The sequence below is a fragment of the Schistocerca serialis genome, chromosome 7 (assembly GCF_023864345.2).
Source record: "Schistocerca serialis cubense isolate TAMUIC-IGC-003099 chromosome 7, iqSchSeri2.2, whole genome shotgun sequence".
In the NCBI taxonomy this organism is placed as follows: Eukaryota; Metazoa; Arthropoda; class Insecta; order Orthoptera; family Acrididae; genus Schistocerca; species Schistocerca serialis.
This window is the reverse complement of record NC_064644.1, coordinates 39,232,737-39,521,094: the sequence shown is the minus strand read 5'-3', so window position 1 is coordinate 39,521,094 and position 288,358 is coordinate 39,232,737. Positions and strand designations below refer to the sequence as shown.

Here is a 288,358-nt window from a genome sequence, read left to right as displayed (position 1 = left end):
ACTGAAAACGAACCCTGTCCTTTCCTATCGGTGTTATCCCACTATGTGTTTGTGTACCCTTGTGTATTTGTTTTCTTCCTGTCTCTGTGTACTGTTTCATCGAACTTTTTTCTCTTCTAATACTAAGTTACATTCACTATGATGAGGAATACTGTTATCCTCAAATACAATTGGCATTAATAATGTGTTATTTACTTTGTAAAGATGTTTAGACATTATTTACTCTGTTTTGTGTTAATGCTCATGTGTGAAGTTGATGTTTCGAAAGTTATTCTGATATTTTATGTATCTACTTATCTCATAATTCCTGTAACACTGATGTATATGTTTATTTCGATTCTTTTGTAAAGCCCATATTACTACAAATGTTATCTGTACTATTATGTTTTTAATGATGTGTTTTGTACCTTTGTTATTGTATTCTTATGTTATAAAATTGTAATTGTCACCAGTTCATGATATTATTCACTTGTTAGTTACATTTCACTGCACACGTTTCTGTTGGTCATAGTATATGGACAATATGTGAGAAGTAGGGACTGTTAGTGTTTGCACGTGTGTTAATAATTCAGCAAGGGACTGGATAACAGCATTGCTGGTTCTAAGGACAATTTCAAAAACTTTGTGAGTGCACAAGTGGTGGTTTATGGACTTGCTATATTATCCACAAGACTCTTCAACGGTGATTGTGCACCTGCACAGTCACAACAGATGGCTGCTGGCTATCTCTCCAAGGACTACAGTGGGTCTGCATCTTTGATGACCCACCAGTACCATTATCTCTACAAGGACTACAGTGGGTCTGCATCTATGATGACCCACCATGCCATTATTTCTACAAGGACTGCAGTGGGTCTGCACCTCTGGTGGCCCACCAATACCATAATCTCTACCAGGACTACAGTGGGTCTGCTCTGTGATGACCTACCTACCAATACTCTTCAAAATTTCGACTGACTCTGCTGTGGGTTTGCTCTGTTGTGGCCCATTACCTGTCTGCATGTCGAGAGTCAGCACTGTCTTTCCATTGGAAGGACAACACTACTTCTTCAAGACTGCATGGAAATCCACTACTTCCGTGTGCATTTTCTTTTACTGCTCAGACTTTGAGAAAAACACTGCTATTCTCCTGTTATGTACGATTAGGACTGTCTTTATGGACTGTGAGACAATTCTATCTTTTGACCAACATTGTATCAATAAGTGTGTGCATTTGATTTCTTTGTTATTGTAATTACGAAAAATTTTATCAAATCATTATTGGCCACTGCCCAAAAAAAAAATTTGTAAAATTTTTTGTGGGGAGCATGGGGGCTATGTAAGTAGGCTGTTTATGTTTTCTCTATGTAAGTAGGCTGTTTATGTTTTCTTATTGGCAACGTTATGTAGCGCTCAATATGAAAATCACTGGCTGTGCTGTGTGCAGTCTGTGGCTGCTTTGCATTGTTGTAATACTCGCCATTGTAGTGTTAGGCAGCTGGCTGTGAACAGCGCGTAGCGTTGCGCAGTTGGAGGTGAGCCGCCAGCAGTGGTGGATGTGGGGAGAGAGATGGCGGAGATTTGTAATTTGTCATGAACTGCTATATTTATATATGATGATATCAAGGTAAATACATTGTTTGTTCTCTATTAATGTCTTTCATTTGCTATCTATCCCTATCAGTAGTTAGTGCCTTCCATAGTTTGAATCTTTTATTTAGCTGGCAGTAGTGGCGCTTGCTGTATTGCAGTAGCTTGAGCAGCGAAGATTTTTGTGAGGTCAGTGATTTGTGAAAGGTATAGTTTAATGTTAGTCAGGGCCATTCTTTTGTAGGGAATTTTGAAAGTCAGATTGCGTTGCGCTAACAAAATATTTTATGTCAGTTTAAGCACAGTCATGTATAAATTGTTCAAAGGGGACGTTTCAAATGTAGAGTAGTAAAATTTCGGAAATACATTTGTCTTGGTAGCATAGTTAAGTGATTAACATTTCAAAATCACAGGTTCATGTCAACGCGAGATAAACTATTGAAAATGTGAAATGCTGGCACACTACTGCCAGAGTGTAGTATACAATGATGCAAGCATGCATGCATTACGTTGTATAGGTGGTGGATGTCAGTTTGTATAATGGAGTTCCACGCCTGTTGTACTTGGTCGGACAGTACAGGGATGGTTAATGGTGATGGTGGATGAGGCTGCAGTTGTCGACGGTGATGTCCCACATGTGCTTAATTGGAGACTGATATGGTGATCGAGGAGGCCAAGGCAACATGTCGACGCTCCGTAGAGCATTGAGTTATAACCGGTATGTGTGTCAGCTTTGTCTAGTTACAAAACACACACTGTTCACGAATGGCAGCACAACAGCTGAAATCACCAGACTGACGTACAAATTTGCAGTCAGGGTGCATGGGACAACCACGAGAGTGCTTTCCCTGTCGTACAAAATTGCGCCTCAGATCATGATTCTAGTTGTAGGTCCAGTGAGTTCAGCATGCAGGCAGTTTGGTTGCAGCCCCTCAACCGCCCTACTTCTAGCCAACACATGGCCATTACTGAGACAGAACCAGCTTCCATTAGAAAACACAACAGATTTCCACCCTGTCGTTAGGGGGACTGAGCTCAGCCTACCGCACAATTGGGGGGGGGAGTGGCAGAGACTGAGGAATTGTTACAATGTGAGTAGGGACTGTCTAAAACCACATTGGAGTTTTGTTGAAGGGGGCCCTTAGCAGACAGGTTCGAAGAAGGTGACTCGTTATAGATATGAGAGTGCCACGAATATCATTCACCAGTGGCTGTAATCATTAAAAAAACATCTCCATAGGATCCAACGAAAGTGCGTGGCAGTGGCATGAGAGACCTGCAAATGTTGACTTAACACCTCGTTCCTTAGCTGAGTCAGTTACTAAATTTGATGAGAAGCGTCACTGTTATTACGATCTTACACTGCTGGCGAGGTGCACCCACACTTTTAGTCTGTTAATACACATCTTGTGATCACCATCTACATTCAATGTCGCGGTATTTGTGTGGAAGACCACTTCATTAGGAAGTGATACCACACCTCAATTTATAAAACATGTTTTTAACACGGATATAATTAGAGATAATTGTGTGTGCCTGTGAAACCAAGACCGCTTTTTATGCATGTTGACAGTAACATGGTTTTTGTGATCGGGTCGCATTTAAGACGATTATGTCACCCTTTGAAAGGTGGCTACACTGAGCCACTGCTCCAGAGATTGCGCCAAAGAGTATAATTAAGCCGCCTCCACAGTGCTTGTCGAGAGCTCGTGGTAGTCAGTGCGTGGGCAGAGCTCGTAGAAGACAGTGCTTGTTGAGAGCTCGTAGTAGTCAGTGCCTGTCGAGGTCTCGTGGTAGTCTGTGTTGAGATGTGCTAGTGGGCAAGGCTTGTCGAGATGTTGTAGTAAGGAGTGCTTGTTCCATGTTTTATGCAGTTGTTTGATGGGAGAGACAGCAGATGTTATTCTAATGAAAATACTGTGACGATCAGAGTGCTTTTCGCCAATATATATGAAGGTAAAATATTGCGTGTTTTTTTCATTATTTCCATGTTTTAAATAATGCGTCATGACAGGTTCAGTCAACAAAGCATCTGGCTTGTGTTCTTCTATTAGAGTGTAATTCTGGTTTTCCTGAGTAATTATGGTATTTTTATTTCCTTTAGTTACTTCTGTATAAATGGTATTTAAAATTTCTTGTCTTGTTGAAGAAGAACCGTGCCAGATGTGTACGTTGAGTCACACTCCCACACACAGAACAGTTACATTTGTGCTTGGGTTTTGTAGGTTTTATAGTTGCTGGGGACTTAATTAATTAACTGTGTTTATGAAAATTTTCATTTCATTCTTTGTTGTTGTTCTTTGCAGTCAGATAGCGTAATAATACTAGTCAGGGCCAACCGTTTACGAGACACAGCGTAATCGGATATACAGCTACGAAAAATCCAAAAGTATTTTCAAATTTATTTAATTAAGCCCCCATGCACCTTCTTCAGACACAATGGTACCAGTCATAAGAGAAACAAATTGAACATGTCCATCAATCGCGGATCTTCGCTCAGTATTGTTTGGTGTTGCCAACATTCAGTTATTGCCGAAGTATTTTACTTAGTAGATGTGTGATAGATTCCCTGTGATCGGCAGGCTTATATAGTATGTGTTGGCATGTGAAGTTACTGTGGTCTGTTTACCGGCATGTGCAAAGAAACTGGATATGTCCAGTCATACGGGAGGTGTGGACCAGATGTGGAAAACTGCGGTTTCACTGCATCGATAGCTGTCAGTGGGAGGAAAGATTTTACATGGAAAATTATGTCCAGGCATAAGAACGGTATAGATATTGATATTTCCAAAGCCACACTCGTCAGGAGAAGGTACTTCTGATTCTTTTCTCACTGTCTAATGTCAACAGATTGATTTTACAATTGTATTATTTGAATGTAATTACACTGATAAGTATGTGGCTGGTATCCTAGGACGATTCTGCTCAACATACGGTTGTATGGCAGAGGTAGCCAGTGACCAGAACGAGTTGACATTTCTGCCTTAAGGCGGGAGCTGTCGCTAAACCTCATGAACTGGTCAGGTGGGGTACAGTTGTGTCGTTCTGTAGATGGGTCAGTAGCGAAATATGTCTTGGGCAGCCTTCCCGATTGCGTGTGTAGCAAGTATTCTCCAATTTTTATGTGGAAATTTGAGAAGATTCAACGTGGTGAGTGTTATCGCTGAACATATTAATAACATACGAATTCGTACCACTCCAGTCATCCCCAGATGTCCTCCACAACCAGATGGTCCTCTATGGTGGGCTGAGTTCGGCTGCGGACTGGGCGTGATCACTGATACGCGTGTTGACATCTGGCCTGGGGTGCTTCATGTGGACATTGGGACACTAGCACACACGATGTGCGACTGTTTCACCAACCACCGACATCTAGCCACGACAGTTACCACTACTACAGACTGGATCATGGTCTAAGTGTGTTTTGTATAATGTTTCTTGACACTTCACGGTGGACTCTGTCATGTGGTGGTATTTGTTGTTGTTAGTATCCCATCATGCAGTATACCCTTCGTCTTCCTTCCAAATGTAGCAGACAGAACAAAATTAGCAATCCTATTGTGCTGTAAAAACCCAATCACAGCATCAAATTCCCGATTGATCAATTTATTGTTTCCAATAGTGGTATTGTGAGCATTTATCTGTCCAGCCCCTCCTGCAAATTGTTTGACATTGCATGCAACTGAGCTGAAATTTTAAATTCTCAGCCATCTCCAATGTAATGAACTTCCTGTCTAACAACCTAACTGTGTTAGAATCCACCAGTGGGAAGCAAGGGAAGAAAAAAATCCAGATAGAGTTTGGAAACCTGCGATAACAGGTCAGATCTCGCCACAGGTACCACACCTCACATCCATCAATAGGATGCAAGGAAAAACTCCCCACACAAAGGGTATCGATTTAATTAATCAGTCAATCAGTTTGATAGAGTAGTGGATGCATTTCCAAGACAGCCACAGCTCAGCATTTTTGGAGGGCTACCTAGTTCTCCTCAAATGCCTTTGTTCCATCAGCTCCACGTTTCCATACCAATGGAAGTTTGAGAACAAAGGAATGTACTGACCACTAATGCCAGGTCTGCATGAATGGTGAGTGGGACAGAGGAGGGGGACAGAAGGGAGGAGCGGTGGGGGATCTTGGTCTGTGGTCTGTGTATATATGCATATGTTGGTTCACATAAAAGGGAAGTATCTACTAGAGAGAGAGAGAGTTTCAAAAGGAATTTCTCAGATATCAGTATCAAAGAGTTGCCGCCACCTGATTCTTTGTTCAGGCAGATTAGCTCGGTCTAACGGCTGCTGCAGTGGCACGAGCCCACTGCATAGATCCAGCAGCGAGGCCCTGACAGTGGTTATGACAAGCGAGCACATCTCACGGTCCTGCTGGCAACACAGCTACTACAGAGGGAAGCATGTCACTTCTGGTCTTACATCGCAGCTGCCACGCAAGTGGTTTTTTTCCATAAGAAAGTGACCACAATGTAATAATGTGTGGTGAGTGTTTTATGTTGACAGTATTCCTTGTTCAATTGGAAAAAGAAAACTGGCAGAAATAGTTTAAATATCCCATACACTGACTTGTATTCCACAAATTGTTTAAATAAACAATATTCTATACACTGATGTTAATTTTCCAACAACTTCTGTAAATAAATAAATAAGCTATATTCCATGCACTGCCTTGTATCCAGTAAATCGATTAAGTAAACAATGCCTCACACATTACCTTGGCTATCAGAAACTGGCACAGGGTAGGTTCAGGATAGTATCAGGATAGAGCTCATAGGTGAATCCACGCAGTGTAACTGCATAGTTAGAACATGTAGTTACTGGATGTGAGCTTTCCCCACCAAATAAAAGAGAGATCCAATTCCTGCAAACTGAATTTTACACTCCTGGAAATTGAAATAAGAACACCGTTAATTCATTGTCCCAGGAAGGGGAAACTTTATTGACACATTCCTGGGGTCAGATACATCACATGATCACACTGACAGAACCACAGGCACATAGACACAGGCAACAGAGCATGCACATTGTCGGCACTAGTACAGTGTATATCCACCTTTCGCAGCAATGCAGGCTGCTATTCTCCCATGAAGACGATCGTAGAGATGCTGGATGTAGTCCTGTGGAACGGCTTGCCATGCCATTTCCACCTGGCGCCTCAGTTGGACCAGCGTTCGTGCTGGACGTGAAGACCGCGTGAGACGACGCTTCATCCAGTCCCAAACATGCTCAATGGGGGACAGATCCGGAGATCTTGCTGGCCAGGGTAGTTGACTTACACCTTCTAGAGCACGTTGGGTGGCACGGGATACATGCGGACGTGCATTGTCCTGTTGGAACAGCAAGTTCCCTTGCCGGTCTAGGAATGGTAGAACGATGGGTTCGATGACGGTTTGGATGTACCGTGCACTATTCAGTGTCCCCTCGACGATCACCAGTGGTGTACGGCCAGTGTATGAGATCGCTCCCCACACCATGATGCCGGGTGTTGGCCCTGTGTGCCTCGGTCGTATGCAGTCCTGATTGTGGCGCTCACCTGCACGGCGCAAACACGCATACGACCATCATTGGCACCAAGGCAGAAGCGACTCTCATCGCTGAAGACGACACGTCTCCATTCGTCCCTCCATTCACGCCTGTCGCGACACCACTGGAGGCGGGCTGCACGATGTTGGGGCGTGAGCGGAAGACGGCCTAACGGTGTGCGGGACCGTAGCCCAGCTTCATGGAGACGGTTGCGAATGGTCCTCGCCGATACCCCAGGAGCAACAGTGTCCCTAATTTGCTGGGAAGTGGCGGTGCGGTCCCCTACGGCACTGCGTAGGATCCTACGGTCTTGGCGTGCATCCGTGCGTCGCTGCGGTCCGGTCCCAGGTCGACGGGCACGTGCACCTTCCGCCGACCACTGGCGACAACATCGATGTACTGTGGAGACCTCACGCCCCACGTGTTGAGCAATTCGGCGGTACGTCCACCCGGCCTCCCGCATGCCCACTATACGCCCTCGCTCAAAGTCCGTCAACTGCACATACGGTTCACGTCCACGCTGTCGCGGCATGCTACCAGTGTTAAAGACTGCGATGGAGCTCCGTATGCCACGGCAAACTGGCTGACACTGACGGCGGCGGTGCACAAATGCTGCGCAGCTAGCGCCATTCGACGGCCAACACCGCGGTTCCTGGTGTGTCCGCTGTGCCGTGCGTGTGATCATTGCTTGTACAGCCCTCTCGCAGTGTCCGGAGCAAGTATGGTGGGTCTGACACACCGGTGTCAATGTGTTCTTTTTTCCATTTCCAGGAGTGTATATATAAATAACATATCATCTGCTATGCAATTTCAATTTCGTATCATGAGAGTGGTGTCACCGCCAGACACCACACTTGCTAGGTGGTATCCTTTAAATCGGCCGCGGTCCGTTAGTATATGTCGGACCCGCGTGTCGCCACTATCAGTGATTGCAGACCGAGCGCCGCCACACGGCAGGTCTAGAGAGACTTCCTAGCACTCGCCCCAGTTGGACAGCCGACTTTGCTAGCGATGGTTCACTGTCTACATACACTCTCATTTGCCGAGACGACAGTTAAGCATAGCCTTCAGCTACGTCATTTGCTACGACCTAGCAAGGTGCCATATTCAGTTACTATTCTGAACAGATAATATTGTGAATCATGTACCGTCAAGAGCGACGTTCATCATTAATGGGATAAAGTTAAGTATCAAACTAATTACGTCCGCTTTCTGAATTCTCATTACTTGTCATGTTCCAAGCCTCATGTCAGTATAGTTCTTCCCTCCTCACGCCAGCCTGCATGAGCTAAAACTCGTGCATTTCGGCCCCCACTAGTAACACGGCGTTGGCTCTTCTGCCAACACAACAATGAGCTCCTACCTCTTGTAATCTCCCCACGGAAAATTACCCTCTACCACGCAATAATTAATAATGGTCAACCAAATCATCCACACGTATTTACGTTTGAAAAGTATCTGATCAGATTTTCTAGTAATATATGCGCCGACAGCTCGTCGACGCCAAAGTATTTTTCTAGTACGTTTATTCTTTGGAACAACAGAGGTACAGAAATGTATGCTCCATGGTTATTATAGAGAGAGAGAGGAACAGCTTCGGAAGTATCGGTTGGAAGATTGTCGGATTGCTAAAGGAGATTTATTTACTCTTCTTCGCGCTAAAGCGAGCTAGGAAAGTTTGTGCCGCTAGCGTGATAGGTAAAGAGAAAGAAAAACCTGTAAAAGAAAATTACATGAGACTTGGAACCAACAGAAAACGGAACATGTACGGAAATGGATTCAATATACAATTTTCCTCAGAAATAAGGTTTGTGACCATTTTATTCTAGAGTGAATGACGAATGAGTTCTCTGTCTGAACCATTGATGATTGTCTGGGCCCTGTAATTAATTGGGAAGTTTCAGCTGTGACGAAGAGAGCCTGCAATCTCTGAGTTTTTTTTTGAAATCGTCCAAAAAGGCTTCGTCCACATCTGAAATTTTAGGTCTGTCGTAAACTGAACGAATTGTTCAAACGATCGATTTTCCCAACTGAATGCAGCGCTTAATAATAATAACAAATGTAAAGATCTTTTCTAGCAAGCCAGCCACTGAATATTAAGACGAAGGGCTCCACCAGAGATTCTACTAGGCTGATTTCACGTAAATAATATATTTAAACTGTACACAGATAAAGGACAGAGAGAGAGAGAGAGAGAGAGAGAGAGAGAGAGTGAGTGAGAGAATCCTCCATTAGCATAATTGTTTCTCTGTCTTTTCACGGATCAGCCTAACTAGAAAACACGAAGCCCTGACTTTATTGTACCGATTTATGTGTGAGAGGGAAAGAGCGATAAAGGCGACAGATACACTTGTGGACAGACAAAACATTACACCAAGTTAGCGGCAAGCTGCATTCACATAGACTTTCATCATTTACAAAAGCAGAGTAGAATTCATTATAATGGCCAATCCGTGACAGGACACGTTTTTGGACGTTGTTAAAATAATTTTGTTCTCTGTTTCATGTGAACTACGACGAGACAACTTAACTTGGAAAACAGAAGAAATACTCGCAGGCAAATTAAGTGGATCTACAAATAAAAGCAGCACGCTGGGCGCAGAAAGCAGCCCCACACCTTCACCTGCCCATGTTAGGCAAAATTCCTCTGCCCGACTCATGCAGCACCATCACCGCCAGAGGCTGGTACGGGACCACAAGCCCCACCGCCACACCCCACCAAAGCGAATTGCAGTGACAGAGTCACTGCCCTGTGGAAATTCACTGCTCACTGCCTCATCCATTTGCGCTCATGCCAGACGTAGCTTCACCTGCCCATGTTAGGCAAAATTCCTCTGCCCGACTCATGCAGCACCATCACCGCCAGAGGGTGGTACGGGACCACAAGCCCCACCGCCACACCCCACCAAAGCGAATTGCAGTGACGGAGTCACTGCCCTGTGGTAATTCACTGCTCACTGCCTCATCCATTTGCGCTCATGCCAGACGTAGCTTGATTGACCTGCCCTATTTGCATTTACCTGTATATACTATAAGAAAGTAGCCACAGAAGTATTCTTGTGTGAAGGGAGATATATACATATTGACGATAGAACATTTATATGGCTTTAACTAGGGCAATGTTTAAGATGAGTCAAGCAGAGCAGAGCAACACGCAACAGCCTTCAGCTGTTAGCACGGATAATAGTGATGCAGTAAGAAGTGTTGTAGAACCGATCGCTACAGATAGCGCGATAGAACGCCCTGTAGACACGGCTGGAGATGTAACAGCAAGTACGCGACATTGATTAGGTCCATTGGTCATTATCATGAGGCAGATGCAGATGTTAACTGAGACCATGAATAATATGAATACGAAATTAGCCTCAGTTACTGAGGGGCAAGAAAATCTAAAAAGTGACATTAACGCGAAGTTCGCCTCAGTTAATGAGGGGCAGGCAAATCTGAAAGCTGAGATTAAGCAGCAGTTACATGACAGTTTTTCCGAATTAGAGCAGCGGATAGAGGCGAAGACAAAGGAACTTAAAGATCAGGCCGAAGAGACGGAACGAAAATTAACTGCACAAATAGAATTGGTTAAAGCTCAATGTGAGGAATCTACTCAACGCGTACGTGTAGAAATGAAGGAGTATGTGGCTATTAAGATAGATACCGTACGCGAACAGATGGAAATGGTTCCGCAGTTAGTACAAAAGCAAGATGCCATGTCATGTGCAATTGCGCAACTTCCTGAATTGGCACGTACGCAGACGAACCTAAAGGAAAGTGTGGAACATCTGACAGAACGTCAAGACGTTATAGATCACCAGATTAATGTATTAACGGGTAAATTATCCGAAATCACATTAGAAAACAAAAGGCTAATGTGTGAAAACGTTGAGCAAAATGTTAAAGCAGCATTCCAGAGTCTATGTGGCAAACAGGAAGAGAATTTGTTTGCGAAAGGACTTGAGGAAGTGCGACAGCAGTTAGGTGCTGATTTCGAGCATTGGAAACAAACGATGGCAGAGTCGATACGCGTTTCACAACAAGGCTCAGAACAAATGAATACAGGCCAGCAGCAGAAGTCGGCAGCGACGATAGAACCAGTTACTGCACATTCGCACACAATACCGACTTGTGTAAGTAACTCAAATATTAAATTGCCACGAGCTAGTTGTTCGCGTGAAGTTTTATCTGACGGAGATCACGAAAGTCTTTGCCATGCTGAAGAAAAAATGATAAAGCATCGGCAATTTCAGATTTTTAACACTGACAAAAGGGGGGTTCATCCGATTGTTTTTATTCGAAGTTTTAGAGGAGTGCTACCCAGAAATTGGTCGGAGTGGCAGAAGATCAGTTTCGTTACGGGGTATATACAAGGTTCGGGGGCGATCTGGGCCTCGGACATGACTTCGGTATGCTCGACATATGACGATTTTGAGAAAGCGTTTGGCCGGCCGAAGTGGCCGTGCGGTTAAAGGCGCTGCAGTCTGGAACCGCAAGACGGCTACGGTCGCAGGTTCGAATCCTGCCTCGGGCATGGATGTTTGTGATGTCCTTAGGTTAGTTAGGTTTAACTAGTTCTAAGTTCTAGGGGACTAATGACCTCAGCAGTTGAGTCCCATAGTGCTCAGAGCCATTTGAACCATTTCGAGAAAGCGTTTTTAGCAAAGTTCTGGTCAGAAGGGGTACAGGAACGCCTAAGGCAGGAGGTGCTCTACCCAGAGCCATTCTCTTTTTCAAAAGGAAGCCTTAGGAAGTATTTTGAAAAATATATAAATAAAACTAGATATTGGGACAGACCTATGCCTTTGCCAGACATAATAAACATACTTAAGGCAAGATTACCAACTAACATCCGGAATCAATTAATTTACGGGAACGGTAAAGACCTGGAGTCGTTCCTCACGACGTTAGATCATATAGACATTATAGAAGAGAGCAACCAGAAAGCCCGTAACAACAGATTCCAATATAGGGAGATAGAACCTCCGCCAAATGGTAGGCAAGGGAACGCACAGAGATCGATAAACAGTGGAGAAACCCCTCAAAATTTCAACAATAATACCGGCAATAGTCTTGCGAGGGGCTATCCAAGGAACAACAGGAATGGGAAAAGATACAATCCCGTATGGGGGAACGAAAGGAATTTCAGACCGCAAGCCTGGAACAATAACAGTAATAGAAAGTGGAATCAACCGGGGGGAATAGATTCAAATAACCAACATCAGTGGGGACGGACATCTACGAATCAACCGGTAATTACCGAAGTGACGGACGATGTCAACCACCAGGCGAATCAAAATCCAACAAACTTGTAAGGACCCACTCGTGCCCCGGAGGAGCGGTCAACAATTGGTTGAGGGGCAACAGGATATGTGTACCCATGCTAACGTATAATGATGGACGATTACTGGCAGATGAATTGACCGAGGACTTAGAACTCCAAGATGAGGATAAGGAACAGGTGGCAGTAGCCGAAGTGCAAGTCATTTTGGCGACTGTACCTATAGTGGCGGTTTTGGACACAGCTGCAACCACGAATGTTATTTCGGAGGCTCTATTCAACAAGATCAGAAATATAAGACGAGTACCAATTTTTCCAGTTCAAAATTGCAGAATAATAGGCGCCGTTGGGGCTAGATCGGCTAATGTAAAAGTGCAGTCACTACTTAGTGTAGAAGTCGGAAATGTAGCAATATTAAGCACATTCCTTGTTGTAAAAAATTTGGTGGTAGACTGCATTATAGGAGTCGACAGCCTACGTCAATACGGATGCAGAATAGATTTTAAAACAGGAAAAATTTGGTTAAATGTAAATAAACAGGAAATTGAGTTGGACTTGTTGAAAAAGGAAAGCCTTACCAGAAAATATAATAGTGGGATCAGTGTGCAAGTAATCAGGACTGCACAAAATTCTAAACAGCACGTAAATAATGAGTTCCAAGTCAAAGGAGACTTCGGTCAATTAGTGTATGAGAAGTTAAATGAATCCGACTGCATTATTGAAGAGCAGAAGAAGCAGCTCAAAGAATTATTATTAGTGTATGAAAACGTGTTGGACGAAAGGCCAGGAGTTATTAAGGGATACATATGCCATCTCTACGTTAAGCCACACGAAACGTATTGTAGAACTTTCTATCCTGTTCCCTGGAGGTTAAAGGCTCAAGTTCAAAAAGAAATAGATCGCATGTTGAAATGGGGTTTGATCGAACCCTCTACAAGCCCATACTGCTCCCCATTGTTGGTCGTGCCAAAAGCAAATGGAACTGTGAGACTGGTACTCGACGCCAGGGAAATAAATAAAATCATAATTCCAGTGAGAACACATCCGGAAAACATAGACGAACTGATACAACGGTTCCAGGATGTCCAATATTTGACGAGCATCGATTTGCGGAGTTCGTATTGGCAGGTCAAGCTGGATGAGTTATCAAGGAAATATACAGCTTTCATTTATGCCGGAAGAAGTTACCAATTTACTGTAGTTCCTTTCGGACTCAACATTAGTGCTGGAATCTTTATAGCAGCTCTAGATTATGCTCTAGGCCCAGAACTAAGAAGCAGGATAACAGTATTTGTTGATGATATGCTTATTGCATCGAAGACCTGGGAGGAGCATATTACCTTACTGAGTCGGGTGTTGGACGTGTTCAAAACCATGGGAATAACTGCTAACCTACAGAAATCCCATTTTGCACTAAACAGAATCAAGTTCCTGGGGCATATAGTTGACGCAAAGGGAATTTTACCGACCAAGAATAAGCTAATTGCGATTAGTAAGTTTCCAACACCGAGAAATAGGAGGCAATTAAAAGGGTTTATGGGTCTTGCCTCATTTTTTAGAAGATTTATAACGAATCAGGCCATGAATGCAGCAGCTCTAAATAGTTTGCTGAAGAAGGATGTGCCCTGGCTCTGGACATTAGTGTGTCAAGAAGCATTTGAAGAGATAAAGAAGCAATTAGTAAATGCACCGCTTTTGTACCATCCGGACATGCAAGAGGAATTCCACTTGTCAACAGATTCGTCAAATGTGGGTCTTGGAGTGTGCCTTTTCCAAGTACGCAAGATAAATGGACAGCTTACCTTTTGTCCTATTGCGTTTGCTAGTCGTGTTTTGTCCAACTGTGAACGAACGTACACGACGACAGAATTAGAGCCTCTTGCGGTCGTCTGGGGATTTAAACAATTTCATTATTATTTATATGCGTCGAAGACTATCGTATATTGCGATCACCAATCATTAACGTTTTTACAAACGTGTAAACTGTTACACCCCAGGCTAGCTAGATGGACGCTCGCTCTGCAACAATACCAGTTTAAGATCGTACATGTCTCAGGGCAGCAAAACATTATTGCTGACGCTCTATCAAGGTCACCGCAGGGTTTAACAAAAGAGATTGAAGTAAATAATTCCTCAGAATTCCCTGTATTTCTGCTGCAGGAAAATCCATTTAAGACATACTACGTCAATTTGTGTGTGCATATGGCCCAGTTACAGAAAAAGGATGCTCAGTGGGGAAGTGTCATTCAAAGGTTACAACAGCAACCTTCGGATCAGATGGCAAACTATTACAAGCTGGTAAATGGTGTATTATTTTTCCGCTGTGGAAGGCCAAACAAAGTCCGTTGGTGTGTTTGTATACCTGAGGCACAAATAGAGAAACTTGTATGGTTCACTCATTTAACCTGGGGACATTTCGGTGCGACAAAATGTGCAGACAAAATAAGTGGGTACTGTTATTTTCCCAACATAAAGCGCAGAGTGCATGAGGTCTTAAAGAGATGCATAATATGTCAAAAAACAAAGCCGGATTCAAAAGGGACTAAGCACCCATTATGCTCAATATTAGTACAAGAACCAAAAGAATTAATTTCATGCGATCTGTGTGGACCGTTACCTACTTCAAGAGGTGGTGTTAAATATGTGCTGGCATTTCTCGATGTGTGTACGAAATACGTAAAGCTATACCCGATAAAGGCGGCTACAGCCAAAGTAATTGTATTAAGATTGATAAGGGATTATCTTCCACATGTTGGTACACCTAAGGCGATCATAACAGACAATGCTAAAATATTCACGGGACTCCGATGGAAGCAGACTTTGTCTCAAGTCGGGGTGAAACATATACTAACATCATTTTACCACCCACAAGGCAATTTGGTTGAGAGGGTTTTTAGAGAATTCAATCGATTTATGAGGACGTATTGCCATAATAAGCAAACTGCGTGGGCAAATTATGTGGAAGAGTTTGAGCAGATATACAATAACATGCCCCACTCCTCAACTGGACATACACCTTGTGAATTGATGTTCGGAGCAAAAGAGGAAAACTTCTGGACTGACCATATCCCCAAAACTCAGGAAACTGAGATGCCTTGGGAAGAAAAAATAAGACAAGCTATCATAAATATGACGAAAAAGGCTGATCAAAGAAAACAACTATATGACAAATTAGTCAAAAGGGTACAGACATACCATGTCGGAGAGAAGGTACTAGTTAAACGACATACCAAATCATCCGTAATAAAGAAAAGTATAAAGAAATGGGAGTTACTATATACTGGACCATACATTATCCTACAAATTCCGAATCCGGGGGCTTATCTGTTAGCATACCCGGGATCGAACAAAATAAAAGGGTTATTTTCTCATAACGACTTAAAAAAGTATAATGAAGATTAGAAGATAGGGAGGAATGGTGTTCCGAGTGACAGAAATGAACGCTCGTAAAAAACATAACAATAAACTGTGTGTGTAGTGATAGAAACCTTTAAATTGAAGTAGTTAATCAGTGACATAGAGTATAGAAATAGTGACTAACTATTATTATCGAGTGTTGTAAAGAAGATAGTGGAGATAGGCTTCACCTGTGGTTTGGGTGAACATACAACTTTAGCATTGCTAATGTCATCAAGAATGATTAAGGATCTAACTGACCTTCAAGAAGAATGAAATGCTTCCCGCAAATGACGCGGAATAATCAAAAGAGGTTCCGAGTGAATATTCATATATAATCTCATGTGAACGCTTACATGTGTAAACGTGTGAAGGGATATGTTGTGGTAGTGAATCGTGAGTGACGGTTAACGCCGCAAAGATAATTTTCCGCGCAAAACAGTTGACGTCGGCGCGAGAATTAAAATCGATATAGACGATACAGATATGCTTTGTAAGAGACTCGCACCAAACGCGAGGATAAACTGATTCATGTTGAACTCTAAAAGGAATAGGTGTTATAATTAGAAGTTAAGAGTTTTTAATTTATTAATGAATGATTAAAGAAAGTAATATTCATAGATTCAGTAGTAATTTAATGGTTCGTGTTCGTTTGGGAATTTTGTGTGAAAAATCCATTTCCATATATGAGCATTGATGAACACCGTATGAATCAGAGAGTAATTGAAAGAAGCGAATCCGCATTCCTCAATGCTAATAACTTTTACATTTCAGCACTCAAGCGAAGAAATATATGTATTTAGAATAAAAAGTTTTGAGTATAGCTAAATTATATGACTTATCAAGGAAATATGGATGATGTCTTGGTATAAAATGAACTACACTTTCCATTATTCGATGATTTGAATTTTGAAGTTACATGAATCCTTTAAATTACGAAGAACAAATCAGTGATAGAAAATGTGTTAGAACTTTTGGACTTATAAGCACAAGTGGGGAGGCAAAGTCAAAAGGAGTATTCAAAAGGGAGTAAATTGGATGATGCTTTTGGCAACATCATTAGTTAATGGTTGAATTCCTTGAAGTACGTCGTAACAAAAAGGATCCATGAAGCCATAAGGATTTTGCTTTCAAAAAGGAGAATCTTGGACGGTGCAACCTAATCAGTTCTCTTACAGGAAGAGTTTTCCTTTTGGTCATTGCTAATTCTTTTGGAATGAATGTTGCACGTGAATTCGAGTATCCCTGTTCCTTCTACTCTTCCCATTGTGGGCCGCGTAGAAGATCAACTATAGAGGGGGCCGCGTAGAAGACCGACTACAAATGTGGACGTCGGGGACATGCAAGACCCGGGGGAGTTTAGCACCGCAAGATATTGTACCAGGAGCAAGATTGTAAAACGAGAATTCACGTTATTTATTGTAAAACGTTTTTTTTTTGCTAGAGGCACAAACCACTCTTCTCCAAATCGTGATACAAATTGATCCCTGTCTTTCCTTTAGAGATCTATTTCAAAATTATAGTTTTTTTCTTCTATAGGATTTCCTATCTTCCATGTACCGTAGGCAGGGGGTCTAGGCATAAGAGGTTTTCCAAGGTTTCCCTGCTTAAGAAAGTTCCCGAATGGGTAGACCCTGACATCAGTTCATGAAAGATCATCTTCCTTGGTTGTACACAGCAAATATAACACCTAGATGCACGTAAAAGCAATACAGCCGCGGTACCGGTCTCTTCATTTCTTCTGTCTTCAACATTTCTTTTCTTCGTCTGTCTCAAATATAATATTCTTTTTCAGTCGGAGGACTGACAATCATCACTTCCGGGTTATCCACGCTAATAGATAGCTCACGAAGTGTGTTCGGTGAATCAAAATTGAGCTCACAAACTTCGCTCGCTGCGAGGGGCATTGTAATCTCCCCACGGAAAATTACCCTCTACCATGCAATAATTAATAATGGTCAACCAAATCATCCACATGTATTTACGTTTGAAAAGTATCTGATCAGATTTTCTAGTAATATATGCGCCGACAGCTCGTCGACGCCAAAGTATTTTTCTAGTACGTTTATTCTTTGGAACAACAGAGGTACAGAAATGTATGCTCCATGGTTATTATAGAGAGAGAGAGGAACAGCTTCGGAAGTATCGGTTGGAAGATTGTCGGATTGCTAAAGGAGATTTATTTACTCTTCTTCGCGCTAAAGCGAGCTAGGAAAGTTTGTGCCGCTAGCGTGATAGATAGAGAGAAAGAAAAACCTGTAAAAGAAAATTACATGAGACTTGGAACCAACAGAAAACGGAACATGTACGGAAATGGATTCAATATACAATTTTCCTCAGAAATAAGGTTTGTGACCATTTTATTCTAGAGTGAATGACGAATGAGTTCTCTGTCTGAACCATTGATGATTGTCTGGGCCCTGTAATTAATTGGGAAGTTTCATCTGTGACGAAGAGAGCCTGCAATCTCTGAGTTTTTTTTTTTTAAATCGTCCAAAAAGGCTTCGTCCACATCTGAAATTTTAGATCTGTTGTAAACTGAACGAATTGTTCAAACGATCGATTTTCCCAACTGAATGCAGCGCTTAATAATAATAACAAACGTAAAGATCTTTTCTAGCAAGCCAGCCGCTGAATATTAAGACGAAGGGCTCCACCAGAGATTCTACTAGGCTGATTTCACGTAAATAATATATTTAAACTGTACACAGATAAAGGACAGAGAGAGAGAGAGAGTGAGAGAATCCTCCATTAGCATAATTGTTTCTCTGTCTTTTCACGGATCAGCCTAACTAGAAAACACGAAGCCCTGACTTTATTGTACCGATTTATGTGTGAGAGGGAAAGAGCGATAAAGGCGACAGATACACTTCTGGACAGACAAAACATTACACCAAGTTAGCGGCAAGCTGCATTCACATAGACTTTCATCATTTACAAAAGCAGAGTAGAATTCATTATACTCTCCACTATGTACTGAGTCTTTCTCCGACGATTTCTTGATAGAGGAGAGCAGGGGAGAGCTGAGGTAGTCTCAGTATGGGGAGGGGGTAATTGATTGATCAACTTAATTAATTTATCAATTAATTTGATATCGAAAGTGTGCATCAGTGAGGGAGAGTGTTGGGGATTTTCCAGGGAGGGGTGGGGGAGGAGGAGGAGGAGGAATTTCTTAAAAGGACAGATTATCCCCAGAGAGTCATAAATCTTCCCCGAGGGGGTCATCGAGCACTTAGCAGAACAATAGGTTAAGGTCGTAAATCAATCAAATGTGCCCCTCAATGTATGCTTGCTCCTAATGTAGGCAACCCGCTATTTGGGGTGAAACGAACTTTGTCCCCTACTGCTGCCCTCCAATAAGATCTCGCTGGAAACCACTTACAGGGTGTTTCAAAAATGACCGGTATATTTGAAACGGCAATAAAAACTAAACGAGCAGCGATAGAAATACACCGTTTGTTCCAATATGCTTGGGACAACAGTACATTTTCAGGCAGACAAACTTTCGAAATTACAGTAGTTACAATTTTCAACAACAGATGGCGCTGCGGTCTGGGAAACTCTATAGTACGATATTTTCCACATATCCACCATGCGTAGCAATAATATGGCGTAGTCTCTGAATGAAATTACCCGAAACCTTTGACAACGTGTCTGGCGGAATGGCTTCACATGCAGATGAGATGTACTGCTTCAGCTGTTCAATTGTTTCTGGATTCTGGCGGTACACCTGGTCTTTCAAGTGTCCCCACAGAAAGAAGTCACAGGGGTTCATGTCTGGCGATTAGGGAGGCCAATCCACGCCGCCTCCTGTATGTTTCAGATAGCCCAAAGCAATCACACGATCATCGAAATATTCATTCAGGAAATTAAAGACGTCGGCCGTGCGATGTGGCCGGGCACCATCTTGCATAAACCACGAGGTGTTCGCAGTGTCGTCTAAGGCAGTTTGTACCACCACAAATTCACGAAGAATGTCCAGATAGCGTGATGCAGTAATCGTTTCGGATCTGAAACATGGGCCAATGATTCCTTTGGAAGAAATGGCGGCCCAGACCAGTAGTTTTTGAGGATGCAGGGACGATGGGACTGCAACATGGGGCTTTTCGGTTCCCCATATGCGCCAGTTCTGTTTACTGACGAAGCCGTCCAGGTAAAAATAAGCTTCGTCAGTAAACCAAATGCTGCCCACATGCATATCGCCATCATCAATCCTGTGCACTATATCGTTAGCGAATGTCTCTCGTGCAGCAATGGTAGTGGCTCTGAGGGGTTGCTGTGTCTGAATTTTGTATGGATAGCGGTGTAAAGTCTGGCGCATGAGACGATACGTGGACATTGGCGTCATTTGGACCGCAGCTGCAACACGGCGAACGGAAACCCGAGGCCGCTGTTGGATCACCTGCTGCACTAGCTGCGCGTTGCCCTCTATGGTTGCCGTACGCGGTCGCCCTACCTTTCCAGCACGTTCATCCGTCACGTTCCCAGTCCGTTGAAATTTTTCAAACAGATCCTTTATTGTATCGCTTTTTGGTCCTTTGGTTACAATAAACCTCCGTTGAAAACTTCGTCTTGTTGCAACAACACTGTGTTCTAGGCGGTGGAATTCCAACACCAGAAAAATCCTCTGTTCTAAGGAATAAACCATGTTGTCTACAGCACACTTGCACGTTGTGAACAGCACACGCTTACAGCAGAAAGAGACATACATAATGGCGCACCCACAGACTGCGTTGTCTTCTACATCTTTCACATCACTTGCAGCGCCATCTGTTGTTGAAAATTGTAACTACTGTAATTTCGAAAGTTTGTCCGCCTGAAAATGTACTGTTGTCCCAGGCATATTGCAACAAACGGTGTATTTCTATCGCTGCTCGTTTAGTTTTTATTGCCGTTTCAAATATACCGGTCATTTTTGAAACACCCTGTAGGTCGCCAAAGGCGGTGGTTTGGGGTCAGTGGAATGCATGCCACAGGCCACCTGGCTCAGAGCTGTCCTTGAAGTGACAGATTTGTAACAGTTGGTGGTGTCACTGCACTGCCAACTACTGCTCAAATAGCTGCTGGAGATGCAGTACGATGCGCCAGAGCCACACGACGAGCGTGACATCCTTTCCTCTCTGCAGCGCCATTTCACCGTCCAGAGCTCCGTCTTCTTGGGACCATACATTCTCTTGACCACTGCTGCCAGCGATCACGTACAGTGACTACGTTTCTGCAAAGTATTTCTGCAGTATCTCGGAATATCGAGCTTCTCACGGCCATGTTAGAAGACCTCGTTCAAACTCAGCGAGGTGTTGATAATAGAGTCTTTGTCCCCTTAAAGCCATTCTCGACTAACGCCAACTTACGGTGTCCTGTCTCAAAGGTAACTAACGCTCACGACCGTACACCGTGTAGTTAAAGCAATCCTGATTTGCATCCTCATCGTGGCGCTACTAGAGCTACTCTTAAGTGACTGGTAGGCGTGTTTCCACACCTGAAAAATGATGTATATTCAGTTCTCACAGCTTTCGTTTATGTCGCACAGCTCTTATTGGTGTTGTGACTATTTCTCCGCCAGTTTATTATAAAATGCTAGTACCTGTGCTCCAAATTTTCTACTAAACCAATGGATCGAGTTAAGCCGACTTGGTACACATACCAGTTATAGCCTGGAAAGAAGTACTATGAGGGTAAAAACCACCTCCCATTGTGGTGGAGTTGGAGGTGGGGGTGTAAACAGGGAGTCAGAGGAGATGGACAGAGAATAGGGATAGGGGGAGATGGACAGAATGGGGAGGGGAGATATACAGAGAGAGGGGAAGGAGGAGATAGAGAGAGGGGTAGGAGTAGATGGAGAAAGAGAGGGGAGGAGAAGGCGTTGGACAGAGTGAGGGAGGAGGAGAAGGTATCGAAAGGGAGAGGAGGAGATGAACAGATAGAAAGGGGTGGAGAAGATTGTCAGAGGGGAAGGAGATGCTAGACAGAGAGAGGGAGGTGGAGGCGTTTAACAAAGAAGAAATAAGGAGATGGTCAGAGAGAGGGGCAGAAGAGTAATTGGTGAGAGAGAGAGAAGAAAGGGGATGGACAGAGAGGGGGTGAGAAAGAGATGGACAGAAAGACGGAAAGAAACAGAGAGAGAGGGAGGAGGAGGTGAAAAGGAAGGAAGGAGGAGGAGGAGGAGATGTTTGCAACATACGAGTACGTCACATACGCACACGCGGACGAAACCACATAAAACATCAAGTGCGAAATACACACATTTTTATAACTCCTCTGTAGCGAAACGTCGAGGCAAAGCTAGTTGGTGAAATGATAATAAATTTTATTTCAACTGAGGAACACAGAACACTAGCCACAGGTGTAAGGGACAGTTCCAATTAATTATGTCTTGTCTGAAAGAACATCTCGTATTAACGATGTAATTAAGAATCCTGAAAAATAGTTTAAGAATTGAAACATTAAGTAATTGAATAGTTTACAGTTAAACGAAACGTCCCTCCTCGTCCGTCGTCCCGGGGCTTCTGCAGTGTCCGGGGAAGACCCCTTGCAGCCGTGGCCAGAACCCACACACTCGCAGTGTCGTTTGGTGTGCGGGACAAATCGTGCGACGTACTGCTCCCTAGACTTCCTCTGAAACGTTTTTTGAAGGGCCTGGGTAATTACTATGCGCTGCTGCGCATATGCTGACAAGTTAAACCGGGGCCGCCAGCCCCTCTTTGACCCGCGATCGAGAGTTAAGCCACTTCCTGCATACCAATATTCAGTGTCCTGAAGGCGTCTGACCACCTTTAGAATCTTCCCAGTCCGACCACTACAGTGGACAACAAACACCGCACCCAGTCACCACACCGTCACCAAGCGGACTCTTCCGTCTCTTCTGCAAACAACGGAAGAGCACACTCCACAGCCAAAAAGGGTAAGGACATAAGCAAGAACTTCATATTCTTAACGGAGAAAAAGTCAGTTTATTATTTTTTAATAACCCCCGCCAAGACCGCTTCGTCGGTTAGACAACACATCCAGCTAGCCAGTTCCTATACGCTCTATTAGGCGAAATCCTAAACAGTTCGTGCACGCTTTCAAACCAGCAACGCCCCCCTCGAGAACAGGCAACAGACTAAGGCGTTCCCACGCCCGCGCAATGGGACGCACCCCCGAACAATTTCTGAACCATCCATACACAGAAAATAAACTTACTTACTCTTCACTACAGACTTCCGAAATACGCCGCCATACCCCCTCCTGCACCACACATAGAACTACCGCCTGGAAAATGCCATTGCTCGAGCGCAAACAAGGTAAATATGTTCCTTTTTAACTGACTCTGACAGAAAAGTAGGGAATCACTTGGCTCGTTACTCCTTCCGCGTTGCCCACCAAAAATATTGTCATGCTAACATATTCGCGTCCATTTAACACAGAATATTCTAAGTCCATTTTACCCAGACTCTCTTTGTAGCTAAGCCTTCATAGTCAGCATCTCCCTCTCACTGCCACTGGCTGTATATGTCTCTCTCTCTCTCACTGTCTCTTTACGGTGTATCCCATTGCCACAGTCTCCTCTCTCACTTACACTGTCTCCTTTTGTCTATCTTTCCCACTCTCACTGTCTACACCATACCTCGGCAGCTCCAAAATTCTGGAGGGTTGGAGGGGGGGGGGGGGGGGGCGGCACCTCATTTTTGCCCTATACCCAAGTGTTTAAAATTTCGGTTCAAAATAGCCCACCCCTACACCTATGTGTTAAAAGTTCGCCGATCTTGGAAGGTCCAGACAACCCCTCCAGCCGCCCCCTCCCAAACACACACAAGCCTACGTATGGTATCCACTCATCTTTATTTTTCATTTCCACTGCCTTCTCTCTCTTTTGCTCTAACTGCTTCCATTTCCATCCATCTCTCTTTCTGTCACTGCCACTTTGTCCCTCTCGCTATCACTGTCTTCTCTTTCTTTCCCTCCCACTGACACTGTCTCTCCTCTCCGTTCCTACGTCTCTGTCTCTCTGCTACTCTCTTTCAACACAAAACCGCGAATATGTTCGCATGGCCATATTTTTGATGAGGAAGGCGGAATGGAGTTTGAGACGGCTCTTTCCTCACTTTTCTGTCTTTGTCATTTAAAATGGAACATGTTTGCCTTTTTTATGCTCCAACAGGAGCATTATTCCGCTGGTTCTTTATTTTCCCTGTTACAGTGGGATGTTCTGCTTACATGGTCTATAGAAACGAATTCTACAGGCCAGTAACGATTTTACAATTTATTTATGTACTTCGACACACTTATACACTTTGTAGGTTTATAAACAACAAATTAATACGAATAATATAAGGTTAACACGAACTCGTTTGTTTTACATGTTTTTTTAGATATTTTAATCACTGATCACAGTTCATCGAAAACGTCCGACTTACGACTTCTATCTTAAAAGAGTAAAAGTGTTATCAGAAATATTTTACTGAATTTGCGGTCTTTTCAGTTTAACAAATTTTTCGCCATTCGTTTCGTGCAAATTCAAATTGAGTCCCACGTTAGATTCAAAAAGATTTTAACAGCGCCGCCTCAGATAAAAACAAAAGGTTTAAAGTGAGACTGCAAACGTACGGTGTAAAGTGACCATACCACCCAACACATGCTTCGTCTAGTTAAAAGTGAGTACGGGTCTCCTATCCAACACAACTTCGTTTTACACAACTTTGCACACCAATGGGCAACATTTTTAGGCTCCACCTATAGTATTCTAAAAACTGCTTTGTTTCATTTGCAAATATAAAGAACTTCGTGTGACAAATTAATTTTTTGTAAGGTGCTTACGCCACCAGGTGTCACCATTGAATAATTTCCAGGCGAAGACAGCCTGTGTAGGTGTGAAATACCCTTTTTACAGAGACGGCGCATCATAAAGTTTTATTGGTTAAAAATGGCGACTAAAAACATCGTTTCGTGACATTACAATCCTTCCAATGGCCCACAACGCTTACCATGTTCACGCCTCAGGCCGGGTAGTACGTCCGTAAGCACGGTAAATGTGAATCTCTGGATCTCAGTAACGGATAGTGATGTCAAAAAAAATTTCAAGGTGCCCCAAGAATAATATCCTAAGCACATACAATAAAGATTTCGACGATCTGCCATAAACAGAAATTATAGAGGTGACCATCCCCACAACTAGTACTTTTCGTACCAAGAAATCATGGTTTTTCTAGGTTTTCTCAGGAACCACCCATCAACAAACGGTGCTTTTGTAAGCTACCTAAGACCCACCGTAAACCACACCTAATGCAAAAGAACTAACCGATTTCCTCAATTTGCCTGGGCTGAGGATGTGCGTAATGTTTATATTTCGACCTTGTATTGTTTGATAGTTACAGCACGCCCGTTCTTCGGATAGGTACACAAATGTTCACTAGGTCAAGGGCCATGCAGAACACTTGACCCCTAATCTCTGTGATCAATAGAACCCGAGATATGATCCCCTCAAAAATCGCATTTTCGTGCGCAGGTTTTTGGAACATACATGAAATGTATTCGCAGTTGCGAATACGAACAAGCATCAGATGTGTAAGGGAATGACGACAGTGAATGAGATTAGAATCGGGATTTCCCGCTTTACACGAGCGGTTACCTTTACCGCTTTGGCTATCCGTGCACGAGCCACGGCCGGACTCACACTGCCATATGTCATTCCTGCGTCACACCGTGCACACATTCCTATATAGGAGGAGGACATTTTAAATGAAAAACGCTCACTGGTACCGGCAGACAAATAGGATACGCCTCACGTATTGCATTATTGGAACATACACTATGTGATCAAAAGTATCCAGACATCCCCAAAAACCACACGTTTTTCATATTAGGTACACTGTGCTTCCACCTACTGCCAGGTACTCCATATCAGAGGCCTCAGTAGTCATTAGACATCGTGAGAGAGCAGAATGGGGCGATCCGCAGAACTCACGGACTTTGAACGTGGTCAGGTGATGGAATGTCACTTGTGTCATACGTCTGTACGCGAGATTTCCACACTCCTAAGCATCCCTAGGTCCACTGTTTCCGATGTGATAGTGATGTGGAAACGAGAAGGGACACGTACAGCACAAAAGTGTACAGGCCGAGCTCGTCTGTTGCCTGACAGAGACTGCCGACAGTTGAAGAGGGACGTAATGTGTGATAGGCAGATATCTATCCAGACCATCAGGATCCACTGCAAGTACTATGACAGTTACGCAGGATGTGAGAAAACTTGGATTTCATGGTCGAGTGGCAGCTCACAAGCCACACATCACAGTGTGGAGTGACGAATCACGGTACACAATGTGGCGGTCCGATGGCAGGGTGTGGGTATGGCGAATGCCCGGTGAACGTCATCTGCCATCGTGTGTGGTGCCAACAATAAAATTCGGAGGTGGCGGTGTTATGATGTGGTCGTGTTTTTCATGGAAGAGGCTTGCATCCCTAGTTGTTTTGCGTGGCTCTATCACAGCACAGGCCTACATTGATGTTTTAAGCACCCTCTTGCTTCCCAATACTGCGATGCCGATTGCATCTTTCAACACGATCGAGCACCTGTTCATAATGCACGGCCTGTGGCGGAGTGGTTACACGGCAATAACATCCCTGTAATGGCCTGGCCTGCACAGAGTCCTGACCTGAGTCCTATAGAACACTTCGGGATGTTTTGGAACGCCGATGTCGTGCCAAGCCTCACCTACCGACATTCATACCTCTCCTAAGTGCAGCATTCCATGGAGAATGACCGAGCGAGGTGGCGCAGTGGTTAGCACACTGGACTCGCATTCGGGAGGACGACGGTTCAATCCCGTCTCCAGCCATCCTGATTTAGGTTTTCCGTGATTTCCCTAAATCGTTTCAGGCAAATGCCGGGATGGTTCCTTTGAAAGGGCACGGCCGATTTCCTTCCCCGTCCTTCCCAAACCCGAGCTTGCGCTCCGTCTCTAATGACCTCGTTGTCGACGGGACGTTAAACACTAACCACCACCACCATGGAGAATGGGCTGCCATTCCCTAAGAAACCTTCCAGCACCTGATTGAACGTTTGCCTGCGAGAGTAGAAGCTGTCATCAAGGCTAAGTGTGGGCCAACACCATACTGAATTCCAGCATTACCGATGGAGGGCGCCACCAACTTTAAGTCATTTTCAGTCAGGTGTCCGGATAGTTTTGATCACATAGAGTATTGTTGCCGTGCACGGTCGTGCACTGACAGACTCTAAAATGCTGCTGCCGACACTTTCAGTAGTTTGTTGCCAGAGTGAACCAGGAAACGGCAGCCATTCTGTAGGAAAAACTCTCGCCTTTGCAAATCTCCCGGTCGGGAAAGAGCCAAGACCGCCCACTTCGCCCCACGCGTGAAAACAGTTCCCGTTATCCGCAGGCCCGGAACCAGTCGTTGTCGCCTGATAAACAAAGTAAGAGCTTACGGAATATCAGACCAGCTGTCTGGCTGGATTGAAGAGTTTTTAGCAAACAGAACACAGCATGTTGTTCTCAATGGAGAGACGTCTACAGACGCTGAGGTAACCTCTGTCGTGCCACAGGGGAGTGTTATGGGACCATTGCTTTTCACAATATATATAAATGACCTAGTAGATAGTGTCGGAAGTTCCATGCGGCTTTTCGCGGATGATGCTGTAGTATACAGAGAAGTTGCAGCATTAGAAAATTGTAGCGAAATGCAGGAAGATCCGCAGCGGATAGGCACTTGGTGCAGGGAGTGGCAACTGTCCCTTAACATAGACAAATGTAATGTATTGCGAATACATAGAAAGAAGGATCCTTTATTGTATGATTATATGATAGCGGAACAAACACTGGTAGCAGTTACTTCTGTAAAATATCTGGGAGTATGCGTGCGGAACGATTTGAAGTGGAATGATCATATAAAATTAATTGTTGGTAAGGCGGGTACCAGGTTGAGATTCATTGGGAGAGTGCTTAGAAAATGTAGTCCATCAACAAAGGAGGTGGCTTACAAAACACTCGTTCGACCTATACTTGAGTATTGCTCATCAGTGTGGGATCCGTACCAGATCGGTCTGACGGAGGAGATAGAGAAGATCCAAAGAAGAGCGGCGCGTTTCGTCACAGGGTTATTTGGTAACCGTGATAGCGTTACAGAGATGTTTAATAAACTCAAGTGGCAGACTCTGCAAGAGAGGCGCTCTGCGTCGCGGTGTAGCTTGCTGTCCAGGTTTCGAGAGGGTGCGTTTCTGGATGAGGTATCGGATATATTGCTTCCCCCTACTCATCACGAATGTAAAATTGGAGAGATTCGAGCGCGCACGGAGGCTTTCCGGCAGTCGTTCTTCCCGCGAACCATACGCGACTGGAACAGGAAAGGGAGGTAATGACAGTGGCACGTAAAGTGCCCTCCGCCACACTCCGTTGGGTGGCTTGCGGAGTATAAATGTAGACGTAGATGTAGACTTTTGCTGTTCAGTAAATATGCACAAGTTGGAACTACTTTTAATCGACGTTAGGCGTCTCAAATAAGAGTTCAAAGAATTTGCGACGACTTCTGGTTTGCGCAGTACTTTTGAGGACCGAAAAACCAAGACATTTTTGGACTTTTTCAGTTTTTCACTTATAACTCGAAAGCGATACATCCTACAGAAAATGTCCAGAACGCCGTACTGAAAGATCATAAAATTTCTCGTAGACTGGCCTTCTTAAAAGTTACAATGTGTTCAGCCGTTTAATCACAATCGATCGTCAAAGATCGGCAACTCTTACCAACTGGGTGGAAAACTGAGTTATGCACATATTCCAACGCCTGTAATCCAGAAACGGCTACTGTAAATGAGAAGTGTTTTGCATGAAACTTGTAGAGTATCAAACTATGATTGAAAGAAAATCCAAAATTTTAAAATTTACCCACTCCCTTGCAAAAATACAGATAAAAACATAAAAATATTCATAGCACTAATTTTTTGCAGAGACATTTCTGCAAAGTCAAATTACTTTTGAACGTCAGACCATCCACACTCGTCCAAATATTCAAATTTGAAGGCAGTTTGTACCTATCTACCTAGGTAGTTAGCTCTCTGTACTAATATCAATAAACTACCACGCCAGTCCAAGATGACGATCAACGGATTTAAAAATGAAAAAAAAAATCAAACGAAAGGTTTTATTAATGGAAAAATACTTCAGTTACAACATAAAACTGATGAGAGGTAATTTTTTTACAAACATTCTTTAAACAATTACAGCTGACTAGCATCTTACGATGTGGCGATTTCTTTTCATATTCAAATCATAAGAAAAATTTTTGTCACACAAATGTCCATGTCCCTGCTCTCTGACTGTTCCAGATCCTTGACAAGCACCCTGATCGGCAGATAAGAGAATGGGCGTACTACTCGTGTTACTAGATAGTGCATATTTAAACACTTGCACGGCTAGAGCCCACTGGAGCATCTATGCATTAAGATATCGGCAACTGTCTAAGAAGGTCGGTGTCTGCGATCAGCAATAATGATCAAAGGATCCCCCCAAAGGCACTGTCAGAAGTGCTGAAAACTTCAAACTGCCACCAGCCACTCCTTTTCAGTCATGCAGTACCGCCGCTGTACGTCTGTTCATCGTGTGGCTCTCAAAGCAGATGGTCCAGTGTTTTGTATCCCGCCTGGATAGGTGGCGTGTGGGTCTGCTCCTCTGAACTGCTTTTATAATATCGGCCGAGAGTGAAGGAAGCGAGTAGGAGCAGGAGAGGTGAAGCACTTCGGCACTGCAGGTAACTTTAACACTTTTAATACAGTCAAAAACACAAGTAAATATCAAATGCATACATAATTTGGCTAGGTTGACAGTGTCTTGAAAGGAGGATATAAGATGAACATCAAAAAAAGCGAAACGAGGATAATGGAATGAAGTCGAATTAAGTCGGGTGATGCTGAGGGAATTAGATTAGGAAATGAGACACTTAAAGTAGTAAACGAGTTTTGCTACTTGGGGAGCAAAATAACTGATGATGGTCGAAGTAGAGAGGATATAAAATGTAGACTGGCAATGGCAAGGAAAGCGTTTGTGAAGAAGAAAAATTTTTTAACATCGAGTATAGATTTAAATGTCAGGAAGTCGTTTCTGAAAGAATTTGTATGGAGTGTAGCCATGTATGGAAGTGAAACGTGGACGATAAATAGCTTAGACAAGAAGAGAATAGAAGCTTTCGAAATGTGGTGCTACAGAAGAATGCTGAAGATTAGATGGATAGATCACATAACTAATGAGGAGGTATTGAATAGAATTGGAGAGAAGAGGAGCTTGTGGCACAACTTGACAAGAAGAAGTGATCGGTTGGTAGAACATATTCTGAGACATGGAGGGATCACCAATTTAGTATTGGAGGGCAGCGCGGAGGGTAAAAATCGTAGAGGGAGACCAAGAGATGAATACGCTAAGCAGATTCAGAAGGCTGCAGTAGGTACTGGGAGATGAAGAAGCTTGCACAGGATAGAGTAGCATGGAGAGCTGCATCAAACCAGTCTCAGCACTGAAGACCACAACAACAACAGGTTGAGCACGTAGGTGTGAAGCCGTAGTCAATGTCTAATCCTGTGAAGTTAGCATGACTGTTCTGTACAATCTCAAAACTAACAAATACTCATTGCTGTCGAAACTTTAACTGAACGTACGAGGTGTGGCTAGAAAAAAACCGGACTAGTACTGGTGAAACAATAAAACGAATGCAATAAGGCTGAAAGTCGCGTGGCCTGTCACGTGACTCTCGCTCCGCCTACTGCTCGAGTTTCATCTGCCTCCTGCACTCAGTCTGCCCGTGGCGTCTGTTTTAAGGTAGTTGACGTTTTGTGTGTGCGTCGGAAAATGTTGAGTGTACAGAAAGAACAGCGTGTTAACATCAAATTTTGTTTCAAACTAGGAAAATCTGCAAGTGAAACGTTTGTAATGTTACAACAAGTGTACGGCGATGATTGTTTATCGCGAACACAAGTGTTTGAGTGGTTTAAACGATTTAAAGATGGCCGCGAAGACACCGGTGATGACACTCGCACTGGCAGACCATTGTCAGCAAAAACTGATGCAAACATTGAAAAAATCGGTAAACTTGTTCGACAAGATCGCCGTTTAACAATCGGAGCAGTGTCTGAGTTAACAGGAGATGACAAGGAAAGTGTTAGGCAGGTTCTTCATGAAGGTTTCAACATGAACAAAGTGTGTTCAAAAATGGTTCCAAAGTGTCTCACAATTGAACAGAAGGAACGCCGAAGAATGATTTGTTCTGACATCCTGGAAAACATTGAAAGTGATCCCACCTTCTTACAAAATGTTATTACTTGCGATGAATCGTGGTTTTTTACTTACGATCCCGAAACTAAACGCCAATCGATGCATTGGAAAACTCCTGGTTCTCCACGACAAAAAAAAGCACGAATGTCAAAATCGAAATTCAAGGCAATGATGATTGTTTTTTTTTTTTTTTTTGACATCAAAGGGATTGTGCACATTGATTGGGTACCAGAGGGACAAACAGTGAATCAGCATTACTACATTAGCGTCCTGGCTACCCTACGTGAGCGAGTACGGAGAAAACGGAACGATTTGTGGAGAAAAAAGTCATGGATCCTTCACCAAGACAATGCCCCAGCTCACAGTGCGTTGTCAGTGAAGACGTTTTTGGCAAAACACAACATTCCCATCTTAGATCATCCACCCTACTCACCTGATTTGGCCCGCTGTGACTTTTTCTTTTCTAAAGTCAAGTCAGCTTTGAAATGAACTAGATTTGAGACTGTTGAAGCAGTAAAAGAAAAAGCGACGGAAGTAATTTATGGACTTACCGAAAATGATCTGCAGCATTGCTATGAACAGTGGAAAATTCGTATGGAGCGGTGTAGAGACCGAGGAGGAGAGTACATTGAAGGAGATAACATGAAATTGTAAATAATTGTAAATAAATGTTTTTTCCAGCATCAGTCCGGTTTTTTTCTAGCCGCACCTCGTAACTAATACAAAGTTTCAATAGCAAACTAGCCCACTCGGTAGTAGAAGCGATTTTTCCAGGCCGTCTGTTCTTGAAGAAATGGGCCGAAATCAAGACGGCACTCCCTGAGCTCCACAGCGTCGCCCAGAGGGCGCTGTGGTGGGCGTAGTCAGTCTTCTGTCGTAGTGCCACATTACGAGAGAGTGCACGTACGTTGTGGCATCGTAACTATCGACGCCACATAGTGTTTGACACCACACTCAATGCCACTCTCGTGATATAATCCAGCCTCTAGACTGTAATGGAAACTGTTGGTGGAGGGGCAGAACCTTAACTTGAAGTGTGGATGACAAACGATGATGTTCTGTGCCAGAGAATTTCTGATCAAGCTGTACTGCTCGTGCTCAGATCATAAACGAAAAGTGTTGCTCTTCTTTTAAAAAGGCAGTCAGCTGTACTGTGTGTTCCATAGAACCAGGAACATATTTGCAGGAAAGTTACATGAAGACTAGGAATGCACGCAACTTTCTCTGGTTTTCTCAGGGCAGGCTGCAAGATTGTCCTGAACAGCCCGTACTTCGCGTAGGCTCAGGACGTGTCTGAGGAATTTTACTTCCTTGCTCATCACTGGCTAAAGGGTCTTGCCAGCCTGCGAAATTTTTTTAACAGTTCCCCACTTTCACAAGAACAGCGCTTTATTAACATTTCCTATGGCATCATTTATCTGCTTGTAGCAGTCAACATTAGACAATCAACATCATGTCGACGCTTATGTTTCATCTGACATAAGCCGCGTGAGGTAGCCGTGCCGATCTGGGGCGTCTTGTCACGGTTCGCGTGCCCCCCCCCCCCCACCCCCTTCCCCCCCCCCCCCCCCCCCCCCCCACCGCCGTCGGAGGTTCGAGTCCTCCCTCGGGCATGGGTGTGTGTGTTGTCCTCAGCGTAAGTTAGTTTAAATTAAACTTCCTGGCAGATTAAAACTGTGTGCCCGACCGAGACTCGAACTCGGGACCTTTGCTAGGTTCGCAGGAGAGCTTCTGTAAAGTTTGGAAGGTAGGAGACGAGGTACTGGCAGAAGTAAAGCTGTGATAGCGGGCGTGAGTCGTGCTTCGGTAGCTCAGATGGTAGAGCACTTGCCCGCGAAAGGCAAAGGTCCCGAGTTCGAGTCTCGGTCGGGCACACAGTTTTAATCTGCCAGGAAGTTTCATATCAGCGCACACTCCGCTGCAGAGTGAAAATCTCGTTCTAGTTTAATTAGTGTTTAAGTCTTGGGACCGATGACCTCAACAGTTTGACCCCACAGTCCTTACCACAAATTCCCAAATTCATCTGACATATTTATTTCCTGGGTGTTCCTTAATGTAGCGAGAGACATACCAACAAATTCTTCGAATGCTCATCCAGTTATCAGGATAGCCAGTTTTTTGACTATCCTTCAGAGAATGGAAATTAATAATGTGGCTGAAATGGTGGAAGAAGATTACTACAAATTCTCCTTGTGATCATTCTTCCCGCCTGTGCAAGGACACTGTGGTCAGGGGATGTTTTACTTGGAAGAAGTATAAAGGAAGTCGCAACTTTGGTATACAGATTTCTCAGGAACTAGTTTTTCTAGCATGCGCTTTACGAACGGTAGTGAAAAGAGTACCATCTACTGCCAGAGTTCGACCTGAGCTTCTGAAAGAGACCACGGCAGACTAAGCTGTCTCTCAGACGTTAAGCTACACTCAGCACATTCCAGATCATCAATGAGCTGCAGAAATCTGATTGGCGTTGAGCCAAAGCACACAGCGAGGTGGCAGGTACACTCTCCAATGCGCTCATCTCCTCTTGCTTCTCAACTTCAGTTCAATTTATAGCCTGCTCTCACTCCACTGTGGTCTTCACTCTTTTTCACTTTCCTCAATGTGTGTTGTCTAGACCTGCTCTCTCATGCTGGCAAAGTGAGAGAATATTCAGGGGGTGACAACTTACATTTGAGATTTCACTTTAACCCTGACATCATATTCAATCGTTTTAGGGCAGTTAAAATGGTAAGTTGCAATCTTACATACTTGGTATCGCTGAAAATGTATTGTATCATCACATGTTACTAAGCAACAATACATATAATCATTAATTAAAACTTCCGGGCTGAGTTGCCGTGGTCCATATATAAAAATTCTTCTCCTTCCTGACGTTTCGTTGCCTACTGCGGGCAACATCTTCTGAGGTGAGTCGGCGACTGGCTGCTAGGCGTTTTTTTTTTTTTTTTTTTTTTTTACTTTATTGTGATTTTAACACCTGAACAATCAGGTAGGCTGGCAGCGGCAGACAGCGCCGCTCTTCAGCCAGAGGATACACAAAGAGAAGAAACACTGAAAAGACACATAAGTTACAGAACGGTGGGCAATAAAACAGTAGACACATAAAGACAATCACGAAGCCGTTCACACTCGACGATAATCCACACTGCATACTGTTGATACGACGCACAAACACTGAAGAAGACGATGGCACTGGTGAACGATGGAGTGTGACGGTGAAACACTGAACATTAAACACGACGGCACACACGAAACACTGATGGCGGTGATCTCCGGCGCGCGAATGTCCACTGAGCGTGTGCGAGTCCGGGGACCTGCCAAGAGGGGAACGGGGGTGAGGTGGGGGAGAGGGGAGAAAAAGGATGCCAATGGCTGAGGAGACGGGGGCAGGAGGAGAGGGACAGGGGAGGGGAGGCCCAGGGGAAGAGGGGGGAGAAAGGAAGGAGGGAGGTAAAAGGGAGAGAAGAGAGGGAGGGTGCCCAGAGGAGCAAGCACAGGAGGAGGGTGGGAGGATCACAGTTGGTAGGAGGGGTAGATGGAGGGGAGGAGGGCATCATCAGCAGGGAGGGGGAGCTGGCGGAAGCCACCTTGGGAGAGGGTAAGGAGGGTGGAGAGATGGAGACCGGGTGGGACGAGCGAATACAGGCGCGGCAGCAGGCGGGGGTGGGAGAGGATCGGGGAGTCGAGCGGGTGAGGAGGATCGAGCTTGCGGGAGGTGTACAGGATCCGTATCCTTTCAAGGAAAAGGAGGAGGTGGGGGAAGGGGATGAGATCGTACAGGATCCGCGTGGGGGAGGGGAGACGGATGCGATAGGCGAGGCGGAGAGCATGACGTTCAAGGATTTGGAGGGATTTATAAAAGGTAGGGGGGCGGAGATCCAAGCTGGATGGGCATAACAAAGGATAGGGCGGATGAGGGATTTATAGGTGTAAAGGATAGTGGAGGGGTCCAGACCCCACGTACGGCCGGATAGGAGCTTGAGGAGACCGAGTTGGGAGCGTGCCTTGGCTTGGATTGTCCGGAGGTGGGGAGTCCAGGAGAGGCGGCGGTCGAGGGTGACGCCAAGGTACTTAAGGGTGGGAGTGAGGGCGATAGGACGGCCATAGATGGTGATATAGAAATCAAGGAGACGGAAGGAAGGGGTGGTTTTGCCTACAATGATCGCCTGGGTTTTGGAGGGATTGACCTTGAGCAACCACTAGTTGCACCAAGCGGTGAACCGGTCAAGATGGGATTGGAGAAGGTGTTGGGAGCACTGTAGGGTGGGGGTAAGGGCAAGGAAGGCGGTGTCATCGGCAAACTGGAGAAGGTGGACGGGTGGTGACGGCGGCGGCATGTCCACCGTGTGCAAAAGGTACAGAAGGGGGGAGAGGGCGGAGCCTTGGGGCACACTGGCGGAGGGGAAAAAGGTGTAGGAATCGGAGTTATGGATGGTGACATAGGAAGGACGGCGGGAGAGAAAGGAGCTGATCAGACGGACGTAGTTGATAGGAAGGGCGAAGGTTTGGAGCTTGAAGAGGAGACCGGAATGCCATACGCGGTCATAAGCACGTTCGAGGTCCAGGGAGAGGAAGATTGTGGAGCGACGGGAATTAAGCTGTTCGGAAAGGAGATGAGTGAGGTGAAGGAGAAGGTCGTCAGAAGAGAAGGACGGTCGAAATCCACACTGGGAAACGGGAAGGAGGCGGTACTGGCAGAGATGCTGGTGGATGCGTTGGGTGAGGATAGATTCCAGGACCTTGCTGAAGACCGAGGTAAGGCTGATGGGACGGTAGGAGGAGACAGCGGACGGCGGTTTGCCAGGTTAAGGAACATGAGGTTACGGGAGGTTTTCCACAGGTCGGGGTAGTAACCGGTGGACAGGACTACATTGTAGAGCCTGGCCAGGGTGGAGAGGAAAGAGACAGGAGCTTCACGAAGGTGACGGTAGGTGACACGATCATGACCAGGAGCGGTGTTGCGTTTTGTGCGGAGTGTATCAATGAGGTCCTGTGTAGTGATAAGGGCATTGAGTTCCGTGTGTGCAATGTTGTCCAAGTACTGGAAACCAGGAGCGAGGGTAGGGACAGAGGTGTCAGTTCGATCACGGATGTCCGGGAAGAGGGAGTAATCGAACTGGGGATCATCGGGGATGGAAAATACATCAGAGAGGTAGGAGGCAAAGTAATTGGCCTTACTAAGGGTGTCAGGGAAAGGGTGATCATCATGGAGAAGAGGATAATAGGGGGAGGGTTTAGTTCCGGTAAGGCGACGGAAGGCCGACCAGAACTTGGACGAGTTTATTGGGAGGGTAGCATTTAAACGGGTGCATGTCTGTCGCCAGTCCCGGCGTTTCTTAGCCGCGAGCAAATTACGAATGTGTCGCTGGAGTTGCTGGTGGAGTCGTAGTGTGTCCGGGTCACGCGTGCGGAGGAAGGCACGGTAGAGACGACGGGATTCATGGAGGAGGAGGACGGCCTGTGGGGTTAGGGTAGGACGGTGGGGGTGGACGGCGACAGTAGGGACGTGGGCCTCCACAGCCTCAGACAAGGTCTGCTGGAGAAAGGAGGCGGCATGGGTAACATCGTCAGGGTGGTCGTGGGCCTCCACAGCCTCAGACAAGGTCTGCTGGAGAAAGGAGGCGGCATGGGTAACATCGTCAGGGTGGTGGTAGGTCAAGGGGTGGCTATCGACCTGGGTGGAAAGGGTATCCCGGTAGGCATTCCAGTTGGCACGAGAATAGTCATGGACGTACTTGGGGGGAGGGTCATTACGAGGGTCGGGGCGGGGGTGACGACCGTCTGAAACGGTGAGGAGGACAGGGAGATGGTCGCTACCAATAGGCTCCAGGACATCCACCGATATGCGGCCAAAGAGGTTGGTGGAGGAGAGGATAACATCAGGAGTGGAGTTGGATTCGGGACGGGTGTGCTGGGGGATGGGGATGAGGTCGCCTTGAAGGGAGGAGAGCAACCGATGCCACCGCCGTAACTGGGCAGTGGAACGACTATGGATGTTGAGGTCGGCGGCGATCACGTAGGAGGAGAAGGTGCAGTCGATGTGGGAGAGGAAGTTGAAAGGAATAGGGGCGTTGGGGCGGACATAGATGGTGGCGCAGGTAATGGTAAGCCCGGGGAAGAAGAGACTAAGGATCAGGTGTTCAGTGGGGTCAGGAAGGAGAGGTTGGAGCCGAACGAGGATCTGGCGGTGGTGACCAATGGCAACTCCGCCACGCGCAATTGGGAGGGGATTATCGGAGCGGTGGAGGAGATAGGGTGAGGTGTGGATGGAGTGGTGGGGTTGGAGGAAGGTTTCATTGAGGAGGAAGGCATCCATGCTGTGGGTGGCAAGGGTATGCAGGAAGAGGTTCTTGTTGGCGGGAAGGGAGCAGATATTGTTGAAAAGGATATGCTGCTGTCGCACCATGACAGGGATTTAGACGAGGGTGTCAAGACGGGAGAAGGTGAAATGGGCCTGGTTGTGGGAGTAGGTGGCATACATTTTGAATTGGAAAATGGAACGGGCAGCGAGGGAGATCTGTTGGAGGGTGTGGGGGCGCTGAAAGGGATGGACATTCTGAAGGACGATGGTGATGAACCTGATGATGTCCTCAGCGGTGGGGGGGGGGGGGGACGAAGGGAATTGCCAGGAGGGGTGGGGGCGTCCAGAGGACGGACAGGGACGATGAGTTCAGGAGTGGTCGGAGGGGGTTGGGCTTTACACTTTTGGGAGTAGGTGGGATGGGGGAGATTGCAGGTATTGCAGGAGGGAGGGGATTGAAGGTTAGGGCACTGCCGGAGGAAGTGCGCTTGCCTACAATGCGGGCAGGTGGGGGCCTCGCGGCACTCAGCTGTTAGGTGTGCGTTATAGTGCAGACACCTCTGGCAGCGCAGGGATTGGGGAGGGGAACGGGAGGGGTCGACCTTGTAGCGCTGGTTGAAGAGGAGGGCACCCTCCTTCAGGAGACGGTCAATGGAGGGGGCATCCTCGGAGAAAACCCGCGTAAGGCGGGTGGGGCCGGCCGAGTTTAAAATGCGGCGGACCGCCCGCACCTCCAGCGTGGGATGCGCCTTGAGCTCCGCCAACACCTCCTCCTCCGTGATCGACGGACTGAGCCGAGTGATCATGGCGGTGAGGGTCGGTGGGCGACGCGGGGGTTGGGGTTGGCGGGTAGGAGATGGAGAAGGAGCAGGGGCGAGGGAGGCGTTGGGGCCAAAACGGGTGATGGGGAGGTGGGAGAGGATGTCAGTATGGAGGGTTGGGCTGGGGGAGGAGATGAGAACAGAATCCCGTCTGGGAGTGAGGAGAGAGATGGGAGCACCAGGGAAGTGTTGGCGGAGGAGGAGGGAGAGAGGGAGAGATTCCGGCCCTCGAGAAGGGAAGAATCGGGATGGGAGAGGAGGTATTTGTATAAGGAGGGGGGGAGGAGGAGGAGGAGGAGGCGGAGGGAGCAGGGCCAGGTGGGGAGACATCCGTGGCATCCTGGGGGGGGAGGGGGAAGGAGGACAGGGCGGGGCCTTTTTGGGAGCAGAGGAGGTGGTGGTGCCACTAGGGCGTTTAATGGCGGCAGAAGGGCGGGTGGTGATATGAGGGACGGGAGCTATAGGGAGGTGGTGGAAAGGGACAGGTCCCGGCGTGGACTCAGCAGTCGGCGCCGGAGATGGTGACGGTGAAGGCGACGGCGACGGCGACGGCGACGGCGATGGTGGCGGTGGCGGCGGTGATGGCGGAGGCGATGGGGAGAGCTGGGCATGGACAGTGGCCCGACGGGCCACCACCCTAGCTGGAGCTGCAGTGACAGGCTGGAGGAGTGGGGGGAAAGGATCAGATCGAGAGGAGCGGGAGGAAGAAGCTGGAGAGGGGGCGACAAAGAGCGAGGGCGAAGGGAGAGTGAGAAGAGGCGGGATGGAAGGAGGGGGGTATGACTGGGCACACCATGTTATAGTGGTGAAGGCGGCGGAAGGGGAAGTATAAACTATGGCTGTGGTGGTAGTGGTGGCGGTGGTGGTGGGGCCGGACATGACGATAGGGAGCAGCAAAAACGCACAGGACGAAAAAGAAAGGACACAAACCGGGGACAGACGAAAAATAAAGACGGAGACGGAGGAAGACGAAGACGGACGAAGACCAGGGTCGGACGGCGACGGCGACGGCGAGTGGCAGGAACGCGGCAGCTGCTGCTGCTGCTGCTGCTGCCGCGGACGAGGCCGGGGCCGGGGCTGCTGCTGCTGCTGCTGCTGCTGGCTGGCTGGCTGGCTGGCTGGACCGCTGCTGCTGCAGGAGGGCTGGCTGGCTGCTGCCGGCTGGACCGCCGCTGCAGACCGGGACTGGGACTGGAACCGGGACCGCTGCTGCTGCTGCTGCTGCTGCTGCTGCTGGACCGCTGCGGCTCTGCTGGGCTGGCTGGCTGGCTGGCTGGCTGGCACCGGCAATACACCTAACGCTTCGATTAGAGCCGAAAGGCCAATCGAAGGGCGGTATCCTATCCGGATTACCGCCGAAGATGTGCTGCTAGGCGCTGGAGGTCCCACTTATATAGAGCGCTTACATGGCGCCACCACTCATCACGTGCTTTCGACTTTAAAACTATCTCTGGCTAGTGCCATCTCTCTCGATTACAGGTAATCGATTGTCACTTCGTTGGTACAAAGTCGACCGCCATATCATGTCTAGCTTTAATCCTTCTTCTTTTTTATTAAAATTATTTTCGTGCTTGTAGATCTCTACAGCTTCTCTATTCATGCGGGTGTAATAATGTGAGTTCCTAGCTATCACGTTTGTCTCACTAAATTTTATTTCGTGATCACCGTCTTTGAAAACGTGTTCCGCTACAGCTGATTTGTCAATTTGTCCCAGTCTACAGTTCCTTTTGTGTTCCGTTAGGCAGTTTGTTCCAATATAAACCATGCCACAGCCCATGATATGGAATCATGCTGAAGAGGAACTGAGTGATTTTTTGGTGCACATAAACAGTTTCAATCCAAAGATACAATTCACCGTGGAGAAAGAGAGTAATGGGCAACTAAATTTTTTGGATGTATTGGTTATTAAACGGGCAGACGGGACTTTAGGGCACAAGGTACATAGGAAAGACACACACACCGATCGTTGCCTACATAACGATCCGAATCATCATCCTAGGCAGAAGAGAGGACTCATAAAAACTTAAGTGGACAGGGCTAATAACATCTGTGAGCCAATTTATTTGCAAGATGAATTAAGCCATTTGCGAACGGCTTTCAAAAGAAATGGGTGGGCTTACAACGAAATAGATCGAGCACTCCACCCTAGAAGAAAAGTGTCCGAAAATACACGACAACAACAACCGTCGGCTGAAAAAGTTTTTCTTTCATATATTCATAACGTCAGGGACCGTATTGGGAAAGTTTTGGCCAAGTTTCAAGTGGACACAATTTTTCGACCTACCAAGAAAATTAGTGAAAGTTGAAGATCGGTGAAAGATACACGACACCCCTTAGCTACCCCAGGTGTGTATAAAATTCCGTATAGCTGTGGCATGGTTTATATTGGAACAACTAAAAGTAGTGTTAATACCCGCCTAACGGAACACAAAAGGAACTGTAGATTGGGACAAATTGTCAAATCAGCCGTGGCGGAACACGTTTTCAAAGACGGTGATCACGAAATAAAGTTTAGTGAGACAAACGTGAGACCTCACATTGTTATACCCCCATGAATAGAGAAACTATAGAGATCTACAAGCACGAAAATAATTTTAATAAAAAAGAAGAAGGATTAAACTAGACAAGATATGACGGTCGACTTTGTACCAACGAAGTGACAATCGATTACCTGTAATCGAGAGAGATGGCACTAGCCAGAGATAGTTTTATAAAGTCGAAAGCACGTGACGAGTGGTGGCGCCATCTAAGCGCTCTATATAAGCGGGACCTCCAGCGCCTAGCAGCCAGTCGCCGACTCACCTCAGAAGATGTTGCCCGCAGTAGGCAACGAAACGTCAGGAAGGAGAAGAATTTTTATATATGGACCACGGCAATTGAGCCCGGAAGTTTTAATTAATGAAGACGCCGGCCGTGAAAGCTTATATGTTATGAACACATGCAATCGTTTTATGTTGTGGTCTTGTGAGAAGTTTCCCAAAAGAAGTTCTCAGGAGCAACGGTCACGCTAGTAAGCCGCTTTGATGTTCTCTTAAATCAACAGAGATTTGAACAAAGCCTGTAGATGGTCCATAAGCTATGTTTCCGTCAACAGCATGGGAAGCGATATGCGTTTATGTGCCCACATATCTTCCCGACAATCACTAGACGAGGACCGGTAGTCTCCTAACTTCAGTTTGTTAACAGATAATATATCAAATGCTGGATGAGAAAATGCTGCAGGCTCTACCTGTTGGCAGGAAGAGGGAAGGAGATTTTCAGTTGTCACTGTGGCAAACCTCGCAGTTTCCTCCGCTCCTGTGGCAATTTTGAGTATGGTGAGAGACACAGTCTAGTCAGGGCTCAGTTGCAGTGTGGAGATGTCGATGTCTGGGCGAGCACATGGCGGCTGGTCCCATGTCGTTCATTGGAGAATTGCTGTTCTGTGCATGGACCACCTTGGTTCCCTTTCACGGGATTTCGAGTAAATCTTGCATTTAAAGTCTGCGTTTGTCTTCGCATTGCATAGCTCACAATTTTAAAGTTCTGTTTGCATCTTGTTACTACATTTCATCGTTAGTTCTTTATCACATTGGGACCTAGAGCTTATGCTATTTAGTATACACGCGTTTTATGAGCTAGCCTAAACTTTGGAAATCGTTTTGCATATCAACCTACAACCTTCCAGAGAGGGCTCAGGTGCCTTCTGCACAGATACAGTTTCTATTGATTTGAATATTATCATTTAGTGATCCAGAGAAACCTAGATATTGTTAGCAAATTTCTACTTACGTTTTTGATGAAAATAAATGTGAATCAATACAGCCTCCATTTAAAACATGTTAATTGAGACCAAATATAGTAGTATATTTGAAAATAACTTATCTCACTCAATCATTTCGTCCCACAGTATTCTGATGAGGTGATCCTTATACAGTGAATATCGTCAGTGGATACCTGCTCACTGAATTGCAGTCTCACTGTCACGTTTTCTCCAATGTTACGCAAAAGCTATAACGAGAGACACATTGCTTTCTTTTAATCCTCAAAGTTAGCGGAGTCACTTTTAATTATATGAATTTAATTAAATTTTTTAATCGTTGAAATTTCAGCTGCATTAGTACATAGCAGTGTGAATAATTATTAACTTAACAGTTCTACGATTGCTTTGGATTCTATCTGAGCATAGAACCGGTTGTTTGGTCTTTTGTGTGTTAAATTCGCTAATGTGGCGAGCAGCCTGCAATAACGGATGCCGAAGCCTTGTCGACTCGGACATGTATGTACAAAAGCAGAGATATTGTAACTTATCAGTATCACTGTATACTATGTCTAATTGTACTTTTGTATCATTCCGTTGTCTGCTGTGCTGCCCATCCCCCTCCCATCCAAATTCTGTTAACCGATATAGGGTCAGTTATAACAATAAGTGGAGTTAACTGCTTCGCAAGTAAGAATGAAGTAAGATGCATCATCTTGACAGCAGAACAGTTCCCTTGGCTATGCTAGTGAGCCAAGAGGATCAGGTGGTACTTTGATTTGCATGTCAATAGTAAATCTTTGTGACTCACTTCTCATCTCTACTTCGTGTAACTGAATTGCAAGTCTAGAATCCAGCAGTAAGCAATTTTCCATCACTACACCTCCTGGACTGGCTAACTGTCCCCACTGTTCTATGACAGGGACTTACCTTCTTTTACTCGTCTGTCCAGTTGTGAAAAGGCATTTTCCAGGCGATAAAAATGGGCATCGAATCCTCCAACATGCTGACTTACACAGGACAATTTGCTTTTTCCATTTGATGGCTTGCCTTTTAATCTGGCAGATTTCCCATCATTATTTACACAGAATCTGCCGATTGATTGTCAGAATAGCGTTAGCAACCGTCAAAACCGTCCAGTAATTGCTGTCAATTGATTGTCAGAATAGAATAAGCGACTGTCGAAATCCCAAAACAGATGGTGATGCAGTTCATGTGGTCCTCAGATCACCAAAGCGCGGTTTGTCAGCGTGATCGCTACCCACACCAACATTCGTCGGTAGAGTAGAGAAGGGCAAAAACAGTTCTTTTCAGGAATCAGATCAGGACTTCTCGCTCCCTTGAATGAACAAGAACTTTTTAATGCACCACCACCCAACATTCACTTACTGAAATAAATAAACGAAGACGTCTTCCCTTTTTTTAATCCAAGATCACTGTACCTGTATTTGCACCTAATTTAAACTTGTTTTGAAAGATCATAGAACGGGGATTAATAATTTTGTGTTACGTCTCTTGTAATTTTAAGTTTTCAAAAAATCCTGGATTTAGTCTCCAGTAAAAATTTAAAACTTCACAACAGATTTTTGAATATTTTAATAGAGTTGGGAATATATAAAAATAAAACTAATTTTTTCTATGTTTTCACTTTCTATTTAAACCAAAATATAATATAAAAACTACAATATAACTGAAATTAATTTTCTACTTCCTTGGATTGTCTACAATTGTCACTTACAACGAATATGCCAACAGATACATAGTTCATCAATCGCTGCAGGTCATGCCTTCCTTCTCCCAAACTAAAGAATTCACGCATATTACGTTGGTGATTGGTTGATGATTGATCTTTTTTTAAAAAAATCCTTGTATTTCAGCAAATTTGTATAATGCAAATCAACTCTGTTTGAAAAACATAACTGCCGTTTTGATCTCACAACTAGTTTTATGCACTGACTTTTGTGTTGCATGTTGTACAACGAGATTTTAAAAAATGAGCAAAGCATGGGACACGAGGAATATACAAAAGCATTGCAGCTGGTTTTAAGTTTGACGCACTATCCATTATTAAGGCAGCGATTTTTAATTTTGAGTTTATCTTTGGTCATGCCGTGTCTTCCAGAAGTTGCGGAATACACGCTGCTTAGAGCAGCGCCGGCCTGCGCAGTACTCAGGTGCAAATGAGTTAAGGCCAGTATCCAGAAACGGTGCAACACGCTATGACCTATATTATGCTTCTGCCTTATGTCGCTCAAATAGTTCCGAAGTGGATATCCATCTGTCAGACGTACGTACAAACACTCACATTGGTCCTCTCGGTCAGTGTTCGCACAGTATCGGCGTCATTGTCAACAGTACCCCTGGACTGCACCAGGGGGCGCGTCTACAGCCACCGCCCAGAAGAGCCACAACTAGGCATTCTTTCTACGGGTGATCGTGGCTATCGTTTACTTGGTCCAGGGTTAGGCCAGACTTAAAGACAGATCAAATGAACGTTAAGCTGTTGCCCCGCACCATCTTCACACGAAAGCTAAGTATGGTACTGCACCTGTTAATAAATTATTGTAACCTGTGTTGCAATGTATTTTTGCTGAAGTGTTGCTTAGCCCTTTGTGGCCCCGTGACGAGGTTGTGCAGTTGCTGCTTGCAATCAAGTCGCCTCGTAACAGCTACTACTTTTGGTGCTAAGGGGTTCTCTTCCTACCACCTATTTATGTTTGACACTAAATTAATTGATGAATACAACATAAAAACCTGATGAGAAGGAAAATGCCGTAGAAACGTAGCGACGAGAAAAATAGGAACCTAGTAAAACTTGGTGACAATAAGTGAAACTTTTCCGGCGAGGAACTGGGAAGCCTACAATGTTCGAAGAGATTTAGCAGTTTTAGCCGGTCATCATAAACTTCGTCCACGATATTTCAACAGGACATCTGCCAGTCATCTTCAGGTGAGCCATCGACGGCAGTCTTCGATGGCTCACCTGAAGTTGACCGGCAGGTTTCCAGTTGAAATACCATGGACTGAAGTTTACGACGACCGGCTGCAGTCCCTAAATCTCTTCGAACATTTAATTCGACGGAAAAATTTTAAATTTCACAGAAAGCCTACAATTTAGCATGACATTCTGCATATTCCATTCTGGCTGCTAGTACCATTTTCTTTTCAGGAATACATAACAGCATTTTGTACACTGTTCTGAATTTTATTTTTAAAAAATCACTCAACCACGCTTATTGCAAGCCACGCTGGTGCTATTACTACAGCCGCGCGGGATTAGCCGAGCGGTCTCAGGCGCTGCAGTGATGGACTGTGCGGCTGGTCCCGGCGGAAGTTCGAGTCCTCCCTCGGGCATGGGTGTGTGTGTTTGTCCTTAGGATAATTTAGGTTACGTAGTGTGTAAGCTTAGGGACTGATGACCTTAGCAGTTAAGTCCCATAAGATTTCACACACATTTGAACATTTTTTTGCTATTACAACAACTTTGTACAACACAAGAACTGTAGGTAAAGTGTTTATCAAAATTAGAAGCAGACAGATCTGCAAAAAAAAAAAAAAAAAAAAAAAAATTCAAATACCCCTATTGTCATTTCCAGCTTTTGACCTGGCCACACTATACAGCCAAGGTGGGTGGACGACCATGATTATAAGATAAGTGAATTTATGGCTCCTTCAAGCCATATAGGCAGTCGTTTTTCCCTCGTTCTATTTGCGAGTGGACAGGAAAGGAACTGACTAGTAGAGGTGCACCTTAAGGTAGTGTGCAGAGCATCTAAGTAAATGTAGGAAACATATAAATAAGGCTTAACTGTAGTAGCCAATGGACAACGCCAACTGTTCTAATACAAAAATCTAATGGTACATCGAAGGTTTTTGGTAATTTCTAGGCTATAGTCAATGCACAATGAATCATTATCATCTTTGAGTCCTTTCAGCGATACAGGTGGGGTGTTTGTGAACAATTTGCCTAGATTTTGCTTGATATACTTCTAGTCTTGATATTGTTTCCCAGTTTTCTCCTCTAGTCTCCAGATCTTCATTAACCTGATCTAACCATGTTTTCCTGGTTCGTTCTATTGGTCTTTTGTCCTGTAAACTTCTATCCAAGTATTCAAGCATTCTTGTCCCAGCTGGTTATCCTTAACCCTCTTTTACTTCTAAACCACTTGAGCCATTCAGTACTCAGTCTCTCACTCATTGAAAAACCCACTTGCATCTCCCCAGATAGCTATTTCATCAATAAAGCATTTAGATCCCCATTTCCTCTCTGCTTGATTTCCTTTATAATCACATCTATAAGTGTGATAAAAAGTAATGAGTGAAATGCATAACCCTGTTGCACTTCTCTCTCTCTCTCTCTCTCTCTCTCTCTCTCTCTCTCTCTCTGTGTGTGTGTGTGTGTGTGTGTGTGTGTGTGTGTGTGTGTGTGTGTGTGTGTGTCGTCATCCAGTCCTCAGCCAGTCCGATCTGACATTTCCAACTTATACACAACTTTTGCAGCCTTCTTACAAGCACAACCAACGTTTCATTCAAATCCAATTCCGAAACTGGAAGAACTGATAGTCTAAATTAGCTGTTAGCGTATATTAGGCAAAATTGTGTTTGCAGGAGGCCAACCTACAAATACCTCTGAATAATGAAATACAGAAATTCTCGGTCATAAATACTCCGTTAGGACTTCACCAACACAAGAGACTGTCACTTGAGCCGGCCGGAGTGGCCGTGCGGTTAAAGGCGCTTCAGTCTGGAACCGCGTGACCGCTACGGTCGCAGGTTCGAATCCTGCCTCGGGCATGGATGTGTGTGATGTCCTTAGGTTAGTTAGGTTTAATTAGTTCTAAGTTCTAGGCGACTGGTGACCTCAGAAGTTAAGTCGCGTAGTGCTCAGAGCCATTTTTGAACTGTCATTTGAGATCCCCAGTGCACCAAGTTCGTCCAGACTATACTTGGAACAATTGATCGGGAAAGCTCCTGACGCTGTGAACTACCTGGATGATATCGCTGTCTCAGGGAAAATTCATGAAGAGCTCTTGAAGTGTATTTTTAAGACTTTACGAACAGATAATTTATAACGTAACACGGAAAAGTGTATCAGTAAGAAGTCCAGCACTATGGACACGTGGAACATATGGAATAATCAATGCCGACGAGAGTTTGATAATTAAAAGGAAGTTTACCAGACACAAAATGTCCTACCACACACAGGCCAACCAAAACGTTAACTATTGCAGCACGTACTTTCGAAGAAACGGTGAAGTCGTGTTACACAGGCAACACGGTTTTGAAAGGGTGATCACATTCGAATCCAAAACACTGGCCGTTGCTCTGAAAAATTATAGTCAAATTGAAAAGGAAGCTCTCGCTGCTACATATGTTGCCAGAATAAAACAAAAGTACATTTATGACCGAAGGTTAATTCTACTGCATTTGGCCTCGGTATGTGCGCAATGTTGGCAGTTGAGGCTGTAGTACTGGCGCCAGCAGACGTGTCAGACATGTCTGCAAGCTGCTGCAACTTCTACTGGCATTCGGGTAGTAGACGCCACTAATCACCGACAGCCTCCTTCGATCTGTATCTACACATACTGAAGCGCCAGAGAAACTGGTATAGGCATGCGTTTTCAAATACAAATATATATAAGCGAGCAAGTGTCTGGCGCAGTTGTCAGATCGATTACTGCTGCTATAATGTCAGGTTATCAAGATTTATGAGAGACTGAACGTGGTGTTATAGTCGGAGCACCAGCGATGGGATACAGAATAAAGTGGGGATTTTCCAGCACGACCATTTCACGAGTGTATCGTGAATATCACGAATCTGGTAAAACATCAAGTCTCCGACATCGCTGCGGCCGGAAAAAGATCGTGCAAGAAAGGGACCAATGACGACTGAAGAGAGTCGTTCAACGCGACAGAAGTGCAAACCTTTCGCAAATTGCTGCAGATTTCAATGCTGAACCATCAACAAGTGTCTGCGAGCGAACCATTCAACGAAACATCATCGATATGGGCTTTCAGAGTCGAAGGCCCACTCGTGTACCCTTGATGACTGCGCGACGCAAAGCTTTACGCCTCGCCTGGGCCCGTCAACACCGACACTGGGCTGTTGATGACTGGAAACACGTTGGCTGGTCGGTCACATATAGTGCGGACGTCAATGCGAGATGCTTTTTACAGTTTCCACAATGAAACATTGTCTCTAAATATGGTAGAAAACCCTAAGAGATTCTGGTCGTATGTAAAGTACACTAGTGACCAAACACAGTCAATATCGTCACTGCGCGATAGCGATGGAAATGTTACCGATGATGGTGCCAATAAAACGGAATTACTAAATACAGTTTTTCGTAATTCCTTCACGAAAGAAGACGAAGTAAATATTCCAGAATTCGAAACCAGAACAGCTGTTACCATGAGTGACATAAAAGTAGATATCTTAGGTGTTGCGAAACAACTCGGATCACTAAAGAAAGGCAAGTATTCCGATCCAGGCGGTATACCAATCAGGTTCCTTTCAGAGTATGCAGACACAATAGCGCCTTTCTTAGCAATCATATACAACCGCTCATTTGACGAAATGTCTGCTCCTAAAGACTGGAAAGTGGCACAGGTCACACCAATATTCGAGAAAGGAAATAGGAGTAACCCATTGAATTACAGCCCCTTATCATTGACCTCAATTTGCAGTAAGATTTTGGAGCATATACTGTACTCGAACATTATGAATCACCTTGAAGAAAATGACTTATTGATACGTAACCAACACGGATTCATAGACCCTTTGCTGTTCCTGATTTACATAAACGATCTAGGTGATAATCTGAGCAGCCCCCTTAGATTGTTTGCAGGTAACTCTGTAATTTACCGTCTAGTAAAATCATCAGACTATCAATTCCAATTACAAAATGATCTAGAGAGAATTTCTGTATGGTGCGAAAAGTGACAATTTTCAGTAAACAACGAAAAGTGCGAGATCATCCACATAGGTACTAAAAGGATTCCGATAAATTTTGGGTATACGACCAATCGGACAAATCTAAGGGCTGTCAATTCGACTAAATACCTAGGAATTACAATTACGAGCAACTTAAATTGGAAAGACCACATAGATAATATTGTGGGGAAGGCGAAACAAAGACTGCGCTTTGTTGGCAGAACACTTAGAAGATGCCACAAACATTACACGTGTCCGTCCTCAGCTGGAATATTGCTGCGTGGTGTGGGATCCTTACCAGGTGGGATTGACGGAGGACATCGAAAAAGTGCAAAGAAGGGCAGCTTGTTTCGTGTTATCGCGCTATAGGGGTGAGAGTGTCACTGATATGATAAGCGAGTTGGGGTGGCAGTCACTGAAACAAAGGCGGTTTTCTTTGCGGCGAGATCTATTTACGAAATTTCAATCACCAATTTTCTCCACCTACGTAGGGAGAAATGGTCATCATAATAAAATAAGAGAAATTAGAGCTCGAACGGAAAGATTTAGGTACACCTTTTTCCCACGCGCCATTCGAGAGTGGAATGGTAGAGAAGTAGTATGAAAATGGTTCGATGAACCATCTGCCAGGCACTTAAGTGTGAATTGCAGAGTAACCATGTAGATGTAGATGTTTGAAATTGTATCGAGCGGATGGACGTGTACGGTACGGAGACGAACTCATTAATTGATGGACCCTGCATGTCAGTAGGTGACTGTTCAAGCTGGTGGAGGCTCTGTAATGGCGTGGTATGTGTGCAGTTGGAGTGATATGGGTCCACTGATATGTCTAGATACGACTCTGATGGGTGACACATACGTAAGCATCCTGTGTGATCACCAGTATCCATTCATGTGCCTTGTGCATTCCGACAGACTTGGGCAATTCCAGCAGGACAATGCGACACCCCACTCGTCCAGCATTCCTACAGAGTGGCTCCAGGAACACCCTTCTGAATTTAACCACTTCCGCTGGCCACCAGACTCCCCAGACATGAACATTATTGAGCATACCTGGGATGCCTTGCAATCTGTTGTTCAGAAGAGATCTCCACTCCCTCATACTCTTGCGGATTTCTGGACAGCCCTGCAAGATTCATGGTGGCAGTTTTCTCCAGCACTACTTCAGACATCAGTCGAGCACATGCCACACCGTGTTGTGGCACTTCTGCGTGCTCGCAGGGACCCTACACCATAATAGTAAGTGTACCAGTTAGTATTGGGGCCAGGGGGATTCTGGCACACTCTACATTGTTGTCAGATGTATACAGTATGGTGGCGATGACGTCATCCAAGATGGTGGTGTGTTGACTTGGCAACAGCGCATCACATCATCCAAGATGGCGGCCATGACGTCAGCTGATGGCGTAAGTACCGTTATCCAAGATGGCGGCTTTTGGCGGGAAGGTGCCACACCCCTCTCCTCTCCACTCCCCCAGAAAAATGGCGGTAAGTTCAAATTCCAACAGGATAATGCATCACACATAAGAAAATGGTGTGAAAGAAAGGGCAATTGGGCTACCTCCACTAACCCAAGTCATCCAACCGCCACTTCTTCCTAGGAACTGGCGATAAATTTGAATTTCGGCAAGAAGATAAGTCACTTTGGGTTTCTCTACTAAGCTAAAAAAATGGCGCGAAAGAAAGGACACTTCAACTAACCTCAGTTACCCGACCTCCACCTCCTCCTTAGGATTCGTGCGAAAAGGACTTGACAGTGCTGGACATAAGATTTAAACAATTTCATGGAGCACAACCAACTAGTGTGTTCACCACGAGGTCTGGACTCCAACTGACTTAGTACACTGTACCACCACCAGAGGGCGCTCTCATCTGTGACGTAATCCAAGATGGTGGGGAGAAATGATGGGAAACAGTGTGTTTGCCATGAGGTCCAGACCCAAACTGCCCTAGTAAACAGCACCACCACGAGAGAGCGCTACCATAACGTCAGATGATGATGCAGGTATTGTTATCAGGGATGGCTGCAGTTTTTTTTCACCACTCAGATGAACGGAATTGGTGGTGCACATTCAGTCTTTGCTGAGCTGTCATTGTGAAACCATCATCATGTGTTCAAGCAGCGAGATGATTGTGAAGGAAAGAGCAGCTTTCAAAAGCTGCATTACATGTACACATTCGAAGGAGGAATGTAGCCACAGTTCACTACATGAGGTATGGAAGAGTATGATAATGGAGGAGTGTAGGAGGAATATGCACAAGAATTCAGTGCAACAGATTTCAACACCGCAGAGAGATGGAGCCAGGATGCATTCTCATGCGCATGCACAAACTGCCAAGATATTCAACATGAAGCATTCACTCTCTCAATTCACTTCCATGTAAGCATGTTCGTATGCATGATATATACCATTGAGGGGCAGCTGCTCAACCCCATCCTCGTGGTCGTGCCGAATGTGTTCTATCGATGAGTTATTGGTGTTTGACTGGGGCGAGTTTAACAGTTATGTTATTTGTAAGCTTACAGCTGAGGACTGCCTCCATACCCTCCTACATGAAGAACAGAAGCGAGCATTAATGCTCGAACATATGAAGAGGAAGAATATGGTCCTGCAAATAAATGCTTCGCATCGAGATGCTATAAAGATGCATTACCCAACTCATGGAAACATCTGCTACTGTTGGAACTGTCTGCCTTATCTAAAGCTCCCAGCCCACAAGACACAACTGCCTTCAATCCAGCAGACTAAAGAACTGAGCTAGTTCACAAGCTCGCCGCTAGTGGGCACTTCAATAGATCACATGATCGTGCGATTCAGCCGACAGGAATACGGCATCATGATGACATAAGTGGATGGTATATAAGGAGGACTCAACAGCTGCTTGATGTCTGTTCCAGTCAGTCAGTCAAGATGAAGCATCAGTCACCCCAACAGCAGTAGCAGCAGAATAGGATAAGGAAGCAGCAGAAAAGTAAGTATCTATTTCGCAATATTATTATTATTGCAGTAGCAGCAGCAAATGATGCTTATGAATATTCTTCTTTGTCTGGTAGCTGCACCTGTGATGACAGCAGTGGGTTCCAGTATGTCAGGATCTGACCAGTGGCGTCATCATCAGCAGGCTCCAACCTGTTGGGGTCCACACGTGCAGTGGCCTTGGACTCTTCCACAGAGGATCCTGTGGTGAAACTTCTCAGCATGCTGGAGCGGGATAGCGAGGTGCTAATTTCAGTGTCAGAGACTGCACTTGAGAGGGCTTCACAGTACTGGACTCCTCTCTATGTGCCATCTATTGATCATGGCACAAGAGATGTACAACCATTAGTGCAAGAACAGGTGGATAACCACGGTGGTGTGGATGTTGTGGATGAGAAGATACCAACCTCCAGTGCATCACAACCTTTACTATTCGCATCGTGCCATGTGTTAACCGTTAGCGGTTCAAAACGTCTTCATGTAGGACTTGAAGTTTCACAAGACGGTAGCCTGTCAGCTGTGTTAGTGCTCGAAAATGTGCCGAAAATATTAAAGTGCGGTTTTCACACTACGGGTGGGATGAACTCTGTCATGTAAAAACATACATGAAGAAGCATATGACTACCGAATATGCTGACTCCCACTCCTACCAGGACATATACTGCGGCAGTCTAATGTGTGTATTCTATCAATGTATGACGATGCTACACTAAGAATTAAAAGTGGTGAGGGTCAGAGTATTTTCATGCAGCACTTGATTGTTGACAACTTGTTCAATCTAGACATGGTGGTAACTAGTACGATAGAGAGACTAAATAGATGGCGCCCATATGTTCAAGCTGTATACAGTGACATCATTAACTGGCTTCGCACATGGCATTCACATAGAAGATATAGATCGTTGTTTTAGTACCTGTGTAAGTGCAGTGCCGAAGTCTTGTGCTATTCCTCGAATAGGTGTTGAAAATGAACTCAAATTTACTGATGGAATACCAGACTATTGCAATGTGCTGATAACAATACGAGATATACGTGCTGAATTTGAGGGATACAAGAATCAGCTATTTTCAAAATACTGTACTGCTGCTGCACCAGTTAAAAAGGAAGCAAGTGATTTTTTCGATGTTGATGATAGTTGTAGATGGAGAATAAATAAATATATTTACAATCTTAAATTTGTGTTTGTGTTGTTATTTCTCTAGGCAAAATGTCACATACGTTAATGCACACTAGTACACATTTCTGTACGTTAATGTATGTAAAACTCTTCCCTTGAAATATACCACTTGGAGTTCATTCTATCGTGTAGCCGTTGCAGCTGAGCTGGTAAGGTGACTGCGCTGTAGTGGCTACACACATATTGTTTATCATATAAAAGCCTGTTGCACGCCAGTACCTAACACAGTAGGTATCATGGCAGGCTGGGTGAAGCACCCTCCCCACAAGGACTTTGTTGTCAGTGACTGGTCCTGTGAAGATGCGAATGAAGACCTGAAGAAGAAGAACAAGAAGAAGGGAATTCTCCAACCTGATAATATACGAGCAATTATTGTAGGTTTATACAATTGTGGGAAGACTAATGTCCTCATAACTCTGCTAACACTTGTAGATGGGTCCAATTTGAACACGTTAGGGTATTCTCAAAAACACTGTTTCAACCCAAGTATCAGCTATTGCAGGAGACATTGTGCTGTTTAGATGGTGTTACATACACAATATTCAGCGAAAGCGGTGATATCCCTCCACCTGAAAAAGCAAAGCCAAACACCGTCTTCATATTTGATGATGGTTCTGTGGAAAACCAAGTCCAAATTAGAAAATATTTCTGTTTTGGTCATCATAAGGGTGGTGATGTATTTTATCTACGTCAAACATATTCCAGAATCCTCAAACAGTTGGTTAGGGATAACGCAAACCTCATTATAGCATTCAAACAAGACAACCTGAATTTGATACACATTTACCAGGCATATGTCAAACGGACATGTTGTTCAATGATTTTGTTAAGATATGTGTTGATTGCTGGACTCATTCACGGTATGGGTTTCTGGTTATTGATAGAACAAGTGATGGTAGGTACAGGCGAAACTTCCAAGAGTTTTCGCACAGTAAGAGAGGTTAGTACATCAGGCTACGCTGTACCATGGACAAATTCGCGCCTATGTCTACCTCTCAACCCGAGAGGATGGGTGTACACAGACAGAACATTCGTTTGTACATGGATGCGAAAATTCAGGCTATTGTGCATAAAGTTGCTAGTATGCCCAGGGAACTAGAGACGTACCACCAGACTCTTCTGAGAATGGTGAATGCGTTAAATGAGCTAGTTAGTCAAGTCAGTAAGAAAGTAACTGACTTAACTGAAAAGGTCGAGGCTATTGAGGGGAAAATAGATGTAGACTTCCTTGTTGTTGAGAAGGGCGATCAGGATCATAATAAGAGGAGAAAGAAAATGACTGGATATACACTCCTGGAAATGGAAAAAAGAACACATTGACACCGGTGTGTCAGACCCACCATACTTGCTCCGGACACTGCGAGAGGGCTGTACAAGCAATGATCACACGCACGGCACAGCGGACACACCAGGAACCGAGGTGTTGGCCGTCGAATGGCGCTAGCTGCGCAGCATTTGTGCACCGCCGCCGTCAGTGTCAGCCAGTTTGCCGTGGCATACGGAGCTCCATCGCAGTCTTTAACACTGGTAGCATGCCGCGACAGCGTGGACGTGAACCGTATGTGCAGTTGACGGACTTTGAACGAGGGCCTATAGTGGGCATGCGGGAGGCCGGGTGGACGTACCGCCGAATTGCTCAACACGTGGGGCGTGAGGTCTCCACAGTACATCGATGTTGTCGCCAGTGGTCGGCGGAAGGTGCACGTGCCCGTCGACCTGGGACCGGACAGCAGTGACGCACGGATGCACGCCAAGACTGTAGGATCCTACGCAGTGCCGTAGGGGACCGCACCGCCACTTCCCAGCATATTAGGGACACTGTTGCTCCTGGGGTATCGGCGAGGACCATTCGCAACCGTCTCCATGAAGCTGGGCTACGGTCCCGCACACCGTTAGGCCGTCTTCCGCTCACGCCCCAACATCGTGCAGCCCGCCTCCAGTGGTGTCGCGACAGGCGTGAATGGAGGGACGAATGGAGACGTGTCGTCTTCAGCGATGAGAGTCGCTTCTGCCTTGGTGCCAATGATGGTCGTATGCGTGTTTGGCGCCGTGTAGGTGAGCGCCACAATCAGGACTGCATACGACCGAGGCACACAGGGCCAACACCCGGCATCATGGTGTGGGGAGCGATCTCCTACACTGGCCGTACACCACTGGTGATCGTCGAGGGGACACTGAATAGTGCACGGTACATCCAAACCGTCATCGTACCCATCGTCCTACCATTCCTAGACCGGCAAGGGAACTTGCTGTTCCAACAGGACAATGCACGTCCGCATGTATCCCGTGCCACCCAACGTGCTCTAGAAGGTGTAAGTCAACTACCCTGGCCAGCAAGATCTCCGGATCTGTCCCCCATTGAGCATGTTTGGGACTGGCTGAAGCGTCGTCTCACGCGGTCTGCACGTCCAGCACGAACGCTGGTCCAACTGAGGCACCAGGTGGAAATGGCATGGCAAGCCGTTCCACAGGACTACATCCAGCATCTCTACGATCGTCTCCATGGGAGAATAGCAGCCTGCATTGCTGCGAAAGGTGGATATACACTGTACTAGTGCCGACATTGTGCATGCTCTGTTGCCTGTGTCTATGTGCCTGTGGTTCTGTCAGTGTGATCATGTGATGTATCTGACCCCAGGAATGTGTCAATAAAGTTTCCCCTTCCTGGGACAATGAATTCACAGTGTTCTCATTTCAATTTCCAGGAGTGTATAAAGCCTCATGCTGCAGAGATGTCTGATTAGTATACACCGAGATGTCGACGAAGCAGAAAGTGATTCATGCACGTAAAGCAGTTCATCAGAAAATGCGGTTGCTGAGGTTAGGGCATATGGATCGACAGCAAACACTAAGTCGGCTACTGAATCTCTCCGACAGCTCTCAGCAAAAACAAAAACACACGATAACAAGGGTGTTGCCATTGATGAATTCATTATTCAACACACCCCTGGTCAGATATATAGAACATTCGCCGTTAGCAGGGGAAGACTGTACATGTTGGGTACGCATCCTGTAACTGTAACTGAAGACACAATACAGATTGCTGATAGGCGGTTTGAGAGAACATCCAGCTTAATGAATCTTATTTTCCTACGACCTACCAAAAAACCTATAAATTATTCAGTTAATGTACTGTGGTGAAATACTGCACATGGTGATGAATGGAGTATTGTATTGATTGGACTGGAGATGGCACAACAGCATCCCAAATATCACAGAGACTAACAATAAACTCCATCTGGATATTAATGGTGAAAAAGATATTGTGGAAATAGAAGCGGGTACATACGATATCGACAATTCAAACGAAGTCTTGAAACAGTCTGGAAAAGATATTGAACTATGTACAAACATCAATACACTTACATCTGAAATAAAGACTGTAAATGCAACGATTGACTTTAACTAGAAAGGTTCAATAGGACGCCTTCTAGGTTTCACAAAAGGACAGATTTTGAAGAAGGATCCAAGTAAAGTCCGTGTCGAGTGTAACATTGCAACGAACTCCTATCTCAATGATAGTCTGATTCATACTATTTACGGATTCTTCCCCTCAGTTGCAGCGGGGTATAAGATTGTTGAGATCCTTGCCAAAGCAGTATACTTTCCAATGACAGCTCAGACATTGGACTATTCTGAGCTGCGTATTGTGGACCAGAATAATCAACTTGTCGACTTTTGTGGTGAGGAAATCATTGTACGATTACATCTAAGGCAGGATGGGTGTACAGTATAAAACAAGTGCATGCAATCACACAGCATGCCACTTCATTACCGACAGCAAAGTGATAACACGTGTGAACTACAAGTTTCTTAAATCAGTTAGTCTGAAACCGCGCAATAACGTCCTCACTCAATATAACCAGTCCAGTAGAGTATGATGAGAGAATTATATGTCAGGAATACTTCTCTCATAAACCTTACACTTCAACCACGTTTAACAAGAACGATGAAATCAGGATTGTCATTCAGCAGCAAGACGCACTCACCCTTCCATGCAAGAGTTTCATATGTCTAGAGGGGTCATTAAAGAAAACCGACGGCAGCAATACAGTGGGATCTAAGCTGACACGTAACGCTTTAGCATTCCTGTTCCAAGAGATATGCTGTGAACTCAACGGGTCTAAGATCGACCACACACGCAATGTTGGCTTCACGTCAACCCTTAAAACATACGTCTCGGCATCACCAGCAGACTCGCGTAGTTTAGAAAATGCAGGATGGTTCATAGACGATCCAGAGGATAGAACAGTTGCAGAGTACAAGCGATACCTCTAAAAATGCTTATGGGGTACTTGAGGACATGAGACAGATACTTATGAACGCTAAACAAGAACTTATTCTCGTGCAGAGGCGACAGACAATAACTCATATGTTCAAGGAGCTCAAGAGGAGAATATGATCACAACCAGCAAGATAATATGGAAAATGCCTCACATCAGAGTATCAGACGAGGAGCGTTTGAAGCTTTTAAAAGTCCTGAATTCAGGCACATTTTTGTCACTGACACTTCGCTTGTGGGAGATTTTCGAGTTCCCAGTGTTACCGACTGTGAGCATACAAACATGGGCTATTAGAACCTCCAGCCATCTAGAGACACCCAGATTCATGATACTTGTGTTTCAGACTGATAGAAGAGGTAATATAGAAAATGATTCCACCATGTTCGATAACTGCAATTTAACTAATGCCAAAGTCTACCTGAATTCAGAATTCTGCCCATATGACAATCTACACCTGGAGTGGAATCAAAATGTATATAGTCTAGCGTATGACATGAATGCAAGGTTCCGAGCTTCTTACTATGAAATTGCTGAAGGAGAAGCAAGAGGGTGTCTACTCAGTCCGCATAAGTTCAAAGAGCTTTCACCGATCATCGTAATAGACTGCTTGAAACAGAATGAGATAATTAAGTCTAAAAATATAGATGTGCGAATTGAATTTGAATCATCAACAAATTTCCCAGAACACACTGCCACATATCCTCTAGTTCTACATGACCGTATGATTAAATACTGTCTGCTCACAGGTGTGCAGCGAGCTGTATGAATGAATAGGTACTGCACCGTACCTAGAGCATTTCACAATGACGTGTCATGGTGTGAACATCATTGTGGGTGCTCAGGGTTTCTATGATGGTGAGCATAGACAGTTAGTATTTAAAGATGTTGCATTTGTAGCATACACAGAACATTTTGGAAGAATAGAGACATTCTCTGCAAACATAGCACCACCAAGATCTTTCAAGCAAGTGAGGTTTGCTAAGACAAGAAAGAGCGCAAAGTGGTTAACACATTTCTACCACAGAATACACTGGGTTGATCCTGGCATACCCTATAAAAATATGGTGACAGCGCTTAAATTATTTGATCACAAGGACACCATCGTCCACATGAAGGGGGAGGACAAGATCTCATGGATGCGTCGAATATTTAAATTTACTTCTATTCAAGACCTGGAGTTCTACGGCTGACCATCTATCCATCGACTCAAGAAAATGTATCAAAAAAGTGCTACTGTATCCGCTTATGAAAATGTAAAATTACTTTTAAGTTGGATGAGAAATAAATACTTTTTCTTCCCTAACAATCGGTGTATACTTTTTCTTTTTGACACCTGCGCCCTTAGCATCTAAGTATTAACAATGAAACTATACCTGCATTCCACTGAAACTGTCTGAATCACTTACCACACACAGCCTTTGCGCGCTGCCACCGGAGGAGTAGCACTACCTGCGCTATTAACAGAAGTGCTTTCACCTTACCTGCAGTGAATTCGCTTTCTCTCTTTGAATTTGTGCCTTAAAGGCAGCACATCTTCTAGATGTGTGCAATGCAGATCTGAATGCAGTCAATTCTCTTAAACTGTATGTGTGTGTGTGTGTGTAAAATGCGCCACGTTTTGTAGATGCATGTGGTGCAATGCAGACGTAACTGCAGAATGTCCAAAGATATATATTTTTAACGAAAACATAATGATTAGGGTTTTTTAAATAAGAACAGTGATGTAGGGGTAACGAATTTTTTATCCTTTATTCATTTCAATTCAGTTCTTGAGTTAACAATTTAGTTCGTGATGTGCAATGTGTGTGTATATATATATATATATATATATATATATATATATATATATATATATATATAAAAGAGGATATATTTACACATTCATACATATTTTACAATCTCTCTCTCTCTCTCTCTCTCTCAAACACACACACACACACACACACATGCGCACGCATTCATACATATTTTTACACCCCCATATATGCCCACACACTCACACCACACATCACACACACAACTAATAATTACACTATGATAAAAGAGCCATACTGTTTGATGCATAAACCCCCCATCCCATTCACACACTCATTCTCTCTCTATCTCTCAGAGTCCCCCAACCCTACTTTCGATTCAAGTAAATAGTGTTAGTTTGGGAGGGTTTCCAACCCATCCACACAAATGCCTCTTTTATCATCATGAGGAGACAATCCGACTTTAGATTGCAGTGCAGTGCACACTTCGTGGCCTCGCAATGGAATACTAGTTTGCTGAACAATGTGTGAAGGAGTGCCTTGAACGCTGCGACCATACAGGCACTGCAAATAGTCTTCAACCATAACAGCTCGAGATGACGCATGTCTAACACCGTTTTCTCGCCTCTGGGTGCCCCCCGTCTATTGTACGATATGCATACATTCTGGACCTGAATTCCACAAACTGTACAATCGGTAAACCATTTGCCTCGTCTTTCATGAGACCGATACCTTTCTTGTTCATAGGAACAATACTGTAAGGATTATCGACCTCATAAGAAGACGTGTCGAATTCCTTACCATGGCACCTAATTACTTCACATGGACCTCAGTTCTTGATCCAGTAGATAAAGCTGTCTGTATCCATATAAAGCAACTTTGGTTCTACGAAATAAGATTTCGCAAACTCATAGTGGAAGCAGTACATGTAGAATTTGGAGATATCCAATAAGCACATCCCCAAATAAATAGGCTTCATAAACTCTACTGCACTCTTCGACATCTCCACAGCAACAAAGTTTTCATTGAAAATGGTGGCACGCTCAAAATTTAGCCTGGTGATACACTTTCTCACACCATAACACCCTTCCCATGCGGCTCTAATCAAAATATCACGTTCATTTCTTACATTCTGCATAGTTTTCCCGAAAATGAGATTGTTCATTAATTTATAAAAATCTTTTTCAAAACCCTTACTCGCGACCACCCTCTTTTCGGTATTTAGTTCAATATACTCCTTCAACCAGGGGGATTACTTGAAGGAGATAGCCTGGGTGATTCTAACAAATTTCATTCCTAAGCTGAGGCAATGCTGGGGGTTACAATAATGAATAATATACCTCTGCTGATCTCCAACAGTTTAGGGATGGTGCTTCCTCGCAGATTTGTTGCTCTGGACTTAATGGCAAGTTGCTTGTCACTCCATGCAAGTTATTAGGATATGTGATGTCTCTCTCAAGCGCATACCCTACATCAGAATCGGCCGCAAGACCCATTATTTTTCCACCTAATCCCTTACAAGTTGTTCACATCTAAGTACATAATGTAACTTGAATCAAGGAATACATTAAACACGACACCCATCCATGGGTTATTTGCCTTGGCATGCCTGTGAACGCATTGAAAAAGTCCCTCACGGATCCCGTGCTCAAAAAATAGAAGCATTGCAGCATCAGTCAAAAGTTCGATGCTGCGCCCCATGTTTTTGAGCATGGCGTCCCAGGACAACCCAGATGCCGTGTAATAAAAGGTGGGGTCTAGAGATTACGTGGCCATACATACACTCAAGAACTTTTCGGAAACATCTGCAAGCAAACGTACGTCTGTGTCCATGTATAGTCTTGCATATTCTCCCAAATTGGGGAAGCTGAATTCCCACCAGACATTCACGAGATGCTCATAATCTGCTGTAGTTACGACATCGCCTGTGAGACAACTGGTAAATGCAGATATGTCGGGAAGCCTGATTTCATTGAGTTTTGCCATACTATCAACATACTCATACGGGCAAACTCCTTTCCTAGTCGCAAGTTGGAACTTTTCCTCATCAGGAAATGCAGATAGAGTGATATGCATATCATTCCGAGGTAAGGATCCAACGAGTTTCTGAAGTGAAGTCTGCATAAAGCATAAAGAGTCAAGGAAGTGGAGCGTAATTTTTCGCATCATTCATTTTGAGAGAGAAATATACTTCTCAACACTTTCAGGGAGGATGCTGACCTGATCATACTTCATACCGAAATTAGCCACATGCTCAACGAGAAAATGAGTGTCATACCCACTCAAATTATGAAAAAAGACAGGTATGTGCCGTGGTAACTTATACTTCAAATTGCATGCATTATGAGCTGCAACGCAGAACTTTCCCCAAAGATGATAATGATCTCTATGGGGATTTCCGCTTTTCTATCTAACGGTAGCCCATAAATATGACAATTAACAGCCTTTTCATGCAATTCATCATCTTCCTTTGATTTGGTCATGGGAATGTTGGTGCTGTAGAGCTTATCAACTCCCTATGAAAGTTTTTCAAGTTCAGTGAGGAGCCAAACCGCAGGATCGTCTCTGGCGAAAGACTCGCAGCAGTTAAGTTTAGAATCATATCCACATACAACTTGGAACGCTGCCGCATAAGGTACATGTTTTTGTGTGAAGGTTGTATGTGAGGCTAAGGGGTTCCCTTCACAATGAGTAGTAGGAGCTAGCAGGCATTCAAAGTTGGCATACACTACAAAAGGACATCACTGCTGGTGGTGAGCATTTTGAAATTTAATGAAGTTATTATCCTCTGTGGGCATAATGACACGTACCGGGTCCTTGGAAGCACAATCTAACAGATGTATAGCTAATAACTCTTCTGATGAAAAATATTTTAGTCACCTTAAACACCGTTTGTTACCCGAGAACAAAGGAGGCGCGACATGTCTCTGATCCAAACATAGCGATAATTATCACCTTCAGAGAAGAGCAGCATGTTTACATGCAGCTCTCACTCACCTGAAAATTTTGAGAAATGGAGGGGGCCGACAATGGTGTGCTTGTCTTGCTCATCTGACTTGTCGTTATTCTTCTCCAGGCCATAAACGTGAACCGATACTCCGGTATTCTGCACCTCAAACTTAGTTATGTCCTGGAATTTTATGGGTAACTCTATACCATCAAAATTATAATAGGTCTTAGTATCATGGACTTTGTAACTGTTCAGATGCTGTGGATTTGTCTTGTAATTTCTCTCACAAGCCATGACTGACCACGCAAAACAAGCATCATCATTTGTATTTGCGACATTAATGCATGCTTTCTTGTTAGCGATATCCTCAGGGAGCTTAATATAACTATAACCTCCATTTACCGGATCATAGACATGTATATGGATGTCAAGGAGTGGTACACTGCTGAGCGCTTTAACGGACCTGCATACTTCCATCTTGGAAAATCAGTCCATAATAGCACTCAAGGTGGATTCACGATACCACTCAGCAATGGGTGTGCTCCGAGAAATAACGCCATTATCACCCCATATATAGAACAGAGCTGTAGCCTCTGTATCACCTGTATGTTTAGGTAGGCGATTCAACTTGCAGCATAGTACTGCACTGCATTTAATAGCTTTAAATCACGGATCGTCTAGGACTTTGAGGAGCTCGGTCTCCAAGACATGGAGACACACTTCCAAAATCTCCACAGGGTCGCGGTACCTCCTTACCGAATTCTCAATCCTTGTGAATGAGATGCGCCCCTCAAAAGCCCTAGCAACTTCTGAGTATTCTAGAGGGGTCATTATACTGCTATTCTGATGTCCTTTACTATGAATAGCATGGGGGGAGAACACTTCCACTAGCCATAGGATAATCAATATTACTAGTACTACTACTACAAGTAGGAGTCCAGCCCATCAATGACGGGCCGATGAGGGTGTGTCAGCTGTAGCGAGGGGTATGCACCTTGGTATACACACCTTTCATTGACGGCAGGGGCGAACTGTCCGAGGGGGTGGAGGGGGTGATGGTCGGTGGTAATAATCGGTCTGCGGTGATGGCCCCTCGGGTCTGATGTCCCCATTACTGACCGGTAAGGTGGGAGACAGATACCCTTGTTCGTCTTCTTCTGTCGGCTGAGTTCCCCATGGACACCAGAGGCTTTGCGGCAATGCGAGGGCAGGTGCTGCTGCCGCCTCTCATGCAGCTGTGATCGACGCTATACACAGTGCTGGGTGTCTCTGTGGTGTGTGGGTAATTCCCGCCCCCGCAACCGCTGCTCTAGATACATGATGTACTTCATGTGATATGCCAGTAACATAAATAAGAAAAAAATAACTTTCATGATCTAGATTTAAAACAATAAATTTTAAAACTGAATAATGGTAATTATTTTCTGTAACGATAAAGTTCAAAAATATTCCCCTTCTCCACTCTGCCTCCATGGCTTGAGTAACTCATCAGCACATTCAGTGAGTTCTCCCACCCACTGAGGTACATCCGCCGCCTCATCTAAAAGGGTCATACGCTCACGCCTCTCGGTTTCTTCTTCTTCATCCACAGTAGCCGCCATCTCGTGAACCCAGTCATGGATTTCACCCCCGCCTTGCACGACACCCTCAGCAGCCCCCTCCCTATGCATAGAATCATCTAGAAAGAAAGGAAAAGAATATGTATTTGACAGCTCAGTCTAGGCACTTGGAAAAAATATATACTACACGAAATTATTTTATCTAAGAACTACGCTTTACAAATGTACTTACGTTCGCACTGTGCTTCAGCCCTCTTGACCTCTAGCTGATGGGATAGTTCAGCCAGCATGCGAGGAATCAATTCTAGAAAGACGGAAAGGACTGAGTATAATATCCAGTATGGAAAAAAAATCTCTCTAGCATGCACATACACACATACATACACACACTCTGTTAAAGGATGCAGCAGTCTGTGGACTGTAGCCCAAACAGATATAACACATAACACAGACACAGGATCTGTTAAAGGGCGCTGCAGTTTGTGGACTGTGGCTGAAACAGATATAACACATACATAGAATCTGTTAAAGGGCACAGCAGTCTGTCTAGAGTGCGGTCCAAAACAGATATAACACACACAATCCGTTAAAGAACGCAGCAGTTTGTACAGACTGTGGTCCAAAACAGATATAACACTGAACATACAACACAGGCACACAGTCTGTCAAAGGATGCAGCAGCCTGTGTAGACTGTGGTCCAAAACAGATATAGCACAAACAAACATTGAATACCGACACAGAATCTGTTAAAGGGCGAAGCAGTCTGTGGACTGTGGCTCAATCAGATATTTTAACACCGAAAAAGTACTTACCTGGTAATTGATCTTCATCTCCTCGGCGGCGCTTGCCGCTGCTGCTGCTGTTTTCGTTGCTGGTGCAGCTGGTACGTACGCTTCATGATGAGGACGAAAGTACAACGATTGACCACTGGGTGAAGTACAGAAGCAGACTGAGGGCAAGTTCGGTTATGGTTTGGCTTATATAGCTTCCATAACGTCAAATCACGTCACTAATGCAGTAGCCAATAGGACTACAGCATTCTAGGGGTGGGGGTGCTATGTCAGGAAAGAATGAATGATGACTGCACTATTAGTGGCAAAACCTCGAACTTCTCATTTGATCACTGAATCTCCAAGTGATATATTCAGTTATCAATATCATTAAAATTGGATTGGAATTAAGTACTTAGGTAATTCATACATTAGATGCGTGATGTGTCACATGTGCTCCATTAAAATCGTTAGCACATTTCTAGAAGACAATCTGTGGCATCAGTATGAGCATGCGGGCTAGAAGCCATGATGTCAGCATTCGCACACTCACGGGCTATACACGTGGCGCATACCCTGTTAGGAATGCCTGAGAGAGAAAGCATTGCAATATCTCTCTCTCAGCACTTGACTACAGGTGGGGTGAGGGGTGACATGTGTTTCACTTACTGCAAGTGACGATCTTGGATGACATAATGGGAGCATGCTCTGGCTGTGTCCTAGACCATGTGGCGAGCACAATGCTTGCCAACATCTTGGGTGACATCACAGGTGACAGCATCCTCTGGTGCCAGTGCTGTGTACCAAATCACATGGTGAACACACTGTTTGCCACCATCTTTAGTAATGGTACTTGCGTCATCAGCTGACATCACGGTAGCACCCTCTCGTGGTGGTGCTGTGTACTAGGTCAGTTTGAGTCTGGACCTTATGGCGAACACACTGTTTCCCGTCATTTCCCCCACCATCTTGGATTACATCACAGATGAGAGCACCCTCTGGTGGTTGTGTTGTGTACTAGGTCAGTTGGAGTCTGGACCTCATGGTGAACACACTGGATGGCTGTGCTGTGTGAAATTTTTTAAATAAACACTTATGTCCAGCACTGGTCGAATCCTTTTCCCACTAATCCTTAGGAGAAGATGGTGGTCGGGTGACTGAGGTTAGTCCAAATGTCCTTTCTTTCACGCCATTTTCTTAGCTTGGTAGAGAAACCCCAAGTGACCTATCTTCCCGCCAAAATTCAAACTTGGCGCCAGTTCCTAGGAAGAAGTGGCAGTCGGATGACTTAGTTTAGTGGAGGCAGCCCAATTGCCCTTTCTTTCCCGCCATTTTCTTATATGTGATGCATTAACCTGTTGGAACTTGAGCTTCCGGCCATTTTTCTGGGGAAGGAGAGAGGAGGGGGGGGTGTGGCACTTTCCCGCCTAAAGCCGCCATCTTGTATAACGGTACTTGCGTCATCAGCTGATGTCATGGCCGCCATCTCGGATGACGTCATACGCTGTTGCCAAGTCTCCACACTGACATCTTGGATGACATTATCGCCGACATCTTGGATACATCTGGCAACAATGCAGAGTGTGTCAGAATCACTCTTGCCCCAATACTCCAGTTTCTTTGGACCTTCAGTGCATATACTCTGCAAACCACTGTGAGGTTCATGGCAGAGGGTACATCCCATTGTACCAGTTACTGGGGTTTCTTCCCATTCCCTTCATTTATGGTGGACCGGAAGAATGGTTGTTTGAAAGCCTCTGTGTGTGCAGTGATTATTCTAATTGTGTCTGCATGATCCCTATGTGAGCAATATGTATAGGGTTGTAGTATATTCCTAGAGTAATCATTAAATGCCAGTTCTTGAAACTTTGTTAATAGACTTCCTTGATATAGTCTATGTCTGTCTTCAACAGTCTTCCAGTTCAGTTCCTTCAGTAACTCAGTGACATTCTCCCACGGATTATACAAACCTGTGACCACTCATGCTGTCCTCCTCTGTATACGTTCAGTATCCCCTGTTAGTCCTATCTGGTAAGAGTGTAACACACTTGAGCACTATCCTAGAACCAGTCTCACAAGTGATTTGTAAGGAATTCCTTTGTAAACTGATGGCACTTGTCCAGGATTCTACCAACAAACCGACGCCTAAGAGCTGCTTCACCCACGACTGTACTCATATGATCATTCTATTTCGTATCCCTACAAAGTGTTTCACCCAGGTATTTGTTCGTCGATTACAACAGTGACTTGTTGATATCATGGTCATAGGGTACTATGCTTTTTAGTTTTGTGAAATGCTAAGCATTTCATTTCTGAACATTTAGAGCAAGTTGCCAATCTCTGCACCACACTGAAATGTTATCAAGATCTGGCTGATATTTATGCTGCTTCTTTCATATACACTGCTGGCCACCGTAAATGCAACACCAAGAAAGACAAGAGGTAGCACAACAAAATTTATTTTGTAGATAAAATGTTGACCAAGTATCAAATGATTACGTTTACAGACGTCTGAGACATGTGGTTCCTGCCAGAATCAGTAGCCAGAGTAGCCGCTATTGTTGGAGATCACCGCTGCCACACGTCTCGGCACTGAGTCAAAGAGACGTTGGATGTGTTCCTGGGGTACAGCAGCCCAAGCAGCTTCCACACGTTGCCAAAGATCATCTGGTGTGGCAGCTGGGGATGTAATCTGGGTCACTCGTTGAGCAACCATGGACCACATGTTTTCTATCGGCGAAAGATCCGGAGAGCGAGCCGGCCAGGGAAGCACTTCAATCTGGTTATTGACGAAGAACCTTTGGACAATGCGTGCCACGTGTGGTCGCGCATTATCCTGTTGAAATATGGCTGTGGCCGAGCCCTGAAGGTAAGGAAGGACAACTGGCTCCAGCACCTCGGATATGTAGCGCCGGCTATTTAAAGTACCGGCAATGCGTACTAGAGGCGTGCGAGAGTAATATCCAATACCGCCCCATACCATAATACCCGGTGCAAGACCAGTGTGGCGGTGCATAATGCAGCTGTCCAGCATCCTCTCTCCACGGTATCTCCACACTCGAATCCGACCATCGTGGTGCTGCAGACAGAAGCGTGCCTCGTCAGTAAAGACAACGTCATTCCATTCTGCCGTCCACATCCGTCTGTCATCACACCATTGGCGACGGAGACGTCTGTGGTTCTGCGTCAATGGTAGACGAAGCAATGGACGTCTTGCGGACAGACACTCTGCTGTAAACGGCGTCGAATGGTACGCGCAGACACTGGATGATGCGTTACAGACGCAATGTGCTGTGCTATGGTTCGGGATGTCACTGAGCGATCCGTCACTGCCATGCGCACAATTTGCCTATCAGCACGTGCAGTGGTGCACCGAGGTGAATGCGATCGACCACGTCGGTCCGTCGTACCCTCCTGCATCCAACGGTCACATATCCGCATTACAGTTGTTTGGTTTGGTCCAACACAACTAGCGATTTCTCTGTATGATAATCCACAATCTCGGTAAGCCACTATCCTTCCTCTGCCGAACTCGAATACTTGATCAAACGATGTTCGCTGTTGTCTACGAGGCATAACTGATCGTCTTGTGAAACAACCACAAGGTAAACACACGTGCCGAACGTACACTCGTCGAAATCGCCAAGCCTTAAATGGCGCTATGAGGTGGCGCCACAGGCGCGCGTGATGTGCGTCTGCGCTGAAATTCTAATCAGTTGCATATCTCATCGCTGTAAACCCATGGCGTAAATTTCACTTGATTCGGATGCTTCCTTCAGGGTGTTGCATTTACGGTGGCCAGCAGTGTAGTACTTCATTATAGACAACAGCATCATCTGCAAAAGGGCTGATTTTACTGTTAATATTGTCTGCAAGGTCATTAATATACAATGTGAACAGCAAGGGTCCCAACACACCTGCAACACAGCAAACCTGAAGTAACTTCTACAACTGACGACGACCCTCCATCCAAGGTAACATTCTGTGTCATCTCTACTAAAAAGTCCTCAATCCGTCACAAATTTCATTTGATACCCCATATGATCATACTTTTTACAATAAGCATAGGTAATGAGTTAAATGCTTTCGGAAATCAAGTAATACTGCATCTACCTGGCTGCACTGATCCAAAGCTTTCTGTATGTCATTTGAGAAAAGTGCGAGTTGGTTTTCACATGATTGATGTTTTCGAAATCCATGTTGGTTGGCATGGAGGAGGTCATTCTGTTTGAGATAGCTCATAATGTTTGAGCTCAGGATATGTTCTAAGATCCTACAACAAATTGATGTCAAGAACATAGGATTACTTCTATTGTCCTTCTTTTAGATGGGTGTGACCTGTGCCTTTTTTCGAGAACCAGGCATGATCTTTTGCTAGAGGGATCTACGATAGATTACACCTAGAAGAGAGGCTAACTCAGCCGCAAATTCAGTATAGAATCTGACAGGGATTCCATGGCGGCCTGGGGCTTTGTTCAGATTGAATGATTTCAGCTGTTTCTCAACGCCTTTGACACTAATACTTATTTCACTCATCTTTTCAGGGTACGAGGATTAAACTGCGGCAAATCTCCTGGGTTTTCCTTAGTAAGGGACATTTGGAAACGGAGTTGGGCATTTCATCACGCACTGCTCTCTTGATAGCCACACGCATTTCATTCAGTATCTGTCTATCTATAGACCTATACTTTGTTTTGCACCTATTATGCAGTAATCTCTGTTTTTTTTTAGAAATTTCTTTACAGTCACTGTATGCCATGGAGGTTCCCTCCCTTTATGAACTGTTCTACTGGGTACATACCTATCCAGTGCCTGGTCAACTATTCTATTAAACTTGAACCATAGTCCCTCTACATGCTCCTGGCCTGTGCTGAAAGTTTCAAGTTTCTCATTAAGATACGATGCTACTGATTTTTTATTTAGTTTACTGAACATACATATCTTTCTGCTTGTTTTAGTTGTACTTTGATAATCATTGTTGCAACAACCGCGTCATGGTAACTAATACCAGTTTCTATGTGGACATCCTCTAAGAGGTCAGATTTATTTGTTGCTATTAGATCCAATATATTTCCATCATCAGTGGGATTCCTAACTATCTGATCTAGATAGTTTTCAGAGAACGCATTTAGTAAAGTTTCACAGGATATCTTACGACGCCCACCACTAACAAAATTGGAATTTTCCCAACTGATTGTTGGATGATTGAAGTCTCCACCAATGATTACAGTATGGATGGGTAACTTACGTACACGTGAACTGAGCTTTTCTCTAAAGTTTTGGGTTAGATCAGGAGATGAGTCTGGTGTGCGACAGAAGGATCTAATTATAATTTCAAGCCCACCCCTGATACTATGTGTTGTCCAAACTATGTCGCATGCTGCTTCAATTTCTATCTCAGTGGGTTTGAATTTCTTGCCTTCTGTGACAAATACACCACCTCCATTTCTCATCTGTCTATTCTTCCAATATGCACTTAAATTTTCCCCAAAAATCTCACTCCTAACAATTTGAGGTTTCAAGCAGCTTTCTGTACCGTGTATTATGTGAGCTTCGCTGCTTTTCATGAGCGCTTCAAACTGTGGCACTTTGTTTCGAATACTTCGGCAGTTTATCATTAGGCTTTTAAAATTCTCACCTGTAGGGTGGAAGCATTTCTTTCGCCCTTACGCTGATACTTCTGGGATTCCTAGAGCCACCGTTATCCTACAATTATTGTCATCGTTATCCTTACAAAGTTCCAGGGACCAGTATTAAGTGAAGAATGTAGTAATATGCTACAGTGTCTTACGTCTAGCTCTCATAGGGAACGCAAATACGCGATAAGAGTGCACGTAAGCATTTAAGCAATCACTTCCTGCACTCCAGTCGTGCCCGGAATGGGAAGAAACACTAATATATTGTTCATTGGGAAGTATCCTGTGCCGTGTACTTCACAGTGGATTGCAGGGTATGGATGCTGGTGTAGATTCTGCCATTTGAGCACCAGATGTGTAAAAAGTAGTTCTAGACTGAAGGAAACGCCTGCCATCCTTGAGAGCCTGGGCTGCACTGGCGGCTCCCTCATCTTTATTATTCATCAGAGTGTTTAAAAACTGTAGTAATGAAATTTCATTTCCTCTAATATTGCTATTGGCAGAACTAAATGACCACATCACAGTTTTTGAGCATTTTTTCGAAGGATGGTACATTGCTTCTCTGGCAAAAGTGTAGATCCCTCAAAGAACCAAGCCTTTACGCATTAACATGACACATCGTAATAATATGAAATACAGCTGCAGATATTCTCAAGAACTGCTTCATGTCAGCGTTTCTTGGACAGTGTTCTGCAGAACCATGGGGATCCGTGAGGATCACACAGGAGTTCCGCGAGACGTACAAGCCTTTTTTAATGACATTCAAGAAAGTATTTTTGAAAAACAACAATTAAAATTAACGCTTCCACGAAATTAAAAAAAAAAAATAACAAACCATTCAAACTGTTACCGCCGTCCGTCACAGTAGACCCCATCCACAGCGGTCTGTATGACCCTATCGTATTTCGTGAGAAAGATGAGTAGCTTTACACTTTGTAACTTCATATATAGAGAGTATGTTAGATCATTACAGAAATTTACAGTTTTATATCTTGCTTATGAAATGTTGTATACTTTATCCTAAAAAAGGAAAGAAAGAAATGAAGGCCACTCTCTACGCACCATTAAAAAAACTACTTTTTTCATAAATTTAACTAAATTATATAAAAGGGAATTGTTGTGTTAATAAGTAATTAAATGTTATCGAAAGACCTGTAACTGCCACTTTTGTTGCAAAGAATCATTTACTGAATGGTGCTCTAAAATAATTCCATAGTAACAAGCCTGGGGTTCAAAAATAAAAGTGGTTCCACTTGTCGACAAAATTAAGAAACGCTGATTTACGTGATCTAACAGTAGCTCTCGTATAGGACTAACGCTCCCTTACACGAAGGTGATTTAGAGCACCTTTCAAATGGAGATAAGAAAGTTACTTCTGTGAAAGTCGTTGGATTATTGTATTTGCAAATGAGAGTGCGATGTCGACACTCATATACAGTCACGACGTTTCCTTGAGGCATTGCTCGAGTCCTTGCCCGCAAGAGACACTGTACTGCAAGACTGTTTGTCTTTTGCATTACATCAGGACGAAGCTAGTTGATAAACTGCTATGGTAAAACTACCGTGAGGAGCTTGTGCATTTTATTGCAGCTCCTGCATACATAGGCGTAAATAAAACACGTGTACCGTACCGGTATTTCAAAGCAGTGGTTATGAAAATGTAAAAGCAGTTCAACACTGTTATTGTTTGAGACAGAACAGTGGCTTGAATGGATGAGGGAGAAAATCGTCTGTGCCTTTCAAACCATTAATACAGGATGATCAAAAAGTCAGTATAAATTTGAAAACTTAATAAACCACGGAATAATGTAGATAGAGAGGTAAAAATTGACACACATTCTTGGAATGACATGGGGTTTTATTAGAACAAAAAAAAAAACAAAGTTCACAAAATGTCCGACAGATGGCGCGTGAAAGATCTCTTGCGCGCGTCGTTTGATGATGATCGTGTGCTCAGCTGCCGCTTTCGTCATGCTTGGCCTCCCAGGTCCCCAGACCTCAGTCCGTGCGATTATTGGCTTTGGGGTTACCTGAAGTCGCAAGTGTATCGTGATCGACCGACATCTCTAGGGATGCTGAAATACAACATCCGACGCCAATGCCTCACCATAACTCCGGACATGCTTTACAATGCTCTTCACAACATTATTCGTCGACTACATCTATTGTTGAGGAATGATGGTGGACATATTGAGCATTTCCTGTAAAGAACATCATCTTTGCTTTGTCTTACTTTGTTATGCTAATTATTGATATTCTGATCAGATGAAGCGCCATCTGTCGGACATTTTTTGAACTTTTGTATTTTTTTGGTTCTAATAAAACCCCATGTCATTCCAAGTATGTGTGTCAATTTGTACCTCTCTATCTGCATTATTCCGTGATTTATTCAGATTTCAAATTTATACTGACTTTTTGATCACACGGTATATCCGGCCTTTTGCGGGTAGGCTATAAGTTCATCCTAGATTTGTGTTACGCTGACATGTAGTTCCCTTAGAACACTATGCAATATGCGTGCTGTTATATTCTTTCAATTCGTGATTTACAGGTGCTTTGCAATCCTAAATTCACACCTACGGAACAAATATCAGGCTACATATTCCGTGTTACGGGGCCCTTAATCTAAATTTTCTATTGAAATCAGCACATGTCACTGCCCTTAAATATTCAAAATATTTTCATTTATACTATGAATCAACAACAGACTGTCACATATACTGCAACAGAAATTGTAAAAAATAATGCTGAATAACCAATTAACTACTGTGCAAATACTAATTTAACTGCGAATGTCACCCTGTAATTCCTCACACTACAACACTGATGAGAAACGAAAATCTTCTTGTATAATATTTATTATTCTCATTGTCATCCAAGTTTCGTCTTGAGCACACACACATACATACTTTTAGCTTCCCGTTCGTCAATGTGCTTCGGAGTTCGACGCATTACGTTTGCTGAGTAGTTGAATAGAACTCCCTGCAAGCAGTAAAATGATACGCCAGTGCCATCTAGCGCGTAATCCTTTCACTACTTTCGTTCAGCATTCGACTGTTGACATTCAGTTGTTAAGCAGAAAGGCAGAGACATAACGTTGGGTACAATGGGAAGGAAGGAAAACACTGATAAATAAGACACTGCTGCAATCGGATAACTTCAAAAATATATTTTTATGGTTTTCAACAGAAACTATTTTTTTTTCATACGATGATTGCAGCCAGAAATCGAAATTTCGTGATGTTCAGCCTTCTAGGATGCCACAAATGTCAACTATTTTATTTAACGTGTTCTTCCAGCGAAGTCACAAATGTGTAGCTTCGAGTGCTCCCACATCAAATTTCTGAAAGTTAATGACGCAACGTAAGTAAACCAACTGAGCTGAAGCTGCGCCAGCAGATTGTATAGTAGAAGCATAGAGATCCAGTAGTTCAGTTTAGAAGAAATGTTTGTAACTGTGTTTCAAATTTATCCGTTTCTCAAATTATAATGTTCGCGGTAATTCCTTGACGAAGAGCTAAACGGCGTTTACAACGCTACGCTTTAAATTTAATATTTCGCTAGTAGGGTCGCAATCATGCAACAAATGTATTTTACGTTCGCTATCCAACGAAAATCTACCACCTTCTGATGTGCTGGCAGAAATATTCTGGGATGAGTCCTCAACCACGATACGTAGATAATTAATTTTTTCTGATCTCTATCCGGTGGAGAGTGTTGAGAGATTATCTATGAAATTTTAAAGATTCCATGAATGAAGTGCAAAAATTATTATTTTAACACCTCCACGTCTCGGATATAGTAATTATTAGAATCGTTAAAAGCAACAAATGTTTACAGAATTTTGTTTGGTGAAATAAATAACAGAAATATGCTATTTAAAACATAAGCGTATGAATTTTGCTGCTCAATGTTGGCTGCAGCAAGCAGCAACAATTTCATTTATCTTTGTACACTTCCTATAGAACTGTATTTCCTGTAGCTCTTACGAAGGTCTTTGGAGTGGTGAATTTGTGGTGTGTCGGACACACGTGGTGGTTAATTGTGATTTGTGTTTCAACGCATTTTAATTTTTTGTAATTATTCTTCGTAAGAGCAGGTGAGTGTTTCCGCTAACAGGTTAAGGTAATTAATCCTAATTGTGTATGGAGGGATAACTAACGTTACATGTCCTTTGCTTAGTGTCAACACGTTTGCATAATGGCTGCAGTGTCTGCTAAGAAACCCTCGTCAAAAAAGCAACATATTCGAGGTAAAGGCATAAAGAAGAAGAAGGTTACTCTTAAGTTCACTGTGGATTGTGCCCACCCTGTTGAGGACAATATCATGGATGTCGCAAATTTCGAGAAGTACCTTCAGGAACGCATTAAAGTCAACGGAAAAACCAATAATTTTGGGAACAACGTGTCTCTGGAGAGAAACAAAGCGAAAGTTTCCATTAATTCTGATGTACCCTTTTCGAAGAGATACTTGAAGTACCTCACCAAAAAATACTTGAAGAAAAATAATTTGAGGGATTGGCTGAGAGTTGTCGCCAACGGCAAAGACACTTACGAATTGAGGTACTTCCAGATAAACAGCCAAGAAGACGAGGAAGAAGAAGATAACGATTAAATGTATGTGTAAATTTTTGTAAGATCAATATTGTGAGTGCCACGGTTTTCCCTGGCGTTAAAGTGGAATAAAGTATCTAATGTGAATCAGCTTCTTTTCTAATTACTTTAGAAAGTTCTTCAGCGTTGTGCGAAAATGGAATTTTGTTCCGGCTATTTTTGGTACGTATTGAATTAGAACAGTATCTCTTGTTTGTGTCAGTAATGTTTCGTTGTTCTGGGTTTCATTAGAACTGTTTCCGGCATTCTTTTTATTTGGTCACATGTATGTGTTATGTGGTTCGAAGTAAGATCAGTTCAGCTTAAAGGAAGTAAGGTGTTCATTAATTCCATTGAATATATAGGGTGACGTAGGTGTATGTGGTACGTTTTCATTTTGTTGTATTACAAACTTGTTTCTGTGGGGTTGACCTGCATTTAAACATGGGAGAATTTAAGCTGTGGCTAACAAGTTTCGGACATCGTTTTGTAATAAGATTTTTCGGCTTCAAATTAGCAGTGACAGGAAAGTTATGATACAAATAACTCATTGAGCCCAAAAATTTGCGTGTTCAAAATAGTTGTCAAGATAATACTATATGTGGAATCAAAATTTTGACCAAATATGAGGAGTTTGTGATGGTGGTGTGTAAAAATTTGGATGAAATGTAAGTTGTGCGAATGAGAAATTTGAATTATAACCATAGACATTTGGAAGAGATAAGCTTTTGTTAGGAACCCACTATCTGCATTAGTTTGCCCAAGTACTCCTAAAATGCTCTGCCTCTTTTAGTGACACACAGGCTATAGTGCAGGTTTGATATTGTGAACATTGATATAATTGAGAGTATAAAGGCGTCTACAGTATGAGCATCCCTCTGCTTATCCAGTGTTTTTTATAATTTATTTTCCATCTTTGCTAGTTTGGAAATGTTGTATTGAACTGAATTCATAAATCATATACACAATGTAGATAACCAAAATATTGTCAGAAAATTACAACAAAGTGTCGCTTGCTCCTTGAACCTTCTGAAAAAGTTTATTATTGAAGCAGGTTGCACTTGAGATTGACTTTGCTTGGAGGAAAATGTCCTACAGTAAGTTATAGTTATTTTGGCAAATATTACGTATAACATTGCAATATGGTTTTTTCCTATTCTGATGTGTAAGCTTAGTGGCTGTGCAGAAATAAGTTTAATCATTTACTCCATTGAGGTAGTGTCCTGGTATCAGATGATATTTCAGAGAAATGATGGATTTATGCTTCATTCTATAAATTTGAAGTTGGGGAAACACTTTTGTTTTGGTATATGTAAATTTCAGAACACATTAATTCAGTAGCAAGGCAGGAAACACACAGCCCCTTCTCCTACATGAACTAATCTTGTGATACATTTAAAGGGTAGATGACCTATCTCACTGGAACATTCAATATGAACGTTTGGATGTGCTATGTTTGACACCAAAACTGGGGCCAGGGAAAAAAAATCTAAAATAACTTTTAAGGAATTCTACAAGAATGAAGCAGCCTGGATGGTTTATGCTTGGTGTAAGTATGGCACTTCTGTCATTTGGAATTGGAAATACTTTTATCTCAAACTATTTTAATGGAAAAGTTCATATCATTTACTGTGTTTTATAGATATCCTCAGTAGTTTATGCACATAACATTGCTCATATGTCTTATTAGCATAAGCAGTTGTCAGAAACCCAAGTGTCTTAAGATCTGTAGCTTTAAATGCAAATTATAACCTTAACTGGCAGTGCTTGGTTGCTCCAGCTGAAGAATGTGTTAATGTTTTCCTAGAGTATTATGTATCAGTATCTCGGAGAGAAAAACCTTTTATGATAAGTATGATGGACAGCCAGGATACAAGTTGATATGGTTTATCCTGGTAAGCGCAAGCAATTTGTAGTTTTATGTTGTCAGGTGGAGGTGCGTTTGATTTTACATTGTTGCCGGGAAAAAAGTGGTGACTGTCAGCTCCGGGTTGGGAGGAGCTTATAACAAGTAATAGTTGGTAGGTCCTATGCAGTAACACTCAGTTTATGCGATGAAAGCTTACAGTGGAATGAAGAGACATGTATATTTATTGTACAAAATGTAATCCTACATGCTCAAATGACAAATTCAGTTCATCCACGAATCTTGCAATTTGTTGCTAATAGCTTTAATGCTTGAATTAGTCTGTGAATGACATTAATTTGTTATAATCTACATGTATATACTCAAGCCACATTACAAGACATTTCCAGAGGTTTCCCACTCTGCTGGATGATTCTTACAATGTTCTGTATTTTTAGCATTGAAAAGAACATATTCCACCACTATTCAAAGTGTTTGCAATGGTAATACTTCTTCCAAAAGCTTGTTTTTCTTCGCATGGAGTGCAGCAGTGCGGAAGATTAAGCATAGCATAGCTAAGTGTACAAACACCAAGGCGAAAGTGCTCAAGTGTTTCCATTTTCATTATTTCCCCTTCATGTTATTGTTGGGTTCATAAATATGTGAGTAATGCGCAGATACCTGAAGAGAAAAAGTAAACAAATTATTACTCATAATTGAAATTCCAGGATGCAAAATGATACACAGTATAGTGTGAAAGGTACAAGCTACCACTCACATTCTAGTGGTTTATGGGAAATATGTAAAGAACAATCACTAGCGTTTTAAGTTCAATTTCTGTTCCTATTGTGATAGTTGATTTTTTTGTACATGCCATTGTCACATAAGTGTTTCATACTGAAGAAATACATTTAATGATAACCAAGTTACTTGACAGTTAAAAGGTGGCCTACTCAGTTGCCATTCAAAAGGGTATTGTACGAAATTTACTATTCTTAAGCTGTTCTAAATATTTTCTTTACAAGTCTTCAAGAAATTTGGTAAGTAAGTAAAGATATCGGTTTCCTTGAAGTGGCCCAACTTTCTGGAATTAATATTGCTTTCATTTATAATAAGTGTTGAAAAAATGAGCTGAGATTGTTAGTTTCTATTTAATGAACAGTACAAAGGTTTCAACAATGTGTCAGTTATTTCTAATAATCATAAAGGTATATATTTCTTGGAGAGGAGAAACTGTAAATAAAAGAGCAATTAGTTGCTGCTTTCAGGTAAATTAATGAATTCTGTTCACTGGGAATGTTGCACTGCAACATAGCAATGCAAGCTTATACAAGTCCTGCACCAGTTTCTTTGGTCTGTACCACCTTCTATCTATAAGACTGACTTCAGTTTGATATATTTATTTAAAGAAGATAATGTACATAGTGACGTTAGTCAAGTAAAACCTTGCAACCAGCCAACTGAATGCCAGATGAAGAGATTTGTAGTGTGATTTGAAACTTTGAGGCAATAGTACCAAAATATGCGAAGAAGGAAACCAGTGCTCTGAAGATACCTTTGTGTCCAGTGTTCATACTGGAAATTTTACTTACTGAGGGGGCATAGTTTTGGGTAACAAACAAGTCCTTCCTAATTCCCCACCCTTCAACACTGTTACAGTAGATTTTAGTGCAGCACATACTACCTTTGAAAGAAAGTCAGTGGTAACATGTACTGCATGAGTTCATGGCCTGTTTCACAAAAAGGAAAAGTCTTTTTTGGCTGAGGGCTCTTTTCAAGTTGTCTTGAAAGGATTCCATTGTCTAGTGTCGCACTGTTTCAGAAGATTATTCTGGATCATAATTAGTAATGGTGAGTACTAGTTGCATACTCAGCCTTTTGTTTTAATGTCTAGTTTCACTTTCCTGAGGGTTCTGAATTTTGTGTTTTCTTTTTCTGCCTTAATTGCATGGTTACCTGTTAACTGCATCAGTGAAAGTGCTTCTTTGGCTCACAGCATTAGGACTTTCCATTATACATTATTAATGATACAGTATTGTATCGGTCAGTTTTGCTTTGACATGGAATTCCAATGCAAAAACTAAAGGTCGCTTAGAGAAATTGGTAGAAGACCGAAAAACGGGGTACAAAAGTGACTGCAACAGAATATCTGATTTTGATCAATAAATGTGGTATGGAGGTGGGTGGACCAAGAAACTGCTGCAGTATACTGATTTCATGAGAAATTAAGACATAATAGACAGAACGTTGGGCATTAATGTTCCACCGATGTTAAAATTGGATTCTAGTGGTAGGTGGGTAGATATAAAACATTCAGGAACAATATTGATGAGTGGTCTGCTCACACTTTTCCATGAAATTTCATTTCTTGTACCTGTGTTTTTACTTTTTTGTTTCTTGAGAAAGGACTACATATTCAGTCCCATACATGAGCATGGGGCAAGTCATCTGTTGTTTCTTTATCAAATTCCTGTTTACTGTTCCTGAATTTGTTGTTCAATGTCTTGATCGTTCATTCACTCACTGTGTTCTGTAGTTCTCATAATGGAGAAACCTGGGACGCAAAGTTAGTCGAAAGGTATAAATTAACAAAATGAAACATGTTAAGCTTAATTACTAATGAACTATTGTTAAATTTATGTGAATTATTTGTGCTTACTAATTGTAAAATTAAATTGGAAAAAAGAGCTGTGAGAATGAGGCTACTTGGCTTACATGTCTGAGAAATCTTAAGTCCTAGAATCTAGATATAATCAGATAGTATGTTGGAAGAATAATTACAGGTTTTCATTTGCTTTTGAATTTTTTGGCTTCATGATTTCTTGCTGGTGAAGTCTTGTTGAAGGTTCATACCAGCATATAGAACCTGCAGATACTATATTTTTTGAAGAGGTCGTATCAAGATGAATGGGTACCTGTGTCGTACAGTATTCTTACTGCAGCCATTTTCTTCAAAAAATTATTTATCGAGATTTGGGGATATTCTTGTCAGAAAATACCTGGATTTAATGAACAAGAATGGGACATTTTTATTATGACTTGGTATTTGGTAAGCTAGATTATTCCAAGGATCATATAAAGAATTTCAATAATGTACTGTGTACAGTTCATTGTTGACAGCTTTCTGCCTGGTTAGCTGAATGGTAACACACTTGCTTCCCCTGCAATGGGCTCGGGTTCGATTCTCAGCCAGGTTGGAGATTTTCTCCGTTCGTGGATTGGGTGTTGTGTTGTCCTCATCACCGGCATGCGAGTCTCCAAATGTGGTGTCAACTGAAATAAGGCTTGCACTTGGCATTTGAAATTCCCCGGGTGGGGCCTCGCAGCCAACAAGGACATGTGATAATTTCATTTTTTCCTTGACAGCTGTCTGAGAATTGCTTAGTGTGTCAATTGTGAAAATGGAGAACAGTTTTGTGTTGTTATTCCATGAGGTTTTAATTGGTAATATAGTTCAAAGAGGTGTTTCTATTAAGTTTGCATAAAATTTTAATATTCTGCTAAATCTTTCATGCCCAAGAGGCATCACACGTTTTAGGGAAAAACTGTTTGTGTTATATTCTTAGGAACTGTAGTTGTTTAATGGCATTCACTGTTCCTCCTCCCCGGTTATGTATAGTGTTTTGCTGACTGCTTTTGGTTACAATGTTCCGGTGAAATAGTTTTCTTGCCCTGGCATGTGTACACTCCTTACCCCTGCTTCTGTTTAATTACCGTTGTTTTAAGGCAAAACAGGACTAGTTTTGTTATTTCATATCCTAAACTTTTTACTTGTCCTGTGGTTACATTGTCTTCAGCGCCATACAACATTATCAAGATATTGAAATATTATCACCTTCTTGTACCGCAAAATTCAGCTGTTTATTGTAGAATGCTTTAAAAGACTGAAATAACCACAGAAGTGGAACATTTTAGAAAAGTGTATCTCTGCAAATCACATAATTATGAAAGGACAAACTGTAGCTCACCTGGTGATAGTTTCCGAGATACGTTTTAAAATAAGACAGGAAGAGTAATGTTTAACACACTGTTGAGGCCATTGGAGACAGAGCACACACTCAGATTGTGTGGAAGGCTGGGGAAGGAAACAGCTGTGCCTTTTCGAAGGAACCATCCCACATATGCCGAGGGTGACGTATGGAAGCCTAAAACTGGATGGTCAGGTGTGCATTTGAGCCACAGTCATCCTGAATGCAAGTCCAGTATGCTAAGCACTGTGCAACCTCACTCTGTAGATTTTTAAATGTCATATGAGCATACCATGTCTACTATGGACAAAACAAAGCTGCACAAAAACATGAACAGCATGTTATCCACATAGGTTGGTGTAAATTGTTCCGGATTTATGCAGTCTGAGTTCCCGCTGGGTGGCTACTGGTTTGCAGAATAACTGCAAGAAGCCAAAGTCATAAAGTTAATATAATGTTTCAAAACAAGTAACACAAACCACTGATCCACATGAATTTGTTTAACAGCTGGAACACACATCTCTGATTGCAAGTGCTCCTGTAAAGATGCACATGATATAGTCTACTTTAAGTTCTCAGGAAGTTGAAGATAACATTTTCCATGTCATTGGTTAACCCTTCCCTCTTCACTAAACCAGAATGTAATTTTTTGGTGAATTGTAAGCAAAAATACCCCCCCCCCCATCTCTCTCTCTCTCTCTCTCTCTCTCTCTCTCTCTCTCTCTCTCTCTCTCTCTCTCTCTCTCTCCCCCCCTCTCTGGAGGAGGAGGAGGGGGGGGGGGCGGGTATTGGGGTGGCAGTGTTGCCATTCAACTGAGAAAAAGGTCACAAAACTAGAGTGTAAAAGAAAAACAGAATTATGAAAGGAAATTGTCAAGTTACAGCGAAAAAGAATCAATATGGAAAGCTAGAAGTAAGGAAACTGGTCAATGATGACTAGTGAAGGTTAAGGCCAGGTGGACAGAGGGCATAGAAAATGTGCTAGAGAGGGAATTCCCATTTTCACAGCTCAATGGAATTGAAGGGGATGTGATTGTGATGCAGGGGGAGGGGGGTGCCAGGAATTAAAGTTGCTCCTGATGTCACAACTGGTGTAGTATACAGCTAGTTAGTTGCCTTGCCAAAACAGAACGTAGCATAGTGACTGCAGCATAGCTGTAATACTATTTTAGGGAGTGCAGGTAGGGTATCCATCAGGTACTATGATAAGACAAGTGTTTTCTCGCAGCTTGTTAGGAGTGGGGGATTGCGCCATGGGAAGACCCGTTTGGAACTAATTGGGCACTTGTTCAGTCAGTCAGTCATTGCTTTCTTTAGATCCTACCGAAGAGAATATGGAGCAAGTCAGTCTATACAGTAACAAATGATAAGGGAATCACACTTTTTTTATACTGTATTAACAATAAAGTATCACTATACTGCTTAATGTCTATGCCAGCGAAATTTTGAAACTGGAGAGAAAACTGCTGACTCCTCAGTTATATCACATAGGTGACATTGATATTCATAGTATTTAGTTGGTTATTATGATATCTTTCAAAGACAGTAATTATCTACATGTGTAAATGTTGAGTCCTATTTACAGTACGTTACTACTTGCAAATATGCTTCTCGGATTTGCTGACGGATCGTATTGTGTAACTCTCACAATATTTCCATCAGTGCAACTGCTCGACATCATCAGGTGGTGGTAGCTGCTGCCGTCACTGCTGCAAGGCGTGACTGGTGATAGTCGTGCAGCAGCGTCGATATTTATTGTGCCAGGACCAGGCAATATGCGTGCGCAGGGAAGATGCACATAGTTGGAGGAAAGCGGTGCTTCTGGGAGCCACGGAAAAGCCATCCACGCTATGGGCAATGACTGTTCTGCTGAATGCTCCTGCGGTTAAAGGCTGAATTAAATGTCAGTAGTGTGTTGGGTCGCGTGATTAATCGGAAGTTCTTAATTTCCCTGCTTTGATTTAATGGAAGCCAGTGCTGGATTCCAGGCGGCGCCTAGTTGAAAACTTGCTTCCCTGTTGATAAGATTGTCCGCCTTAAGGATAGTATGGCGTCCTTAACAACACAGTCTCAGAAAGATGACGTTGGGGATAAAATTTCTGTCTGTTCGTAAAGCATACGATGTCCTGTGTCCAGGCAGTGCTCCACTACCACTGATTTATCAGGTTGCCCCCACGTGTATGACGCAACATTCTTGCATGGTTCGGCATGTCTGTCCAATATAAGATTTTACATGCGCCACATTTCCTAAGACCAAGATCGTCTTTGACCAAGCACAGCAAATTCATCAATTTATCTGGTGGCCAAAAACACACTTGATGTCATGCTTATTGAGGAGCCTTTCCATTCTCTAAGACATGCTGCAAAAATAAGGCAAGAATGCTGTTGCAGTGGGTGCCTCCACATCTTCATTTACATCCCTGCTTAGAATGGAATGCATCTGCCTATCAAAATAGCCATTCTGTTGGAATACCGTTCAAAGGCGTTGTAACTCATCTGGTAGACTGTCGGCATCTGAGACTACATTTGCTCTATGCACCAAGGAGCATAGGCCACTGCTGTGTTGCGCAGGATGAACAGCTTGTGGCCTACAAATATAGCTCCATATGAGTTGATTTGCAATTGACACTGTGTTCCAGTGTACCATCAGCTTTTCTTTTGACTATGACGCCCAGGAACGGTAAGATGCCATCCTTTTCCACTTCCATTGTGAACTGTACATTGGAATGGAGTGAGTTCAGATGCCAGGGAAACACAGGTAACGTCTCTATTCTGTGGCCACACCACAAAAGTATCGTCTACATACTGCCAGAAACAGGAAGGTTTGAGACTTGCCGACTGCAGTGCTTTTTGCTCGAAGTCTTCCATAAAATAGTTGACCACAATGGGACACTCACATGACGACACCATCCACTTGTTCAAAATACTGGGCACTGAATAAGAAATAAGTTGAGGTAAGCACATGTTCAAATAATGCCATGATGACATTGGCTGCTGATTAGCTCTAATGAGCCCTGCAGAGGTACTTTCATAAACAAAGATAAAAAGTCAAAACTTAACCAAAATATCTGACACTTTTAGCTGAAGGTCTTCAGGCATCCTATGAATTCTGGATATGGTTGATCACACTTGCCCCATGAGAGAGGTCCCAACAGTGTAGTAAGATGTTTGGCCAGAAAGTAGGAGCTCCAATGTCGCTCACTATTGGGCAAAGAGGAGTCCCATCGTTATGTATCTTACGTAGGCCGTACAATCTTGGAGGAACTGCAGCCTGTTGACGTAGGCTTTTATCCTCAGGGTCATCTATCTGGCACTGTGTTGTTAAGGAGGCCATACATATCCGTAAGGTGGACAGTCTTGTCAAAGGGATGCAGGTTTTCATCTAAGCGCCACATGGAATCCAGCAAAGGCTGCCATTACATCAAAACAGGGAAAATAAGAACTCCCGATTCATTACATGATGCAATGCGCTACTGAGATTTAGGTCAGCCTTTAACCGCAGGAGCGTCCAGCAGCACAGTCATAGCGCATGCGCGTATGGCTTTTCTGCGGTGCCTGGAAGGGGGCGCCAGGAGCACCGCTTTCCTCCAACTATGAGTGTCTTCCCACACACACGTATTTTTGCCTGCTCCTGGCATGATAAGTTTCGATTCTGCCGCGTGATTATCATTAGTCGCGCCTTGCAGCAGTGACGGCAGCATGTTGTCGAGCAGTTACATCGATGATGTATAATGCGATTTACACAATATGATCTGGCAGCAAACCCAAGAAGCATATTTGCAACAGATCTGTTGGGAAAACGTGAAAAGTCACATTACTAATTGTCATCTTTTGCTAACAGAACTTTCCAATCCTTGACACTGGATAATCTGTAGAAAGAGTGGTGAATGAAGAATGTTTTTTAGTTTCCTTTGAACTGGCAGGGTTTCCCAATTTCCCCATGGATGGGAGCTTGTTGAATATCTTCACACGAGAGTGCATAACAGTGCTACAAACCTTAGTTAGGCAAAGTAGACATCAAAATAATTACATGTTATAGTTTGTGTATATCACAGCTCAGCAGAGACTATTATTGTCAGCAGCAAAAACTACTACGGAGCAATTTTTTTTTTTAGCAAATGAGTACGAATTCCAACATCTTTAGAAAGGCTTCTGCAAGGTGTACAATATTTTTACTTCTCACTTCTGCTGGATACTTTGGGTATGTTGCATAAGACAACAAAGGGTGAACACATGCTTATTAAGCCAGCACTTTTATTTTTAGATTAACACACAGAGGCTGCAAGACTGAAGTTGGATGACACCGAGTTATTGTTATGACATTTTGGCTGACAGCTAGGGAGCCATCTTCAGCTGAAGCATTAAAACTGGAAATGGCTGGTGCATGCCACTAAGTTAATGCAAAAAATTGACTTGGCAGTACATGCACCTAGCTCTTGCTACAGGACCACCCTCTATTGAGTGTTGACCTATACATATTGGTATTATTGCATGTACGCCATCTATTGAATTATGGGTCACAGTTCATCAAATAGATAAAATTGTTACTGCACATGGCAGTAGGTGTCAAATCAGCATTTTTAAGGATGCATTTGTGCACCTTAGCTAGACTAATATTCAACACAGGAAATTGAGCAAGCAGTTATTAACATGTGCCACAGTCTGAAGTTTTTTATAAACCATGTAAGGATATTAAACACGACGATTACATTGGGCCATTTGTGGGTAAAGCAGCTGGTAGTCTTCACTTTATTGATAGAATGCTGGGGGAAGTGCAATCGGACTACAAAGGAGATTGCATACAGATCGTGTGACTAATTCTAGAATATTGTTCAAGTATGTGGGACCCATCCAAATAGGACTTACAGGAGATATATACAGAAAAGGCAGCATGAATGGTCACAGGTTTGTTTGATCTATGGGAGAATGTCATAGAGATACTGGAGGAAGTGGGCTGGTTGAAGATAGACGTAAACCATCCTGAGAAGGTCTATTAACAAAGTTTCAAGAACTGGCTTTAAATGATGACTCTAGGAATATACTACAAAACCCTGCATATCGCTCACGTAGAGACTGTGAGGATAAGATTAGAATAATTACTGGTTGCACAGAGGCATTCGATCATTCTTCCTGCACTCCATAAGTGAACAGAATGGAAAGAAACCCTAATAATTGGTACAATGGGATGTATCCTCTGCCATGCGCCTAATGGTGGTTCGCAAGGTATAGATGTAGATATGCAGTTATGATCTCCAGTTATATCATCTCATCTGATGAAAGCTGTCATGCGAAATATGAAGGCTTCAATCCTAAAATCTAATGGAATTCTCATTACTTATGAAGTGGATGCCTGGAGGGAGTATTACAGGGTGTGTTTTGTTTAGTGTACGAGGGGTGATCACAAGTTAAGAAAGAAGTGCTCATTGGTTGTGGTGAATGTATAGGAAATTATTCAGTTATTAGATCAATAATTGATTTCATTGCCATTTACTGTGACACAGCTGTAACTCCATTAACAGATTCTTTTTATTTTTCTCTGTGTCTCATATTACAAAGCATGTCCGTAAAGTAAGTAAACATTTTTTTCATACCAAAACTTACTTTTCAAGAACGCACTTCTTAAATTATTTTCCTATATAGTTGCCACCACTGTTGAGACATTTGTGACAGCGGGAAACCAACTTTTCTATGCCCTCTTCAGAGAAAGATATCACCAGTGAAGACAGCCACTGCTACACACAGTTTTCTAGCTTGTCGTCATTGTCAACAGCGCCTTCCTCCAAAATCACACTTCAAGTTCAAAAACAAGTGGTAGTTAGGTGTGAGATTGGGACTGTACGATGGGTGATCGAATGAAGCAATGCCGAAGTTTTCTCAATGTTTCACAGTATTGTATCGCATTTACAGTTCCACATCTTGAGAAGGAATTCAACAAGCAGAATGCCCTGTCGATCACATCACTGTGCACAATTTTTCGTGCTGACAATGTTTTGAATTTTTATGTTTTGTAGTATCATGACTGCCTCCACTCTGTTGTCCGTCATTTTGATTCTAGAGCGATATTAAAACCCAAGTTTCATCACTGGTCACAATTGTTTCAGAATTCGTCTCCCTCATCATTGTATCAGGTAATAAATTTCAAAGCACTGCCAAGTCACTTCATTTAGTGGACATCTGTAAGCATTCTCGAAAACCAACAGTACACAATTTGTGACAATCTCAAGCAAATCAATTTTTGAAATTTTAGAAAACTAATCACAAAGCATTCTTATTGTGAATAGTCTTATTTTCATGAATCTTTCATTCACTTTCTCAACCAAACCATCACTGACAACAGGATGCCATCCGCACTGTGCTTAGTCATGAGCACTGGTTCATCCAACATTGAATCATTTCCCACTTTCTCACCATTCCATCAGTCATTACATTTTCACCATAAGTGTCTACAAGCTGATGATAAATTTCAGCTGGCTTAACATTCTTTTTGATAAAAAACCATATTACAGAATGCACTTCACAGTTTGTGACCTCAGAGACTGTCTTTAAACATTTTGAATGATCTCTAACAAATGTAAATACAACACAATCCAGTTGTAATGATGCCAGTGGAAAGACAATGAACCTGAGAGATGCATGGAACTACTACACCAGTGCTGCAGGGCAGTAGAAGGAAATGGCACTTGCTTGCTGGACGCACCTCATAGTAATTTTTATAATATTTCAAATTCTTCATGAAACACACACAATCTGTTACCATTTATAAATAAAACTTTTAGTATTTATTAGTTTTGTATCTTGCAACACAGTGTAGGTAGAAGGAACAATACAGTTCAGCAAACTTCACTTGATAAGTATAAAAGAAACACTGCTTACAAAGAAAATTGTTGTCATCCCCGAAGAATTACCATCAGTGACAATTCTGAAAGCTTTATAAAGTGTCCTACTTTGTGGTATCAATTTGTGGTTTCAAAAGAATGCTGGATGTAACTAGATAACACTCCATCGGTTCTCATCAAATTAACTTCATTGTATACTACAGGCTTCTGCAATGACAGAAAAGAAACAGATAAGGCCACATAAGACAAATTATTAAAAAATCTTAATTTATCATATTCTTATTATCTTGGACATTATAGAAATAAAACCCCATTGCAATATATAATATAGTTCTTGGCATGTGGTTCATGTAATGAAACTAAGTGAAAAGCTGTTTTTATTGTGCCATACACATTTCACTTTTTATTTGTGAAGTATCTTCAATTGTGATTTGTGATCTCATTAGTGTATATGTGCCATTCTGGAGTTTTACTTTGATAGTTTGCATCAGAATGTTTGGAAACCTTCTTAGCACAACTGCAGGAAGATCACAAATTGCCACTGGAGATGCTTCACAAATAAAAGGTAGCAAAACACACATGGCACAATAAAAATATCTTTTCATGTAGTTGCGTTAGATAAATCACATCCTAAGGAGATAGAAGCAACTAAGTAACATTGGAAAACTGTACTTCACTTACTTGCTGAAATTTCTCCGAAAAATACAATAAAAATGTCAGTGTCACTGTCCAAAGTTAAAATACAAAGCACCACCACATTGTGTCATGGATGATGACGAGTGCTTTGTGCGGCGCTCAACTGTGCACTTATCAGCACCCCTACAAATTCCCAAGTTTTGCTCAGTCCAATCATACCACTTTCATGAATGATGATGATGAAATGATGAGGACAACACAAACACCCAGTCACCTCAAGGCAGGTGAAAACCCTGACCCCACTGGGAATTGAACCTGAGACCCCGTGCTCGGGAAGTGAGAAAGCGACCGTGAGATCACGAGCTGCAGTTGTGTCATGGAGTGTGGATTAGTAACATCCTTACAGTTTCTAGGAATGGAGGCATAAAACTCAGCAGATCCTTTGTTGCTTTTCAAGAGGAGTAGGCTGCCTCTACTGGCACTATGTTTCACATCGTGTCTTCCTTTCAGTTCGTACTAATCCATTACAACAGTATACTGCATAAGCACTCGTCACAACCATTGACACAATGCAGATGCACACTTAACACTACATGATAGAACTGAGAAAGGTACCAGTAACACACCTCATCTAGAACTGCAATGTGAGATATTTGCATTGTCTCCACACCTTACTGGTGACAACAAGACTGGAGCTAACTTTTATTTGTGAACTATGATTACGTTCCAACTTGACAGTCATGGTGAATGTCTCAAACTTACTTTAAAATTAACAAAAGACATTCTTTGTTAGTGTGAAATCTACTTTTATCTTTCAGAATAAATTTTCACTCTGCAGCAGTGTGTGCAGTGACTGGAAACTTCCTGGCAGATTAAAACTGTGTGCCACACAGTGTGTCTTTCACGAACACATGCTCTGCTAGCAGCTATCCAGGAACGACCCACCCTCACAGTTTTACTTCTGCCGTTACGTCTTTCTGCCGTCCTTGTATCTTCCAAGGCTCTTCTTTTCTCACCTCTTTTAGCAGGCTCCATTCCATAAAATATCTACAATACAAGGCTGCAAGAGCTAACAACTTCACATAATTCTTGCATTTTTCAGTCTTAAACTGTTTCCTCCTCCCTCACATTCTTCCAATTTTCACTTTTTTTTTTTTTTTTTTGCCAGAGTGGTAACAGGTAATCAGTCAGTGCAGTTCCTGACTAAAGCTCATGTGACCACAAAATTTAACCCTTGAAGACAGTATGTATTTTGCACAATTAATAATTACTTGCTCCCCCCTTTGTTTTATATGTTAAGAATTCTTCAAAAATGGCGTTTGTCAGTTAAGCCTTTTTGCATAAGTAAATGAAAATTACAATCTTCCTTCTTCATATATCTCAAGGCTTGTTTTCAGATGAAAGCTATTCTCCACAGAGGAGCATCTGTTTCTGAAAACATTTTCAAACTCAAGTCAAAGCTAGTCCTGTACCCAACCAGTAAGCATTGGTGACGAAACACAAATCACAAAAATAATGGTGGGGTTGGTTACCAATGCCTTCATGCAGAGTGTTCCGAAAAGTGAGTATCCACACTATGTGGACACGGGAGTAGCGAGAGGAGGGCCACGGTGAATGTTCAAACTCCCTCGCCCGAAATATTGACAAAACCAAAAATGTGTGGGGGGGGGGGGCCATGATCTTAAAATCAATTGCAGTGTAAACATTATTTTGAAATTACCGCATTTTTAAACTGTGGTTGTTGCCAGTGTGGGTGATGAGCTAGCACTGGCCACAAGTTGGCACCATTGTGTGCACAGAGCCTCAAAGGAACTTTGTTTGTCTGGAGTCCTGGAAAGTCCAGGTATCGCTGTCCCTCCATGAGGATGCCCTAATTGCTACAGTTGCCAAGGGCTAGTGTGCACAATATGATAATATCTATTCTAGGCAGTATAATTATAGTAGGAAAGTCCTGCTGGAATGTAAATACTTAAGAAGTAAGTATTTATATGATAATCTGTGTTTAATTGTATAAATTTAAATAGTACGTGCAATATTTCAGAAGTGACCAATTTGACACAAAATTGTACAAGAGAAAAGTTGTTGTATCAAAGCAGATTTTCAAAAAGTCTTGGCAAACTTTGCCATTTATCAATTTAATAAAAATCATATCCATCAACTGCAAAAATTAAGGACTGAAGTAACTTTCACATGATAAGTCCCCGCCAAGTAACCTAGCTTAATGAGGAACCATACCTAATAAGAATTGCTGTAGTATAGTACGTAAGGTAACTGAAAGAAATATGCTATGAGATGAGCAGAAATGACTATTTATTCAAAGAGAATAAATACTTTGAAGTCACTGTGATTCCCTGGACATAGAAAAGGGTGGGATGTGGTTCCTAATAGGGTGTGTGACATCCCGGACAACAGGGCATCCCCTGCATGTACTCTCATGCTGGCGACAAGGTTGGTGGAGGAGTTCTTGTGGTAGGATGTTCCATTCCTTCACCAGCGTGGTTGACTACTGCTGGCTGGTTGTTGGTGCATGTGGACCTTCTGCAATATGTCTCTCCAATGCAGTTTGCAAGTGGTTGAAGGGGATTAAGTGAGGAATGGGCAGATCAGTCCATTTGTCTCATTCCAAAAGGTCCTCCGCTCATTCTATTTGGATTAATCGTGCATTATCACCCGTAAAAAGGAAGTCAGCGCCAAATGTACCCCTGAAATGACACTCGTGGGGAAGAAATACAGTGTTACAATAACACTGACCCAGTGACCGTATCATGTGCAAAGATTTGGAGGTCGCCGAACGTACCCTCACAAGGCGAGAGGTGAGAACATGTAATAAACTCAGGAACATTATTGAACATGATCATTTTGGTGGTCCAGGTGTTATGTTGTGGGGTGGCATAATGTTGCAGGGGCTTTCCGATCTCCAAATCTTGGAATGCTTTACAATTTGTTGAACATGAACTAGATAAAAGAATTGTCTTGAGAGATGCCTACTGCTTTTTCCATACTGAATACTTCTAAATTGTCTGATATCATTGTAGGGTTAATTCAAAAAGTGATAGCAGACATACAAGATCTCTTGATCCATATTTTTTGTATATCATTTTCTCAAGAGCTAGTTGTGTATTAGGAACAAAGGACCTTGGTCTTACAGCTGAAATAACAGAATGTGAAAGGCCACTGACTGTCATCTTTAGCTTTGGACAAATGATAAGAAGTAATTTCAGTGACTCCGGATGTCACTTTCAACTTTATCCAAAAACATGTCTGAAGGGAGATAAATCTCCACTTCATAACTCGTGACCTAATGTCCTTCAGGATTATCGCATCAGTTTCAACCATTCAGATGAGTTCCTGTTGTTGGCCTCACGTAACTGATAAGACCGAATGGCCTGTGTTTTGAAAGCTTATAATGGTTTTGTCGTATTGGCTCATTTTTTCAACAAATAACAAATCTTCTTAGAACTTTCAGAACAGCCATGTTTGTATCATCTTGACCTATGCAAATTATCCACTATAATTCTTCAGAATGTATTATTGAGTGTGAAATATCATTCATAAAATGAAATTTAAGTAGGCAGACACTTCATCACCTTTTAGTCATCCAACGCTACTGAGAATTGCAATATCATACCTGTAATTTTTTTTTTTGCAAAGTTACCATGGTGTCTGCCTTCAACAACAAGATCTTCAATGTGTCCTACTCAACATTTTCCTCATCATTTTCATTATCGATTCTGAATATGTCTTTGTAATGTCATGAAGAACATTTTCTAACAGCATTTCCTGCAATTTTTGTGAACAAAAGTAGTTTCTCGTCTTAAACCTCTCATAAATGTTTATATGCATTTTCTTCACTGTGTCAGATCTAACATATCCGTAACACTTTCAGTGATACCTCTTCCACTGCCAGATTCGGCAGTGGTCAATAAAAGATCCAGTAAATAAATGAAATGATTGAATATTGGAAAAAAAAAACGTTCAATGGAAAGTAAAATATTGACCTTTCCATAAAACTGATAAATGGCAATATTTACTAACCACACAGGGTTTTTTAAAAGTTTCTTTGACTCTTTCTTTAGCTTTTTGAAAACACATTTTAAATGTTATTGTGATCGTTTCATAGCTTCAGTTACTGCTAATAACTAGACACCAGTGCCTACAAGCTTTAATTTGTACGATAAAGCACTGAAGGTGATCATTATGTGATCGAAAATCAATTTTGCTGTTAGTAAATCATCAAAATTACGGCCAATGCTGACCTTCCTTCTAATTTTACTTATCATATGGTCGTTGTGCACATAGCTCTTTATGGAGTCGCCAATCATATCTGAAGAGAGATAAATCTCCACTTCATGAACTTGTGATCTAATGTCCTTCAGGATTATAGCATCAGTTTCAGCCATTCAGATGAGTTCCTGTTGTTGGCCTCTGTGTCTGGCCTCACTCTATGGAATCGCCAATCAATAACATTTTAATGCTCTACAACTTTTCTCTCATAAATTTTTTCATAAAATAACCAATTCTCAGATACTGCATGTTTTATGGAGATGAAATTCTTTTATCGACAGGTGAAAAACTAGCATTTTCTGATGTAGCATTGAAGGCAAGGAAATAACGATGTTTCCTGTAAGCACATTATAGACATATTCACATTCAAATGTGGTGCTTATTTGTAGTAATGAATATAAAATTAAATTAATCCTGTCCAAACACAATTATTCAGTAGATCACTAAGGCTGGAAAGACTTGTCAGAATACAAATGACATAACGACTTCAGACTTCTACTGGCAAGTACTGATGATGAAAAAGAGGAGGCACTGCCAAGAAAAGTTTCACAAGCTATAGTTAAAATCAATAGGCCTGTATTTCGGTAAGTTGATAAACTTCATACAGTAGCCCAGTTACTGCCAACTTTAGTGATCTAAAATAATTAAAACATGCTTTATTTCATTTCATATTCATTTTTATTAATAAGTACTACAATGATGAACGTAAGCGTTCCTATTCTGCACTTTCACAAAACAGTATAATTCCCCCCCCCCCCCTCCTCCTCCTCCGGAGATCTGAATGGGGGATTATTTTACCACTGGATACTGATTGAACATGAGAGGAAGCCATTTTTGTAAATAAACTGGAGACTGCATTATGCAGGGAAGAATCTGCCTTCTGCAGTTCTGGAGGCCGCCCGCTCCGGGTTAGCCCCTCGAAAGCTAATAGCTCCAGGGTCGGAAAAGAACAAGAGTTGGTTGAGGGTGGCCAATTACAGTCAGATGAATGTGTATTGTACTACTCAGGAGGAGAAGAAAAGGAATGAATGGAGTAGGAATGATTATGAGAAAGGAATTGGCTAAATCTGTGGAACATGTGGACTACGCAAATGACCGGGTTATTGGTGTAAGGCTGAAAGGAGCACAAAAAGATTTACTGATTGTCCAAGCATATATGCCAACTTCAGAACATGATCACCAAATTGTAGAGGAAATGTGCAATGTAATAGAGAGAATAATGGACCAAAATAACAAATGCTGCAAAATAGTAATGGGAGACTGGAACGCCATTGTGGGAAAAAGGAAGGGGGAAACATAGTAGGCAGTCATGGTCTTGGAAAGAGAAATGATAGATGTGAATGACCAATTGATTTCTGCAGGGAAAGGCAGCTTATAGTGGCAAACACATGGTTCAAGAACCACAAGAGGAGGCTCTACACTTGGAAATCACCATGGGATAAATACAGAAACCAAACTGATTTTATACTGGTAGAAGGAAGATACAGGAATGGAATCAAGATGGTACATACATTACCAGTTGCAGATATTAAAAGCGACCAAAACTTACTTATGGCAGAAATAGAAATAAGAATGAAAAAACTGAAGACGGTGACCATGGTGAAGAAGTGGGATCTAGAGAAGATAAGATCCAACAAATAACAAATTACAGAAATGCTGTCACTTGAGTTTCTAAACACATTACGAGACAAAGAACCACCTGATAATGTCAACAAGTACTGGAATATGCTGAAAGAAGGAACCATTAAAGCAGGACAGCAAAATATAGGATATGTAAAAGAAATGATTTCCAAGATGGAGGAGAGAAGAAAGATGTACCTGAAGATGTAAGAAAGATGTACCTAATGAACTGCATGAAGAGAAACAGAGCAGGCTGGGAAAAAATGGCTAAAAGAAGAATGTGATGCAATTGAAGAACTGGACAGGAAGGGTTACTATACAAAATTATCCAGAAGTCAAAAAGTTTGTATCTGTGCTGCAAAATTAATAAATCTAGTAACAAAATCAAAACTGTGGGAAGTGATAAAGAGTGAGACTTGCGCAAATTGCCCCAGTAGGTTCCAAAACACTGCTCTCAATAATGAAGATAGACAGGTATGAAATCAAAATACTGTGGCCAAAATTTTCAATGAGCATTTTCTAAGTGTTGCTGAGAAAGCAGGACACAATGGCTCCTTAGAAGAAGCATTAAAAATACTGAAAGGTCATTTCCCAAACTCCATAGAGCAGATAGGTATAGTCCCTATAACAGTACAGGAAGTAAGAAAAACCATTATTTCTTTAAAAGCAAAAAATTCAACTGGTGTTGACGACATCTCCAGCAAATTGCTAAAAGCCTGCTGCAATGAGTTCAGTGAAGTCGTAGCTCATATATCCAATGCCTCTCTCAAACAAAGTATCTTCCCTGAAAGTATGAAATATGCTATTGTAAAGCCCCTCTACAAAAGAGGCAATGCCTCAGATGTTACAAACTATCAGCCTATCTCTCTTTTGACTACATTTTCTAAAGTTCTCGAAAAGCTAATATATGCCAGAATAGTCAGTCACTTAGAAAAACGCAATAATTAGTATAAACCAGTTTGGATTCAGAGAAGGTATCTCCACAACCGAAGCGATATTTTCGTTTACGAATAACATTTTGGAGTGCTTCAACAAAAAGACTGCCTGTGGGCATATTTTGCGATCTGTCTAAAGCCTTCGACTGTGTTAGTCATAAAATACTTATAAAGAAAGCATGCCACTATGGACTCCGAGGACAAATGGGCAACTGGCTCAAATCCTACCTACAGGGCAGACTACAGAAAACAGTGCTAGATGGTAACAATAGTCACATAGGAGGGGTGGAGTCCGACTGGGGAACAGTAAAATATGGATTTCCACAAGGTTCTGTCCTTGGTCCCCTGCTATTCCTCATATATATATCAATGACCTTCCATTGTCCTCAAACAAAGCAAGCATTTTTACGATGTTTGCTGATGACACAGGTATTGCGATAAGACAGTAAGATACCCTCTGATCTAGAATTAAATGCCAACCATTTACTTGAGAATGTTCTGAACTGGTTCACAGTAAATTCTCTATCAATAAACCTCAGCAAAACATTATATTCATTTCCATCTTGGTCACGAAAGTCCACAGGAAATAAACCTTATACATGAGAGCCAGCAGACAGAGAGAGCAGATTGTTTGAAATTCTTGGGCACATATATAGATAGCAGGCTTAACTGGGAACAGCACATCAACCAAACCCTGAAAAGGCTCAGCTCAGAGCAACGATTGCCATTCGGATAATTGCCAAAATTGGATACATCAGTGAGTGCAGGCTTTCTCAGTGAATTTCATACATGAAGTCTTCACATGTTGTCAGCCGAGTAGCATCGTCGTCTCGTAGCAACGTTTCGATGGAATACGTCTCCATCATCTTCAGGCGAAGTGTCGGGATATTGTCAGTCGCAGGCTGATATCTCTGCTGGACTGCTCTCCGCTTCCCGCCGCCGGCCAATCACATGCCTGCGGAATCGCCATATGTGCGTGGAGCAGCCGGTGGTGGGGTGACACATGTGCAGGGTTGGTGTCCCAGTGTCCATCTCTGTCTGCTCCTTCCATGGCCCTTGGTGGAACGGAATGTTGTTCTCTGATTTTCCTGATTGCAGGCTCCCAGGCTGTGCTGAGATGGTAGCCCTGTCGTGGTTGATTAAGTTGTCGTGTAACCGTATTTCTATGGACGCTTTGATTACCGAGTCCCAAAATCTGTTGTACTTCATATTTTCTTTGTGTCCTTGAAATCGAAGGTGTGCTTCTTGTCAATAGTATGTTCCGCCACCGCAAATTTGTTGGTCTGACCCAAGCGTACATGCCTGAAGTGTTCATTGCGTAGCTGTGAGATGCAACGCTGCATCTGTCCTACTATCCCACATTCGCATCCGATCACCGACATATGGTATTGCTAAGCATTTACCACAGATGCTAATACCCGTGGTGGGTTATGGCCCACACCATGTTAAAAACTCAGCTGAGTTTGTGAAGGTACTACAGGGCATGTGGCTTGAAAATGAAGACCTACTAGTCAGCTTCAATGTGACATCCTTATTCACACGAGTACCAATAGAAGACTCCCTGGCTTTACTCGAAGAAACTTTGGGGAGGATATCATCAAGCTTTTTCGCCATGTGCTAACCACCACCTATTTCAAATGTGGTGGGAAGTTCTGCGAACAGATAGACGGTGTAGCTATGGGCTCCCCCCTAGCACCTGGCGCAGCCGACCTATACATGGAGCACTTCGAAAAGCTAGCACTGGACACTCCTAAACACAAGCCAAAAGGAGTAAGACAAGGATGCTGTCTATCACCTACCCTTTTCAACCTCTACATGGAAAATATGATTGACCAATGCTCATTAGATGACAAAGGAGTAGAAATTGGACAAGGAAGAGTAGGGTGTTTGAGGTTTGCTGATGACGTGGTCCTTCTAGCCACATGGGAAAAAGAATTGCAAGATTTAGTGGATACTATTGGAGCTAATGGAAAAAAATTATGGAATGAAAATTAACACAAAGAAAACAAAAGAATTGGCACTAGGAGGAAATAAAAATTATACTGAATGGAGAAATATTAGAATAGGTGCAAAATTTTAAGTATCTTGGAAGCAAGAAAGACACTGACTGGAAGAGCAGCACAGAAATTAAAACAAGGATAGCAATGTCAAAAGAGGCATTTTATAACAAAAGGAAAATTTTCTGCAGCAGTCTGGATAGAGAACCGAGGAAGAGACTCATAAAATGTTTTGTATGGAGTGTTCTGTATGGTGCTGACACATGGACTTTGAGAAAGAACAACAGAGAAAGGCTGGAGGCTTTTGAGATGTGGACATGGCAGAGGATGGAAAGAATAAGTTGGATGGATAGAGTAAAAAATGAAGAGGTACTGAGGAGAGTGAGGGAGAAAAGACAGTTACTAGATGTAATAAAAAGAAGACAAAGAAATTGGATTGGGCATATATTAAGAAAGAGTGACGGACTGATAAAAAGAGTTTTAGAAGGTTATGTAGAAGGGAAAAAGAAGCGAAGAAGGAAGAGATTTCAGTTACTGGACGACGTGATGGACGGTACAACATACAGCATCACGGTACTAAATACAACAGCCTTAAGAAGGAAGCAATGGTTCGCAGAAAATGGAGAGGCAAGGCAAAGGACCTGCTAATATAGCAGAAAACTGATGATGATGAGGGTAGCGTAGTGCCTAATGCATTAGACTGACACGTGGAGACCTGGGTTCAGAGCCAGAGATCCAGATTTGGGTTCTGCATAGTTTCCTAGTTTACTCTAGGCAAATGTCAGGATGGTTCCTTGAAAAGCCATGCCAATTCTTTCCTCTCCAACAATAATAAAAAAAAAAACTGAGCAAAGACCTGTCTCTAATGATCTTAGATCTCAACAAGACATAAAAATTGAATTTAACTTCCCGACTTCTACCCTATACCCTAGCAGATGATTGATGGGCCTACAAAGTGGGAACCATGAATGGGGGGGGGGGGGGGCATCAGCTTTGAGCAAGATGGAAATTCTTTTCCATGTATTTCTCCTCTCTTTGTGATGATCATTGTGCTGCTTCCTCCACTCACTAACTCATTTTCATGTGGTCCAGACTTAAAAAGCACAAAATTGAGGGAAATTCTAAAAACCCCTAAAATACACTCCTGGAAATTGAAATAAGAACACCGTGAATTCATTGTCCCAGGAAGGGGAAACTTTATTGACACATTCCTGGGGTCAGATACATCACATGATCACACTGACAGAACCACAGGCACATAGACACAGGCAACAGAGCATGCACAATGTCGGCACTAGTACAGTGTATATCCACCTTTCGCAGCAATGCAGGCTGCTATTCTCCCATGGAGACGATCGTAGAGATGCTGGATGTAGTCCTGTGGAACGGCTTGCCATGCCATTTCCACCTGGCGCCTCAGTTGGACCAGCGTTCGTGCTGGACGTGCAGACCGCGTGAGACAACGCTTCATCCAGTCCCAAACATGCTCAATGGGGGACAGATCCGGAGATCTTGCTGGCCAGGGTAGTTGACTTACACGTTCTAGAGCACGTTGGGTGGCACGGGATACATGCGGACGTGCATTGTCCTGTTGGAACAGCAAGTTCCCTTGCTGGTCTAGGAATGGTAGAACGATGGGTTCGATGACGGTTTGGATGTACCGTGCACTATTCAGTGTCCCCTCGACGATCACCAGTGGTGTACAGCCAGTGTAGGAGATCGCTCCCCACACCATGATGCCGGGTGTTGGCCCTGTGTGCCTCGGTCGTATGCAGTCCTGATGTGGCGCTCACCTGCACGGCGCCAAACACGCATACGACCATCATTGGCACCAAGGCAGAAGCAACTCTCATCGCTGAAGACGACACGTCTCCATTCGTCCCTCCATTCACGCCTGTCGCGACACCACTGGAGGCGGGCTGCACGATGTTGGGGCGTGAGCGGAAGACGGCCTAACGGTGTGCGGGACCGTAGCCCAGCTTCATGGAGACGGTTGCGAATGGTCCTCGCCGATACCCCAGGAGCAACAGTGTCCCTAATTTGCTGGGAAGTGGCGGTGCGGTCCCCTACGGCACTGCGTAGGATCCTACGGTCTTGGCGTGCATCCGTGCGTCGCTGCGGTCCGGTCCCAGATCGACGGGCACGTGCACCTTCCGCCGACCACTGGCGACAACATCGATGTACTGTGGAGACCTCACGCCCCACGTGTTGAGCAATTCGGCGGTACGTCCACCCGGCCTCCCGAAAGCCCACTATACGCCCTCGCTCAAAGTCCGTCAACTGCACATACGGTTCACGTCCACGCTGTCGCGGCATGCTACCAGTGTTAAAGACTGCGATGGAGCTCCGTATGCCACAGCAAAGTGGCTGACACTGACGGCGGCGGTGCACAAATGCTGCGCAGCTAGCGCCATTCGATGGCCAACAACGCGGTTCCTGGTGTGTCCGCTGTGCCGTGCGTGTGATCATTGCTTGTACAGCCCTCTCACAGTGTCCGGAGCAAGTATGGTGGGTCTGACACACCGGTGTCAATGTGTTCTTTTTTCCATTTCCAGGAGTGTATGAGCAAAACACATGTAATTGGCATATATAATTAAAAATTGCAATCCTGTCCAGTACTTTGTATAAAATCTGTCTAAGTGAAGGAAGTTAAATGTACAATACAATGATTATACAGCAATTTGTGGTGCTGAATTTCAACAGTAATTAAAAAATCACAGCTGTGTAACAGCAAGTAAAACCTTATCAAAGAATTGAAATTGGTTTCTGGCTACAAGATGATCGAGCTGCTTTCTGACGTGCTATGACTACAAATTATACGTTCAAAATGCATTTTTCAGAGATCGTCCTTTGTGCTCACCAAGAAAAAAGCAAAAACTGATAAACATGTTGAATTAAACCAAAAACATCACAACAGCTAGAATTAAACCAAAAATATCACAGCAGCTAAGTGGTTAAACCATAAGCATAAATGCAACATCTAGTTAATGACATACTTTGTCACCATTGCCGTTATTGTTTAATGCTTTTCTTACGAGCCATACTTCATATGCTCACCACCGTTAAACTGTTATTTTAGGCTTGACGAGAGAAAGAAAGACGTGAAAAAGTGATTTTACTTTCCCAATTGATGTTACAAGCTTACTAGAAACCAGCTCAGCAAATTTTTTGTCACCACGTAAAATGTAAATTTGAAAGAAAGTTCAGGTGCTACAGTTTCTCTTCATGCCCTCTATCACTGCTGCTAGTCTTTATGATCCACATGTGTGATGTGTATGGTGCAAAGTATATATATATATATATATATATATATATATATATACACACACAAAAACAAAGATGAGGTGACTTACCGAACAAAAGCGCTGGCAGGTCGATAGACACACAAACAAACACAAACATACACACAAAATTCAAGCTTTCGCAACAAACTGTTGCCTCATCAGGAAAAAGGGAAGGAGAGGGGAAGACGAAAGGAAGTGGGTTTTAAGGGAGAGGGTAAGGGTCATTCCAATCCCGGGAGCGGAAAGACTTACCTTAGGGGGAAAAAAGGACAGGTATACACTCGCACACACGCACATATCCATCCACACATACAGACACAAGCAGACATATGTCATATGCTCACCACCGTTAAACTGTTATTTTAGGCTTGACGAGAGAAAGAAAGACGTGAAAAAGTGATTTTACTTTCCCAATTGATGTTACAAGCTTACTAGAAACCAGCTCAGCAAATTTTTTGTCACCACGTAAAATGTAAATTTGAAAGAAAGTTCAGGTGCTACAGTTTCTCTTCATGCCCTCTATCACTGCTGCTAGTCTTTATGATCCACATGTGTGTGTGTGTTTGTTTGTGTGTCTGTCGACCTGCCAGCACTTTCATTTGGTAAGTCACATCATCTTTGTTTTTAGATATATATTTCCTACGTGGAATGTTTCCCTCTATTATAACCATATATATATATATATATATATATATATATATATAAAAACAAAGATGAGGTGACTTACCGAACAAAAGCGCTGGCAGGTCGATAGACACACAAACACAAACACACACACAAAATTCAAGCTTTCGCAACAAACTGTTGCCTCATCAGGAAAGAGGGAAGGAGAGGGGAAGACGAAAGGAAGTGGGTTTTAAGGGAGAGGGTAAGGAGTCATTCCAATCCCGGGAGCGGAAAGACTTACCTTAGGGGGAAAAAAGGACAGGTATACACTCGCACACACGCACATATCCATCCACACATACAGACACAAGCAGACAAATATGTCTGCTTGTGTCTGTATGTGTGGATGGATATGTGCGTGTGTGCGAGTGTATACCTGTCCTTTTTTCCCCCTAAGGTAAGTCTTTCCGCTCCCGGGATTGGAATGACTCCTTACCCTCTCCCTTAAAACCCACTTCCTTTCGTCTTCCCCTCTCCTTCCCTCTTTCCTGATGAGGCAACAGTTTGTTGCGAAAGCTTGAATTTTGTGTGTGTGTTTGTGTTTGTGTGTCTATCGACCTGCCAGCGCTTTTGTTCGGTAAGTCACCTCATCTTTGTTTTTATATATAATTTTTCCCACGTGGAATGTTTCCTTCCATTATATATATATATATATATATATATATATATATATATATATATATATATATATATATATATATGAGTAGTGTATGTAGTTGTTGCGACTGTAACACGTCTTTATAAAATGCGCTATCGCAAAACACTTGTTCTATTTCCGTGCGGCATCTCTGTCATAGCACATCATCTGGATGAAAAATATATTTTCAGCACTTCACAAAATGCTTTCGCCCCTACCTGCACTCCCATCGCTGAAGGGCCTCTACCCCTCTCCACACATCCAATAGATGAGCTCATTTTATGTGTGTTAGTATGGTGTGGTGGCTGTGCTGGCTATTGGGTGACTTAACAAGTCGTCAGCCGATAAGAGTTCACTAGCTGTAAACGGGTGACATTTCCTCACTTATGACTGAGCATATTCTTCAAGACTCAGGGTTTGAATTTGAAAGGTTGATGATTGATATTGTTGCTGAATACAATACATCAAAAATACATGCAAAAAGATGAAACTGTGTTATAAGTGGTCCAAGCGAAGGTGGTGGCTGGGCCCCTTCGTCACATATTGGCTCAGTCTGGAACACTTCGCTTTGACTGTCCTGTTTTTCCATTACCACTGCAACCTAGCAGCAGCAGTTGTATCATAGCTTGCGGTGAAGCTAAATGTTGCAAGTTGTGTTGGAACACTGATTGTGGATTACATAAGCATTTCCTCTCTCATGTTCCCTCTCACAACAGCCTAAAACATTCCCTTAATTCCACCACCACCCGTAGTGCGAACCATCTGTCTTTTGAGCCACTCACAACTTATTCAGTCACATCAAATGTCAATACGAAGAAAACGGGACGAAGTCAAGCAAGATGTTGAGTAAGAACTTAGAATCAAGGTAAACTTTACTAGTAAGAAATGTAAAATCAGGGAACGGGTTTTTTACCGAGACTATGAATTTATTGTGTAGAATTGTGAAAAACATCAAATCTGAGAATGTAAAAGGTTCCATTGTATACTACTTGTTGGAAAAACATGTATGTGCAAATGTTCACTGCTATTTGCATTTTCTCCCATACTAAAACATATCTCCAGGGAGATACAATCTACAAAAGAATTTTACCTATTGATTTCTGTTTTATGATGAATGTTATAATTTATTAGCTAAATGACCCACGAGAACTTAAGTTTTTCATAATCAAAGTCCAAGTTGGAATATCAACAATTATGAAAAGAATAGATTGTTACATACTGTAAAGATGACACACTGAGTTGCAGGCAGGCACAACGAAAAGACTGTTACTCACTAAGCTTTCAGCCAAAGCCTTCTTCAGAAAAGAAAAGGTATTAAAATATTCATTTGTTGAACCCCCTGGCTATGCCTATGCATGTGGATAACTGTGATTTCTAGATGTGCATTGTTGTACTGTATTGTATTGTAATGAGGAGTATGGAAAGAAAGAAAGTGGAGGAGTATGGAAAGAAAGAAAGTGAACAGGTAAAACTTAATGCCAGCTCATAGCCTACTCGCTGAAATAGTGTGAAGGGTATCACTTCCTCGTCACCCCTCCTCCGCCACCAATGACAGGATACTTAACTTTAATTCATGACACCCTGTGGAGGAGTTGGGTTTTAACTCAGGACACTGAAAGGAAGGAAAATTAAGATGTAACCTCAGTGACAAAAGAACATTGGAGTGAGATGTAGTGATGAGAAACTTTACAACATTACCTCTCCTCCCTGTGCCGACCAAGCATCAATAATGAAAATTTCTTCCATGATCACAATTTTCAGTGTCAGGCTCCCAAGCAATATAATCTGGTAACAATGGCAACATCAGCTATAGAAGTGGATTTATATAGAAAAGAGATATGGATGTGAACTGTTTTAACTGTATGTTTAATATATGTAATAACAGGAATGTATCAAATGAAAAGGGGATATCCTTCTGGTAAATAAAACACCATTATCACAGTAAGAAAAAGGTGTTTTGTGTATAAGAAATATCAATATAATTGCTGCATAAAATAGCTACCCCACAAAGTTTGTTTTAAAGTAGTTGGCCAGAAATGTGCACTGCCCATAGTTATTATTTTGGAGTGTCGGAGTGTCATCTTTTCTTTTTCTTTGGGGAATAAAAGAGGAGGAGGAGGGGGGGGAGTGGACGATGGTCATGTTATAAGTCTTCTCTGAATGTTCCATAAAATTCTGCCTCCTTTATTTGGTCTGCTATATACATACATACATACATACATACATACATACACACACACACACACACACACACACACACACACACACACAGACAGATAGATATATATATATATATATATATATATATATATATATATATATATATATACATACACTCTTTATTTTTATGGTGGAATACCTCCAGTGTTCCACGCTTTTCGCTACTTTTTGTGATGAGTAACTTATGACTTAATGAATTTTTTTTAGCACATATTTTTTTTCTTACATACGTAGTTGCCATGTAAATATGTTGTTCCTCCCTATTTTTGACTTGATGAAAATTTTGCTGACCATTTATTCTGAGTTGTGATACAATTTTGCTAGCCATTATTGCAGACTTGTCTGCATAAAATACATGTGTCATTAAGTCCTGATGGACTCTCAATTTTGTGCCCTTGAGAGAGGTTTTCGAAATGAATAAATAATTTTTATGTTGAAGTGTTAAAAAAGGCTAACTAATCTTCCCTCATATCTAACTACTATTTCATATGCTGAAGTATTATATTAGCATCATTTTACATTTCTTTTCTTACTCTTTCTAGCACTGATGTCTCCAACATAAATTTCAACATTTCTTTGCAGGCTTATAAATATTTAGTTTGCAAGTATCTTGTAGATACTTTCTGCTCTCTTATTGCTCCTGTTGTTACTTCATTGGTATAAGAGGACTGAAGTGTTTCATGAGCATGTGGTTTCTTATATTGTCATATAATATGGAGAAACCACATACTCAAAAAAGTTATATACAATACATAACATACTTAAAGAAATATTTGTCTTCTGTAATACAGGTACTGTCAGTGGAGGCAAATTCTCAAAACTAGTCTGATAAAATGAACTACCATCACACACACACACACACACACACACACACACACACACACACAAAGGCCAAAAGGTCAATTGCTGACATGACAGAGAAAACGGGGAATCCTGCATTCCAAACTTAAGTTATAATCTTCTTGCTCACAATATACAGGGATGTCAGGGAATGGCCTGATAAAACCTGTTACATTGAGGACTATTATGTTTATTGTATTGGGAATTACACAACTGGCAAGAACAAGTCACAGAGATCTTGACACAAGTGACATTGGTAGCACTGACTGGGTGTAGGCGAAACTTGATCTCTTGCCACACATCTGCATGCATCACCAGTGTGACAAATCCTACTGCTGCTGTTATCCAGCAATGCAGATTTGCAACATTATTAATTTGTTCTTTCACAAATACTCTTAGAAGTAAGACCAATGAGCTCAGGTGGCAATCGTCACTGTGGGTTCACGAATGAAGAATGGGTTATCCCTCTCGCACATAACCATAGCGTGTAGGTTTCCAGGCCCCCCCACTCTGTAGTTGTGTCTGTCTGCCTTTCCACTGACAGGAAATGGGGCCTAACCTGGAAAGACTATCATCAACCAACAGGAGTCCAACAACAGCTTCACAAACTGTTTCTCATGAGGAAGACCATCTGGCCACATAGTGTGCAGCAGTAGCAGTTTTTGTACATAATCCTAACCCCTTGGATTTTGGCCTGTTAAATGACATCATCTCATGGACTGATATCCTAAGGCTACTAACAGATAACACCTTCATACAGCCAATGGCCATCTGGATAACCTGAGATTTTGGCATTTTCATTGATGTCATTCACTGCTACCAATCTGCTGAATTTTCTGGTTCCAGAGCAGCATACTGTTGTAAGGAAGAGGAGGAGGGGTTGAACTCGGCTTTGCTCTCCTCCCCCCCCCCCCCCCCCCCAAAAGAAAAAAAAAAAAAAAAAAAAGGCCACTGCGCATATGTGCCTGAGTGCATGAGTGCATTTCAGCCAATCACAAGATGCACTGTGCCCTCATTTTCACAAAAATATCCTTCACCCTGCTGCTCATAACTCAACTGCCATGAGCAGCTTTGACCCATGGGCATTGTATAAGCTGTGTGTCCAACCCACCACCTCACAAAACTTGCTTTCTCACACACAATGTGTTTTTCATGGTATAAGGTGTTTAACTTTCATTTCTGTGCTGAAAGGTCTGTTCTGCTGCTACACACGTGTGTAAAATTATGGATCTTTGATGTTCACACATATTTTGCATTATAATTACATGGTAACCAAGACAGTTCACTGTGTCCTGTAACATTAAAATTCAACAACATATCATTACAGCTTATTAGCATGTTTATCAAGAACAAACAGCAAATACCTTGAAGAGTGAAAAAATACAAACCTTTAGAAAGTGCTGCTGTGTCATCGGTAATACTAATGAGATTTAAGAAAGACTTAATGTTTTCAGCTTGTGTTAACCACTGCTGCACCTGCAAAATTACCAAGACCAAAGATTGCTATTAAGAGTAAGTATGAAAATACATTATTACTACCACAACAAAAAAATCTTCAGCATGTCTCTTACAGATCAGCATCAAACTATGAAGAGAACAGAATGGTTGGTTTACTAGCAGTTTTGGGTACACAACATTTAAATCTAATATTGGCCAACTGGAATGATAAAGAGAGAGATGCCATGCTCATGTTACTGGACACATGCTTTCATGAACATAGTGTGTAGTCAGAGGATAAACTGCACACTTGATACTCTGTTCAGTGCATACACACTCTAGTTTCTCCACAGTTGTTTTCTTTGTATATTAATTTACAAATGCAAGCAGTGCCCCTTCACTGCAAGTGTAAGAGCTATTTGAAATGCATAAAGTAACTTTATCCTTGAAAATTAATTCTGTGATGTAGTTATTGCTACCACAATACATAACCTTCAATGTAATGGGATACTGGAAAGTCATGGGTCAAACACAAATGTTGTGTACCAGCAGTCTGGCCTCCATGAACAGCTTTGTGGTAATGCTGTGCCAGCCATTCTCTGGTAGTCTTGTTTCCGTCTTTTCTTTGGTGGACTTCTCAAGTGGGAGACTTGTGAAGAAAACAGCACATGGCATGTGGTTATCTCTATTCCTTCCATCTAATGGTTATGACAAGGCAAATTGCCATAGTTTTTAATAGTGCACCATAAGGAAAAAAAGCACAAAATTCATCAGGGGATATAGTATATAGCTACTGATGTTGATTGAAAAAAGCATGTTATAAATATTCCGTAATAGTCATTTTTATTGAGCGGTATAAACAAACAACAAGCAAGAATAACATATTCAGTGCTCTAACATGAGAAAATTCTGAGAGTTGATTAATACAAGGACTGTAATTAAAATGATAATGAATCAAGCAGAATTTTCATAGTGATTTACCTTCCTGTCAACAGCAATATAATGAAAGGTGGTGGTGCATTTTATTTTTTGACATCTCAAACACTTCTTACACAAGAGTTGCAGTAACTTTTCTTTATAAATTGGTCCCCAATAAAAATACGTGAAAACGCTCACTTTCAGTTTATTGCAAACTCACCCTATTGGAACATATGGCAGGTCTTTGATGTTTCTATCACATCAAATGTAATAAGAGAGAAGATCAGATTACAAAAGAGAAACAATGTTTTATACATGATTGAAAAAAGACAGGGGGAAATTAAATAACAAATCAGACTGCAGGGCTATCAAAATATTAACTTGGGGAGACATAAGTTTTATTAATTTGTCTCAGAATGCTTCTAAAAAACAAGAAAAGTAAAAGCTGCATAATTTATGCTTCCAGTCATCATCAGCTTTCAATACCCAGCCAGGATCAGGCAGTATATCCACAAGAAGAGAATAATTACTTCCAAAAACCTGATTACTTAGTTTAGACAAATCTAATTAAAAAGGCTCTAAGCACTATGGGATTTAACATCTGAGGTCATCAGTCATCTAATTAATACATGGGCACTTCCCAAAATCGGACATTATGAAATTTTGCTGATTGATTGCTTTTGAAGTAAAAAGTAGCATCCTGATTTCTCATTCATATGGGCTGCTATGAAGCAGCAGCTTGAATCAGGTATAGTTACTGAGTCTTCCAACTTCAAAAGTCCACACTGGAATAACAACAACATGGAAAGAATAGACTCTTGTTCACCACATAGAGGAGGCATTGGGTTGCAGACAGGTGCTCTGAAAAAGAATGCTAGAAATGTTCACCTTATGGGCCCGACCCTGCGAGCTCCCACAGACAGCAGTAGCCTCTACCCTCACTTCTACCCTGCTACCTTTCCACTCCCCACACCTCTTCCGTAGCCCCCACTATCTACTCCAGCTGCTCACCTCAGACACAGCTGCAGTCCGAACTTACTGTGTGTGTGCGTGTGTGTGTGTGTGTGTGCCTGTGTGTGTTTTGTGCCAGTGTGTGCCTGTGTGTGTTTTGTGCCAATGTGTGTCCTTCTGATGAAGGACACAATTTGAAAGCTGTACATTTCTACCATTCTTTTTCATGGAGCCTTTCTGCGACTTACTGCCTCTTCTATGTTCTGAGCAGAAAGCAAACTATCCTTTCCATATTGTTGTTGCACAGTTTCATGACTTACTTGTGTATGTAAGAGGTCACGTCTTCTTCCTTTTGGTTCACTGCTCAGCAGTGGCACAAGTAAACCTAGACAAGACTGAAATTTTTCCAATGCATGTGAGTACTGTCCCTCTTTCAAATACTGCTCTGCAGAAGCACCAATTTCCAGAGCGGTTTGCATTGTGGAGTTTGTCGCACACAATCGCACTGTAAGAAACAAATGGAGAAATGAAAAAGATAAATACTGTGCTTCAGCAAATAACATTCTCATAACAGACAGATTACCTGCATCAAATATACCATCAAAGAATGGGAGACAGAACTGAGAGTAGATCACTAGAATATCAGTTTGGTTTTAGGACAAGCAGGTGCATTTGAGAAACAGTTTTAACTCTGCGTCTAACAATCTAGGCCAAATTTAGGAAAAAAGAGGAAATATAAATTACAGTCATAGATTCGGAGAAGGCTTCATGATAATGTGGAATAGAATATGTTTTCCATTGTTAGGTAGTACTTATGATATTAACTGCAGGAATAGAAGGGTAATATTGCTCCATATTATCCTTCTATTCCTGCAGTTAATATCATAAGTACATAAGTAAGGATGATACAGGAAGCCAGAATCTACGTTATTACTCTGCTATTCACAATTAACTGCCTGGCAGAGGGTTCAAAGAACCACCTTCAAGCTGTCTCTCTACCGTTCCACTCTTGAACAGCGCGCGGGAAAAACGAGCACTTAAATTTTTTTGTGATGGTAATTTCTCCCTACATAGGTGGGTTCCAATAGAATGGTTTCACTATCGAAGGAGAAAACATGATTGAAATTTCATGAGAAGATACCGTCGCAATGTAAAATGCCTTTGTTTTAATGATTGCCACTCCAATTCACATGTCATGTCTGTGGCACTATCTCCCCTATTTTGGGATAAAACAAAACGAGCCACTCTTCTTTGAACTTATCAATGTTATCCATCAGTCCCACCTGACGCAGATGCCACACCGCACAGCAATACTCCAGAATAGGGCAGACAAGTGTGGTGTAAGCAGTCTCTTTAGTAGACCTGTTGCACCTTCTAAATGTTCTGCCAATGAATCAGTCTTTGATTTGCTCTACCCACAACATTATCTATGTGGTCGTTCCAATTTAGATTATTTGTAATTGTAATCCCTCAGTATTTAGTTGAATTCACAGCCTTCAGATCTGTGTAACTTCGCGCGTAATTGAAATTTACCGGATTTCTTTTAGCACTCATGTGAATAACTTCACACTTTTCTTTATTCAGGGTCAATTGCCACTTTTCGCACCATCAGGAAAGATGTTAAAACACAGTTGTTTATTGTCACCAATGATAATTAATTTATATGAGGAGGAGATCATGAACGAAGTAAAGATCTATCTCAATGTGGGAGTTACTTGCAATGGAAAGTAAATCAGAACAATACAGTTTGCTGGCGACAAAACAGTGGTCACTGAAGTAAATACGAATTATGTCAGGTGCTTAATGAAATGAGACTTGCACTAGCTGATAGCTATAATATGCAAATAAACAAAATAACAATAACCAATGGTATGTGTAGCTGGTGGACATGCTCATGCCTAAATTATAAACTAGGACAAGAGACTCTTGAGTTCTCTTGTCCTAGTTTATAGCAGAATTTTGCTATCTCAAAAGTATAACAGATAAAGGAGAAAGATGTTAATGACAAGGATAGTAAAGGGCAAAATGGCTTTAAAAAAAAAGACCGTGTATAAATATGGAGGCTAGAAAAAGGTTCATGAAAATCTGTTTGAAGCACAGCTCTGTATGGCAGTAAAATATGAACAATGGGAAAGACAGAAATAAAACAGACTGAAACCTTTCAACTGTAATGTTAAGGAGCCTGTTGAAGATCAGATGGACTAACCAAGTAAGGAACAGAGAAAAAGTGTCTAATAAAGAATGTCGTCACGAATCAAACCTTACAGTTGACGAGCAAAGCATCAACAGATTAATTAATTAAACATGTTGTTGAAAATGGTGCAGAAAACAACGGTTAGTAAAAACACTTTATAGAGCTCTCTCAGACATGTAGTCAATTAACAATTCATTAAAACTTCATTAAGATGCTCCCAAGTAAGATCCTTTATCCAGCAAAATGGTCTTCAGAACCAGTTCTGTGAAGTCTTCCCTAACTAGGAAACATCACCAACCTGACCTCATAATTTACAGACAGAAAAGCATACATGCAAGATATCAGCTCCAACAATGAATGTCACACAAAAATTTGGGCCATACTACCGGCAGTACACAATTATGACCTTCTGGAAGCACAGTTTTTGAATTTTCATGTGCACCATTTGTTTATCACTCGCTCTGCTCCACCTCAGCCACCTAAAGCCCGAGCATGGAGTGCTGTACATTTGGAGTGACAACCAGTGATCTTCCTATATGTGGGATATGAAAGGCTAAAGAAGAGGGGGAGGTGTACATGCCAAATGTGTTTAGAAATCTTGTTTGAGAACAGACATTATTTTACATGGAAAGTAGTAAGTAATGTGAGCACATAATATATCAACCTCATGCACATATACATTCAATATTATTTTAACAATATTCTGATAATGACATTCTGCAGTTACAAATATGCCTCAAAATCAAAATGAGTAAACCTAAGCAACCAAAGAATTATTGTGGAATGAAGTTAATGAGTTTAGATTTATAATTTATTCATGCCAATCAAGTTGAAAAATAGCGCATCTCCTGCATATGCACTTGTCTTTAACAGCGCCAGCTTTAAAATCCAAAGAAAATAATGCACAACAGCTATGTTTACAATTAAATTGTGCTCTGTTACTTCATTGATGGCTCATTTATTTTATTTATTTACACTGCATTTGTGACACAAAATGTAGTGTTCTCCAAAAACAAAATTAAGTTGTGGTATGTTACTTCATTAATGAATCATTTATTTTATTTATTTACATTGCATTTGTGACACAAAATGTAGTGTTTTCCATAAAAAAGGGAGCAGGTCACTTATCTGTCCCATATGCCGACATGGGCAAGGTACAGCAGGCATTTGCAAGGAGGCTGACAAAATCGGTGCATGTGGTGGCCAGGGAGTTGGAAATGAGATGATCTATACTGCACAATGTCTTACATAAGAGGTTATGGCTATATCCCTACAGCACGTTAGCTGCTTCAGGCATTAAAGCCTATGGACAAGCCTCAATGCGAACAGTTTGCAGTGGATATGCCAGACAAGATGACTTTTTGAATAGAATTTGTTTCTCCGAAGAGGCATTGTTTCATGTATCTCACAAACTGAATCTCATAACATTCGTATTGGCATTCACAGCAACCTCATATTACACATGAAATGGTAAGAGACAATCATTACGTCAATGTTTGGTGCAGGATCACTGGTGGTGTTGACCTGTATATGTTACAAGAGTGCTGTGCCACAACTGGTATACCTGAATGCTAGTGTCATATTCCAGCAGGATGGTGCATTATCCGACTGGGCCCTAAATGTCCATAAATGCCATGACCCCCTGACCTCACACTACTAGACTCCTTCCTGTGGAGTTTCGTAAAAGATCTGGTGTACCAGCTCAAGGTTAGAGACCTACAGTACTTGAAAGTGTATATTCGCATTGGATCTGAACATGTGATCGTGGAGATCTTGAATCATAAGTGGAGAGAAATGGAATTCTGGCTAGACATTATCCATGCCACAAAGGATGCACACATTGATGTGTATGAACGAGGAAACAAAACTTTATGAATTATCTTATCACATGTTGAAAACCACTTGTTAATGTCTGGTATAATTTTAAAGGTATGAAAATCTTAAGTTGCAAAGATATTTTATGGACACCCTGTAGTTCACAAACAAGTTACTCACTCCACTGTACAGTACTTCACACTCAGGCATTAGGTGGCTGCAAAGGGTCAGAGCGAGTTCAGGCAAACAGTGTGCACAAAACTTTAAAAGCTCTACTTTCCAAAGATCATAATTGTATACTGTCAAAATTATGGCCCAAATTTTCACACAGGATCTATTGCTTGTGCTGATAACTTGTATGTGTGCTTTTTCCTGCTTGAAATACGAGATGAAGCTAGAGTGTTTCCTTGTAAGAGCCTATACAAAATGTTCCCCTTTAGTTCACTCCTTTCCCACATAAAACACACAGCCCTCTGACTACTCACAGAGACTTGCATTTGTTTTTCTACAGGTAATGGACAATTTAGGAGGCAGTACAAAAAGGTAAGTGCCAGCCACTGTTGACAACTGGGCTGGGCACTGGTAACCTCCTTCCCAGCCCCCTTCCTGATTTCCTGTTGCCTGCCATACTTCTCACACCAGTTATCCAGCCATGTGCCTAGTTGTGACAAACTGCATTTTCAATAACATTAAGTCTTTAGAGACTCACAAATCAATATGCAGAATAAGATGAAAGTACTTCAAATAGAGATAAATTGCAAATCATATGGATGTATGAACAAAACAGGATCATGAACAAAATTACTGGTATGGATCAATGTAATGTAAGAAGGAGGAAGCTGGAAGACATACTGCACAGGAAAATGTTTAAATTCACAAGATTTTTTCAAACTGAACTCACGAGTCTTTCACAGTAAAAAAGGAAATGAATTAGAAGACAAAATTACAGAATGGGAAGAGAAAGTAGATGAAGATGAGAAAGGATAATATGACTCTGCTAGAAGAATTTCACAAAGTGCACTGAAAGACCTAAGTCAAAACAAGGCATCTGGAGTAGATGACATTCGCTCATCATTAATGAGATCCTTGGGATTGCCATCCATGACAAAACTATCCCATTTGGTTGCTAGGCATATGAGACAGGTGAAATACTCCAAGACTTACAGAAAAATGTAAAAATCCCAATTTGAAAGAAAACAGGTGTGAATGCTATTGAACAACTCATGGTTTCAAAATACTAATACAGATTATTTACAGAAGAATGGGAAAACTGGTTGAAGCTGATCTTGGGGAAGATCAGTTTGGGTACCAGAGAAATGCTGAAATACACAAAGTGATACTAACCAAACAGTTTATCTCAGAAGATAGGTAAAAGAAAAGCAAACCTACATTTATAGTGTTTGTAGATTTAGGGCTAGCTCTTCCAATGTTAACTGGATTGCACTGGCTCAAATTTTGATGTTAGCACAGATGAAATACAGGGTTGAAGTGTTGTCTATGAGCTGCACAAAAGACAGAGTGGAATTATAAGAGATGAGGGACATGAATTGGAAGCGTAACAAAAACTTTGAGGCTCGTTGATCACATTTTAATTCTGTCTGGGACAGCAAAGGACTTGAAAGAGCAGTTGAATTGAGTGGACTGTGTCTTGAAAAGATGTTATAAAAGGAACATCAACAAAAGTAAAACTAAGGTAATGGAATGTAGTCACATTAAATTAAGTGATGCCAAAGGAATTAGATTAGAAAATGAGATGCTAAAAGTATTATATGAGTTTCACTATTTGAGCAGAAAAATAACTGATATGGCTCAAAAAAGAGAGGGTATGAAATGCACACTGCCTATAGCACGACACCGATAGTAGTCGTGCAGAACAACACCACAGCCAATGATGCACCTCCTGAGGGTCTGGTCTCCACCGGCTGTTGACAAGAGCAACCTCTGTGGACTGGATACAGTACAACCACATGGCAGCCAAGCATGATCGGTTCAGTTGGTTGCATACTGGAGAACAGACTACATCACATCCTGCCTCTCCTACTGTGTGTTTAGTGTTGATGTATATTGCTTTCAACATTGGACTATGATATTGGATCGTACTTCAGAACTGATTGGAGTAAATTACAAATACGTTTATATATTACTGATGCAGATTAATTATTTCCCCTAGTGCAGATCTCTGACAGCGACAGTTTGCTGTTCCACTACTCCTGGCCACCTGTCCTCCTACACTGATATCCAACAGAGGGATAAAACAGTATTTTCTGAAGGTATCTGTCAGGAGTGTACCCCTGTATGGAAGTGAAACATGGACAATAAGACATTCAAGCAAGAAGAGACTAGAAGCTTTTGAAATGTGGTGCTATAGAAGAATGGTGAAAATTAGATGGAGGCATTGAATAACTAATATGGATGTAGTGAACTGAATAGAAATTTATGGCACAACTTGATTATGAGACAGAATCAGGTGATAGGACACATGCAGAGCCATCTGGAAATCATCAGTTTGGTGATGGAGGAAGTGGGGGGGGGGGGGGGGGGGGGTAAAAAGTGAGGCAGGCAAAAGGACAAATACAGTAGGAAGGTTTAAGTGGATGTAGGTTGCAAAAGTTGTTCAGAGATGAAGAGGCTCACACATGATAAGAGTAGTGTGGAGAGCTGCATCAAAGCAAGGGTCCACTCCAAAAACCATAAAAACAACCAGAAAGTCTGAATACAATATAATAATTTATACATATATTTACCATTATGGCCACTCAGCATGAAGCGTGACATTCTTTGATACTGGTAGAAAGATGGTGGTGGATGGTGCAGGGCCTCACTGTGCTTTGCATCCAAGGAATATTAGGAACTGCCATATAAAACTAATGGCTATGGGACCTATGGTGGGCATTTTAAGAAAAGGACATCTGTGTCAGAGGAAAATATGTGGCTGATATGAGGAGCCCCCAAAATTACATGATACAAAATTTCCTTAACGGAGAGTTGAAATTTCATTTGTGGAAGTAGCATTATTATCAAGAACTGTCTGCAAAAGATTGTGACCATCAGATGTAGTATGGAGAAATCATGCTAGACTGGTTCAGAGACTTTCACCAGTTGTTTCCAAATGTAACCCAGACTGAATAATAACAATGGAAATTCCTATGTGGAATAATATGTAAAATAAAGGAAAAGCAATCTTTCATGTATAGCTGACTGATGCACATAGTAACACTCAATACAGTAACACACACACACACACACACACACACACACACACACATATATATATATATATATATATATATATATATATATATATATATATATATATATATATATATATTCACAGACACCCAAATGCTCTCATCTGAAGCCCCAGTTCGAGTGTTAATGTGAATGTGTATACCTTTGCAACAGCAAGAGCTCGAAAGCTAGTTTAAATACTGTATTCTGTTGAGTGTTTCAATGCACCACACATCAGCTATAGGTGTGGTTCCCTTTATTATACATATAATCAGAGGGATAAAAATGTGTTCAACATGGGAAGGTTTTTAAATTGCCATAATTCCCATTATTATGTACAAAATTCTACACGACACTGTTGAGAAAATGTAACATCGCTGGATGAAAGGCTGTGTGGTTGTTTATATAGCAACACACAAATCAGAAGATGTCACTCAAAAATAACAGAATCAGAATACTTTCTGCAGCCACAAAATGTGTTATACCACATGTGTGCAAAGGGTTGTACTAGCCTGCGCACAGAAGCGGGATACCGTATTGATAGATTATGCTATCTATTGAGAGCCCAGAAGACAGGTTACAGAGTGGCTGTAAAAGAGTAAATCACTCCTCAGCTTTTGGCAAGATCAATGTGTTTTATTTCTTAAAATTATGTATGCACAGCGCAATCACTAGTAGTGGTTTGTTGCAGTATAATATCAAAACAAATTTTTGATCTGTTCCTTTCTTGAAACACAATGAACACGATCAGCACCTAGACCTACTGCTAAATCAGATTTGGCCAATTGTGTTTATGTAAACCAATATCATTGGCTTTGTCTTTATGCAAGATGGTGCCCCAATACATTTTGCAATCATTGTATGCAGATGGCTCAACCATCATTTTCCATAATCTCAGTTGATTCACAGGAGTCCTCATGAATGACTGGTGTGGAGCCCCTATCTTATGCCATGTGACTTCTTCTTCTGGGGATGGGCAAAGGGTGAAGTTTCTAAAGCTAACATCCTGCATGTTCTCATTAGTGTACCACAACAGTTCCTTCTGAAGTCGGAGGAGAGCATTCTCTAATGATTGGAGAAATTAGTGGAAAATGCTATATGAAATTTGCACTGTAAAAACACTTTGTACCATACTGCTAATCATAATAAATCTTTTTTAATCATTTTGTGAATCTAAATATTATTGTGATAGCATTAAAATCCATTATTAATTATGTCACATGCACTAAGAAATTAGCAGTGTTTTGAAGACAAGAAATAGAATCTCATCATGACATACTCATGTGCACTGTCATAATTAGACCAAAATTTTACAAAAGGAAACAAAAATCAGCTACCAAAACAATGGAATATTGGTATAAAGTCTATCTTTTACATAAATTTTCCACTTACTAGTTGTAGAAAATGTCAGATGCATTAATTAAAGGAAGGTGTGGAACAAGGATGGGAGAATACCAAAAAACTTATTGAAACAAAAAGCATTCAAAAGTGTCAGCGTGAAGGAAAAAAGGCACAGGAAAAGACGACTATGGAGTTGGGAGACAATTTAAAAAGATTAAATGATGGTAAACAAATAACATACAGCTAATAATACACAAAATAAACTGCTTTTGGAAACAAAGATGTTGCAAAATGGGAGGTTAGGAAAGTTCACAGCAAAAATTGCGAAATGAAATTAGGTTGCTTTAACCTTTAAAGCATACTGGTAATTTGGTAGCTAAATAAACAGCAGAATTTGCAGTTTTGGCCACATTTTAGCATATTTGGAAAGGTAACCAATCAACAGCTTCACAGCCATCATCAGATCTTAAAACAATAGCAGCACAGACAATAGTGACATAGACACAGAGTTTAGACACACACACACACACACACACACACACACACACACACACACACACACACACACACACTTTCCCAGCTGGTTACTCTAAAGGAGGACACTGTTTGAAAACTTAGTAACAACATTTTCAGACTTATTTATGTGCCTGTCAACAGCTCAACACCTCACACACTAGCTATTCGGCTATGGAAATAGATCATAAAAGTGTAGGTTCATTGTTTAGTCTTCTATTCTTTACATATCAAGCACAACAGATTTCTTTCATTGTCCTGTTCGAACAAGCAGCCTTCTTGCCAAAATGAAGCTGCACAGATCAAGTTCTGTCACTCACCATCTACAGTGAGGCAGGATTTGAAGACAAATGGCGACACCAACCAAAGATCCTAAAACGAAGGTTTCGTGCTTCCCCTTAAATAATCAACTTGCTGGAAGAAATTTCAATATAAAGTTTGAAAACACTACACTTACTAACTACAAAACACCAAAGTAACTGAAGGTAACTCTTGACAGAACACTATCATTCAGAGAGCATATAACAAAAACAGCTGAAAAATTGAAAAATCATTCAAACAATATGCGGAGAGCATTGGTATCCATCTATGTTTTTCTGCTCCAAGTCTTATATTCTGTGCTGCTGAATATTGTGCCTCAGTCTGGCTAAACAGCCCTTATGCACAAAATAAATACATCCAACTAAATAATGCCATGAGAATGATCAATGGTGTCATCAAATCGACACTTATTTAATGGCTGCCATGCTAATCCACATTCCACCCTCGCCCCCACCCCCCTCAACTATGGCACATAAATGTTCTTGTGGATGAGTACAAAAAGATCATGGATAATAAAAATGCACCAATCCAGCAAGATGTGTTCAACCTTACTAATGCATGGACTTACAGATGGACTGAACAACATAATAATAACATGCTGTGAATCACTCAAAAATCACTGGGATTTGACTTGCCATGCAAACGTGATCGGTGAAAACAGAATTAGAACCTAACATAGCAGATGTGCCTTTAAAAGAAAAATGGGGTATGCAGTCATCCCCTCTTTTTGACTGCAGTGATCCACTGAACATCAGACACACTGCTGAAGAATGCTCCCTTCAGTATCCCTGCGTGCAGATGTCCCGACTGAGGCAAATGTGCTGCCATGGGTAGAACACAGGAGTAGTTCAGAAACCTGCAATGGATGGCACACACATAGCGTCATATGGGCGGACCCGCTGACAGAAATGTTTACTTGTCAGCAGCAGTAAGTGGAGCAGGCCAGTGCTCCTGTGGAGTTAGAGTGCCACAGACCTAGCCTTGCACTCATGCCGACAGTTGTGTTCCGTGTCATCACTAGCCACCCACACCACCAGCCACGTGCTGCGTACGTTGTTGTGCATGTATCTACATGGGCTTGGATGCTCCGCTTTCCATAGTTCAGTTCACACGGTGAGTTTGTTTCACTTCTGGTGTTCCATTCCCCGGCCGTTACTGAGTCACCAGCAACTGACCATGTTGAGTAGCTGCACTGTCACACTTTCTGCAGATACTAAACCCCACAAGATCATATGATGGTAAGCCAGAAGACTTCTTTCTGGTGACTCCCAAGTTGATAGATTACATAAATGCTCTACATGCTTTTTTTATAAGATTTTATACTGCAAGTATTATGCTGTACAATATATGTATCTCTTCCCAATGTGTCAAAAGACTACATGATAAATAAATAAATAACACAATATGAAACTGCTAGCATAAGTACAACTCTGATGATTTGGATTCACTCATCCGCTGCACAATAAAGCTTCTAAAGTAAAGAAAATCTCTTACAGTTTATCTCTCTGGAATCAGCTGCAAGCATCATTACTTTTGTGCAACCTTTCCTTTCTCTTATCAATTAATCTCCCTACTCAGCCATGTAATCTTGTCATTACCAGTATCATACTAACAAGCCAAGATTCACGAGATTACAATTGCTTTATTACATTAGTCTCTTTTTTGGACACCAATAAAAAGGAGGGTATAGCAAGTGTAAGAAGCAACTCCCACTAATACACATGCTGCCACAGGAAGATGAGTCGTGAGGAGGAGTCATGTTATGCCTCACTCACCCGTAGCCCTCAGTAATTTATAAGTTACGACTGCAATGGACTATGAACCACCTAATAATTCATTCCACAACAAGGAGAGTGAGAGTATTCCTGAAGAATGTTATAGTGCTGCTGCTGTACTGAGTATAGTTTGGCACCAATGTTAATAGTAATAGGAGGCACAATAATAGCAACCTGAAGTTTTAAGATTTTACTGATTTATGTCACAAAGCAGGAAACAATGGGATCAGTTACTAGTTGTGAAAACCAAAGTTAAGTGCTACTTCTCCTTTGCTTGTGTCAGTTAACTTAGGTGACAACAACACCCTAATTTAAAGACTTATACACTGATGTGACAAAAGTCATGGGATAGTGATATGCATGTATACTGATGGTAGTAGTATTGCATGCATAAAGTTTAAAGGGACGGTGCAATGGCAGAGCTGTCATTTGTGCTCATATGATTCATGTTTAAAGGTTTCCGTTATGATTAGTGATTATGGCTACACATCAGGCGTCAACAGACTTTGAACGCAGAATGTAGTTGGAGCTAGACGCATGGGACATTCCACTCCTGAAATCATCAGGAAATTCAGTATTCTGAGGACCCCATTGTCAAAAGTGTGTCGAGAATATCAATTTCAGGCATTACCCCTCAACTGACGGCCTTGGGAGAGCCAGTCCTGACAAAACTCTACCATCTGGTGAGCAAGATGTATGAAACAGGTGAAATACCCTCAGACTTCAAGAAGAATATAATAATTCCAATCCCAAAGAAAGCAGGTGTTGACAGATGTGAAAATTACCGAACCATCAGTTTAATAAGCCACAGCTGCAAAGTACTAACACGAATTCTTTACAGACGAATGGAAAAACTAGTAGAAGCCGACCTCGGGGAAGATCAGTTTGGATTCCGTAGAAATACTGGAACACATGAGGCAATACTGACCTTACGACTTATCTTAGAAGAAAGATTAAGGAAAGGCAAACCTACGTTTCTAGCATTTGTAGACTTAGAGAAAGCTTTTGACAATGTTGACTGGAATACTCTCTTTCAAATTCTAAAGGTGGCAGGGGTAAAATACAGGGAGCGAAATGCTATTTACAACTTGTACAGAAACCAGATGGCAGTTATAAGAGTTGAGGGACATGAAAGGGAAGCAGTGGTTGGGAAGGGAGTAAGACAGGGTTGTAGCCTCTCCCCGATGTTATTCAATCTCTATATTGAGCAAGCAGTAAAGGAAACAAAAGAAAAATTTGGAGTAGGTATTAAAATCCATAGAGAAGAAATAAAAACTTTGAGGTTCGCCGATGACATTGTAATTCTGTCAGAGACAGCAAAGGACTTGGAAGAGCAGTTGAACGGAATGGATGGTGTCATGAAGGGAGGATATAAGATGAACATCAACAAAAGCAAAACGAGGATAATGGAATGTAGTCGAGTTAAGTCGGGTGATGCTGAGGGTATTAGATTAGGAAATGAGACACTTAAAGTAGTAAAGGAGTTTTGCTATTTGGGGAGCAAAATAACTGATGATGGATGAAGTAGAGAGGATATAAAATGTAGACTGGCAATGGCAAGGAAAGCGTTTCTGAAGAAGAGAAATTTGTTAACATCGAGTATAGATTTAAGTGTCAGGAAGTTATTTCTGAAAGTATTTGTATGGAGTGTAGCCATGTATGGAAGTGAAACATGGACGATAAATAGTTTGGACAAGAAGAGAATAGAAGCTTTTGAAATGTGGTGCTACAGAAGAATGCTGAAGATTAGATGGGTAGATCACATAACTAATGATGAAGTATTGAATAGGATTGGGGAGAAGAGAAGTTTGTGGCACAACTTGACCAGAAGAAGGGATCGGTTGGTAGGACATGTTCTGAGGCATCAAGGGATCACCAATTTTAGTATTGGAGGGCAGCGTGGAGGGTAAAAATCATAGGGGGAGACCAAGAGATGAATACACTAAGCAGATTCAGAAGGATGTAAGTTGCAGTAGGTACTGGGAGATGAAGAAGCTTGCACAGGATAGAGTAGCATGGAGAGCTGCATCAAACCAGTCTCAGGACTGAAGACCACAACAACAACAACACCCTCAACTAGGACAACACAGTGGCTGACAGCCTTCACATAACAACTGAGAGCAGTGGTGTTTGTGTGGAGTTATCTGTGCTAACAGACAAGCAACACTGTATGAAATAACTGCAGAAATCAATGTGGGACATACAACAAATGTATGACCAATGCAAGTGCCTTTGCTAACAGCACGACATTGCCTGTAGCACTGCTTGTGGCCTCATGACCATATTGGTTGGACCCTGGACAACTGGAAAACCATGGCCTTGTCAGATGAGTCTCAATTTCAGCTGGTAAGAGCTGATGGCAGGATTCATGTGTGGCACAGGCTCCACAAAGCCCTGGTCCAAAGTTGTCAACAAGGCACTGTGCAAGCTTGTGGTGGCTCCCTAAGGGTATGGGTGGTGTTTACATGTAATGGACTGGGTCCTCTGGTCCAAATGAACCGATAATTGACTGGAAATGGTTATGTTCGGCTACTTGGAAACCATATACAGCCAATCAATCATGGAACTTTTATGGATGACTATGCGCCATGTCACCAGGCTGCAGTTGTTCATGACAGATTTTAAGAACATACTGAACAACCTGAGCAAATGATTTGGCCACCCAGTTGCCCGACACAAATCCCACCGAACATTTATGGGATATAATTGAGAGGTAAGTTCATGCACAACATCCTGCACTGGCAACACTTTCACAATTATGGAGAGCTGTAGAAACAGCATGAGTCAGTATTTCTGCAGGGGACTTCCAACGACTTTTTAAGTCCAAGTCATGTCAAGCTACTGCCCTACATTGAGGAAAAGGAGGTCCGACACAATACTGGGACATATTTCATAACATCTGTCACCTCAGTGTAGTTAACTCTTTTACAGTTTGTGTTTTAACAATTCCTTCAAAGACAGGAGAGGACAGAAAAGGAGAGAGGTGGTGTGTGCAGTAATACATAGACAATAGATTCAACAGTTATAGTAGTGCTATATCTAATATATAACATGCAATAACAAAAACAAACAAATAAAATCAATTCATACTTAGTTCTTCTAAAGTTCCATCAGTGGTATGTTGACCCTTGGGATGTTTACAGTTGTTTTCTTTCTCGTACAGAAGAGTTTTCAGGTCTTCTGCTCGTCTTATATATTCATTTACCTTATTACGAAAGGCTATTTTTTTCTTGGTATCATCTTCGTCTGTTTAATGGAAAACTGGTTTGTGATTAGATTTTATTTATGTAATCTATTGCAAAACTATATTAGTTTTTTCAGTTGTGCTTAGCAAAATCACTTATAAAAATAATAGAAAATTGATCTGAAGCACATTTTCTTTGAAACTCATAAAAATATTGTACAGTATCTAGTAATTCTTAACCAAACAAAATGAAAAACAGTGAGTACAAAGAAATGAGAATTGAACAATACAATTGTGAAGCTTCTAAGCAAAATTCGTTTCTTACCATTCACAAGAGGAACAAAATACCTCAAGGATTCACAATAAAGGTCAAATGCCTCACTGAATTTCTGTTCAGCATCACATTTCACTGCCTTTTGTACCAACTCCACAGCTTTCTGATAGGATTCTGGTGATGGCATGTGTTCCAAGTCAAGGAAAGGATGATTAAAAAAGGACTCATAATCAATCCTCTCAGAGGGATTATGTTTAAGAAGTCTAACAAGCAGGTCTCTGCAGTCATCTGAAATGCACCCACCATGAGGAACCTGTGAATGAAGCACAGTTTAATTAATCAAAAGACATATGGAAAGTGATCTCTTGTTGTAGTTTCTCTTTCATTCATATTTACTACTCAATATATAGCGGAGATGCTGAGTCACAAATAGGCACAACAAAAAGACTGTCACATTCCATCCTGGATTTCCCACTGTTTTGATATTTACTCCTCACCTTCTGCTTCTCTATTACTGAGGCTATTAATGCCAAACTGAAATTGTTTCAGAAATCAAGTCTTCTTTCAACAATGCATTATCAAAGTCTCAGAAGTTAAACTTGGAAACACTGACTTTTTGCTATTGATCTCTTCCCATCGTACACTGTTATGAGTAATGAGTGATTGGTAACATAGCTGAATTTTTTTGGTAACAGAGCTGATTTTTTTGCTTGTCCGGCACAATACTGGAAATCAAAAGAATGAAGTACATTGATAAATCACTGGTACATTGATAAATCACTGCTCTAACAGGAATGCCAGTATGTATCCATTGTTTGTACCCTGTCTCCTTCACTACATTTCAGGTCATGACGAATTTTTATTAATTGACACCATGTTCCATAAATCACTTGCACGATTTCAAACAAAGTGATGTGCAACACAGCAGGTGCTTCTCCTGACCTTCGTCACCAAAATATGGTGGACTTGTATATGTTCCATTCTGTGTCTGGCCCTAAGGGTTCAGACCAATCAGATCTTCCATCATCAAATTGCAAATGTGGTTGCTGATTTTGCAGTGCTCTGGATTTGCACAGGCTGGTGTAAATTAATTAGAATAGCAAATTCCTACCATTTTTATTTGTGTGTTAACTACCAATTATCATTAGCTGATATAACACAGCAGATACCGGATTTATATGGATCAAAAGCAACCAACATGTGTGGTCCCTCTCATTTCTCCTGTATAATATATGTGATTTTATTCTAATGTGACTTTTAATGTTATGTATTATCATTTTTATAACATAAATAAAGTCTGATGGTCATTTAATGCACAAACTAATTCATTTCTACATATGTACTGGAAGGGTATTGGCAAGATTTTGTTTTTAATTTTCATATGAGTATACATTATAGAACTATAGCACAACTAATCATTTTTTATGTATACTATATTTAGGCATTACAAAAAATATATATTATGAAAAAGTACTCAAAATATAATGCCCACCTCAATAGGCATTTCGCTCTTTATCTTTTCTGCTAGCTCTTTAAAATTACTGGATGAATAAGGTGCTCGTCCAAACAGGCACTCATACATTATGACACCGACTGACCACAGGTCAACAGAGGCGTCGTAGTGACGTTTCAGCAGCATCTCAGGTGCCATATACAGAGGTGAACCTCGGAGAGAGCTGTTGTAGTCTTCAGGTGACAAGTACTGGGCAAAACCAAAATCTGTGGAAACAATGAGATGCTTTGTGGAATAACACATTTTTTTTAATTTTAAGAATTTCAATGTGCAGCATTATCTTTACATAAGAAAGTATGTAGCATTCATACATCAGCCACCATCATGTTGGGAAGATTTTGAGGATATCAAGGTATTTAAGTGCAATGCATGAGATACATACAGGATAGACTCCAATTCATAAAAGTTACTTTGAAGATCGTTACTTCTGAGAATGGCCTTATGCACACTCCACACTAAGGCCTTTCATTTATTCCCTGCATAAATGAGCATATATGATAGATAATGAATGTGTGAATGTGGTAATGGGGTGTCCTGGTTAGTAGTCCGTCTTCAGGCCACAAGTGGCCCATAGGGACCATCCGACCACCATGCCATCCTCAACTGAGGATGCGGATGGGAGGGGCGTGTGGTCAGCAAACCACTCTTCCAGTCATTATGAAGGTTTTCTTTGACCAGAGCTGCTACTATTCGGTCGAGTAGCTCCTCAATTAGCATCACAAGGCTGAGTGCACCCCGAAGATGTCCTGGTAGAATGTAAATAATTTAGGAGTAAAGGTTTACAAATTACCAAATAGTAAAGGCAATTAGTTGTCAACAGGTACATAAACAAGACTGAAAATTTCTAGCTTTTGGTCCCTCCCCCCCCCCCCCCCCCCCCCCCCAACATATGAGAAAGAGAGAGAGATAGAGAGAGAGAGAGAGAGAGAGAGAGAGAGAGAGAGAGAGAGAGAGAAGAGAGTTCTACATTGTGCCAACTTCACATACATTGGTAGGACTGCCGTTCTGCAGCTTGATGATTGACTAGGTGGGAGTTTGTGTGGCGTAAAGTTGGTGAGGGGAGAAAAGAGGCAGGTAGCAGGACAGAAGGTGGGGAAGGGTAGCTGACAGCTCAGAGGGAGAGGTAGGATTTGCACAGGATAGGAAAGCGACACACAGGCATAGGCACCGATGAGTTCGTGCAGCACACGATAATGAAGGTGGGAGCAGTGGAATGGGAGAATGCAATAAAACTGTGGAAGGGGAGGCTGTGGGGAAGACAGTGTGAGCACAAGATGAGTTAAATCTGGGTCCTAGGGCTGGGCGGAGGTAAGTGTGGTGCATGGAGCAACATCCAGCTAACAACCAGGAGGAACCTCTGCTAGCCCCTTGCACCATTCCCTCCTCCATCCACTCCCAGGACCCAAACTTCACTCATCCTAGGCCCACAACCTCTTCCCCACAGCTCCCCCTTTCTTTGTTCTTTCACATCCTCTCAAACCACTCCTGTGTCATCACTATCATGTGCTGCACAAACGCCCTTGTGCCAGTCCCTGTGCATTACTTTGCTATCCCTTGCATGTGTTGCCCTATCCCCCTTGCCGGCCACCCTTTCCCAGTCCTGCGTCCCAATTTCTGCCTCTTTTGTCCCCCTGCCAACTCCACCTGACAAGACCCCCACCCAGTCAATCTGCAGAACTGCTCCCCCAGCTTGGTCTCTTCAGCTGGAATAATGGCAAATTTTCAGTCTTGTTTATGAGCCTGTCAACACCTCTGTTATTCAGTGAGATAATAGTTTATGGGATAGAATGGCTGGTCAGTTCTTACAAAACCCTTAGTACTGCTGATAGACAAATATAAAAGTACAAGAAACAACCCTAGTTTCTAAAACTATTAATTCCTTCCTCAGCGAGAAAGAGGGATGTGCTGGAAAAGGGTAGAAAGGATTGGTATGTCACAGAGACCACAGGATGAGAGGGAACCAAATTTTGCAAGGGCAGGGGGAGACAAAAACTAAAGTGTAAACTTGAGGGAGATAAAGAGGCAAACGATAGTATATTGCTAAGTACTGTGCCCACTTCAGTCCAGTGGTGATGACAACATAATAATAAGTAAAAATGGATTAAAAGGAAACAAATTGAATACTAGAGTTAAGAAGTAGGAGTAAAAGAATCAAAGAGAGAGAGAGAGAGAGAGAGAGAGAGAGAGAGAGAGAGAGAGAGAGCAGGTGGGGAATTGGAGAGCAAACGTGAAACCATGAAACTGGTCTGAGCTGCCAGAGTTGGTGGTTGTGTGTGTGAGGTGTGCTTGCTTGTGTGAATGAATTCTTTTTCTGATGAAGGCTGTGGCCGAAAGCTTATGTGTAAGCATCTTTAAATCATGCCTGTATGCAATTTAATGTGTTGTATTTTCGGTAAGTAGCAATCTATCTTTCCTATATTGCTGATATTCCAGCCTGAAGTTTCCATTGTTAGATTTTTTAAAATAAATGACATATTAAATAAAAACTATATACAATAATAACGAAAAACCATAAAATAATAAAACAATGTAAGTTAAGTTCAGGAGGGTTGTGGGGGAGGGGGGGGGGGGGGGGAGGAGGAGGAGGACGAGGTTATTAGAGATGGAGCACAAGCTTGGATTAGGGATGGATGGGGAAAGACATTGGCTGTGCCGTTCGTCAAATGAGCCATCCCAGCATTTGCCTGAAATGATATAGGGAAATCACGGAAAACCTAAATCAAGATGGCCAGAAACTGATTTTGAACCACCGTCCTCTCAAATGTGACTCAACTGTGCTAACCAATGTGTCACCTTGCTCATTAGGGTTATGGGATGAGAGGATATGCTGAAAGGCACGTTCCCATCTCTACAGTACTGGGGCTTGGAGAATCCAAGCAGCCCATTTGATGCACTCACTGAGGTCTCTTAAATCATGCCGTAGAACATCTTCAGCATCTGCATACTAAGTGCGCCCAAGGTGGACAGTTCTTCTGTGTCTTTTCATCAGCTCAGACAGTTTAGTGTTGGATAATTCTACATAAAACTCTGCAATGGAATTGTGACTTTGGTTTATTTGTCTCATAACATACATAATCTAAATCATTTGATTCAGGTACAGGAGACACGTCAAACTGTGGTAGTATTTCGCCATAAACAAAGAACAGCTGATATTAACAAACAGCATAATAATAATAATAATACAATTTTGTTACATATACATACAATAAAATTTAACACTTAGTTACCCACTGCTCAAATTATCATTTCATCCTCTATGAATTCTTATATTGAATAGTAGCATTTCTCCCACAGAATCAGCTGTAGCTTCATTTTTATGATTTCTAGCATCATATTATACAGGGTGTACGAGGAAGAAAGGTCAGTATTTTAAACAGAGATAGTATAAGTAATTCTGAACAAAAAATGTTACATGAACATAGGTTCACAAATGCTTCATTAGGGAGGTATGGGTATTGAAAGGAACTTTAATTCTGCAAAACTGATGTGCACAACATGAATGTATATGCAATACAACTGGACCATAATGTGATTTTCTTGCAAACAATGCACGGAAACATGCCATGTTTATGCGACGCAACCTACCACGTATTATGGTCATGTGACATACATAGTACAATCACCCACTGTTTGCGCAGTTGTGCTGTGTAAGTCGCATTGTGTAGTGCACCGGCGATAGATCGGTTAGGTATGTAGTGTATGGTGTTAACTGTTCATACAAGTGCTCCTAAAAATGCCACACATCTACATTAAGCAGGAATACGCAGATATGGTGTATGTTTATGGCTTCTGGTACAGTAATGCTACCGCTGCAAGAGAAGAATACCACAGGTGCTTTCTGACTCAATGATTACGTGACAGTAGGGTGTTTACCAAAGTGTTTATCACTTTGCATGCAACAGGCTCTCTTCCAAGTAGATGTTTTTGATACAAGTTTGCCAGTCAACAAACTTTGCAAGAAAAGGAAGAAATTATCGCAAGTGTTGAGCAAAGTCCCAGTACAAGCATACGAAGAATGTATCTGCGTATGAATGTCCCACAGACACGTGTATGGGAAACATTACATGTGGAAAACCTGTATCCATTTCACATACACGTGTTCAAAATCTCCACATTGGCGACAACACCCAACGACTTCAATTCTGTCACTGGGTAATTGAGAATAGTCATTTGCTTCCATATAAACTATTCACTGGTGAAGCCCAGTTTTCACAACATGGAATAAACAACACATGCAATAATCATCAATGGTCACGGGAAAATACACACGCTTCAGTGGATAGCAATTTCCAAGTTCATTTTACCATAAATGTTTGGTGTGGCACGACTGGTAACCTTTTGATAGGTCCATTTATTATCAATCAGCGATTGACGGGAGAGAGGTACCTGCATTTTTTGGAAAATTCATTTGTGGAACTATTGGAAGACGTTCCTTTAGCCAAGCAAACTGGAATGTACTTTAACATGACGGTGCCCCCCAACATGTTACCTTACGTGTGAGGGACCATCTCAACTGCACCTACTCTAATTGCGGGATTCGCCGTGGCGGATGCAATTAACTGGCCTCCAAGATCACCTGAACTTACACCTTTAGATTTCTGTTTCTGGGGTTGGATGAAATCAGAGGTGCACGAAGTGAAGGTAAATACACGAGATGAACTGCTTCATCGCATCATGGACGCTGCAAAATTGATTAGGAACCAACCACAGGCAATTGAACAAGCAGCACAACATGTTATTGCTAGAGCACAAAAGTGCATTGACGTTCATGGTGGGATACTCAAACCTGTTCTGTGAACTGTACAACATCTGTATGATAACTGTTAAAGCCATTTGTAAAAGATGTGGGACATCTTTTTCAACTGAATACATGGAACATGCATGTTCTAATGCATTATATTCTAAATGAAAAGTAAATAATCATTATGTAAAAATGTGTAACATAACTATACTTCTCTGTAACATTGTTTTCAAGAAAATGACGTCATGGTCCAGTTGTATTGCGTATAAGTTCACGTTGTGCACATCAGTTTTGCAGAATTAAAGCTCCTTTCAATACCCATACCTCTCTAAAGAAGCGTTTGTGGACCTATGTTCATATAAGATTTTTTGTTCAGAATTACTTATACTATCACTGATTAAAATATTGATCTTTCCTCCCTGAACACCCTGTATATGTTTCCGCCCATTAACTTTTTATATATTGTCATTCCCATACACTGTGGAATCCATGCATATAATTTCAACTGGTGTGTGGGTAGCATAAAATTATTTTTATTTCTTGTGTTATATGTATGGTTAAAATGATTCTCTTCAAATAATTTTTGTCTGTTGTGTAGGAAGATTATAATTTCATAAACGTATGTGGAGGGAACAGTTAGGATTTGTAGTTTCCAAATTAATGGGTGACAAGACTCTATTTGGTGTGCAGTATGAATGTATCATACAATTTTCTTTTGCATTTTCAGTATTCAAGATATACTACTTGAACTTCCCCAAAAAATTATCTCATATCTAATGACACATGTAAAATAACTATAACAAGCAATTTTTCAAGTACTCAAGTTAGTGGAATTTGCTAGTCTCAAACATTGTTGCACTAAATTATGTCTGCTGTTATGTTTACGGTTACTGTTGTTGCTGCCATGAGGAAAATAATGAATTTGCTAGTATCTGCATTGCAAATACGAAACTGCTTAGTTTATTTGATTTGAAGTCAATATGTGTATTCCAGCTTAAGCACTTGTCCATGTTTAGTCCCAGGAATTTGACCGTGTCAACTTCTTTCATAGGTTGATCATTATGTAGTATTTTAAGTTACACAGATTTTGACTGGTTCTGAAGTGGGGTCTTTGCAATGTTCATTTTCAACCCATTTGACTGCAACCAGTTTTCTAAGGTATCAAGTGTGCTGAATACATGTTGACTAATAAATACTGCTGTTAAGTAGTTTTGCAGTTTATTTGCCTTTTATATTATATGACTAGCTGTTACCTGCAGCTGTGCTTGCAAAGCAGTAGTTTTGTTGTGATTAGTAATAGTGAGCAAGCAAGCTACTGTATGTGGAATAACATCAGCTGCCGTCACATGTCTTCCTCTTCTGGTAAGCATAGCTGGTGATGTGTGTCCTTCTCTCGCAACCTCTAAGCTGTCTCAATGCACGATGTGCCAGCATGTACAGTGTCACTACCGAGCAGTGCATACAGAGGGGCATGGGTAGGAGCACACATCTACACATTGTGCTATTAAGTAGCTATACATCACGTAATTTTATGCAGCAAATAGTGTGAAGTTATGGATGAAACACAATGAAGATAGTATAAGCATTGTATTCATTACTTTGAATCATATCACATAGCACATATCAACTAAAACAAGCATTTTAGAAATATGATCAAGATCAAAAGTCAGAGGAGCAAGTTGTTTTCTCAAAGTGTAAATATTTTTCCCTAATTCACATAATAGTCTTCAAATCAGTAAGTATCTTGTACTTCACACTCTACAGCAGCCTATGTTCTTCCTCAGGGTTCAACCTATCTCCACACCAAATTTCATAAATCAATGAAAACATAGCAGACAGAGCTACTTTCATATTTATAGTGTCAGTGTGGATTGGTTGATAGGACACATTCTGAGGCATCATGGGATCACCAATTTAGTATTGGAGGGAAGTGTGGGGGCTAAAAATCATAGAGGTAGACAAAGAGATGAATATAGTATGCTGATTCAGAAATATTCAATTACAATTTTTATTTATTTTATTTTATTTTATTTATTTATTTATTTTTTTTTTTTTTTCATGATCCAGATTTGATGAAATTAAGACTGCATGGCGCCACAAGCTATGCTCAAATTAACTGTGAAAACTGCATAAAAGAGATTAGCATGTTCAAAAAGATGCAGGCATATATGGCAGTTTTAGATAAAACTTTAAATAATAACTTTTTTCCCTTGACCAGTATTTGATGAAATAAGGATTATGTGGTGCCTCACGCTATATTCAAGTTACCTGTGATTACCCCATGAAAATCTGTCAACTAGTTTTGAAGATTAGCACATTCAAACAAATAGACAAGAAAGTTTTAGTAAAACTTTAAATCACAATCCCCACCACTCCATGATCCAATTTTGATGAAATACAACCTATACGGAGCCCCAAACTATCTAAGTTACCTGCAAAAACCCCTTTAAAATTCATTCAGTAGTTTTGGAGAAGTGTGTTTGAACATACAGACACAACAATGTTTTACAATGGGAATGACTGCAGAGATATGAATCTCTAGGAAGGATAATGATTTGGGGAAATCATATGGTTCAATAAGAACATTAACAAGGTTAGGAGTGGGACAGAAAGTCTAGTACCTTCCGACGCGGAAGTCGAACACGTGGCAGAACAAATGGACATCGTCAGCCCATAGAGGGCTCCACCTCCGCGGCGGCTATTCCGCGCGGCGGTTATTCCGCGCAGCGGCTCTTGCGCAGCGAGGGTGCCACCGCTAAGCCACATGCAGACAGCGGCCAATAGCCGCTCCCTCCGGTTTCGTATATAGGGACCCGCTCTGCCCTAGTCCAGTCAGTCTGATACTCGCTCTGGATTTCGTTTCTGTCTTGGCAGTACTGCGTTCTGGTCGTTGCTCGTTGTTGACATTTGCCTGGCTCTGGTTCCGAGTGGATTTGCGTTTGGTGTTTCGTGTTGTGGTTTCCACAAGCCTCCGTTCTTTATCTCTTCCTTGTTGTGTCGCTCATAGTCGGTCATGGTCGGTTATTGTCAATTGTCGTTGGTCTGTCGTCCGACTCGTCCTGTGTTTATCCGGTGGTGCGTGCTCCACCGCCGGCGGCTTCCCCGCCTGGCAGCTCCGATCCGCAGCCCAAGGCGTTCCCGCTGTTGGTTGTGGTTACCACAGAAAGTTACATTGGCTTTTGTGTGGAAGACACAAAGGAGAGAGGATCTCATTTCATGGATTGACTTGAGAAAATCATGGACTTTGTGGAGTAATCTTTTGATACATTCAAAGCCTGACTGGTTCTGAGTACTTCTTAATTTCTTTTGGGAAATGGTAGCTGCCTTAGTCAGAGGAGAATACTACCAAGAATATTTGTTTTTGGATAAAACTGTGACTTGGTTCCAGAAGAGGCTGTTGATGCAGGTGTTGAGGGATTCAGTGGTGAAGCAGGTGTGTTTGCCCCAGATGCCTAGGCTGCAGGGAAAGGAGTATTTGATGTAGGAAGAGTTAGACCTGTCAAAGTGTAGGTATTATTGCTTACTGGTTGGTTTTTTATGGACTGAGGTTTGGATGTGGGCTTCATTGAGGTGCACATCAATGTCAAGGAAGACGGCTATGGATCTGCATATAACCAAGTAAATTTGAGTTAGGAAAAGGAGTTACCTGTTGCAGGAAGAGGATGAGTGCTTCCTCACCATTTCAGACCACAAAAATGTCATCCAAAAATCTGTACCATGATAAGGCACTGAGCTTCTAGGTCTTGATGAATGCCTCTTTCATGAGGTCCAACAAAAGGCTGGCATAGGAGGAGGCCACTCTGCTTCCCATAGCAGTCCTGATTTGTATGTATGTCTGTCCCTCAGAGGTTGAGTAGTTATGAGTAAGTGGGTTAAAATCATCTATTCATTCACTCAGTGACCATACTGGCACTGAAATGGAAGATAACAGAGAGAAGGCTGAAATACTGAATTCGGTCTTCTGAAATTGTTTTACCACAGAAGATCTTAACACAGTCCCTCCTTTCACTCGTCTTTCGAACATTCAAATAGCAGATATTGAGATAACCGATTTCAGAATAGAGTAACAGCTACAATCGCTTAGTAGTGGAAAGGCATCAGGACTAGATGAGACACACAAGATTCTACAAAGATCGTGCAAAAGAACTTGCGCCCCCTTTTATTTATCGTAGATCACTTGACCAACAAAGGGCACCTAGTGACCAGAAGAAAGCACGTATCATTCCAATTTTTAAGAAGGGCCACAGGATAGATGTACACAATTATAGACCTGTGCCATTGACATCAACCTGTTGAAGAATTAATGAAGATGTTTCACGCTCAAGTATTATGACGATTTTGGAGAATGAAAATCTCCTCTATAAAAACCACAATGGATACTCAAACATAGATCCTGTGAAACTCAGCTCACTCTGTTCCTCCACGAGATCGAAATGCCATAGATAACAGCACTCAGCTTGATGCCGTGTTCCTTGACTGCAGGAAACATTGGACACTGCCTCGCACTGCCATATAGTGGGTGGGGGGGGAATACAAGCTTATTATCAGAGCAGATTTGCAACGGGATTCAAGACATCCTAGCAGACAGAACATTACATGTCATTCTTAACGGAACAAAATCATCATATGTTAAGGTAATTTGCAGAGTAACCTAAGGAAGTGTGATAGGACCATTACTGTTTACAATGTAAGTAAATGATATAGTAGAAAGTGTTGGATGCTCTTTAGGGCTGCCAATGTGTTGGATGCTCTTTAGGGCTGTTCATGGATGATGTGGTTTTCTATAACAAACTATCAACATCAGAAGATAGTAACAATTTGCAGAATGCCCTCCAGAGAATTGATGAATGGTGCAGGATCTGGCAGTTGGCACTGAGCATAAATAAATGTAAAATATTGCACATACATAGGACAAGAAATCCACTGCTGTACAGCTACACTGTTGATGACAAACTGCTGGAAACAGTACCTATTGCAAAATATCTAGGAGTAACTATCCAGAACAACCTTAAGTGGAAAGACTACATATAACAAATAGTGAGAAAAGCAAATTCCAGACTCAGATTCATAGGAAGTATCTTAAGGAAATGTAAAGTCAGCCACAAAAGAAGTGGCTTATAAGGTGCTTGTTTAACCAATTCTTGTTTATGTATCTGGGATCCCTACCAGGTAGGGCTGATAGAAAGATAGAGAAGATCCAATGAAGAGTGACATGTTTCGTCACAGGATTGTTTAGCCAGTACGAGAGCATTATGGAGATGCTCAACAAACTCCACTGACAGACATTACAAGAGGCGTTTAATGTATCATGGAGATATTTTCTATTGAAACTTTGAGAGAGCACTTTCCATGAAGAGTAAGACAACATATTACTACCGCAAGTTGCCATTCTGGTGTCAAGCATTTAGTGTGTGCTGATGCATCAGCACAACAAGTTGTATATTTTAATTGTGTGTTATTTTATTTGTGACAAGCTGATGTCCCTGTCATGTTTTATTTGATACCAAATCGCTATGTGACTTTCGGTATGTTAACAAGCAAGTACAACTAGTAACGTTACGGGATCCAATGATGACAGTGTAGATATGCTGACACAGGTCATAGTGACAGAAAGAACTGCTACTGATCTTGGCTAGCTTGATTCCTCAAGAATAATATCCTCGATTATTTATTCATTATCTTCCAATCCCCATCTTCTCCTAGAGTTTCTGTCCTCTGTGGTTCCTTGTACCACCATGGAAGTTATTTCCTGATGTCTTAACAACTCATATCATCCTGTCCCTTCTTCTTCTCAGTGTTATCCACACCCTGCTGATTCTGTTGTGAACCTCCTTTCTTACCTTATTAGTCAATATAATTTTCAGCATTTTGTAGCACAACTTCTCCAATCCTTCGGTTTTCTTCTTTCCAGTTTTCCCAGAACCCACGACTGACTCCTGTGCAATGCTACACAGCAGACATACAGTCTCAGAAGTGTCTTCCTCAAATTAAGGCTTATGTATGGTACTAGTAGACTTACTTTAGCAAGTAACGCACTCTTTGCCTTTGCTAGTGTGAGAGACATGTAGCCAGGTGAATGAATGGTAAATGAACCACAGAAGTTCTTGGCTCCATTTCAAGAGAAAATGAAAGGCTGAGATGACAGCATACTGAAAGGTGAGTAGAAGGGACTAGAAGACATGCAGAACAAACAAAGGCTACCCTCACTCCTCTCTTGGATGAATTGTTGTACTGCCCAAACATCTTGGAGAATGTTTTGGGAATTAATAGCTGCCATGTAGTTTCCATAAGTACCTAGAGAAATAGGAAACAGCTGACTTAAGCAAACCCCAACATATCTGAGAAAGATTAATACAACTGAGATGTAGCACGTGGCTCAGAGGTTGTTCTCTAATGACTGTTTAGCCTGGATAGCCATCCACCCCATCAGAAAATAGTGTATCTCCAGGTTGACAGTTGGTTTAAGAGGTTTGTGCTACAAAAGAGCCTCATTTATCTGGCCCTCATTAATCTTGATTTCCAGTTTATCCAGATTAATTTTTTGTCTCCTTCTACAACTTATGGACCAAGGCGTCCTGGAGAACATCAAACATGTATACAGAGGATAGATACCGGGTAAATTAGCTGAAGAAGAGGGAGAAAATAGTGTGTTTTCTATACTGAAATCAGAAAATATCAAAGATCTGCATCTTCTTGGGATCAAGTTAATGAACTACTGATGTGGAAGTCATGGCCTGCCATTTGTCACTGCACCGCCAAAGTTTGTGAACTTGTCAACATGCCTGAAGTCCTTTAAATATTAGCAAACATTCCTGGTGTTCAGATGTAGACAACAGTAGATACCTGGTTGCCGAATGACAATGATACTGGTTATGGCATGATAACTGAAGACAGAACTGTATTGTCACCTCTGTACTACAGTGAATGACAGTAATGGTGACGTGTACAAAGAAAGTGGCATTTCAGGGAAAAATATAATGCTTCAGGTGGAGGAAATGACACAGTTGGAGAAACTAATGGCTGGAAACAGCTGCTGAACTGATGTTAGTGAAACATTTATGTGATTGTGCTACACTCAAATGCTACAGAAGTTTGAAACAAAAGAAACTTAAATCTTATTCCAGCAAATAAAACTGAGCAGACTATGATAACCATAAAGTTTAAGTATGAAAAAAGTGTTTTTTGTTAATGCCAAAATAAACGGACTGCATATTGCAGTACATATTAGTGTTTTTGCGTTTAGTAGAATATTGCCAGATATCAGGATTTTCGGTAATTCAGATTACATCCAGTCCCACCTAGTCCAGATACATGAGGCTCTAGTGTACATTTACTTTCCAGAAGGTGAAGCAACTATTACTGTTATTTGTGAGAGAAACATTTTACTGTAGAACTGCATAGAGACTGCTGAAGTACGCCCACTGCTTAAGGCTATAGAAAACTTGCGGGGCTCATGAATCCACAGTTTAGAAATTCCACATTCACCAAACTGTTTCAAGCCAATATGACCCATGAAAAAAACTTTCCCACTCCCCCCCCCCCCCTCTATCTCTCTCCTATCCCTCAGTTAGCATAGGGTGCTGCTAACAGAATGTTGAATCACCACCTGAGAACATCACAGGTCTGTATTGTGCCAAGGAAGTTTTAGATTACACGTCAGTGTTATGCAAACCACCACAATGGATGCAGAAACTACATAACAGCAAACAACTGCGTGCCAGAAACAACACAAATAATCTATTTTATAAAGTTCTAAAGAATATCAATAAATCACCTTTTTTTCTGAGTAAATACCTGCAAGTTTTAAGATTAATTTTGGAGTGGATGTTAGGAGAAGATTCTGTGGCTTCAAGTCCATATGACAGACATTGTGAGATCTGAGAAATTTTAGAGCTACAGCCAGCTGCTGTAGAAACTTCCTGCATACTGTCTCTGGTAATTTTCTGCGTTTGCGTATGAAACAAGACAAGTCTCCACCATTGCAGTACTCCATGACAATGTAGATGTTCCTAGAGGGAGATAAATAGATTTTCCATCAAAGAAACACACATCACAGAATAAAAAAATGTTGTCGGTTTCCAGTTGGTGTGTAGAAAAAAGCAGAATTAGTTAAAAATGTTATGAAATACCAATCCCGATGAGCTCAATATTTTGTATCTCCTACTTAATGCATACTTTTACCTCACACAATGTTTCTTTGCTATTGTAATTGACCCAAGAGTACTGAAGGCATTTGTTTTTATTGTTTTGTATTCTGTTTTCATTGTTTTGTGTCCTATTTATGACTCTTAGCATGTGTAATGTGCTACTTATTCTATGCCATTTCCTTATAGAGAAATATGTCCTGCATAGTTAACTAAGAGCATTATTTGTTCAATAATGTATGAAAAGTTCTGGTTGAGAATTACGAATTATTTAGGAATAAAGGACATGACTCACTGAAAGGCACAAGTGCTGCATCATCGATGAATACACAAATAAAAGGTACAGAGTTTTCCTAGCTTTTGGAATGAACTTCCTTTTTCAAGCATGTAGGAGAAACACGCACACACACACGCGCGCACACACACACACACACACACACACACACACACACACACACACACGTCTGTCTCCCCACATTGTGCTCAGTTGACTTCCAGCTCTTTCCTGGCCCACAATGTGAGGTGGGGGTGCAGGGTGGGGTGGGGTGGGGTGGGTGAGGGATGAAGACAGGTGAGAGGCAGGGAGAGGGTTGGTGGAAAGCATTTAGTGGCTTGTGGGAGAGAGGGGAGCCATCTGTGAGCTAGCTAGGGGCAGAGGTAGAGGAGGCAGGTGGCAGAGAGCTGGGCATGCGATTTTACGGACTAGGGCATGAGATAGCAGCACACAACTAGCTGACACGAATTGAGGAGGTCAGGGGTACTGAAATAGGGGATGGTGTGTGTACACACACACACACACACACACACACACACACACACACACACACACACACACACACACACTATTGGGTGGGGGGACGGAGAGTCACCTTAGGTTTAGGCCAGGGAAGTTATGGAAGTGAAAGATGTGCTGCAAGCATAGCTCCCATCTGTGCAGTTCAGAGAAGCTGCTAGTGGTGGTGGTGGTGGTGGTGGTGGTGGGAAGGATCCAGAGGGTGGCACAGATTGTGAGGCAGCCATTGCAATCTTGCATGTTGTGGTCTGCTGCATGTTGTGCCCCTGGGTGATCCACTTGTTTTTGGCAACAGTTTGGTGGTGGCTGTTCATTCTAGTTGAGAGCTGGTTGGTTATGATCCCAACATAAAACGCTGTGGAGTGGTTGCAGCAGAGTTGGTATATAAAATTGGCTGCTTTCAGAGGTTTCCCAGCCTCTGTGGGGTAGGATAAGCATGTGACGGGACTGGAGCAGATGGTGTGAATGGATGGATTGGGCAGGTCCTGCATCAGGGTATTCCACGAGAGTATGAGCCCTGTGACAGGGGATTGGGGGTGGGTGTGGCATAGGGATGGACTAGAAAGTTGTGTAGGTTGGGTGGGTCGGTGGCAGAACACCAATTTGGGAGGGGATGTAACTATCTTGGGTAGGATGGGGGGGGGGGGACTTCTTTGTGGTTCGTTCTTGGGATGTATGTGAGGATTAGGTGTGTGTGGGAATATGGCACAGGAGATCTGTTTGTGAATTAGGTCTGGGAGGGGGGTATTGCCTGTCTTTCAAGGCCTTTGTGAGGCCTTCAGCAAACAGGGTGAGGGATTTCTCGTCACTGCAACTTTTCTGAGATGCGCAGATGGGAGCTATTCTTACAGTGCATTCTTTGCTCCCATAGCCTCCCTGGCCTAAAGCTAAGGTAACTCGCTGTCTCCCCACTACCAACACAATAGTGTGTGTGTGTGTGTGTGTGTGTGTGTGTGTGTGTGTGTGTGTGTGTACACACACAACATCCCCTACCCCAATTTCCCTGCCAAATCTGTGTCAGCTAGGTGTGTGCTGCAATCACGCCCTAGTGTATCACATTGCATGCCTAGTCATCTATCAACTGCACTCCTCCCCCCCCCCCCCCCCCCCCCCCCCAACCTGCACCCCTAGCCAGCCCACATATGACTCCCCATTCTCTCATGAGCCACTAGATGCTTCCCTCTTGTGTGTGTGTGTGTGTGTGTGTGTGTGTGTGTGTGTGTGTGTGTGTGTGTCTGGATAGAATTTCTACAAGGAAGAAGATTTCAATATATGCATTACGTCAATGGGACCTGAATTTGGCATGGAAAGGTACGGCCAAACTTTCAGGAACCATTCCTCACACACAAAGAAAGAAGATATGTTATGTGGACATGTGTCCGGAAATGCTTACTTTCCATGTTAGAGCTCATTATATTACTTCTCTTCAAATCACATTAATCATGGAATGGAAACACACAGCAACAGAATGTATCAGCATGACTTCAAACACTTTGTTACAGGAAATGTTCAAAATGTCCTCCGTTAGCGAGGATACATGCATCCACCCTCCGTCGCATGGAATCCCTGATGCACTGATGCAGCCCTGGAGAATGGCGTATTGTATCACAGCCGTCCACAATACGAGCACAAAGAGTCTCTACATTTGGTACCGGGGTCGCGTAGACAAGAGCTTTCAAATGCCCCCATAAATGAAAGTCAAGAGGGTTGAGGTCAGGAGAGCGTGGAGGCCATACAATTGGTCCGCCTCTACCAATCCATCGGTCACCGAATCTGTTGTTGAGAAGCGTACGAACACTTCGACTGAAATGTGCAGGAGCTCCATCGTGCATGAGCCACATGTTGTGTCGTACTCGTAAAGGCACATGTTCTAGCGGCACAGGTAGACTATCCCATATGAATTCATGATAACGTGTTCCATTGAGCGTAGGTGGAAGGACATGGGCCCCAATCAAGACATCACCAACAATGCCTGCCCAAACATTCACAGAAAATCTGTGTTGATGACGTGATTGCACAATTGCGTGCGGATTCTCGTCAGCCCACACTTGTTGATTACGAAAATTTACAATTTGATCACGTTGGAATGAAGCCTCATCTGTAAAGAGAACATTTGCACTGAAATGAGGATTGGCACATTGTTGGCTGAACCATTCGCAGAAGTGTACCCGTGGAGGCCAATCAGCTGCTGATAGTGCCTGCACACGCTGTACATGGTACGGAAACAACTGGTTCGCCCATAGCACTCTCCATATAGTGACGTGGTCAATGTTACCTTGTACAGCAGCAACTTCTCTGATGTTGACATTAGGGTTATCGTCAACTGCACAAAGAATTGCCTTGTCCAATGCAGGCGTCCTCATCGTTCTAGGTCTTCCCCAGTCATGAGTCATAGGCTGGAATGTTCCGTGCTCCCTAAGACGCCGATCAATTGCTTCGAACGTCTTCCTGTCGGGACACCTTCATTCTGGAAATCTGTCTCGATACAAACGTACCGTGCCACGGCTATTGCCCCGTGCTCATCCATACATCAAATGGGCATCTGCCAACTCCGCATTTGTAAACATTGCACTGACTGCAAAACCACGTTTGTGATGAATACTAACCTGTTGATGCTACGTACTGATGTGCTTGATGCTAGTACTGTAGAGCAATGAGTCGCATGTCAACACAAGCACCAAAGTCAACATTACCTTCCTTCAATTGGGCCAACTGGCGGTGAATCGAGGAAGTACAGTACATACTGACGAAACTAAAATGAGCTCTAACATGGAAATTAAGCATTTCCGGACACATGTCCACATAACATCTTTTCTTTATTTGTGTGTGAGGAATGTTTCCTGAATGTTTGGCCGTACCTTTTTGTAACACCCTGCATAGGACAAAAATAAAATTACATGTCATATTTTATTGTACATAATTACAGTTGCATTTTATGTAGTTAATAGATAAACGTGCTTGACTTTGAAAAAGCTGGCAATTATATGTCAAACAAAACTTAATAAGATACAATAAACTTGTAATCTGAACTACTTTTTTTTTTCATTTTCTATATTCCTTTTGGAGAGAGGTGCTGGGCCAGTGGGTACTACATAAGACTGACAAAGGGTGGAGATGGGGCCAACAAGAAATCCTGCTACAGAACCCTCAAGAAATCCTGCTACAGAGCCCTAGCAAGAAAAGATGCAGGTATTCAGCTTTCAGTTCTACACAGTCAATTCGAAGTGAAAAATCACTCCTAATGTTTTAATGCTAAAATATTTCCAGAAACAACAGCTGATTTTTGGACACACACAAATGATGTTAAATAGCAAACTGTATGCAACTATTGACTCTGTGGATAATGTGCACAGGGTCTGCTGCAGCAACATACAGGTTCATTACACATTTTCAGACGATTTCATATGTTTAAATTTCTGCAATGAGTGCAAACATTTTGTCGCTCCTCCAGCACTGGAACAATTGTGGAGACTCTCTCCATCAAAGAGTCTTTCTCATTGTCAGTGTTGATAACTATAGCACACATTCCTTTCCTCGGTAGAAGAGACATCTTGTGTTGTCAAATGTCAAAATTTTATCAGTAATTTGTCAAAGTATTCATAACAAAGTTTCCTAATGTATTGCCCTGAAGCCCAAAGCAGAAAGCTCTGAGATGCTTAGTGAGTCATGGAACATATATCAGAAAGACAGATTGGAGAACATAGGAGGGAGAATGTTCATTGCAGTTGACAAAACTATTACCTCTAATTAGGTCAAATTTGTGTGTAACTTTTAAGTTATCTGGATGCGTATAACATGTCTAGATTAAGTCAAGTTAATTGTTGGCAGCTTTTACTGGCCACCTGATTCTGCTGTGACAGGTTCAGAGTCATTCAAAGAAAGTTTATGTTCAGTAGCACGGAAATAACCATGTCATGCAATATCAGTTGGAGGTGACTTCACTCTGATGAGTGTAGAGAGTATAGTACAGTTTGGAAGGTAGGAGATGTACTGGTGGAAGTAAAGCTATGAGGACAGGTTGGGAGCTAAGTCGGTAGAGAACTTGCTTACGAAAGACAAAGGTCAGCTGCAGAGTGAAAATTTGTTTCTGGAATAGGTTAGCTATTGACATTACAATTTTGTATTACAGTTAATTTATTTATGGGTCAGATAATTCAAGCTTTACAAAGCGTATCCTGTGTAATCTTAAGCTAACATACTATTTTAGTTGGCGTATCCATGCGTATCTGTCTCCTGTTGCCTTCTGCCATTTGAAGCCTATGGTTTTCTTCAGTTCTTTTATCACATTGGTTGGGTGGTCGCCTTTCTCTGGGATTCCACTATAGTATTGCCTTTGTCCATCTTCAGTCATTCTTCATGCGATACGTCCTGCCCATTTCCATTGTAGAGCCTTTACCCCTTCCTTAACATCCTGAACTCCTTTCACTGCTCTTATGTCTTCACATACATTCCAATCTTTGTTAGTGAGACCTAGGAGTGACCTTTCCTTAGCTCTCCCAGTTGTTCGTATTTTTATATTGAAAAACATGTTTAAAATCACAGCCATTTCTTAGTATGGGTGGAACAAACTGTTCAAAAACAACCCTTTTTAAGCTTGTTGGCATATCATATTTATAAATGCTGTGTTTCTTCCATAAGCCCTACATCCTAACTTGATTAGGCAAAAAATGTCTGGTTTTATGTCTCCTTGGATATTAACTGACTGTCCCACATAAATGTATTCATTACTATTTTTAGAGTGTTGTTCTTCAATATTACTTGTTTTGCAGTTACACACTTGTGCATAGATTTGTTTTGGACAGGTTTATGTTAAGGCCCACTTGTTTGCAACTACCTGATAAATCCTTTATAGGAGACTGCAATTCTATCATGTTGCTGGCTAGGGCTACTATATTGTCTGCTGACCTCAAGTTAGTGAGTCTTTTACCATTCATTCTAATTCCCTTTTCTTTCCAAGTAATTCAGGACATAGCCATCTCAAGGACTGTTATAAATAATTTCAGGAATATAAGGTTATCCTGTTTTACCCCTCTTCCAATAGAAAGTTATCTCATGTGGTTTTCTATGCTGAAAGAAGCCATTGAGGTATCATAGATGTAATATAATTTAGTTTTGTACTTTATTTCCACACCCTGTTTGTTCAGTGCCTGTATACCAGGCATATGACTGACAGAATCAAAAGCCTTTTTAAATTCTATACAAGCTGTGCACAGTGGCATTTCATATTCATTTGCTCAGCTAATTACTTCGTGCAGGGTGTGTATATGATCAACTGCGATATAACCACTTTGGAATCCTCCTTGTTCTATAGGTTGTGGATTTTCCATAATAGCACTAATGCGATTTGCCAAGACTTTAGAGAAAATTTTGTGGATCATGAACATTTCCTTTTTTTGTATAGAAGGATTATCTTTGCTTTGTTCCAGGAGGCAAGGAGGCTGTCTTTTTGTATACAAGCAGTAAAGATTTTAGCCAAATGCTTTTCTATTTCTTCACCAGTAACTTTAAGCATTTCAATTGTCAGACCATTATGGCCACATTCTTGGTATTCTGCATTTCATTTATAGCTTTTTTTAGTTCTTTTGGGAGGATTTCTGGGGTTTTCTCATTTTCATTTGTATAAGGGGTAAAATATAGGGAGTGAAAGGCTCTTCACAATGAAAGGCTGTTCACAACTTTAAAGAAACCAGACAGCACTTATAGAGTTGACCAGTATGAAAGGGAAGCATGGCTGAGAAGATCCCCATACTTCTTTTGTAGTTTTAACTATCATTTCTACTAGTTTTCTTGTGTTGACTATTCTAATACCATCCAAAGAGTCCTCTGGAATTCTCTTTCTTTTTCACTTAATTTATTAATGTTGGCAGTTTCTTTTTTTCAGTGATTTTAGTTTCCTCCTTTCTAGATGTTTCTGTCTGCTTTTGCTCTTACTAATCTGCAGTTGCTACCAGTATTAAACTGGTTTGAAACTGAAAAAAAAAGAGAGAAGAAAGAAAGAAAGAAAAAAATGAGGATGATGAATAAATTATTCCCTTTAGCCAACTGGTTCATTTTCTATTATGATGTTTCTTAAAAAAAGAAAGAAAGAAAGAAAAGTGTAGATGTTGAATAAATTATACCCTTTAGCCAACTGAACTAACCTTTCACTTCTTTCATTTCTTTCATTGATTCCATGGCAACCTACAGAAACACCTACTTTTGGTTTGATACCAACTTTGGTATTTAAACCCGCAGTGGTCAGTTTAAAGTGATATATATTGTGAAATATTTTACCTCGTCATAAAAAAGCTTCTAATTCATTGTCAGAATGGCTTGAACTAGGAGCAGATTCTTGCACTATTTGTAACTTAATATTGCATAACGTGGAGGTCAAATAGTCCCCCATTCGGATCTCTGAGCGGGATCTACTCAAGACGACATCGTTATCAGGAGAAACAAAACTGGCTTTCTACGGACCGGAGTGTGGAATGTCAGATCCCTTAATCGGGCAGGTAGGTTAGAAAATTTAAAGAGGGAAAAGGATAGGTTAAAGTTAGATATAGTGGGAATTAGTGAAGCTTGGTAGCAGGAGGAACAATACTTCTGGTCAGGTGAATACAGGGTTATCAATACAAAATCAAATAGAGGTAATGCAGAAGTAGGTTTAATAATGAATAAAAAAAATAGGAGCGTGGGTCAGCTACTATGAACAGCATAGTGAACACATTACTGTAGCCAAGATAGACACAAAGCCCACACCTACCACAGTAGTACAAATTTATATGCCAACTAGCTCCGCAGATGACAAAGAGATTGAAGAAATGTATGATGAGATAAAAGCAATTATTCAGATAGTGAAGGGAGACAAAAATTAAATAGTCATGGGGGACTGGAATTCGATAGTAGGAAAAAGAAGAGAAGGAAAAGTAGCAGGTGAATATGGAATGGGGGTAAGGAATGAAAGAGGCAGCCGCCCGGTCGAATTTTGCGCAGAGCAAAATTTGATTATAGCTCACACTTGGTTTAAGAATCATGAAAGAAAGTTGTATATGTGGAAGAGGCCAGGAAACACTGGAAGGTTTCAGAGAGATTATATAATGGTAAGACAGAGAATTAGGAACCATGTTTTAAATTGTAAGACATTTCCAGGGGCAGATGTGGACTCTGACCACAATTTATTGGTTATGAACTGCAGATAAAAACTGATGAAACTGCAAAAGGGTGAGAATTTAAGGAGATGGGACCTGAATAAACTGAAAGAACCAGAAGTATAAACTGAAAGAACCAGAGGTTGTAGAAAGTTTCATAGAAAGCATTAGGGAATGATTGACAGGAACAGGGGAAAGAAATACAGTAGAAGAAGAATGGGTAGCTTTGAGAGACGAAATAGTGAAAGCAGCAGAAGATCAAGTAGGTAAATAGATGAGGGCTAGTAGAAATCCTTGGGTAACAGAAGAGATATACAATTTAATTGATGGGAGGAGAAAATATAAAAATGCAGTAAATGAAGCATGCAAAAAGGTATACAAACGTCTCAAAAATGAAATCGACAGGAAGTGCAAAATTCTGCTACACGGGGGGGATGGCTAGAGGACAAATGTAAGGATGTAGAGGCATATATCACTAGGGGTAAGATAGATACTGCCTACAGGAAAATTAAAGAGACCTTTGGAGAAAAGAGAACCACTTGTATGAATATCAAGAGCTCTGATGGAAAACCACTTCTAAGCAAAGAAGGGAAAGCAGAAAGGTGGAAGGAGTATACAGAGGATCTATACAAGGGCGATGTACTTGAGGGTAATATTGTGGAAATGGAAGAGGACATACGTGAAGATGAAATTGGAGACATGATGCTGCGTGAAGAATTTGACAGGGTAGTGAAAGACCTAAGCCAAAAAAAGGCCCCGGGAGTATACAACATTCCATTAGAACTACTGATAGCCTTGGCAAACTCAGCCCTGACAAAACTCTACCATCTAGTGAGCAAGACATATGAGACAGGCGAAATACCTTCAGACTTCAAGAAGAATATACTAATTCCAATCTCAATGAAAGCAGGTGTTGAAAGGTGTGAAAATTCCCAAACTATTAGCTTAATAAGTCACAGCTGCAAAATACTGGCAATACAAACGAAAAATTTGGAGTAGGAATTAAAATCCATGGAGAAGAAATAAAAACTTTGAGGTTTGCCAATGGCATCGTAATTCTGTCAGAGACAGCAATGGGCCTAGAAGAGCAGTTGAACAGAACGGACAGTGTCTTGAAAGGAGGATATATAAGATAAACATCAACAAAAGCAAAATGAGAATAATGGGATGCAGTTAAATTAAATCAGGTGATGCTGAGGGAATTAGATTAGGAAATGAGACACTTAAAATAGTAGATGAGTTTTGCTATTTGGGGAGCAAAATAACTGATGGTGGTAGAAGAAGAGTGTATATAAAATATAGACTGGCAATGGCAAGAAAAGTGTCTCTGCAGAAGAGAACTTTGTTAACATTGAGTATAGATTTAAGTGTCGAGAAGTCTTTTCTAAAGGTATTTGTATGGAGTGTAGCCATGTATGGATCTGAAACATGGACGATGGACAAGAAGATAGTAGAAGCTTTTGAAATGTGGCGCTACAGAAGAATGCTGAAGATTAGATGGGTAGATCACATAAATAATGAGGAGGTTACTGAATAGAATTGGGCAGAAGAGGAATTTGTGGCACAACTTGACTAGAAGAAGGGATCGGCTGGTAGAACATGTTCTGAGGCATGAAGGGAATCACCAATTTTGTATTGGAGGGCAGCACGGAGGGTAAAAATTGTAGAGGGAGACCAAGAGATGAATACACTAAGCAGATTCAGAAGGATATATACTGTGCAGTAGTTACTTGGAGATGAAGAAGCTTGCGAAGGATAGAGTTGCATGGAGAACTACATCAAACCAGTCTCTGGACTGAAGACCACAACAACAACATTGTAGAATATGTGGGCAACCAATCAGTCATGCAGTGCTTATTTGAATGCTTGTTTAGATAACTCTTGGACAGTTTGTGAAAGCTTATTAAATAATTTTGACATTTTGGGTTCATAACTGTTAATTGGTTTTGACAGTCTGGGGTATGGAGAATAAATGCATTTATTGCTTCTTGTGTTGTAACAATGTATATTTTCTCTCTGTTTTGCTTTTGGTAACTACTTCTTTGTACAAATTAAAACATATAGACATAAATTTATTACCAGCATGAGTTTTTGTTCACAGAACAAAGTTTTACAGAGTGCTTTATATGAAGTAACAGTAATTACCCTGACAGCTTTGTTCTGCAATATTAAGATGTCATGCACACAACTAGAGTTTACTCATATATTTAGAGTGATGTAAATGCTTACATTTACATAATATGTGATATCTTATCCAATCAACTAATTGCTTGTTGTTGTTGTTGTTGTTGTTGTTGTTGTTGTTTGGGGTCCTTAGACTGGTTTGCTCTTTATCCTGGGCAAGTCTCATCATATCTCCCTAACACTCTACATAATTCTTGCAACCTGCATTCATTTGAACCTGCTTACTGTATTCAAGCCTTAGTCTCCCTCTACAATTTTTTGGTCTCCCTCTACAATTTTTACCCTCACACTTTCTTCCATTACCACATTATCGATCCCTTGATGTTGCAGGATGTGTCCTATCAACCAGTCTCTTCTTTTATAAAGTTGTGCCATAAATTATTTTCTCCTTGATTAGACTCAGTACCTCCTCATCAATTACCTACCCGTATAATCTTCAGCATTATTCTGTAGCACCACATTTCAAAAGCTTCTATTCTCTTCTTGTCTGAACTACTTTCATCCATGTTTCACTTCTGTACAAGGCTACAATCCATGTGAATACCTTCAGAAAAAAATTCCTAACACTTAAATTTATATTATAGGTTAACAAATTCCTCTTTTTCAGAAGTGTTTTTCTTATTAATACCAGTCAGCATTTTATATCCTCTCTCTTTTGGCTTTCATCAGTTATTTTGCTGTCCAAATGGCAAAACTCATCTACTTCCTTAAATGTCTCATTTCCTAATGCAATTACCCATTTTTTATTTCTCTTGATGGTCATGTTATAACCTCTTTTCAAGACAATATCCGTTTTGTTCAACTGCTCTTCTAAGTTGCTTGCCATTTCTGAGAGACTTATAATAGCAGCAGCAACCTCAAAGTTTTTATTTATTCTACCTACACTTTTAATTCCCTTTCCAAATTTCTCCATAGCTTACTTAAACACTTGCTTAAAGTACACCAGGGACAGGCTACACCCCTGTCTCACTGTCTTCTCAAACAACGCTTCCCTTTCGTGTCCCTCACCTCTTATAGCTGTAGTCTGGTTTCTTTACAAGTCGTAGATATCATTTTTCTCTCTGTATTTTATCCCTGCTAACTTCAAAACTTCAATGAGTGTTATCCAGTTAACATTGTCAATAGTTCTCTTTACTATTACAAACACTTTAAACATAGGTCGCAGTCAAACTTAACCAATGCTTCCTCAGAAACTCTTAACAACCTCTGGTTTCTTCAATTTATTCAGATCCCATCTCCATAATTTCCTAGCTTCTTGCAATTTCTTCAGCTTTAATCTACCTTTCATAACCAATAAATTGTGGTCAGAGCCCACATCTAGCATTGAAAATGTCTTAACAGTTTAATATCTGGTTTTGAAATGTTTGTCTTATCATTAAATAATCAGTATTATACATTCTAGTGATCCAGCTCTCTTCATGTATGCAGCCTTCTTGCATGATTCTTAAACCAAGTGTTAATGATTATTAAATTATGTTCTGTACAAAATTCCAGCAGGTGGCTCAGCCCCCCCGCCTCTCCCCTCCTCCCACCCAGTTCACATTCTACTAATATTTTTCCTTTTCTTCACTTTCCTACTATTGAATTCCATTCCCCCATCACAGTTAATTGTTTGTCTCCTTTCTATATGAATAATTTCTTTTAGCTCATCATACATTCTTTCAACCTCTTCTTCACTGTCAGAACTAATACAAACCTGTGCTATTGTGAGTGTGTTGGCTTCGTGCCTATCTTGGATATAACAACACATTGTAGCAGCACCACTGTTTAGGATAGGGAAAGTTAGTTTTGTGCGATATTCTGAGCACAAGTTACAGCCAGGTGGGGCCGGATTGCAGTGAGTTATGCATACCAACAGTGGCGAAGGCAAATCGAGGCCACAGAGTTGTAGAACTGCAGGAGAGAGCACACACGGCAGTTTCCATGTCACATGTTACAGGCATAAGGGGCCCACTGGTGCAACCTAAGCGTTACGCATATGTGACGCGAAGCGGCGCACTTGGCAAAACAGAGGTGCACAGATGAGTATAAATAGGTGCCATTTTCTAACGAGATTCATTCAAGTGTGGCAGCTCTCCTGGATGGCGGGGCATGTCACACCACCAGCTTCACACAGCAGCAGATGGAGTGCCAGCATTCCCTCGCTACCACGGGCAGTCGTCTCGGCTCCCGACACGAAGCGAGGGCCGCAGATTTGGATGCCTGATCAGCAGTGCTTGTTGTTGCCGCAATCTCAGCTACGTCAGCGAGGAAGAAGCAGCAGTGGCACTGGCCTACGGCTCCTGGTGGAGCAGCGCGGAGGCAACGAGGACCGTGGCCGCTTAGTCAGCTGTTGGAACAACCATCCTGACATCATCGGAACTCAGCGGGCGGCTGGGGTGCTTCCTCAGCATTGCAGGGCCCTGTGATGCAGACCAAGAGGGACGAGGGCACTGTAGCTAAAAAACAATAAATCACTTGGAAAGTTCTCACGGAGTTTTAATACAGCACCTCCTGGCACCCACCCACTACATTTGGTGTCAGAATAGTGGACATCGTCTGTCCAGTACAACGTTTGAGCCCACCGCCTGCATTACCATCACAAGATGTGGTGAGTTTTTACCAGTTTTCTGTTGAGTATTGGAGGTTTTCTTTCTTGTTTGTGTTTAGGGAGTAACATTGTTGTATAGCGTTTAATTACTTTTGTATTGGTTTGAGTATGATGTCACTGAGTGTGATGATGCGGAGCTGTAGGAAGTCGGGTTATTCTTGTACTAACTGGGAACGAAAGCAACACAATGACAGAGTCAAGGATGCAAGGTGTGTCGGAACCAGAAGCGGTGCACATTTTGATGGAAAAAGTAGCACAATTGACAGCTGACAATACGCAGTTGAGAAATGAATTAACATCTAGAAGCGAGCGCGAAACCGCATCGGATCAGTCGTTGTTGCCTAGGGTACAGGAGATTGATCCAGCTGCCGCGAGTCTGATTATTCCGTTTTCTGGCAAGACATCTGAGGATGTGCTATCATTTGTGGAGGACTTGGAAATTTCAGCTGTGATGAATGGTTGGTCTGACGAACAGTTGTTACATGTAGCCAAGATTAGATTAACAGGTGAAGTGAAGACATATATAAGGTGTTCAGAGGCCTTAAGGAAGGCAGAACAGTTTAAGCAGTTGAAGGAGGAGCTTTTACAAAGGTACAAGAAACAGAATAGCGCTCACTACTTTAGGGTGAGGTTAAGTACAATGACAATGAGACAGGGGGAGACGGTGGAGAAATTCGCGGACAGGATAAGGGAAATTAATGAGTATACTTACGAGTTGCGTCAGAGCGATGGAGCGAATAGTGTTCTGTTGCAAGAGGCCGAGCAAAGGGCACTTGATGTATTTTTGAGAGGGTTACCAGCGGCATATGTCACGGAAAGTGTGTGAAGGGACTCCGAAAGATTTTTATTCGGCCATTCAGCTGGCAATTCAATGTGAGGAAATATATGTGGTAACAGGGGTATGCGAGAGGCTAACAGTATTTGCAGCAAGTATAAATTGTTTTAAGTGCGGTTGTACAGGACATGAGCAGAGGCGATGTACCCAGTCACCAAGAAATAGAGGAAAGGATGGAGAAGTGGAGACAGGAGATGTGGACAATCTTTAAATGGCAGAGGGGACCCAAGACCCACCTAAGGGAGCTCTCGTTTAATTTCAATGCTACAAATACGTATGCAGAGGTGGAATGTTCAGTGGTAGGATCCATAGGACCTAAGAAGTTTAAGGTTTTGTTGGACACAGGGGTGCAAGTGTCAATGGCTGCTAAGAATATAATGGGACGAAGGTAGTTAGACCCACCACATTATAGGTTGCATGGAGTGGGGGATAAGGAGGTCACACCTTTGGGGTCGGTGACAGTTGACTTTCGAATAGAGAAAGTCCGATTTGATGCATGCATGGAGGCAATATCATGGGAAAGCAAGGGCTATGACATGATCCTAGGAATAGATTTCTTGCAACAACATCATGCCAAAATTTACCTTGGACAACAAACTGTGGAACTTGGCGGAATGTTACTTCAGCTAGGGGAAACTGTTGTCAAAACAGAGCTGTCACGAGGGGTGTTCAACATAATGAACAAACCAATTGAACCGTGTACATTAGCATCAAGGCTTAATTTGCATGGGTGTGTGTCTAGTCACACCGGGAAGTCGCTTTGGGTAAGTGTGGAGTCAAATCTACCCGTGGGTACAGTATGTGTTATTGAACCATTGGATAATGAAGTTTTGGGTTCACTGGGTTGTTTTGTGAAATGTAGTGTTGTACATGTACAGGAGGGGAACAACTGGTGAGCAGTTCTCGTGAACATGGATAATTTTAGTGCTGTAGATGCGAATTTGAGGAAAGGAGTTTTAGTAGCCAATTTGGATGTGCCAGATGACGAAGACTGGTGTTCAAGAGGTAGGCAAAGCGATCAACCACTAACTGTCAATAGAACTGCATTGTGTGACAAAGGAGGAGGAGAAAGAGAGTGTATGGAAGAATTATTGTGGGAATTTAAGTATTTATTTTTTTCACAAGGGCCATTACCAGCAACTACATTAGTTCAACATAGGCAGATGGTATTATAGAGCACAGTAATAGTTGCTGGGGAGTGGGCATTGTGATTGTGCCTAAAAATCTATGGATGGAACTAAGAAATACAGGTTCTGTTGTGACTACCAATACCTCAATAACAAGAGAATAACAGACGCATACCCCATTCCAAACATATTGGAGACTTTGGATCACTTATGACAGTGCCAATACTTTTCTACGATGGATTTGACAAGTAGTTATCATCAGTTAGAGGTGGCTCCAGAGGATCATCAAAAACTGCTTTCTCTACACCTGTAGGCCATTACCAGTACTTTAGAATGCCATTTGGTTTGAAAAATGCTTCAGCAACATTTCAGAGGGTGCTAGACAGTGTCCTGAAGGGTTTGAAACGATGGCAGTGTCTGGTCTATTTGGATGACATTATAGTGTTTTCAAGTAGTATGGAGCAACATAGACAGTGGTTAAGGGAAGTCTTTATGAGGTTAAGAGCAGCTTGTTTGACACTGAGCCTGGAGAAGTGTCATTTTGCATTAGAAGAAGTAAAATATTTGGGTCATATTATCAGTAAGGACAGAGTGCGAACTGGTATGAGGTTGGTACAGGCTGGAAGGGTTTTTGGGAACCGAAAACAGTTAAGGACGTGCAGTCATTCATCAGAATCTGCAATTTCTATCGAAAGTTTGTGAAGGGTTTTGCAGATTTAGTACAGCCATTGATACAATTGTTACAGAAGGGTGTGAAATTTGAGTGGACAGGAGAGTGTCAGAAAGCGTTTGACAAACTGAAAGAAGTGTTAACATTAAGTCCGGTTCTTGTGTTTCCATATTTTGAAAAGGAGTTTATACTAGCACATGTGATGCATCGAATCAAGCATTAGGGTGTGTTCTTAGTCAGGAAATTGATGGGAAAGAACATCCTGTAACCTATGCATCTAGGCAGTTAAATGCAGCAGAGAGGAATTACTCAGCAACAGAGAGGGTGATGCTTAGCGTAATCTATGGAATCACATATTTTAAATGTTATTTATATGGGAGAAGATTTCGGGTAGTGACAGATCATACTGAATTGAAGTGGTTGTTAAGGTTGAAGGATCCATCCACTAGACTCACTAAATGGGCTGTGAGGCTTAGTGAATTCAACTACGAGGTGGTGCACAAGCCTGGGAAGAAGCATGGTAAAGCGGATGCACTAAGTAGGAAGGTGGCAAAAGTAGAAGTCATAGGTTATGACCTAGCAGTATGGCAAAAATTACAGGACACGGACAACAATTGTAAATTGTATCAGACACAGCCACAATTAAAAATGTACGACAGTCTTCTGTTCAGGGAAACAAAGTTATGGCTAAGGGTAGTAGTGCCAGCGAAACTGAGGGATGAGGTTTTAAAGGAAGCACGTGATCACGCGTTATCCGGTCATGGAGGGTGTAGAGCGGCGAATAGGAGAGTGGCGCAGAGGTATTGGTGGAGAGGTAGGAAAGCAGATGTGGATCAGTGCATCAAGAATTGTATACCATGTGCGCAGAGAGCAGATTTGAGCCGGAAACAGATACAGCTACAACAATTACCGGAAGCAACATGTCTATTCTCTTTGCTGGGGATTGATGTCTTAGGACCTTTCAGACGAACACCATCGGGGACCAGATTCATTCTCACAATAACAGGCCATTTTTCGAGAGATGTGGAGATGGTGGCTATGCCAAATCAGCAGGTAGAAATGGTCCCGCAAGTGTTAGTAAACAACTGGATTTTGAAGTTTGGTGTACCAGAGACAATAATTACTGACCAAGGGACCAACTTCATGTCAGATTTAATGAAGGAATTGTGTAAATTGTTGAACGTAAAGAAGTTGAGGACGAGCATGTTGCATCCACAGGCTAATGGAAGGACAGAACGGGTACACAGAACAATCGGGAAGATGCTGAGTTTTTATGTGGATTCTCATCACCATCAGTGGGACAAGTATTTGAAGCATACTGTATGCGCATACAATGCAAAAGTCCATACAAATACTGGTTTGTCTCCATATGAGGTAGTGTATGGGTGAAAAATGCTGTCACTGTTTGATTTAGTGAAGCTACAGAAAGGAAGGACTGATGAATCTGTGCGTCAATTTGCAAGGACAATTCAGGATGTTTGGAAACGGGTACAAAAGGTGAATACAAAGGCTTTGGAAAGGCAGGAAGATGCAGTAAAGCAGAAAGGAAGTTTACCACAGTACAGGGTGGGGCAATAGGTAATACTGTCCAGTCCCTACACACAAAGAGAGAAAATGAAGAAGTTCCTCACGAGGTATCAAGGGCCATACCAAGTTGTTGAAACCACATCCCTCGTTAATGTTAAGCTTCAGTTGCCAACTAGAACAACAATAGCACACACTGGGTGGATACGGCCATTTAAGGGTTGCACAGATGTGATTCCAGGCGTGTCACAGGAAGGAAAGAGGAAGAAAGAGAGGTACTAAGCACAGAGAAAACCAGGAAGATAGAGTACAGCATGAAGTACCATATATTTTGGGATCCAGAAAGTAGCATAGTATTTGTAGTTTTTCTCTTTTCGTGTCATGTATCATTGGGTTTGCGTAGAGTAATTTGCAATTGTATTTTATATGCGTTTTCGAGTATTGTGAGCCTGCTAGGGACAGCAGTCTTTTTTTTAAGAGGGAGGGAGGGTGATGGTGATCCCTGTCCTCAGGTCACTGAAAAGGGAAGTGTAGCATCTGATGTATGTGGAGTGTTGTTGGAGGAGAAATCAAACAAAGTTCTGGAGAAATAAATGTGTCGGAGTAAATTTTGTGGCACAGCCGTAATAAGTATGTGTTGAATGATGTCAGAATCGTACGATTTCCTGTTTAAATTTTTAGTTATCGACAGTGCTGGGTTAGGAAAATCATGTTTATTGCACCAGTTCATATAATGTAAATTTAAGGATGAAAGTAGTCACACAATCGGTGTTGAGTTTGGAGCAAAAATAGTGAATGTTGGAGGAAAATCTGTGAAGCTACAAATTTGGGACACATGCACGGTGCAATTATTTTTAGCCAGGGGGAAAGAAATAGACTGTCCAAGGGACATTGTGGAACCAAAATTGAGCTTGAAACAGGTCGGGATGCATTGGATCTTCTCCACCTACGAGAATTTGGTAATAGTAACAAGTTGTTTTGAGCGGGAAGTATTTGCAGAAGCGAAACGTATAGAGCTCGAGGGGAGCGGAATTTTAATCAATGGAACTAAGTGTAACATAATAGGACCAACTTTCCATCTGCCAGCATCAATTTCAGAGTCATGCAATTGAATGTTACGCAGTCACGGGTGTACTGGCCAGAAGCCACTTTAGAGTTTTTGCCAAGGCAGAATCTGGCCTTGTTAAATCAAACTCTGGAGCCAGGTCTGTTGAGATCCGTAAACCAGTTCATTTTAGAGCAAGAGGGGTGCATATCAGCTGAGCAGCTTGTACAACATGTCGCTCAGTATAGGGAAAGGCAACAGCAAATAACGATCATTTTGAGCACCTCTGTGCTAAGTGTCATCGCAACCTTAACTTTGTTATGTGTTGTTTTCTATCTGATCAGGCGGAGAGCTAATTCCAAAAGGGAACCAAGAGCAGTCCAAGTCCCAGTGGACTGGATACCAAGGGCGTGAGACAAGTAGGTAAGGGGATGATCGAGCAGTGGTCGTCCAGTAAGAAATTTTTACGTTTTGTTTCATGTCATGGTTTTAAGAGGGAACTAGACCACATTTAAGTTTTCTGGTAATAAGGAAATATGCCATAGGTGTCGACCCAAACAAGTTAAGAGCTAGATAAGGGTCAACCCGTGGATCAGGTATTTCCGAAGAGGGGAATAATGTAGCGGCACCACCATTTAGGATAGGGAAAGATAGTTTTGTGCGATATTCTGAGCACAAGTTAAGCCAGTGTGGGCTGAATTGCAGTGAGTTACCCATACCAGCAGTTGCGAAGGCAAATAGAGGCCACAGGGGCATAGAACTGCCAGACAGGGCACACACAGCAGTTTCTATGTCACAAGTTACAGGCAGAACAGGCCCTCTGGCGCAACCTAAGTGTTATGCATACGTGACGCGAAGTGGTGCGCTTGGCAAAACAGAGGTGCACAGACAAGTATAAATAGGTGCCGTTTTCTAACGAGATTCATTCAAGTGTGGCAGCTCTCCTGGACAGCGGGGCATGTCACACCACCAGCTTCACACAGCAGCAGATGGAGTGCCAGTGTTCCAGTCCACGGCGGGTCATTGGTTTGACCCCCTGAGGCTGACCCAGGGACCAAAGCAAGCCAGCCAGCAGCAGGCCACTCTTCAGCTCGCTACTGGCGGCAGTTGTGTCGGCTCCCGATACACGTCGGAGACATCCTGAGGTGAGGGCCACAGATTCAGATGCTGGATCGCCGGCGCTTGTTGCCGCCGCGATCTCAGCTATGCCAGAGAGGAAGAAGCAGCAATGGAGCCAGCCTACAGCTCCTGGTGGAGCAGCGCAGAGACAACAAGGACGGTGGTCACCGAGTCGGCCGTTGGCGCAGCCATCCTGACATCATCGGAACTCAGTGGGCCAGCCAAGGCTAGCTCGACACAGCATTGTATTACGCGGGCCACTGGGGTGCTTCCTCGACACTGCAGGGCCCTGTGGTGCAGACCAAGAGGAACGAGGGCACTGTAGCTAAAAGACAATAAATCACTTGGCAAGTTCTCACCGAGTTTTAATACAGCACCTCCTGGCACCCACCCACTACATTTGGTGTCAGAATAGTGGACATCGTCTGTCCAGTACAACATTCGAGCCCATCGCCTGCATTACCATCACAAGATGTGGTGAGTTTTTACCAGTTTTCTGTTGAGTATTGGAGGTTTTCTTTCTTGTTTGTGTTTAGGGAGTAACATTGTTGTATAGCGTTTAATTACTTTTGTATTGGTTTGAGTATGATGTCACTGAGTGTGATGATGCGGAGCTGTAGGAAGTCGGGTTATTCTTGTACTAACTGGGAACGAAAGCAACACAATGACAGAGTCAAGGATGCAAGGTGTGTCGGAACCAGAAGCGATGCGCATTTTGATGGAAAAAGTAGCACAATTGACAGCTGACAATACGCAGTTGAGAAATGAATTAACGTCTAGAAGCGAGCGCGAAACCGCCCCTGCAACTACTGAAGATGCTGCTGCACTCTTTAGGAAGCGCACGTTAGTCTGGTCTCTCCACTGATACCCCTCTGTTGCAATTACACCTATGGTATATCTGTCTGTATCATTGAGGCATGAAAGCCACTCCACCTTGACAAGGTCTACGGTTCATGAGGGTAGGCAGTATACACAGCATTGAATATTTTAGGTAGTCCTAGTTTTGCCCATAGCCTGTCAGGTTTTGTAACTTTTAACAAAAATGTAATACAACCTAAAATTGAGTACAATTACCTTTCATCCCACATGAAATCTTTCATTTCAACAATATTTTTATGTTTCAGGACTTTCAGCAGTGATATTTCTGTTACCAGATTATCAATGGCAGATCCACTCAGTCTAGATTTATCTACACATTTCACAGCAACTACCTCTCTTGCACCAACCTGAAAAAGAGTGGAAATTGCTGTAACAAAATACAGATTAAGAAAAATTACTTTTGTGTTTGTGTGTGTGTGTGTGTGTGTGTGTGTGTGTGTGTGTGTGTGTGTGTGTGTGTGGGTGGGTGTGTGAGAGTGAGAGAGAGAGAGAGAGAGAGAGAGAGAGAGAGAGAGAGAGAGAGAGCAGCATAAAGTCAAAGAAATACTTTTAGGTTACGGTTATTATTATGTAGTAAACTTACATCCTAAAATATAATAATGAAAAAGTTATCAATATTTAACTAAATGAATAAACAAATGTATCATCATGTATCATCAGAGATAATAAGCAATTTGACCATCAAACTGGAATTACTCTACATGCGAAATGGGTACATCGTCATTTTTTTTTTTTTTTTTTAGTAGATGGATGGAAAAATGATTTAAACCCCTTATTTATGAGAAGAGTGAATTCTCTTGCTGAAGTTTACTGTAATGACATAAAGACACTATCATGGATCTGTTTTGTGGGCTAAACCCTTCAGGCACCTTACAACAGGTCTGACATAGACCACATCCTCAACCAGTGTTGAATGTTCCATAAACAAAGGAAAGCAGAACTTTGCCATTGGTTCCAAAGCACAGGAAACACTTGTTGTAGGCTTGTGCAAAGTTGACTTATAGTTACTATTCTACAACAGGACTGATACCTGGCATTAACTGCTTGATGAAATCTAACACACACTTTATGTTCCAGTCACAGATAAGATAAAAACTGAAAAATGGAAAATCCAGGATGGAATGTAACAATGTTATGAAAAGGAAAGTTGCTGCTCACCATATAATGGTAATATTGTAAGATAAAAACTGAGGAGACCTTTAACAGTGTAACAACAAATAGGTAAGGTTAACTTTTATCTGTCTACAGATTTCAAAACTGTCCCAGGAGTTGCAGTTTCCTCACAAATTGCATATCAAAAGCTCAGAACAATTGTTCTGTTTGCAAAAGGTATCTTCCACTTGTGGCAAAGGAGACATGAGTACATTTACTGTGAAGTTAGCAACACCAAGATTGGACAATGAATGAATGAACTGAGAGATGTGCTCTTCAAAGATGACTCCAACTTCACTGTGAAAATTCTCACTGTAAGTTGTTGGTGAAGTGAGCAGGCTCAATTTGTAACATAAACAAGTGACAGTCTTAATGTGAAATACCCTTTGGCTTCACTGAATTATTTTTAATTTTTAGCTGTCTGAATTGATACATACTTATCATCTTGACTTTGTTTCTTTCATCTTTATTTTTCAGTTTATGAGGAGAGGGCCATTAGTTCTAGTACCTTCAAGCTAGGTACTTGTAGCTCTTTCTATGTGTTTGTAAAAAAACTATTGGCCACAGTCTTCATCAGTAAGAGAGAGGTGTGTGCGTGACACACACACACACACACACACACACACACACAAAGCAAGCAAGCACATGTCATGCACACATATCAGTAGCAGAGAGACACACACTGTTCACACACACAATCAAGCACACCTCACACACAAACTGACGAATGTTGTCGGCGAAAGCTTTATGTAAGTGTCTTTTATTTGTGCCTGTCTGCAACTTGACATGTCTTCTTCATGGCAACTGGCAATCTATGTTTTCCTACATTGTTGATATTCCACCTGGAGATCCATTGTTCGATCTGTTGTTTGTAACTTAGATTTTTTTTCTAGAGTTGTGTATTTCCTTTATTCACAGAAATATCTATTTAAATTTCATTCTCATTCTCCTCAGCCAGGATAGTGTGGTTCTTGGAAGTAAAATATAATTCTTACGCTGGTCGGGGTGGCCGAGCAGTTCTAGGCACTACAGTCTGGAGCCGCGCGACTGCTACGGTTGCAGGTTCGAATCCTGCCTCGGGCATGGATGTGTGTGATGTCCTTAGGTTAGTTAGGTTTAAGTAGTTCTAAGTTCTAGGGGACTGATGACCTCGGAAGTTAAGTCCCATAGTGCTCAGAGCCATTTGAACCATAATTCTTACAAAAATAAGTATCCAAGTTTGAAGACTGTCTCTTGTTATGCAATGGTATTTGTCACTTACACACACTACATGTTCTAGATGCAGTCAAGATAAAAACTGAGCAGACTTGTAATAGGATAACAACAAAGAGTTAACTCTTATCTGTCAACAGACAATGTCTACAAATTGCAAACAATAGTGACTTACAAATCCTAAAGTTATCTATTACCATCACATACTAAATGAAGGTTCTAATATTAAGTTTATATGTTTCCAGATTGATTACAAAATAAACTGAAGTCAGTACGCCACTTTGCTGAAATCGTAACTAAGTTTGCTTTGTAGCTAGGAATATTTTTCAATGTGACACCTTCCATACAAAAGTCCTAATATATTTTACATAATTTCACTCTCTGCTGCTTTACACCATAATATTATGGGGTAAGGCAGCAAAAAATCAATAAAGTTTTTGTGAATAAAGTTGTATTTATTAGTCAACAAGAGCTGCTCATAAAATAAAACTTTATTCACCACTAATTTAGATAAAAAATATCTTAAGGAGACATAAGTTATTGCAGCAGCCTATAGGGTATCATTATATGGTGTCAATGAAAATAAAATTTTAAAAAATCCTGTGTCTCTGTCAAAAGCATTAACACAGTTAAATAATCATAGCACACCGTCCATGTTCATGTTCTCTGCCATAAGCTGGAGGGCACTCTGCATACTTAAAACTGTACAGACCAGCTGCAGGCACATGTGTTGGGGTACTTACAGCTGCATAGTGTGCCAGGGGCATTTTTGCCTACTCGAAAACCAATTTGTAGATTGTATGAGAAAAGAATCCCTCAGCATAGACCTACATTTCTCTAATTTTATAATCAATGTCATTATGCAAGTTTTATGCTGGACAAAGTAATTTGTCACTTTACTGATGTTGGTCCTCAGAATTTTGAGAGCAAGACTCTCTGCAGTACATGGCATCTCTTTTGTAGTGGCTCGCACTGGAGCTTTCTGAGTATTCCTGTGACTAAACAAACATGTATGCAGCATGAGAAGAATAATTGTTTGAATGCCTCTGCGCATGCAGTACTTATTCTGATCTTATCCTCACAATCCCTATGTGAGCAATACATAGAGCATTATAGTATATTCCTTCAGTCATCATTTAAAGCCGGTTCTTGAAACTTTGTTAATAGACTTTCTTGGGATAGATTACAATTATCTTCAACAGTCTGCCAGTTCAGTTTCTTCAGTATCTCTGTGACACTTTCACACAAATAAAACAAACGTTTGACACTCCGTGGTGCCCTTCTCTTCTCTTCAATATCCCTGATAGTTCTATCTGGTACAGGTCCCACAAACTTGAGCAGTTGTATGAATGATTTTTAACCTATCACCTTTGTAGACTGACTGCACTTTCCCAGTATTCTACTAATAAACCAAAGTCTACCACCTGCTTTACCCTTGATTGAACCTATGTGATCATTCCATTTCATATTCCTACAAAGTGTTACACCCAGGTATTTGTAGAGTTGGCCGATTCCAACAGTGACTCATTGATGCTACAGTCATGAGGATGCTTAATCTTTTGTGTTAAGTGTGCAATTTTACATTTCTGTATATTTAAAGCAAATCTTGTCAGGATATGATTGAATATTTATGCAGGTTCTTCCAGACAGTACTTCGTTACAGATAACTGCATCATTTGCAAAAAGGCTGAGGTTACTATTAATCTTGTCTTCAAGGTTATTAGTATACAACATGAACAGCTAGAGTAGCATCACACTTCCGTAGGTCAAACCCACAGTTACCTCTACATCTGATGATGACTCTACATCTAAGATAACATGCTGTGTCCTTCCTACCAAAAATCCTGAAACCAATCTCAAATTTCACTTGATACCCTATATGATTGTACTTTTGATAATAAGCACAGGTGTGAGGCTGAGTCAAATGCTTTTCAGAAATCAAAAACTACTACATCTACCTGGCTGCCTTGATCCAAGGCTTTCAGAATGTAATTGATAAAAGTGCAAGTCAGGTTTCACTGCAAGGTTATTAGTATACAACATGAACAGCTAGAGTAGCATCACACTTCCCTAGGTCAAACCCAAAGTTACCTCTACATGTGATGAGGACTCTCCATCCAAGATAACATGCTGCGTCCTTCCTACCAAAAATCCTGAAACCAATCTCAAATTTCACTTGATACCCTATATGATTGTACTTTTGACAATAAACATAGTTGTGAGGCTGAGTCAAATGCTTTTCAGAAATCAAAAAATACTACCTCTACCTGGCTGCCTTGATCCAAAGCTTTCAGTATGTCATTGATAAAAGTGCAAGTCAGGTTTCACACGATGGATGTGTTTGGAATCCATGATGGTTGGCACTGAGGAGGTTATTCTGCTGAGGATATTGCATTATGTTTGAACAACAAATATGTTCTAAGATTTTATAACAAATTGATGTCAAGGGTACTGGATAGTAGTTTGGTTGGGCAGTAGTTTTGCAGATCACTTCTACTACCCTTCTTGTAGACAGATGTGACCTGTGTTTTTTTCCAAGAACTGGGGCACGGATTTTTGTTTGGGGGATCTATGCTAGATTATAGTTACAAGAGGGGCTAACTAAGTCACAAATTCATTATATAATCAGACAGGGATTCCATCAGGCTCTGAAGCATTGTTCAGTTTTAATGATTTCAGCTGTTTCTCAACACCACTTATTTCACTCATCACTCCTGTGGTACAAGGATTAAATTGGAGCACTTCTCCTGGGTTTTCCTTTGTAAAGGAACACTTCAAAATGGATTTAAGCATTTCATGTTTTGCTTTGTTACCCTCAGTTTCAGTTCCCGTCTTATTCACTAGGGTCTGGACACTAGCTTTAGTGCCACTTTACATATGACCAGAATTTCTTTGGGTTCTGTGAAAGGTCATTTGACAGTATTCTGCTATGGTAATCACTGAAGCCATCAGGTACTGCTCTCGTCTATCTATCTATAACCCTATGCTTTATTTTACACCTATTGTGCAGTAATCTATTTCTTTAGAAGTATCTTTACAGTGACTGTATAGCATGGAGGTTCTCTCCATTACGAGCTGTTCTACTGGATACATATCTATCCAGTGCATAAACTATTCTTTTAAAGTTGAGCCATAGTTCTTTTACATGCTCCTGCCCAGTGCTGAAAGTTTCAAGTTTCTCATTGTGTGTGATACTCCGGATTTTTTATCTTGTTTACAGAACATACAAATCTTTCTGCTTCTTTTAGCTGTTCTTTGTACTTGGTAATCATTGTTGCCACAACCCCATTGAGTCACAGACAGACACAACAAAAAGACTGCCATACATGTTGAGCTTTCAGCCAGAAAGCCATAGTAGATAACATGCACACATTTATGCAAGCACAATGCACAGCACACAAACACAAGATCACTGTGCTGGGCTACTGAGGCCGGAATGCATGCAACTGTGGCTGATGGGAAAAGCAATCTTGGTGGTGGTGGTGGTGGTGGTGGTGGTGATGGTGATGGTGGTGGTGATGGTGATGGTGGTGGTGGGGGGGATGTAAACTGCTACTTGTGGGAGCATGTAAGGATGTGGTGGGGTCAGGGTAGGGCAGCTTGGTTAGAGGGTTGGGGAGGCAGGGGGAGCAGAAGGAAAGTAGTAGAGGAGGGGAAAGAAAGACTGTGGGTGCATGTATGCAATAGAAGACTGTGTAGAGCAGGAGTGGTAGTGGGAAAGGTGATAGGTGGATTTTCCCACAGTTTATCGATGACCATTCATGCAGACGGACATCTTTCGATTGTCATGCTCACATAGAACACAGCACAGTGATTTCAGCTTAGTTTGTAGCTCATGTAACTGCTCTCACAGGTAGTCCTACCTTTGATGAGATAGGTGATGATTGTGACCAGACTGGAATAGATGATGGTGGGAGGATGTATGACACACACCTTGTATCTACATCTATTGCAGAGATATGAGCCATGAGGCCAGGGTTGTCTTATCTCTTGAGTCACCAACCACCTCCCAGAGTCCCACCATCTGACCACAAAGAAGCACTCATCTAGTGACCCGGTACCACCCAGGACTTGAGCAACTGAATCATATTCTCTACCAGGGATTGACTTTCTCTCATTGAGCACTGAAATGAGGAATATCCTACCCACTGTCCCTCCCACAGTGGTATTCTACTGCACATCGAACCTACGCAATATCCTTGTCCATCCCTACTCCACCCCGGCTTCCAATCCCTTGCCTCATGTCTCACACTCCTGCAGTAGATCTAAATGCATGACCTGTCACATACAACCTTCCATCACTACCTACTACAATGTCACAAGTATTACCTATCCCATCAATGACAGGGCTACCAGTGAAAGCAGTCATCTCATCTACAAACTAAGCTGCAACCACAGTCCTGCATTCTATGTGAGCATGATAACCGACAAGAAATATACCTGCACGAATGGCCACTGACAGACTGGGGCCAAAAGACAGCTGAACCACCAAGTTGCTACACACAATATTCATCACTTTAATGCCTACTTCACAGCCTACGCCAACTGGATCCTTCTTACCCACACCAACTTTTCTCCATTGCATGGGTGGGAACTCACCTTGCAATATATCCTACATTTCCATATCCCCCCCCCCCCCCCCCCCCCGGCCACAACCTTTGTTAATTCCTGTCCTTCCAAGCACCTCTCTCCTTCACTGCTCCCACTCCAACACTATACAGCCTTCTACTCTTTTTCCCCTTCCGCTACTTCTTTTCTCCTCCTTCACCCCCCCCCCCCCCTTCCTCCAGCCTTAAACCTCATGACTGCATCTAGCTGTCCTGCCCTGTCCCCACCACCTCCCTGGTCCCTGCATGCTACTACAAGCAGCACTTTACTTTCCCCCACCCCTACCCTGCATCCCTCCCCCTCTCCTCTCCAGCCTACTTTTTACGCCCACTATGCAAACTACTTCTCCCATCAGGGTGCAGTTGCTTGCAGTCTGGGCTCAGTGGCCAGGGACAGTGTTCTTGTGTGTGTGTGTGTGTGTGTGTGTGTGTGTGTGTGTGTGTGTGTGTCGTCTACTTTAGCAAAAGGCCTTTTTACTGAAAGATCAACATGTAGGGCAGTCTTTTTGTTGTATCTGTCAGTGACTCAACATCTCCTGTATATGAGACAAGGTCACAATAAAAGAATGAAAAAAAAACACTGCCTGAAGAACTCTGGAATGGACAGAATCTTTCTTTTTCATAATACTGCCATTACTCCATCCTGGATTTTTCATTGTTTGAAGTTATGAGTAGAATACAAGGGACAGAGATGCACTCTCTATGAGGTCCTGACTAAGATGAGATGGGACACAATAAGACATCAAACAAACATGCTTCAGATCAGTCACCTAAATGAGATGATGGAGAGGAATAGACTGACATGGCCACGATAAAAGAATGGGAAAAGAAACACTGCCTGAAGGTCTCTGGAATAGACAGTATCTGGAAGAAGGCCAATTGGAAGACCACAAACAAGATGGAGAGACCAGAAGAATGAGGTGAATCAGAGATGACTACAATGCAAGGAAATGCTCAATGACAAGACTTTGACAGAAAATAGAAGACTGAAAGAGACTTTGTGGAGGACATGCATTAATCAGAAATGTTTTAGGAACAAGAAGAGTAGTTCTCTTTAATGTCAATATACTTTGTGCAACAATTTTCAAGCCAGTAGATTCTATCCTCATAGTGCAGTTCTGGAAAATCTGATCTGATTTTTTTCCTTCGTAATTTCAGCCTTCTCTCATTTTTTAAAAAAATGTTTTCCATGCAACTAGTCAAGATAAACTGCATAATATTCATCAAATATTGTTTCATCCTTTCCAAGGTAACCAATCAGAAAAACCCTTTTTGCAATCCTCACTCCCCCTCCCCCAAAACAAAATATCAACAATGCTGTATTCTTTACTTTGCAACACATTAGAGAAACTTATCCTTTTACTGGTACCTAATTGCCTACTTCTATCCACCACTTTGATTTCTGTTACCTTTCTGAGGCCAAATTGGTCCAGTTATCATTCAGGGCAATAAATCAGGCCACAAAATCTCATGGATAAAAATAATGTTATAAATATTGCTGAAAAACTTATTTTTGTATTTGCTTTGTCAAGAATTAGAAAGAAAATGCCACATATCTTGCTCAATGGTTTCTTTTCACTAATTCTTCATGTGAAATGGATGGTATGCTTTCTTCTTATATGCCTGTGGCACCAGCTACTCTATGCAACTTTAATCAGTAATTATCAAGTATAATAGGTTGTTGATGTTTTCAACTGTTGTTGCAATTTTGAGATGTCCTTCATGTAGATTGTTCCTTTAATCCAAAAAAATGTACACGATTACTTCAGCCAGTTACTAAAGTGAGCAAAGGAATCTGAATACCACCCCTATCTGTAAAACCAACTTTTCAGATAGGTCTATACAATAATATGGATGGCACAGGGTCCTGAATTTTTATCCAGATTATTTTTGGACTTCAAGGTTTTTAAATCCATCTGATATACTAGAAACATTGTCCATGTTCTCTATATAAAACGATTCTGGGTGTAATTGTGACCACATGATGCTCAGTAGTTTCCAGCATGCAGATAACCCTGAGAGCAATATTTTAAACGTGATATACCAACACTGAATTCTGATCACAGTTGCAGAATATAAAGGACTAAAGAAGGAAATCAGTGTCACATAAAGTTGTTAAATATTCAAAAAGCTGACTCGTGGGGTATGCAGGACCAATAGAGCAAATAAGGGTAACATAAAAGACTGTTGTTTTTGTTAGGAGGGCTGAATTGCACCGTATTCAGGTATCAGTTACTAGCCAATGACAACATGTCAGCTTGTTTCTCCTGTACTCTTTCTAGCCAGTATGAAAATGATAAGAGCTTTAATCCTGTAGCACACTAATGACTAAAAGCCAAAAATAACTGGGAAAAGAGAAAATGATTGGGAAAAGGAGAGCAATCACTTTAAATGAATGTCAAGATTTTCCTATTAGAAAGTGGGCTTTTAAGTATGGAAGGAGAACTTCCTGTATCAAACAGACATGTGATTCAAAGATAACAAAATTCAGTTTCTTTATCATGTTTGTAATTTAGTTGTGAGCAGTGTGCAGCATCTTGGTGGAGTCTTAGAAGTATCAAAATATTTTACAGAGAGCTAAAAAAATTATTTTGTGATTATACTACACTCCTGGAAATTAAAATAAGAACACCGTGAATTCATTGTCCCAGGAAGGGGAAACTTTATTGACACATTCCTGGGGTCAGATACATCACATGATCACACTGACAGAACCACAGGCACATAGACACAGGCAACAGAGCATGCACAATGTCGGCACTAGCACAGTGTATATCCACCTTTCGCAGCAATGCAGGCTGCTATTCTCCCATGGAGACGATCGTAGAGATGCTGGATGTAGTCCTGTGGAACGGCTTGCCATGCCATTTCCACCTGGCGCCTCAGTTGGACCAGCGTTCGTGCTGGACGTGCAGACCGCGTGAGACGACGCTTCATCCAGTCCCAAACATTCTCAATGGGGGACAGATCCGGAGATCTTGCTGGCCAGGGTAGTTGACTTACACCTTCTAGAGCACGTTGGGTGGCACGGGATACATGCGGACGTGCATTGTCCTGTTGGAACAGCAAGTTCCCTTGCCGGTCTAGGAATGGTAGAACGATGGGTTCGATGACGGTTTGGATGTACCGTGCACTATTCAGTGTCCCCTCGACGATCACCAGTGGTGTACGGCCAGTGTAGGAGATCGCTCCCCACACCATGATGCCGGGTGTTGGCCCTGTGTGCCTCGGTCGTATGCAGTCCTGATTGTGGCGCTCACCTGCACGGCGCCAAACACGCATACGACCATCATTGGCACCAAGGCAGAAGCGACTCTCATCGCTGAAGACGACACGTCTCCATTCGTCCCTCCATTCACGTCTGTCGCGACACCACTGGAGGCGGGCTGCACGATGTTGGGGCGTGAGCGGAAGACGGCCTAACGGTGTGCGGGACCGTAGCCCAGCTTCATGGAGACGGTTGCGAATGGTCGTCACCGATACCCCAGGAGCAACAGTATCCCTAATTTGCTGGGAAGTGGCGGTGCGGTCCCCTACGGCACTGCGTAGGATCCTACGGTCTTGGGGTGCATCCGTGCGTCGCTGCGGTCCGGTCCCAGGTCGACGGGCACGTGCACCTTCCGCCGACCACTGGCGACAACATCGATGTACTGTGGAGACCTCACGCCCCACGTGTTGAGCAATTTGGCAGTACGTCCACCCGGCCTCCCGCATGCCCACTATACGCCCTCGCTCAAAGTCCGTCAACTGCACATACGGTTCAAGTCCAGGTTGTCGCGGCATGCTACCAGTGTTAAAGACTGCGATGGAGCTCCGTATGCCACGGCAAACTGGCTGACACTGACGGCGGCGGTGCACAAATGCTGCGCAGCTAGCGCCATTCGACGGCCAACACCGCGGTTCCTGGTGTGTCCGCTGTGCCGTGCGTGTGATCATTGCTTGTACAGCCCTCTCGCAGTGTCCGGAGCAAGTATGGTGGGTCTGACACACCGGTGTCAATGTGTTCTTTTTTCCATTTCCAGGAGTGTAGATAGTTCTGTGTTGCAACAGTACATAACAATACATATCACTTCAGAGTCTGGTTATCTCGAAATGGAATCAAGAAAAGATTCTTAATAACTGCTGATTTCAAGATAGATTTAGCCAGTGAAGCCAAGAACTCAACAAAATTCACTGATATGATTCAAATACCAAGTTTCAGTGCTAATTTAACTGATTTTACTAAAGTAAACGAAATGTCAGCAATATGTGAAGATAATATTTTAACCAATTACACTTATAATGAGACAAATAAATTTTATTTAGATTTAGGACTTTCTGATCATTGTGGTCTGTTTATGGAGTACCAAAAACAACAGAATCTTGCTTAAAAAAACATCTGCACCAAACACCAGTTCCGCACAGAAAATATGGACTTATTCCATCATAGATTAAATAAGGTGGAGTGGGCTATAGATAACAGTATTTCATGTTCTGAAAATTTTGCTTCTTTCTTGGAAAACTTCCAGTATGTTTTTAATGAATATTTCCCCCTTACCATACATCATAAAAAAGTAGGAAATAAAATAAGTGGATTATTGAGAGAATAAAAATCTCTAGTGCAACAAAAGACAGATATACAAGGAACTGAAACATGGTTTTTGTTACCCATGTAAAAAATTACAAAAACACTTTTTAAAAAGTTGTAAAGGCAGCAAAAGAACTGGCAAATAATAGATTTATTTTGGACAGTGAAAACCAATCAAAGGCATTATGGTCAGTGATCAAAGCTGAAACTAGTGACACAGCTAGAGGTCATAATATTTATAAAATCATGATAAGAGAACAAAACTATTGTAAATCCTGCTTAGATTTCTAACAATGGAAAATCCGGGATGGAATGTAACTATATTGTGAAGAGGAAAGTTGTAGGAAAGTTCCTTTTCATAATATTACTGCTTAGATTTCTGAATTATTTAATGAATTCTTTATAAACATAAACAAGTCAAACATGAATGTGGAGAATTACTCAGATAAGGTAAATTTCTTTAACACTGAGCAATTTGAAGGCGAAGTTTTCAGTACATTTAGCAAAATTACTGTAAAAGATTTAGAAAGCAGAAAAACATCAGCAGTATGGGATGCGATACCAACAAAAGTGTTAAAAACAGTATCTACAATAATTGTACAGTCACTGTCTACAATAGTCAACCAGGCCATTCAAGAAGGTTATTTTCCACACCCACTTAAGTACACAGTAATCAAGCCACTATTCAAAAAAGGCACAAAAGAACACATGGTAATCTATGGCCAAATCTCTCTTCTTCCAGCGCTATCAAAAATATTCAAAAGGTAGACACAATATAAATTCGAAATTTCAAAGAAAAAATTTAAAATAAGCTCAGAAAATCAGTGTGGATTTCAAAAAGGCAAAACCACGGTATCTGCTATAAACCATTTTGTAGATAAAATTAGCTCCTCTCTAGACAACTTATTGTATGCCACAGGAATTTTTTGCAAGCTATCTAAGGCCTTTGATAGTGTGAATCATTCCTTGCATTACATTACCTTAATACTTGTTCCGTAGATCATGAATACAACATTTCATAATGAAGTAGAACATGTCAATTTAACATGAGTTTTCATTACAAAATTTTTTTAATTTACTTATTTATTTATTTATTTTGTTATCGTTTACTACTTCATACCTAAAAATTCATCTGATGAGTAGAAGGCATTGTCATTCAGAAATTCTTTTAATTTGTTTTTAAATGTTGGATAGCTACCTGTCGGCCTTTTAATGCTATTTGACAAATGACCAAAGATTTTGTGGCAGCATAATTAACCCCTTTCTGTGCCAAACTCTGATTTAATCCAGAACAGTGAAGATCATCCTATCTGCTAGTGTTGTAGCTATGCATTTTGCTATGACTTTTGAATTGAGGTATGTTACTAACAACAAATTTCATAAGTGAATACCCTATGTATTGCAAAGGTATTGTGAATATACCAAGTTCCTTAAATAAATGTCTTGCAAGGTGATCTTGGGTGGTCTCCAGCTATTATTCTGATTACATGCTTTTGTGCAATGAATACTCTTTCTCTTAGTGATGAATACCCAAAAATATGATGCCATATGAAAGCAGTGAATCACAATAGGCTTAGTAAGCTAATTTACTGATACGTTTATCACCAAAATTTGCACTAACCGAAATAGCTGAATGCAAGTGTTTCAGCAGATCATCAATGTGTTTCTTCTGATTCAATTTCTCATCAGTGGACACACCCAAAAATTTTGAACATTCTGCCATAGCAACAGACTTCTATTCAAAGTCTATATTTATCAATGGTGTTATGCTATTTACTGGACAGCACTGTACATATCTTGTTTTCTCAAAATTTAGTGGGAGTCCACTTGAAGAGAACGACTTAATAATTTTATGGAAGTCATTACTTACAATTTCCTCAGCCAATTCTTGTTTGTTATGTGTGAATACTATATTTCTATCATCAACAAAAGGAATTAGCTTTGCATTTTCATGAGTGGCAAGTCATTACATATTAAGAACAATAAGGAACCCAAGACCGAATCCTGTAGGACACAGTTCTTGACACCTCCCCAGTTAGAGGACTGTTGATTTCTGTAGACTATCCGTACTGTCAATTTCAACCTTCTCCACTCTTACAGTTAAATATGAATTAAACTGTTTGTGCACTATCCCTCTCACACCACAACACTTAAGCTTATTTAGAAGAATTTCATGAATCACGTAGTCAAAAGTGTTTGAGAGATCACAAAATATCTCAGTGAGTGATGTTATTCAGAGTATTTAATATTTGATCAGTGAAAGCATACATAGCATTTTCTGTTCAAAAGCCTTTCTGAAAATCAAATTGACATTTTCTTAGTACTTCATTTTTACAAATATGTGAAGCTACTCTCGAGTACACGCTATTTCTACTCTGTATACTGGAAAAGTGTGGAATGGGGATACTTTATTACAAGTCACACTTAAACAACAAGACAAATAGTGATTCTATCATCAGAGAGAGGAATTTACACTTCAAAATGGAAAACTATTTCACAGTGAGTACCCCAAGGTTCTGTCTTACATCCCATTATGTTTCTGTTTTACGTAAATGATCTACCGCTTAATATTGAGTGTCATTCAGTTTTATTTGCAGATGAAACACCTGTAATACTGAAAGTAACAGTACTGACTAAATTCCACAAACTGTATTAAATACTTTAGAAAAATTTGATACCTAGTTTGATTTACATGGGTTAAAATTAAACATGGAAAACACTTAGTTAATCCAGTATAAAACAAAACAAGCAAAATTGAAGCAAAATTAAATGATATTCAGATAAGTTACAAAAACCAGAATTTGCAGCAGGCTATGCGAAATTCCTGAGAATGCAACTATATAAAAATCTATCATGGGGCTCACATATACAGTACCTTTCAAATAAATTAAATACCCTAGCATTTGCAAGAAGGAGAATGTACAATTCTACCAGTATGGACATAAGAAAAGTGGTATGTCACAGCTACTTTGAGTCAGTAATAAGATCTGGAATTGTATTTTGGGGCAACTCGACCATATGTATCATACATTAAAACTTCAGAAAACTATCGTTAGAAATATGCACATTGTAGGGTGAAGAAAATCATGTCACCCGCTCCTATAGAATCTAAGTATAGTAAGTGTTCCCTCTCTATACATCTATGAGCTGATTATCTTTTTACATAGTAACCTGATCTATTTGTAGCAAATAATTTTCAACATGATTACAACACTAGAAATCCAAATAATTTTATCCTACCCACCCATGGTTTTAAACTTTATGCTCAAATGCCACAGTATATGAGTGTGAAAATTTATAACAAAGTGAAAGGAAGAGAATTGCTCAGTACAAAATTAGAAACACTGAAAAAAACCTTATGTGAGAAACTAGTGCATAACTGTTACCAATCAGGAGAAGAATTCATGAATGACAACCTGAAAATTTGAGCAGGAGAGAGCACTTAGGACACTTAATTTTTAAAAGTTTGTTGCTTTGTAAGAAAAATTATTAACTACTTAATTAATTATCCAGTACAGTACATAACATTAATAATATAATAAGAAAAATTGTGAACCAGTTTTTTGTGTTTTGACGAGTCTCCTGTATATTAAGTCAATGACTTGAAATTGTATGTTATGAAACAATAAACTTATATTCTATTTTATTCTACCCTATTCACTCCTCTCCGCAAATGTGAGCATACTCCAGCAATAAATAAACTATTATTCCCTGCAGAATGATATATCACGTTGCAGCTAGAAATTAGGTCTATTATGGATGTCATCTGGCAGTATCTATGCCTGTTTCAAAAACAAATTAATAGAGAAAGACAAAAAAATGCAAAATTATTTCCAAACTAAAACAATGTGTGGTATATACATAATTCTGGGTGACATTTCCTACTTCTGTAGTAATAATTGCCTCCTTCACAGATTCAAAATTATTGAAAACACTTGCCATTGAAGGAAATGTATCTCGAAGAAAACCAGTTGCATCCTATTAAAGTGACCGACAATAAGCTGTTTCTGGTAAAGTCCCCAACTCAGCCATGCATTCCTCCTCCCAGCCACACAGACAGGATGAGGCCCTTGTCACTCGTATTCACAAAGGGCACAGTTGTATGACACATGCTCCGGTAAGAGGACATCCAATGTGTAGTGCTTGTGGCGTACAGATCATAGCGCAACACTCTTTAGTAGACTGTATTTTATATTCAGACATGAGGACAGCAATTCATTTGACAACAGCTTTTGTATTTTAATTGACAGTTTTAGAACATCTGCCCATTTTTGCGTTATCTTAAAGGATGCAAGCTAGTGTTTTTGTGCAGATGAGCACAATGAAGGATGAGGGAGCATATATTTGTGTACGACTTGTCTTTCCTTGTTTTATGATATTTCAACATATTAGTCCTACTTACATTTGCGAGTATGCACATAGTATCACTGTTGAGCATCCATAAACCATGCACACACACAAACACACACACACACACACACACACACACACACACACACACACACACACTAAATTGGTCATGCAAAACTAGACGTTTCCAAAATAATGTCAGCAGAGACTTCTGTTGGTTCACAGATATGAAAGCTGTTCACGGAAGAAGCTCTCATGATGAGAAGTTAGTTCAGAATTCCTTCCTTCACATACTTCCAAACTTTCCTATGAAGTATAACATATGAATCTAATGGGAAATGTCAAGTGCTAAAACAGATTTGGGTGTAATATATCTTCCAAGTAACATTTCTTATTTTGTCACTTAGTCTTCTGCCTAAAAGTAGCTTTGATTTAAGTGACTAGTATCAAGTTTTGATGATAGCGAAAAGTAAGGTGGAATGAATCAGTGTTAGCTGATTATCATTGGGCTTTCACCAGAGAATCACCAGTAAAAGCCAAGCCTTCAGGGAACTCCCTTTGTGAGAGAACAATAAGATAAATATACACTGAGGTGACAAAGTCCTGGGGAAAGCACATATGCACATATACAGATGGCGGTAGTATTGTGTGTACAAGATGTAAAAGAGCAATGCATTGGCAGAGCTGTCATGTGTACTCAGGTGATTCATGTAAAAAGGTTTCCAGTGTGATTATAGCAGGAGGACGGGCATTAACTGACTTTGAACTTGGAATGGAAGCTGGAGCTACACCCATGCGACATTCCATTTCACAAATCATTAGGGAATTCAATATTCCGAGATCCACAGTGTCAAGAGTGTGCTGAGTATACCAAATGTCAGGCATTACCTCTCACCACAGGTAATACAGTGGCCAATGGTTTTTGCTTAACAACTGAGAGTAGTGGCGTTTGTGTAGACTTGCCAGTACTGACAGACAAACAACACTACGTCAAATAACCACATAAATCAATGTGGGACATACGACAAACATATCTGTTAGCACAGTGCAGCAAAATTTGGCATTAATGAGCTATGGCAGCAGATGAGCGATGCAATTGCCTTTGCTAACAGCGCAACATTGGCTGCAGCACCTCTTCTGGGCTCATGACCATACCAGTTGGACCCTAGACAACTGGAAAAACATGGCCTGAGCAGCTGAGTAATGACTTTAGTTAGTAAGACCCAATGGTAGGGTTCAAGTGTGGTGCAGACTCAACAGAGCCTTGGACCTAAGTCATCAACAAGACAATGCGAAAGCTGGTGGTGGCTCCATAAAGGTGTGGGTTGTGTTTACATGGAACAGACTGGGTCCTCTGGTCCAAGTGAACCAATCATTGACTGGACATGGTCATGTTCAGCTACTTGGAGACCATTTGCAGCCATCCATGGAATTCACGTTCCCAAACAACAATGGAACTTTTATGGGTGACAATGCGCCATGCCACCAGGTTACAACTGTTCACGATTGGTCTGAAGAACATTCTGGACAATTCAAGCAAATGATTTGGCCATCCAAATTGCCCAACATGAAACCCATCGAACATTTATCGCACATAATTGAGAGGTCAGTTCATGCACAACATGCTGCACCGGCAACACTTTCAAAATTGTGGACAGCTATAAAGACAGCATGACTCAATATTTCTGCAATGGACTTCCAACAAGCCGTGTTGAGTTGCTGCAGTACGCCGGGCAGAAGGAGGTCCGACACGATATTAGGAAGTATACCATGACTTTCGTCAAATCAGTGTAAGCTTTTAACAGTAATTCTAAAAACTGCAACAGCTAAAAAAAAAAAAAAAAAAATAGAGAAAAATATCCATCGTAATGACCATTATCATACTTGGTACCACTAAAAACATGAAGATTAACTGGTCTCATGAATATGCTGGGTTTGCAACCTACCTCATCTGCATCCTCAGTTGCCAAGCCTCCCTGCTGAATAAAGACAGTGAATTTGATCTCAGCAAGACTTGGGATTTGTTGCATGACAGACTGAGGGCATAGTATGAGGCAGGTCACGAACCCAATAAGTGTACAGCAGCAATTGAGGCATTGGAGTACAGGCCCTCTCCCCATTGCTGCTGAGAATTGAAAGTACTCCAATGAATATAAAAGAACACACCAAGGACCAGCTGATTATTCCTCACCAGTCACCTGAAGGCAGCAGAGTCTCATTACTGAAAATTTGTGCAGTATCAACGGCTATACCTAGCTGAACACTGGAGAAGAATTTTAATTTAGCTATTGTGATGTCTCTCCCTCTATTTGTTATCCAATATTTCACAACTGCTTTCACAGCTTCTGCTGACAGCTGTATTGCATTTTCAGTTTTCATGGCCACAAGCTGCTTCTTTCAGAAGCATGGTGAAATAGGCACAAAAAAGATCAAAGAGTAAAATCATAATTTGGGGAACAAAATGTTGGTGAATATGTAAAGTTGTACAATTACTGAAATAATCGTGAGAAGGCAGCTTAACATAATTTCTTGACCGTGTCTGGCTACTATTCTTAGTCCTGTCATGTGTTCTTGTATAGGTAGCAAATTAGTAATTGTGTTTAAAATATGCCCACATTAGGTGGTGGTGTTTTAAACTATGTGGATAAATGTACTGTCACTTGAGCAAATGTTTTAATGCATCTCTGCAAATCACACTTAAGTATCTGCCAGAGGGTTCAGCAAATCTCCTGCACAATAGTTCTCTATTATTCCAATCTCAAACAGCACTCAGAAAAAACTAACATGTATATCTTTCCATGCGACCTCTGATTTCCCTTATTTTATTACAATGATCATTTCTCCATATGTAGGTCAGCATCAACAAAATATTTTTGCATTCGGAAGAGAAAGTTGTTGACTGAAATTTCATGACAAGATTCTGCTGCAACAAAAAACGCCTTTGTTTTAATGATGTCCATCTCAAATCCTGTTTCATGTCAGTGACACTCTTTCCCCTATTTCGCGACAATACAAAACTTGCTGCTCTTCTTTCAACTTTCTCGATGTTCTCCGTTAATTTATCTGGTAAGGATCCCAGACTGCACAACAGTATACCAAAAGAGGACAGACAAGTGTAGTGTAGGCAGGCTCTTCAGTAGATCTGTTGCATTTTCTAAGTGTACTGCCAATAAAGTGCAGTCTTTGGTTCCCCTTCCCCACAACATTTTCTATGCGTTCTTTCCAATTTAAGTTGTTTGTAATCGTAATCCCCAGGTATTTAGCTGAATTTGGGCCTTTAGATTTGACTGATTTATTGTGGAACTGAAGTTTACTAGATTTCTTTTAGCACTCATGTGACTGACCTCTCACTTTTCATCGTTTAGGGTCAATTGCCAATTTTTGCACCATACAGATATCTTTTCTAAATCAATTTGAATTTATTTTGATCTTCTGATAATTTTGCTCTATGACAAATGACAGCATCATCTGCAAACAAACTAAGATGGCTGCTCACATTGTCTCCTAAAACGTTTATAAAGATAAGGAACAGCAGGGGGCCTAACACTACCGTGGGGAAGACCAGAAATCACTTCTCTATTACTCGATGACTTTCCATTAATTACTAAAAACTGTGACCTCTCTCATAGGTAATCACGAATCCAGTCACATAACTGGGGCGATATTCCATAAGCACACAATTTAACTACAAGCCGCTTGTGAGGTACAGTGTCAAAACCCTTCTGGAAATCTAGAAATATGGAATCAATTTGAAATCCCTTGCCAATAGCACTCAACACTGCATGTGATTAAAGAGCTAGTTGTGTTTCACAAGGATGATGTTTTCTAAATCTGTGTTAAATGTCTGTCAATAGACCTTTCTCTCCAAGGTAATTCATAATGTCTAAACATAATATATGTTCCAAAATCCTGCTGCATATTGATGTTAATTATATGGGTCTGTAATTTAGTGGATTTGCTTTTTAATATTTGCAATTTGTATCCTTCTATCTGATTATGTGTCATCTGCTGCCACTTACGTTAGCAAGCTATACTACAATCTTCTTTTTTAAGTAATTCACCTTGTGCTTGATTGCATCCTTCTGCATCTACATACATACTCAGCAAGCCACCATATGGCGCATGGCGGAAAGGTACCCTGTACCACTACTAGTCATTTCCTTTCCTGTTCCATTCGCAAACGGAGTGAGGTAAAACTGACTTTCTGTATGCCTCTGTACGAGCCCCAATTTCTGATATCTTGTATCAGCACACTGCTGGGAGGCTTGTATTGGTGTTCATAATGACACTTTGAGACCAGATTGATTGCATGGGGGTAATGGTTTCATAATATATGGGTCCACAAAGTCCCAATTCCCTCCAAAAAGAACACACACAATTTTGTTGTATTTTACTTGGGGAATCTTTGAGCTGTAGCTTACAGGTAGCTAGTTATCAGTTGGTGCTGTTGACTCTAGCACCCACTACAAGAAAAATCAGTTTCTTATGCCTCACAATAGTGGCCAAATGTTCAAATGACATTGCTGTGGTGTATACTGCTTCGGCAGGCAACTTTGTGTGCTGAGAACCCTTTTTGCCTTAAAGTGATAATGTACACATCTGTAACCCTAATCTATAGACCTACTGTGAAGTGCATGGCAGTGTGTATGTCCCCACAAGACAGTTATTACAGCTTTTTCCCATTCCATTCACATACGGAGTGCAGGAAGAATGGTTGCTTAAATGCCTCTTGCGCACTGTAATTAGTCTAATCTTATCTTTGCAATCCCTATGGAAGCAATATGTAGGGGGTTGTAATATATCCCTAGATTCATCACTTAAAGTTTGTTCTACAAACTTTCTAAGTAGGATAATTTGTGTCTATCTTTAAGTGCCTCCCTGTTAAGTTCTTTCAGCATGTTTGTGACACTCCCAGATGGACCAGCTAAACTTGTGACTGTTCATGCTGCTCTTCTCTGTATCCGTTCAATATCCCTTGTTAATCTCATTTGGTACAGGTACCACACACTGAAGCAATATGCTATGATTGCCCACACAAGTGTTTTCCATGCAGTCTGCGTTGTAGACTGATTGCATTTCCTTAGTATTCTACCAATAAACCATAGCCCATCACAAGCTTCACCTATGACTGAGACTACAAAAAATGGATGTCTATGATACTGGCCAGTAGTTTCGTGGGTCACTTCTGCTGCGCTTCTTGTAGATGGGTATGACCAGTACTCTCTTCCATCCATTGGGCACAGTTTTTGTTTGAGGGTATCTTTGGTTTATTAAGGTTGAAAGAGAGCTTAAAACAGTTGCAGATTTGGTATAAAATTGGATAGGGTTCTGTCAGGTCCTGGAGCTATATTCAGTTTTAACAGTTTCTGCTGTTTCTCGATGACACTAGTATTAATGTCTATCAAACTCATCTTCACAATGGTATGAGAATCAAATTGGGGCATTTCTACTGGATTTTCCTTTTTAAAGGAACATTTGACAGCAGAGTTAAGTATTTCTACTTTTGCTTTGCTACCATAAGATTCAATTCCTGTATTGCCCATGAATGTCTGGACACTTAACTATAGTGCCACTAACTGCCTTTACATACAACTAGAATTTCTTCAAGTTTTGTGAAAGATCTTTTGTTAATATTTAGCTATGGTAACCAGTTATAGCAGACAGGTTGTGCTGACTGTTACTGGATGATGGGTACTATCTTGGTGTTCATAGGAGGCATTCGACTTCCGTCTGGGATATCCTGTGTTTGTGTGATGGCAAGCAAGACAGAGCGTAGTGGTGTAAGAAGGTGAGAGGAATGTAATGCACACAGAAATGAAAGTGATCTTCATTATTCCATTAGGCTCGAACAGTTAACACGTGTGCACCTTTGATGCAAGTGTGGTCTGGCTTCATCATGTGTTTTCCTTGCACAGGAGCAGTGAGTGTAGAAAATGGCTGGAAAGCAGGTTGCTTACTTGGTGAAAGCCAACACAGCAATTGCTGGTGCAATGGCAGACACTAGAGCACTTGACAAAGCATTGCTGCAGGTGAGAGGCAGCCAGTAGCACCTTCAAGCGTGGTGGTCTGATGTCCCATGTCGCACCAGATGACAGTGTCACACTAAGTCAAATCCAGGACAGTTGGCTGGAGACCAGTGGTAGGCAGCTGGCAGAACCTGGTGGCCCAGAGCTGAGTGGTCATCTGTCTGTGCCTCGGACCATGAGGTGGTGGCAGGTTACTCAGTGGTGGTCCCACAAATATGGCTGCCAAATGCCTGGGTGGTCACGCAGCAGTCTGCGGTCCGAGGCCTGGTGATCGCAGTGGTGGCTACATCATAAGTATGCAGTTGTCTGGCACAGTATTGCCCAGCTGTAGTGTTATGACAGTGTAAGTAGAATGTTATTTATCTCACGGCAGGTGTCGTAACTCGGGCCTGCTGTGCTGATTACCTGCTCAGGTGGCGCAGGGGTTTAAATACAGCTATCTAGCAGCTTACCAGGTGGAAAGAAAACTATTGCCACATTCCTCTTGTCACTGAACCATCTGGTTGTCACAGAAGCTTCCCAAAAGGAGTTCAGTGTGCTAGGCATGGGTGTTGTCTCGTGGAAATGGACGGTGTGGGAGCGTCTGCTTCTGTTGGGGGTGCTGTATCGGCAGATTGTTGACTGAGGTGGTCAGTGCCTGGAACTTGGTGCTCTGGACACAGCACAGGGCACTGGTTGTGTCATTACACACTGAAGGTGTCATAAATTGCCTCCTTGACAGCCAAACATGTTTCATTCAGGATCTCTCTATCCATTGCCCTGTGGTTTGTTTTACACCTATTAAGCAGTAATCTCTGTTTCTTTTAGAAGATTCTTCACTGTGACTGTATACCAAGGAGGATACATCCCATTAGAACTGTTCTACTGGGTACAAATCTATCCAGCGCATTGTCAATTACTCTTTTAAACATGATCCACAGTTCCTCTACATGCTCCTGCCCTGTCTTGAAAATTTCAAATTTCTCATTGAGATATGACACTACTAATTCTTTATCTACTTTACTGAACACACAAATGCTTCTACTTGTTTTGGTTGCCTTTTGTATTCTGGTAATCACTGTTGGTACAACTGTCTCATGGTTACTGATTTCAATGTGGATGTCCTAAAGAGGTCAGGTCTATTTATTGTCATTAGCTCCAATAAATTTTCACAGAGTGGGATTTCAAATTATTAAATTTTCAAAAAGAGTGGGATTTAGAACTATCAGTTCTATGTTGTTCTCAGAGAAGGTATTTAGTGATATTTTGCACAATGTCTTGTCACGCCCAACACTTTCAAAACTTTAACTATCCCCACTGATTGTTGGGTGATTTGTCTCCTCTGATGATAACAGTATGATTGGGCAACTTATGTACTAGCAAACAGAGGTTTTCTCGAAACATTTCTGTTACATCAGGAGGTGAGTCTGGTGGTTGATAGAAGGATCTGGTTATAATTCTATGTCAACCTTTGATACTGAATCTTGACCAATCAATCTCACATGCAGCTTCAATTTCTATTTCAATGGATTTGAGTTTCTTGTCTATTGTGACAAATACAACACCCTCATATCCCATTACCATTAGCCTATCCTTTTGACACATGCTTACACTTTCCCCAAGAATCTCACTGCTATCAATTTCAGGTTTTAACCAGCTTTCTGTGCCTAATGTTATGTGAGCTTCACTGCATTTTAGGAGCACTTCAAGCTCTGAAACTTCGCTGCGAATGCTCTGGCAGCTAATCACTGGAATTTTAATATTCTCTTGAGTGGGATGCTGTTCTTCGGATTTTACATTGATACTTCTGTGTCTCCTCCAGCTATTACTATCTGGACTGGGTGGTGAGGTGCCTAAGAAAAATCAGTCTTGTGTGCCATATTGTCTTACTCACAGCTGTAGAGACACTGGGCTACACTGAGAATGCAGGTTTATCTTTAACTCAATTATTTATGAATTTCCTATTGTGGAAATAGTACTGAGAAACAGCTTTTGAAAGCTGATTGGAAGGGGTAGCAAGGAGAAGGGAGTTGGGGCAGAGGGTTGTGTTGGGTTGTTTTTGGGGGAGGAGACCAGACAGCAAGGTCATTGGTCTCATTGGATTAGGAAAGAACGGGGGAGGAAGTCGGCCGTGCCCTTTCGAAGGAACCATCCCAGCATTTGCCTGGAGCGATTTAGGGAAATCACGGAAAACCTAAATCAGGATGGCCAGACACGGGATTGAACCGTTATCCTCCCGAATGCGAGTCCAGTGTGCTAGCCACTGCGCCACCTCGCTCTGTTTGGGGCAGAGGGGAGGACAAAAAATGCACACTGGCAAGGGTGGTGCAAAGCTCTTTGTAAGTGGCATACATGGAGAACTTGCAGGAAATGCTCTCAGAGGAAAACAATCCAAGGTTATGCAGTTGATAGATTTGTCAAGTGGGAGAGTTGATAGGAGTTTCTGAAACATGATTTATTTCACATCAGACACATGCTACGGACAAAGCTTCAGACAATGGTCTTGTTTATCTTATGAGTGTTTTAATACAAGGAACACTTGATCATCAGGAGGGCATGACATATTTAATGACAGCTAGCAAACACACATGAGCAGCAGACATCCAAGATGGTCCTCTGCCAGTGTAACTTCAAATAGGTTTAATAAGGTTCTGTCAAATTGTGCTGTAAATCCCATTCCAAAACCAACAGCATTTCCTAATTATCGTAGACTTTCTTTTCCCCTGATAGGACCTACACCTACATGAAATGTACCCTTGTATAATTACATGTGTGTGTGTGTGGGGGGGGGGGGGGGGGGGGAGGTAAAAAAAGTGCTCAGATGCACTGTAAGGAACATTCAGCTCGTCTTTCATATTCTGGTGCAAATTTCTTTCACAAACTATCTCCATACTAATAATGAAAATCCTGAAATCCTTGCAAATTCAAAAGAAAGCTAAAAACATATCTTAAGTAGTCAATGCATATGCAAGCCTGATTCATTAGATTTCATGAGTGAAAACACACACACACACACACACACACACACACACACACACACAATGTAGTACCCGTGGTTGGTTGGTTTAAAAGGGGAGGAAAGGGACCAAACTGTGAGGTCATAGGTCCCTTGTTCCCAGTAGAACAATTACCCAAGGGAAAGAAGAAAACAAAGAAGATGTATGGCACAATAACAGGAGAAAGGAAGAACCACAAGAACAACAGAAGGACAACAAACACTACAATGGACAAAACAGGACAAGAAAACCACAGAGAAATGAAAGAAACAGGGAGAAGACATCAAAACAAAAGAGCAGATTACCATGGCTGGCTGACCATGAGAATAAAAAGGAGAAGCCATCCACTCTGCAACACATTAAAACTTCCACCTTAAAATCCCTAGGGTGGAGGACACAGAGCGACAAAGGACATGCGCTAAAACTCAGATCAAATGATAGAATCCACCCTCACGAATAAAATGTAAAACTAAAGCTGCTGTTGAGGCATTGTCACCCATCACTGAAGGTAGGGTGCTGGGAAAGTTAAAAGTCTGTCGCAAAACGGCTAAAAGTGGGCAGTCCAGTAAGAGTTGGATGACTGTCTTTTGGGAGCCACAGCAACACTGAGGTGGGTCCTCGCGACGGAGGAGGTAACCATATGTGATCCACGTATGGCCAATGCAGAGCTGACAAAGGACAACTGATTCCCTGGAGAAGCCCGCAGGGAAAACTTCCACACATTTGCCGTCTCCTTAATGACACACAGTTTGTTGTGCATACTGTTACGCCACTCCCCCTCCCAAAGCCGAAAAACTTTGCTGCGTAAGACAGAAGGCAGGTTAGTTTCAGAGATGCCCATCTCCAGGAGCAGTTTACGTGTAGCCTGTTTGGCCAGCCTGTCAGCAAGTTCGTTGCCTGGGATTCCGATGTGTCCTGGGGTCCACACAAACACCACTGAGAGACTGGACTGTTCCAGGGCAGAGATGGACTCCGGATGTTCACTACCAAAGGATGGCAAGGGTAGTACTGGTCAATAGCTAGCAAGCTGCTCAGTAGAGAAGAAAAAACTCACCATAACAGGAACAGATGTACTAAGTACACGAGATATGGCCACCAGCTCTGCAGTGCATACACTGCAGCCAGCGGGCAAGGAATGCTGTTCAATATGGCCTCTGTGGACATAGGCGAAGCCAATATTACCATCAGCCATCAAGATGTCAATGTAAACCACTTCAGAGCCCCGGAACACGAGTCAAGAATTGAGAGGAAGTGACAGCGGAGAGCGGCTGGGTAAGCGGAGTCCTTAGGGCCATGCAAAAGGTCCAAAGAAAGCTTCGGCTGAGGTGTACAGCATGGAGGTGTATGTGAATGGACCTCAAGTGGAGGTGATAAAGGGAAGGATTCCAGTTTGGAGAGAAGGGATTGCATGCGAACCGCAATTGTGAGGCCTGACCTGGACCACGGATGCGGGAGATGAACTGTCACGGGTGGGAAAAGGAGACGGTAATTCGGATGCTCAGGAGAAGAACAAATGCGTGCAACATAACTGGTGAGCAACTGTGCACGTCGGATCAGCAATGGAGGGACTCTGGCCTCCACCAGAACACTGGTCACCAGACTCGTTCTAAAAGCTCCCGTTGCTAGGCATGCTTCAGTGGTACACTGGGCCGAGTAAACACATTGCTGAGGGCGCAACCGAACTGTAAACCAGACTCCCATAGTCAAGGCGGGATTGAACAAGGGCTCTGTAGAGCTGCAGCAGCATAGAGCAATCTGCACCCCAGTTGGTGTTACTCAGGCAGCGGAGGGCATAGAGGTGCTGCCAGCACTTCCGCTTAAGCTGACAAAGGTGAGGTAGCCAAGTCAATCAGGCATCAAAAACCAGTTCTAAGCATTTATATGTCTCCACTACAGTGAGAAGAGTGTCATTAAGATGAAGTTCTGTTTCCAGATGAACAGTACAACACCGATAGAAGTGCATAACACACGACTTCGCAGCTCCCTGAAGGTGCCACTCAGCAACACCAGTACAGGAGGAGCAATACAAAATGCAGAAGTCATCTGCATACAGAGAAGGGGAGACAGACGGCCCTGCAGCTGCTGCTAGGCTAATGGCCACAAAAATTGAGATACACACAACACAGAGCCCTGTGGAGCACCATTCTCCTGAATACATGGGGAACTGTGGGAAGCACCAACTTGGAAACGGAAAGTATGGAGCGACAAGAAGTTTTAGATAAAAATCGGGAGTGGGCCCTGGAGACCCCACTCATACAGTGTGGCTAGGGTATGATGTCACCAGCTCGTGTTGTACGCTTTACGTAAGTCAAAAAAGATGGCAACCAGGTGTTGGCATCTGGGATAGGCTGTTCAGATGACAGACTCGAGGGACACAAGATTATCAGCGGTAGAGCGACCCTGGCAGAAGCCGCCCTGACATGGAACCAGTAGGCCACGTGACTCCAGGACACAACCCAACCACCGACACACCATACGTTACAGCAGCTTACAGAGAACATTGGTTAGGCTGATGAGCCAATAGCTATCCACATCAAGCTGATTTTTAATGGGTTTTAACACCGGAATGATGGTGCTCTCCTGCCATTGCGATGGAAAGACGCCATCGCACCAGATCTGGTTGAAGATGGCAAGGAGATATCGCTTGTAGTCAGATGAGATGTTTAATCATCTGACGGAGGACCCGATCCAGCCCAGGAGCTGTGTCGGGGCAATGTGCAAGGGTGCTGAGGAGTTCCCACTCTGTAAAGGCGGCATTATAGGGTTCACTATGGCATGTAATGAATGAGAGGACTTTGCTTTCCATCCACCATTTGAGGGTGCGAAAGGCTGGTTGGTAGTTCTCTGATGGAGAGGCTCGAACATAGTGCTCAGCAAAGTGCTCGACAATCGTGTCTGTGTTGGTAGAGTGTATGCCTTTGATGTTAATGCCAGAGATACCTGTTGGGGTCTGGTACCCAAAAAGACATCTGACCTCCATTCAGACTTGGGAAGGTGACATGTGGCACCCAATGGTCGACACGTATCTCTCCCAACACTCCTGTTTCCATCATTTTATAAGCAGGTGAACACAGGCACAGAGCCGGTTAAAGGCTATTAGGTGCTCTTGGGAAGGGTGCCACTTACGTAGAGCTCGCTGATGCTCTTTTAATTGCCTCAGCGACTTCCAGCAACCACTACGGGACTGTCTTTCACCAGGGGCACCCTAGAGAATGAGGTATCACGTTTTCCACCACAACAGCGATCACCGTAGTTACCTGCTCAATCACAACATCGATGGCTCCATGTGGGGGAGATTCAATGGTGACAGCAGAGGTGAAGGCTACCTTGTCTGCCCATCTGAGTAGGCATCTATGGGCATGATGCCGGGGGAGTGACAGGAAGATGGGGAGGTGGTCACTACCACACAGGTCGTCATGTGCTCTCCAGTGGATAGATGGGAGAAGTCCTGGGCTGCAAATTGATAAATCAATGGCCGAGTAACTACCATGAGCCACACTGAAATGTGTGGCAGCCTCAGTATTTAAGAGGCAGAGGTCGAGTTGGGACAGTAAATTTTCGACATCTCTGTCACGGCCAGTAAGCATGGTGCTACCCCACAAGGGGTTCAGGGTGTTAAAATTTCCCAAAAGTAGGAAAGGTTTAGGGAGTCGATCAATCAGTGCAGATAATATATTCAAGGGTACCGCACCATCTGGAGGGAGTTATACGTTGCAGGCAGTTATTACGTGTGTCGTCCACATCCTGACAGCCACAGCTTCAAGAGGAGTTTGAAGGGGCACAGGTTCACTGCACACCAAGTTCAGGACACAAACGCAAACTCCACCTGACACTCAATTATATTCGCAACAGTTCTTGTAATATCCCCTGTAGCCACAAAGGGGCAGGGGCCCGCATTGCCGGGAACCAGGTTTCCTGGAGGGCAATGCAGAAAGCAGGTGTAAAGCTTAACAGTTGCCATAGCTCAACCAGGTGATGGAAAAAACCGCCATAATTCCACTGGAGGATGACATGATTGTGAGACTGGGAAGGCATGAAACACTAAATGAGGCAGTCTGCACCTCAGGGTCACCTGCTGCCACCAACTTATTTCCTGAATCCTGTATCCATTGCGTCTGAGGATCTGGTGAGATCAAGGTACTGAGCAGATGCCACAATCTTCACCTCATCCTCAGATGCACAACTTATAGGCAGCGGTGGTGTCGTTGCCACTGCAATTCCCTTGGTTTTGGGGGTCTTCTTTCTGGATTTCTCTCGCTGATCCTTGGGTTTCTCTGGCTGGGAGGGTGTCACTGATTATGTGTCTGGGATGGAGGATGATCGTGAAGCCCTATGACCAGCTGCTTTTGGGCACTTCAGCCACTGGCTGGTATCATTTCGCCACTAGGAGAAACCTGGGAAGGGAGTGACCCAAGGGACCCCTTCCTAGCGAGAGGAGCCAAAGAAAACTTACGCTTCTCCGGCTGAGAAGTGGGGACTGGTGTCCGCGATGGTTGGGGGGGGGGGGGGGGAGGGGGGGACAGTGCTCCCAAGATAGGTGGTGGAGAAGCAACAGAGAGGGAAATGCCCTCCCCCCTGCCCATCAAGGGGGCAGGTGTACAAGGTGCGACAATAAAATAATGAGACTGATGTGAAAAAAAATGTAGGTTACTGTTTTAGTAAAATTTAGTGTTGTCTCCTTCAAAGTAGTTCCCTTCTGATTGCACACACTTTTTCCAGTGCTTCTGCCATTGATGGTAACATTTCTGTAACTCATCTCCTGTAATATCCTCCAAGACCCTCGTCACAGATTTTTGGATATCTTGTGTTGTTTGAAAATGGTGTCCCTTGACTGCTGTTTTGATTCTTGGAAATAGAAAAAGGTCGCACGGAGTGATATCTGGTGAATAAGGTGGCTGTGGTAGTACTGAAATTTTTTTTGAGGTTAAAAATTGCTGTACTGACAGAGCAGTATGGGATAGTGCATTATCGTGATGCAGATCTTCAGTTATTACACGAACCATTTCTCAACTGATGTTCAGTTCTTCTGCAATCATTTTCACGGATAATCTTCGATCAGATCGTACTAGTTCACGCACCCTGGACAAGTTGACATCCATCTGCGAGGTTGATGGTCGTCCACTGCAGTCTTCATCTTCAACATTCATTCTGCCTTCACCAATCATATTATGCCAATGAAACACTTGAGCTCTTGACATAACCTCCTCTCTAAAAACCTTCTGAAGCTTACCGTAAGTTGTTGCCGCGTTTTCACCCAATTTAACACAAAAAGAAATGGCATACCACTGCGCAATATTATGTGGTTCCATTTCCATGACACGAGACACAAACACATGTTAACTTATTACAGCACAACTCATGACTGAGCAGTTGCATCGATGTGCTGCTTGGACTAGAAGCAGCTTATAGACCAAGGTCAAAGATATTGTGCCTATGCAAGCCTGCAGGGTCGCCACATTTTGCAAATAAAATCAGTCTCATTACTTGTTGAACCTCATAGTCTTCTGGCTCTGAGAGCTGACTGGAATTCACAGAACTGATGGGCCTACAACAGTCCACATAGCAGTAGAATAAGAGGAGGTCACAGCCACAGGATGTACGCGCTAAAATTTCCTCTTAGCCTCAGTGTAGGTCAGTTGGTCCAGGGTCTTTTATCCCATGATTTTCCTTTCTTGCTATAAAATCCTGTAGTCTGGTGAGCAAGGGGAATGATGTTCTCCGCAGCTGACACAGATGGGAGGCGGGGCACATGGAGTATTGGAATGGGATGCATGTCCACAATCTCGACATGTGATGCTGGAAGTACAGTGGGAAGACATATGGCTGAACTTCCAGCATTTAAAGCACCACATTGGGGGAGGGATACATGGCTTGACATCACAGCGGTAGACCATCACCTTGACCTTCTCGGGTAATGTGTCACCTTCGAAGGCCAAGATGAAGGCACCGGTGGAAACCTGACTCTCTCTCGGACCCGGAGGAAACGAACTCCTTGTCGCTCTAGGCTGGCGCACAGCTCGTTGTCGGACTGCAAAAGACGGTCCCTGTGGAATATAATACTGTGAACCATACTTAAGCTCTTATGAGGCGTTATGGTGACGGAAACATCTCCCAGCTTGTCACAAGTGAGTAATGCCTGTGACGAGCAGAGGATGCCGGTTTTATCAAGACTGACCCTGACCGCATTTTGGACAAGCCCTCCACCTCCCTAAACTTGTCCTCTAAATGATCTACAAGAAACTGAGGCTTCATCTAGACAAAGAAGTCCCTATCAGCTCTCGTACATACGAGGTACCGGGGCGAATAAGGTTTGCTGCCATCCTTAGCCTGGCATTCCTCCCATGGTGTGGCCAGTGAGGGGAACGATTTAGGATCATACTTCCTTGCATTGTACTTAGACTTGGAATGCTTAGAGACTGCTGGAGTTTGATCACCAGCAAGTGATGATGTGGTATGCTCTATCGCACATCATCTGCCCTTATGCCATCCATTCCAACCAGGGGCCCTCCCCACGGGCACCACCCAGCCACAGAAAAGGCCACATGGCAGGATGACCATTGCCAGGAGTCCTGATGCCCCAGGGTGACAGGCATCTACTCCTTGGCATACGTGGGCAGTTAATGGTGCAGGCATCAGCAGAACGATTCCTGTGTAGTCAGGGGGCTACAACCAACAGGGTACATGGCGGCCCATCACAACGGACTGGCTACAGTGCTGGATATGAGGTGCAAAGAATTCCATGGTCATCGTCAGCGCAGAAAATGATACTGCATAGTGGATGGAGGAAAACGCACCTAGAAAGGCTTTCTTGCCGAAGAGATGGATGATGAGTGGGACTGCAATGCCTCGATGAGAAAGTGGGCTAAAGATCTCAATGCACGATGGACACGATGCACCATGTAAAGCACTCTTTCCCAGTTGGCTTGCTCTTTGGGAAAATTTTGAAAAATGGAGGTCAAACCCTACAGCAGACCATCACATAAAGGCCAAAAGGTGCGAGACTCCTTTTAGTCACCTCTTATGACAGGCAGGAATACCTCAGGCCTATTAACCTCTGGGCCCATGGGGGGAGGGGGGGTGCAAGGCGGGGGGGGGGGGGGGGGGGAGGGGGGGGGGGATGTCGTGTTTAAAGTATCAGTGAAACAATGGAAAATTCCAGGTTGGAATATCAACAGTTATGGAAAGGACCCACCCCCATGAACCATGGACCTTGCAGTTGGTGGGGAGGCTTGCGTGCCTCAGCGATACAGATGGCCATACTGTATGTGCAACCACAACGGAGGGGTATCTGTTGAGAGGCCAGACAAACATGTGGTTGCTGAAGAGGGGCAGCAGCCTTTTCAGTAGTTACAGTGGCAACAATCTGGATGATTGACTGATCTGGCCTTGCAACACTAACCAAATCGGCCTTGCTGTGCTGGTACTGCGAACGGATGAAAGCAAAGGGAAACTACAGCCGTAATTATTCTCGAGGGCATGCAGCTTTACTGTATGGTTAAATGATGATGGCGTCCTCTTGGGTAAAATAATCCAGAGGTAAAAGAGTCCCCCATTTGGATCTCCGGGCGGGGACTACTCAGGAGGACATCATTATCAGGAGAAAGAAAACGCGTTCTACGGATCGGAGCGTGGAATGTCAAATCCCTTAATCGGGCAGGTAGATTAGAAAATTTAAAAAGGGAAATGGAGAGGTTGAAGTTAGATATAGTGGGAATTAGTGAAGTTTGGTGGCAGGAAGAACAAGACTTTTGGTCAGGTGAATACAGGGTTATAAACACAAAATCAAATAGGGGTAATGCAGGAGTATGTTTAATAATGAATAAAAAAAATAGGAGTGCGGGTAAGCTACTACCAACAGCATAGTGAACACATTATTGTGGCCACGACAGACACGACGCCCATGCCTACTACAGTAGTACAAGTTTATATGCCAACTAGCTCTGCAGATGATGAAGAAATTGATGAAATGTATGATGACATAAAAGAAATTATTTAGGTAGTGAAGGGAGACGAAAATTTAATAGTCATGGGTGACTGGAATTCGAGAATAGGAAAAGGGAGAGAAGGAAACATAGTGGGTGAATATGGATTGGGGGAGAGAAATGAAAGAGGAAGCCGACTGGTAGAATTTTGCACAGAGCATAACTTAATCATAGTTAACACTTGGTTCAAGAATCACAAAAGAAGGTTGTACACATGGAAGAATCCTGGAGATACTAGAAGGTATCAGATAGATTATATAATGGTAAGACAGAGATTTAGGAACCAGGTTTTAAAATGTATGACATTTCCAGGGGCAGATGTGGACTCTGACCACAATCTATTGGTTATGAACTGAAGATTAAAACTGAAGAAGCTGCAAAATGGTGGGAAGTTAAGGAGATTGGACCTGGATAAACTGACTAAACCAGAGGTTGTACAGAGTTTTAGGGAGAGCATAAGGGAACAATTGATAGGAATGGGGGAAAGAAATACAGTAGAAGAAGAATGGGTAGCTCTGAGGGATGAAGTAGTGAAGGCAGCAGGGGATCAAGTAGGTAAAAAGACGAGGGCTAGTGAAATCCTTGGGTAACAGAAGAAATATTGAATTTAATTGATGATAGGAGACAATATATAAACACAATAAATGAAGCAGGCAAAAGGGAATACAAACGTCTCAAAAATGAGATCGACAGGAAGTGCAAAATGGCTAAGAAGGGATGGCTAGAGGACAAATGTAAGGATGTAGAGGCTTATCTCACTAGGGGTCAGATAGATAGTGCCTACAGGAAAATTAAAGAGACCTTTGGAGAAAAGAGAACCACTTGTATGAATATCAAGTGCTCAGATGGAAACCCAGTTCTAAGCAAAGAAGGGAAAGCAGAAAGGTGGAAGGAGTATATAGAGGGTCTATACAAGGGCGATGTAATTGAGGACAATATTATGGAAATGGAAGAGGAGGTTGATGAAGATGAAATGGGAGATACGATACTGCGTGAAGAGTTTGACAGAGCACTGAAAGACCCGAGTCGAAACAAGGCCCCGGGAGTAGACAACATTCCATTAGAACTACTGACGGCCTTGGGAGAGTCAGTCCTTACAAAACTCTACCATTTGGTGAGCAAGATGTATGAGACAGGTGAAATACCCTCAGACTTCAAGAAGAATATAATAATTCCAATCCCAAAGAACACAGGTGTTGACAGATGTGAAAATTACCGAACTATCAGTTTAATACGTCACAGCTGCAAAATACTAACGCGAATTCTTTACAGACGAATGGAAAAACTGGTAGAAGCCGACCTCAGCGAAGATCAGTTTGAATTCCGCAGAAATGTTGGGACACGTGAGGCAATACTGACCCTACGACTTATCTTAGAAAATAGATTAAGGAAAGGCAAACCTACATTTCTATCATTTGTAGACTTAGAGAAAGCTTTTGACAATGTTGACTGGAATACTCTCTTTCAAATTCTGAAGGTGGCAGGGGTAAAATACAGGGAGCAAAATGCTATTTACAATTTGTACAGAAACCAGATGGCAGTTATAAGAGTCGAGGGACATGAAATGGAAGCAGTGGTTGGGAAGGGAGTGAGACAGGGTTGTAGCCTGTCCCTGATGCTATTCAATCTGTATATTGAGCCAGCAGTAAAGGAAACAAAAGAAAAATTTGGAGTAGGTATTAAAGTCCATGGAGAAGAAATAAAAACGTTGAGGTTTGCCAATGACATTGTAATTCTGTGAGAGACAGCAATGGACTTGGAAGAGCAGTTGAACGGAATGGACAGTGTCTTGAAAGGAGGATATAAGATGAACATCAACAAAAGCAAAACGAGGATAATGGAATGTAGTTGAATTAAGTCGGGTGATACTGAGGGAATTAGATTAGGAAATGAGATACATAAAGTAGTGAAGGAGTTTTGCTATTTGGGGAGCAAAATAACTGATGATGGTTGAAGTAGATAGGATATAAAATGTAGACTGGCAATGGCAAGGAAAGCGTTTCTGTAGAAGAGAAATTTGTTAACATTGAGTACAGATTTAAGTGTCAGGAAGTATTTGTATGGAGTGTAGCCATGTATGGAAGTGAAACATGGACGATAAATAGTTTGGACAAGAAGAGAATAGAAGCTTTCGAAATGTGGTGCTACAGAAGAATGCTGAAGATTAGATGGGTAGATCACATAACTAATGAGAAGGTATTGAATAGAATTGGGGAGAAGAGGAGTTTGTGGCACAACTTGACAAGAAGAAGGGACCGGTTGGTAGGACGTGTTTTGAGGCATCAAGGGATCACAAATTTAGCATTGGAGGGCAGCGTGGAGGGTAAAAATCGTAGAGGGAGACCAAGAGATGAATACACTAAGTAGATTCAGAAGGATGTAGGTTGCAGTAATTACTGGGAGATGAAGAAGCTTGCACAGGATAGAGTAGCATGGAGATCTGCATCAAACCAGTCTCAGGACTGAAGACAACAACAACAACAACAACAACAACAACAACACGGAAAGGACAGATTGATACTCACCAAAAGATGACACGTTGAATTATAGTGTCTATCAGTCACAGTTGAAATCAGTCAACTCACAAAAATATCTCAGTGCAACACTTTGTAGAGATATGAAATGGAATTGATCTCATAGGCTCAGTCATGGGAAAGCAGGCGTAGACTTTGGATTGTAGGTAAATTACAGAGAAATTGCAATCAGTATACAAAAGAGACTGCTTACAAATGACTCAGTGTAAAATACTGCTCAAGCATGTGACTTGTACCAAATAGGATTAACAATGGATATCGAATGTGTACTGGTATACTGAGAAGTGCAGCACAAATGGTTATAGGTTTATTTGATCTCTGGGAGAGTGTAACAGAGATGCCGAAGAAACTGAACTCACGGGCTCTTATAGGTAGACATATACTATCCTGAGGACGCCTACTTACAAAGTTTCAAGAACAGAGTTTAAATAATGACTCCAGGGATATACTGCAACCCCCTAAGTATTGCTCTCGCTTGGTTTGTGAGGACAAGGTTAGGATAATTACAGCACACACAGATGCACTTAAGCAATCATTCTTCCCACACTCCACAGGTGAATGGAACGCGAGAAAATTCTAGCTAGTACAATGGGATGTACCCTCTGCCATATACTTCATAGTTGTTTGCAAGTATGGATGTAGAAGTGTTCCATAAATCTCTTTCATTGTGGGATTTATGGAACATGACATGTGAATGGATGGATGGATGGATGGATGGATGGATGGATGGATGGATGGAAATCCCTTACAGTAGCACAATAATACCTGCTTCTACATCTACACCCTGTGGATTTTCAAATCCGTGGAAGAGAGAACTTTTTAATAATAGGAATACTTTTCATTCCATTCACACATAATGGATTAGGCTAAAATCAAGTTCACAGATGCTATGACAGTGATCAATGATAGACTCGGAGCTTTTGAGCATTCTACATCCACTCTGAAAACTTTCTCACAGCATTAATCATTTCAAATGTGGAGAAAAGTTCTAATAGAACGTAAATACTTTTAGGGGTAAAGGAGACCACTCACCAAAATCAGAACCGTTGAGTCGTCGACAGGCACACACAAAAAATGTAAGAAAACTTGCTAGCTTTAGGAGTAATCCTTTCTCGAGCTAGAGTTTGTGTGTGTGTGTGTGTGTGTGTGTGTGTGTGTGTGTGTGTGTGTGTGTGTACTCTAGATCAAAAAAGTACTCCGAAAGCTAGTAAATTTTCCTTCTGTTTTGTGTGTACCTGCCAATGACTCAATGCTTCTGCTTTTCACTATGTAGGCAACATATTTAAAAATATGACAGTCATTGGTTTACTCATGCAAATATCAAGTAAGCCGAAGTACATAAACTGCAGTTACTTGGTATAATTGGGATCAAAGCAGTAATTTTCAGAGTATCAACAAGTTTGGTAACTGTAATTCATTTAAGGAGACATTGATTGGCTTATAACGACATTTTTCTTTACTTCTGACACAGTCCCAACAGTTTTGGCCTATAATGGTGTTCTTCAGATGCCACAACAGAAGAAGAAAAGCTTATATTAAGACCTGAACCACGTACTAATCTTTTCACTAGGCCTACTTGTGAGCTGAGTACAGTGCTATTAACATATATATCATTCATACCTATGGACAGCATTTGGTGAATCAATGTTCATGTATTGTCAGCTAAACAGAAAATTGGAAATCAGGGAACTATATACATTCAAATAACTGTACCTTTCCTTCCCTACTTTTTGCAGTAGATATGCATGTTCTTACATGTCCCCAGCTAATGTAAGCACCTCACAGCTGGAAGAAGAGTGCCAATGAGCTGCAACAGATAACAGCAATTGCCATCCATTCTGCATCATCTCTCCTAATGTTATCTGCAGTAGCATAAACAACCAGCAGACTGAAGTGCAGCACCATCATGCACTGGGAAAATGTACTGTGTCTCCTTTACTGTAAAGACCTCACTCTGTTTTTTAAACAGCTTTACTGTTTTAAAGACCCGTATGCTATCTTTATATTTACAAATAACTGACTGTAATGTTGTTGTAATATTTGTCACTTTTTATGGTTTTCACGAGAGGCTGCGCACGTGTAGCACATGGAGTAGGAAAGGAAAAGTACACTTAGTTGTATGCATATGATTTCCCTGATTTCTGATTTTGTGTTTACTTGACAAAGCATGCACATTTATTCACCAAATGCTGTTCAAAGGTATGAACCATACATCTGTTACTAGCACTTTACTTAGTTCACAAGTAGACCTAGTGAAAATTTTTGTACTTGTTTCACAGCCTAATTTAAGCTTTTCTTCTATTGAAGCATCTGAAGAGGGCCACTGTAGGCTGAAACCGGTTAGGATTGTCATAAAAGGTGTTGTGTCAAAAATTTAAAAAAAGGTAAACATGTTGATTTTTATGTACAAATAACATACAACAAACTAATAACAATTTAATGTAAATATATTACAAAGCAGTCAGTTCTGAGAACTTCTGTTCTCTGTTAACAAATTCATTCCACTTTTCCGAAGGTTTTCCTCTTAACTGCGACCTACAAAATAATTGATCTACAATTCTGTATTTTTCTTTGCCGAATTAAACAAGACTGTACAGTTTTCAAGGGCTTTATGATGCATTACAATTTGATGCCTTGCTGGCTTCCTCACAGATCCTGCACTTTCCCTCACACTGCCTTCAAACATCAAAATTAGGAGCAGCCCACTGACAAAGATGTGAACAACAAATATTTTAATCTTACTGGAAATCTCCAATACTTAACTCACGACTGTTTAGCACAGTATAACCTTCCATAAGAAATTTATGCATCACATTATAGTTGGCACAACAAATTTGTCATTCTGCATTTAACAGGAAACTGTTATAACATTTAATACATCTAAGAAGAACAGAGTAACAGTGTACGGAATAGGCACTTGTCTCTTATAACTGCCATCTGGTTTCTGTACAAATTGTAAATAGCCTTTTGCTCCCTGTATTTTACCCCTGCCACCTTCAGAATTTGAAAGAGAGTATTCCAGTCAACACTGTCAAAAGCTTCCTCTAAGTCTACAAATGCTAGAAACGTAGGTTTGCCTTTCCTTAATCTTTCTTCTAAGATAAGTCGTAGGGTCAGTATTGCCTCACGTGTTCCAACATTTCTACGTAATCCAAACTGATCTTCCCCGAGGTCGGCTTCTACCAGTTTTTCCATTCGTCTGTAAAGAATTCGTGTTAGTATTTTGCAACTGTGACTTATTAAGCTGATAGTTCGGTAATTTTCACATCTGTCAACACCTGCTTTCTTTGGGATTGGAATTATTATATTCTTCTTGAAGTCTGAGGGTATTTCGCCTGTTTCATACATCTTGCTCACCAGATGGTAGAGTTTTGTCAGGACTGGCTCTCCCACGGCCGTCAGTAGTTCCAATGGAATATTGTCTACTCCGGGGGCCTTGTTTCGACTCAGGTCTTTCAGTGCTCTGTCAAACTCTTCATGCAGTATCATATCTCCCATTTCATCTTCATCTACATCCCCTTCCATTTCCATAATATTGTCCTCAAGTACATCGCCCTTGTATAGACCCTCTATATACTCCTTCCACCTTTCTGCTTTCCCTTCTTTGCTTAGAACTGGGTTTCCATCTGAGCTCTTGATATTCATGCAAGTGGTTCTCTTTTCTCCAAAGGTCTCTTTAATTTTCCTGTAGGCACTATCTATCTTGCCCCTCGTGAGATAAGCCTCTACATCCTTACATTTGTCCTCTAGCCATCCCTGCTTAGCCATTTTGCACTTCCTGTCTATCTCATTTTTGAGACGTTTGTATTCCTTTTTGCCTGCTTCACTTACTGCATTTTTGTATTTTCTCCTTTCATCAATTACATTCAGTATCTCTTCTGTTACCCAAGGATTTTTACTACCCCTCTTCTTTTTACCTACTTGACCCTCTGCTGCCTTCACTATTTCATTCTTCAAAGCTACCCATTCTTCTTCTACTGTATTCCTTTCCCCCATTACTGTCAATTGTTCCCTTATGCTCTCCCTGAAACACTGTACAACCTCTGGTTCTTTCAGTTTATCCAGGTCCCATCTCCTTAAATTTCCACCTTTTTGCAGTTTCTTCAGTTTTAATCTACAGTTCATAACCAATAGATTGTGGTCAGAGTCCACAGCTGCCCCTGGAAATTTCTTACAATTTAAAATCTGGTTCCTAAATCTCTGTCTTACCATTATATAATCTATCTGATACCTTCTAGTATCTCCAGAATTCTTCCATGTGTACAACCTTCTTTTGTGATTCTTGAACCAAGTGTTAACTATGATTAAGTTATGCTCTGTGCAAAATTCTACCAGTCGGCTTCCTCTTTCATTTCTCTCCCCCAATCCATATTCACCCACTATGTTTCCTTCTCTCCCTTTTCCTATTCTCGAATTCCAGTCACCCATGACTATTAAATTTTCATCTCCCTTCACTACCTGAATAATTTCTTTTATCTAATTATATATTTCATCAATTTCTTCATCATCTGCAGAGCTAGTTGGCATATAAACTTGTACTACTGTAGTAAGCATGGGCTTCATGTCTATCTTGGCCACAATAATGCGTTCACTATGCTGCTTGTAGTAGCTTACCGGCACTCCAATTTTTTTATTCATTATTAAACCTACTCCTGCATTACCCCTATTTGATTTTGTACTTATAACCCTGAATTCACCTGAACGAAAGTCTTGTTCCTTCTGCCACTGAACTTCACTAATTCCCACTATATCTAACTTTAACCTATCCATTTCCCTTTTTAAATTTCCTAACCCACCTGCCCGATTAAGGGATCTGACATTCCACGCTCCGATCCGTAGAACACCTGTTTTCTTTCTCCTGATAATGACGTCCTCTTGAGTAGTCCCCGCCCAGAGATCTGAATGGGGGACCATTTTACCTCAGGAATATTTTACCCAAGAGGACGCCCCCACGCGCGCATAGAAGTGCTACAACACAACGTGACATGGACTCAGCTAAAGCTGGAGGGAACTGACAACATGAATCCTGCAGGGCTGTCCATAAATCCATGAGGGTACGACGGGGTGGAGATCTCTTCTGAAGAGCGCATTGCAAGGCACCCCAGATATGCTCAATAATGTTCATGTCTGGGGAGTTTGGTCACCAGCGGAAGTGTTTAAACTCAGATGAGTGTTCATGAAGCCACTCTGTAGCAATTCTGTACATGTGGGGTGTTGCACTGTCCTGTTGGAATTGCCCAAGTCTGTCAGAATACACAATAGACATGAATGGATGCAGGTGATCAGACAGGATGCTTATGTGAGTGTCACCTATCAGAGTCATATTTAGACGTATCAGGCGTCCCAGATCACTCCAACTGCACATGCCCCACACCATAACAGAGCCTCCACCAGCTTGAACAGTCCTCCACTGACATGCAGGGTCCATGGATTCATGAGGTTGTCTCCACAGCCGTACTCATCCAACTCCTCAATACAATTTTAAACGAGACTCTTCTGACCAGAGAACACGTTTCCAGTCATCAACAGTCCAATGTCGGTGTTGACGGGCCCAGGTATGGCATAAAGCTTTGTGTCGTGCAATCATCAAGGCTACATAAGTGGGCCTTCAGCTCCGAAAGCCCATATCGATGATGTTTCATTGAATGGTTTGCAAGCTGATACTCGGTGATGGCCCAGCATTAAAATCTGCAGAATTTGCAGATTTCTTCATCTCTGCTTAACTACTGCAATCCACACCCTTTTGAAACTGCTTACTAAAGTCAACCCTTTGTCTTTCGCCATACGTGCCTTGTCATTCAGATTTTCCTTGCGTTGTAGTTCTCTCCGATTCATATTATTCTTCTCCTGGTCTCTCTCTCTCTCTCTCTCTCTCTCTCTCTCTCGTGCATGGTCTTCCATTTGGCCTTCTTCCAGATTCTATCCATTCTAGAGCTCTTCAGGCAGTGTTTCTTTTATTGTGATCAAACCATGTCAGTCTATTCCTCTCTATTGTCCCTTTTAGGTGACTGATCTGAACTGTGTTTCATATTATTTCATATCTTATTGTGTCCCTTCTCATAGTATCCAGGGCCCCTTGTAGAGAGTGCATCTCTGTCACTTGTAATATACTCAGATCTTTAAAAAATGGAAAATCCAGGATCAAATAATGGCAGTATTATGGAAAGGAAAGATTGATACTCATCATATACAGGAGATGTCGAGTCACAGACAGGTACAAAAAAAGAACTGCCCTACATGTAGATCTTTCAGCCGGAAGGCCTTTTTCTTAAGTCGACAAAACAAACAAACAAACACACCAAAATTCCTTGATCCTTATGATATGCCCTGTCATCTTATCCCTTTTTGTAGTCAACTGAGTGACGTAACGCAGTGGTTAGCACATTGGACTTGCATTCAGGAGGACAACGATTCAAGCCTGCACCTTACCATCCTGATTTAGGTTTTCCATGATTTTCCTAAATCACTTACGGAAAATGCCGAGATGGTTCCTCCAAAAGGGCACAGCTGCTTTTCTTTTCCATCCTTCCCTAATCCAAGCTTGGGCTCCATCTCTAATGTCAGCGATGTCGACAGGATGTTAAACACTAATCTCCTCCTCCTCCTTTTTGTAGTCAAGTTGTGTCATAAAGTTCTTTTCTCTTCATTTCAATGCAGCACCTGCCTCTTTCTTATTGTTCTTTTGTTCACACTTCGTGTTCCATTAATCCCATCATGAAAGAGAGTACTCATGAATGTTGAAGACATCAAATTATACACTAATGGGCACAAACAGGCACTGCATGATACTTCTGTAAAGTAAATATGGCAAGGAAAAGCTCTGCCAGAATGTAAATAGTTTAGGAGTAAAAGATAGTAGAAGTGTTGAGTTGTTGAAAAGCACACCCTTCCACTCCCCGCTGAATCTGCACCTCCATGTCATCATCTTTGTGCGCCACACAAACTCACTGGCTCCAATGCCCATGTGTGGCCTTCCTAGCCTGTACACCTGTTACCTCTCCCTCCCACATTCCATTCTTGCATACCTGCTGCCTCCCTCCGAGCTGACAGTTACCTCTCCCAACAGCAATCCTGCCATTGTGAGCGCTAGCCAAGCTTTCGTTGTTTTTGTATGCCTGTTGGTGCCTCAATGCTTCTACCATTCAAAGAGTGGTCTCTGAAGTGTTGGCAGAAGAGCCAACACTGGGTTGTTAGAGGAGGCCGAAATGCACGCGTTTAATTACACGCTGACTGGCGTGAGCTCTGGAACAGGACAATATATTGAGAACTGCAAATAAAGTACGTAGTTGATATAATACTTAACTTTAATCCACAATTGTAGAACATCGCTCTTGATGATACATGCTTCACATAATAAATATCAATTGAATACGGCGCCTTGCTAGGTCGTAGCAAGTGTAGCTGAAGGCTATGCTAACTATCGTCTCGGCAAATGAGAGCGTATTTGTCATGTGAACCATTGCTATGAACGTCGGCTGTACAACTGGGGCTAGTACCAGGACATCTCTCTAGACCTGCCGTGTGGTGGCGCTCGGTCTGCTATCACTGACAGTGGCGACACGCGGGTCCGACGTATACTAATGGACCGCGGCCGATTTAAAGGCTACCACCTAGCAAGTGTGGTGTCTGGCAGTGACACCACAGTCTCCTTTACTCCTACATGAAAAACATACTACGACTACTTAGAAAGATAATTGTGTTAATTAGTTATAGCCTATATTCTTTTACATACGATTATGTACGTTAGGAGAAAAACAGCTACTGTGAGAAAAGCTATTGTTCTGCACTACTCAGTTGCTATTATTATCTAATACTTCAAACACAGCAATTACATTACTTAACACACACCATTATCAGCTGTCTATAAAGGGTGTAACAAAAATTTCCTTTACCAGCTTGAGGACAGGTTCCTCACACCAGGCCCATGTTTACTAGACTTTTTTTCCCTTGTTCTGGTCTGTAAAGGGAATTTATTTACACCCAGTATATGGCCAAAGATCTGTTTGAAATGAAAATTTCAAATTAAGCACAATTTACATACCTAAGAGCAAATGTTCTGACAGACTATTGAAGGAGCAACCAATGATGTTTTCTTTCCATTTATTTCTGAATATCTGGCAATTTTCCTAATACCACCAGATGTTTGTTAACAACCTGTTACAGGCTTTTGCATCAGAATATAAAATTCCATTCTAAACTCTCAACAGGGGCATACAGTCTACATAGAAGTTACTTTTACATCTTGAATTATAGCTGTGAATTCACTCTTGTTATTACCCACAAATCTCAGTTAACTGAACCTACTGATACCAGATGTCAGCTTCATCCTGTAGCATAATCCTGTGGCATGTGACGTCGCATGGAAAAAAAAAAAAAAAAAAAAAAAAAAAAAAAAAAAAAAAAAATAATAATAATAATAATAATAATAATAATAATAATAATAAATAAATAAAAACAGAATACTGAAAATATTGTTTTGCACCAACATTTTCGTGATGTGGGTTGTGGGGAGAGACTGAACTATACCTACATCTATGCTCTGCAAAAAACTGTCTGTTGCATAGCTAGGCAAGACTGAAAGGTGACAATTTGGTTGCAAGTTGGCAAAGCTAATGTAACTGGTGGAGTACCCATTGCCCATCAGATTGCATTGTAGGTGTTGCATTTTGTGCCTAATTCACCTTACGTGTATTACAAACATGATTTGTGACAGTACGTACCTGTACCCCATATTGCTACCTCTGACAAAAGAACAGAACCATAGATTTTGGATCTAGAATGACAACTTTATTTTTCACCAGTACAAAAGTATTCACACTTTAAAAATGCTCAGGAAAGTGTTAAAACAATGTTTTAAGAAGTCTAAAGTTAAAAAATACCTCATCATGTATACAGAGACATGCAAGTCATTTTGGCTTTATTCTTCATAATGCACGGCCAACGAACATACATAACGAGGTTGAAGAAGAAAATGGCCCTTAGATTGGATATGAAAACATTTCTAATTGAGAAGTGTTTCTACAGTTTAAATGAATACGTTATCTTACAGCAGTCGTAGGTCTCATTTTTTGTCGAGTATTTTTTAATCTGTTAACAGGTGAACCATATATGCCATATGTTTCTTTGCAAAACCTTCTTCGGGTCGTTTCTTGTTTCCTCTGTTTCATATGCAGTGCAATACACCTCCTCAGAGAATGGATCTGGTACAAGAATAGTTGTGATGGTTACAGTGTTGGAAAGTGTTTGTGTGTTTATACTTTTCAGCAGCATTATATAATGTGTTTACATTCTTTCAGATGTTTAATATAACAAGTTTCAAGTTCTAGCCATAACACTGATTATACTTCTTGTGTGTGTTGTAGCCTACTTGTAGACTAGGTACATGTAGTTCTCTTTCCAAATCACAAACCGAATGAGGTGGCTAAGCCATTGTTAATGCACTGGCCTCGCATTCGGGAGGAGCAGGCTTTGTACCCAGTCCAACAGTCCTGACTTGGGTTTTCCCATGCTGCTAAATGTGACTGCTTGGATGGTTCCATTGATAAAGCTATGTCATACTTCCCGGCCTATCCTCATCTAATCCTGTCCTAATTTGTATATGTGTTAAAATTATATTATTTCTGTAATGTGTCTGACAACCCCGATACTGTTTTGCTCAACGGCATAAGTACAAATAAATAAAACAAATAAAAATAAATCTGCACAAAGGTCTTGGCAAGGTAACCAATAAGGGTAATTTCTCTTGCATATTTCATCCACAGTAGAGAAGACTTTACCTAAGCCACTTTTTCTTGACTCACCCCACAAACTGGGACAATATTAGCATGAGAGAAAGGTGACTACTAACCAGACTATTACTAAAATTTAATATGGGTTTATAGAACTTTTCCCACTTCAGTACTTAGTGCCCACCATGTTCAAGCATTGCTCTTAAGGTAATAACTGTCATCATCAAAATTGTTACTAAATCTCTTTTCCGAGTTCCAGTGGGCTTGCATGTCCACTAATATTGTTCTGTTTTCAAGTTTACGCATGCATAGTTCACAGAATCTGTATTAAAAGAAACATTCGTCCGAAGGCTTTTCAATCTCCTGCACATACAAAAAAGTGTCAGAAGCATGTCCTTCAACTTTGCTTCTGGCCGCAACAAAGGCGACAACTCTGAAATAACGTAACAAAGTTGCAATGGCAATCTCCTCGCCGATATCGGAAATACAGCACATTACATGTTGGTTTATCACGATGATTAGGGACGAATAATCACATTATTCTTGCGCAACATGAGAAATTTACATTGGTGACGCGAGGGACAGTGGCGCTGCGCTCAGACACATGATTCATGCTCCCGGAAATCGAGAGCCTCAATGTATGAAGAAATATCAAGCGCTCACACTTGTTTAGCAACGACATATTAAAACACAGGAAGAGTTCCGAACGTATAGTGAAAGAACACTGCTAGCATCCCACTACCTCCAAATTACTACCTTCATCCCAACATTTTTAAAGGTGCGTGCATACTTTCTTGTGTTTTAAAGAATCAGACTTAACTCTACATTTTATTAAAAAAGTGATGTGTTCAATTTATCGCATAGTTCTAAGTTCTTACTTTTTTAAACGCTTTATATACTGAAGCATAACTTCCAGCGCCTATTTTCTCAACAATGGCATAGCCCTCCACCTTCGGTAATGCCATATCACATTGCCACCGATTGGAAACAACAACACCAAACCTGCATCTCTGTCACAAACATATGTTTTGATTTTATTTCATTTACTGTCTGGGCGTACTACTGCGGTGGTAGATCGTAGTTTGTTTACCAGAGATTCTAATATTTCACTCCGAATCTTCATATTTTGCAGTTATTTATATATTGTCTAAAAGAGCAAAACTTTCATTCTGCGCTCTGATTTTATAACATCAATAGGTGTGCCATTCATCAATTTCTACGTATTTGCAGTGTCTGTCGGTTGTTATAGTATGGTAAATTTTAAAGTTGGGTGACTGTCAATACACTACCCAGCAGCCTTAGCCTCTGACCGACAGAAGCTGACGTCATGTACTAAACATCGACAGAAGTACTGGTGAACTATTTTGTGGATTGCTGACCCTGTCCAAATTGTAAGAGTGTAATTTTTCAACCAACTCTCAATATAAACTGTTTCGCGATTGCTCAGGTGGTGGACGTGGCTCGTGTACATCCAAATTATGGATTCAGAAGAGGAGACACTTTACGACGATGTCGACTCCGGGAATGAATCAAGCGGCGACGATGTTGAATTTGCAATGATGGAAGTAGAGGCAACAAATCCGAGAGAGAGGCAGCCTGAAGTTGAAGAATATCCTTTTGAAGTTTTGTCAACAGAGGAGATCGTCCAGTACATGGTGGATTCTATCAAAGAAGTGAATACTGTTGTGGAGGTATGAAAGTTAAAATTTAAACTGCTTGTTAGACTTGTCAAATTCGACACTTGTGTATTGTAATCTTGGTTCACTTTCAAGCAACGTGTTTTGTAATTGTGCACATAGGAGGTGAGAAAAGTGCTTGGAAATGCGGGAAAACGAAAACATTGAAGCACTCATTCCTTGAGATAAGCTGTGTACATACCAGCACATCCTTTTACGCTATTTAGTAGTTTCAAATAGGATTGTTTACATATATAGTATATGTGAGCGTTTTCACTGCAAATTTGGAAAATGTAGGGATAGAAGTAAGGCTTGAAATAGTAACTCAAAACACATACTTTCAAAGTCATTCCCACAAAAAATCAACGACGGAAATACTATTGATTAATAGCTAAACAAATAATAAATTAACAAATTAAAATCAGTGTCCACAAATAAATGACAACATGTATAACAAAGCAGTTGACATAACTATATGTAAACAAAAAAAATATCTCAATGTGATAGTCTCCAACTCAACCCTCCCTTCACACACACACAAATGATTAGGCCTAACCAGCCTTTGTCTGCAGCTTGACATTTTTAATTTGCACTATGCCGTACGTAGTGTTCTTGTTTATTACATTAGTGGCTGTACTGCCAACAACTATTCCAGTCACACTTACAGTGGTATCACATATAGGGCTAGTATTAATTTATACCTTACTTCATGTTATGAATTTATCTAGGTAAAAATAATACAGTAATACTCTCAGCAGTTTACTATTTGCAGTATCACAAAAAATATGAAAAGTTCCGATTATCATAAAAATACGAAAACTTTTAACTCTTTTTGTAGTGCTTAGAAGTCATAGCTGTGAAAATTAGTTAGTGTTTAAATAGCACTTGGAGACACACTGTATTGCATAACATAGTCTACTGCAAAGTCAACATCACAAACTGTTTTGAATGGAAGAAGATCAGTTTTCTTTGACCTTTTCAGTTTTGGGCTGTCATTGATTTTGAATCGTCTGTCTTTCAAATCTGATATCAATCCCAAAATTCTGCAGCTGAGCCTCAAAAGATCATGTTGGCCAAGATGTCAGTAGACCACATAGAATTTGTACAGTAGTCAATGAGTGGTACTTAGTTGCTTTCATCAAAGCTAGACTTGATCCAGCTATCATTGTGGTGCTTGGTTGCTTTTATCAAAGCTGTAACCTACATGTATACAAAGAACCATACTGTAGAATACCACAACTAGTACCTTGAATGGAAGTAGATCAGTTCCCTTTGACCAGTTCAATTTTTGGCTGTCATTACTTTTCAAGCATCTGTCCTTCAAATATGTTATTAGGCCTAATCCCAGAATTCAGCAGCTGATCCCCAGAAAGATAATATTGCCCAAGACGGCAGAAGAACAAGTAGACTTTGTCCAGTAGTCACTGAGCTTGTTCAATAGACAATGAGCAATACTTAGTTGCTTCTATAAAAGATGTACATGTATACAAAGTACCGTACTACAAAATGCCACTGATAGTACAGTTTAATATATCTTGTTCCTCCATATTTAACAGTGTATATTGTCTGAAATAGTAGTAGGAACATCAAACGTAAAGCACAGAGCTGTAGGGCCTACGTGTAGATTTAGTGTTTCACATTAACATTTTTGTGATACGTCTTTGTACAGTTATTCTAAGAGATGAGTAAAACAAACATCATAATAAACACTCAATAATTTGCCAGCTGCTATAAAAGGTATAGCTACTAATAAATTTCAGTCTAAGAGGAGCTTATAATATTTATTGGAGACATCTCCTACAACATTGAGAAATTACTTTGTAGAAGTAGTTGTCACACATATTATAAATAATATCAAATATTGTTTTATGAAATTTCTTTCTTCTGCAAACCTTTGGTACATTAATGTGATCAATGTAAATGTGTTCTGCAAACTGATTTGCTGTTTGTTGATGTGTGGCTACATGAGCCCAAGAATTATCATATACACCTCAGCGTATTATGTCTAGACATTTACAATTTGTGTCAAGATTTTTATTACCTCTCAGACGAAAAAATGTTTGAGACTTATTCCACAACCTAGAGGGCCATTTCACGTAGAATCTTTGGATGGAACTTGAACATATTTCTTTTTTGTAAATTATATTTTCGTGTTGTCAGAATTTTCTCACTACGGATCTGTGAAACAAAAAGTGAATGTAAGTTCCTGTACTTATACAGTAAGTAGTATTTGTAAATGATTAGAAACAAAGTCAAGAAAATAGATTTGTAAATACAGTACTGCACCACAAAATACACTATGTCATCACTCTGATTTTCATAGCAGTTTATATTGAATGGAATGATCAACAATTAATAGGATATGATATTAATTAGCCTATAACTCTTCTTCTGCTGTTAGACGTAAATTTTTCCTTTGTTTTATGTACAACTGTTATCGCATGTCATGTTTACCAGTGACATGTGTTGATCAGTATTGTTGTGTTTTCTATACATCAGAGGAACTCTTAACCTCTCGTGCACAAGTAAATTCATTTAGATGCTTATTGCCAACATTAATTTAGTCATAATCGAAGTTGTTTGGAAAATAATTGTCCCCAGTTTCAGTTGTTATTTCATGTTTAATATTCGAAGTGAGACAAAGCAGTTTCATGGGTATATTAAATAACTTAAAAGAGTTACAATATGACATAACTAATTTTTCCTAAAAATCACTCACATGTATTTAAAGATGAAATCCAGTCCTGCTACTATCCAAGCCACACTGCACCCTTTTGTTGTGCACTACATTGAAGACAACACTAAAACCACATGACTGAACTACGATATCTTTCATGGCTGCTTGTAACACAGTGCAATGGCATTTAATGTTTCCCAGCTGAAGCCTAGCTTAATATTCAAGGAAAATAAGATGGTCAAAGTTTTGAATTACAGTGTGATATAAGAATGGGAAAAAACTCTTACATGCCTTCACAAGACTATGTATGCTGGTGTAGAAAGGCATTTTTTGCCACAACACTGGGTAAACGTGCTTATGATGGATTTGGTGACACAGTCAAGACTTTCTGTTGAGCACATTTGCAAAGGCAATTTGAAAATCAAATCGTGACTCACAAAGAGCTGTAAAATTTTACTTAACCTTCAAGTGGGTGCACCATTTTTCATAACATAAGCGGGCGTATGGTGTACTTTGTATGCATGTAAAGAATAGGTGGCATTATGTTACTGTGGTTAACATGTATGAGCAAAAACAAAGTTTAACGTTAGTTTACTAAAACAATGATAAAATAAACTTACATGATATGAGCTAAACCACTGTTTAACTAATCAGTAATAAAATAAACATTCATAATGTCAATTTGTTGCCTTGTAAAAGTAACAACGCACTTGAAGCATTAAACAGTGCAATTGGATGAGATACAAGGCAACTGCTCTTTCGATTGCTCATTATGTTTTAGACAACTGCCTGATTGTGGGGATTGTGCTGCTAGTTCGGAATCTGTGCCACTTTCTTGCACGGATTGTACATTTTTTTCTGGCCTAGCCTGCTGTTTATTTTATATTACTGCTGCTTACTTGGAAGTGTGAGAACACAGTTTATCACAGTGTTAGCTGGAGCAATCATGAAAGAATTAGATACAGGCTCACAGTTGTAGAACAACAATGGACTAGCACAAGAAATGTTATTTGTCATTGGTGCACTTTATATGGAGGCACGCCCGCTGGAAGCCTCAGAAACTATTCGTAGCATTGATTTTGATATCTGTACAGCAGAGAAATGAACTCAAAGTGATGTGAGATTATTGCCCTGATTCAGTAATTCAAGGGACACACAAACTACACTCTGTCATTCCAATGTCAGAATGCCATGTTGTAATTAAGCCATATTGTGAATGGTTAATAGAGTATGCAAACCATTACCCAACATCATACTTGCCCAAAAGAATTGAAGCTGAGATTGGTAAAATTGCTTTTACTACTAGTGCCAGTTCTTAAAGTTGGTGGGCAGGGTTTTAGATTCTTGAAAAGGGCTACCAATCTAATAAATTCCAAGCCAGTATTAGCAATCCAAAGGGACCTGCTGCATCACTTTCTCCTTGTCCAAACCCCATAGTATTTTCAGGTGTGAGTGTTGTGCATCCCATGATAGACTGAACCCAGGGTGCCTATTGAGTCTACATGTTGACTTTAGCTGTGATCATTTAAAAAATCTAAATGAAAGCTGACTAGTGAAGCTTCAAGTAACATAATTCAGGTGACTGCTTTGTGCAGTGGGTCTTTTAAAATCATCTCTCACAGTTTCTATTTCAGGTAACTTTTATTAATAAAATAATAACATTAAAATTCCTTTATGTAATGCAATATAATTCTCTTAGTTTTATTGCTCAAGAACCCATTCTTTCTTCATCTCAAAATTTAAACCACTGATTGTAAACATAAATATGTACTTTTTTTCGAAGCAAATGCAAACAAATGTTACAGGATTTTTGTATAACATATTAAATTAAAGTTTAAGCAAAAACTTTTATAATGTCATCAGTTTGAGTCTCCTAGCTCCAATAGTTCTGAAGTTGGGGGCGATTTAGTTTCATGACATTCTCAGAATAATGAGTAGTATTAATTTCTTTGTATTGGAAAACCACGAGTTCTGTACAATAAAATTCACAATACAATGGGGTTAGGTGTACCTTGTGCCCACCTTTTGAAAATATTGTAATCCAGTCAGTTACTTTGTTTTAAAATTTCAAAAAAGAATGTTTATTACATTAAATGAATTATTCTATCAGATTTCCCTTTTTTTTATTTAGTTAAAAGTTAACCCAAAACTTTTAAGTCTTTGAGTTGATGTCACTCCCACAATGAATGCCATGTTCAATATTTTTAGGTTCAGGACTTTATTTACACATCAATAGCCCTTTACATAATATGTCATGAGTGACAATCAACAACTGTTAACAAAATCTGCATCTTCAAATTTTTGTTTTTGACGGGCATAAAGTAGCTTCCCCCCTCCCCCTCTTGCTTGGTAATGCACCTTGTGGAAAATGCGCTGGTATTGCTAGGGTTAAAAGAGTATAAACTATCAATTTATGTATTTTTTACATTACTGTATGGGTAGGGCCCACATACAGAAAACAAAAAAATAATGAATGTGTAACGCAATGAGGCCCAAGGCCCAAACATTTGTTTTTTGTGTTTGATGTGGGGCACAGGGCAGTCAAAAGAGAGAGAAGGGGGGGGGGGGGGGGCATGCCTCTGGATTTCAGCAGTGATTGTGATGTGTGTTTGAATCTTTCAGGTTGCAAAAATATATTATTTTTTGTGCTAGGTGACACATTTGTAATCATTGTTGGTTGTCACGCACACACACACACACACACACACACACACACACACACATATGTAAGTTGAAGTTGCCACATTTTGTTAGATTTTCGATTATGGTCTAATATTAGCAAGATTTTTTTACATGACATGTACCATTTCTTAATTTTACAGATACCAGCTACAACAACTAGGATTCTCCTGAACCATTTCAAATGGGATAAAGAGAAGTTAATGGAGAGATTTTATGATGGGGATCAAGATCAGTTATTTGCAGAAGCTCGTGTTATCAACCCTTTCCGGAAGCCATCTGTTATAACAAGGCCAAAGATAAAGGTACATGAACACAATTTTTAATGTGTTTTCCTGTAATACAAAACTGAACCTACTGCTGCAACAATTTCTTGAAAGATTGTTAAACCATGTTAAGTTTGGTGCTGTAAACTGTTATTAACGTGGAAAGTCTAATTTGGAAGTATAATGAGACATGAAAATAGTCCTTCATGCACTTGACTCCAGACAGAAAGAACATTTAAAGATTTGTTAGCTTATTTCCGAGTGCTAGTGATTTCAAGTTTCAATTAAAACTACAAGTGAACCATGGTATATAGTAGCTTGTGACAAAGATAGACTGTATTAAGATCTTTCACTTTCCTTGTTTGTCAGAATGTCCTCAGAACATTAAAGTTCTTCTGGCATATAATTCATATTTTCCGTAGGACTTTTATTCTTGTTGTGGGGAGATTAGGAGGCATTGTACTTGCCAGTAATGGAAACTGGTGTAATTATGTTGACTTCATGGTCTCAACCCGTGATTTTATGCTGATATTTGAGTTGTGTCAGTATATCTTAAAGGATTTGTTGAATCGTTCTTGTGCATAGTTCTCAATATTTGGCAGTTTTACTTACGTCTATTTCTATTTTATATATGTATTCATCCTTTGTCCATTTGGTTCAATAGTATAGGACATGTCAGATACATTACAGAAATACTGTGTACACATATACTGAATAGCAAAGGATTAGGTGAGCCTAGGGCAAGAAGTTGGCTGCAAGCTATAATTGTGTGAATCTCTCTCTCTTTTTTGTTCCTATCGCGACTCAGCATCTCTGCTATATGGTGGATAGCAACTTTCCTCCTCTAATATTGTCACATCATTCACGTTAGCAGCTTGGTAAAACCCAAGTCAAGATGGTCGAATGAGATACTAACCCCACTCCTCCCAAAGCTGAGTCTAGTGCATTAACACGAGCGTGCCCACTGCATCGGTATATGATTTGGAAAGGAAAACACATATACTTAGTCCATGAGGATAGTTACAAAGTGCACGAGACGTATGATGAACGCTACAACTAGAACATGAAACTTTTGTTATATTGCACTTCCGAAAAAATGTAAACACGTGAACACATTTTATAATGCCACTGAAAAGTATAAGCACACAATCATCTGCCAACACTATTTCCATCACAACTATTCTTGTAACAAGTCCCTTTTCTGAGGAGGTCTATGCATTGTATCTGAAACATTTGGTTCATTTGTTACGAGATTAAAAAGTGCTCAGCAATAAATGAGGACATACTACTAAAGTGCGCGTCATTTATGTTGGCGGCCGAGTTTAGGTTCGTTCTGCGCATCTGACGTCATAAAATACAGTCCGCCAATGAACAGAGAACGACGTTGCCAGACCTCGACTGCAGAGCAGAGCACGGACGAGTGTCTTCAGTTTTAGAAACGTTCAGCCATAAATAAAGTAATAGAACAAAAGCAATGTCTTGATAGCAGACTTTGTTTTTTGAAAGTTTGGAAAAACCATTATTTATACCAATTGCTTCATTTTCTATTAATTAATTAAACCAAACAAGCAATAAGACTCTTAATTCAGGCGATAGCAAGGAAAGGTGTTTGTATCAATTTCACGAACCGCTTTTTCGCAATAAAGAACAGCGCTAATTGTTTATTTCCTATTGTACTTCGACGAAGTGCCAGTAATTCATAGGCATACCAACAGTGTTTGTCAGAATTTTGCGTGACCTGTTATAGTCCTTATGGAGAGACATTGCAGTACGAGCTGCGCTAGCGTAACGGTTAAGGCGTTGGGCTAGTAAACGAAAGGTAAGGAGTTCAAACCTTGTGCGATGCTAAATATTTTCTTTATTTAAAAACAATATCGAAGTGTCTTACTTCACGAATTTTATTCGTTTGAATGCAATTTTTTGAAATTTCTAGTGCTTTCTCTCTTCATTAACCCTTTCGCTGCTGCAGTCATGTGCTCCCCGCATTCCGCGCTGTGCGCGATTTTGTCATCAGTGCGCTGCTCGCCTGTGTAGACACATGGTGTTCCCACTGCTTTGACACACTTATCATTCGATTTCACAAAAACTATTTGGCCCAAAAATTAGATTTTTACACATCTTCTTGACTGACACCTTCCCCCCATAAATGACTTAATTTTGTTTCGATGTTCAACCCAGTTATAGTGCAGCATTAAATGTAGTAAACCATTGCACGAAATTTTGAAGAGTTTGCAGAGGTAAAAGTCCATAGCGTATACTTTCCGTATGGTCGATTTTAGTTGCCACAATGTTGAGAATGAAATGTGGACAAGGTACCTAAATTTCATATAAAATTTACTGTATAACAATATCTTATTTAATTTAAGTACCACATAGGTGTCGTATGTAATATTGAGAAATATTCCGTCTTTCGCGACTGTAATAAAAGTTTTATTTACACCGGGCGCGTTTGGCTTTATTTTAAAGCACTTCAATCAGTCAAAGGAAGTGGGGGGAAGGTATCAGTCAAGATGATGTGAAAAAATCTAATTTTTGGGGCAAATAGTTTTTGTGGAATCGAATGATAAGTGTGTCAAAGTAGTCAGAAACACCATGTGTCAGCACAGGCGAGCAGTGCAGTGACAAAATCGCACACAGCGCGGAATGCGGGGAGCATGTATCTGTAGCAGCGAAAGGGTTAATGCGGCCGTGGTGGCTTTACTTCATAAACTGCGTGCTCCCCCCTAAACGTAAGCTTGGGAACTATACTATACTATGGCGCTGCTTCTCTTGGCGCGTGCGTCGTGTGCAACTGGCAACGCAGCAATCTCCCGCGTCTGGGCGGGCATGCGCGAGCCGCCAAGATAAAAGAATTCAACTATACTACTACTACTCCTACAGTTACTGCAAGATAACATATTTATTTACACTGTTGAAACATTTCTCAATTAGAAATTAGCTCTGCTCTAAAAGCCATTTCATTCAACTTTTTTATGTATGTTGGCAGTGCATTATAAGAATGACACCAAAGTGGCTTACATATCTTTATATTGAAGATATTCTTGCTTACTCTACATGGAGCAACCCACAGCTGGGAGTGTTAGAACAGTGTTTATTGCTGCAGTTTGCAGGTGTACAAGATTAGCTGTTGTCATCAACACACTTTAACATGTGTAAAAGGAGGGTACTATAATCACACACAACTTTTTAAATATGGTCTTTCAGTAAGTCCTTGTAGAGCTATGTGACAAGATTTGAATTGCCCTTTTGTGTATTGCAAAAATTATTACTAATTTCTTTTATTCCAAAAAGTATTCCATAAGCCACAAGATGTGGGAAGTAACCAAATAATCCATTCTAGCCCCGTCTGAGGAGCTTACTTTCCAAATCATTCTCAGAACAAAACAGGCCCAACTGAGTCTCTAGGAGATTTGTTACATGATCTTCCCAGTTTGCCCTGGTCAACATACATTCCTAAAAGATTTGTATATTGAAATCTTTCTAGGTCATTTCCACCCAGTGCCATTTCGAGAGCTTGGTTTTGATTCATGTTTCCAAACTTAGTACAATTTGTTTTATGCATTTTATCAAATAAAGACATGTTTGGAGACCGAGGCTGTTACATGAAACAAATTACTGATGGTGTACAGAAACTAGCCACCACATATTGGTTTTAGGTTACTTTATTCGAAAAGCACCATTGCAAGTTTAGAATTTTTCACAATTCGTCAGATGGTTTTTTCATGCTTTCATCAAACCAAGCCATACAATGTATACAAATAATAAAATGCATAGTTTGTTTTGATGAAAGGATGAAAAACTGTCTCATGATAAATTGTGAAAAAATTCGGAACTGGTAATGGTACTCTTTGAATAAAATTACCTAAAACCAGTTTGTGGCTGGTTACTGTACACCATCAACAATTTAAAGTTTGTTTTATTCACTGTAAGGGTCAGCCTGTTGGTATTGAGTATGAATGTACGGGTATGAGGACTTAATCATTTGTTGTCGGCAGATATTTCTTAACAGTGCTCACTATTACAGTAGTGTCATCAGCAAACGAAATGGTCTTAGCTGCAGTTTGTGACGAAAACTGTGTATTATCTATATGAAAATCAGGAACAGAAGAGGATCTAACACACTGTCCTACGAGAGACGTATTTTGACTGTCTTTCCACCAGATATTAATCTGATTTTTTGGTTAGAATAGAACAAGCTGATGTGAGTTCCGTAGCCTGTGATTAATTTTGCAAATAAGATTGGAACCACATGTTTTCTATCCCACCTGTCCCCATTGCTTCCTCCTTACCTAAAATAAATTCATGATTAATGGTACTGAAAGCTTTACAAAGATCTAAATTAACTTGTACTAAACTATTGTTATTTTCTAAGTTTCTAATCATTTATTGCTGTTTCTTTATGTCTACCTATTCCAAAGTCATGTTGATTACTATTCAGTAGCTTGTGGTCATTTAAGTACAGGGTTATTACAAATGATTGAAGCAATTTCACAGCTCTACAATAACTTTATTATTTGAGATACTTTCACAATGCTTTGCACACACATACAAAAACTCAAAAAGTTTTTTTAGGCATTCACAAATGTTCGATATGTGCCCCTTTAGTGATTCGGCAGACATCAAGCCGATAATCAAGTTCCTCCCACACTCGGCGCAGCATGTCCCCATCAATGAGTTCGAAAGCATCGTTGATGCGAGCTCGCAGTTCTGGCACGTTTCTTGGTAGAGGAGGTTTAAACACTGAATCTTTCACATAACCCCACAGAAATAAATCACATGGGGTTAAGTCGGGAGAGCGTGGAGGCCATGACATGAATTGCTGATCATGATCTCCACCACGACCGATCCATCGGTTTTCCAGGTTTTCCAATCTCCTGTTTAAGAAATGCCGAACATCATGATGGAAGTGCGGTGGAGCACCATCCTGTTGAAAGATGAAGTCGGCGCTGTCGGTCTCCAGTTGTGGCATGAGCCAATTTTCCAGCATGTCCAGATACACGTGTCCTGTAACGTTTTTTTCGCAGAAGAAAAAGGGGCCGTAAACTTTAAACTGTGAGATTGCACAAAACACGTTAACTTTTGGTGAATTGCGAATTTGCTGCACGAATGCATGAGGATTCTCTACCGCCCAGATTTGCACATTGTGTCTGTTCACTTCACCATGAAGAAAAAATGTTGCTTCATCACTGAAAACAAGTTTCGCTCTGAACGCATCCTCTTCCATGAGCTGCTGCAACCGTGCTGAAAATTCATAGCGTTTGACTTTGTCATCGGGTGTGAGGGCTTGCAGCAATTGTAAACGGTAAGGCTTCTGCTTTAGTCTTTTCTATAAGATTTTCCAAACCGTCGGCTGTGGTACGTTTAGCTCCGTGCTTGCTTTATTCGTCGACTTCCGCGGGCTACGCGTGAAACTTGCCCGCACGCGTTCAACCGTTTCTTCACTCACTGCTGGCCGACCCGTTGATTTCCCCTTACAGAGGCATCCAGAAGCTTTAAACTGTGCGTACCATCACCGAATGGAGTTAGCAGTTGGTGGATCTTTGTTGAACTTCGTCCTGAAGTGTCGTTGCACTGTTATGACTGACTGATGTGAGTGCATTTCAAGCACGACATACGCTTTCTCGGTTCGTGTTGCCATTTTGTCTCACTGCGCTCTCGAGCGCTCAGGCGGCAGAAATCTGAAGTGCGGCTTCAGCCGAACAAAACTTTGAGTTTTTCTACGTATCTGTAGTGTGTCGTGACCATATGTCAATGAATGGAGCTACAGTGAATTTATGAAATCGCTTCAATCATTTGTAATAGCCCTGTATTTGATTCTTTGTTATTTTGTTAATCTCTCAGATTCTGTAGATAATGCTGAAAGGAGTGATATGGGTCGATAGTTTCCAACTTTATGCATATTACCAGCCTGGAATAAAGGTATCACTTTCAAAATTTGTAATCTGTGTGGGAACACTCCCTCAGTGTATGAGAAATCAGTCATATGAGCCAAGGGGTTTGTAATCTGTGAAGCAGTACAGATTAATTGTGAGACTGGTACTTCATCTAAATCTGCTGACACTTTGCATTTGAGGCTTTAATTGCCTTTGCTACTTTGCATTCACTAGCTGGAACTAATCTCTTGCTGTATGCAGATGTACAATACTGAAATTTATCCCAATATGTGAAATTTAAGCTAAATGTTTGGGAAGCCTTTATTATTATTATTTCTTTACTTTCTCAGACGTTAAGTCTGGTTAAAAATGGAAAGTGACGCGGACCTTGATCAAGCGTCACTTCCTTTTAACTGTACGGTATATGTTACATTGCATTTAGGGACTTTCGGGTAATTGAACATGTATCAATAATTACAGATCTCTGCAGTTGTATATATACGTTTGGATGTTGCTGTATTGCGTTCATGTACTGGTGGATATTGCGTGGTATGACTCCTGTAGTTGATAGTACAATTGGTATAATGTCAACTTTATCCTGATGCCACATGTCCTTGACTTCCTCAGCCAGTTGGATGTATTTTTCATATTATTATTATTATTTGCTTTTACGACCACATTTGACCACTCTTCTTTCTTAACTGCCCAGTATCTTTTCATTTGTTCTGATCTTTCCTGTCTTTCCTCATCTGTAAGTACACTTTTCATTGTGTGTCATTTGTCTACTTTTGGTTTAAATCTTATTTTCTTGTCTTTCAGTTTCTTGAATTTTTTTGTCTTGTTTTGCATATCATCCAAGGTTATATCTAGTTCTCCCATATCCTCTTTAATTTCCTTGATCCACCCTACTTGTTGCTTCAGATTCCACAGTTTCTGCATAATTTTTATTGCTAATTTGGTTTCTGGTGTCCTCATTATGTGGCCAAAGAAAGAAATCCTCTTTTTATGTGTAGTATCTGTGATGGGCTCCAGTTCCCTGTACACTACTTCATTTGGCACTATCCGCCATTATCATTCCTTCTGGTATTTTTTATTTATGTATGTTGTTGCTGTTGTTCTCTCTACTTCTAGTATTTTGTCAACTCTGTTTCACTGAATGACTTTAAAAAGAGCCTTGCTTGCGTATGTTACCTCTGGCTGAACCACCATCTTGTAGTGTTTTAATTTTGTTTGAATTGATAGACATTTCTTATTGTATGTAGACCATGTTAGTTTTTGAGCTTTTGTCATTGTATTGGTTCTTTCTTGCCAAGCAGATTTTTCATCCAAGTTGTGTGTTATAATCTCTCAAAGATATTTAAATTGCTTCACTGTTTTAATTTTTCTGTTGTCTACTGTTACATGGTCTATTAAAAGCAGGTCTGTTACTATCATCTCATGTCTTTTTGAAAGGTATCTGGGTCCTACTTTTTGTGCTATATTTTGCAGGCTCATTATTTGATTTCTAGCTTCTTGTATATTATTAGCTAGTAACACCAAGTCATCTGTGAATGCCAAACAATGTAGGTTTATATCATCTTTCTTGGTTCCAGTTATGTTTTTAGGATTCTCTTTGTATCATTCTCCCATCAAGTTTTCAAGAGCACAGTTGAATAGCAGTGGTGATAGACCATCTCCTTGTCTTAACCCTGTTTTAATCATAAGTGGCTCAGATAGTTCTCCTGTGAATTTTACTTTGGGCTTGGTGTTTGTAAGGGTTAATTTTATCATTTTTATTAATTTGTGATGGAGTCCAAAATTTCTTAATATGTGTAGCATAGAAGATCTGTGGCTGCGAAGATCTGTGGATGCGATCATACGCTTTTTTGAAGTCTACAAAGGTTATGACTAGTTGCTTCTGTCTCCTTTTGTAGGCATCCATTATTAATTTTAACGCGATGATCTGTTCCAGGCAGCTTCTTGAAGGTCTAAATCTCCTCGATATATCTCCTAGCTCCTTTTCAAGTTGATCTTTACAGTGATTGTATTCTTGACAATATTTTATATGTGCAATCAAATAGGGAAATCCCTCTGCAGTTGTCTGGATTTGATTTTTATCCTTTTTTGTGTAATGGGTGTATGATAACTGTAGTCCAATGTTCTGGTAGCTCTTCTGCGATCCAGATTTTAACTAGGCATTGATGTAATGATATCTTCATGAGTTCTGTTGCGTATTTACAGAGTTATGCAAATGTTTGATCTTCTCCACTTGCTTTGTAGTTCTTAAGCTCGCTCAAAGCTCTGTAGACTTCCTAAATTGTCTGTGGGTTTATATTTTCTGGTTTGGTTTTTATTGGAGTTTCTGTGTTTATTTCAAGAAGCTCCGGAGGATCCTGGCAATTTAGAAGTTCGTTAAATGTTTCTGTTAAAATATTTGAGTTTCTTTTATCACTATGGGCCATATTATTGTTTTTATCTTGTAGCGTTAGTGTTGGGTGGATCATATCTTTGGAGTTGTCTGCTAAATGTTTTGTAGTAATCTCATGAGTTTGTTTTCTTACTATTTGTTTCTATTATAGAAAGTATATCTTTTTGATATTGACGTTTAACCCTCTTTAATGTTTTTCGAGTCATCTTTCTTTGTTTTGTGAGTTCCAAGTAAGATTCTTCTGTTGTTTGATTCTGATACCTTAACAAGGGTATCTTCCACTGTTTTATCACATTTGTCATTCCACCACTGGTGTTTTTTCCTAGGATTTATTGGGTCTACTTGTTCAGCTATTTGTTTCAATTGGGGAAGTATTTCATCCAGGTTATTTTTATATTCCTAGTTCCTCCATCATATTCCTTGTTATTTATTAATTTATGAGGGTCATAGGTTCTCTCCTTTTTGGGTGGGATTTTTTTCATTCTCAGTAGGGTGAATTTAATTTTTATTTTTATGAAGTAATGATCTGATTTGGTGTCAGTTCCTCTCAGGACTTTCACATTGCAGATTTCCTTGTGGTAGTTCTTATCCATGCAGACATGACCCAACTGCCATTCTCCTTTTATCCAGTCTTGGTGTTTCCAGGTTTTAAGTTTATTTGGTCTTCTTGTGAAATATGTTGATTTTGAGATAATGTCATGGTTTCTACAGAATTCCACCAGTCTCATGCCATTCTGGTTTGTTCTTCGTTGTGCTGGCCATTTCCCTACTACATCTCTGTTTCTCTTTTCCCTTCCTAATTGGGTATTAAAGCCTCCAATTAAAATTTTGGTGTGATTTTTGTTGATGTTTGTTGCTGTCAGATCCAAAAGCTCCCAAAATCCATCCACATCTCCTCTATGGTCTTTTCTATTATTTTTGTCATTAGTCGGGGCATGGGCATTTATTATTATGTATGTTCTATTTGCCGCTTTTATAGTTAATGTTGAGAGCCTAGGAGATTGTGTTTTGAATCCTATTATGGAATCTATCATTTTGAGGTTGACCACGAGTCCCGTTCTGAGTTTTGGGCATTGCTTCATTACTCTTTTCTCGGGTATTCCCTTTTAAATTCTATATCCTTGTCATTCCATTGGTTCTTGAAGTCAGATTGTCAGAATCCCCTGTCGATCAGTTTCTTCTGTCAATATTTAGAGTTTACCTGGTTGAGTGAGAGAATTTACATTGTGCGTCGCTATGGTACTTATCTGTTCTGTCTTTAGTCTAAGTTTCAGTCTGCTGTCAGTCTTGGGTATTTTCAGATGCTCCGGCTCATCTAAGTTATCTTTTAAGCGGCTGCCCACCGTATCCAAATGCAGTCTTTCCTGGCTATTGTCATGCGGTGGAATTTTCTTTAAAAGATTTCCTTCCATGGTTGACTGTCAAAAGTGTTCAACCTTGTGAGGAGAAAGCTCTGAGTTACAACTATGGTTGTGAACCGTAGAGGGCCTAGTTGTTCGGGGTTGAAGGGTAGGCATTTCCTCCATACCCTATAAATGCTATGGTTTTCCCGCCAATACTTGGGTGGCTGATTGCAGTGGTTTCCCACTGGGCAGTGGGAAGCCTTTATAAATTAATCATTCATATATTTGGCAAGTCTTTTTTCTCAATATTAATATATATGGCATTTTAAGCATTATTTCCTGCTGTTCATGTTTCTTTTCTGTTTCACTCTTCACAATTTTGTATACATATTTAGATTTGTTGCCCAGTGGTCTTATTATGCTATCGTTTCTAAGCAGCTTTGCATTTGCAACTACCTATTGATACTTTTTCTTATCAGTTTTTACGTATTCTATAAATTGTGGATCTTTTCATTTGGGAACTAGCCTTTTTAGAGTCCTATAGGAAATCTAAGTCCTCCGTAACCCAGGTACCGGATTTAGCGATCCCAATAAATATACACTGGTCAGTTTCTGTGAAAAACACATTTTAAAATTGTTTTTGAATACTGAATAGAATTAATTGTAAGCATTGTTAGTACCTGGTTCTGAAAGCACATCTAACCAGGGTTCATTACTTAGACTGTTTGTAAAACTAGCACAGTCTTCTGCAGAGAAATTTCATCTGTCGTTTCTTCCACTGGTGTAACTGGAATTGTAAGGATAAAGGCGTTATGATCAGCTTGCTCTAAATCAGGATTGATAATTTCTGCCCCTATGGTGACCATGTTTAAAAAATTGCTGTCTAAAAGACTTTCCACCCTGTTTGTTATTCTTGTGGGACCATTCATAAGAGAAAACATGTTGGAGCTGTTCAGTACACTAACAAATAGCTCTTTAGATGCAGATTCATCCACATGGATTGTGTTGAGGTCTTCACAGACTATCGTGTTGGCTTTTTTAATAAATATAATGTCCAGCAGAGACTCTAATATTTTATTTGTGTAGTGTATGTGTCCCAGACACAAAGAGTTTAGGAGAGTCCATTTACAGATACAGCAGGTGCCTTGAATATACTTTGTAGTGGCACATCCTTGTAGAATGATGGTATGAACTGGGAAAGCAATATTGGCATTATGTTGGCTTTGTTTGGGGAGGATGCTGGCAAAAGAAGAGTTTCAATCCTCACAAGGGGGAGAGAGACTGACATGCCTAAACTTGAGTGTGGGGCTGAAGGTGTGCCCTTTGGATAGGAATGAAACTTCCATGAGACAAATGTTGTTGGTGGAAAGGTCAAAAACTGTATTTTGTTTGGATTCTGGATTTTGTGTGGTGTTGGGAGGGACTTTTGGAGGATGTGATAAATTGAAAAGGTCAGTTAGGCATTATATGGATGCTACGAGAGGTTGACAAGGGGGCTCCCTGTGGGTAAGATAGGTGGTGATGGACAGTGGTACCCCAAGGCGGGAGTAGGACATCACAGGTTGGACACTTTATGGAGATGGTGTCTGGAAAGCTCTTTCAGGTGTTGGAGTGCGAGAGTTTCAATCGTAGAGATGTGGTGTATGTAGTAAAGATTGCACAGTAACAATATCTTGCAGAGGGAGCAGAGGTGATTCTGGGGTGGCTGTGTCTGAAGATGTATTTCGGCAGTACCAGGTTTGCGAGGAACAGAAATTGCCTTTATTTTTCCGAGGTAATAATTAAAACTTTGAATTGTAGTATATGCTGTTAGTGCAGTTTGGGTAAAATCATTGTGGTTGCATCTCTTGAAACTGTCATAGTAATTATTTTGTAAATGAGGCTCTGACAGCTTGTAATAGCAGCTGAGCATATGTACACAACACATTGTGGTTGGCTGGTTTTTCTGCTGTTTAATTAGACATTGTGTTTGCTTTTGCAGACTCTACAAAAGTGTCTTTATATTGCAAAAGATAGTGTAAAGTTCTTGTTTATATTTTAGCATTTTCTCTTTTGCAGCACTGTGTGAAACTGGTGGAAAAGTTCTTGACGTATGTTAAATATATGACCATTGTTAAATTCTGTAGGAAAGATGTCTAGGCTCATGTAAGAAAAAATTGTTTTCCTTTGTTATCTTCTTCCTTCATTTTCTTCCATTTTATGTTACACAATAATAATAATAATAAACCAGATTATGGACATTGTAATGGTTCCACCTGAGCTGTTGGTTTATTAACAAGTACTTATTTTTGGCTCTCTTCTATCTTACGAGCATTCCTCAAGTGCTATAGATGCCAAATTTCAGAACTGTCTTGTCTCCTCTTAGTATATGGATAAATTACAACACGATGAAAGTGTTAATGGTTGAACAGCTGGTATTGGTGTCCAACAGGCGTAATATTTTGGCAAGCAACTACGTTGCCATTATCAGGTGCACAGACGAACTGACCACCAAGGTGCTAGTGCGGGGCCTTTATCTCCTCCCCCCCTCCAGGTGTTCCCAACGTGGTCCTGGGGTGTATTTTCCCCTCTTAATTGGTTTGCGTTGCACCTTTTCTAGGTTTTCCTCTTCCGCTTATAACCAATAGTTAATAGGTGATATTTTACTATAAACGGTCATTTTACTTATATATGGGCCGAGTATTGTTCCATGACATCCTGGAGTCTAGCCCTTGACCCAATATTGTTCTCGTTTTTCGTCACTATGACCAGATACCGCTTGGAAATTACTTCAATAATACGCTGATTTACTTCTGCATCATTATTTCGTTGCATATTAATTTGCTGGTTTTGAAGTGAATACACCTGTGAGTTTATGTTATCAGCCTGATTTCTTCCCCCTCAATGGTTATTGTGATTTAGACCGTTATCCCTGCCGTGAACAGTTTGATTACTGCTTACTCTACAATAATTCGATTCCTTCGACCATGGTTAGGAATTAGGAAAGGATTTGTTATTCCTGTTCCCCGAATTTCAATCTTTCACTGAATAATTTTAATTTCTTTCAGTATTCAGTGTGTCTAAACGTTAATAACTCATTCTCGGTTTTCCACACTCTATACAATATTCCTTGTCGAGCGTGGTATGTTAAACATCTAATGAATACTTTTACTAAGTGCATTTCATGTATTGGATCATCTAAGTACTTAGATTTTGTCAAATGTCATTCCATGTACTTTTTATGTGTGCCCCATGAATTGCTGTATGGAGTAGGGTCTAATAACTTTAAGATTAATTTTTGCTGAGTACTTGATGGCCAGTACTTCCTCTTAAAGCTTTCCTCAAAATCTTTCCTAGACACACATTCTTCTGCATGAGCATTTCCCCATTCCACAGCATCTCCCATTGAACATCCTAATGTGAAATCTATTTTGTTTAAGTCATCCCACTTTTTAGGTAAAGATCTGGCAAACACTCTTAAAGAATAAATTGGGTGTACATCACCATCTGGTTTATACTTTGTAAATTGCTTTGCTAAATTAAACCCATTTCCTATATATAAATCCTGTATTATATCGTTAGTTGCTCCTGTCTTAGCTTCAGGTTTTCTATTTTCTAATTTCTTTTTAGTATCGTCTGTTACTTCCCATATTGTATTAAGTTCTTGTTTACTGTTAATTTTACCTTCCTCCAGAAGTGATTTTGTCATTATTTCTGTTTTGTGTTTTACGTCTTGCTCTAGAAATAAGTGTAAATGTTTTTCCAACTGTTTTATAGCATCAGGTGTCCTAATTACAGCATTTTTTTGTATGGAGATGATACATTTATTTGCATCTGAAGTACTGGCTCGTACCGCTTGGAATTGGGAATTCACATTATCTACATAGCCCGTCCACTGTCGGGTTGTTATTCTATGTACACTTTCTTGTAAATCATCTGTTAACACTTGTTTAACTACTTGTTGTACCTCTACTGGCACTGATTCTCATAAATCATTTACTTTAGAGTTTATTTCCATTATTTTAATGTTTTGATTATTAATTTGTGTGTTAAAGTTAGATTCTGAGTTATTTTTAACTTCTTGTATTTTACGGCTTAATACGCCATCTATTGATTCAGTAATTTGTTCCTTAATGGACTTAATTAATTATACTTGTTCCACTTTCCATCCTTCCGTATCCTTCTCTGCTTGTTCTTTAATTATATCTTCTAGTATCAATCTTAACTCCTCGTTTTGCATTGCCATTTTTCTTGTGATCGGCATGCACTATTTATTACTAGTCGACAATATTAACATCAAACCCTATACTCGCAGAACTGTTCCTACTTTTTCAGTGTTCACGGCTTATCCTTCTGCTGAACTGTGAACTGCATACTGGTTGTAGAACAGCTAAAGCAGACTTCTCTCTTGTGCTGTGTGCTGCCATTGACTGGACAACACAACACCCCGTACATGTGTAACTGCTCGCTGCTCTGCATTGATAAATCCCGCTGCAACGATGTCCGCCGTATGCGTTATTCAGTTGAAACAATTTTGTTAAGTTTTGAACTAATTCCATGCACTCATTGCTTGTAATATGAGTGCACTTTCTGCTGCCACTGTCTTCTTTATTCTTTCTGTTTCAGGTTTGCGACAGTAAATTATATTTTCCATTCATATATCTGTTTGATATTTGTTCTTTGACAGTTCGTTCAAAAGAAGCTCTTAATTATTTTAGATTTATTGTTACGTGCATTATAAGGCACTGTTGTTGAGCGCTAGTTGCCAGAAGCAACTTCTCTATCTTCTATTCTTTGGAGTCATAATTCTGACTCAAATAATTTTCTGCACTTACTTGCTGGTGCATTCTCCGTTCGCGTTTACCAGGGTTGCCGTATGGGGTGCATTTTTCCATCTTTTCCTGCTGCTGTTTATTTTGTAAGATTTGTGGTGAGTCTTATACCAGCAGTAGTGAGAAGTTGTGTCCCTAGCTGATATAACAGGGCAATATTTTGACCACCCTAATACAGCATCAGATGAAAGTAGTAGTACCTTTATCCTCTCTTCTCAGACAGGGTGTATACGGCCCGGGACAACCGGGAGATCCGGGAAAAACCTGGGAATTTTTTGATCCAGGAGAAACCCCGGAAAATCCTGGGAAATTTTTCGTTGTTTTAGTTTTCAGTGAAATTTTTGTAATTTTGACTGGTAAGAACTGCTACTCTAACAGAGGATATTACTGTATCCTGCTACTGCAGAATAATACTGCAAAAATAAAACCTGGATGAGAAAAAAATGAAAATAAAACATAAATTGCAAAGGAAATGTGCCATATACAACAAAAAACACAGAGCTCGTACAAGCGTTTGCCAACAGCAAAATGTGTCAAAGGCTTTAGGAAGACTATGCAATGCTTCATAACAACAGATTGCCTCTGATGCGTGACGTCACAACTGTTTACATTAGATTCATTTTAGCAGTTACGAGCAGGCTCATGTGCATGCGCAATTGAGTGGTGTACGAGTAGTACCTTCTCCCACTTCTGGCTACAGAAATGTGACTGTTGGCTATGGAAGCAGTCACAGCAAGCAGCTAGATGCAACCGGGGCGCGGCACTGTCTTAGTATTGCCCCGGTTCGGAAATATCGAGATCCGAGGCTGATGTGCAGAGAAGTCTGAATTATAGTGGGGAAGTGTGTAGCCTTCACGTGACCCGTGTTTACATTTAGTGATTTTGCTGTTTCCTCTCACGTCAAATGAAAACAAAATTGATTTTTATGTCCAGGAGCTATCAAATGAATTAAAATACATTTGCATAACTACGGAAAGCTAAATTACGTTATTAGTTTCAGATTTTATTTCCACTTCTCTGACAGCCATGCATTTATCACCTTGTAGAAGAATGAAGTTTTTTTGTCAGTTTGCTAAAGAAATTTGGTTTTTATTAATCTTTTACGCTGAGGCAGTCAATGCGTTTGAAACAAAGTGTTTAGTTCGACACTATTGGCTAATTTCAACTGCTCACTGCATTTCAAGTGCACGTTATCATCTTCTAGCACGTATGGCATTATGCCATAATAAAGTACTGGTACTGAAAGAAAATTTACATCCTGAAACCCACACTGAAAAGCTCAATATCAGGTCGAGGTCTTCGTCATTGGGAATCTGGGCATACAAATGTGCTCTTTAAGTAAGCACTTTAAATGTGGCATTTTAGTATGGTTCACGAAATTCTGATGCTTTTGGAGTATCCTCTGATGTCTTTTTTTTCTTTTATGACATAGTGTAAGATCTTTTAATGTTTTACATGTAAGAATGTACAGGCTTTCTGTGTCATTGCAGCTGCCAAAGCGCAGTGATACTTGTTATCTGGTGCTCTTGACAACTACTGAAACGAACCTATTACTAACAGTTCACGGGACAATATTGCGAATGGTGGTTTGAAAAGTGTTACTTTCAAAGTAAATTTCCTTTTACGCAATTTAAACTATGTGCGCGAATATACGATGAATTTCTTAAATCGCATAGCGTTTTATGACGAGCCATTTAGAAGTATTTCGAGCCCAGAAGATCAGACACTCATGTTGTTATTCCTTTTTGTGTATCCTTAACAATGATGTTGCTTTTAGCTGACATCACGTGTCCTGTGGTCTGAATATCCGCTGTCATCGGCTAGCGGGATCATGTGGCTGGCTTACAAAAGCGCATCGCAATCTCGATTACAATGATTCGGAAAGTAACATGCGATGTTTGGTGGAATTCGAATTTATACTTTCGTAATACAAAAATATGCAGCGTACATGTTGCTGCACATCAAAAAGCTTTCCAAAAGGAGTTTTCTTCATTGAGTTTCGTTTTCTAAAGTGTTGGGGAATTCTATGCCCATGTATAAAAACATAACTGTTCAAAGGATTGATAAGTTTTACAGTTCCGAGGGAAAATATACTGTCACTTAATAAAATGGGAAAAGTGTGTTTTCATTCGGGAGGAAGTGTATTCTTAACTGGGAATTCCGGGAAAAATCTGGGAATTTTTTTTCCTTGTCCGCATATACACCCTGTCAGAGTAGTTTTTTTGGTCATCCAGATCCTTCCATGCCGTGTCACCTCCTTGTCAATTCAACTGAAGTGAAGATTCCTGGAATGCTTCTGCAAATTCTCTTTGTTGTGCTACCAAATAAATAGCGACACTTCTCACAAACAGGGCTATATTTGTCCCAGCTTTTTCACTATTACTTTCCACAACACAACTAACAATTGAGACGGTAATACCACTCTCTTGAGTACATTCAAACATCCGTACGTGTATACTGTAAAACCTGGGGGGAGGGGGGGGGGGGTGGCAGAAAAACAACTACCGCCCTTCAGTTGTTCATTACAACTTTGTTGGTGTGTCATTTACTCCATAGCTCTCAGATTCAGGCATTTGCTGCACCATGGCACAAATGACTCCCGGACGACCAGTGGCTGTAATACCATTTTTACTGGTCCCCTTCTCACTGGCTCCACCACTGCTCCACCTTCACTGCATACAAGAAAGGAAAACAAACAGTTTCCCTTTCCCACTATATTTATCCTTATTCAATTTACTCATGAGCATCTCTTATCGACAGCTTTGCAATGAAGTGTTGGGATGTTTACAAATATCCTGAAACAGTACATGTCCCGCCATTCAGACAAGAGATATCTTGCTTAAGTCTCAAGTTACATACATGTTCTTTTTACCAATTCTATTATTATTATTATTATTATTATTATTATTATTATTATCATTATTATTATTATCCTACTCTTACATCTTTAAGCTACCTTTACATAGTTTCTCCAACATAACTTTTTATAATCATTAATGATCACTCTTGACTATGTTGTCTTAATTACTTAACTACTTTGTTCCTGTTTGGTAGGATTCATTCATTTTCTTGATATTTGTAATGTTATTTCTCATAGCTTGTTACTTTCTTTAAGAGTATGGCTATCTTTTCTCGATCAGCCGAGGTATCTGAGGAACGTGCATAGTAATACAAACATATTACTTGTCATAGGTCAACTTTTCTTAGGTGTGCTTACTGCCTTTTATTCATCATTCCTAATTAGAGAGTACACTCCACATTTCAGATATATTTATATCTTTCATTACCTTTCCTTCTACTTTCTCCCATATTACTTTGAGGTTCCCTTTTGACTTCCATGTCTTTGCTCTATTTCAGGTGTTAAGTTTTTTGCTTACTACCTACCTCATATTTCAACTCATTACATGTCTAAGTATTCTTAATTGCACTCTATTCTTTCTTTTGTTCTCTCTTTTCTTAAAACCCAAGCTCCAGCTAGCTTAACGATACAAAACATTACTGTTTCTACTGCCCTCTTCTATTAATCCATTTTCTGTACCTGTATCCTATCTTTCTATTTGTCATCCTACTATTATAGTCATGTCAAATACTATTTAGTACTTGTTTGCTTGTCCTTTCTCCCCTCCTAATTTATGATATGAGTAAATAGACATATTCTCTATTAACCGTAAATTATTTCTCCCATTTAGTCCTGGACAGTGATCTGTCTTAAATAAGATCTCTTTATTATAGTTACCTAGATTGCACCTAAAACCACCACTCTGAAACTCTATTACCACTGCATATTTCATTAACCAATCTACTCCTAGTAATACTTGCATATTTATTTTAGGGGCTATTAACATGGTTTGTTCAAACACCAATTGATCTATTCCAAAAGTAATCCTTGTTTCCCATTTCACTACATTACTCTTAGTACCTGTAATACCTACAGTATATACTCCCTTAACAGGTAACTTAGGAAATTCCTTTATTTTCCCACTTAATAGCCATTCCTCCGAAATTATTGATATGCCATTTCCTGGATAAATGTAAATTTCCAACCCAACATTTTGCTGGTCCCACCACCAGATGAAAGCAGTATTACCTTCATCCTCTCTTCTCAGAGTAGTGTTTTGGTGGTCCCCGTGTCGTGCCATCTCCCTGTCAATCCAACTGAAGTGAAGATTCCCGGAATGCTTCCGTAAGTTCTCTCTATTGCGCTACTAAATAAATAGCCACACTTCTCACAAACAGGGCTGTATTTGGCCCAACATTTTCACTATTACTTTTCACAACACAACTAATAATTGCTTCAGTAATACCACTCTCTTGAGTACATTCAAACATCCATACATGTATACTGTAAGACCTGAGAGAAAAAAAAAAAAACAGGAAAACAACTACCGCTCTTCAGTTGTTCATTACACCCTTGTTGATGCATCATTTACTTCATGGCTCTGAGATTCAGGCACTTGCTGCACCATGGCACAAATCGCTCCCTGATAACCAATGGTTGTAATACCATTTTTACTGGTTCCTTCTTGCTGGCTCCATCGGTGCTCCACATTCACTGCATACAAGAAAGGAAAACAGACAGTTTCCCTTTCCCATTATTTATTCTTATTCAGTTTACTCACGAGCATCTCTTGTTGATGGCTTTCCGATGGTATTTTGGGATGTTTACAAATATCCCGAAACACTACAGTCGCCGCCCAGGCGCAGTGTGTCCAGCACCCGTTCCATTCGTGTTTCGCACAGAGAGGCACGTGCCGGCGGTATCTTCTTAGTACCTATGCCTGCTCTTGAAGTCAGTTCGTGGTGGGATGTCTTCTTTCTCCTTTTAATCAGATTCAAAGTGTGTTGCCAGGTCTTACTAAGGATGTAACTGCTGTTTCGATTGATCAACAGTTCCTGTGCTCGAATCTCGATAGATTCTTTAATGACACAGTCCCAATATTTGGATGTACACTGAACCTTCGTCTGGTCGTAATTGATTATGTGTAATTCCGAGAGTCAATGTGCAGCAGCCGCCAACTTGTTAGGCTGCTGCAGTCTGGTGTGCCGTGGATATTCTTGGCAGCGATCTTCGATAGTACATAGTATGCATGGTTTGATATATGTAAGTCATGCCACATTCACAGGGGATCTGCTAGACCCCGGATTTCTGTAGTCCTAGATTTTCCATGACATTACCAAGCAGTGCTTGTGTCTTAATTGGTGGGCGGAAGACAGTCTTCACTTGATGTTCTTGAAGATTTTGACCAATATTTCCCGATAAAGCACCACAGAACAGAATAAATGCTATGCCCCCATCCTGCTGAGTTTCCTCTTCTGTTTCCTCCAGTTGTACAGTCGGTGAGGGACGTAGAGCTGTCCGAATTTGCTTCTCTGTGTAGCGCCATTTTTCTGCAAAACTGACCTCAGACATTAAAATTCTTGGTTAAGGATCTCATTGTCAGTCAGGATGTGGGTCCTGTGGACCAGTGTTTTGATGACACCGTTCCTCTGCACTGGATGGTGGCAGATTTTTGTATGTAAGTAAAGATCAGTGTGTGTCTTCTTATGGTACACGCTGTGGCCCAATGTGTCATCTGCTCTTCTTTTAATGAGGACACCCAGAAAGGGGAGAACTCCGTCCACTTCAACTTCCATGATAAACTTGATGTTCTGGTGTTTAGAACTGAGATGTGTGAGGGAACCATTCAACTTGTCTCTACCATGTAGCCATATGACAAAGGTGTCATCAATGTAGCAGAACAAACAGGTGGGTTTCCACTGCACTGAATCAAGGCCTTCCTCCTCGAAATGTTTCATGAACAAGTTGGCGACGTCTACTGATAGTGGACTCCCCATGGCTACTACTTCCCCGTCTGCTTGTAGTATCTGCCACTGAAGAAAGAGTATGTCAACATTAGGATGTGCCTAAAAAGGTTAGTTATCTCTGTGTCAAATTTCTGGCCTATAATTTCCAAGGATTCCAGCAAAGGCATCTTCATGAAGAGAGAGAAAACATCAAAATTCACAAGGATGTCTGAATTACGAGGTCTTAAGTTGTTAAGATGCCTGATAAAATCCACTGAGTTGCGAATATGATGTGGACGTTTTACAACATAAGGGCTAAGTGTATCCTTCAGATACTTTCCAAGTGAGTACGTCAGAGCACAAATGTTGCTGACAATCTGGCGTAAAGGAGCTCCTTCTTTGTGTGCCTTCGGGAGTCTGTAAATTGTCGGTGGAACGCATGCTCTCTGTCGTAGCTTCTTCACAACATCGTCTGGTAAGCCGCATTCCCTGAGAAGAGCCATGGTCTTCCCTTCCACTCTCTTGATAGAATCAGTGTTGATCCTCCAGTATGCAATGTCTTCTAGCAAGCCCCACATTTTCTCAAAGTAATCCTGATGAGGTAAGATCACAGTTGTGTTGCCCTTGTCATCTGGTAAGACTACAGTGTGGACGACAGGTTTCGTGATGTACTTCTTCAGCTGCAAGTCGTGCAGATGCCTGCTCCACTGCACTGATGATATCCATGATAGATGTGGATTTAGGAGTTGGTGCAAAGTTGAGTCCTCTCTTAAGAACTGAGAGCGCGTCCTCATCCACTTGCCTCGCCATGATATTGATTATAGTCTTGCAGAGAGCCTCAGCAGGTTGTCATTCTGATAAACACTCGAATTTTGATGTCTGATGTCCAGTGGCCTTTCTTTGCACAGAGTCCGCTGTGGCTCGTGTGACACCATCAATCCATTGCCGCATCCAGGGCTTGACCTGGTTGGCTGGCACGCACCCCTGGGCATGGACCGCGAACCGCTAATGGAACGGATGCTGGACACTCCACACCTGGGTGCGGACCACGTTGGGGACACCTGGCGGAGGGGGGGGATAGATAAAAGCCCGGTGCCTCAGCAGTCAGTTGGTCAGTTCATCAGTACACCTGATGATGGTAACGTGGTCACTTGCTGAAATATTGTGCCCATTGGACATGAACACCTGGCTGTTCACTTGTGAACTCTTTCATGGTGAAGTACGCTGGGATAAATCGAATAATCACATATTACAACATGTTGTTGGCACTTACAGCATTTGGGAATGCCCTGTACGACCAAAACTTGCTAATTGTGCAAAATGTAATAATATAAATACTTGGCAGCAGCCAAGATAGAACCATTACAGTGTCCTTCAACAGCTGTGGCATGCTACATAAAGAAAATTATTGAAACACAGAAGTTGCTCTGAAAGTGTAGTGAAAGAAATGTTAAGTTCTTGCCAGTTTACAAATTTACTTTCACATCTGTGCAGCATTATCTCTTTCATATTGTACACAGTGTCTGAAACACTCAGCACTGCTCTGTACACCTCCCTGTGGAAATTGCTCAGAAACAATTCATAGGTAGACACAACTGTTTCCAGGGCAGAGCTGGGTTGTAAGGTGAATACAGGTTCGTGTTCAGCACCCTCAGAGAAGTGCTTGTGTTTTGGCTAACCCACACAAGACAAGTTAATCCAACACCAGTTCTACCCTTTGTGTGCTTGCTCGAGTGCTTTTCACAGTGTTCAGGATGGCAGAATACTTCTGACAGACTGGTCTGTTGCTTCTGTTGTACATCCTTAAAGGTTGCTTTTGAGGCAGTTACGAAGATGCTCACTCACCTTGTTTATCTTCATTCCTGTTTGTAATTTCCTCAAGTCTGAGGAGAATGATGACAGTGACTTTTTTGTGGTAATGAGTATGTTAATCCCCCAGGTACATTCTTCACTTCTGCTCAATCCACACACGTTGGATCAGCAGGGAAAATCCATACTTGTGATTGCTCTTTGGTCTCAGTTTAGATATAAACAATTTTGCTAATTACAGTATGGAACATAGATTTTGATGTGTACCTTTCCGGCACCAACAGGAAAAACTCAAAAACGGTTGGGTCTCCCGCGTCTCTGGATTGTACAATGTGGTATCTGTTGACTTCAGAGTTTGGCAACTTGTAGAATCTTGTATAGGATGTCAGTAAAGGTTGCTATTTGAACCTTAAGACTACAACAAATAGATAAGTAAATGTGGGAAACATTGACATTGTTCTCCAAACATGGAAATCTGTAATCTTTATTAGTAAATTAGCAACAGTTTCTGGTGATTAACTGTTATCTTCAAGAGGATGTAGTTCATGTTTTGATTCATTGAACCAGCGAAAGACAGTGGCTGTGGGAAGAAACAAATCCTCAGATGCCCAATGTGTTTGCTTGAAGCTCAGTTTGAAATTGTAATAATCATTTTTATATAAGTGTTGTCCAATTTCAGAATATCATAGTACTATGTTTTGTCATCATTTTTGGCACTGATCACTCACAATTTTAACAACAACAACAGTAAAATTTCAGTGAAGCAAGACTTTCAAGATAAGTGTACTCAGTCACAATCTTGATTCATAATGAGTGAATTTAGGATTAACTCTGGAATGTATAAACTGAATACTGAACGTAGCAAAAGTTTGTATAAAACATGCCTCTTTCTGGGGTTCAAAGTGAAGTTTTATATTTCAGCATAACAAGTTCCTGGTAAATATCAAGCAGGAAATTGAAAATCCCCAAATGTTCCAAAACAAAGTAAAAATAAAAACCTTATTACCCACTCTTATATTTTTAACAAAATATTTGAACTTGGAGATGTATATATTTGGCTTAACTAGTGTTTGTATTAAATGGATTTTGGCTTTTGACAGTGTATAGAGAGCTGATAGCGCTTTGTGTACTGGTATTACACTGTTGTCAGGTGATCTCATATATGTTTGACATTCACACTGGGTGCACCGAAGAACGGGCATATTTTATGATTGCAGTACAGCATGTAGTGGTTTTATAGCTATAGCTGTAGCGTTATTGATTTTCAGTGTGATTACTTTTTTGATAACTTAACGTATGGTGTTCTTTCACTTGAGTTCTGCCACAATTACGTCTGAAGATGAAATTGTATACTTTAAAAATTGATTTTGTGAATTAAATACCATCATAAAACAGCTGAATGGATTATTTAGTAATGGTATATTAGTGAAATACAGTTGAACATGCGGTAGATTCCACCCACAAAGATGAATTACACAAAATGTTGTATGTGTAGTTACATAAATGCTTTGTTTCAATTATTATATGCAAATGGCCGGTCAATGATGTAGGAGGGGGAGCAATGGTTTTCAAAGTATAACTTGGCTTCTTCCACATTTTTGAAAGTACTCCTTCATGATGGGATGCACAATCTGACAGTGTGTGTGAGTAAACAACTTGAGATTGTAACTCACGCCCAGACCCTTGCCTTTTGTGACCACACTCGTAGTAAGTTATTGGAGCATTTCCAATGGTCCAAATCAAAGTATCAGTCTGACAGTACATTTCCAAACTCTACAGTGACTCATCCATGTTTCTTGCTGGGCTTGCAGTTGTAAGACTTATGACATTGTGGGAGATGCCATGGTTGTTTCTGTAATGAAACTCACTGGCTGAGTAAAACTTTATTTTAGAGGTAATGTTTGTTGTTGTTAATTTATGCATTGTAAAAGATGAGACATTTGAATCAGATTTACGTGCATTCTTTGTCATCATTTGATAATTGAAATTATTTATTTTGCAGTTGCCAAGGAAGGGGTCAGCAACAGGAACAGAAGAATGTGAGATATGTTTTTCAGTCTTGCCATCTTCAGTAAGTTGTACTTTGTGCCGCTTTATGGTCAGTGGTGAACTGTTCGTGTGTTTATTTGTGTCAATTCTAAGGCTACATAATTTTTTGAAGATACAGTAAAAGTCTGTTCTGCGTTTATCAGAAGGTTGATCCAGCATTAGAATAAACACACATTTTCTATGATTCAATTAATACTTCTCATTGCACTTGTAGTCACTACAAAATATAACTGATCCTTCTTGATAATTTAATATCTGTGAAGTAAAATATATTGGTATGTTATGTGAAATAGTAAGAAACTTTAAAAATTAAAGAAACTTTTAAAGTTAAAAATTTAAACATTCTTGATTGCATAAAAATGTTTATATCGGTGACTAGTTTTAGTTTATTTGCAGAACACCTTGAGATCTTTCTCCAGTGGTGTAGCAGATATTCTTAACTAACATATTGTGTTAAATTTAGTTTTCCTTCAAAAGGAGTATATATTATCTACATTTATCATACATTAACTCTATTTTAGAGTTTGTTAGAGGCTATAATTAATTTTAACGGAGTGTAGAAAACTAGTGGTTTTTACCATAGGTCTTTCAGTGTCCATAACAGAAATCTCTTTTTGTGTATTTGCTTCAATTCTTGCAGGGAGTTAGTAATTTTATTAGCTCAACAAATTAAACGATAGTCGGCAGGCTTAGTTTAAAGTTATTTGTTCACTGTGCTGTAATACACTGCACCCAACTACTAAGCAGCCCCACTGTGAATGCTGTTCTCGAACAGGAGATGAGTTGGTTGTAAGCACCTGGAAATCCCCCTTACAACAACGATTGGCAACTGCTGCCAGCTGGTATATTGCAAGAGCTCCCGAGAATCATGTTCCTGTGGTACTGGTACCAAAGGCACCTCAGGTACTATTCTTATCTGTGGATCCTGTCTCCTCTGTAGGAACTATGGAATCTGTCATTACTCTTCCACTTGAGTGTGAGTGGCATGTCAATGGTAGATCTAGGCATCCTGTACACGGTAGATGTGGGACGGAGGACTCAGGGTGTTACACCAATCCCCCTAACCAACAAGTTCAAGGTGTTGTCTTTCACTGAAATTTAAACTGAGGCAGTGGAATTCATTTCACCTGTTTTGGGAAGATCTGCTTTGTTCACAAAAGGTAGGGGGTCTATTAAAAATTAGTTCAAACATATGGTGAATAATGATACCCCTTAGGGAAATGGCAGCAAGGGATGGTAAGAAACATGAAGGAGGACACTCAGTGTATGTCTGGAGGCCTCATTCAGCATGTTGGAGAGGCTGTCTGGCAGCCATTGACGAAACAGGGTGCAACCAGCAAGAGATTGTGGTGGACATTGAAACAAACAATGCTTGTTGTCTGGGCTCTGGGGTCATACTTGAATCATTCCAGCAACTAGCAGAGAAGGTTGAGAAGACCAGCCTTGTGCACAAGTTTAAACAAAGCTCACAATTTGCAGCATTGTGAGAACTGATTGTGGTCCCCTTTTTCTGAATCAAATAGAAGGACTGAACCAAATACTTTGAGGGTTCTGTGATAAGCTAGCCTACAATCTCCTGGAGTTTCACCATACGGTTGAGAACTGTAGGACCCCTTAAATGTTTCAAGTATGTGCTGCACATCAGAGGCTGCTACCTAGGTAGCTGACTGTGTATGGAGTGCACAGAAGAGTTTTTTTATACTAGGCGATACTGCATTCACTACAGATAACGATAGCTGTAGGAGACTAAGTATAACTGTAAGATCCAAAAGAATGCCACCCACCCCCCCCCCCCTCCCCCCAAGGCAAGAGTATAAAAACCCTAGTAGTTAACTGACAAAACATTTGCAACAAAGTGTCAGATTGAAGTGCTCCTGAAAAACAGTGAAGCTCACATAATATTAAATACAGAAAGCTGGTTTGAACCTGAAGTTAATGGCAGTGAGATTTTTGTGGAAAATTTAACTATGTCAGAAGGATAGGCTAATGGGGGTAAAAGTTAGAGCTACATGTGTGATTGTGTGGGCAGGACTCAGTATCAGGGGTGAACGTAAAATGGCTATTGGATCAGTCTATTGCCCATGAGAATCATCTGCTGATGTAACTGAATATTTCAGAGACAACTCCAGTGTGCTTGTACTTAAATTCTCCAATAATAATGCAGTTGTCAGTAGAGACTTCAATCATCCAACAATCAGTTTGGAAAATTAGTGTTTTGTTAGTGGTGGAAGAGACAAAAGATGCTATGCTTGGAAAGAGAGACAGCATTGGTCGTATTTTTTTGTTTTGTTTTATTAACCGCAAAATCGATTTTCGGTCACTAAGTGACCATCCTCAGTGCTGTAATATACAATTTAAATTGGTAGGCACTGGTATCAACAAGTTTAATAAAACAAAAAAAATACGACCAATGCTGTCTCTCCTTCCAAGTATATCCATTATCTGGTCGTGGTGCACAGGACACTCCATGGAGTCGCCAATCAACAAAAGATGCTGTCAAGCATTACTAAATGCCTCCTCTGAAAGCTACATAGAACAGATAGTTTGGAACCCCACTCATGGTGAAAATACATTGTATTTAATGGCAACAAATAGACCCACCCCTGAGGATGTCCTCATCAAAATCGTATCAGGGAACTTGATGCAGCTGTGGCAACAATGAATACCAAAGTACAAAGGACAACTAAAACAGGTAGAAATCAAACAATGGAAAATCCGGTATGGAGTGTAACAATATTGTGAGAAGGAAAGTTGCTACTCACCATATAGCTGAGATGCTGAGTCACAGATAAGCACAAGAAGATGACGCCACAAATATAGCTTTCGGCCAGTAAGGCCTTTGTCAAAATTAGACAACAAACACACACATACACATTCACGCAAACGCAGCTCACACACACGACGGCAGTCTCAACCAACTGAGGCCACACTGCGAGCAGCAGCATCAGTGCATGATGGGAGTGGCGACTGGGTAGGGCTAAAAAGAGGAGGCTGGGGCAGGGAGGGAGAGAGATAGTAGGGTAGGGGGGCAGACAGTGACGTGCTGTGGGGAGCACACAAGATCGAGATGGAAAGAGGTTAGGGCAGCTATGTGCAGCCAGCAGGTTAGACAGAGGGCAATGGAGAGGTGGGGACAGGGAAAGGGGGGGGGGGGGTAGTGGAAAACGAGAGATGTAAAAAGACTGAGTGCAATGGAAGAACGAGGGCTGTGTAGTGCTGGAATGGGAACAGAGAAGGGGCTGGATGGGAGAGAACAAAGATTAACTAATGTTGAGGCCACTAGGGTTACGGGAACATAGGTTATATTTGCAGGGAAAGTTCCCACCTGCGCAATTCAGAAAAGCTAGTGTTGGTGGGAATTCAAACTGATCTTCCCCAAGGTCAGTTTCCACCAATTTTTCTATTTGTCTGTAAGGAATTCATGTTGGTATTTTGCAGCCGTGACTTATTAAGCTGATAGTTCGGTAATTTTCACACCTGTCAACACCTGCTTTCTTTGGGGTTGGAATTAGTATATTCTTCTTGAAGCCTGAGGGTATTTTGCGTGTCTCATGTATCTTGATCACTAGATGGTAGAGTTTTGTCAAGGCTGGCTCCCGCAAGGCTATCAGTAGTTCTACTGGAATGTCGTCTACTCCCCGGGGCCTTGTTTAGACAGGTCTTTGAGTGCTCTGTCAAATTCTTTATGCAGTATTGTATTTCCCATCATATCTTCACCTACGTCCTCTTCCCCTTACATAATATTGCTCTCGAGTACATTGCCCTTGTATAGGCCCTCCGTGCAGTCCTTCCACCTTTCTGCTTTCCCTTCTTTGCCTAGAACTGGTTTCCTATCTGAGCTCTTGATATTCATACAAGGGGTTCTCTTTTCTCCAAAGGTCTCTCTAATTTTCCTGTAGGCAGTATCTATCTTACCCCTAGTGATTATGCCTCTACATCCTTACATTTGTCCTCTAGCCATCCCTGCTTACCCATTTTGTACTTCCTGTCGATCTTGTTTTTGAGACATTTGTATTCCTTTTTGCCGGCTTCATTTACTGCATTTTTATATTTTCTCCATTCAGCAATTAAATTTTGTCTCTCTTCTATTACCTAATGATTTCTACTAGTCCTCATCTTTTTACCTACTTGATCTACTGCTGCCTTCACGATTTCATCTCTAAAAGCTATCCATTCTTTTTCTACTGTATTTCTTTCCCCCACTCTTGTGAATTGTTCCCTAATGCTCAGACCCTCTACAATCTTTGGTTCTATCAGTTTATCCAGGTTCCATCTCCTTAAATTTCCACCTTTTTGCAGTTTCATCATTTTTAATCTACAGTTCATAAGCAATAGACTGTGGTCAGAGTCCACATCTGCCCCTGGAAATGTCTTACCATTTAAAACCTGGTTCCTAAATCTCTGTCTAACCATTATACAGGGTGTACCACTCAAATCTCCCTGATTTCAAAGACACAGGAAAAAAAACCCACAGTAGATACAACAATGAAAAATGCACCACATTGTACAACATCTCAAAGAATTTATTTATTTATCATCAATACACCTGTACATGTGAACCATTTGTAACATGAAGAATATCAAATCTATATTCAATTTCTTGTCAAGTTCTCTGTAACATTTCCTCTGGTATTGTTGCAATTGCATTAGTGATACGATGTCGCAACGTAGAAATATCGTCCTCTCTGGTCGCAAACACATGGTCCTTCACGAATCCCCACATGAAGAAATCAAGCAGCATAATGTCAGGTGAACGTGGTGGCCAGGCAAAGGTCCTCCACGTCTGATCCAACAATTGGGAAATTTCCTATCTAGGAACTTGCGAACGGCCGTTGACCAATGCGGCGGAGCTCCATCTTGTTGAAAAACGATATTGGGTTGCAAGTCTTGTATCTGTGGGTACACAATCTGCTCCAACATGTCCAGATACACTGACCCATTCACTGTTTGTCCCGCAAAGAAGAATGGTCCAACAATCCTGTCGTGCATTAGCCCACACCGGATGTTTAGTTTAGGGCTATCACGAACATGTTAATGACATGTGGATTTTGCGAACCCCAAATCTGAACATTATGCCTATTAACCATTCCTGATAGATGAAAGATTGGCTCATATGAAATAAACATCTTTCCACGAAGCTGGCATCCACATCAATACGCTGCAGCATATCTGCAGATTTGTTGTGAGCATGGTTTGTCATTCATGTCAGATGTTGCAGAATTTGCACTTTGTAAGCACACATATGAAGACGCTGGTGAACTACATGATGCAATGTTGATCGAGGTACATCAAGTTGCCTAGATGCTTGATGAATTGACTTACGTGGGCTTCTGAGAAACATTTGTCTCACATCCTCCACTGTTTCTTCTGAAACTCCGTAACGTGCACCGCCAGAATGTTTCAGAACAGTTCCTGTTGCCAGAAACTTCCTATACAATTTCTTAATTGTTTTCACATCAGGTGGCTCACCTTCATACACACAATGATAATTTCTTTGCACAGTAATCAGCTATTTTGTTTCTGCAAACCACACTACTGCTTGTGTGCGCTGCTGTGGAGTCACCATTTTCACATCCTGCAACCATGCTGCACTCCGGAAATAACACTTGGCACTTCTGACATGGGAATATAAATTCTTTAAGATGCTCTACAATGTGGTGCACTTTTCATTGTTGTATCTACTATGGTTTTTCTCTCCTGGGTCCTTGAAATCAGGGAGGTTTGAGTGGGACATCCTGTATAATCTATCTGAAACCTTCCAGTGTCTCCAGGCCTCTACCAAGAATACAACAATCTTTCATGATTCTTAAACCAAATGTTAGCTATGGTTAAGTAATGCTCTGTGCAAAATTCTATCATGCAGTTTCCTCTTTCATTCCTTACCCCCATTCCATATTCAACTACCAATTTTCCTTCTCTTCCTTTTCCTACAAATTTCAGCCCCCGATGACTATTAAATTTTCATCTCCCTTCACTGCAGAGACTGCCGCGTAATAGGTGTAAAACAAAGCATAGGCCAGTACATAGATGCTGAGTGAAATGCATTTGGCTGTGAAGAGAGCAATGTATGAAACCTTCAGTGACTATTGTAGCTGAATATTGTCAAATGATCTTTGACCAAACCCAAAGAAATTCTGGTCATATGTAAAGGCTATTAGTGGCACCAAAGTTAGTGCCCAGTCATTCGCAAATGAGACAGGAACTGAAATTGTGGATAGCTAATGAAAACGTAGAATGCTTAACTTAGTTTTCAAATGTTGCTTCCAAAAGTAAAAACCCAGTAGAATTGCTCCAATTCAATCCTTGTACCACTGGAAAGATGAGTGAAACAAGTGTTAATGTCAGCAGTGTTGCGAAACAGCTGAAATCATTAAAATTGAACAAAACTCCATATCTCAGTGGAATCCCTGTCAGATTCTGTATCGAATTTGAACCTGAGTTAGCCTCTTTTCTAACTATAATCTATCAAATGTCCCTTGAACATAAAAAGTGCGCAGTAGCTGGAACAAACAAAAATCACACCCATTTGCAAGAAGGCTGTAGAAATCAGATCCAGCAGCCTTAACATCGACTTGTTATAGAATCATAGAACACATTCCGAGCTCAAACATAGTGAGGTATCTCAAACAGAATGACCTCCATTCCAATCAGCACGGATCCTGAAAACATCGATCATGTGAAACCTAACCCGCACTTTTCGTACAACGTACTGAAGGGCAGTTAAGTAGATGGAGTACTTCTTTATTCCTAATAAAGGATTTGAATCAGTATCACCTCTACCCATATTATGAAAAGTATGATTGTATGGGGAATCAAGCAAAATTTGCCACTGGATTGAAGACTTTTTGTAGGGAAGATGCAGCAAGTTACCTGAGATAGCGAGTCACTGTCAGATGTAGAAGTCACTTCGGGTGTGCCCTAGCGAAGTGTGTTGGGACCCTTGCGTATTAATGACCTTGCAGACAATATTAATGGTATCCTCGGACTTTTTGCAGATGATGCAATTTCTTTAATGAAGTACTGCCTCAATGAAGCTGCATAAATATTCAGCCAGATCTTGATAAAATTTCAAAGAGGGGCAAAGATTGGCACCTTGGTTTAAAAGTTCAGAAATGTAAAATTGTGCACTTCACAAAATGAAAAAATTGTAGTATCTTCATCTCATAGCAGGGATCCTACAGTTGTCGCCACATTCCACATCTATGTCACAAGACGCCTCGATCATGCCAATCTTCATAATCCTCCTTTATTCCTCTTCTCTCTGTAACTTCTTGGATAGTCCTTAGCCACACTTTCCATGGTTTTCCTCTTCTTCTCCTCTCAAGTGGTTGCCATGAAAGTACTCTCTTGAGCTATATCTCTCCATCTGTTCTTTTGATATGCCCAAATCATTATAGCGGTATTTCTGCTATTCTATATGTAATACTCTAATGAGTCTGCCTGCATCTCTTATTTCCTAGTGCCCTGAAATGAGAGAAGACCTGCATACTATCCTCCCCACCCCTCCCACAGTGGTATTCCACAGTCCACCGAACCTACACAATGTACTCGTCCATCCCTACACAACCCCTGCTCCCAACTCCTTACTTCATGGCTTATACCCCTGTAATAGACCTAGATGCAAGACCTGTTCCATACATCCTCCCACCACCACCTACTCCAGTCCGGTCACAAACATCAGCTATCCCATCAAAGGCAGGGCTACCTGTGAAACCAGCCATGTGATCTGCAAGTTAAGCTGCAACCACTGTGCTGCATACTATGTGGGCGTGACAACCAACAAGCTGTCTGTCCACATGACTGGCCACTGACAAACTGTGGCGAAGAAACAACTGGACCACGTTGTTGCCAAGCATGCTGCCAAACATGATATCCTTCATTTCAATGACTGCTTCACTAGTGATCACGATACATGAGACACGCAAAATACCCTCAGACTTCAAGAAGAATATACTAATTCCAATCCCAAAGAAAGCAGGTGTTGACAGGTGTGAAAATTACTGAACTATCAGCTTAATAAGTCACGGCTGCAAAATACCAACATGAATTCTTTACAGACAAATAGAAAAGTTGGTGGAAGCCGACCTTGGGGAAGATCAGTTTGAATTCTGTAAAAATGCTGGAACACATGAGGCAATAGTGACCCTACGACTTATCTTAGAAAATAGATTAAGGAAAGGCAAACCTGCATTTCTAGCATTTGTAGACTTAGAGAAAGCTTTTGACAGTGTTGACTGGAATACTCTCTTTCAAATTCTGAAGGTGGCAGAGATAAAATATAGAGAGCTAGGACTATTTACAATTTGTGTAGAAACCAGATGACTGTTATAAGAGCCGAGGGGCACGAAAGGGAAGCATTGATTGAGAAGTTAGTGAGACAGGGTTGTAGCCTATTTCCTATGTTATTCAGTCTGTATATGAAGCTAGCAATAAAGGAAACAAAAGAAAAATTTGGAGTAGGAATTAAAATCCATGGAGAAGAAATAAAAACTTTGAGGTTTGTCGATGACAGTGTCTTTCTGTTGGTGACAACAAAGGACCTGGAAGAGCAGTTGAACAGAATGGACAGTGTCTTGAAAGGAGGATATAAGATGAACATCAACAAAGCAAAGCAAGGATAATGGAATGTAGCAGAATTAAATCATATGATGCTGAGGGAATTGGATTAGGAAATGAGACACTTAAAGTAGTAGATGAGTTTTGCTATTTAGGGAGCAAAATAACTGATGATGGTCGAAGTAGAGAAGATGTAAAATGTAGACTGGCAATGGCAAGGAAAGTGTTTCTGAAGAAGAGAAATTTGCTAATGTCTAGTATAGATTTAAGTCTCAGGAAGTGTTTTCTGAAAGTATTTGTAGAGAGTGCAGCCATGTATGGAAGTGAAACATGGGCGATAGATAGTTTAGACTAGAAGAGAATAGAAGCTTTCGAAATGTAATGCTACAGAAGAATGCTGAAGATTAGATGAGTAGATCATGTAACTAATGAGGAGGTACTGAAGAATTGGGGAGAAGAGAAATTTGTGGCACAACATGACTAGAAGAAGGGATCGGTTGGTAGGACGCGTTCTGAGGCATAAAGGGATCATCAGTTTAGTGTTGGAGGGAAGCGCTGAGGCTAAAAGTAGAGGGAGACCAAGGCTTGTTTACACTAAACAGATTTAGAAAGATGTAGGTTGCAGTAGTTACTCGCAGATGAAGGACCTTGCACAGGATAGAGTAGCATGAAGAGCTGCATCAAACTCTCTGGACTGAAGACCACATCAACAACAACAACAAATCCAGTACCTTCAGCACATTCATCTTATAGGTGTGAGAGACAGATACCATCCTTATATCAGTTCTCTCGTTATTCTGAAGGCCTCTCAAGAAATTTCTTTCCCCGCATTAACGTCATGTTCTGGAAACTTGTAGAGTTTGATACTTTTTATGTAAATTTTTGGGATTTCCTCTGACAACAGCATCTCAAACAATAGCTGTAGTGGCACTGTGTTATATGCTTTCTCAAGATCTATAAAGACCAAATGGCTACTGAGATTCCTTTCAAATATCTTACGCGTGATCTTAGTGTTAAGATGTTATGTACACATGAGCTATGTCTTCTAAAACCACTTTGTTTTTCTACATCATTGACGTATTTTTCATTCTTGATTTTAAAATTCTCCCATACAGCCTGTTAATTGAACTTATAACACTTATGCCACAATAATTGCTACACTTTTTCTTGCTTCCTTTTGTGTGTTTCTGGCTTAGATACACCAAGTCCCACATTGCTGGAATTTCCTCCCCATACCACATACATTTATTAAATATTAAATAACTTGCTTAGATATTTAATAACTTGCTTAGATGTTCCTATAGAGTGATTGGGCCATACCTTACTCTGTTGGTACATTTCCAGGTGCTGGTGATTTCCTAATTTTCATTTGTGTAGCGGTGTTCTGTACCTCTTTCATAGTTGTTTTCTCTACCTCCTCACCATCCTAGTTCTTCTGTATCCCCACTTTATTTCGTATACTCTGTCCTTCCTTCTGTTAGTAGGTCTTTAAAATGCTTCTCCCTCTATACCAGACTGGCAGATTTGTTCTTTCTTTTACTTCTTTCCTCAGCCTTGTAACCATTTTCCATGTTGCCGCCACTTTTGTGCTACCCATGCATCGATTGATTTCCTCCTATTTATTTCATTTTCCTCTTTGGATGTGTCGTTCTTTACTCCTCTGTTCATTCTGACATACAAGGCTCTCAGGTGTTTGTCCTCTGTTCTCTACCAATTATTATAGAACATCTTTTTTAGGCTTACTTTTTCTTTAATGCTCTGAGTCCATTATTGTGGTGGCTGCTTTCTTCCTTCTATGTGCTGCCCCAGTGCTTCAAATGCTGCTTCATGCATAAATTTTTTAATTCCTTGGTACATATGCTCCATTGTTCCATTCTCTAAGTGTCTCAGTTTGTTAGACAGTTGTAAATTGTACAGACTCTTGTTTCAAGCTATCCAAGTTGTATTTCTTAGTATCCACTGTCCTCATGGGAATATTTGCCTCTTTACTTTGTCTTTGGCCCTTGGATGTTGCTATCATCTTTGTACCTAACAGGAAGTGATCTGAGCCATGTTCTGTACCACTTTAGATGCTTAACGTCATTTGTTGTTAAGTTGGAATTTTTCTTTTGAATAATATAGTTTATTTTCGACCTAATATTTCTGGAAGGACTCTCTCATGTGTACTTGTAGATCTGCTTGTGGGGAAAGAAACCATTTAGAATCCTGAATGACAGTGTCTCACACATATTCACTAATCCTTCCCCATTGTCATTTACTGTGTCATCTCCATATCTTCCCACTACTCTCTATCAGTGGCCACCCTCTACTTTTCCATTAAAATCTCCCATTAAATGATTTCTTTCTAATCTGCTATATTTTAATTTCCCTTCCCCTTGACCTTTGCTTCACTGAAATACTTCTCTTTTCTTTTTAGCCATTTTCATCTATGTGATGATCCAGTCTCTTTATTTTTTCCAGGCTTTTGACTGAGATCTTGAGCTGAGAAAACATTTTACTGGCCCAGCGATTCAACCCCACCTTCATGGACTGTGCAATATTTTGGGTTGCCATCCCATAGGCAGACGGCTTCCCAAGGCTTTGAGCTCTGCCCACCCAACGAAACAAATGAAAGAAACCTCAGTACTGGAGGTAGGGAAGATGGGACATTGTGAGACACCCTTCATCTCGTTCCTCCCCTGGAGCCTGACCAGTGTGGGAGATCCTACCGGCAGTTATGCTGCCACCAGTAAAGCCCTCCACTTCATTGAAATACGCAAATCCTCTTGCTCACAAGGGCATTGCTACAGTAAGGCAGTGTCTCGTGAGAAGGAAAAATATGGTATCCTATGATTATAATATCAGTGAGTTACTTTTGGCCTCAGCCAACTCGTACAAATACCTGGATGTACACTTTGTACAGATATGAAAGGAAACGATCACCTAGGCTCAGTCGTGAATAAAGCTGTTGCTAGGCTTAGGTTTATTGGTATTATATTGGGGAAGTGCAATCAGTCTACACAGGAGAGTGCTTGCAAATCACTCATGCGACCCATTCTAGAATATTGCTGTAATGTGTGGGATCCATACCAAAAAGGACTAATGGAGTATTGAATGTAGACAGAGAAGGGCAGCACAAATGGCCGAGGTTTGTTTAACTTGTTGTAGAGTGTCACAGAGATGCTGAAGAAACTGAACTGGCAGGCTCTTGAAGACAGGTGTTAACTACCCTGAGAACACCTACTTTCAAATTTCTCACATAGGGATCATAAGGAGAAGATTAATTTCATCTGTGAATGCATTGTAAACAATCATTCTTCCCATTCTTCGTATGTGAATAGAATGGGAAGGAACCCTAATAACTCGTACAGTGGAGCGTACCCTCTGCCATACTCTTCACAGTGGTTTGCAAGTATCAATGTAGATATAGGTAGCAGGCGGAGGTGCTATACAGAGCAGGTGTTGCCTGTTGAAAGATGAATGTCTGATGATGGTTTACAAGTTGACCGAAGCCGGTCACCATCGTCATAAATGTTTTTAAGTGATCAAGACTCTTTAAATTTTTGTACTGAGGTCACTGTTCTTCCAGTAATGTTTTGCAAAAATGATTAAGTAACTTTTAATTAGTCATACAATACATTGACTGATTAAGATCTGAGGTATTACTATGTCAGTTACAATTAAACAACTGATGCTCTCATTTACCCGATGATTGCAACTGTTGGTGAATCAACCCCAGCAGGGCATTAATTGTTGTGGCGAAACATGACAGTTAACAACTTGCTTGGTCTTCCCCATCATGCAAACATGACATTGTTTCAGAAACACCACTAGATACACTGCTTATGTGCCTCAGGAGCATTTATTTTGTCAGGAATTTCTAAAAGAGCACACTGTTTATTGCCCGACATTTGTACACATCCAGCAGTCTAATTATTCTTGTTGTTCTCATTAAATATTTGGATGCTGTTACTTTGATATGTCAAAACTTTAATGTGATGCCATAGGCACTGAGTTTTCTCTTGTGGAATATGAGTTTTCTAGAACTGACTTATGGCGTAACTTAAGAAACATCTTGTGCTGTTTTCACAGATGATGACTGGCCTCGAGTGTGGTCATCGTTTCTGTGTCCAGTGTTGGGCTGAATACCTTACAACAAAGATAATGGAGGAAGGCATGGGACAGACAATAGCCTGTGCAGCACACGGCTGTGATATTTTAGTAGATGATGCAACTGTGATGGCTCTTGTCCGGGACTCGAAAGTAAAGTTGAAGTACCAACATCTTATAACGAACAGTTTTGTTGAGGTGAGTAACTTGAACTCGTTGATGTATTGTGTTAGTGTAAGTGGATATTCATATGAATTAACCACAGCATCAGCTGCTGCAGAAAAGACATTGTAATGAATGTATATGTTTTCTGAAAGTGAGGAAGGTGGGGGACAGGGAATGAATAATTACAAAGAATCTAATTCTCAGACAATAGAAAGTCCAGTTTGGTATATTGGTAACAAATTCTGTCATACATAGAATTTAGAGGAAGGGTAAACAGACAAGTAATAAACAAGTATTACTGATTTTGTGCAGTCAGCAATATTAGTACATCATTGGATACCCTATACATTGAAATTGTCTCTATAACTTGCAACTCTGATTTTTATCCCATCATTAGTGTATATCTTTAAAGTGACCAAGTCTTGTTATAAGTTTCTCACCAAGTGCAGTGGTACAGCAGCAAAACTGAGCGGTCATAATCATTGGATGATAGCTTGTTTCGTAGCTTTCTTAAGCAAGTTATTACAAATTAGCATGTCAGGATGAATTTGTTGCCCCTATCCTTGGCAATAACTAAGGTACTGCTTTATTTCTAATGAATGCAACATTGCTTCAAAGTTAAACACTTCCTGCTTAACACTGTGGTTCTTGATCGTGGTAAAGCAGAGAGGGGGTTAAGAGATTCTGCAGAACTGTGTTGAGAATACTGTTTCACAGTACCTACTGTTCACATATTGGGTTCTTTCAGCTGTGGCCCATAGATACAGAATCTTTTACACAATGTTTTGAAATTATGGTGCTCATTTTATTGCTTGCCATTCTGGATGTGAAAATTGTATGCCAGTTTTGATCCAGTGTTGTAAATGTGGTAATCTTCTTATTACAGTATTTCAGACCCATCTTTGAATGTATTAAAAAGATGTGTTTAATGGGAAAATATATAAACATTTTTTATTAGTTGAGAAGACATTTGAAATACCTTAAATAATTGCACAACAATGTAAAGAAAGGATAGATAGCTGCTTGTCATAAAGATGACACGTTATGTTGCAGACAGGCACAATTAAAAGACACTTACACATTAGCTGTTGGCTGCAGCCTACATCAGAAGAAGAAAGAGAAACACGTACTAGTCATTCGTACAAGCAAGCAAACATCACAGGCGCATAACCACCAACTCCGGCAACTCAGATCTTCCCACCTTTCAGGGTGAATTCTTGTGTTTCATAGCTCCTGTACAAGGTTAAATAAATTCAACGATTCTGAGAAGAATAGAATGCTACTCACTTGAAAGATGACACATTGAGTTGTGCAATAAAAAGGCTGTTAAGAAGTGATCTTTCGGTCAAAGCATTCTTCAGGAAGGAAAGGAGCAAAACACACCCATGTGCACCCCCCTCCCCTGCCCCTCCACCCCCAACACACTCACAAAGTGAGTTGAGTGTGAGTGTCACACAAGGAGATACACCTCACACACACACACACACACACACACACACACACACACACACACACACACAACTCCTATCTTCATCTGCTCTAGCTGGACTGCAACTGTTGTGTTGAACGAAAGCAGTAATCCGGAGTGAGGCAGGAAGGGGGGATAGTAGGGTAAGGGTGTAGACTAGTGAGTACAGTGGTAGAGAGTAGTGCACAATGAGTGAGAGGACATGAATTGGAAAGAGGTGATAGGATGGAGGGGGTGGAAACCGTTGGGTGGAGAGTGTGGAGATAGTAGGTTATCATAGGTTGAGGTTGGAATAATTTAGAGAGCGGAGAGTAAAGATAATTCCTATCTACACATTTCAGAAAAGCTGGTAGTGATGGCGAGGGCCCAGATGGCCCTGGTTGTGAAGCAGCCATTGATGTCAAGAATGTTATGTTCAGCTGCAAATTGTGCCACAGGGTGGTCTACCTTGCTCTTGGCCACAGTTTGGCAGTGGCCATTCGTCCTGGTGGGTAGTAGGTTGGTAGTCGTACCAATATGAATAGCTGTGTAATGATTGCAGCTTGTTTAGGTGGAGGGGGAAGAATCTTTAGTAGGATGCCTCTCATTACAGGGTATGAAGAAGAATGTGTTTCAGTTGTTCCATCTAGGGGTGGTATTGGGTCACTAAGTTGCATTCCTTCATAGCTGGTCGGGGGGGCTCTTGGGAGGATTGGGTGGGTCGGGATATGGCTCAGGAAACTGGTTAACAAGCTAATTCTGGGAGTTGGTGCCTGTCTGTGAAGGTCTTTGTGATACCTTCAAGACACTGGGCACAGTAGTTCTTGTCAGTGCAGATACGCCAGAACCAGGTGGCCATGCTTTAAGGGAGGGATTTTGTGGAAGGGATAGCAGCTCTCAAAACACAGCTACTGTTGATGGTTGTTGGGTTTAGTGTGGACAGACATGTGAATGGAGTCATCAGAGAGGGGAGGAGGAGGAGGAGGAGGAGGAGGTGGTCAACATCCAGGAAGGTGGCACACTGGGTTGAGGAGGACAAAGTGAAGCGAGTGGGAGAGAAGGTGTTGAGGCTATGAAGGAATGAGGATAGATTGTCTTAGCCTATGTCTAGATCATGAAGATATCATAAGTGAACCGGAACCAGACCAGGGGTTGGGTGTTTTGGGAGTCTAGGAAGGTATCCTTTAGATGACCCATAAACAAAAAAAGTTGGCATAGGGGGGCCACTGTGCATGTGCCCAGTGACTGTGGCATGGATTTGTTTGTATACAAGGGTGTATATGCCCCAGGAAATTTGGGAAAAACATGAGATTTTTTCACCTGGGAAAAACTGGGGAAGTTTTCATTGTTGTAATTTTCAGTTCAATTTTTGTGATTTTGGCTGGTAAGAGCTGATACTGTAACAAAGAATTTTAATTTACCCCACTACTGCAGAATAATTCTGCAACAATAAAATGTAACCAAGTGAGTAACACCAAAATAAAAATTTAGTTCCAAAGAAAATGTGCCATTTAAAACACCAAAACACACTGCACACACAAGCATCTTCCAACAACAAAATGTGTCAAAGGCTTTAGGACAAAGAGCATATATACACTTCATAACAACAAACTGCTTTCTACGAGTGTGACATCACAACTGTTTGCATTTGTAACAGGTCGCAGGAAAACATTGTGAATAGTTGCTTGTGAAACATTACTTTCAAAGCAAATTTCCTTTTATACAAGATGAATTATGTTGTGTGTTAGTATTTGTGATTAATTCTTTAATTGCAACACATTTGACTCTCATTCAAAACTTAATACTTAGAGCGCCAGCCGCTTGGCAAAATTTCAGGCTCAGAACACCATCCATTTATGCCATTATTTAAAATTTTAATGGCACATATGCATTTGCTTTGTCTTAAAGGATGACACATGCTAAAAAAATACCAAGAATAAACATTAGTTTTCCGCATTTATTGCAGTTCTTACATAAATTACAAATTAAAGAACCTTCAACATCACAGCGCATCAGAAATCGATGGTTAATATATTACAAAACTAAAAACCCGCCACAATTGCAAAATAAGCACCTAGTGTTAAGTGTTAACGCAGGTTTCGGCGTAGATAACGAAACCTTCATCAGAACAATAAAACCCACAAGTGCCTAAGAAGACCTTTGTCAATGATTAAAAGCACACCATGGCTATACCCTTCCCCATGAACCATGGACCTTGCCGTTGGTGGGGAGGCTTGCGTGCCTCAACAATACAGATGGCCGTACCGTAGTTGCAACCACAACGGAGGGGTATCTGTTGAGAGGCCAGACAAATGTGTCGTTCCTGAAGAGGGGCAGCAGCCTTTTCAGTAGTTGCTGGGGCAACAGTCTGGATGATTGACTGACCTGGCCTTGCAACATTAACCAATACGGCCTTGCTGTGCTGGTACTGCGAATGGCTGAAAGCAAGGGGAAACTACGGCCGTAATTTTTCCCGGGGGCATGCAGCTTTACTGTATGGATAAATGATGATGGCATCGTCTTGGGTAAAATGTGCCGGAGGTAAAAGAGTCCCCCATTTGGATCTCCAGGCGGGGGCTACTCAAGAGGACATCGTTATCAGGAAAAAGTAAACTGGTGGTCTACGGATCGGAGCGTGCAATGTCAGATCCCTTAACCGGGCAGGTAGATTAGAAAATTTAAAAAGGGAAATGGATAGGTTAAAGTTAGATATAGTGGGAATTAGTGAAGTTCGGTGGCAGGAGGAACAAGACTTCTGGTCAGGTGAATACAGGGTTATAAACACAAAATCAAATAGGGGTAATGCTGGAGTAGGTTTATTAATGAATAAAAAAATAGGAGTGCGGGTAAGCTACTAAAAACAGCATAGTGAACGCATTATTGTGGCCAAGATTGACACGAAGCCCACTCCTACTACAGTAGTACAAGTTTATATGCCAACTAGCTCTGCAGATGATGGAGAAATTGAAGAAATGTATGATGAGATAAAAGAAATTATTCAGGTAGTGAAGGGAGACGAAAATTTAATAGTCATGGGTGACTGGAATTCGAGAGTAGGAAAAGGGAGAGAAGGAAACGTAGTAGGTGAATATGGATCGGGGGTGAGAAACGAAAGATGAAGCCGCCTGGTAGAATTTTGCACAGAGCACAACTTAATCATCGCTATCACTTGGTTCAAGAATCATGAAAGAAGGTTATATACATGGAAGAATCCTGGAGATACTAGAAGGTATCAGATAGATTACATAATGGTAAGACAGAGATTTAGGAACCAGGTTTTAAATTGTAAGACATTTCCAGGGGCAGATGTGGACTCTGACCACAATCTATTTGTTATGACTTGTAGATTAAAACTGAAGAAACTGCAAAAAGGTGGGAATTTAAGGAGATGGAACCTGGATAAACTGACTAAACCAGAGGTTGTACAGAGTTTCAGGGAGAGCATAAGGGAACAATTGACAGGAATGGGGGAAAGAAATACAGTAGAAGAAGAATGGGTAGCTTTTAGGGATGAAGTAGTGAAGGCAGCAGAGGATCAAGTAGGTAAGAATATGAGGGCTAGTAGAAATCCTTGGGTAACAGAAGATATATTGAATTTAATTGATGAAAGGAGAAAATATAAAAATGCAGTAAATGAAGCAGGCAAAAAGGAATACAAACGTCTCAAAAATGAGATCGACAGGAAGTGCAAAATGGCTAAGCAGGGATGGCTAGAGGACAAATGTAAGGACGTAGAGGCTTATCTCACTAGGGGTAAGATACATACTGCCTACAGGAAAATTAAAGAGACTTTTGGAGATAAGAGAACCACTTGCATGAACATCAAGAGCTCAGATGGAAACCCAGTTCTAAGCAAAGAAGGGAAAGCAGAAAGGTGGAAGGAGTATATAGAAGGTCTATACAAGGGCGATGTACTTGAGGACAATATTATGGAAATGGAAGAGGATGTAGATGAAGATGAAATGGGAGATACAATACTGCGTGAAGAGTTTGACAGAGCACTGAAAGACCTGAGTCGAAACAAGGCCCCGGGAGTAGACAACATTCCATTAGAACTACTGATGGCCTTGGGAGAGCCAGTCCTGACAAAACACTACCATCTGGTGAGCAAGATGTATGAAACAGGCGAAATACCCTCAGACTTCAAGAAGAATATAATAATTCCAATCCCAAAGAAAGCAGGTGTTGACAGATGTGAAAATTACCGAACTATCAGTTTAATAAGTCACAGCTGCAAAATACTAAAGCGAATTATTTACAGACTAATGGAATAACTGGTAGAAGCCGACCTCGGGGAAGATCAGTTTGGATTCCATAGAAATGTTGGAACATGTGAGGCAATACTGACCTTACGACTTATCTTAGAAGAAAGGTTAAGGAAAGGCAAACCTACGTTTCTAGCATTTGTAGAGTTAGAGAAAGCTTTTGACAATGTTGACTGGAATACTCTCTTTCAAATTCTAAAGGTGGCAGGGGTAAAATACAGGGAGCAAAAGGCTATTTACAATTTGTACAGAAACCAGATGGCAGTTATACGAGTCGAGGGGAATGAAAGGGAAGCAGTGGTTGGGAAGGGAGTAAGACAGGGTTGTAGCCTCTCGCCAATGTTATTCAATCTTTATATTGAGCAAGCAGTAAAGGAAACAAAAGAAAAATTCGGGTTAGGTATTAAAATCCATGGAGAAGAAATAAAAACTTTGAGGTTCGCCGATGACATTGTAATTCTATCAGAGACAGCAAAGGACTTGGAAGAGCAGTTGAACGGAATGGACAGTGTCTTGAGAGGAGGATATAAGATGAACATCAACAACAGCAACACGAGGATGATGGAATGTAGTCGAATTAAGTTGGGCGATGCTGAGGAATTAGATTAGGAAATGAGGCACTTAAAGTAGCAAAGGAGTTTTGCTATTTGGGGAGCAAAATAACTGATGATGGTCGAAGTAGAGAAGATATAAAACGTAAACTGGCAATGGCTAGGAAAGCGTTTCTGAAGAAGAGAAATTTGTTAACATCGAGTATAGATTTAAGTGTCAGGAGGTCGTTTCTGAAATTATTTGTATGGAGTGTAGCCATGTATGGAAGTGAAACATAGACGATAAATAGTTTAGACAAGAAAATAATAGAAGCTTTCGAAATGTGGTGCTACAGAAGAATGCTGAAGATTAGATGGGTAGATCACATAACTAATGATGAAGTATTGAATAGAATTGGGGAGAAGAGGAGTTTGTGGCACAACTTGACTAGAAGAAGGGACTGGTTGGTAGGACATGTTCTGAGGCATCAAGGGATCACAAATTTAGCATTGGAGGGCAGCGTAGAGGGTAAAAATCATAGAGGGAGACCAAGAGATGAATACACTAAGCAGATTCAGTAGGATGTGGATTGCAGTAAGTACTGGGAGATGAGAAGCTTGCACAGGATAGGGTAGCATGGAGAGCTGCATCAAACCAGTCTCAGGACTGAAGACCACAACAACAACAACAACAACATGGCTATACATTTATAAATGAAAAAGAAAACACAAACAGTACATATGTACAAAGTCAAAACCACAACTTAACTTGCAGTTTATGGCAGGTCATGGCCCATCGAACATAGGCCTGTGTGAGGTGGAGCGTACACCATTAAGTTAAGTAGTAGTTTTCACTTTGTACATATGTACTGTTTGTGTTGTCCTTTTCTTTTTCATTAATAGATGTATAGCCATGGTGTTCTTTTAATCATTGACAAAGGTCTTCTTAGGCACTTGTGGGTTTTATTGTTGTTCTGAAGGAGGTGTAGTTATCTATGCCGAAACCTGGGTTAACACTTAACACTAGGTGCTTTTTTCACAATCGCGGCGGGTTTTTAGCTTTTTAATTACAAATTATGCAGTAATGATGGAAAAACGTGCATTGTGGGCTTCTTGAGCAATTTCCCACATAATTGGATTTTCACTGGAAAAGTCGATGTGCTTGACAAAATGTGTTCAGACAAATAACCCATGAAATATTTAGTGCACAGCAGCAAAATTTGTAATTTTGCATGTCAGAAATATGGAGCTGCTGCAGTTTAAGCTGTGCTCTTAGGATCCTGCCTAACCACACCATCAGAGGAAAAACAGCAGAAGATTGTGATGACCAGTATTACATGTGACATCTTAGCTTTTCTTGTAGCTGCACTGTATGCATATTAATTTGAACCATTAAGTTTTCCTATTTGTGTGTTTGTACTACTTAACATTGATGTTGCTATTGGCTGACTACAACACATGACCTATGCCCAGAATAGCTGCGGTCATTGGTTGATGAGATCACGTGACATGCGCTTTGATTGGCTGACAGAAGCAGAGTGCACAGTGCGATCTTGATTTCAGTGCTTTGGAAGCTACTGTACTCTGTGCAATTCATATTTATACTTTCGTAATACAAAAATATGCAGTATACATGTTGCCGTGCACGAAAGAAGTTCTACACCTGTGTTTAAAAACCCTTGCCATTAAAAGGATTGATACATTTTACAGCTCTGACAGAAAGTATATTGTCACTTAAGACAGAAATAATGTACTTTCACCCAGTGTATAGTGTATTTTCACCTTTATAACTGGGAAATTTTGGAATTTTAAATTTTTATCTGAAACCTCTCTGTGTAACAGTCTTTTCGTTGTACCAATCTGCAACTCAACGTGTCACGTGTCATCCTTACAGTGAGTAGCAACCTATCCTTTTCATAATTGTACAGCATACAGCAGTTTGATTTCTTCTATAGCTCCTAAATATTCACTGTGTGCTGTGGCTTAACTTCAATTCGCACTGTTCCAGCTGTGTACTGGATTTCAGTATGGTACTACACTTCTGCAGGTACTCTGTTAAGAATCCCAATGCTAATGTATTTTAGATATTCATCTAGCCAAAATTAATTTAGCAATCTTCGAAGTGTAACAGAGTCAGAGTGACATTCTTAGATACACACAGTATTTGAAGTGTCCCGTGAAAGTAAATACTTTACAGTTACATTGAAAGAATTTGTGACAAGGCAGTTTACGGGACAGTCATTAAACAAATAGGTATGTGGATGAACTTGTCATTGTGGATATATATTTTGCAAGTGGTGTTGAGTATGCAACATAATTTTGGCAGTTATATCATAGACAGAACAGTTAGAGGAGGCAGTAACTAATGGAAGATTTTGTGAAGCTGTTGTATACCGTATACTTGACCTAAGAAATACATAGCAAGTTCATAATTTGTAAGTTCATTAAAGTTATATCCAAGATGATAACCTGACCATTTGTCAAAATCGAAATAATAAATTTTGTCACACTAGATACAATTAATAAAAGAACATAATTTATTTCAAAACTCATTAATGCATTATTTGATGTGTTTTGTAAAAGAAATGTCAAACTAATAGGTGAACTATTTTGAGGATTCTTAAACGCAAAAGTATAAGAAAGTAACTGATTAAAAGGTCTTACTTTTGTTGACTGTTCTAGAGAATTGGTCCACTTCAGGTTTTTAATTCTATGCAAGGTTAGAAACATTAATTGTATTTTTGTTGATTATTTACAGTGCAATCGTTTGCTGAGGTGGTGTCCCTCTCCAGATTGCAACAATGCAATCAAAGTGCAATATGTGGAAGCCAGGCCTGTAACATGTAAGTGTTCACACACGTTCTGCTTCGCATGTGGCGAGAACTGGCACGATCCTGTCAAATGCCACTTGCTGCGTAAGTGGATAAAGAAGTGCGATGATGACTCAGAGACTTCTAACTGGATAGCAGCAAACACAAAGGTTAGCATCTACATCCATATCTATACTCTGCAAACCACCATGAAGTGCATGGCAGATGGTGCCTCCCATTGTACCAGTTATTAGGGTTTCTCCCCATTTCATTCATGTGTGGAGTGTGAGAAGAATGATTGTTGGAATTCCTGTGTGTGTGTGTGTGTGTGTGTGTGTGTGTGTGTGTATGTATGTGCAGTAATTATTCCAATCTTATTCTCATGATTCCTATGAGAGTGATACATAGGAGGTTACATTATACTCATAGAGTCATCATTTAAAGCCGGTTCTTGAAACTTTGTTAGTAGACTTTCTCAGGATAGTGTGTCTGTCTTCTAGAGTCTGTCTGTTCAGTTTCTTCAGTATCTCTGTGACAGTGTTCCACTGATCAAACAAACATGTGACCATTAATGCTGCCCTTCTCTCTGTACATTCAATATTTCCTGTTAGTCCTATTTGGTACAGGTCTCACACACTTAAACAACATTCTAGAACCGGTCACACGAGTGATTTCTAAGCAATCTCCCTTGTACACTGATTGAACTTCCCCAGTATTCTACCTATAAACTGAAGTCTACCACATGCTTTACCCACAACTGAGCCTGTGTGAACATTCTATTTCATATCACTACAAAGTGTTACATCCAGGTATTTGTATGAGTTGACTTTTTTTGTGAAGTACACATTTTTATATCTTTGAACGTTTAAAGCAAGCTTCCAATGTTTGCAGCACTTTGAAATGTTATCGAGAGCCAACTGAAAATTTATACAGCTTCTTGCAGGAGATTAGATATGAAGTTGTTGCAGTAAAATAAATACTCAGATAAGAACTCTTGCTGAGCTATTTGACATGTTAACTGCAGATTTCATACAAAGATAACAATTTGCACAGTGCATTAGGAGCTCACACTCATCACTGTAACTAAACTTCCAATTCCTGCACTCACCCTGCACTTACCGAGTCACAATGGTGTGAGAAGTAATAACTGCTCACACTGTGTACGAAAGGTGTGGAATATTCTTGTTCACTTACCATGCTCACAGTCTTCATAAGAATATGTGCATGTGTACTGTATAAAGCCATATGAATAACAAATTTGGTAAAGGCAATATGTACTGTACTCACTGTGAAATATTTGAAAATATGTATGGGACATTGTGCATTGTAAGTAAGGAATCTGAACTGAAACGAAAGTGGATGCGTGGGAAGCAGCTCTCACTCCTCATTTAGAAGGGCGTCTGGCTTATAGAAGGCAATAAGACCAGTGATGTGACATTGGCTGCTGGACTCGCAGTTGGGCAGACCATGGTTAAAATCCCCCTCCAGCATTACTGATTTAGATCTTCTTTGGTTTACATCAGTCGGATGTAAGGATGATTCCTTTGGAAAGGAAGCTGACATCCTAGCCCCATTGTAATCCTACGTAAGCTTCTGCTCCATCTCGAATGACCTCATCGTCAATTGGATGTCAAAACATAATCTTCCTTTTCCTGTGCTAAATCTTGCATTTTGTTTATTACGTGCCACTTTCTATATAACATTTTGAGAAACAAAATTTGACATGGATAGAACACAAAATCTTTCATATGGAACTGTAGTAGATAAGTCACCTGTTTTAAAGAACCAGACAAAGTAAGAAGTAACTTGTAACACATTTTGGCAATTATTTTCAGGAGTGTCCAAAGTGTAATGTCACAATTGAGAAAGATGGTGGCTGCAATCACATGGTTTGCAAAAATCAGAACTGTAAAGCAGATTTTTGTTGGGTGTGCCTAGGTCCTTGGGAACCTCATGGATCTTCATGGTAAGTTCTATCACCATAAGTACCTGCAACTAATTCTCTGTGAATTAATGTGTTCTAGATATCACTAACATTCATTAGAATACAAGCAGTATCCATTTTTCCATTAAGTGATTCTAGTCACAGTAAAATTACTGACACTCACCTGTGGATAAAATCAAAAATGATAAAATATGACATACTCAGGAGATTGAATTAGTTGTGTAGCTTTTCTTACTTAAACTATCACACTTTAATAAGTAAAAATGCAGTAAACAGATACAGAATTATTTTAGGCCAGAAAGAAACAGTACTACCAGTGGATGCTTCATCTCTCCATGCTTTATTAAGATATTAAGCAATGGAAAATCCATGATGGAATTTAACAGTATAATGAAAAGGATAGTTGCTACTCAGCATATAGCGGAGATGGTGAGTCACAGAAAGGCACAATAAAAAGACTGTCACAAAGTTAGCTTTTGACCAACAAGGCCTTTGTGAAAAGTAGACAACACACACACACACACATTCACACGAGTGTGTGCATGTGTGTATGTTGTTTTACTTTTCACAAAGGCCTTGTTGGCTAAACATTAACTTTCTGACCGTCTTTTTGTTGTGCCTTTCGGCAACTCAAGACCTCAGCTATTTGTTAAGATATTTTTTTTAATTTTAATTTTTATTTTTTATTAATAGTTCGTTCTCATTTCCATGCCTATTTCACTTACATTACCCGTTCCAATACTTACTTTTTTACAGTGTTGCTATAGATCACTTCAGGGTAGTTCCTTAAATAGGCCATGGCTGCTTCCTTCCCTAATTTTTACCCATTTGAGGTAACTTTCTAATTGCCATAGTGCCAGTGGGGCTACTTTCAATACCCCCTCTTCCACCCTTTGTACAACTAATTACTCAGAGTTTGTTCATGTGCCGTGTCTTTGCCATATTCTGTTGTTTGCTCTTTGGTTTTACAAAATTACATCATTCCAGTATCTTCCGTAGGCTGTTTTATTGAAATAAAAGTTAATTGTCTGTTTATTGTATTATTTCCCCCTTTGTTTCTGTAAGCTGTTGAGTGTTTCTGAGATGTGCTAAAAACTTGCTGTTGAAGACCATTAGTAGGTTATGAGATGACTGTTTTAAGTGCAGTATAACCCCGCTTTTACGATCCCGGAATTAACATTTTCCCGCCATTTGACATTTTTTATCGGTCCCATCAAATTTCCTATGCCGACAATGTTAATTTGCACCTGATTTTGCATCAACATAATTTTTATAATTTTCCTGTGATTTACATATTACGAAAAAATATTTGCGGAGAAAATATGATACTAGTATAATGTTGGCCGTCCAGTAGTGTTTACAAATATTAAATGGTTAAGTTTCTTGACACCAGTGCGCTCTATTCAGCGGATTTGAACGGGTAAATGAGTAAAATCTGTAACAATTATTTGTGCCGTATTTCCCGCCGCTGCCTAGCTCTACTTGGCGTGGTGGCTGATGGGAGTAACTAGGTTCGTTCGAATGAAGATATCATGACCAATCACAACCATTTTTGAACTGTCTCTACTGCGCAAATGGAGTTTCGTGATTATTGTGATCGTCGTGACACCTTTGTCGAACCATATTTAGCGTGTTTCAGTGTATGGCCACGTGGGGCGCTAGTCGACACTGTCATTCACTTTGTTTTGCTCAAATGTTTTTAGTGTAAACACAGTGCCGGTTACGTATTGTTTTCATGCTGAGCAAAATGTGTTTCAAGAATTTATTCTCGTTGTCAAGTACAGCATTTATGTATGTATTTTTTGTGATGATACACAGACAGACAAACAATGTCAGTGATAGTTTGTGCACGCTTGTGTGTGTGTGTGTGTGTGTGTGTGTGTGTGTGTGTGTGTGTGTGTGTGGTTTTCTACATAACTGATGAGGCACAGTAGGTACCTGATAACCTTAGAAAAATGGGTACAGTGCAAGAGATGCAGAATAACACTATACAAAATACTTATTTACATATTTGCACTTGACAACAAGAAAAAATTCTCGAATTGCGTCGTGCTAAGGATGAAAAAATACGTAATTAGTGCAGTATTTCATTATTTAAATAATGAATGACAGCTGCAGGCTTTCCAAAAACATCAATTATGACATTTGAAATTAAAATTTCTCGAAATACATTGTTAAGCATGACAGAATACGTAACTAGTGCAGTATTTCATTATTTAAATAATGAATGACAGCTGCAGGCTTTCCAGAAACATCGATTATGATATTTGAAATTAAGTCAGATGTTTCCACTAGCCAAGCAGTTATCAATTCCAGTTACATTAGCTGTTTTTATTAGATAATCAGGGTGTATACGACCCGGGACAACCGGGAAATCCGGGAAAAACCCGGGAATTTTTTCATCTGGGAGAAAACCGGGAAAAACTCGGGAATTTTTCGGAATTCCGGCAATTTTTCATTGTTTTAGCTTTCAGTTAAATTTTTTTAATTTTGGCTGCAGAATTGATTCTCCAGCAAAGAATGTTATTGTATCCTGCTGCTGGAGAATGATACTGCAGCAATAAAATATAAACGAGAGGGGGAAAAAAATAAAACTTTAGTGACAAAGGAAATGTGCAATTTACAACAACAAAAAACCGTGCACGCACAAGCATTTGCAAATAGCAAAAATATGTCAAAGGCCGTAGGGCGCAGACTGTAATTCTTCTTAACAATAAACTGCATGCTATGAGCATGACATCACAACTGTTCACATTAGGTTCGTTTGACCAATTGCCAGCGGTCTGTTGCACATGTGCATTTGACTCGCGTATGAGCAGTACCTTCTCCCGCTACTTGAAGTTTGGCTGTTAGCTGTATCGGTAGCAGCAGCAAGCAGCCAGATGCAAACAAGAAAAATTTTTCTCGCGCACCCTAGCTGCCGGATTCACGCTTGCACAGAGTTGTAGTGGGGAGGGAGTTAACCTCCACGTGACACGTGTTTACGTTAAGTGATTTCGCTGCTTCTCTTCGTGTACAGCTCCCAAGTCAAATGAAAACAAAACGGATTTCTGCGGCCGGGAGCTATCAAGTGAATTAAAATACATTCACATAATTACGGAGGGCAGAAATATATTATTAATTTCAGTTTTCTGATTTTATTTTATTTCCAAGTTAGTAGCAGTCAAGCATTAATTGCCTTGCAGAACAGTGAAGTTATTTTTGCAAGTTTGCTAAAGAAATTTAGCTTTATTAATCTTTCCGCTGAGGCAATCATTTTATTTGAGGCTAGTTCCAACTTTTCGCCGAATTTCAAGTGCACGTTATCATCTTCTGCCATATATGGCATTATGCCATAATAAAGAACCAAAACTGAGATCGTAGAGTACTGGTACTCCAAGAAAATTTACATCCCAAAAACCACACTGAAAAGCTTAATATCAGATGGGACCTACTTCATTGTGAATCTGGAAAAAGCCAATTCGCACTTCAAGCCGAATTATGCATTTTAGTATGGTTTACGAAATTCCGATGCTCTTTGGAGTACCCTCTGATACCCTGTTTCTTTTATGGTGTAATGTAAATTCTTTTAGTGCTTTATACAAACGAACATACGGGCTTCCTACACCACTGCAGTTGCACACGCACAATAATGCCTGTTTTCTGGCGCTCTCTGGAAACGTAAATCGAACCTATTTCTAACAAGTCTTCGGATAGTATTGCGAACGGTGGTTAGAAAAGCGTTACTTTCAAAGTAAATTTCTTTTTACGCAAGATGAATTATGTTACGTGTGAGAAAGTGGGATGGATATCTAAATCACAGAGCGTTCGAAACTGAACAGTTTGAGGACCAGCCACTTACAAGAATTTCGAGGCGAGACATTCATGTCATAATTTTAAATTTACTGCCACATTTGTGTGATGTATCTTAAAATATAACACAAGCAAAAAAGATCAATATTACATGTGAAAGCTTAGCTTCTGTTGTAGCATGTTAATCTTAGAGACTAATATTATATGTGAAAGCTTAGCTTTTCTTGTAGATATACAGTACTGTGTACATTAATGTAAACCGTTAACTTTTCCTTTTGCGTGTTCGCGCTGTGTAACCAGTGATCTTGCTATTGGCTGACTGTAACATGTGTCCTATGCTCTGAATAGCTGCTGCCATCAGCTGACGAGATCTCGTGGCTTGAGATATGACTCGCTTACAAAAGGACATCTCAACCTCGGTTTCAATGCTCCGCAAACTAACGCGCTGTGTTTGGTGCAATTCGAATTTATACTTTCGTAATACGAAAATATGGGACGTATATGTTGCTGCAAATCAAAGGCCTTTCCAACACTTCTCTCCTTTTTTTTAAATTAAAAGTCTCTCCAAAACTTCTCTGCCCGCCTTTTTTTTTTTTTTCCGGGAAGTTCTACGTGATTGTATAGAACGTTAACCATTCAAAGAATTGCTAAGTTTTACAGTTCTGAGGGAAAATCTGCGGAAAACCTACTGTCACTTAGCACATAAAAAGTGTATTTTCGGCCGAGGAAAAAGCATAGTTTTTAAACGGGATATCCGGGAGAAATCCGGGAATAATCCGGGAATTTTTTTTCCTTGTCCCTGTATACACCCTGATAATAAACCTTTTTGATCATAAAAAAAAGCCCTGACAAGTCTTTTGATGCCTGTTGTGTACTTACATCATACATAAAGTACAAGGGGCTATCCTATACAAACTTTTACAGCTTAAAACATTATTTTCCACATTTTATACCATTTTTTTTTAAGTCCCTTGAAAAGTGTAAAAGCGGGGTTTTGCTGTATGCTGCAGGTCTTCGCCAGCAGTGCACAGATTACAGCTTATTGAGAAGAGCAGGGATAAGAACAAATGGTATTGTCAGACTGGCTTTGAACTTGGATATTGCATGATGAAATTTGGCTGGAGAATCATAGGTGTCAAACATGTCTGGGTGAATAAAATGAAATAAGTAGTTTTTTGCATAAGGTGGAGTTTTAAATAAACCAAAATTGCAGGTGAGGCCATGATAATTTTCTGGTAAGAGTTACCTAGTGCCCCACACTCATCAATATTGATGTGAAAACATTTATTTTCTCTCCTTCATACTTTCTTATTCAACAAAATACCATCAGATTGCTAATAACAACAAGACTAACAGTGCATAAACAGTGCTAGAGTGTACAATGGATAGATCGTGTCTGTATGTGTTTGTCATGAAGTATTGGTTTTGCCTGTGACATCTTTGGACCGTTGTAGGTGCATGTACATGATTATTACAGATTAGCCTTGTGTAAAAGTTATAAATTGTGTAGTGTGGAAGCACATTTAATGAAGACATTGATTCAAGTGCAGTTGCGAAGAGCTTTTGCAGCACTAATAGTACCCAAAGCGAGACAATAAAAATACTCACAGGAATAACAGTGAAACTCAGTATTAAATTAGCAAATTACTAATTAATGTAAGATACTGTGTCATATAACTTGCAAATATGCTCAGAATTATGAAAAGTGCAGCAGAGGAAAGCTCGTGTCAAAAGGAATCTAAAATGCCTTAAAGGTCCAGAACCAAGTAAATGTGAGAGCTATGTTAGTGTTGAGAAGGAAATGGAAAAACTGCGCAAAGTGATTACGCAGCTGGCCCATCAGGTGTATAGCAGTCAGCAACAGTCCAAACTTGTGATTTATCTAGTCTGCAACCATTGTATCAATAAGATTGATAACTAAAGTAAATATTAATATGAGAAACCTGTCATGATTTTACCCTGATGTTTTCGTGAAAAATCTACACCACAGACCTCAGCTGCATATGCAGGACTTTTTAGTTTGTGCAGTTTTAGTTTTTGTAATGAAAATTGCATTAAACAAGTCACTAATATAGATATCAGGCTATGCTACAGATCAGTCTGTTACCAGACCTGTACTTCTCATCTATGTCAGTCATTGATGTAGTAGACATGCAACTGGGTTGTCGCTTTCCATATGTGTATATTGTCACACTTCCAACTGTTTTGTTAGTATTCTCTTGACACATAGCAGCCTTTTGTCTGAAAAAGCAAACTATATTTCGTATGACAAAAACAAGATATGTTGTTTGGTAATTTGTTCATTCACTCACTCTGTGCTCCCCTTCCTCTAATGGATTCAGTGTGTTTATATATTATAGTGTTCAAGCATTCTCTTTTTCAACAGTTACTTTCTTATGTTGGCCTTTGCATGTAATTGCAATTATTTACTTTTTAATATAGGTATAATTGCAATCGCTATGATGAAGAAGAAGCAAAAGCAGCAAGGGATGCTCAAGAAAGGTCACGTGCAGCTCTCCAACGGTACTTATTCTATTGTAACCGGTACATGAACCACATGCAGTCTCTCAAATTTGAACACAAGCTGTATGCCTCAGTGAAAGAAAAGATGGAAGAAATGCAGCAGCATAATATGTCATGGATAGAGGCAAGTTTTTATGCACTAATAATTTAACAGTTTGCAGATGAATTGCTGTGTGTGTGTGTGTGTGTGTGTGTGTGTGTGTGTGTGTGAATTGGAGGGGGGAGGGGGGTGTAGATTTGTGGTAAAGACCCTGCAATATCCTCAAGAACTAAAGAAAGTAATTAAAGAAAAAAAGGCACTATGAAGTGTAAAAATCATTTACACTTCAGTGAAAGCTATTAAAGTTTGAAATGAAGGTACACATAATGTGAAAAGAATTATGAAGTCAGAAAAGACTTCTCCACAGAGTGAGGAATCAATGGGATTATTGTCAGTTCCTAGGTTTAGCATTAGTGATTGTTTCATCTGGGCAAAAGACAGACAGAAAAATGTATGGCTAAGGATGTGCATATAATGTAAAGAGAAAAGAAAAGGCACTTTCAGCTAAAGACGACTTGCATTGTTTGGTGCACTATCATGAGGTCGATACAAGTCAAGATGACGTGCACACCTATTAATCTGATTGTAAAAATTTAAAAGATTCATAATGTCCATATTAAAAGTATCTGTCTGCTCTCAGAATTGTCTTCCACACCCCCATACACCTCTACCACAATTGCCTTTTTATTTTTCCTCATTTCTTTCTCATTTATCTCTTTATCTTGCATTTCTTTACCAGATTTAATCCTTACCGCTTATTTGCCATCTTTCTGCATCTCATTATGAGTTCTGTGGGATTTGAACTTCAGCTGCCATAATCCATTATTATTTTCGGGGTCTCTTCCTGCACTTAGTCCTCCCTACACCATCTGTGAATCTTTTCATGGACTTCCCTTTTCACCTTAATTTCCTAATGATAATGAAACTTTCAAGCTTTTTCATTGTTTTTGGTTCTGTAGAGCCTATTCCAGTTGTTATTTTAAAAGCTCATAAGCTGCCTTCTTTTGTTGCATTAAACATGTTCCATGTTTAATAAAAATGAAAATATCATCTCTGTTTTAAACAAACTTGTAAAACAGAAGTATAACAAAATATTAAAAGGATAACCGCATTGTCAGTATTATAAGCAACCATAGGAAACGAAATGGTTACGTCAAAACTGTGACAACCATTTGGTTCCCTGCAGTGTTTCCTTGTGTATGACTGAGCTAGGTGACACAATGGTTAGCTCACTAGACTCGCATTTTGGAAGGCAACAGTTCAAACCCGTGTCTGGCCATCCTGATTTAGGTTGTCAGTGATTTCCCTAAATTGCTTCAGGCAAATGCCGGGATGGTTCGCTTGAAAGGGCATGGCAGAGTTCCTTCCCTAATCCGGTGGAACTGATGACCTCGTTGTATGGTCCCCTCCCCCAAATTAATCAACCAACCTTGTGTATGGCTAACATTTGGTACTTCAATACACACTGTATCTCTTTAGATTAAAATCTACAAAGTAAGACGCTATCCTGTTTTGTCTGAACAGTTAAGTTACTCTCTATTATCACCATCATTGCAGGATACAAATGCTGTAGCGAAGCTGGAGAAGGTGCATGCCCATGCCACACAAACTTTTGATCCTCGACATAACCCATCCCCCTCCCTCTCTCTTTGCTTATTGCAACACACACACACACACACACACACACACACACACACACACACACACCTCATTGTTCATTCTCACCCACGTTCCTGTACGTTTTTAACATATTTCTATGTTGTTTCATGCAGTTTCATTGTAATTTTGCGTATTTTTATGTATTTGTGCATATTTTTACATGTGTGTGCATATTTTTGCTTATCTGTGCGTGTTTGTGTGTGTCTTCACATGTTTTTTGTGCTTCTTTTTGCATCTTTTCTCTTATCCAGCTCCTCTCACAACCATAAGCACCTGTTTTGCCCATTTCTGCATCTTTCCCATTTCCTTTACACCAGAGAAGTATCCCTATCCCTGGCTAAAACCCAGTTCAACATCCTGTTTCTCAAATGCTGCCTAAACCTTGGAGTCTCTCCAAATGACCTAACTGTAAAGATTCCTCTCTCTGTATCCCACCTCTCTATGCACAATGACCTACACCTTTTCAGATTCCATCAATCCCTGGCCCTCACAAACCTGGTACTGTACAAACACATCTCCATGGCACAGACATCCCAGAACTACCTCTGCTCCCACCACAAGATACTACTACTCTGCAATCCCTACTTCATACATCACATCCATGAAATTGAATCCCTTGCTCTCCAGCACCTGGATGAGCATTCTAGACAACACTTCCGTAAGTTATCCAACTTGCTGACATCTTACTGCCACCTTGGGGCACCATTATCCAACCCCCATTGTACCCACAGTGCTTCCCCCAGGGGGCCCACATTCCTTTTGTGGGTACATGTGTGGTGTGCACGGGGCCCCGAGCTATTGCAGTCTCCTTTCCTTTCCAGGCTGCATTCACGTCCCTGTCCCTCTCCCTCACTATCCTTGCTCCTTTGTCCCTGCTCCCTCTTTTCCCTCTTAGTGGACTTCTTAAGGTTGACCTGGCTGTCCTCCTGGCTTTGTTTTGGTCTGTGCCATTTGTTAGTTTGCTGTTTCCATCTCCTTTCCAGCGTTTTTTTGGTCCCCTTGGGGTTTGTCCTCCATTTCCAAAATTTTCCATTCAGTGTGAGCCATTTGGGGATGAGCTCCCTACCTTGCTTCCATGGTACAGGTTCCTCTCCCCCTCCCCTCCCCTTTCCCTTTGCACCCTAGCCCCCCTCCTGCTAGGCCACCAGCATGGTAGCCAGTGTCACCAGCATGGTAGCCAGTCCGTGTGGTGGGGCTGTTAGGTACCCACTTTGCTGAGCCCCCTGAAACCACAGGGATCAAACTGCTAGTACTTGAGCTGTTAACACCTCGTGTATGCCCAGGAGTCGATGCTCATCACTTTGGGGCACCATAACTCCCGGCAATGGCCGCCGTGCCAGATGGCCCTTGCTGTGGCTGGGTGGCACCAATGGAGTGAGCCCCTGATCAGAGTGGGTGGTACTAGGGCGGACGCCTTGTGCATGAAGCAACAAAAGCTTCACTATCCTGGCCATTCTGTGGCCGTCTCTAAGAGTGGTAGCAGGCGTGACACTCCTTCTGATTCTTCGGCCTTCCCCTTCCTGGCCACCCCCTGGAGGAGGGTCAAGCTTGCCAGCTTGGGTTGAAACCTTTCCCCCGTACCTGGTTTGTACTAGGACGGATGGCGGAAGTTTTGCCACGACCGAGCCTTTGTTTTGATTGAAGATAAGTATGATGAAGTGGAATCGATGAGTAAAGTGCGGTCCAGTGCTTTGCTCATAAAGACATCTTCTGCTGCCCAATCAAATGCCCTGCATGCTTGTGACTGTCTCGGTGACGTCCCAGTCTCCGTCACGTCCCACCAATCTTTGAACTTGGTACAGGGCATTATTTTCCACCGAGATCTTCTTCTCCAAACTGACGAGCAGCTCCGTGCTAACCTGGAGCGGCGTGGGGTTCGTTTTATCCGCCGTGTGCAGCGAGGCCCTCCAAACAATCACACCGCTATGAGTGCTTTTATCCTGGCCTTCGAGGGGGATGTTCTCCCAGAGAAGGTCAAAGTAATGGTGTATCGGTGTGATGTAAAACCTTATATTCCACTGCTGATGAGATGCTTTAAATGCTTATGGTTTGGACACATGTCTTCATGCTGCACCACTTATCCCCTCTGCAGTGACTGTGGGTGGCCCCTCAATGAGGGGAGTGCCTGTGCTCCACCGCCAGTGTGTGTAAATTGTCGTGGCTAGCATTCTCCCACGCTCGCCTGTATGCCCGGTGTTTGTGAAAGAAAGAAGGATTCAAGAGTACAAAACCTTAGATCGGCTCACCTACTCTGAGGCTCGTCAAAAGTATGACCGGCTCCATCCCGTGTCTGTGACTTCTACTTTTGCTTCAGTTACGTCCATTCCCCATCCTACCCCCCTCCTCTTTCCAGCCCCACCCCATTCGCCCCATGCCTTCAGCCTCCTCCACCCCCTCCCCCTTCCCCTTCCCGTCAGTACCCATACCCACCCCTTCGGGTGCTGCTCCCCCTCCCCCCGCCAGAGAAGTACTCCCCTCCGGCAGCCGCCAGCACTGGAGCTCCCTCCCAGGGCTCCTCTTCCCGGCACCCTCCTAAAATGTGATCTACTGCTCCACATCGGCAGCGCAATTCGCGGCCAGTGGGCACCAAGATCGCCTGTTGTAATTCCGTGCCGCCTCCGCTGAAGTCTGCCCTTCTGTGCCTTCCCAAGAGAAGAAGCAGAAATGCAAAAACAAGGGCAAGGCCCCTCCGGTACTCACTGAGGTGCAGCCTTCCCCTCCTCCAGTCAATGAACCAACAGAGTCTGACCCCACCTATATGGATATTACCCCATCCCTATCGATGACGGATGGCAACTCGGTGGCGTGAACGACTCTGGTCCCTTCACTTCCTCTTTGGACTCCAGCTTGAGAATCCTCCAGTGGAATTGTAATGGGTATTTGCGTCACATTCCAGAGTTGAAGCTCCTTCTTTCCTTCTATTCTGTCGCTTGTATTGCCCTCCAGGAGACCCATTTTGTCAATTCTTACTCACGTGCCCTTCACGGGTTCCACACTTCCTGTCGGAACCGAATTGGCCCTTTACGGGCTTCTGGTGGTGTCTGCACCTGGGTTCACAAGGACATTGTTAGTAAATGGGTTCCCCTCCACACCACTCTCGAAACCATTGCTGTCAGGGTCCATCTGGCCACTCCAATCACAATCTGTAATCTTTACCTCTCACCTGACAGGCCGCCCACATCCGATGCCCTCACCACCTTTCTTAACAACTCCCTTTTCTCTTCCTGCTATTAGGGGATTTTAATGCCCACAACTCTCTTTGGGGTAGTGATTCGACTACTGACCTGGGCAGGACAGTTGAAGTTCTTCTGGCAGGGCTTGACCTCTGTTTACTAAACACAGGTGCTCCCACACACTTTAGTGTGGCGCACGGCACTTTCTCTACCATTGATCTCTCCATCTGCAGTCCTGGCCTTCTTTCCTTCATTCAATGGGGAGTCCACGATGACTTACGTGACAGCGACCATTATCCGATTGTTTTGACCTTTCTTCTGTGTCTCGCCCCATCTCCCTCCCAGAAGGGCCATATATAAGGCTGATTGGGGTGCCTTCTCCTCCGCTCCCATCCCCCCTGTATTGCCACACGACAGTGTTGAGGAATCTACTCAGACTTTGACTGCCGCCATCCTTTCAGCAGCTGTTTCAGCAATCCCTTCTTCTTCAGGTTCCCTACGCTGGAAGATGGTCCTCTGGTGGACTCTGGAAATTGCTGCGGTCATAAAAGACCGTGACTGTGCTCTCCAACACTTCAAGTGGCACCCTTCTACTGCTCTTCTTCTGGTCTTTAAACGACTCCGCACCCGGGCCCGCTACCTAATCAAGTTTCAGAAACGGATTTGCTGGGTATGATATGTAGCTGCCATAGGACCACACATCCCCTCTTCACAAATCTGGGCGAAACTCAGGCGAATTTTTGGCCACCGTCCTCCCACTGGGGTTGCAGGAATTTCTGGCATGGTGTTGTCCTTACCAATCTGGACTTTGTAGCAGAAAATTTCGCTCAGCACTTTGCTCAAGCTTCGGCATCGGATCAGTATCCGACCATGTTCCTTCTTCTGGAAGACCGCTCAGAACTACTGCTTTTGTCTTTTGTTTCTCGCTGCTCGGAGCCATATAATGCTCCATTCAGCGAGTGGAAATTTGCCAACACCCTCGCCATCGATGGCTGGCCACTATCGTATACTGACCCTCTTCAACCGTCTGTGGAGTGAGGGAGCTTTTCCTACCCATGGACAGGAAAGCATTGTTATTCTGGTGTTGAAGCCAGGGAAGCCGCCTCTTCGGTTGGATAGCTATTGTCCAATTAGCCTTCCAAACACCCTCTGCAAGCTCCTTGAATGCATGGTGAGTAGGTGGCTGTTTTGGATCATTGAATCCCGTGACCTTTTGCCATCAACTCAAAGTGGTTTTCACTATGGCCGCTCTACGGTGGATAACTTGGTCCACCTGGAGTCTGCTATCTGGTCGGCTTTTGCCCATAGGCAACACCTCCATGCAGTCTTCTTTGATCTGCATAAAGCCTATGACACCACCTGGTGCCACCACATTCTCACCACCCTTCACAAATGGGGCCTTCGTGGTGCTCTGCCCATTTTTATCCATAACTTCCTTTCTTGTCGCTCATTTCGGGTCCAAGTTGGCTGCTCCTACAGCACAGCACTCCCCATCGGCAAGAAAATGGGGTTCCACATTGTTCTGTGCTGAGCGTCCCTCTCTTTCTCATAGCCATTAATGGTCTGGTGACAGCTGTTGGGCCGATAGTGTCCCCCTCTTTGTATGCTGACGATGTTTGTATTTACCTCGCTTCCTCCATAATGAGCGCTGCAGAACGCTGTCTACAGGGGGGAAATCTGCCAGGCGCACTCATGGGCTCTCTCCCATGGCTTTCAGTTTTTGGCGGCCAAGACGTGTCGTGCATTTCTGCCGTCGCCGTACAGTCTGTTCCCATCCGGAACTGTTCCTCGATGGCCAGCCCCTTGAGGTAGTGGACACCCATCGCTTTTTGGGTCTGGTCTTCGATGCCCTGTTGATATGACTCCCTCATCTTCGCCAGCGGAAGAGGACGTGCTGGTCCCATATCAGTGTTCTTAGGTGTCTGTGCAATACCACCTGGGGTGCAGACCGCTCTGTTCTCCTGCGATTGTATCAAGCATTGGTGCAGTGTCGTTTAGACTGTGGAAGTCCTCTGCATCACCTTCGACGCTGCAGATACTAGACCCCATCCACCACTGTGGGATCCGACTTGCGACTGGTGCCTTCTGGACTAGCCCCGTACTAAGCCTTCTCGCAGAGGGAGGGATTCCACCACAGCGAGCTCTGCACAAAAAACAGCTGATATCTTATGCTATCCGCATTACTGCACCCCACAGCACCTTAATTATGGCCTCCTTTATCCAGACACGGAGATCACCCTGCCACAGCGGCGGCCACAATGTGTGCCTACCATGGCTGTCCACATTCAGTCACTCTTTTGTGAGCTCCAGCAATTCCCTTTACCGCCTCTCTTCTCTGCTCACACATGTACCCGTCCTTGGTGCGTCTCTCGGCTGCAGCTCTGTCTTCATCTCTCAATTTATTCAAAGGATTCTGTCCCTCCTATAGCTCTTCACCACTAATTCTACTGTCTCCTCAGTTCATTCCAGGGTTCAGAAGTGATTTATACTGATAGCTCCATAGTTGCTGGCCACACTTGGTTTGCTTACACCCATGCGCGAATCACAGAACTTCATTCCTTGCCAGATGGTTATAGTGTTTTTACTGCAGAATTGGTAGCCATCTTGTGTGCACTGGACCATATCTGCTCCTGCTCAGGACTGTCCTTCACTATCTGTAGTGACTTATTGAGCGGTTTGCACACTATCGGCCAGTGCTTCCCTCGCCACCCATTGGTTCTCACTATCCAGGACCCCCTTTCTTTCCTTGCTCAATGTGGATGCTCGGTGGTTTTCATTTGGGCCCCAGGCCATGTTGGGATTCCTGGCAATGAACTTGCTGATTGACTGGCTAAGTTAGCTACTATCAGGCCATCTCTTGCTTTTGGCGTTCCGGAAATAGACCTTCGCTCGGCATATGTTGTCAGGTTTTGGGCTTTTGGGATGCAGAATGACACACACTTTCTTTGCCGAGAAGCTCAGGGCGATTAAGGATTCTACAACTCCGTGGCGGTCCTCCTCCTCCTGGGCCTCTCGTAAGGCCTGTGTCATCCTATGCCAGCTCCGCTTCGGCCATACTTGGTTGACTAACGGTTATCTCCTCTGTCGTGAGGGCCCCCCCTCTGTGTCATTGTGAATCGATGTTGAATGTGGCTCACATCTTATTGGACTGCCCCAACATAGCCACCCTGCGTCGGACTTTTAGCTCCCCCAAAACTCCCTACCAACTCTCCACCAAATCCAGAGCTAAAACATTCTTGTAACACTGTCTTAAGCTTTCCACAAAACCCTCAGCTCCACAGATGTTTCAGTCCTACCCAAAGGCAGCCCTATACCCATATTTAACCATACTAGACTTGTCAAAGACGTACTCTCCTTCTCCCGATCCTTGCAATGGAAGCTCTTCTTTGCTGACAATCGTTGCAACCAAAACCACTGTAATTCCAACATTGCACCCTGCCTTTTCCACTTCATAACACCACCCAACCATGATCCTTGCCTCCCATCTAATCACCTGCTGGTCACCTTCCAGGAATTTCTTACTTCCAACTTAGGCTCGCTTCCTTCCCAGGACCCCTTCCTCACAACACCAACCTTTCAGTAGAAGAAAGAGCAGTCATACACAACCTCAAAACAAATCCTGACCTAATCATCCTATCTGCAGACAGAGAGTCTACCAATGTTGTTATGAATCACTTGGCAGAATGCCTCCATCAGTTAACTGACTATTCAACCTATAAACTCTATCAAACTGATCTTATCACAGAAGTCCAACACAAACTCCAATCAATCCCTGCTTAAAGTCTTAGGCCCTTCCCAGAACATCTCCCCTGAATTCATTTCCCTTTTCACCCCTATGGCACCCCACACACCCACCTTCTACATGCTGCCTAAAATCCATAAACCCAACAGTCCTGGATGCCCCATTGTGGCTGGTTATTGTGCTGCCACTGAAAGAATTTCAGCCCTCATTGACCAACACCTCCAACCAGTTGCCCATAGTCTACCCGCCCACGTCAAAGACATGAACCACTTTCTTCACTGACTCTCCATCACCCCCACCCCTTTGCCTCATGGATCCCTACTTGTCACTGTTAATGCCACCTCCTTATGCACAAACATCCCTCATTCCCATGGTCTTACCACTATTGAACACTACCTTTCCCAATGTCCTTCAGACTCCGGACCCACTACCTCATTCCTCATACTCCTTACTGACTTTATCCTAACCCACAACTATTTCTCATTTGAAGGCAAGGCATATAAATAAACCTGTGGCACAGCCATGGGCACCCGCATGGCATCCTCCTATGCCATCCTTTTTATGGGCCGTCTAGAGGAGACTGTCCAAGCCTCCCAAACATCAAACTCTTGGTCTGGTTCAAGTTCATTCATGATATCTTCATGATCTGGACCCTTCATTCCTCCACAACCTTGACACCATCACATGGTGGTACTCAACTCAGCATGACACCTTCCTAGATGGTGAGCTCCTTCTTGCTCATGGCTGCATCCACACCTATGTCCACATTAAACCCACCAATCACCAACAGTATGTGCATTTTGACAGCTGCATCTCTTTCACACCAAAAAATCCTTCCCTTACAGACAGCCCGGCCACCTGGGAACAGTGTATCTGCAGTGACAAAAACTCTCCTGGTCAGTATACTCAGGGTCTCACCAAGGCCTTCTGACACAGGCACTATCCCCCAGGTGTAGTCTGCAAACAGATCTCCCGTGCCATTTCCTCTCACACGCCCAATCTTCCCACCACCCTCAAGAACCAGACACATAAGACTGTCCCCTTCAGCCAGTACCACCCTGGACTGGAACAACTGAACCACTTCCTTTGCCAAGGCTTTGATTACCTTTCATCATGCCCTGAAATGAGACATCCTACCCAAGATACTTCCCACCCCTCTATCACCCACCCTACCTCCACAACATCCCTTCCATCTCTATGCCACCCCCAATGTCACTCTCTTGCCACAAGGATCGTATCACTGTGGAAGACCCAGGTGCAAAGCCTGCCCAATCCACCCACAGAGCACTTCGTATTCCTGTCTTGTCACGGGTTTATCCTACCTCATCAGGGGCCTGGCCATATATGAGATCAGTCATGTCATTTACCAGCTTTGCTGCAATCATTGCACAGGTTTTTATGTTGTTATGACTACCAAACACCTGTTCACCAGTATGAATGGGCAGTGCCAGACTGTGGCCGAGAGCAAAGTAAATGTGACGCAACACGGAGTTGAACATAACACATTTGATTTCAGTGGTTACTTCACTACCAGAGACATCTGGATCCTCCCCTCCATCACCATCTTTTCTGAACTGCGCACTTGGGATTTATCCTTACAACACATTCTTCACTCCCATAATTATCCCGGCCTCAACCAATGGTAATTTACTGTCCCAACCCCCTCCACCCAACAGTTTCCACCCCCTCAGTCCTGTCACCACCTCCCCATTCTCATCTCTGATACTGTTTATTTGCAGCCCTCTGCCGATGCATCCGCCTGTCTTTCCCTGCTCTTTTCCATTTTTTTCTTCCTTTTTTCCTCCCACTCCGTACCCCACAACATCCTGACACTATGCCAGTTGGTGGTCCAGTCCCTGCACCCTTCACCATACAGCATTCGTCTCTCTCCCCACCCATAGACTACCATCACTTCCCCTTCGCTGCCCCCTCCAAATAGCTGCTTCCATCCCACATCATGTTGTATTCTGGCCGAAGATGCTGGAGAGTTGGCGGTCATGTGTGCATGAGGTGTGTCCTTGCTTGTGTATATGAATGGCGTGTGTCTGTTTCTTTCACTGATGAAGGCTGTGGCTGATAGCTTCAAGCAAGTGTCTTTTAATTGTGCCTGTCTGCAACTTGATGTATTTTCCTTACAGTAAGTAGCAATTTGTCTTTTCCTACATTGTTGAAGATGCATGTTAGCTAGTTTATTGTACGCACTAATTTATTGAGTGCAGTCCTTGCCCTGATGCAGTCTTCATATCTATAATTTTTAAAATTGTCTTTTATAAATCATTTTCCCCATGAAAAAAATTAAAATTGCTCCTCTCTCTCTCTCTCTCTCTCTCTCTCTCTCTCTCTCTCCCTCTTCCTCTTCCCCTCCCCCTCCCCCTCCCCTTTTTCCATTATCTAAAAAGTACTGTCCATTTTTTATTAAAATGAATATATTCTCTTCATTAAAGTTACAAATTACTCAGTGGAGCTTATTACATTTTTGTGGAACTATCCTTTCAACATTTTTGGTCTGCACTGCAGATGCAACAGCAGCCAGTTTATACATAGCGGACTAATCTCAGTTCGATACTTGCATTTCCCAGCAGTGTGCTATCATCAACTGACTCAGAGGTTCGACTTTTCATTACTCCTGTCCTTTCAGACTTCACAGTCACACACACACACACACACACACACACACACACACACACACACACACACACACAGTTTTAATTTGTTACAAATTTGCATTAAAAGAATGTGCACATTATATTTTATTACATGTTAAAGAAAAGACGACCATTATTACTGCACAAAATGTCAAAAATTTAAGAGACCAGAAATTTCTTACTGTGATAATAGCTTAGATTTCATTGCATTGTCTCTCTCCCATATGATTTGACTTAACAATAGATATATGTATGTGCATATTGTTCCAGGTTCAGTTCTTGAAGAGAGCTGTCGACATCCTGTGTCAATGCCGCCAAACTCTGATGTATACATATGTATTTGCATATTATTTAAAGAAAAATAACCAATCAGTTATTTTTGAGGTACTTATTTTTTCACGTGTATATGATAAATGTCATCTGTTTTTAAATTTGGGTTGTCATTAATTAGCGGGAGTCTGTGACTTAGTTGTTTGCTGTGTTAGTCTTAGAAAGAACATTGCTAGTTCAGAACTTGGCTGATCTTTGATACAGTTTCACATCTGTGTGTGTCAGAAAAGCACAACCACAACTAACTTTGTTATGTAACCTTTTTTTTTCCTTCATTGCAAAAAGCTAGTTCTATAGGCAACAAGATGGCAGTTGGCTATGGCAGTCACACAAATAGTTCTGTTTTCTACATTTGAAACTCTAGATTTTCTTTAGTGAACAATCTCCCACATCCAGGACACATCAGTCTGAGTTCTTTGTACAATAATGATAAGCTGGTGACTAACAAGAATTATATTGTACTTACATACGCTATTAAACACTGGAACATATAGTTTGGTGTAGGGATGTTGTAGTATTCAGTAACTAATTAATCAAAGTGTATGCTAAGTTCTCTTAAAACCTGTTTACTTCTTCCCAGGATAACCAAAGGGATTTGGAAAGTGCCACAGAAACATTATCAGAGTACTTGGAGAGAGATATTACATCTGAAAATTTGGCAGACATAAAGCAAATAGTCCAGGATAAATACAGGTAGGAGAACCGCAAAAAATTTGTTGCAACTTCTTCTAAAAATTTCAGTAGATACTGAGCTGTTGTTAAACATGATAAATTCCCTCACGATGTTTCCTTGCATTAGTTCTGCAAGGTAAGTTTGCTGTCTGTGTAAGTGCAAATCCCTTAAAGTCTGCAGGAAAACATTCTGCTAGGAGGTTGGTATTGACACACCTCCTCAGTACCCTTGAGATGACTAAGTAAACCTGTCAAGAGGTGTGCAGCTTATTTTGAACTTAACAGATTGTTCAGTCAAACAGTGGAAACTCCGGGTTGTAATAACAATAATATAAGGAAAATGTGGCAGGAAAAGGGAAGGCCTAGCAAGGTAAGGCCGGGGGGGTGGGGGGGGGGGGGGGGGAGCGGGCAGGGACTAGAATGCCATTAGGCATAGCACCAGATAGCTGTGGGGCAGGGAGGGGGGAAACGGGCAGCGAAAAAGGAGAAGAGAAGGGAAGGGGAAAGATGGTCAGATGCGATGGCGGAGGGTGGAACACAAAGAGGGTAAAGGGATGAGAATAGGGAGGAAGTGATCACACAGACGGGATGGACACTGTTAGGTGGAGGGTGCAGGGACTGTAGGTTGTGGTAGATTGAGCCTAGGATAATTTTGAGAGCGGAGAATGTGTTGTAAAGATAACTCTCATCTGCACAACTCATAAAAGCTGCTGGTGGAGGGGAGGATCCAGATGGCTCAGGTAGTGAAGCAGCCATTGAAATGAAGCCTATTATGTTTAGTTGCATGTTGTGCCACAGGATGGTCTGCTTTGCTGTTGGCGATGACCGTTTATCTTGGTTGGTAGTCATAACCAATGTAAAAAGCTGTGCAATGATTGCAGCAAAGCTGGTATATGACATGGATTAGCCTGTGACAGGACTGGATAGGAAGTGTTGGCTGGGTGTATTGGGAAGGTCTTGCATCTGGGTCTCCCATGGGGATATGATGCCGCTCCCAATCCCAATCCCTTGCTACAGTTCAATGTCTTACTTTTTTCTTTGTTCATAGTAGGAAACATTGAACGTTTTTGACAGAACCTACTGGATGTCAACCTTGTGGTTACAAATTGCTGGAATAGGCTGTGAATGTCAGAATAATATCTCACCACCTTTCCAAAGTAACCATGTTACTAATCTACTATTGGCTTTCCTTCACAGTTAACCCAATTGGGGCCATCTTGATACCACTCAGCCTCACAACAGCAAATACTATTAGGCTCTCAAATATGCTGTTGTCTGACATGCCCAGATGATAAGAGGATAGCATTGCAACTAGTTTTGTATAGTACCTAATTTCAGCAATCAGTTCTTAATTTCATAATATTTTCTGGATGTATTGCTGTTCTGTGGATTTTTGCCAAATTTATGGAATCCATTGACTTCATCCATTGTAATAGATATATTCGAGTCACAGGCAGGCCAATGGAAAGAAGTTAAACATTTAAGCTTTTGGACATAAAGTTCTTCTATGAAAGTAGAAAACACACATGCATTCACACAAGCACAACTTACAAACAAATGGCTGCTGGTACTGGCTGCTGTGGCCTGACTGCGGACTGCAACTGCGTTTGATGTGAACTGCAATTTGAGGGCATGGTGCAGGGAGGGGGAGGTTTGTGCTCCCTGTGAGAGCATGGTCACATGGTGGGGCAGGATAGGGCAGCTAGGTGCAGCAGAGTCAGAAGAACAGGACCGAAGGATACCTTGTAGAGCGACTTCCCGCCTGCGCAAGTCAGAAAAGCTGTTGTTGGTAGGAAGAATCCAGATGACACAGACAGTGAAGCAGTCATTGAAGGGAAGCATGTTGTGTAGGGCAGAGTTCAGCAACTGGGTCGTCCAGCTGCATCTTAGCCACAGTTTTTCGGTGGTTATTCATGCAGACAAACAGAAATGACTGTCTGTATGCCCCCGTACAGGTCCATATTTCGCTTACATTTGTAGTCCTTACACTAAATCTATGTTGATGGCAGTAGAATCATTCTGCAATCAGCTTTAAATGCCACTTCACTAATTTTTTTCAGTAGTGTTCCTGGAAAAGAATGTTGCCTTTGCTACATTTGAGTTCCTGAAGCAACTCGGTAATACTTGTGTGTTGATAGAACCTGCTGGTAACAAATCTAGCACCCTTTCTCTGAATTGCTTACATGTCTTCCTTTAATCTGACCTGGTGGTGATCCCAAACACTCGAGCACTACCCAAGACTAGGTTGCATGAGCATACTATATGCGGTCTTGTTTGCAGATGAACCACACTTTCCTAAAACTTTCTAAAAAAATCTAAGTCGACCATTTGCTTTCCCAGTACAGTCCTTAAATGTGTGGTACATTACACATTGTTTTGCAAAGTTATACCTGGATACTTAATTGACCTGACTGTGTCAAGCAGCACACGACTAATGCTGCATTCGAACATAGTGGGATTGTTTTTCCTACTCATCTGCATTAATTACACTTTTCACATTTAGCACTAACTGCCATTTATCACAAAAAATAGAAGTTTTGTCCAACTCATCTTGATCCTCCTACAGTCACTCAATGAAAACACTTTCCCATACACCACAGCTTCATCAGCAATCAGTCACAGATTGCAGCCCATCCTGTATGCCATATCGTTTAGCTATATAGAGAATAATATCTGTCCTATCACACTTCCCTGGGGCATGCCTGATGATACTTGCCAGGTATAGATGGGGAGTGTTATGCCATCAAAACTGGTGCCAGAGACAGGGAATCGTGTGGCATTGTTCTGGATGTCTTGTCCAAAAATTACCTTGAGCAGACCTGAACTTACCAAATCAGTTAACGGAGAGGAAGGTATCAGTGATCATAAGGCTGTGACAGCATCTATGATGCTGGGTCCTGCGAGAAATGTTAAGAAAGAAAGGAAGATATATTTGCTCAGCAAGGCTGACAGGATATAAATTTCAGAATATTTGGTGATGAGGACGCAGATGTGGTGAACAAATGGAAAAAATTCAAAGGCATCGTACAATATGCCCTAGACAAGTACGTTCCGAGTAAGGTTTTAAGGGATGGGAAAGATCCACCATGGTTTAATACTTTTGTTAGATAAGCGCTACATAAACAAAGTGCACTTCATCTCAGATTTAAGAGAAGTAAAAACCTAGTTGACAAACAAAAGCTGAACGAAGCGAAAATGAGCATAAGGAGAACAATGAGAGAAGCACTCAATGATTTTGAAAGTAAGACATTGTCAACTGACCTGAGTAGAAACCACAAGAGAAATTGGTCATATGTGAAATCAGTAAGTGGGTCAAAAAATCATCTATCCATTCTCTCAGTGACCACACTGGCACCGAAGTGGAAGATAACAGAGAGAAGGTCAAAATACTAAATTCGGTCTCCCAAAGTTGTTTCACCGCAGAAGATCGTAACACTGTCCCTCCTTTCAGTCATTGTGTGAACGTTGAAATGGCAGATATTGAGATAGCCGATCACGGAACTGAAAAGCAGCTACAGTTGCTTAGTAGTGGGAAGGCATCAGGACCAGATGAGAAACCTATAAGGCATCAGGATCAGATGAGATACATATAAGATTCTATAAAGATTATGCAAAAGAAATTGCTCTACTTCTAGCAGTAATTTATCATAGATCGCTTGAGCAATGAAAGGTACCTAACGACTGGAAAAAAGTGCAGGTCAGTCCTGATTTTAAGAAAGGCTGTAAGACAGATCCACACAATTATAGACCTATATTGTTGATGTCAATCTGTTTTGGAATTATGGAACACGTTTTATGTTAAAGAATTATGATATTTTTCGAAAACAAACATCTCCTTTATAAAAATCAACATGGATTTCGTAAACAGACATCGTATGAGGCTCAGCTCGCTCTGTTCCTCCGTGAGAACCACAGCTCAGTGGACAATGGCGGTCAGGTTGATGCCATGTTCCTCGACTTCAGTAAGGCATTTGACAACATCCCGCATTGCCATTTAATGAAAAAAATATGAGCTTACGGAGTTTCGAAGCAGACTTGTGATTGGATTTGAGACTTTCTTGCAGTTAGAACTCAACAAGTCGCTCTTGACTTAACAAAACAGACAGCTGTAAAGGTAATATCTGGAGTACCACAGGGAAGTGTGATAGGACCGTTGCTGTTTACAATATATATAAATGATCTGTAGGAAGTGTCGGATGCTCTTTAAGGCTATTCACAGATGATGCAGTTGCCTACACCAAAGTAGCAATGCCAGAAGATACTAAGAATTTGCAGAACGACCTAAAGAGAACTGATGAATTGTGCAGGCTCTGGTAGTTGACCCTGAATGTAACATATTGTGCATACATACGAAAAGAAACCCACTATTGTACAGCTACACTATTGATGACAAACAGCTGGAGACGACGTAACTATCCAGAGCTATCTTAAGTGGAATGACCATATAAAACAGATAGTGGGAAAAGCAGACACAAGACTGAGATTCATCAGAAGAATCTTAAGGAAATGTAACTCATCCACGAAAGAAGTTGCTTGTAAGGCACTTTTTCGCCCAATTCTTGAGTATTGTTCATCTATCTGGGATCCCCATCACGTAGGACTGATAGAGGAGATAGAGAAGATGCAACGAAGAGCGGCGTGTTTCGTCACTGTATCTGTTATATGGTGTAATGTGTTGGCATCCTCTTAGGTAAAATATTCTGGAGATGCATCCCGCCCCCCAGGTGTGGATTTCTGACTGGGGCCTGCATGACGGGAGAATCACATCACCAGGAAAAAAACTAAACTGGTCCTCTATGAATTGAGCATGTACTGTTAGAATCTTTAATCAGATAAGCAGGTTAAACAGTTTAAAAAGGAAATGGATAGCTTGAAGTTAAATATAGTGGGAATTAGTGAAGTACAGGAAGAACAGGACTTCTGGTCGGGTGAGTACAGGGTTACAAATAGAAAGTCAAATAGGCATAATGCAAGAGTAGGTCTAAAAATGAGTAGAAAAATAGAAATGTATGTAAGGTAATGTGAACAGCATAGTGAATGGGTGCCATGCCCACCACACAGTAGTACAAGTTTATATGCCTACTATCTCTGCAGAAGATGAAGTATTGAAAGAATATATGACAAAGAAAAAAATCAATTATTGATAAAATTATTTAATTAGATAGATAACAAATCTACTCACCAAGCGGCAGCAGCACACACACATAAAAGACCGTTTTGATTGGCAAGCTTTTGGAGCCAGTGGGTCCTTCAGGCAGAAGGGTTGAAGGGGAAGGAAGAAGGGTGAAGGAAGACTGGAGAGGTCTAAGAAAAGGGGTAGATTTTGGGAAAGTCACACTTAACTGCAGTTCAGGGGAGATTTACCATATGGGATGAAAAGGAAAGACTGGTTGTTGGGGACTGCTTCAGACAAATTTGAAAACCTGAGAGCTTAAAGATGGAAAACAGAGCAGTATGCAAGACAGAGATCACTACTAAAAAATTGTGCACAAATTAATAATAGTGAGAAGCTAAGTGCATTGTATGTAACAAAGGTGGGAGGGGGCGGTGAAAAATAGATGAAAAAGACAATGAAAGATGTAAGAAATTAAAACGGAGTGAAGCAAAGAGTAGTTACAATGAAGAAAAGCTGAAACGGAAGAAATTAACGTAAGTTAAGGTCAGGTGGGTAAGGACATGTAGTGCTAGTTCCCACCTGTGGAGTTCTGAGAAACTGATGTCTGGAGGAAGAATCCAGATGGCACGTGTGGTGTGAAACAGGCACTGAGGTCACAAATGTCATGATGCTCTGCAACAGGATATTGTGAGTTGCCAGTATATACCCTCCACTTATGCCCATTCATCCTGATTGATAATTTGGTGATAGTCATGCCGATATAGAAGGCTGAACAGTGTTTACATAATAGCTGGTATATAATGTGTCAATTTGCAGGTGGCTCGCCCTTTGATAGGTTTTGTTTTGCCAGTTACAGGGCTATTATAGGTGGTGGTAGGAGGGTGCATAGGGCAAGTCTTGCAGCGGAGACGGTCACAGGGGTAGAAGCCATTGTTTCTATTTAGATACTGAGAACCAGAATGCGGTCGATAGTTTTCCCATCACTAGCGCCACAATGGTATTGGCTGCTGCTGTGGATCCTGTACTTAGTTGAGTCCTCTGTTTTGTGCAGCACAGTTGGCCGGAAAAATTCCTGGGGCCATGTCTCGGATCCCTTCCATAATTACTTCTCCGTCGGTAAGTCTCCACTTACCCATGGTTCTGGGTGACGTTCCCAAAATCTACCCCTTTTCCTGGACCTCTCCAGATTTTTTTCCTTTACCCTTCACCCTTCTTCCTTCCCCTTTAACCCTTCTGCCTGAAGGAGGAGCCACTGGCTCCGAAAGCTTGCCAATCACAACAGTCTTTTACGTGTGTGCTGCTGCCGCTTGGTGAGTAGACTTTTTATCTATTCAATTAAATAATTGAAAGAATATATGATAAAACAGAATTATTAAGACAGTTACGAGACATGAAAATTTAATTGTGGTTGGAGACTGGAATTCATTAATAGGGAAAGTAAGTGAAAGGGAAAATAGTAAGAGAACATGGGCTACGGGATACAAATGAAAGGGGAAGCTGTCTGGAAAAATTTTGCACAGAGCATCATTTGATCAAGGTAGAAACTTGATTTAAAAATTGTAATTCAAAGTTGTATGCATGGAAGACACCCTGGGAGGTTTCAGATAGATTATATCATGGTAAGACGGTAATTTTGAAATCAGATTTTAAAATGCAGAAACATTTCCAGATGTCAGCGTGAACTGTGGCCATAATCCATTGGTTAGAAACCACAAATTAAAACCTTAGAAACTGAGACTTTTTGTTGTTTACAACAACAATCTCTCAATTTATCCAATTCTTATCTCTTAATGTTACCTTTGTGCAGTTTCTACAGCTTTAATCTGTGATTCACAACAACAAAAAGCAAATGAAGCAGGCAAAAGGGATTATAGACAACTAAAACATGAAATTGACACAAAGTGCAAAATGCTTAAGTAGATACAGCTATAACACATATGAGAGTGTGGAAGCATTTATAACTAGGGGAAAGATAAATGTTGTCTACAGGAAGATTAACGAGACCTTTGGAGAAGGGAGCAGCATCTGTATGAATATCAACAGCTCAGATGACAAGCCAGTACAAACCAAAGAAGGGAAATCTGAAAGGTGGGGGGAATGTACTGATGGGCCACAATGATATGACCATCTGCTTAGTAGCTGTTTGTCCATCTTTGGAACACAATACAGCAGTGATTCTGCTCAGCAAGAATTCAAGAAGCCCTTGGGAGGATTCTGGAGGTATGCTGCACCAAATGTCTTTGTAAAAGTCAAGTAAATTCAGCGCAGTATATTTTCGGCATCCCAGTTCTGTTCAATTGGGTTCACATAGCCAAATTAGTTGAGAAGACATGAGCTTGAGTTCAGTGCCTCACTCCTCGACTACTGCAGCACAGTTCTTGCCTTGTGACACAGACAGTTGTCCTGCTGAGACAGTTATCCTGCTGGAACATGGCATCGCCATTGGAGAGAATGTTGAGGATCGAGGTATGCATATGGTCCACAGTAATCGTACATAGTCCATGGCCACTATCGTGCTCTTTAATTACTAGCACAGGTCCCACAAAATCCCAGGCAACTCTCCCCCGTAGCAAATATTGCCCTCACTAGCCTACATCTGTGACCTAGCTCACATTTCAGGCCGCCTGGATGGTGATGAATCCAGACAGTGTGTGCTGAACAGTGTGTACTGAAACACATACCGGCACCAACATTGTACTCTGTTGTGAGGTCTACCACAAATAGCAGCCTGTCCTGCTCCAGGGAGCAGGCAACTCGCCAACCTCTGTTTTCTTTGACGAAGTGTAGCTTCCGATATCTAATCGCATACACAAGGCTTCACTGTCCTTCAATTCCTTTCCGTAGGTGCTCATGGCAGTGGCACATGAACAGACACCTGCTTCGCCATTTCTGATAAGCTCATTCCTAGTTGCTGAGCCTGAACAATCTGCTATTTGTCAAAGTTGCTCATTGGATTTCCCAATTTGCAGACTTCTTTGTCACTAGAATCGTTCCTTTACATCTACATATCTACATATATATTCTGCAAGACTCCATATACACTACTGGTCATTTCCTTTCCTGTTCCACTCACAGGTAGCATGAGGGAAAAATTACTGTTTGTATGCCTCTGTACAAACCCTAATTTTTTGCATCTTATCTTCATGGTCCTTACACAAAATGTCTGTTGGTGACAGTAGAATCGTTCAGTAGTCAGCTTCAAATGCCAGTTCTCTAAATTTTCTCAATTTTGCTCCTCTAAAAGAATGTTGACTTCCCTCCAAGGATCCTCATTTGAATTCCAAAGCATCTGTGTAACACTTGTGTGTTCAAACCTACCAGTAACAAATCTAGCAGCCAGCCATTCAATTGCTTTGATGTTTTCCTTTAATCTGACCTGGTTCGGATCCCAAACACTTGAGCAGCACTCAAGAATACATTGCACTAGCATCCTATATGTGGTCTGCTTTACAGATGAAGCGCAGCTTACCAAAATTCTCCCAATAAACTGAAGTCGATCTGTTGCCATGCCTACCACAATCCTCACATGCTCATTCTACTTTACATCACTCCCCTTCACTTACATACTTTCCTCAGAAGGGCTATAGAATAGAAAGGGACTTCAAGAAATATTTTAGAAAGGGAAGAGGAAGTAAAGGAAGATGAGGAGGGTGATAAGATACTGCAAAAAGAATTTAATAGTGCACTGAAAGACTTAAGGTGAAATGCGGTACGTGAAGTAAATTACATTCCATCAGAATTATTGAGATCCTTGGGATAACCAGCCATGGAAAGACTGTTCCATCTAGTGAGGCACATGAAATACCTTCATACTTCCAGGAAAATGTAATAATTCAAATTCAAAAAAATACAGGTGCTGATGGGTGTGAATATTATCAACCCATCAGTTTTAATAAGTCCTGGTTGCAAAATACAGAAAATCTGGGCTAATGCCAACCTCAGGAAAACTTTGAGTCCCATAGAAACCTATGAACGTACAAGACAATACTGACCCTGTGATTTACCTTAGACAGTTAAAGAAAGGAAAATCTACATTTATAGTGATTGTATATTTACAAAAAGCTTTTGACATTGTTGACTGGAATACTCTCTACGTAACTCTGAAGTTAATACGGATAAAATACAGGGAGCGAAAAGCTGTGTACTACTCGTATAGAATGCAGGCAGCAATTATAAGAGTTGAAGCATGTGAAAGGGAAGCAGTAGTTGAGAAGAGAATGATTCAGTTTTGTAGCCTCTTCCCCATTTTACTCAATCTGTGCATTGTGCAAGCTGGAAGGAAACTAGGAGAAATTTGAAAAGGGAATTAAAACTCATTGTTATTTGGTTAGTGATAGCAAAGGATTTGGAATGGAATGGGTAGCCTCATGAAAAGAGATTATAGAGGTAACAAAAAATAAAACAATGGTAATGAAATTCAGTTTAATTAAAGAAAGAAGTAGTAGATGAGGCTTTTATTATTATTATTTTGGCAGTAGAATAACAGATGAGAGGTGGTGATAAAAGTTTATAGTTCTTTTGATGCACTAAACAAAAATATATTTAAGATCTCGTTAATATTAATATTCTTTCAGTAGATTATGGTACATTTCATTGTCTTTCAGACGTGTACATATGCACACAAGTGCTAATAGTTCTATGAATATCATACCACCTATACTTAATTCTTTTGAATAAATGGTGTGATGAATTTCCTTTTTCCAAAAATCTTACTTATAAGTCTTGGAGTTCTAGCTGAGGTAAGAGGCACCAATGTGTGTGATTGTTTTGGAGGGATAGTCATTTGAATGCTAAAAACTATTCATTGGAAAACATCTAAAGTGCCTTTTGATACGTTTAGAACTCTTCTCAAGTGACATGAGGTAGTGGTACTTGGGGAGAAAGGGGTTCAAATTCGAGTGTGGTATACCGGTCTGCGGTTTTCCGCAGTTCTCTTAAATCACGCCAGACTAATGCCAGGATGATTTCTTCAGAGAGGCTTTGGTTGATTCCTCTTCCATTCTTGTCCAGTCTGAGCTTATTCTGTGTCTCTAATGAACCAATGTTGACATGATATTAATTCCAAATCTTTCTCCTTTCTAGCTCGGTTTTGGAATCCTTTATTTGATAAACTTCATCATTATATGATATTCTGTATTTGTTGTAAGCTTAAGCCTTGTGTATTGAAGAAAAATATTCTGTATAATACTTCAAAGCCATTCAGAATATTTTCAGATTGAGTTGCCACTGAAATTCTAATTTTTCTGTTTGTTGGTTTAGGTATTGTGATGGAAGACGGAAAGCGCTGCTGGAGCATGTTCATGAGGGGTATGAGAAAGAATGGTGGGAGTACACTGAGTAATCAAAATGGCTGGCACATTCCTGTGACTAGCTAAAACCGCCTGAGAGAATGTAGCAAGCATTGAAGTGGAGCACCGAGTCCCTGAGCTTGTGAAAATTGCAGGATTAATGTTCTCTCGTTGAGCAAAGTTTTCCTTCGTAGGTCCTTCAGAAGGACCTTGGCAGCCTGTGAGACTAAGTTGTATAAAGTGGTCCAGGTGTAGAGAAGAGAAATAAAAATTCCATGTACAGTAATTTTCCTAAGAGATTGTCTATAATGAGACAACAGAAAGGTTACAAGACTGGGAAAACTCGCAGTCTATCTCTCTCTCTAATGTCAGGTTTTCAACTTTTTCATTCAGCCACATTTTTAGCCGATATTAAATTGTACATAACATTTGTTTCTATTAATTCTACAGCTTCTTTTGGCACCGTTTTATTATATAAAATTTATATATACACATACACACAAACATCAGATTGTTTAGTTTTCATGTGGTTGAGTGGTGTCGTGTAGTATGACGTACGGTGAATCATATTAGTGCTTCAAGAGTACCATAGCTGAAGTCAGTTCAGCAGTCGAAGTGTGTGGAATCATTGTCACGTCAAATGTGTGGATATGCAACACCAGTGTTTGCTTTGATACACAACTGATCCAAATGACTGAATAGAAATAAAAAAAAAAAACTACCATCATGTTAAGCTCAGAAGCTCTCATGATTTAAGTCTTCCTGAACTGAAGCCTAATTGTTATGATGGTGTATTGTACCATGTGTACTCTACTATTACTATGGCAACATCTTACATGTGTTGCAAACTGTATGGTTTTATAAACCGTATGAGCAGAATGGAACACATCTTGTGTTTCCCTCCACGTGCTTTGCTTTTAAATTGTGTACAGTAAGAGTCCAGTATATTTCAGATTATGCAGTCTGCTGTATTGCTGGTGTGTGTGTGTCTAGCATTTTATTAGAATGTTTTGACAGCTTGGTGACATTTCAGTTTTAGATCATAAAACTGTGATTACCTATTTTATTAATTCTGTATTTATTTCTTATCACAATAATTGCTTTCCAGATTTTTGTCAGCATTTCTGGAGCACTGTATGGAAGTGTTTTTGAATACTTTTTGAACAGTACTGTGACAGTGTAGGCATTTGTGAAAGGTGACCTTCACTTAGAGGATGTTTGATTCAGTAGGTACTACTGTAGTAGTACTGTGTAGTGAGTGTGCTTGTGTGCAGGCTTTCCATTTTATGATAAAAAGAAAAACGATTGGTCCTCAGATGATTGTAGTCCTTGAAGAAAAAGATTTAAAAAATCTATTTATACACTAAGCAGTTAATATTTTTGGCTCAGATCATTCGTATGTATATATTATTGTTAACACGCAACGGCTGATGTTACTGTTTATAAAAGTAAACTTTTTAAAACTGATTTACTCAGTTTGAGCATTAGCTAACATGAGTACTGTTTTCACTCTAGGTTGACTCAGAACAGTGTGATATTAGGCAGCGTACAAGCTACCTTTTACTTAAGATATTGAATTAGCAGTGCTATGATGGTGTTGATATGAATGAGCAACCGACAAATATAAAGAAAACAAACTTCTTTTCTCTTTGTTGAATGGAGACTGTTTTATTTAGAATCACTTGTAATTATTGATGAACCGTGTATTATGTTTGTTAATTATTGCAATAATATGATGCTTTCTTCTTAAGCAATATTAAGTATCTATGTCTTTTCCATTAATTTTGTTATATTTTAAAATCCTCTTCATAAAATCACAAAAACCGTTTAAATAATTGCGTCCCAGAAATTTGCATCTGTCACTGTAAAAACTTTCCAGATACTAAATGATCAGAATTAAAATTTCTGATAAGTTTTAAATGTTTTTTTGTCATGATTTACCACAATCCTAGTGTGTTTTTGAAGGAACGTCTTAGTATTGTTTTGAATTTGCTAGTATGTTTTGAGAAAGGTAACTATGGATGAAGATTCTTGTTATACTGTTTTACTGCTCTATGTATGTTACTTAATACCTGCTGTGCATCACCACTGAAAACTTTTCCAGCAGTGCTGCAGAAAGAAGTAAGTGCCATAAATTGCAACAGTTACCAGCAACCTGCATAAAGAGATAGTAGAAGACGAAAATTTTTCCCAGTAACCCTTTTATTTGTTAGTAAGGATCACTACAGCAAATATCCTGCTTAGAATATGTTAAGACCAGAATGTTCACAATTTTCTAGTGTTTAAGGTAAGAAGAAACTAAAAAGTTGCCACAGTAATGGGATGGTAAATTATAATTACATCTCTTCAACTGGCAGAAGTGCTGTTACATATGACTGTGTTTCTGGTGATAGTTTCAAAGAAAAATAACTGAAAAAATTGAAAACTGGGTTTTAAAATTGAAGAAAATTAAAATAAGGAAGTGTTAAGCATACAATGTTGCCAAGATCTGATTTCAGGGGGAAAAAACCATCAAGTTACAAATTACATTAATTAA

General features: G+C 41.3%; 3 protein-coding genes across 6 annotated transcripts; 2 read left to right on the top strand and 1 right to left on the bottom strand.

Annotated features, from left to right (window-relative positions):
• The first annotated feature begins 73,886 nt into the window (after positions 1-73,886).
• LOC126412808 (60S ribosomal protein L22-like) lies at positions 73,887-74,625 on the top strand. The gene is made up of 2 exons (XM_050082591.1): positions 73,887-74,024; positions 74,108-74,625. Exon 2 carries the CDS (start codon positions 74,126-74,128, stop codon positions 74,537-74,539), a length of 414 nt encoding a protein of 137 aa, XP_049938548.1. The 5' UTR covers positions 73,887-74,024; positions 74,108-74,125; the 3' UTR covers positions 74,540-74,625.
• Positions 74,626-76,590: 1,965 nt separating this feature from the next.
• LOC126412807 (serine/threonine-protein kinase ULK3) lies at positions 76,591-202,720 on the bottom strand. Of its 2 annotated transcripts, XR_007575346.1 has the most exons (10): positions 202,540-202,720; positions 156,724-156,875; positions 136,286-136,500; positions 123,730-123,956; positions 122,289-122,550; positions 121,870-122,025; positions 107,913-108,097; positions 105,675-105,762; positions 87,205-87,374; positions 76,591-77,044 (listed from the first exon to the last, which is right to left on the bottom strand). XR_007575346.1 is itself a non-coding variant. In XM_050082590.1 (9 exons), the coding sequence occupies exons 1-9, from the start codon at positions 202,624-202,626 to the stop codon at positions 77,016-77,018; spliced, it is 1,401 nt and encodes a 466-aa protein (XP_049938547.1). In that variant the 5' UTR covers positions 202,627-202,720; the 3' UTR covers positions 76,591-77,015. The 2 variants fall into 2 exon arrangements, 1 of the variants encoding a protein (XP_049938547.1); XM_050082590.1 differs by lacking the exon at positions 87,205-87,374.
• Positions 202,286-287,742, top strand: LOC126412805 (E3 ubiquitin-protein ligase ariadne-1). 3 transcript variants are annotated; one of them, XM_050082587.1, is made up of 11 exons: positions 202,286-202,439; positions 203,109-203,352; positions 208,837-208,998; positions 232,989-233,057; positions 245,663-245,878; positions 254,846-255,067; positions 256,733-256,863; positions 263,077-263,281; positions 274,687-274,800; positions 275,327-275,439; positions 285,794-287,742. In XM_050082587.1, the coding sequence occupies exons 2-11, from the start codon at positions 203,140-203,142 to the stop codon at positions 285,873-285,875; spliced, it is 1,527 nt and encodes a 508-aa protein (XP_049938544.1). In that variant the 5' UTR covers positions 202,286-202,439; positions 203,109-203,139; the 3' UTR covers positions 285,876-287,742. The 3 variants fall into 3 exon arrangements, with proteins under 3 accessions (XP_049938544.1, XP_049938545.1, XP_049938546.1); XM_050082588.1 differs by lacking the exon at positions 202,286-202,439 and adding an exon at positions 202,937-203,009; XM_050082589.1 differs by lacking the exon at positions 202,286-202,439 and adding an exon at positions 202,958-203,015.
• The last annotated feature ends 616 nt before the right edge of the window (positions 287,743-288,358 follow it).

Bases quoted from the DNA above. Each gene is read 5' to 3' on its own strand.
- LOC126412805 (XM_050082587.1), top strand. From the start codon at position 203,140: ATGGATTCAGAAGAGGAGACACTTTACGACGATGTCGACTCCGGGAAT. The intron at 203,353-208,836 runs GTATGAAAGTTA...TTAATTTTACAG, and splicing joins AAGTGAATACTGTTGTGGAG to ATACCAGCTACAACAACTAG. The intron at 233,058-245,662 runs GTAAGTTGTACT...CTGTTTTCACAG, and splicing joins TTTCAGTCTTGCCATCTTCA to ATGATGACTGGCCTCGAGTG.
- LOC126412807 (XM_050082590.1), bottom strand. From the start codon at position 202,626: ATGGCATTACCGAAGGTGGAGGGCTATGCCATTGTTGAGAAAATAGGC. The intron at 136,501-156,723 runs GTAATTGTACTC...ATCTCCCTCTAG, and splicing joins GATTTCATGTGGGATGAAAG to GAACATCTACATTGTCATGG. The intron at 122,551-123,729 runs GTGGGCATTATA...CTTCATTCACAG, and splicing joins AGAGCGAAATGCCTATTGAG to GTTCCTCATGGTGGGTGCAT.
- LOC126412808 (XM_050082591.1), top strand. From the start codon at position 74,126: ATGGCTGCAGTGTCTGCTAAGAAACCCTCGTCAAAAAAGCAACATATT.